The sequence below is a fragment of the Saccostrea echinata genome, unplaced genomic scaffold, assembly GCF_033153115.1.
Source record: "Saccostrea echinata isolate AGI-Se365-2 ecotype Australia unplaced genomic scaffold, CSIRO_AGI_Sech_v1 ptg000052l, whole genome shotgun sequence".
Lineage (NCBI taxonomy): Eukaryota > Metazoa > Mollusca > Bivalvia > Ostreida > Ostreidae > Saccostrea > Saccostrea echinata.
In genome coordinates, this window is record NW_026889801.1 from 3353615 (window position 1) to 3641972 (window position 288358).

General features: G+C 32.1%; 6 protein-coding genes and 1 long non-coding RNA gene across 7 annotated transcripts; 4 read left to right on the forward strand and 3 right to left on the reverse strand.

The window, feature by feature from the left end:
* Positions 1–10682: 10682 nt before the first annotated feature.
* On the forward strand, positions 10683–121426 carry LOC133204101 (uncharacterized). Its single transcript, XM_061339859.1, has 2 exons — positions 10683–10694; positions 120531–121426. Exon 2 carries the CDS (start codon positions 120554–120556, stop codon positions 121289–121291), a length of 738 nt encoding a protein of 245 aa, XP_061195843.1. The 5' UTR covers positions 10683–10694; positions 120531–120553; the 3' UTR covers positions 121292–121426.
* On the forward strand, positions 22274–32072 carry LOC133204103 (multiple epidermal growth factor-like domains protein 10). The gene is made up of 5 exons (XM_061339860.1): positions 22274–22360; positions 22581–22712; positions 22892–22966; positions 26027–26152; positions 31899–32072. Exons 1-5 carry the CDS (start codon positions 22345–22347, stop codon positions 32057–32059), a joined length of 510 nt encoding a protein of 169 aa, XP_061195844.1. The 5' UTR covers positions 22274–22344; the 3' UTR covers positions 32060–32072.
* On the reverse strand, positions 59862–60308 carry LOC133204105 (uncharacterized). Its single transcript, XR_009723548.1, has 2 exons — positions 60250–60308; positions 59862–60099 (listed from the first exon to the last, which is right to left on the reverse strand). It is a non-coding gene; the product is annotated as an uncharacterized LOC133204105 (long non-coding RNA).
* On the reverse strand, positions 66844–67730 carry LOC133204104 (uncharacterized). Its single transcript, XM_061339861.1, has 3 exons — positions 67633–67730; positions 67232–67392; positions 66844–67081 (listed from the first exon to the last, which is right to left on the reverse strand). Exons 1-3 carry the CDS (start codon positions 67710–67712, stop codon positions 66882–66884), a joined length of 441 nt encoding a protein of 146 aa, XP_061195845.1. The 5' UTR covers positions 67713–67730; the 3' UTR covers positions 66844–66881.
* Positions 69267–70150, reverse strand: LOC133204273 (uncharacterized). Its single transcript, XM_061340012.1, has 4 exons — positions 70032–70150; positions 69774–69871; positions 69408–69546; positions 69267–69303 (listed from the first exon to the last, which is right to left on the reverse strand). The coding sequence occupies exons 1-4, from the start codon at positions 70124–70126 to the stop codon at positions 69267–69269; spliced, it is 369 nt and encodes a 122-aa protein (XP_061195996.1). The 5' UTR covers positions 70127–70150.
* On the forward strand, positions 105833–114163 carry LOC133204274 (collagen alpha-1(XIV) chain-like). The gene is made up of 2 exons (XM_061340013.1): positions 105833–106322; positions 114093–114163. The coding sequence occupies exons 1-2, from the start codon at positions 105833–105835 to the stop codon at positions 114161–114163; spliced, it is 561 nt and encodes a 186-aa protein (XP_061195997.1).
* Positions 121427–206607: 85181 nt separating the features above from the next.
* LOC133204275 (cell death abnormality protein 1-like) lies at positions 206608–261574 on the forward strand. The gene is made up of 9 exons (XM_061340014.1): positions 206608–206710; positions 206858–206989; positions 233444–233542; positions 234653–234695; positions 256743–256810; positions 258873–258998; positions 259103–259189; positions 259311–259439; positions 261247–261574. The coding sequence occupies exons 1-9, from the start codon at positions 206608–206610 to the stop codon at positions 261408–261410; spliced, it is 951 nt and encodes a 316-aa protein (XP_061195998.1). The 3' UTR covers positions 261411–261574.
* Positions 261575–288358: the final 26784 nt, after the last annotated feature.

The window sequence follows — 288358 nt, forward strand, 5'->3', positions numbered from 1 at the left end:
CAAGAAAATTATTTAGTACCACACACACACACACACACACACAAACAAATGTTGGGTACAAATTCTACTTGGGGTTTAATTCAAAGGTTTAATGTTCCAATTTTCTGTTTACGTTTAAATAGTAGATGTGTGATAATAATAATAAACTGACAAATGGTATTCGATCACCTATATTTCTGAGCAAATATCATCATGTTTACATAAAACATGATAAGTATGATCAGTTTTTCTTATCGATTCTATAAATTTGAATCAGGTCTCAGACTACAACATAATGAGAGTCTGAGCGTATCAATTGGATCAAAGCACATCATAAGCACTTTCTAAGAACCCTCAAATTTTGTTTACGTACCCAAAGAAATGTGTTTATCTATGGGTTGAATTTTGCTTCTTTTTGTTTGGCAATGTTACGAAATACATTTTTTTTTCTTTCAAGCCAAGTATCTGTTGAATTCAGTAAACTTGTGTGTGTCACATGTGACCTTGGATCTAGATTGGGACCACAGTGGATGTGGTGGAGGTAAGGTGTCAAAAATGAGCTTAGGGATACATAAAGAAATTTTTACTGAATACTGTGTGTCACTAAATTATTGTTCTAAATAAGATAAAATGAAACTGACAAGGAAACGATGTTGACCTTTTGAAAATAAGAATTTTATATTTCCTTTTCAAGTTTGAACGTTGAATCTCTTTTATGAAGCGTCACTTCAGATAACATAATCATATAGTGTAAACATCGGTTTTTGAGAGAGATTTTGGTGTGTTAAAATGCACAATTGAAACACGATTTCCGTTTATTTATGAAAGTTTCGAAAACTGAATATGACTTATTTTTTAGTTTAAAAACGTTATAAATAAACATTTATTGTTTTGTTTCTTTCTTGATCTAACTTATAGTCAAGATGTATTCACACAAAAGCCTACACGATAGAATTTGTTAAGGACATCATATATTTTTACTGATTTACGACATGAAATATGAAGATTACGAACAATGAAACAATACAAATTGTGAGCAGAGCAAACATTGAGCTCTGAAAACATCAGAGGTTGGATCAGGTGCTGTAGATCGAGGTGTACGAATCTTAAATTCTGTCAACCGGTCACACCTATTGTGTACCCTTCATTGTCATTGTAGAAATCCGTAGTCAACTTTAGTATGAAAATAATTGCCAAGCAATTTGTATGAAAAACCTCACAAACAAACAAAACAAAAAGAAAAAGAGAGCCTGATGCAGGGCTTATTTGACCAAATTTTTATTCATCTATAATTGTAAAGAATACATTTGTAACGTCAGTTGAATGAAAGAAAAATACAAGAAATTTTAATGTCAGTTACATAAAAAAGTACTTTTATAGATTTGAATGGCCGTTTAAACTTTAAAATAGAAAAAAAGTAATTTAAAATGAGACAAACATATCCATTATTTTGCTAAGACCCCGAGAGGCCAATTTTTGAGTAGTGCATTTAGTTTAATTCATAGCTTGTCAATTTGCTTCATCGAGCAGACGCGTTATTAGAATGATAAGTATGTATACAGTGTAGTAAATAGTGTTGTATAGATTGGATATAGTGACAAGTGAGAGTGTAGTTAGAACTAGCATGTAAGAGCAGAGAGAAACGTGTAAATCTACTTACAGAACTATTGCAGATTAACTTTCGTATTTTGTTGATCCTACATGTATTATTCTTGATTTTGAGCAACACATACACCTTTATCAGTTTATTTTTCTTTATTATATAAGCATATTATTTTAAAAATGCCTTTCTGTGGACCCTCTACAGGACTTTACTATACTCAGATGACTATTAAGGCTTTCGCCGTTTTCAGAAGGAAGTCTGCAGATTAATTATGGATATATCGACAGGGCATATAATGGAAACTCAAAACGACTGAAAACACGTAGATACAATTCTGTATATCTGTTTTGACGTTTCATATAAGAAAATGCGCGTTTAAACCAATGTGTTTTCAGAGAATATCAACATGAGTTATCTATAATGTTTTGACATACTCACTTAAATGTAAGTGTCGTTTAAGAGCACACTGGAACAGAAAATATTGATCTGTCTACGTTCACTCTTGAAAAACGGATTTTGATATTTATATGTTTATATGAATCTCATTCAACTCGAATATATCTTCCTTGATGACTAATGTGGAATGGAGTGCATCCACATTCACTATACATTAAATATTAGAAGACTGTAATCCTCACGGTTTGATTATCTAGGAAAAATTTAAAAAAAAATGAAGCATACAAAAAGGTTAACTATAATATACAATAGGATATGCATCTTTTTCACATTAGTATTCCCGTTTAGCTACACTGGGACGGAACTTTGCGGAAAGTGAGTAACTAAGCTAACATATATATACTTTTTTTCATATGTAAAAAAAACAATGATGCTTTCTGTGCAATACATGCTTTTTGGTATCTCAGGCATTACCAGCTAATGTTCCAAAGAACATCTATTTTTGAGGTAAAATCGGGAGCTTTTGAAAACTTTATTATTTTAAAATGATACACTTATAGTGTAAACAACCTGGAAATACCTTTTTAATGATAAATCCGATGTAATGATTGCATAATTTCCTGTAAATTCCATTAGTTAATTTGATGGGTAGGAAAGATACATATATCTTTACATGAATGAATGCATGGGACCTGAATTATCCAAAAAGAATTAAAACTTCAATCAAATCATTGAGTGATAGTCTATTTATTAAATCTATTCTATATTTTCATTTAATTTCAACTTATACCTGAGACTCTGGCAACTTTTTGATGATTAAATACATCAGATTCTGTATTGACTGACACAACGTGAATTAACTGTATGCATCACACATGCGCGCATTCTTTAAAAAAACAAAACTAAATTTTCTAAGGCTATTTTCAAACGAAAGTATTCAAGATTTACTGGACTAGACTTAACAGATACATTGTTTTCATCTCTCTCTCTCTCTCTCTCTCTCTCTCTCTCTCTCTCAATGACCGTGTAGTGTAGGGCAGCGCCGGGGGAATTCAATCGGCATCAAAAGCAAGTTTTATGACTTGCCTAGATGGTTGAACGGTCTAGCGCGCTGTTCCTGCACTGCAAGGAGACAGATTCCGTAGGTAAAGAGTTCAACCCCGGGTTGGGGCGGAAGTGGGTATCCTTATAAAAGTGAACTTTTTTGTGCTTTCTGTATTAATATTTCTTCACTTAGGGCAGTTATGTTAGTTTAAGAGTTTTTGTAAAATGTGCTCTCTCTCTCTCTCTCTCTCTCTCTCTCTCTCTCTCTCTCTATATATATATATATATATATGGTTATGGTAAAGAGCTACTGAATAGCTGAATTATATGTATTTCTCTTTTTTCCAGTGACTGTTGCTCGGGTTTTATGTGGAATCAGGGACTTACTAGCTGCATACGTATGTAAAATACATTGTTTTTCAAAAGATATTAAGTGTGGTATTGCTTAGCTCATTTTTGGGTGATCATTACAATATCTATATATCTTTTTCAAATCAGAAGTTAGCTTAATAAAAAAAAAAATATCATTCTTTCTTACTTTTAATACAATTGAAATTACGAGTTTTAAGCGATATTTAATTAGTGTTCTTCGATTTAAAATATACATGAAATGTAGAATGATATATTTAAACAATTTATTTTTCATCGTGCTGGTAATTCTGCTGTTGAGTTGTCATTTTAACTGAATCAGGAGAAATTTCATTATCCATTGTAGCCTGTAATCACGGATATTATGGACAAAATTGTTCCTTTGCATGTTCCTACCCACAGTTTGGAAAAGATTGTCGACAGATTTGTAACTGTTCTCAAGATGAATGCAACTTTGAACATGGTTGTAAAATGTTACCCGAGGGTATATGTGCTGTTTTACAAATATCTATATAGTTTTTGGAAAGATAGAAATAAGAAAATGCGTGCATTTTTCTTTCTATTTTGTTTTAAAATTAAGCATAACAACACTCTACTTAGATTGTGACATCGGATACACGGGACCCTACTGTGACATTCCATGCCGCTATCCTGCATATGGGTACTCTTGTCAGAAATCATGCAATTGTGAGGAAAGATTTTGCAACGTTTCATCTGGGTGTGAAGGTAAAATTTAGCTGTCTGGAGAGTAAGAGGAAAACTCAGCATTGAGGTATTTATTTTTTCGACCAAATAAATTAAAACATGGCCGATTATCCAGCAAAGAATTAACTGCTTTAGTTTCCCATTACAAATAAATTTTTATTTTGGTCCTTCATGCAGTTGGATCTCCGACTTTAGAATCACCATCTCCATCATCAACTAAAACAGCAACGATAACAATGTTGTCATCTAGCACAGGTATATTACTCAAAATCAGTTTTAAACACACACACACTTTATATTTGCGGGTATTTCAAGGGTATATTTCCCCAGACATTTGGACATGGACAGAATAGTACTTTTATATGCCTTTTTCCATAATTGGGAAAAGATTGTCCACGCTTGTGTCACCGCTCTAAACATGTTTGCAACCATAGACTTTGTAAATTAAGGTATGTATATTTTTCATTATTTTCTTACTAAAGCAAAATGCAAGGAAATCTTTCCTTTTTTTTCCTTTTAACATGGCTACATGTTCATCTACTCCTAGACTGTGATATTGGATTTCTTGGGCCCCAATGTAACATCTCGTGCCGTTATCCATCCTATGGGTATTTATGTCAGGGATCATGTAATTGTGAACAGAAATTTTGTGATTTTTCCATTGGATGTGAAGGTATAAAACATCAACAGAGGAAGAATAAACCTTAATTAATAATTAATTTTATCTTATAATGATGACTTTATATAGAAGTAGAATCATATTTAAACTTCTACACTAGAATTTATAGATTAGTTCCCTAGTGCAAACTAAGAAAGTCTTATTCACATGATCTTTGATGCAGCTGGATCTCCAATTATTGAACAAGTATCACCATCACCAATTGAAAAATCAACATTTACAATGTTGACATCTACTTCAGGTATTCTAATCCTATAATCTTATAAGTATTTACATATTCATTTACTGTACATTTACGGAAAATTAAAGGACATATTTTTCTAGAATTTTTATCGTTCTGTTAGAAATGAATATATACTTAAATATAATTCGTTGATAAACTACCATAAAATCACTTGTTTTCGTGGGTCAAGTTTTTGTGGTTTAAGAAGTTGGTTTAAAATGTTGGCTCTAAGGGATTTGCAATTGTGGGTAAAGTAGAAACGAGGAGAATTGTAACGCTTTGTGCACGTGGATTATATGAATTCCAGGGTTTCTTCATGCCACGAGAACAACCCAAAATACTTAATAAAAAAATGCATTTGGACTATTCATTATATATGGAATCAGTTTATGTCTTGCATAACCACATTTTGGTACTTCAAGTTAGAATTTAAAAAAAAGTCACTTGTTAGAAAGTGACTGATTTGAGTCTAAATCTAAGCGGGAGCGCACGAAAATGACACATGTGAAAGCTTCTTGCCAATTTGTAAATTCTAAAATGTATAAATTATTGTCCCTGGTAAATACATGTAGGGAGGGGAGACAATAGGGAATAAGCTTGGGTTGTAGATTGTATATACATGACGACCACCCCCTCCCCCTCCTCCGCCACCTTCGCACACACGCGCAAAAAATACTAATTATAAAAATCTCGAAACCAATGGCCAGCAAAGGTGAACATTTTTTCAATAGGGGATCCAAATTTTATGTAGATGCACAAACAAAAGGCTTCAAAATTTTTCTACTGTGGAAACACTGGGAAAGAAAGGGTGAAATATCTTCAAGCTTTCTCATATAGTTAAGATTCTAAAATTGTATTTATCATCGACCGAAGCGATATGGTCGAGCCAAAGAAAGGATGAAGGACTTAACATAAGAATATAATAACATTAATTATGGAGAATACGAGGAATAATCAAGCTCAAAGTCCATTGAAACAATACGAATCGGGAGGAGAGCAAACACGGACCTCTAAAACATCAGAGGTGGGGTCAGGTGCCATGGAGTAGTGAGCATACCTGTCGACCGGTCACACCGCCGTGTGCTCCTTGTCATGATCGTGAAAACAGAACAATCTGTAGACATATCAGTGTGTAAACAATGGCCTAACAATTAGCATGGAAAATGTCAGTCAACTTTCGGCTTAATAATATATTATCTAGTATTTACTGACAACGTTATACTGTCCACCATAGAACTTCATAAATGATGACTTTAAGCATGATTTTGATATCTTTGTTTCATACTTCTGACTGTCAGAAGTTGCCTCACTTTAGAAATTGTTATTTCGTGGGGCATACTGTTGCGTATCGAATCAACTAGGAGATATATACCCCATAGCAGGTGATAAGGATACATTGCGACATAAGTGAGGGAAGTTGGCGATTGAAAAGTTGAAGTCACGACGTTTGTCAAAAAGTTTTGTTTTCAGGATGCACGTATTTTTCTGGTAAAATATTGAAATATGAAACTGTTGTGTTAGACTCTTTGGTATCTTTTATCTCACGTTCACTGGAATAGATCGAGTCGACATATGAATCGAAGTAAACTATTGTTAATTGATAATACGTCTTCGACAATTTTTAGTGTCGAGTTGAATTCCACAGCAAGTGTCTTCTTCTTCTCATGTAAAATTTTTTGAATAAATTCTGCTTCATATAAATACAAAAATAGGTCTGCTAACAAGAGGGTACAATTGGTACCCTTGAACATTCCGACAGATAGTTGGAAGATCTGATCTCCAAAAACTATTTAGATATTGCCAATCAGAAACTCAAGTATCGTTTAAATACCTACTTCAGAGTACTTGTGTGTACAAGCAGAATTATTTTTAAACAAAATTATATTGCAAAATGACCAATGACAAGATAAGTAAATTTATGAGTTCCATTTTTATTGAAAAAGCACTTAAACTTTGAACTTAAATTTATCGTGGGGTTAGGGTTGTATAAAGTGTTGAAAAGTCGTACATTTTGACGATAGTGATTCTGGTAAAATTCTGTGAATTCAAATTTTCTAAGAGTTCCTTTGAGTTTTTAAGTATCCACATCTGATTTACTCGACCTCTCGAATTCATTGTTGTACGGTACTTCTGAAGTTTCTCCTTCACTGCTGATAAAATTTTAGTTAGGATTCAAGAGAGAGGCTTGGTAGAACATTTATTTTACTGGAACCATGTACAGAACTATGTACCTTTGTAAGGATTTTTATGAAGTTTAGGAATCCAGTATAGGTTTGGTAATTCAAATTCATTTTGATTGTTGGGAACATTCAAAATATTAAAAACTGACATATAATCTTGAAGAATATCCTCAATAGAAAGTGGGCTATGAGTATTAGTTGGAATACAACTTGCAGCGTTTAATCCCAGTTCCTCTAATATACAATTAACAAAAATGAGCCTTAAAGTACAAGGACAATGCTGTTACCTGCTTTGTCAGCTGGGGCCACTACATACTGATCGTGTAATCTATCTAAGTCTCTTTTTTTCAACTCTGAATTATTGAAGACAGAAGGATATATTAAAGAAAGTGAGATATTTTGAATTTTCTATTATATAATTGATGCAAAATCTCCTTCTCAAGAACTGCTGGGCCGGAAAAAGATAAAGCTTCGGAGAACGTTTCTACCAATATGTATATTTGAAATTCTTCAAACATGTATGGGGTAGGGCCACAAAAGGTATCACACTTAAAAAGGAATATACTAATATATAGGTCGCCTGCGTGGCGCAGTGGTTAGAGCGTCTGCTCTAGAGTCGCGAAGTAAGGAGTTGATCCTTACGTCGCGGGTTCGAATCCCACTGTGGGACGTGGAGGCCGGTCCTTCGGATGAGACCGTATAAACCGAGGTCCCGTGTCGCAGTAGGTGCTGGCACGAAAAAGATCCCTCACTGCTCAATGGCCGTAAGTGCCGAGTATTGGACAAAATTTGCAGCTCTCCACCGGCAAGTGGTGGCGTCTCCATTTGAGTGAAAAATTCTCTAGAGGGACGTTAAACAACATATAAACAAACAAAACTAATATATAGGAAGAAATCGTATCCAATTATGTCCTTGGGGTGGGATGGGGACAAAGTAAAGGATACAAAGAGCTAGGTTCACTTTATGAATAAAATGGCCCTGTAGATAAACCAATTTATCCACTAACACACTATGACCCTTTCTTAACATCAATATAAAGAAGAGACTTGGCGACTTCAGTGTGTATATAAAAGTTTCCTCTAAAGACTCAAGGTACTGGAAAACAGGTGATGTGAAATTGCAATGTTCTTGAATTTTGCAGAAAATAGGTGAATTTGAGAAACTTTAACAAAGAATTAAATATGAGCACAAACCACGATCCAAAAATAAAAATAGGTTTTATAATCTTAATAAGCAGTTCTTTCATAATATTTTTGCACATCTATACGAAATATTGAAAAAATAGAATCATATTTCGGCCATTTTTCAAGAATTATTCTGGATATGTGAATAATGACAAAATTCATGACGTCATAATGATTTGACTAGCGAGAAAATTACATCATTTTTAGTAGGAAATCAGTCACCAAGTGTTCAAGTGATATTTATTGCCTTGTCGACTAAAACTATGCAGTTTTAATTTTTCAGAAATTGAAAGGGCCAAAAAAGGCCCTAAGTGGCCCTTGCTCTCTAAATGGGAATATACAGTACCGACCAGACACAACCTAACACCAGTGCGAACCCAAAGCGGACCCCGGGTTCGCTTTCTGGGTTCGCTCGAGGACCGCTACGGGTCTGCTTTTGGAAATTTTAGGTGCGCTCTGAGTTCGCCCTGGGTTCGCTCTGCGTTCGCTCGGGGTAAGCTCTGGGTCCGCTGGAGCGAACCCAACGTTCGCTTTCTGGGATCGCTTTACGCACTCATGCATGAAGCGGACCCTGCTTTTAAATCGATCATTTTTGTTTTTGTGGCGATCGATACATGTGCATGCACAGTGGCTGCAACGTTATTATTGACAAAATACACGAAAGATCACGTTACACGAATGATTCCGCAGGATTATTCCTGTTAAAAGAACTATTCATCACGCACACAATTCTTCACGTTACACGATCATTCACAATTGATAACGCAAATGCACGATTTTTTACGCAAAATAGTTAAAAATATTCACGAGTTGGTATTTTTAAAAAGTAATAACTAAAGGCTTAATTAATAGATATTTTAGATTAAAAATAATTATTGCTGCAATTAACCGATTTTGGAAAAGTGAAAAAAAAAATTATAGTAATGGATATTTTTGAATCTATATGTTAATGTTATTTTAGATAACAAATAATTATTCATATTATTCACCGGCTTACGTGTACATTTATGCTGTACATGTATTTTTTTTTTTTTAAATTGAGAAGATCAATAATTTTCATGTTGATCTGGATTTAAACGAAAATGTAAATTAGAATTATAAAAATAAAATAATTGAATTAAAGCACGTACATATACATAATCTTGTACAGTATCTTCAGATGATGAAATGCTATAATCTGTCAAAAGCCATATTTTTTTTAGTAACAATTGTAATAACTATTATTATCTTTTTTCTCTTTTATACATTATCATGTTTGATAAATTTAGGCAATGTATATTAATGGAATTTAAAAATATTAAATAAAGAAAATAAATGTGTAAATATAACATGCTATCTGGATAACTAAAATATAAATATATTTTCTTTTTATTCACGTTGATTATAGTTTCACACTGTACATTAACACACTTTGCTTGTACAATGTTTTATTTACATCGAATGACAAACTGGCATACTGGTTGGTCGTCGCGCTGATTGGTTAACACGTCTTATCGCTAATCCTGATTGACAGCTCTGTTACATAACACCGAACGCTTGTTCGCTTTTTGGGTTCGCTACTGAATTTGGGGTTCGCTTTCGGCGTTCGCTCTGGGTTATGATTAGTGATGTAATTCAAGCATCAGCAGGTTGTATAAATTCAATTATGTATAATCATGGCTTCTGCGATAGGGTGTGGCCACAATAAGGGATGGAGGTTATGTTTTCGGATGTATTAAAATCTTCTTAAAAAAAAAATAAAATAAAGGTCAGGATTTAAGATATTCGTAAGCAAGCATACACAGGTTGTGCAAAATCAAGTTATATCAAATCATATATATTGGGCGTTGGTGAGACCATACTACGGTATCAAAGCTTTATATAGGGATATACGGCTAAAATAGAACCATTTCTTTCGCAGGAAAGATGAAGCTTATATGGAAGTACCCGACATAAGAGCGATTTTAAATTGTTCAAATCGTGGTAGCTTTGGTAGCTTTGGTACAGTGTTGGTTTTTGAAAAAAAGGAGATGCAGTAAAAAAATTTTGAAGAGAAGCAAAGTCACACAAAATCGTATGAATGTTAACATTCTCAATTTGTGTGGAGTCATTTATCACATTAAGGACTTCTTTGTTAGGTTGCGGCTAAAAAGGGGATAATATTGTATATAACATGCATACAGGGAAGTTGAATTCTTTTAAACAATATTCATCTGCAGAACAGTAGGAACATACCGATATTGAAACATCTCACTTTCTTTGGATTCTAGTTCAATTAAGTCATAACTTTTTTATCAGGGTTTTTATCGGAAAAATCTGGTTATTGAACGGGGTCGGGCGGCTGCCAAAAAGGTACATCATTTGTCCGGATAACTCCTCCTATACTTTTGAAGATAGGACGTTTTTGTTTAGCAGATCAGTTATACATATATCAGATATACGCTTGGTGCTTGGAATTTCATTTTCGATCATATATGCGGAAAAAGCAGTCGTTGAACTTACTCATTTTAATGCAAGATTTTATCAAATTCAACAGGTTAAAAACTTACGTCTTTTCAACTTTTATACACAATCATTCCCCACGATAAATTAGAGTCCAGGCTTTTTAATATTATTGACAGCTGCTTTTTCAATAAAAATGGAACTCGTAAATTTACTTATCTTGTCATTGGTCATTTGCAAAATTATTTTGTTAAAAAACATTCTAATTGTACACACAAGTACTCTGAAGTTGACATAAGAAGATGCTTGAGTTTCTGATTGACAATATCTATGTGGTTTTTGGAGACTAGGTCTTCCAACAATCTATTGAAATTCCCCCTAATTAGCAGACTTTTTTTGTATTCACATGAAGCAGAATTTGTCCGAAATCTTATACGTGAAAAGAAGAAAACACTTGCTGTGGCCTTCAACACGACATTTAAATATATCGACGACGTATTGTCAGCTAACAATGGTTATTTCCATTCTTATGTCGATACGATATATCCTGGTGAGCTTGAGATAAAAGATACCATAGATTCTGACACATCTGTTTCATATTTGGATATTTTACTTGAAAAGGACGTTAATGGTATCTAACAACCAATCTTTATGATAAACGTTATGACTTTAACTTTTCAATCGTCAACTTCCCTTACTTATGCAGCAATATACCTTCATCACCTGCATACGGGGTTTATATTTTTCAGATGATTCAATACTCAAGAGCATGCTTTTCGTATGTACAATTTCTAAAACGAGGTAAATTATTGACAAACAAGTTGATGAAACAAGAATATCAGCAGTCTCGTTAGTCATCATTTCGTAAGTTCTATGGTCGATACAATGACTCTGTCAGCAAATACAATTTATCATTGAGTCAAATGTTGACTGACGTTTTTAATACTAATTGTTAGACCATTATTTACGCACTGAATTGTCGACGATTTTTCGGTTATTTCCCGATCATGACAAGGAGCACACGGCGGGTGTGACCGGTCGGCAGGGGATGCTCACTCCTCCATGGCACCTGATCCCACCTCTGATGTTTTGGAGGTCCGTGTTTGCTCTGCTCCTATTTTGTATTGTTTAATGGACTTTTGAGCTTGAATTCTGTTCGTTATCTCCATATATTTCATCATAGAACATGCCACTTTAATATGGCAAATTGAGACACAATAATTTCAATTATTCGTCTGATTATCAATAACTATCATAAAACAATATAAATTTCTTGTATTATTATTTTTTTTATTTTTTAGATACATTAGACGACAGTCAGCATCTATGCCAAAATAATACTAGTTCCCACTTTTTGATCACAGGAAAGAAAAGAATTTTACTGATTTGTGGCATAACATTTCTCATGTCATTATCAGTTTTGTTACTGGTTGCATACCTTTTCATTACTAAGAAAGAACTAAGAAGGTGATTAATGAATAGTTCATACAAAAAGGATGCAAGTAGAAATTGGTTATCAAATTCAAAAAGATGTCTTCTGTAAAGCTATGTACCTGAAATAAAACTATCAAAGATTTTTAGTTTATTGATTCAATTTGTATAAAATACAAAAAAGTGGCTTGGAATAAAAAGGACTACATAAGTATTATTAAAATATAATTCTTTCGAAATTCCCTCGCCTTTTTTTCTGCAATTCATCTGATTAAAGTTGACTATGTTTGTATTACATTGAAAGATGACAAGCTTTCTTTTCTTCCATTAGCTACTGTCACTTTGTTTCTTCGTCCTTAAAAAGTAATCTGTTTAAGTTCATTTATCCGTTCATGCTACAAAGACCTGATCAAATTATATCTTGATATTGCTTACAAATTTACCTTAAGTTTGTAACATCATAATTATAGTTTAAAAGATCGATTTTAACTTTACGACTACCTAAACATACATTGTTTTGTAAATATTTAAGTTATATACATGTATATGCAATTAAAGATATTGACATGAATGTAAAATAATGTCTCAAGTCCTATTCCGCTGCAATCTTCAATTATTTATAGATTTCAAGACAAACTTTTCAGGTGGATAAACGTTGCAAATTAATTACATTGAATATTTAAGAAAAGTCTTTCCTCCCACATAAAAAGAAAACAATCCTCTTGATAATACGCAGTCATAGCATGGTGAAGAAAATTTTACTTTGTGTTTTTGATTGTTAATAATTATTGCACATAACCCATACAGATCTTATAATGAACTGGAACGTACTGAAAGTGAATATGAAACCTATAAGATGATTGATTATAACATTATAATGTTAACGTCTTCATAAAACCACTTCCATAATGTTAATCTAGGAAGTCGTCTGCATTTAAGGTATAAAAATTCTTTAAATTAATTTCTGTAACGATTAACTTCCATAATGAATTTTTTTCTCGAAGTTTTAGCTGAATACCAGATTCGTGCCAGACTTTCAAAATCATATTTAAACTTTCCCTTCTAAACAGCAGAATAAAATCAAAGTAAATTCATTCCAATAATAAAAAAATGTCCTATTTACACATTAACTTCCAAACATTTCCTTATGACCGCTGGTTTATCTTAAGTGTTATAAGAATTTAACGGTACCAGATTTATGGACAATTCTTTTTCCACTGATATGACAACAAGAGAAATGTATTGTTCAATTGGCTAAATGAAGCAATTTTTTTATGCTATACACCCTGAATAACAATGACACTGTAAAATGCTAGGGTAACCTTGTCGAGTTTTTAATTCACTGAGACAGGTATGACATCGAAATGGTTATATATAGCACATGACGGTTCTTGCTTAATAGTTTTTTTTCTTTATAATTTAAGTGATTGTCGTAATTATAAACAAGCAGTAATGGTGTACTGATATTTATGAAAATATTTCCCCAAAAAAGGGACGTTCCAGGTTCTATGATATGTTTTCTTAGTAACGAGTTTCCCCCTAAATCTTGGTCCTTACATTTTTATTGTTAAATGACTCCAGACAATCCTTGTGTCTTTTTACGATTTAGAAGAATAATGTAGCTGAGCTGAAGAAGAAACAAGAGCAACGGATCAGATCAACATTTCATATATATTATTTTTTTTTTATATAATTCTTGCCATCATCCCCCCCCCCCATTTATTTTTTTTCTAATGATTTTGTCGAGACTAAATTAATCTACGTTATAAGCGACCTAATGTTAAGTAATGTAAATCATATATGGTACCAATTTTGATGCACTAGATACGCATTTCGACAAATTATGTCTCTTCAGTGATGCTCAAGCCGAAACGTTGGAAATTCAAAATATTTAAATAAAAAAAGACTTGGAAGTAAAAAGCATATTAAATCTTTAAACTGTAAAATTAGATCGGTTTACGAAAGGTATTTAACTCTCCCTTTCAATATTAATGTTACAGATATTTGCCAGAATATTTACAAATTTCACTCCTCCTTTCTCTTCTCTAGAAGGATATCGTTTGCTAACTGTAAACATAACAAAGAAGGATGAATGTTCAGCGGAATTATTCTACTTGATTTTTTTATCTGATATATAAGGGACCCGGTCAGTTGCCGAGAAACACTAATTTGTTTTTATGAACAAATAAAGACGTATTTTTTTAAAAAGTAAATGTGCAATTATAAGTGCCTGTCTTTCTTATTTACTTAGTTACATGTACATTGTATTAGTAAATTGAAATCTTCATTTAGGGTCAAGCTCTAGTAAACAAAAGGATCCTACAAGTTTCTAAGAGGAATGAATTCCTTTAATGAAGTTTAATAACCCTATCTTGGTAAAATGATGTGTATCAGGGCATGCTTTTTCGGTAAATTGAACAAAATGATTTTTAACTGTCCTTTTAAAAGAAATATTGAAGAAAATCAGCTTTAAAGAGCTAGGTTCACTTTATGCATAAAATGGCCCTGTCCGTATATCAATTAATTGACTATCGCCATTTGTCCCATTTCACATATAAAAATAAAGAAGAGACTAAGTGCTTTCATTTCCTATAACAAAACTTTTTTTTTTGAGAATCCAGGTATTGGAAAACAGGCTTTGAGAAAATGCAATGTTCTTGAATTTTGCAGAAAACATGCGTATTTGACTACCTTCAGCAAAGAATTAAAATATGAGCACAGCTTACGATCCAAAATTTAAAACATGTTTTGAGATCATCAGAAACCGATCTTTCATTATGTTATTGCATATTTTGGATCAGAGGTTGTGCTCTATATGAAATATTGAAAAAATACCTTAACTTTTGTCCATTTTAAGGGAATTTACAGGATATGGGGAAAATGACGCGTCATAATGCATTAACTAGAGAGAAAATTACATCATGTTCAATAGATACACGGTAACCAAGAGTCCTAGTTATAAGTACTGCATTTTTTCAACCAAAACTAAGCACTTTCGATTTTTCAGAAAACCTCATTGGCAAAAAAGTCCCTAAGTGGCTCTTGCTCTTTGGAACTCTTTCTTCATGCCACATAAATGAAATGTATCCAGATTGTCTGTCTCTCAGCAACGGTAACTTGTATGTTCTTGACATCTTTTAAAGAATATCAAACTGAATATGGGTATGCAGGTTACTTTTTACATGACTTCATAATGAATGCTAAGGAAATGTTTTAGTTACTTTTACGTAATTTACCGATTGCTGTATTATACGGGAAAGTTCAAGGCTGAATTATTACATAATTGTTCTAGCTTCATAAGACTGCGTTAAGAGGAATAATGATCTCCGTAGGAAAATGACCCCCCCCCCCCCCCGCCAGTCGTGAAAAAAGTAATGTTTTCGTAGAAAAAAAACCCTAGAGGTAAGTTTTCTTTATGCACAACCTATACGAAATTGACCCCGGTTAAAAAATGACAACAGAGCGATACAAAGTTTAAAAGTTTTGATTGATGACAACGTTTGGGACTCAAAGTTTTATTCTCTTGCGATTTTCTAACGAACACTGGACGAACGTGCAATTAAAATTTAACATGTCTAGATTATCCATTATATCTATTTAGATATTTCACTAGAGACAATCGAACAATATAATATACCATCATATGTATCACCTGCATATGGAATTACTGTATCCAATTTGATTTGATACACAAGGGCAATCGCCTGCATGGCCCAGTGGTTAGAGCGTTTGCTCTGGAGTCTTGGAATAAGGACTTGATCCTTATTCGCGGGTTCGAATCCAACTGCAGGAGTGGAGACCGGTCCTTCGAATGAAACCGTATGAACTATAAACCGAAGTCCCGTGTTGCAGTAGGAACTGGCACAAAAATGGTTTCTCACAAATGAAAGTGGCAAGTGCGGGTGTAAATTTGCATCCCTCAAATGGAAGTGGTGGCGCCTCCATATGAGTGAATAAACAAAAAAACAAACGTACACACAATTTCTAAAATGAGGCAAGCTATTGACAAATAAGTTGATTATACAAGGATATAAAAAAATTGTTTGAAGTTAACTTTACAAATTCTATGGTAGATACAATGACTTTGTCAGCAAATACAATCTATTCTTAAGTCGAATGCTGACTGTCGCTTTTCATACAAATTGTAAGGCCCCTAATTATACACTTACTTGTCTACGGACTTTTCCATTTGCAGATCATGAGAAGGAGCACACGGCGGGATGAATAGTCAACCGGCGGTGCTTACTCCTCCATGGTTCCTGATCCCACCCATTTTAGAGGTCCGTGTTTGTTCTTCTCTCTTGTAATAATCAAATGGGTTTTTGAGCTTGATAACTGTTCGTTATCTTCATATTTCAAATACCGTGTTTTCAGCACACAATAAAAATCGCTCATTAGATAAGTCACAGTGGCTATTGGTTAATATTTTAATCTTAATTTTTTTTAATCATCCGTTTCAAAATTGGATATTTTACTGATTATAGGCGCTTATGGTTAACTAACAACTAAACTGACGAGGGATGACTACCGAATCGGCTTCTCAGTTACCAACTTCTTACATGTATTTATGTAGTAATATTTCTCTAATGCCTGTTGTTTCAAATGTATGTCTCTTCACTTATTTGGTACGCTAGAGCAAGCTCTGAGTGAATAAGATCAACTGTTAAACAGAGATATGTTATTGCAAAATAAGATGATGTTAAAGGACTGTTAACAGTCTCAATCAAAGTCAGCATTTCAAAAATTCTTTTGTCATCAAAATGATCTTAATAGCAAATAAATTTGCTTTCCAGTTTTTTTTCCCTTCATTTTGTAGGGTTATTCATTTTGTAATTTAGAATCTTTATATTTTAAATAAATTAAAAAAAAAATGAAGGCCACAACTTTTATGAATATGGAATATAATGCAATAGTGTCTTGCCGTTGAAGCTCAGAGAAAATATATAATATGAACTTGATATATGTTCTGACAAATAAGTTCTGACAAGTTTGTTCTTCGTTCGGACAAACAAGATATTTGTTCTTCCATACATTAAGAAGAAAGTCGATTACATGTATATAGTTTTTGATCTGAATTGTTCGGAGGAATAATATTTTTCCTCGGACAACTTAGCAAATTTCATGTTTGTCTTGAACAGATTGGATGTTTCTTCTTTATAATTATACAAGATTTATCATCCTTCCTTTGACAAAAGAGAACATCCAAAAATGTTACATGTTTAAAGAACACAGATTTATTGCATATTGGGGATGAGATACGAGTATGGATATCAACATGATGAAGATTTTTTTTTTTTATTGAATCCAATCCTTTGGGGTTTCTGCGGTTTCATGGAAGTTTTACTTGCATAGGTTAAAATTGCTTGCATATACAGTTTTGTTCGGCATATGCAATGGATATTTAATAAATGCTTCTTCATTCGGTTTTAATGAAAAAAAAAATACCAAAAGAATCTAAAAGATCACACAATTTTTCCTCTTCAAAATATGATATTTTTGTTATATGTTTGAAAATACATGTGTGCACTCTGTTAAAATCAATGAACTTAATAATTGATGCACTCAAACGTAACTTGATTACCAGTAAAATGAAATTATAAAATCTCTCTCTCTCTCTCTCTCTCTCTCTCTCTCTCGTCTCTCTCTCTCTCTCTCTCTCTCTCTCTCTCTCTCTCTCTCTCTCTCTCTCTCTCTCTCTCTCTCTCTCTAATGAATATAATTTTCTATCATTTTATTTAGAGACAGATGTTACCTTTTTATTAACAATCAATTACTTCAGTAAATGAAAAATACGTACAAGTTGACAGCTGCAAGAAACTAGAGAAATTTCTTTCTGAGAGGATCAAAAGTGTTGATAAGTGTGTACAGAGGGTGGGCGAAATCACCTGTTGTGAATATTTCATTGAGTATAAAGGGTTTTCTTTGGTCTTCATATCAATTAAACATATACTACCTTCAACAGCATGCAAAAACTCTTTAGTTTAGAATTGATTTCACATTTGGCAATAGATTTTTTTGTTCATATACGACAGATAAACATCAAAAGTCGATAAGATTTGAGAAAACTTCTAGGCGCGTTGTGAGGCCTACTCAAAATTCAAGTAGAAAATACATTTCCATTTAGAAAGCATAATGCATGTATATGTAAAATCTGATAGGCAATTCATTCTCTCTTACTTACACAATATGTTAGGAACACGAGATACAAATATCAATACTTATCATATTAGAAAAAATCTTAGATCTATATTTTTTTAGTTATAAGTGTAACTTCGTGTATATCTAGTCTGACATTGCAATCAAAGTATCAAAAATCTGGTGTTATATCAAAAAAACACGTGAGACTTTAAAACTGTGAGAAAAGTAATGCATTAAATTCATTTACCCCTTTCACTTGAAACAAAAACAATCTATAGATGATAAAATCTGCCGAAAGAAACTAAAGAGAGATTGATAACAGAAGTTTGAAAATATGAGATAAAAAATGACATAAATGGATATTGGAGTTTGGTGATCAGTTTTGTAAACAAGATGTGTTTGTGAAACACTGATGCCCTCGTATGGCAACTTATAGCGAAGGTTAAACTTTCTCAAATGCAAATCAAATATGATGGTACCGTACCCAAGGTGTACATGTACAGAGGAATATACCCGTGTAATATGAAAGCCCTAGCAGCAACCACTGGAAAGATATGGAAAATGTTAATTTTTTTCAAAAGTAGATCAAACTCCAAGGTCAAAGGGTCAAAGATTTTGGTATCCAAAGGAAGGACTTGTCACAAGGATTACACGTGTGAAGTATGAAAGCACTTGCACCAACCGTTCAAAGTTATAGCCAATGTTAAGGTTTTTCAAAAGTAGGTTAAACTCCAAGGACAATGGGTCAAAATTGTTGGTATCCAAAGGAAGGACTTGTCACAAGAATTACACATGTGAAGTATGAAAGCACTAACCGTTCAAACGTTATAGCCTATGTTATTTTTTTTAAAAGTAGGTCAAAATCCAAGGTCAAGGTCAAAAGGTCAAAGTTGTAAGTATCCAAAGGAAGGACTTGTCACACGGATTACACAAGTGAAGTATGAAAGACCTAGCACCAACTATTCAAAAGTTATAGTCAAGGTTAAAGCTGGAAAATTTTTTGTAAAACTGGGTCAAACTCCAAGGTCAAGGTCAAAAGGTCAAATATGATGGTACCCAAAGAAAGGTCTTGTCACAAGGATTACACATGTGAAGTATGAAAGCCCTAGCTGCAACCGTTCAAAAGTTATAGCCAATGTTAAGGTTTTTTAAAAGTAGGTCAAACTTCAAGGTCAAGGTCAACGGGCCAAAGTTGTTGGTATCCAAAGGAAGGACTTGTCACACGGATTACACATGTGAAGTATGAAAGCAGTTGCTCCAACCGTTCAAAAGTTATAGCCAATGTTAAGGTTTTTCAAAAGTAGGTTAAACTCCAAGGTCAAGGTCAATGGGCCAAAGTTGTTGGTATCCAAAGGAAGGACTTGTCACAAGGATTACACATGTGAAGTATGAAAGCCCTAGCACCAACCGTTCAAAAGTTATAGTCAAGGTTAAAGCTGGAAAATTTTTGTAAAACTGGGTCAAACTCAAAGGTCAAGGTCAAAAGGTCAAATATGATGGTACCCAAAGAAAGGTCTTGTCACAAGGAATATACTTGTGAAATATGAAAGCCATAGCTTTAACCAATCAAAAGTTATGAGCAATGTTAATTTTTTTGCAGACAAAGAGACAGACAGACGGACGGACAGGGCAAAAACTATATACCCCCGAATCTTCGATACGGGGGCATAAAAATTTCATATACAGTCCCTGAGTCTCCAATGCCAGGTAGAATTTTACCAGTAAAAATATTCTGATGCAATCAAAGTAATTTGAATAACAAATCATGTTTTATGGGGAACAAAAAAATACAGCCTTCTCAAAAATGATTTTCCTTGAACTATTGGGTTATTTATAATTTTAATGGCGGAAAATCAACCCATTCATGGCACTCTTGACTTCCACAACAGGAAGTGAACAATAGGAAACATCTTTTAAACATTGCAAATGTAAGTGGAATCAATCTAATACACCCAAAAGTTTACAGCTGATATGGCTAGGACAAATAAGCTCTCTTCGTGTTTATCAACCTCTCAATAACCTGTTTTACCGTGATGGTTACACACGAAGAACGTTTCATAAATATAGCAAAATACCACCAAAGCATAAAAAGCCCACAACAATCACAGATTGGTTATATAGTAATTATTCAAAGCATTCTCCTTTAATCTTAACACATGTCACTAGAGTTTTTATCCAAAACCGGAACGCCTCGGAAACTTTTCCTTAAAGATGCTCAAAAGACACCGATAGGTGGTCAACCCCAGGGCAGATATGGATTTATGGTCTTCATGTGAGCGTTTATTTCGGTTTTTGGAATAGAAGAAAGTCACCAAGGCCGAGATATGGTAAATATAAGGATGACTTGTTCTGTAACCCTTTTTTTCCAAAAGTACTTCCTTTTTTTATACATTTGTACAACAATGTTATTACTGAAAACGATCACGAACTAGCAAGGAGGCTGTTGGAGATATATATATATATATATATATATATATATATATATATATATATATATATATATATATATATATATATATATATATATATATATATATATATATATATATATATATATATATATATATATATATATATATATATATATATATAAGTATCATGCCTATCCATTGCAAATATTGCTGATGGAAAGCCAAAACATAAATCGAAATACATTAGATTGAATTTTTATAATCATTATTGTCACCTCTTTCATAAAGTCCTTGCATCATAGATAGAAATTCTTTTTCCAATGACAATAAAAAATGCGGGAGACAATTCTTACCGATATTGTTTAAACAACGATCATTTTGTTTAATGTTTGTGCGAAAGTAAAAAAAAAAAAACAAAAAAAAAAAAACAAAACAAAACAAATTTAAAGTACAAAATACAATTCATGATTGAACAGGAAAAAATCCATATATTGTTGTCATTAATTTCTTTATAAAAATCATAATATAGATACATTAAATTTATATTCTTGCGTATTCATGTAGCAGGTGCTCTCGCATATACTCACGTCACACTTAGCAAGATAAAAGTTTTCACATCAAATCGTTTTTCAGAAATTAAAGGATATTTGAACTGATCGTGATAATATATGAGTGAGATATTATTAATTCATTGCAATGTAATATCGAGTGATACTTGAAGGAAAAACAACAATAAAATATTTGTCACACAGTCATAGTATTTTGAATGAATTGATTTTGAAAGGGAACTGCAACTTTATTTTAATAAGCGCATGACATAAGAGATCACAAACTCAATGAAGGGAAATTAAAGTACATGTACATTGATTAAAATTCTAATTTCAATTTAGGTTATAAGCATAGTTTAATGATGTCCAAAAAGAAAAATTTTTAGTTCAATAAAAGTTGCGTTGTCATTATTTTCATTGTTGTAACCAATGATTGCATCAGGTACAGCTGGATCAAGATATGTATTATATCTACATATGGAAAATTTTGATTGCAGTTTAGTATTTTGAATAAATAAAAAAAAACCCATATACCTTTGGAAGGGAAATGCAATAACATTCTTTAAAAACACGACACAGCTTGTCACATATACAAGGAAGATACATGCAGATTGATTTTTAATTCAAACTTAAAGGCTTAAAAGTTTATTTTTATGATGAACAGAAAAGAAATAGTTGTTACACTAATTGGCTCAACGTTTGTGTCAGCATTAACCTTGATAGCTCAAGCAGAAAGATGTGATAGGTAAGATACAATATATATGGAAAGGCTTGTTTTATGAAAATTACTGAATATAATAGGTACATGTACTTCAATGTAAATATCAGTACTTGAATCTATTAATGGATATTAAATGTATTTTTCATTCCAGTAGGTGTGATATGCTAATTTGCAAATACACAAATGAACTTTCTCTCTTTTTCCCTTTCTCTTCTTCTCTTGATGGTGGGGTTATGGATAAATGAATGCGTAAAAAAATTTAATCTGTAATTCTTAACAGCAACTACACCATTTGCAGTCGGTGGAATCAAATGAGCAAATGTGAAGGTAGGTTAAAAAGAATCAATAGGTTACTGTTGGTTGGTATCATAAGCATCTTACAAACATGGAAAAAAAGGTGAGTTTGTGATAAAGTGCATATAATTTATAATGTACTTATAGTTTTATTATATTACATATACATGTAATTTCATTTTTACTACCGTTATTATGAATCATACAGAATATTTCAAATGAAATTTAAACTTGAAAACTATATTTTTTTTAGAATGTGAATGTAAGCCAGGTTATACGGGTTCAAACTGTGAAAAAACTTGTCCATACGCAGGCTATGGAGAATATTGTCAGGAGACATGTAACTGTAAAAAGCAATATTGCAATCATATAACGGGATGCAGTGGTATAAATTCAATTATTTCATTAAATATTTATAAGTTTTCAACATTTAAACTAGATCAATTTCTTGTTTTATGAAAATTGCGACTTTTAAAGTTTTATTTTTCGACAACTTTATACAAGGCAAATTTTATCTCAATATCTGTACTATTTATTTACACATAACTATTTTTAACATTTAAGATGGGTCTCCAACAATTTCACCACCAAGTACAACCTTGCAACATACTTTGCCAACAGTGGAGATATATAATAACGGTAAAACATATGATTTTGTACTATATACACTGTTTCAATGTGACCAAGTAATTCCATATATTCGTCTTAGCTCTATTTCGTTTCTGACATTTTTGTAGGGGAATATCGAACACATTTTTGTCACTTCATGTCAAATCAGTAAGATCTTCTTAACATTTCGAAATGCTTTTTTTCGAACACTCTTTTGTAATGTTATACCTGACTGTTTATGTAAAATTTGAAGATTACGAACAATAATCGATCTCATGAATCCGGTAAACAAAACAAATTGTGAACAGGGTAAAAACACGGTTCCTTGGTAACACTAGAGGTATTAGGTGCCTAGGAGGAGTAAGCACCGCATGTCGACCAGTCAAACATGCCGTAAGACCTATGTATTGATCAGGTAATCTTTGAATGCTTTTTGTTGTACTATGAATCAACCCAATCAACATGCGTGATAGATCTGGGTATAAATACTCGATCAGAAATACGTGTCCTGCCAGCCAACTTCTAGTTCACTATACCTCGTGGTAATGTCGTTCATACAGGGTTTCTTTTAAGAATACAATTACTTTTAATAATTAATAATGTTATATTTTCCGATTTTATGTAATATATATATAAGTATATCTTGAATAGTTTCTTTGAAATTGAGCTAAACGCAAAATGGGTCGAGCGGACAGACAGAAGGACGGATGGTGATCATGAGAAGCATTAAATGCCCGGCCCTATTCATGCCGGCGCATTCTAAATAAATGTTAATGTATTGCATTTGTGTATGAAAACTACCTGTAATGTTTTTCTTGGTTTTAGACGGGGGTGCCCGCTTGAATCCACATCTGATAATTCATTCAATACCCTAAAAAAGATAGTAGGTATAGATCCATAATTCTTTTAAAAAACTGATATTGGTGCTTAACTTGCATATTCCCTCAAAATAAAAAAAGTCATTTTACCCGTGTATGTTTTTTTAAATTATTGTTTGTTTGTTTGTTTTTTTTTTTTTTTCATTTTTTATTTATTTTTTCAGGTTACTTTTAGAACTTCCTTCTTACTCTTCAAGGGTAAAAGTTTTGTTTTCCGATTATTTCGTTACAGAAAACCATTTATTCATAATCAAAATCTCTCCGATTCTAATCACTAGAACTGTTCAACATTGATTGATTTTATGCTGTTTTACGTCCCATTCGAGAATATAGAGACGTCATTATATACTGGTGAAGGGCTGCGAGGGATCTTTATCGTGCCAACGCCTACCGTGACACGGGGCTTCGGTTTTAAGGTCTCATCCGAAGGACCCACAACTTTCACTTCAAAGTGCCGAGCGCTTCGCGAAGGAACAGTTGCTACATATTTTTTTTTTTTTTTATCGTTTTAGGCCAGTCACGGCCGTGATCCGAACACACTACCTTCCGATCACGGAGCTACCGCTCTACCGGCTGAGCTACCCTTACGGCTGTTCAACATTGAATCACTCAGTATACGAAATATGTGATTTGTAGATGACTGCTATTGTTACCAATTAAATACATGGCCACTGAATGCACATACATGTATACGAATACTTTTAATAGATATATACCGTATATAAATGCGATAAATCAGTCTGCTTAAAAGATAGTTGTATTTTTTTTTCAAGATTATTACAGACGGATTTGCCACTGAACCTCTGTAAGGCAGTACAACTTTTTGCCAGAATCAGCTGACAATATCAGATCTATGATTTATTTTTCCATGTGTTTTTAATATTATTATATAGTCTATAAATAGTCCCTATATAATCTATGCAAACTCAAACAATTCATAATACTACATATTCACAATGGCATTGTGACGTCACAATCATTACTTCAAACAACGTGGAAAGCAATGGTTGTGCAAGGGCCGGAACCAGCTGTATATTTGAGCCGGAAAAGTGTTAGGCAAATTTATCGTAGGGTTATTTTCCAAACTTTCGTTGTCTTCCACACAGCGAAAGGAAAACACGGAAGTTATAAGTTGTAATCTGGACATTTCTTTTATTTTTCTACGGCAGACGTTTGTTTATGAAAATGGAGTCGTCAGGCAGCCTCCAATGTCTTATTCATTCAGATCCTGATTATATAATAAAACAACTATGGAGTCTTTCGATGGTAAATATGGTTTGTTATTCACCAGAAAAATATCAATATTGACATCCGCTTCGCCTCGGTCAATATTGATATTTTTCTGGTGAATAACAAACCATATTCGCCACCGAAAGAGTTCATAATTGTATAAGATTCTTTGAAATGACCGATATTTTTTTGTTTATTTTCCACATATTAATTTCATATAAATAATTTAAAATATTTACCTGTGTTCAATTCATAAAATAATCATATAATAATTTTGAAATCAGACAGCGATATTTAATCTGTCATTCCAAAAAAGATCTATTCCATACGTTAATCGTTGGGTTGTTAAAAAATGCGGGGTATGATTTTTGCATAGAAAATGGATTCATCATTGCCACTGAAAGTTTTGCCATCTTCAAGTTCATGTTAGTTGAGACAGTGACCAAGAGATAGAGCTCCTCTTTTATTTCTTCGGACACTTTGGTCATAGACTGATTGCATATTATATCTAGAAGTATAAAGGAGATAAAGCATCAAAGATGATCAATTAGAAGAAAATCAAACCTATAACATAAAGTATTTGCTACTTTTAACAATTAAAATTTGCAGGTGAATTTTTAATTTGTATTACCAAAACACATTTCCCACTGAATCTCTTTAATTTGGTCAAGACCAATACTGGTTGCACGATACATTACATGGTTAATCATGTAATGTAAGAGAGAAGAGATTATATATCAGATTTATATATGATATATAATTTTCTAAATACATACTTTATATAGTGTATAATATATAACAATAAACATCTATAGTTGTGCATGCAAATTAAAATTACACTCAGTTACAATTACTTTTCAATTATCCAGGCCCTTTACATAAGGCTAAATTGAGTAATGATTCTATTATTTGGAAGTACTCAGATCCTGCCTGTTTAAAACCTATTTTTATTGCGACACTCACAGTTTAAATAATTTTTCAGCATGTCTTCCTGGCTACCTAGGACATAACTGTGAACTTCAATGTCGCTATCCTAGTTTTGGAGTGAATTGTCAAGAACACTGTGACTGCAAAGAGGAATCCTGTAATACCATCACTGGTTGTGGAGGTATTTTATCTATAGATATGCTTATTTCATTTACACTTTTGCAATAATATAACTTGACAAAAATTGGTGATATTTCAACGCTTGGAAGAATATCATTTTTATTTTGCCTCGGGTAGGGTGTATGCAAAATGTCTTGCGGGCTACTTTCGGTTCTACACACCATTTTGACCACAGACCAAATATGTATTTACAAAACCCTTTAATGTTGTTATGGTAGAAAAACTAGATCATTCGAAATAGGAGATGAAGATTAGGTACAAATTTAATATATTTAAAGACTAAAAACAAATTTAATAGCAAGTAACAGAATCCCTGATGTTATGTGTTGTTTGTAAATAGAATGTTTAAGAATACCGATGTTAGATTTACACTGTACAAACAAAAATAAGCATGCTAAAAATCATCATGTTAGAATAGAAAAATAAATAAAATAGAACTCTCTTTTAAGTTGCCACTTTGATTAATAACTTTCACAAATATAAGCAAACATTAAAGATTTGTATGACTCTTTGAGAACTAAAGAAAAACAAATAGTGCGAAATGACAAGAGATGTCAAATTGCAAGAACACGAATTCGTGAGTGGACTGTTATTCTATGAATTTTACGTGCATTTCAGCAGGATTAAAATAATTAGTTCTTTTCGAAGGTGTTCCTTCTCATGAATTATGAGAAATTCTCATAAATATTATAGAATGTAGATCAATACTCTTTAAATAACCAGATGAACATATTTCACAATGATATCCATGGACATGATAAAAAATAAATATGTAAACTCAGTGACTGAGTTTGCTGATGTCTAGAACTTTGTACAATATATAAAGTCGCCCACGTGGTGCAGTGGTTAGAGTGTTTGCTCAAGAGTCGCGGAGCAAGGAGTTGATCCTTACATCGCAGGTTGGAATCCACTGTCCTTCGAATGAGACAGTATAATTGAGGTCCTGTGTCGTAAAAGGTGCTGGCAAAAAAAAAAAAAAAAAAAAAAAAAAAAAAAAAAAAAAAAGATCCCTCGCTACGCAAGGGCCTTAGGTGCCGAGAATTGGTCTAAATTTGTAGCCCTCCACCGGCAAGTGGTTGCTTCTGTATATGAGTCAAACGATCTTGAAGGAACAATAAACAAGCAATCAAACGTGCAAACAATATTTAAAACAGAATCTCTCCTTTTAACCAGATTTATCTGAAATATCTACAATAAATAATTAAACTTAATCTACTAGTGCCACATTTCTGATTATACTCAGCACGCAAATGTGTAACGAATATTTAGTGCTTGTTTCAATGTGTATTTCTGGGAAGAGATTTGGTTTAAACTTTTGTCATCAACATCCAGAAGGACCTTTTTTTGTCCTGTATGATACTGAAGAATCCTTTTAATATGTCAGTTGCTATACATCTACAAAATTTGAAAACTTTTTTTTTTGCTCTGATGAAGAACGTATCAAAGAACTGGTGAATAAAAAAATAACTTAGTAGATAGGACTCCTGCATAGTTGAACAGTGTTTGCCCTTCGATCGTGACAACTAAGTTAAACATTATCTGTCCTTCGATTGTAAGACGAACTCCTGTCAATTTTTATTTCAATTCATATGTTTTTTTTTCTAAATTCCAACGAATACTGATGTACATGTGCACGAGAGAAAATTGCTAACGCACCACCAAAGAAAATTACTATTTAACTTCTCAAAATTTGCTTATGATGTACCTGATATAAAAAGTGTTATTAAAATTAAAAGAAAGTCATTGAAATGCTTAAAAAATTTAAAAAAAAAAAAAAAAAAAAAAAAAAAAAAATGTTAATTGAAAAGTATCCATTTTAAATAAAAAACACGAAGGTTGTGCTCTCGGTTTTTCGAAGAATAAATTTTGCTTTTTTCTCTTTGACTGTGCAGTTTTTCTTTAAACTTGTACTAATCAAACAAACACTCAGAAATAAATATATGCAGTGTTTGACTCGAGAAGAGCGTACTAAAATACTCAGTATGGTGTCTGCAAGACGCTCCTTTGAGAAGGTTTGTAAAACGAAATACAAAATTGTTTTTTCTTCTTGTGAAAAGTTGTTGCAAATAAATTAATAAACAGACGTGTGGTGCACGAAAAATGGCTACCAAAGTACTGGGTAACTACGAAGTGATATGACGGAATTAAAACTCGCCCTATGTCATTTGATTTTTGACTGTTGAAAAATCGCTGATCACCAACTTCATTTTAGGACAATAGCGACATTTCGGAACTTTTTTTTCGGGCAAGATATTCATATAAGGGTCTTGTCATTAAAACAATACGTGATAAAATCGACTGAATTGGGCAGGAAGGCATATTAGATATGTGTACATGTAGATAAGGCATATCTTCAAAAAAAAAAAAAAAAAAAAAAAAGAATTTTAGGTGGTGCGTTTGTCCACTGTATTTTAATTAATGAGATTTAGCCATGGTTTATCGTTTTAATAGGAGTTAAATCAATACTCAGTACCGATATTTTATATACAGTGGCGCCGCGGTAATCCGGACGCCAATAATCCGGACGCTTCACTTTCCGGACGATATTTTCTGGGAAACAATTTTTTCCCCGTTATTCTGTCTCATTAATCCGGAAATTCGCGTTCCGGTTCCGGACGGTCAATTTCTACTACAAAACGTAATATTTCATTGAAAAATGACTCGTTTATCCGGACGGTAATTTTTTGAGAACGACTTTTCACACCTTTCTTGCAGTAGTGATAATTATTGTGAAAACATTGTCCGTGGAGTCATTTTGAAGGCGGTTACCTGTGACCTCTAAACAATAGCGTCAATGATTAGCGTGTGTTTACCTCAGATGAAACACACGTCTTTTATTATATTATATTATAAAGCCCGAAGAATTTAGCATATACTGTGCAATAATTAAATATTTATCCGTTCATAATAGAATAAATTGCTAACGGTATATAAATTTATGAGAATTTTCGAGAGTTGTAAATATTTTTTTTTACTGAATAATAAATCACGAGATTTCGTTGTGGTATTGAGTTGCGTAAGTTTATCAAAATACGATTTTCCAATTCTCAAAACGTACATTATTTGAAACATTTTTTTCTTTTCATAAGACAATTTATTATGATACATAATTCAAGAAAATATATTTCTATTTAATGCACTAAGAAATACGTAACTGGCGTTAGTTATAAATGCCGATCACGTTTTTCAAGGTTTATAACTTAGAGTTTATAGAAAAAATATTGATAATCCTGAATATGGCTTGTGTTTACGTTGAATGTTTACAATACGTACACTGATTACAGCGTTTAGTTACTTACTTCCCTATGTAGTGAATATACGCGGTTAGTCATTTGAACATTCTCAATGGTGATAATGAACAATTCTACGTAATATGAGCTTGAATAAATAAAAAAAAATGTGCCGAAATAAAACAGTAGCAGATCAAAATTTGGTCAGCCCATGTAACCACACGTCAAATAGAAGGCGAGTAAAGTTTCCTGTGTTAGAAAAGGAAGTCTCAACATAAAACTGGCTATCCATTTTTCATCGTGTAAATTACATTTTATTATTTTTTTCTTTTTTAAATATTGATTATTTCTTTTAAAACAATAAAAATAAAATCAATAAGTCAAGGTAAAATAAAGGTGTTTTCTTTGCTTTCACATTTAATACCACTATGTTCATATGTACATGCTTTGAGAGGGTACGTCTTTTAAGAAGTGATTCACTTATCCGGTCGATTCATTTATCCGGACGATTTCGTTGGGGACGGAGGCGTCAGGATAAACGAGGCGCCACTGTATAGCTGCAGCATCAGCAATTATTATTGGTTTTTATTTTAAAGATTTTTATTACACTGACTATACAAGTCTGTTTTTTCCTCGCTAATGAAATTTTGTATATTTAAATCGGTTGACATTCAAGCCATTAATGCTAATTTAATGGTCACATACTGAGGTTTACCGGCTCTTTTTACAAAACAGTTCCATTTGAGTGTGTTTTATGTACCAAAATGCATATGTATAAACTTTATGAGGAGTAATGCTAAAAATAATTAATGATTATATGTCCAGGCCTTTTTTTCCATATGCAGCAAAATACAATTAAATACAACTAAACTCGATGTGACACATACCTCTGGATATTATGTTATACTACATGTTTCGTACTAAAACAAAACAAACTGATCTAAAAATAATATTTTAATAAAGGAGATTTGATAAAAAAAAAATATCCTTGTACCATAAAAGGGTAGCGAGATTCATTTAAAAAAAAAATAGGGGAAACAAACTTTTTAGACACTGCAAAAAACTTCGTTATCTCTTTTCTAATCTTGTGACTGGTCATCAACAAAATTACATTGTTAAAAATCACTCTGATTCTACAAACAAGTGCTCTCAATTTGATATTAAAAGGATGCTGAGTTCCTCATTGACAACATCTATGTTGTCTTCGGAGACTAGGTCTTCCAACAAAATGTTAGAATTGGAGGGACACTTATTGTGCTCCTTGTTTAGCCGACCTGTTTTTATAATCCCATGAAGCAGAGTTTATTAAGAAACTTCTACATGACAGAATAAGAAAACACTTTTTGTGGCCTTCATATCTATATTCAAATATATCATCGACGTATTTTTAAATAACAATAGTCACAGTTAAGTTTCAGCATCGCTGACACCAATATCTCGAATACCATGGATATGTCAAAGTGATTTGGAAGTCCAAAGCACTAAGTCTTCATGTAATTTACCTTGGATATCAAAATTCTCGAATATCTTTAAGATTTTGAAATAAATGAATTTAATTTGAGTGTATTCAACGTTATTTCAAAAACGGGACCATAAAATGTTCCCTTTGAAAGGACTGTAGTTGAAGGAAGAATTTATGTGTGTGTATATAACAGACTGGCTCAAAACACTAATAAGGATTTATTTGGTATATTTTGTAAAAATTCATAAGAGGAAAATGTTTTCTAAATGAATTTTGCTTGGGATGGAAGAGAAATCGCTTCGTTTTGCTATAAATTACGAGGAAGAGTTGAAAATACACTCAAATGCGGGTGTAAGTTGTAATTCTCATGAAATATGCGTAGACTAATAATACGATAGCTCACCCCAAGCACTTTTCTCTTCTATATTGGGATACAATAAGTTTTATTCTGTGAGAAAATGCAATTAAAATTGTGTGATGCACTTGTGCCGAGGCGATTTCTGTGCAATATTTGAAGAAAAAAAGATATAATTGAACGTCACGTGTTCACCCGGGTCATGTGATATAGAAACGAATATGTTGATATGTAAGATTAGAGATCCCGTTGTGAAAATTGTATTTATATTCATAGCCTACCTTTTGAAATAAAATCGAAGCTAGGAAATGTGATGATCTGTTTTTAATGCAATTTAATGCTTTGGGCAGCCTTAACATAGCTACGTTGCGTTTTAAAAGCTTGATAGAAACTTCCAGTCTTGAATGATGTTTTATACTTGATCATGTTATCTAGTTTGAACCAATAATATAGTGGGAACGTATAGAGAAAAATGATAAATATGAATATTTGAAGATATTTTATCTCAATGAACAATATGAATGTTTGAAAATACTTTATATCAATGAACAAAGAACAAAGTGTTTGTAATAGAAAATCAATTGATAAATATTCCCATAGTTTGCAAGTGAAATTGGAAAAAGGAATTTATCTCTATCACATCAAATCATTCTGTAAAAAAAAAAAAAACCAAACTTTTTTCCTGTTTTTGCTGTTACAGAACCTGATCGTGGATGTAGTCTCAATGAAAATAAGAAGCGTAGAGAATATCTGCTGTACGGTAGTGTTATTCTTGGAGCGGTAGCAGTTTTACAGTTTTCCGTCTATTTTTATTTATCATTCTTCTACAAACCTGTCGTGTTTATCATCAACCACTTATGAAAACCATTTTTAAGTCAACTTTGTATAATGTTTAATTGATATAAGTCTTGTCAAATAAGAAATACTGAAATACATTCCTTGTTTTTCATTTAATATATTTGAAAGCTTTTGCTTTTCTGATAGAATGGTTTTTTACGCCATTGAAATTTATCATTATGCTAGAAAAATAATCAAATGTACATGTATATGTTTCTCGTCATTGGTGCATGTGAAGAAAATGTCTACATAAATATCGACTAGAGAACAAATGCTAAAGGATTAGACAAATTTTGGTACCAGTTGCAATCATCCTTTTTTTGGTTTTGAAAAAGGGCATCAATCAACCAAGCTTGTTGTAAATTTACTAGGGCTCGACACTCTAGACCACTTATGAGTTATTGAAACATTAAACATGTATTTTATTCAATTAATACATGTATGTTGAATGTTTCCCAATACACGCTATATTTACTTTGAGTGTTAATTTTAAGCATCTTTAAAATCTTTAGTTCTTTCCTAATATTCTTTTTTTCCCCACTTTTTAAAGTGGTAGCGGCATTTCTTTTTAAGTCCGAATTCGCTACTGTAAACGAACTAAATTATTTTAGGATAATTAACCCTAATTAAACGATGTTCATTAAATACTTATCATTAAAGCCATCCAAAAAATAACGGGCCACAAGAGGTGATAACAGCTGTGTACCAGGTGATTGGTCACGGTAATTACTGTATAAAGAAGTACACAGCCACAGACAATAACGGGTATTGACAGGTGTGGGTGACGCTAATTACAATGTGAACATGACAATTCATTTTGAAGTTGCATTTTTTTTTTGATGAGAAAAAATATACTTTGTTCTTTGAAATATGTATATTAAAAAATACATCCGAGTAACCGATTGGCGATTTTTGAATTTGATACTTGGACGTTCGATCGAGTACCCGGTTAACCGGGTACTAGTACTCGTTGACATCCCTAATGTATATATATATATATATATATATATATATATATATATATATATATATATATATATATATATATATATATATATATATATATATATATATATATATATATATATATATGTTTATATTTGGTATATATACCAAATTTGTGATTTCTTTGTATTTTTGTGTAAAACCAGTGTTTTATATATATATATATATATATATATATATATATATATATATATATATATATATATATATATATATATATATATATATAAAGGTTAATATAACGATCAGCGATCAATTTGTTAAAAAGAAATCATTCATATAAGCAATTGAAATATTTGATTGATTGATTGATTGTATGTTGTTTAACGTCTCATTCGAGAATTTTCACTCATATAGAAACGCCACTCTATGCTGGTGAAGGGCTTCAAATTTAGACTAATACTCGGCACTTAGGGTTATTGAGCAGTGAGTGTTCTTTATCGTGCCAAAGCCGAACTGAGTTTTTAAGGTCTCATCCGAAAGACCCGTGACTTTCACTTCTAGCGCCTGGAGCTTGGCGAAGGAACAGTCGCTACCTATGTTTACGTCTTAGGTTTGACGCGGCGCGGCGAACGAGAATCGAACCCGGGCCTCCCGATCACGAAGCGAGCGCCCTACACTAGGCTACCGTGACCGGTCTGAAACATTTGAAGAGGGCATAAAGCACGGCCCTCTAGAAAATTCTGAGAGTAAGATTAGGTTATTAAGAGGAGTAAGCATCCCCTGTTGCCCGGTTATACCCACCGCGAGCCATATGTATTGATCAGTTAGAAGTAATATTCCGTAGGCAAAATCAGTATCAGCTAAAAAAAATGACGCAATTATAAGTTATTTTTGCTAATAAGGCTATTATAAGAAAAAAAAATACAAAATAATGATTGATGAAATCCTTATAACATCAACTTATCTTCGGTTTATAAATTGATCGAACTGGAAGATTGCTCTTGAGCAACGAATAAATTGAGAAATGTAAGACACCATATACAGGTGATAACGGTATATTACTAAATAGATAAGGAAAAAATGAGGATGGAAAAGTCGGAATCATCTAGTTTGCCATACAATTGTTATTTGTTGTAACTTATCATCAATAGTCAGTAAAACGTCCAAATATGAAGCAGACTCTGACAGACTCTGCGGTGTCTTTTATTTGAAATTCACTGGGATATGTCGAGTCGACATATGAATAGAAGTTACTATTTTTAATTGAAAATGTGTCGTCAATACATCAAAATATCGAGTTTCAGGCCACAGCAAGTGTTTTCCTCTTCCTATGTAGAAGTTTTTGAATAAATTATGGTAGATGGGAATATAAAAAGAGGTCTGTTAATAAAGGAACACTATTAGTGCCCACCAAGATGCCAACAGTTTGTTGGAAGACCTGGTTTCCAAAGACTACGTAAATGTTTTCAGTGAGCAACTCAAGCATCTTTATAATATCAACTTCAGAGATGCGTATCTAGATTCAGGGTGATTTTTAACAAAGTAACTTTGTTTATTATCAATCACAAGATGGGTGAATTAAAAAAAATGACCAAACGTACACAATAAAAATACAGGCAATGAAAATAGATTTATACGTCTCAGCATTTGTCATTAGATAGTGTCTAAATACCTGCCAAATATCTCGTTGATATCTCAATTGACAAAAAGTTATGCCCAAAATTGATGCTAAAATTATCAGGAGTGCAACACCTTTTGTGACATTTTGAAATTTCAATATTTTTGGAGATCTGTGAAATAAATAATAATGCTTTGTGTTGAAAATAAAGACGTTTCTGATAATATTCAATGTATTGAGCTTTAAATGTGCGCTGTAGTAACTTTTGTTTAATCAAGTTGTGGTCATGGCCTATGTTTAAAAAAATGTTATACCATGTCAGGAGTGCAACAGAAAAAATGTAATGCTGCAAAAAAAAAAAAAAAAAAAAAAAAAACATCAATTGTAAATTTCTGAAAGAGAATTAAGACAATAAAGAATTTTTGAAGTGTGAAAAAATAACTGATATACATTTTAAAACTTAAAAATGTTATATAAATCACAAGCAGCATTAATAAGAGTCAAATATATGTGCTTACCCAATAATGTCAAGAGTGCAACATTTGATGTTTTGCTCCCAAACATGAAAAAACTATTATCATTATATGATTTTCTGATTTTCATTTTGGAAAAGAAAGACACAAAGACCATTTTTAATAAATAGATTAATCAATTACAGGATCTGTCTGTGCTTCAGATCTATATTTCTATGGTCAGGAGTGCAACCCATTTTTTAAAGATACAAGCTGTGTGATTAAAACACTTCTATCCATGCTTAGACGTATTCATTAATTAATAATGATGTTTTTGTATAATTTAATACTAAATTATTGACAGTTTTATTATTAAAATCCTTCCTTTTTCAATTTTATCAATTCGAATGTGTTTTTATCTTTTTTGTGATTTTTTTTAATGAATGTTAAAAATAAACACAATAAATAATTGTCATAAAATTCAAGTAACTCCTCCTCAACTTCACTGAAACAACAGAACAAGTTCTTATGTAATTTTCACTTCACAATTCTACTTTAAAGGTCCCAATGCTTTTGGTCAGGAGTGCAACAAACATGTTAGAATTATAAATCATCCAATAAGAATAAAAATAAAGAAAAAATGATGAGTAAAATTTTTCTGGTGGGTTACTGTGTTTGTCCTCTAAAGGAAATATGCTATAAAATATATTTTATCTTCTAAATATACATTTAAGCTAGTTTTTGGCATAAATAGGGAATAATTCCAAATAAAATGTTAATTTCAAATACTTTCATCTGTTTCAATTATGAAGTATTGGACTATAAACATTGCACAGTTTCATTACCACTTGATGTTGCCAACACTTTATGAATTTTTGTGTTCTACGATTTTAATTTTAAATTTTACTGCAGTCAGGAGGACAACAAAACTGCTGTATAATAACCAATGCTTTTCAGCTATCTTTACTAAAAAATGAGTTTTAAAAAAAATGTTTGATACTATTGGATGTTCAAAACACTATGTCTATCAACAAATTACAGAAATTTTCTAGTCAATTCAGGGAATAGTTTTCATCATTTCACATATAGTTTTATATGCAATTTATATACATTACATTTTGCAAATAATCATGTCTCAAGGTCTTCAATATATGAAAAACCTGCCGTAAACGATCAAAAATATCAAAACGACAAATTAATTTAAAAAGTAAGAATGGGTTATTGTGTGTTACAATTCTTAAAACAATTTTTAAAACAATGTTACATAAAATACATATCAGATGTCAGGAGTGCAATACAATAATGTAACATAGGGTCACTTCAAAATCTAGTATTTTTTGTAAGAGAACTCTTGTATAAAAGTTCTTTTTTGGCTTAGATTTAAAGAATTGGCTTGAACGGACAAAAAAGTGAAATTTCGGGAATTTTATTGCTTCATATTTTTTTTTTTCATATTAAAACTTTTCAAACCAGAATTGAAAAAATAATGTAAAATAACATTCGAAAAGAAAATTTTTTGTCACACATACAAGAGAAGATACTCAATCAAGGTCTAGATTTAATCATTTATACCCCTTCTACCATTTTGAAGCATAAAAAACTATAATTCCTTGTGATTATGATTTTTAGAAAGTCTTTTAAGGTGAAATGATATTTTCTTTTTTTTTTAAAGAAATTTTATTAATAAAAATTCTGAAATTTTTTAACACAATTGTCTATTCTATTGCCACTTCAGGATTTTAAACTAGAATGCATGTGCAATATGATGATATACGTGAAAAATATGTTAGAAGTAGTTGAATTTTTCCAAAAAAAAATTCAGTTTGGTGGTCATATTTTTTAATTCACCCAGATACGAAATTTCCTTTTTTATTAAGAGGCACTCGTCTATGAAATCAAAAAGCCTAGTTTTTTTTTGTTTTCATCACGAGAAATGGTTTTGTAAAGTATAGAAAAGAAATCATGTGTAAACAAATACAATTAATATTTGGCTACAACCATGTAACAAATGAATACAAATTTGTTACGTATTTGATACATGATATGAAGTGCTTTAATAGACACTGGAAAGGAAATTTAGATTTTGCAAGTCAGAATGTATTTCTGAATTTACTAAATTTACTTGATTTATTGAGTGACATGATCATATTGTATCTGGAAAAGAAAGGAACAAAATACTCAAGGATCACACATTTAAAATTTTTTCGAGGTCCAGCATAACACGGAAGAGGGAAAAACTAAATACAAGAGAATTTGATCATAGGGCAATCATACACAATATTTCCGCGCAAATTCTGTATAGAAAAAGAAATATTTCGTGATGTTTTTCACAAATGAATTTCATTTGGTGATTTCAACGTTCTATGCAGTTCATTTTAAGCTGTGTAATGGGTAAATTTTATGATTAACTTTGTATTTCTTTGCAGATAATCTCTTCAGATTGAAAAATTATGGATCTTAAACGTCTTCATCCGTTGATTTGTCGAAACATTTATTAAACTTATCTATAAATGCCATTGTTGTCTGATTTGTAAATTTTAGAGAAGGCAGTTCGCAATGTTCCTATGGTTATGAATGGAATCAAACACTTGGAGAGTGCTTGCGTAAGTACAATTATAAGCGTATCTAAATAACATTTTTAAAAAATCAATATAAGCCTGAATTCATATTATAAAAAAGAAAGAAAAACTATACTCTATCTTCTGATGCTACAGCCTGCAAGGACGGTTTTTTTTTTTTTTGGAAAAGGCTGCAAGAAAAATTGTCCGAGTGGACTATATGGTTTTAATTGTGGTCAGATATGCTGCTGTACGGAAGAAAACTGTCACCACATATATGGCTGTAAAAGAGATGTTTCAGGTATCGTCTTAATTTTTTGCATTTTTTTATATTTAAAAAAAAAATATCTAAAATATTCTTACTAACACACAAAAATAATTCTTTTGATGTCCATTTTTTAAAAGAAAACAATTCCTTCAGAGTAAATTTGAACGGCATGTTCAGTAATGTGTAGCATTGATACCCAATACATGTAACACCACTGGCGCCTGAAGTGTGGATCGATACCCCCCCCCCCCCTATTTAATTAAAAAAATGTAAAAGCTTATAATTTCTCTATAATATAAAATTTCCACATCAATCACGTCCATATGTCGTTCTATGCAAGGAGATTGTACCTTTTCTTACGTTTAGAGAATGACCTTGTACGGTATAATAAAAATACACAAGGTAAGAAACAAAATCTGTAAACAAACGGGGGGGGGGGGGGAGGTCCCTGCTTCGAGACATATTTCCAAGGTAATATCAGTGTTACCTATCATAATTTAGCAAGCACTCTGTCAAGTAATCTCTTTAACCTAAAAGTAGTAGCAAAACTACTCCTAAACCCCATCATTTTAAATGTGGATGATTTATTAATCGGACACATAACATTTTCTCCATTGACAGCTTTCAAGGAGGTTTTGGAGTTTGCACATCCGTCTCGCTTGATCTGATTGGTTAACAGTGATACAGTTTAAATCTTTGACCAATCAGATATAGCGAGACGGGTGTGCAAACTCCAAAACCTCCTTCAAAGCTGTCAATGGAGAAAATGTTATGTGTCCGATTAAAAAATTGTCCGATTACGACATAAAAAACACATATGGTGGGGTTTAGGTTGACAGAGTGCTTGCAAAATTATGATAGGTAACACTGATATTACCTTGGAAATATGTCTCGAAGCAGGGAACCCCCCTTTTGTTTACAGATTTTGTTTCTTACCTTGTGTATTTTTATTATATACCGCACTAGGCAATTCTCTAAACGTAAGAAAAGGTACAATTTGCTTGCATAGAACGACATATGGATGTGATTGATGGGGAAAGAATAATTGCACTTAGTGTACAAAACGTGGCCCCCGGTAAATTTGCAAAAATAAAGTATAGAAAATAGCCCCATGAGATGAATAATGCGATTCTTCTATGTCTAAATCGCAACTTCGCGAAATTACAGGAATTAAAAGTCTATAAAAAATAAAGAACGAAGCTGTGTTTTGTAAGAGGGGTCACTGCAATTCACAAATCTCCATTGATATTCAAAGTTATTCCGATTTTTAAAACCTTAATACACAGTGAGCGCATTGTTGCCCATATTTCTTAAAAGGACAGAAGGTGTACATGTATAACTGTTGGAAATTCATCATATTTAAAAGGGAATTTTGGGCAAGCCTACGCTCGGGGCAAACTTTTTGAAAAAAGGTACAAAACACCGACCGTTTCCTTCAGTGTTTCCGGGTATTTACATGTCATTGACCTCATTATGACCTGTTAAATATTCCAATTTATCACGTGATTTATAGACTCGGGTAACTTTGTGAATACTAAAAAAAATCAATAAATCACGTGGCTTTAGCTCCGATAAGCAATTCAGACCGTTACAATTTCAATTGATCATCATCGAATTATTTTTTTCTGCTCAGAATTTTTAGTAGTGCTAAGTATTGCTAAAATTCACAATTTTGAAAGTAAATTTAACAATTTTTGAAAATTTCCATACCGGATTTTTTTTTTTTATTTTGCGTATTTTTCTCTGTAATTTTGCTTACTAGTACTTGTTTTTATTTTTCTCCCTACCCCTTCTTTTTGGTACATTTTCTACAATTTTGCTTTGTTTATTTTATATCAATTATATATTTACGTTGACATTGATGTAGGGAGAGGGCTAAAATATACTGACCCTTCTATTAAATTCCGTTTACTTTTCTTAACTAAATATCCTTTAAATTAAAACATACATCTATATTGATTTCAAAAGAGTTCAATATATACTTTTCAAAGGAGTTCTTTACGTATGTATAAAATTGCTCTTTTGGTAAAACCCAGGCCCGTAGGAAGCAATTTCAGTTTTTGGGGCATTTTCAGTTGGGGGCACTCTCAACTACCAAAAATTCCTTGACAAGCAAAAAAAAAAAAAAAAAAAAAAAAAAAAAAAAAAAAAGGAGGAGGGGCATCAGACGTGATAATTGAAGGGGCACAAGTGTATGCATGGATGGTATGGTAGCTATGTTTTCTATACTGTTCTATATATATCGGCAAAATTATGGGGGGGGGGGGGGAGGGGGGCTCCGTGCACCCGTGGTACCTAGGGCAATGAAACCGATGAGAGTAGTGGCATCCGATGGATATTAATATTGTTCAGGTATTAGGTCCACATTTGAAGACAGAAAAAATAATGAGGCTACCATTCATAAGAAATATTTGACTGATGAGGGTTATAGATTTTTAAATGGGATAAACTGTAATGAAATTTTAGTCTTAATCCTTGAATTTAGGGGTTCGCTTGGGGGCTCAATGGGTTTCAAATGCATAGTCTACATCTAAACAATAGCATAATTCCTCAAAATGTTTTTGACTGTAAAAATATAAGTACACGCCGTAGAAGTACGTATAGATTGTTTAAGACTGGAAAGCTTACTGGGACAAAAAATAACAAAACAAAACAAACAAGCACATACATGTATACAATTAATAAAATTGTTTTAGTGATTAAATAGCACTACAGCATTGCAAAAAATGTTTTGTTTTGTTATTCCGTGCACCAGTATTTACTGTACTTAAGAGGAGAGAGAGAGAGAATTTTATATTATTTTAAAAATTCGATACAATACTAATCTTTTTTGAAAATACAGAAGAAGTCGTTTTTCTTTTATATTATTATTATTTTTTCATTAAAATAATTAATGTGAAGTGTGTGTTTACATGTACAAGTAGGCCTGGATTATTTAGTGTTGATTTTCCACGTATATGCCACGTACGTTTCTTAAATTGCGATCGCAACTTACCCTATTTAAAAAAAAAATATTTTGGAAACAAAAGTAACCTTTCATTCACCTGTTGTTTTTTAAGTAAGCTGCTAGATTTTGTTCAATTACTATATGACTTCAAGTATCTACCAGAACCTACCAAAAATTGGGGGGGGGGGGGGGGAATCTGGATTTAGGGAAGGAGTACATGTACATCTTCAAGATACCCCCTTCCAAAAAAACTGGCTTAATCCTAGAGAAGTTTAAACATGTTCTTTGTTTTTACTTTTGCGTATATTTTTCTTTATTATTTCCCAGAAGCCATCATATAACTGGCTATTACATGTTTTCAATTAATCGATCGATAAAATGCCCCGCCTACTCCGAATATTTATGAGACACAATAAAAACCCAGCTCGGACAAGCGCAACATCCCGGAATAAACACCCACTAGTGGAAATTTTTAATTACCTTTAATAAAACTAAAGCGCCGTTTCCAATGTAAATTTTTGCAAGTAATGTACCACAAAGGTAAAAAAATATGGATTAGGTGTTTAGATTTGAGTTAATTAGATGATGTTAGAGAGGTCCGAAAAAGGGGCCACGGCAATATCCTTAAGTGGAAACATTCTTTTACATTATTGAGAAATTATAAGCTCGTACATTTTTTTTATTTAAAAAAAAGGGGGGGGGGGGGAGGCTATCGATCCACACTTTAGGCGCCTGTTGTAACACGTGTGGACTGTCTGCTAATTATGTTGGCTTCGAGTACATACTTTAACAGCATCAATTACATGTAAATAAATTATTTACTTCAATCACCGGTATAATATTAATGTTTAATTCAGGAATTAAAAAAAAACTATTTTTTTTTTACTTCCGTATCGTTTTTAATTTACAAAACAACCTTTAATTATTATCAGCTTTTATTTAAATTTTCTGATTTACTTTACATTCCAATGGTGTGAAGATTGTTAAATTTTCCGAGATCGGTGGATTATGAACACGATGTACATTAATATTCCATTTGTTTTCAGTAGCTACTAACTAACCACACTTGAATGAGAAATCACTGTAGTTTTTATTTTGACCACTTCTCTACTGAAAGTAATCAAAACTAAAAAACAAAAAACGAAAAAAAAAAAACCTGTAATTTTAGAATTCACAATATGCGGGGCTTTCTTGTCACTCAGAGCCTTTTTCACGCATGGGTGAAAAAAGTCTTAGAAAGTAGTCCCTAGGACTGCCAGAACTACTAGGTTAGCTTTCTAGAGCTTTCCCATAGTGGTCTCAGAACAGTCCCATAGCAGTCCCTCATTTTGAGAAAGCAGTCCCAGAGCAGTCCCAGGGACTGCTCTTTATGACTGCTAGTGTGTCAGGTTTGGTTTGGTTGGAAGTGTAGGCTCTTCATTATTAAATAATAATTTCTATTTTGAATAAAAATAGATATATCTTATACCAGTCTCCCACAACCCATCGTGAATCATGTCGTTGAGCTGTTGACATGACGACATATTTTTCGATATTGAACGCTGCATGAGGAATATTTTGGGGCATCCTCGTATAAGTAATGCAAACTCACAGTTCAGTAAAGCATCAAGTTCTTTTAAAAATGCCAAAATGCTCTACATTTCTAGTACTTTTTATATGCATTCATTAGCTAGCTTTACATTGAATATGTTTATGTTTTGTTTTTAATTGTAAAAATAATTTAAAAAAAAAAACAATCAATTATTAAATGTGTGATTTAGCTATTTCCGACTTATTCAGCCTAAAAATTGTTTATGACTTGCTAAAAACAAATTTTGCTACCCTTATTTGTCATCATGGGATGGTCTGTAATTTCTTGAATAATAATTATAATCAAATGCCAAGTTCATTCTAATGTGTATGGTTCTTAAATTTTATGATTTGCACTTAATATTATGCGGTGTGTTAAACCTTCAACCAAGGTTATTTCTTCCTGTTACGTTACATTATTCCAGAATGTTTAAGCAGCTATGCTGTATGATGCAAACAACTTGTTTTCTCTCAAAATGTTGTAAAAAAAAAATAATTCTTAGATATTTCTTGTGCTAAAATTTTTCTTCGACTTATCCAGAGCAGTAACTTATAAGACGATATAGTTTTTGTAATACTGTACTGTTTGTTTTCTTAGAAATAAAAAATGGCATTACGCTCAAAACAGTTTGCTTCATTAGAATTTAAAAATCAATTTAATGGATGCTTAATAAAAAATTTTAAGGTAGTTTACAAATTACTTTTTTTCATACATTTTTTTAAATATTTGCTTTGAATTCGTGGCTTCCAATTATTGAATATTTATGTTGCATCCTTCTTTATATTGATAAATCTTTGATAGGGTGTGCAGAGGGATTTATAGGCGATTATTGTGAGCGGCCCTGTCGATATCCAGGCTATGGGAAAGAGTGTCAGAAGACATGCCAATGTGAAGAGCAACACAAAATATGGATGTATTGGTACATTTACCTATTTATTTTCTTTAATTGAAATTTGTATCCATGACGCCACACTGAAAATGAAAATATCTTAAGAGTGAATCCCTTAGTATAATTGCACAGATAATTTTTAGGGAGAATCAGGGTCCATATTAGCCATAATCTGAATAAGTTATAACTGGGATTAAGTTTGTCTATGACACTTTTCCCATTTTGACTTATAGATGTAACATCAGAAAATAGTTTAACCTTCAGTGAATTCCATACCTCGAATCGTGTCTCATCATCACCACCATACTCCACAGGCGGGGAAATTGAAGGTAAAATTAATGATTTAAAATTCAGTTGTAAATTGGAATTATTTGATAGCTAGTTTTGTTAGCATCATATGATGTGTCCCAGACATCTTAAACTGCAGGGAATAAAGCAGGGCGTCATATGACATTCATTTTTATGTTTATACACGTTTAAATTATATCTACATTTACTTTCTTTTTTTCCAATGAAAACTCTTAGAAGATTGTCAGTGGTATCTTTTCATAACACAACAATAACTACACATGTACACGTAGCACACGAGACGGAATCACAAAAGGCTTTTGAGCGTATGAATACAGGAACAACATGTCCTTTAAAAAAAACATTAACTTACGTGTCATATTGCATAATTTGTTATGAAAGTTCATGCTTATCAGAATTTTTACTAAAAATATTTTAGTATTGTACATGCTTTTCTTTCACGGCAGTCGTTGTTCCAATAGTCTTCCATTAATTGGAACTTACTGAAAGATGACACTAGACTTTTGAAATATGTATAACAAATGTTCGGAAAATGAAGGAGATTAGAAAATGAACACATAAACATTTATTGCTAAATTTGTTTCCATACACCGTTGCAGTTACCAGGCGAAATATTTCAAAAAAATTTAATTCAATGTTTGAATAATATCACACAGAAAAAAAAAATTCTGAAGAGATATGCTGCTGGTTTGGAGTAAATATTCATCTGCAGCTGCACAATGTTTCAATCGACTTCTGAGCTTGATCATTGTTCGGTATCTTTACATTGCATCTTGCTACGTCCTATTGTAACATTTATGTTTTGTACAATCTTTTAACGATGAAAAAAATGATGTTGAGAAAGATGATGACTAACACACAGGAAAAGCAGCAAAATTGGGTTATCAATACTAAATCGTTGAGGTATCATGGTATATTGAGACCTTAGATATGGTTTTGAAACAAAGTGTATGTTTCTTAAGGTACGATTTATTAATTGAATGGATCTGTATGTGTCACCTTTATCACCATATGACTTACAAGTTATAGTTACACTATAGATGTTAATTGGCTATCGGCAAATACAGTCACAGTTTTTCATTCATGAAGGGCGGAGCCCCGAGTGAATAAAAACTGTGAGTGTATTTACCGATAGCCTATTAATATCTATTGTGTAAGTTACTTGTACCAGAGGACCAATGAGAGATAAGCAAATTCATAATTAGCACCGCCTACTACATTGTGTCAAGCCATGGTCCGGAGTCTGTATTATAAATAGCTGTTTCCATCTGCAAAGATCATATTTTGCGACTGTGCTGCTGCTGCAAATCACTGATAAAAAAAATTCGGAATGGGTGCATGTGATGAAGTTGTACTTTCGAAATATTGAAGACACAGAAGACATGATTTTTTGGTCAGGTACAGGGGTAAGGATTGTCAACTACATGTTTTATACTGACGTCGTCAACTCTGAAGGAAAATTCATCTTTCGAGATCGTTATTTTTAAATGGGGGTGGGGGGGGGGTGTCAATGGAAAACGTCGCCGTTGAAATTTTTATATATGGCAATCGACGTATAGAAATAGGGACATATATACTGTCTGGTATATAGTTTGAAATGCTATATGAAGTTAAAAAAAAAACGCATGTAGGGACTTTTGATGTTAACTTGCTACACTGTACATGCACTTGGAGAAAGAAAAGAGAATGACGAGAATGAATTCGAGATAGAACGTATCATTTACTGAATAAGGAAATGCATAGAGAAATTACGGAAAAAAAGTACGAGGTGAATTTTGACAAGATAATTTTAGTATTTTTAAAATTTAAAATGTTGACTTCATTCATTCATCACACAGGAAGGAACAAGACCTTTCAGTTAAAACTGAAAGGCGGCTTTCAGTGACTTTTCAGTGCCCATTCAGTCACTGAATGGCAGGTACACAGTGACCTTTCAGTTATCTTTCAGCCACAATTCAGGTACCTTTCAGTCACCATTCAGCGGACACATTTCAGTCATCTTTCAGTGACCTTTCCATCGTCTTTCCGTCGCCTTTCAATGGCCTTTCCATCGCCTTTCATTGACGTTTCCGTCATCTTTCAGTGACCTTTCAGTCGTAATTCAACTACCTTTTCATCGGCTTTTCATAGTTTATCAGTAGTTATTCCTTTAAATTTTTTTAAAATAAAATTATTCAGATTTTTAAATGTGTTTTCTTATTGAATATTAAAATCAGATAAGGTAGAACTAGTAATGGTTAGATGTTCAATCGTCTTGAAATTGTTTACTAAAATGTTAAATTGTAATTATTAACTATAACATTTATGTCTAAATGTAACTCTATAAAACATTAAAGATTACAATTCAACTGTGGAGTCATAAAATTCAAAATGATTTTCAAATTTCTAATTTGTTTCATGAAAATTGATCTAGAAAAAGAAAATTATTCAATTAATGAAAAATAATATTCGTATCAATTTAATTAATGGGAATAGAATTGTTTTATTTTTTCTTTGATAAGTTGCTAAATGAATAAACAGACTGTCAATCTGAAAAAAAAAATCGAGGGTATCGGTCAAAATGCTCTTAAAATAAACAAGAAAAAAGTTTTCTTATTTTTTTTTTTTTCAGCTCTAAAATAGTTTTTCATTATTTTTATATCCATCTATCACAGTGTATAATTCGGTTAGTTTTCAGGGAAATATCTGGTTATGAAAGACGAGACAGAATTAATTATTTATGCCTTTTCTGGAAGAAACTTTAATATTGTAAATTTTGTTTCTTAATTGTTGAAATCGCATAATATTTTAGTATGTAAAGGATGTCGTTTTAAAATTATTTTACATAAACAGAATTAATTATTTATGCCTCTTGTGGAAGAACCTTAACTTAATATTGTAAATTTTGTTTCTTGATATAATGTGAACTTGGGGTCCCAATTCGATTTCCCCAAATTTATTGATTTTAAATCACATAGTGTTCAATAAGACGCCGTTGCGTAATGGTTAAAGTCTCGGACTATCAAGCGGGAGGCCGCGGTTCAATACCGGCTTTCAGCATGAAATTTGCTTTTTATATCTTCACTTTTTTTTTTTAATTTTTTTATTTGAAAATAGATTAATTAAATACAATTATAATAAGAAAACGTGAAATAAAATTTCTAAGTTAAAAAAAAAGCCGATTATTCAATAAAAAAGATACAACTGAAAGATAACTGAGAGGTCACTGAAATGTATCTGCCATTCAGCCACGGAAAAGTAACGGGAAAGGAACTTTCAGAGACCTTTCAGTGGCCATTCAGTGGGCATTCAGTTACCATCCCGTCGACTGAATGGTGTAATTTCATCCTGTGTCAGCCATTGCCAAGGTCTGGAAATTAACATCATTCATTCATCAGTCAAGGTCTTGTCACAGTACGGCTTGATGCCAAAACGTGGGCGTGACTTAATAAACTGTGGTTCTTCTGGCAAATACACCATGGTACAAAGCACATAACCCATTAAATGATCTAATACTCATCTAGGAATTCGGAATAATATGAAGTTCAAGCATTAAAATGACTCTAGTTCTCACTACAACTGTCAACAATAATTAGCTACATATCTTACACACATTAGAGAGGTTGAGATTTCATACGTGTACGTATACGGGTACGTCTAGTAGGGGAATTCCCTAAATTTCTTGCGTATTACGTCATCAGATTTAGTATTGATAAGTTTTCTACACGTTCCCTGTAAAAAGGCATCTGTGGCTTTTTCAATAAAAACTAGTCAATTTATGTGTGAAACAGTTATTGTTGTTAATTATTTTGGATGTTAAGTTTCACCAAACACTTATTTTAACCATGTTTTGTTCAATAACTAAAGTCAAACTAATGTTACGATACTACTAAATAGTTGAAACAGAGACACCGATTACAGTCTATGTTCATGTTACACGTCATTAAATCTCAACATACAAATTACCCCCCCCCCCGAAAAAAAAAACCAAAAAACAAACAAACAAACAAACAAACAAACAAAAAAGATTGTACACACGTATACGTACGAGGGGTGATCAAAAAGTTCGCAAACTAATTGAATTACTTCTTTAAAAGAAATAAAATGAAGTTTCAGTGTTTATTATATTTTAAAGTAGTCCTCTCCAATTTTAATGCACATCTGCCATTGTTTTGCCCATGCGCAAATCACTTGATCCGGGCATTCACGTGACATGCTCCGAAGCCGTCTGTTCAGAGAAGCTAAAAGATTTTTCCAAGTCCTATATTTCTTACCATGCAAGTTATTTTTATAACAAAAACAGTCCAACTGTCAGAAATGGCCAAATTTCGGCAATAGGATGGGTGGATAAGGATATCCCTTCCCACAATTAGTATGGTGACCCTCACAACCCTTTGTTCTCTGTCTCTGGAGAGTCGTCAAACCAATGTTGATAAAGTATGGACGCCTTTTTATCATATCTCATATGTTTAAAGTCTAAAGTAAACGATATTTTAGAGATTTAATAATTATATTATTGTTAACATATAAAACCATTGTTCTAATTGTTACTTGAAGATGTTTCATAACAAATTGCTCAACCAAGGACAGATCTTTTCCCCGGCTTGCTTTCGCTGGGCAACAGAACAAACATCATTTTTAACCGACTCCTTGTCTTTACTTAAACAATCAATCCAATTAATGATTGAACTTCTGGTAAGTCTTTTATCTTCATAAACCTTGTACAAATTATCATATTCTACTGCAAAGGAATTTCCAAGATATACGTTAAACTTTACAGCCGTTAGTTGCTCGAGTACGACTTAGTCAACCATTTTTTGTCACAAGTGACCTAAATATTGACGTCATTTTTACATTGTGACGTCACAAACATGGAACAAAACAGTATTTAACATATGTTATTCATAGAACATGTGTATGACTATATGTGTGCCAAATTTCATTCTGATCTGAATTGTGGTTTTGTAAATATAGAGATAGTTCGCGAACTTTTTGATCACCCCTCGTACAAGTTCAAAATCTCAACCTCTCTAATATCTATGTTTTATATAATTAATAGAATATCGGTTTGCTGGGTCAAGACCATTTAAACGCTAAAATTAAAAAGTAAAATTAAAATATCAGATCAGTTGCCGCTTTCTTAAAAAAAAAAAATAGCGTATTAGTCCTGTAACATGCTGATGTATGTAGTATTAATCAAATAAAAGTCTGAAATTATTTCAAGGATATGAGATGCCAATGCGATAGCTCAGATGCACTTTTGAATTTTAATGAGGTAAAAATGAATTAAAAAATTATCGGAGTAAAATCTTAAAATGTGTCCTTGTTAAACTGGTCATTTTATAATAAAGGAAGAAAATTGGCTTTCATCATTTCAATGATAAAACGCTTTTATTGTATAGATATGTCATTGATATGCATGTATGTATTACTAATTTGTAATATTTTTTTTTTGTCTTAACAGAAAATATAACAAGAAGTGATACTGACAGCTCTAGTTGTGCTCATAATAAAAGATCAATTAGAAAACAATTAGTGTTTAGTATAATTTGCCTGCTGACAACTTCTAGTTTACTTTTTATCGGTTATTTATGTACGCGTTATTTATGTGCAAGATGTATCAAAATCAAAATTTATCAATAAAGTATGTTTACTTTCATTAGATCTGCTTACTTTTTTCTACATTCCTTCTTGTGGACAGTTGACCTTGTAAACGTTGGTGCTTCAAGCTCAAACATTTGATTGTACTGTTTATAATGTTATAGAAAATAATTCTTTGCTACGATCGACATAAAAAAAAAAATAACAACAGCAGTCAATCTTATAGAAGCGACAACCGTGTTTTTGCCGAGTTCCATTCATATGCGACAGCTAAATTTCCTCCCACGAATTTTTCATAATACTTTACCTGAATTCGGTAACTGCCTTTATAACACGACATGCCAACATCACCTTTCATCCTCATGTATTTTAAAACCCTTACCTGCAACTCTCATTTTGTAAACCAAAATAGTAAAATTCTTTCATTCTTTTTTTTTTTTTTTGGCCCCAAACAGTGTTAGAGTTTGATTTGGTATCCATTGAAAAGCACTGTTAAGTTATTGAAAGTAACTATAGATTCCAACGTTGAAGAAATGAAAAAAAGGTGTATAAAATTTGTAATCCTTTGTGCATGAAAGAATTCTTACATTTTATTTCTGATTATTGTTGTGTCTTGTTTTATACCTAATATTGTCATAATTACAGTTATAAAAGTGTGACACACGATAAAAAGGAACCTTTTGTTTTAAATTTTCTGTCAAAAAAATAAATTTACACAAAGAAGAAAGAAAAATAACAAAAAAATGTACTCACAAATATCTTTTTAATAATTTATATTTTTTTTTCAAAGAATTAAAGAGAAATTTGAGGAATTCTCTTGATAGGTGACAAGATACAGGTTTAACTGTATCTTTATCTGTCATTTTTCTTTTTCTATTTGTTACACTAAAAGAAAACATTTCTTAAATAATCCAATCGGCATCGTTAACCTAGCGGATGGGCGTTTGCTTCATGATTGGGAGGCCTGTGTTCCAGTTCTCGTTCGCCGCGCCGCGTGAAACCTTAACATAGGTAGTCACTTTTCCTTAGCCAGACACCAGGCATAAGAATTGAAAGTCACAGGTCTTTTGAATGAGATCTTAAAAGGTCCCATGTCACGGAAGACGTTGGCACCATAAAGCATCATGTGGATGCCCGCGTGGATCAATGGTTAGAGCATCTGCTCTAGAGTCGTGGAGTAAGAAGCTGATCCTTACGTTGCGAGTTCGAACCCTCCGCGGTAGGTGGAAACCGGTCCTTTAGATAAGACCGTATAAACCGAGATCCCGTGTCGCAGTAGGTGTTGGCACGAAAAAGATCCATCACTTGTCAATTGCCCTGAGTGCCGAACACATGTTTAAGTCTGCAGCCTCCACCGGGAAGTGGTGGCGTCTTCATATGAGTGAAAATTCTCGAGAGGGACGTTAAACAACAAACACATAAAACATTAACCTGTGAAGTATTTACCTTGTTATAATGTTTTCCTTATTATTAAACGCATCTGTGACATAAAACTGTTGTTATAAAAAGGTCACTGAAAACTAGGGTTAATGATATGGAATCCGGATAGGGCCACGTAGTTCACTATTGCATCATCGCACCATCGAGGTTTGAGTCAATAGTGCGATGACGCGATAATGCGATGACGAGAAAGCGATGGTGCGATAACGATGAAGCGATGGTACGATGACGATGATGCGATGGTACGATGAAGCGATAGCGCGATGACGTGATGGCAAAATAGCGATGGTGCGATAGCGATGATGCGATAACAGATATATACAATCTTTAAATGAGACTATAATGTATGGAATCCGGATAGGGCCATGCAGTTCACTATCGCATCATCGCAACATCGAGGTTTAAGTCGATAGTGCGATGACGCGATAATGCGATGACGATGAAGCGATGGTGCGATAACGATGAAGTGATGGTGCGATAGCGCGATGACGATGATGCGATGGCACGACAATGCGATGACGATGATGCGATGGTACGATGAAGCGATAGCGCGATGACGCGATGGCACGATAGCGATGATGCAATGGTGCGATAGCGATGATGCGATGGCGCGATAGTGATGGCGCTATATCGTGTCATCGTTATTGCTTTATCGCACTATCGTCATCGTGTCATCGCACCATCGCTCTATCGACTAGTACTTTCTATAACCGGATAACATTCCCAGCAGTCATTGCACAACATGGCGTTTGTTGACGAAAAGATTCAAGAATATTTCTTTAACGGGTACGATAATAAAGAAATCATATTCCTTCTTTGGAGTAATTATGGTGTGAAAATAAGGTAGATATTATTAATTGTCATAAGTTATGATAATATAAGTACCTGTATAGGCTAATATTTTCTCTAAGAGTAATAAAGTTACTATACATTAAATTTATTGTCTCATTCAAAGATTGTTTATATGCGTGTTCTACTTGTATGTATATATCTGTTATTTAAGAAATAGTGATTGAAGTTAAAATCTCCCATTTTAAGATATATTTTATGCATTATTTTTTTTAAAATAATTAAGCTATAGACATTTGAAAAGGCGCATGACCAGACTTAATATGAGAAGACGGAGATCATACAATGTGGATATGGCAATAACGGCTATTCAGGTAATATTGCTTGTGTTTTATTTCATCTTTCTTTTTTGATAGATTGATCAAATCTAGAAAAATCGTCAGTAACATCTACATTTTGATGATAGCTCATTATTTTTTTAGATAACTCATACAAATGTTAAAAATTTCATATGATTTACATATATTCTACTCAAAGGAAGAAATGATGTTCAGTGGACAGACTCTTGGGTGTCGTTGGATGAAACGAAGACTTCTTCAGAAACATGGCATCTTTATAGGAAGGTATATTATCTTATTATGATTAATAAACAGAATTCAAACGATGTGCCTATTGCTTATAATGAGTTTTATATCAATAAGATATTTATCATAATTTCATTGAATTCATTTTTTTTTTTGTTAAAATGTAATGATTAGATTTAAAACCGTTGATGATTAATTATATATATACTGTTCCAGGGATAACATGTTGTGTTTATTGAGAATAATCGATCCTGATGGAGTTGATCTAAGAGCAAGTCACTGCTTGACAAGAAGAATGTATCTAAACAATGGACCAAATTATCTTGCACATGTTGATGGGTACGACAAGTTGAAGCCATTTGGCTTTGCTATACATGGTGCAATGTGTGGGTAAGTTAATGTGCATCAGTTTTTAGTGTTCATTTGAGTCATGTAAGATTACAAGAATTTATGAAGTTATAGAATTTATGATTGTTATATACTGTTGTAGCTACATATCAGAAAACAATATTAACTATTAATCTAAGTGATCAAATTCCTATTCTTTCAGATTTTCAAGACGAATACTATGGCTTAAAGTTGCAAGAACAAACAATGACTCCTTTGTTGTAGCATCATATTTCTTGAAATACCTGGAGGAATTAAATAGTTGAGTATATAATTTTTACAAATCATTGATAAATATATTCCTGAAAACTGTAAATGCAGTTTAATTTTCACAAGTTAATTTTCTACTAAGTAACATTCTAAATACATTATTTTGTATTGATACAGAATAAATACACATAAAATGCATTATTTTGTAAAAAAAAATATTTACTTGAACAAAGAAACCATATTTGTCTCAGTTCATGGTAGTATGAGTTTTCCAATACATAGGTGCTCCAAGGTGTGTGAGACTTGATGGTGGAACTGAGAATATATACATTGAGGACATTCAAAAATCCTTCCGTTGGTACGATAATGATGACATGTGTGGAGAAAAGAGTGTAATCAAAGAAAGATCAATGTCTAACACAGGTATGAATATGAAGCTTTTTTTTAAAATAACAATATGATTTAGTAACTTATATTGTATAAACAAATCAGATGAGTTTAATAACCTTCTAAAATCTGCACACCTAGGATTGAGTTCCAATTCCAGTTAACACTCCTGCAGTAGAAGTTGGAGTAATTTGCCCTTTGATTTGAAAATTGGGGGAGGGGGGGGGAGGGACTTGATCAAATCTGAATAGTCTATATATAGCTACTAATCACAGTCAATTCAGTAAGTCCCAACTTGATATAAGATCAAATAACTGAAGTAATTGAATACTTTAAAAATTTGTATGTGTAATCCTCATTTAAGTTTCTTTTCAAACTCTCTACTTTTCTGAACATTTTTCCTGAGGGAAAATAGATCAACTGATTATTTTCACTATTACTTTTCAAAGACCAAAAAAATTCTTCATATTATCATCTTTCTTAGGTGTCATTGTGTAATCTGATACCACAGATAATTTTAAAAATAATAAGTTTTGCAAACTTCATACTTTCATTATTTGCATCCGTTTCATTTAATAGAGTTCAAGGTGACACAGTTCTTTTTATAGTATAAGTTATACTACAGAGCCATTAAGGGGGGGGGGGGGCATGGATGCAATTGCAACCCCTGAAAACACCAATCTTTTGTTTAAAGTTTTGCTATTTTTTTGTTTATTATATATTTGAAAAAAAAATGACCCCCAGAATGCAACAGACTTGTATGCATTTTTATTATAAATTTTCTGACCTAGGGGAGGGATAACCCTCCCATACCCCTTTCTATACCCCTTTCAAGAAACCTGTTGTCAAATATTTGAAAATGAAGTCAGTTTAATGATTTAAAATATCTCTGCACATAATCTGATATACAAATTATTGTTTCTGTATCATTATGAATTTATATATGACATATTTATGTGATTGTTTTATGCCCCTATGATTCAAGATTCGGGGGCTTTATCCATATAGCTTTGGGTCTGTCTGTATCTGTCTTTTATCTGCAAAGACTTTAATACACCAACATTTTTTGACGTAATGACCTTGACCATAGGGTTCGACATTCTTGTGAAAAAACTTTAATTTTGGACATAACTTCTGAATGGTTGATGTTAGAGATTTCATATTTCTCAAGTGTATTTCTTGTAAAAAAAAAAAAATCTGTCTTTGAGTACCAACATTATAATAATTGACCTTGGAGTTTAACCTACTTTTGTAAAACTTTTACCTTGGCCATAACTTTGAACGGTTGGTCCTAGGGAAGTTGCGTATTCCTTGTGACAGTACCAACATTTGTACTCAATAACCTTGAAGTTTGACCTACTTTTGAAAAATCAGCCTTCAGTTTTTCAAAAACACATTTTGATTTAAGAGAATTGAACGCTGGTGGAGAACACTGAGAGAGATGGGCATCTCCTTCTGGATACACTTGTTCAAAAGCATGAAAGACCAAGGGAGATGTTCTCATCAGCAAATAACGAGCACATGTAAGAAGAGAAATAAATTCTTTATTTATACTTCAAGAATTTATGCGATTATAACCTATTATGATATTTCTGCATGCAATTTAGAGAATGCCTTCGCTTTTGTTTTATGAAAATCATCCGACAAGAACTTGATCAAATAAAAACAGAATGGAATAACCATTACATCAGAGCACAAAGACGCTATCATAATGATGATGATGGAAGTCTCCCAGGAAAACCAGAAATGATGTTTTTCCACCCTAAAATTTTTGGCATTTTTCCTAGCAAAGATTTTTTTAATCACTAACTTTAATTTGAATATTTTTCTGTGTTTACCTTTCTCCTTCGATACCTTGGTTGTTTTTCAGTGCTCAAATTTAAAACAGTATCAACACATTATGACTTCATTTTTTTTTTATGTACAGGTGCAGTAGATTATAAATTTCCAGTGGATATTCATGACGTGCTAGAGTTTCAAAGATTATTTCCTAGTCCAAGCTCGACAGGATGTTGTGAGGACAATGCAGCATACTTTGATCATTTGCTTTTGGAGGGTGGGAGAACTGTTCCAAACACCACTGAGAAGGCCATGGAGGCTTTGAAGTACTTGGTTGGAAAGTTGTAAAATCCAAATTAAGATTAGAGAATAAATCATCACCTAATGTTTCACTTGACTTTTTTTCAAATTTCATGAAAAATGTTGTACACTAATCATCAAAGTGTATGAATTAAAAGTCACAAACAGAAATTATTACTATGTTTATTGGGTCACCATACATGCCATATTCATTAGAACAACTATTAATGAAAATTGCAAAATGAGGATATAAGGAAAGCAAACTGCTCTGAGAAATACTTTTTTGGCATACAGATGCAACAATCTAGAATTTAAAATTCAAAAGCATGTTTACTACCAGAAATACACCAAATATCAATTAATATTCCCATACAAAAATCAATGTCTTTTTGTATTATCTTTCCCTGAAGAAATGCTCCTCATATGATTATCAATGTCCTTTAGTATTATCTTTCCCTTTAGAAATACTCTTATTCGTTAATATGACTATCACTGCCATTATTGAGTTTAAAAATTAATTGAATGAAAACTTTCAAAACATAGATATAGCATTGAATACATAAAGTTATTTTCTTAAGCAAGATGGAATCCCCCCCCCCCCCAAGTCATTGCCAACTACATTTTTCTGTGAAATTCCTCAGGGGGTTCTCCCCTAGATATTTCCAACAAAAGATCGCAGGTATGTGCAACTGGCAAACAGGCAGGGTCTTCCACAAATTTAATTTCAAGCTTTTTGTGAAATCCTAGTGGATTGTGTCAGCTCCAGTCCAATACGCCAAGAGCATGTTTAGATTAATTTCAGATGTACCTTCTGAAAGAAAAGGAAACTAAAGGGTTGAGTTAGAAATACATGTCAAGTAGTATAGAAATTGCAAATTTTGACTAAGAGAAGCATTATTGCCTCTTACGGTCATATGCAACTTGCATTTACATGTACCTTACCAACTATTTTCCAGGATATTCCTAATTTAAAATTATAGAATCTCAGCAGGTGTTTTAAGACAAAAAAAGCATACATTACCAGGTGTTTTCAAAAGATGTCAAATGATGAAAATCATTGTATTTTCTCAAAGAAAAAAATAACAAAAATATAGTTTTAGCTGGTATTTCCTCAACATTTGCTTCAGAGGAGGTAACAACATTTACAGGCATCATTAAATTGTACAAAGGTTTTTCAATTATTGAACTCTTAATTAAATCAACAAGGGAATAAGAAAATAAAATTCCAACACTATGTTGTGTATGTCCTTAAGCTCATAAAAGTAATGTCAGCAAATGTTCTGTATAATTGGCATTCTGCTGAATTAAAGAAATAAAATTAATACTTTGAACAAGAAACCTGAATTCTGTTTATTAATCATAATATGATAATATACCTTCCTATAAAGATGCTATGTTTCTGAAGAAGTCTTCGTTTCATCGAACGACACCCAAGAGTCTGTCCACTGAACATCATTTCTTCCTTTGAGTAGAATATATGTAAATCATATGAAATTTTAACATTTGTATGAGTTATTAAAAATAATGAGCTTTCATCAAAATGTAGATGTTACTGACGATTTTTCTAGATTTGATCAATCTATCAAAAAAGAAAGATGAAATAAAACACAAGCAATATTACCTGAATAGCCCTTGTTGCCATATCCACATTGTATGATCTCCGTCTTCTCAAATTAAGTCTGGTCATGCGCCTTTTCAAATGTCTACAGCTTAATTATTTAAAAAAAAAAAATTCATAAAATATATCTTAAAATGGGAGATTTTAACCTCAATCACTATTTCTTAAATAACAGATATATACATACAAGTAGAACACGCATGTAAACAATCTTTGAATGAGACTATAAATTCAATGTATAGTAACTTTATTACTCTTAGAGAAAATATTAGCCTATACAGGTATTTATATTATCATAACTTATGACAATTAATAATACCTACCTTATTTTCACACCATAATTACTCCAAAGAAGGAATATGATTTCTTTATTATCGTATACGTTAAAGAAATATTCTTGAATCCTTTCGTCAACAAACGCCATGTTGTGCAATGACTGCTGGGAATGTTATCCGGTTATAGAAAGTACTAGTCGATAGAGCGATGGTGCTATGACACGATGACGAAAGTGCGATAAAGCAATAACGATGACACGATGTAGCATCGCGCCATCACTATCGCGCCATCGCATCATCGCTATCGCACCATTGCATCATCGCTATCGTGCCATCGCGCTATCGCTTCATCGTACCATCGCATCATCGTCATCGCATTGTCGTGCCATCGCATCATCGTCATCGCGCTATCGCACCATCGCTTCATCGTTATCGCACCATCGCTTCATCGTCATCGCATTATCGCGTCATCGCACTATCGACTCAAACCTCGATGGTGCGATGATGCGATAGTGAACTGCATGGCCCTATCCGGATTCCATACTATGTCGCTGAAGAAACTTTTAATTTAATATGAACACATATTCCTATGGAATCCGGATAAGGCCATGCAGTTCACTATCGCATCATCGCACTATCGAGGTTTGGGTCGATAGTGCGATGACGCGATAATGCGATGACGATGAAGCGATGGTGCGATAACGATGAAGCGATGGTGCGATAGCGCGATGGCGATGATGCGATGGCACGACAATGCGATGACGATGATGCGATGGTACGATGAAGCGATAGCGCGATGACGCGATGGCACGATAGCGATGATGCGATGGTGCGATAGCGATGATGCGATGGCGCGATAGTGATGACGCGATGCTATATCGTGTCATCGTAATTGCTTTATCGCATTATCGTCATCGTGTCATCGCACCATCGCTCTATCGACTAGTACTTTCTATAACCGGATAACATTCCCAGCAGTCATTGCACAACATGGCGTTTGTTGACGAAAAGATAATAAAGAAATCATATTCCTTCTTTGGAGTAATTATGGTGTGAAAATAAGGTAGGTATTATTAATTGTCAGAAGTTATGATAATATAAGTGCCTGTATAGGCTAATATTTTCTCTAAGAGTAATAAAGTTACTATACATTAAATTTATAGTCTCATTCAAAGATTGTTTATGTGCTTGTTCTACTTGTATGTATATATCTGTTATTTAAGAAATAGTGATTGAAGTTAAAATCTCCCATTTTAAGATATATTTTATGCATTTTTTTTTAAAATAATTAAGCTGTAGACATTTGAAAAGGCGCATGACCAGACTTAATTTGAGAAGACGGAGATCATACAATGTGGATATGGCAATAAGAGCTATTCAGGTTATATTGCTTGTGTTTTATTTCATCTTTCTTTTTTGATAGATTGATCAAATCTAGAAAAATCGTCAGTATCATCTACATTTTGATGATAGCTCATTATTTTTAGTTAACTCATACAAATGTTAAAAATTTCATATGATTTACATATATTCTACTCAAAGGAAGAAATGATGTTCAGTGGACAGATTCTTGGGTGTCGTTCGATGAAACGAAGACTTCTTCAGAAACATGGCATCTTTATAGGAAGGTATATTATCTTATTATGATTAATAAACAGAATTCAGGTTTCTTGTTCAAAGTATTAATTTTATTTCTTTAATTCACCAGAATGCCAATTGTACAGAATATTTGCTGATATTACTTTTATGAGCTTAAGGACATACACAACATAGTGTTGGAATTTTATTTTCTTATTCCCTTGTTGATTTAATTAAGAGTTCAATAATTGAAAAACCTTTGTACAATTTAATGATGCCTGTAAATGCCGTTACCTCCTCTGAAGCAAATGTTGAGGAAATACAAGCTAACACTATATTTTTGTTATTTTTTTCTTTGAGAAAATACAATGATTTTCATCATATTACATCTTTTGAAAACTCCTGGTAATGTATGCTGTTTTTTTCTTTGTCTTAAAACACCTGATGAGACTCTATAATTTTGAATTAGGAATATCCTGGAAAATAGTTGGTAAGGTACACGTAAATGCAAGTTGACCTTAAGAGGCAATAATGCTTTTCTTAGTCAAAATTTGCAACTTCTATACTACTTGACATGTATTTCTAACTCATCTCTTTATTTTCCTTTTCTTTCAGAAGGTACATCTAAAATTAATCTAAACATGCTCTTGGCGTTTTGGACTGGAGCTGAAACAATCCCTCCACTAGGATTTCACAAAAAGCTTGAAATTAAATTTGTGGAAGACCCTGCCTGTTTGCCAAGTGCACATACCTGCGATCTTTTGTTGGAAATATCTAGGGGAGAACCCCCTGAGGAATTTCACAGAAAAATGTAGTTGGCAATCACTTGGGGGGGGGGGGATTCCATCTTGCTTAAGAAAATAACTTTATGTATTCAATGCTATATCTATGTTTTGAAAGTTTTCATTCAATTAATTTTTCAACTCAATAATGGCAATGATAGTCATATTAACGAATAAGAGTATTTCTTAAGGGAAAGATAATACTAAAGGACATTGATAATCATATGAGGAGTATTTATTCAGGGAAAGATAATACGAAAAGACTTTTTTGTATGGGAATATTAATTGATATTTGGTGTATTTGTGGTAGTAAGCATGCTTTTGAATTTTAAATTCTAGATTGTTGCATCTGTATGCCAAAAAAGTTTTTCTCAGAGCAGTTTGCTTTCCTTATATCCTCATTTTGCAATTTTCATTAATAGTTGTTCTAATGAATGTGGCATGTATGGTGACCCAATAAACATAGTAATAATTTCTGTTTGTGACTTTTAATTCATACACTTTGATGATTAGTGTACAATATTTTTCATGAAAATTGAAAAAAAAGTCAAGTGAAACATCAGGTGATGATTTATTCTCTAATCTTAATTTGGATTTTACAACTTTTCAACCAAGTACTTCAAAGCCTCCATGGCCTTCTCAGTGGTGTTTGGAACAATTCTCCCACCCTCCAAAAGCAAATGATCAAAGTATGCTGCATAGTCCTCCCAACATCCTGTCGAGCTTGGACTAGGAAATAGTCTTTGAAACTCTAGCACGTCATGAATATCCACTGGAAATTTATAATCTACTGCACCTGTACATAAAAAAATGAAGTCATGATGTGTTGATACTGTTTTAAATTTGAGTACTGAAAAACAACCAAGGTATCGAAGGAGAAAGGTAAACACAGAAAAATATTCAAATTAAAGTTAGTGATTAGACAAATCTTTGCTAGGAAAAATACCAAAAATTTCAGGGTGGAAAAACATCATTTCTGGTTTTCCTGGGAGATTTCCATCATCACCATAGCGTCTTTGTGCTCTGATGTAATGGTTATTCCATTCTGTTTTTAATTGATCAAGTTCTTGTTGGATGATTTTCATAAAACAGAAGCGAAGGCATTCTCTAAATTGGTAAATTTTAAAGGTCAATTTTGAAAACAAGAAAAAAAATCAGGGTGAAATTTTTCCTGTAAAAAATGTTTATATTTCTTAATATTTCTTTAATTAGAAAAACACTTATAAATGGTTGGTTTAGTCTTAGTCATAAGGATTTAGGTAACATGCAGAAATATCATAATAGGTTATAAATGCGTAAATTCTTAATTTTTTAAAGTATAAATAAAGAATTTATTTCTCTTCTTACATGTGCTCGTTATTTGCTGATGAGAACATCCCTTGGTCTTCCATGTCTTTGAACAAGTCTATCCAGAAGGAGATGCCCATCTCTCTCAGTGTTCTCCACCAGCGTTCATTTCTCTTAAATCAAAATGTGTTTTTGAAAAACTGAAGGCTGATTTTTCAAAAGTAGGTCAAACTTCAAGGTTATTGAGTACAAATGTTGGTACATTCACAAGAAATACACAACTTCCCTAGGATCAACCGTTCAAAGTTATGGCCAAGGTCAAAGTTTTACAAAAGTAGGTTAAACTCCAAGACAGATTTTTTTTTTACAAGAAATACACTTGAGAAATACGAAATCTCTAACATCAACCATTCAGAAGTTATGTCCAAAATTAAAGTTTTTTCATAAGTAGGTCGAACCCTATGGTCAAGGTCATTAGGTCAAAAAATGTTGGTGCATTAAAGTCTTTGCAGATAAAAATACAGACAGACCCAAAGCTATATGGATAAGGACCCCGAATCTTTAATCATAGGGGCATAAAACAATCACATAAATTAGTCATATATTAATTTCATAATGATACAGAAACAATAATATGTATATCAAATTATGTGCAGAGATATTTTAAATCATTAAACTGACTTCATTTTCAAATATTTGACAACAGGTTTCTAGAAAGGGGTATGGAGAGGGGTATGGGAGGGTTATCCCTCCCCTGGGTCAGAAAATTTATAATAAAAATGCATACAAGTCTGTTGCATTCTGGGAGTCATTTTTTTCAAATATGAAATAAACAAATAAATAGCAAAACTTTAAACAAAATATTGGTGTTTTCAGGGGTTGCAATTGCATCCCCCCCCCCCCGGATGGCTCTGTAGTATAACTAATACTATAAAAAGAACTGTGTCACCTTGAACTCTATTAAATGAAACGGATGCAAATAATGAAAGTATGAAATTTGCAAAACTTATTATTTCTAAAATTATCTGTGGTATCAGATTACACAATGACGCCTATGAAAGATAATAATATGAAGAATTATTTTGGTCTTTGAAAAGTAATAGTGAAAATAATCAGTTGATCTATTTTCCCTCAGGAAAAATGTTCAGAAAAATAGAGAGTTTGAAAAGAAACTTAAATGAGGATTACACATACAAATTTTTAAAGTATTCAATTACTTCAGTTATTTGATCTTATATTAAGGACATACGCAACATACCTTACCTACTGATAATTTTTCAAGATATTCTTAATTTAAGATTATAGTGTCATCAGATGTTCATAGACAAAAAATTAGCATGCATTACCAGGGGTTTTAAAAAGATATCAAATGATGAAAATTCTTGTATAATGCAAAGAAAAATATACAAAAATAACTAAACATATATTCTAAATGTTTTGTTTACCCAAAATTGTTGAAGAAGAAGTGTACAACAGAAAATATGGACATTAAAGTTTAGCACACAGTTCTTTTAAGTATTGTAACTCTTCAACTCCAGGGAAATAGACAATAAAGTTCAAACTACGTTATGTATGTCCTTAAGTTGGGACTAACTGAATTGACTGTGATTGGAGTAGTAGACCATTCAGATTTGATCAAGTCCCCCCCCCCCCCCAATTTTCAATTCAAAGGGCAAATTACTCTAACTTCTACTGCAGGAGTGTTAACTGGAATTGGAACTCAGTCCTAGGTGTGCAGATTTTAGAAGGTTATTAAACTCATCTGATTTGTTTTTACAACATAAGTTACTAAATCATATTGTTATTTAAAAAACAACTTCATATTCATACCTGGTTAGACATTGATCTTCCTTTGATAAACTCTTTTCTCTACACATGTCATCATTATCGTACCAACGGAAGGATTTTTGACTGCCCTCAATGTATATATTCTCAGTTCCAGCATCAAGTCTCAAACACCTTGGAGCACCTATGTATTGGAAAACTCATACTACCATGAACTGAGACAAATATGGTTTCTTTGTTCAAGTAAATATTTTTTACAAAATAATGCATTTTATGTGTATTTATTCTGTATCAATACAAAATAATGTATTTAGAATGTTACTTAGTAGAAAATTAACTTGTGAAAATTAAACTGCATTTACAGTTTCAGGAATATATTTATCATTGATTTGTAAAAATTATATACTCAACTATTTATTTCCTCCAGGTATTCAAGAAATATGATGCTACAACAAAAGAGTCATTGTTTGTTTTTGCAACTTTAAGCCACAGTATTCGTCTTGAAAATCTGAAAGGATAGGAATTTGATCATTTAGATTAATAGTTGATATTGTTTTCTGATATGTAGCTACAACAGTATATAACAATCATAAATTCTATAACTTCATAAATTCTTGTAATCTTACATGACTCAAATGAACACTAAAAACTGATGCACATTAACTTACCCACACATTGCACCATGTATAGCGAAGCCAAATGGCTTCAACTTGTCGTACCCATCAACATGTGCAAGATAATTTGGTCCATTGCTTAGATACATTCTTCTTGTCAAGCAGTGACTTGCTCTTAGATCAACTCCATCAGGATCGATTATTCTCAATAAACACGTTATCCCTGGAACAGTATATATATATAATTAATCATCAACCATTTTAAATTCAATAACAAAAAAAATAAATTCAATGAAATTATTATAAATATCTTATTTATATAAAACTCATTATAAGCAATAGGCACATCGTTTGAATTCTCTTTATTAATCATAATAAGATAATATACCTTCCTATAAAGATGCCATGTTTCTGAAGAAGCCTTCGTTTCATCGAACGACACCCAAGAGTCTGTCCACTGAACATCATTTCTTCCTTTGAGTAGAATATATGTAAATCATATGAAATTTTTAACATTTGTATGAGTTAACTAAAAATAATGAGCTATCATCAAAATGTAGATGTTACTGACGATTTTTCTAGATTTGATCAATCTATCAAAAAAGAAAGATGAAATAAAACACAAGCAATATTACCTGAATAGCCCTTATTGCCATATCCACATTGTATGATCTCCGTCTTCTCAAATTAAGTCTGGTCATGCGTCTTTTCAAATGTCTACAGCTTAATTATTTTAAAAAATAATGCATAAAATATACTGTATCTTAAAATGGGAGATTTTAACTTCAATCACTAAATAACAGATATATACATACAAGTAGAACACGCATATAAACAATCTTTGAATGAGACTACAAATTTAATGTATAGTACCTTTATTACTCTTAGAGAAAATATTAGCCTATACAGGCACTTATATTATCATAACTTCTGACAATTAATAATACCTACCTTATTTTCACACCATAATTACTCCAAAGAAGGAATATGATTTCTTTATTATCGTATCCGTTGAAGAAATATTCTTGAATCTTTTCATCAACAAACGCCATGTTGTGCAATGACTGCTAGGAATGTTATCCGGTTATAGAAAGTACTATTCGATAGAGCGATAGTGCGATGACACGATGACGATAGTGCGATAAAGCAATAACGATGTCACGATATAGCATCGCGTCATCGCTATCGTGCCATCGCATCATCGCTATCGCACCATCGCATCATCGCTATCGTGCCATCGCGTCATCGCGCTATCGCTTCATCGTACCATCGCATCATCGTCATCGCATTGTCGTGCCATCGCATCATCGCCATCGCGCTATCGCACCATCGCTTCATCGTTATCGCACCATCGCTTCATCGTCATCGCATTATCGCGTCATCGCACTATCGACTCAAACCTCGATGGTGCGATGATGCGATAGTGAACTGCATGGCCCTATCCGGATTCCATATATTCCACAGGTTTGTTGATGACACTAAACTGTCTAAAGAAATGCATTGCACAGCATATATCGGATATTTATGGAATCCGGATAGGGCCATGCAGTTCACTATCGCATCATCGCACTATCGAGGTTTGGGTCGATAGTGAGATGACGCGATAATGCGATGACGATGAAGCGATGGTGCGATAACGATGAAGCGATGGTGCGATAGCGCGATGGCGATGATGCGATGGCACGACAATGCGATGACGATGATGCGATGGTACGATGAAGCGATAGCGCGATGACGCGATGGCACGATAGCGATTATGCGATGGTGCGATAGCGATGATGCGATGGCGCGATAGTGATGACGCGATGCTATATCGTGTCATCGTAATTGCTTTATCGCATTATCGTCATCGTGTCATCGCACCATCGCTCTATCGACTAGTACTTTCTATAACCGGATAACATTCCCAGCAGTCATTGCACAACATGGCGTTTGTTGACGAAAAGATAATAAAGAAATCATATTCCTTCTTTGGAGTAATTATGGTGTGAAAATAAGGTAGGTATTATTAATTGTCAGAAGTTATGATAATATAAGTACCTGTATAGGTTAATATTTTCTCTAAGAGTAATAAAGTTACTATACATTAAATTTATAGTCTCATTCAAAGATTGTTTATGTGCGTGTTCTACTTGTATGTATATATCTGTTATTTAAGAAATAGTGATTGAAGTTGAAATCTCCCATTTTAAGATATATTTTATGCATTATTTTTTAAAATAATTAAGCTGTAGACATTTGAAAAGGCGCATGACCAGACTTAATTTGAGAAGACGAAGATCATACAATGTGGATATGGCAATAAGAGCTATTCAGGTTATATTGCTTGTGTTTTATTTCATCTTTCTTTTTTGATAGATTGATCAAATCTAGAAAAATCGTCAGTATCATCTACATTTTGATGATAGCTCATTATTTTTAGTTAACTCATACAAATGTTAAAAATTTCATATGATTTACATATATTCTACTCAAAGGAAGAAATGATGTTCAGTGGACAGATTCTTGGGTGTCGTTCGATGAAACGAAGACTTCTTCAGAAACATGGCATCTTTATAGGAAGGTATATTATCTTATTATGATTAATAAACAGAATTCAGGTTTCTTGTTCAAAGTATTAATTTTATTTCTTTAATTCACCAGAATGCCAATTGTACAGAATATTTGCTGATATTACTTTTATGAGCTTAAGGACATACACAACATAGTGTTGGAATTTTATTTTCTTATTCCCTTGTTGATTTAATTAAGAGTTCAATAATTGAAAAACCTTTGTACAATTTAATGATGCCTGTAAATGCCGTTACCTCCTCTGAAGCAAATGTTGAGGAAATACAAGCTAACACTATATTTTTGTTATTTTTTTCTTTGAGAAAATACAATGATTTTCATCATATTACATCTTTTGAAAACTCCTGGTAATGTATGCTGTTTTTTTTTGTCTTAAAACACCTGATGAGACTCTATAATTTTAAATTAGGAATATCCTGGAAAATAGTTGGTAAGGTACACGTAAATGCAAGTTGACCTTAAGAGGCAATAATGCTTTTCTTAGTCAAAATTTGCAACTTCTATACTACTTGACATGTATTTCTAACTCATCTCTTTATTTTCCTTTTCTTTCAGAAGGTACATCTAAAATTAATCTAAACATGCTCTTGGCGTTTTGGACTGGAGCTGAAACAATCCCTCCACTAGGATTTCACAAAAAGCTTGAAATTAAATTTGTGGAAGACCCTGTCTGTTTGCCAAGTGCACATACCTGCGATCTTTTGTTGGAAATATCTAGGGGAGAACCCCCTGAGGAATTTCACAGAAAAATGTAGTTGGCAATCACTTGGGGGGGGGGGGGGGATTCCATCTTGCTTAAGAAAATAACTTTATGTATTCAATGCTATATCTATGTTTTGAAAGTTTTCATTCAATTAATTTTTAAACTCAATAATGGCAATGATAGTCATATTAACGAATAAGAGTATTTCTTAAGGGAAAGATAATACTAAAGGACATTGATAATCATATGAGGAGTATTTCTTCAGGGAAAGATAATACAAAAAGACTTTTTTGTATGGGAATATTAATTGATATTTGGTGTATTTGTGGTAGTAAGCATGCTTTTGAATTTTAAATTCTAGATTGTTGCATCTGTATGCCAAAAAAGTTTTTCTCAGAGCAGTTTGCTTTCCTTATATCCTCATTTTGCAATTTTCATTAATAGTTGTTCTAATGAATGTGGCATGTATGGTGACCCAATAAACATAGTAATAATTTCTGTTTGTGACTTTTAATTCATACACTTTGATGATTAGTGTACAATATTTTTCATGAAAATTGAAAAAAAAGTCAAGTGAAACATCAGGTGATGATTTATTCTCTAATCTTAATTTGGATTTTACAACTTTTCAACCAAGTACTTCAAAGCCTCCATGGCCTTCTCAGTGGTGTTTGGAACAATTCTCCCACCCTCCAAAAGCAAATGATCAAAGTATGCTGCATAGTCCTCCCAACATCCTGTCGAGCTTGGACTAGGAAATAGTCTTTGAAACTCTAGCACGTCATGAATATCCACTGGAAATTTATAATCTACTGCACCTGTACATAAAAAAATGAAGTCATGATGTGTTGATACTGTTTTAAATTTGAGTACTGAAAAACAACCAAGGTATCGAAGGAGAAAGGTAAACACAGAAAAATATTCAAATTAAAGTTAGTGATTAGACAAATCTTTGCTAGGAAAAATACCAAAAATTTCAGGGTGGAAAAACATCATTTCTGGTTTTCCTGGGAGATTTCCATCATCATCATAGCGTCTTTGTGCTCTGATGTAATGGTTATTCCATTCTGTTTTTATTTGATCAAGTTCTTGTTGGATGATTTTCATAAAACAGAAGCGAAGGCATTCTCTAAATTGGTAAATTTTAAAGGTCAATTTTGAAAACAAGAAAAAAAATCAGGGTGAAATTTTTCCTGTAAAAAATGTTTATATTTCTTAATATTTCTTTAATTAGAAAAACACTTATAAATGGTTGGTTTAGTCTTAGTCATAAGGATTTAGGTAACATGCAGAAATATCATAATAGGTTATAAATGCGTAAATTCTTAATTTTTTAAAGTATAAATAAAGAATTTATTTCTCTTCTTACATGTGCTCGTTATTTGCTGATGAGAACATCCCTTGGTCTTCCATGTCTTTGAACAAGTCTATCCAGAAGGAGATGCCCATCTCTCTCAGTGTTCTCCACCAGCGTTCATTTCTCTTAAATCAAAATGTGTTTTTGAAAAACTGAAGGCTGATTTTTCAAAAGTAGGTCAAACTTCAAGGTTATTGAGTACAAATGTTGGTACATTCACAAGAAATACACAACTTCCCTAGGATCAACCGTTCAAAGTTATGGCCAAGGTCAAAGTTTTACAAAAGTAGGTTAAACTCCAAGACAGATTTTTTTTTACAAGAAATACACTTGAGAAATACGAAATCTCTAACATCAACCATTCAGAAGTTATGTCCAAAATTAAAGTTTTTTCATAAGTAGGTCGAACCCTATGGTCAAGGTCATTAGGTCAAAAAATGTTGGTGCATTAAAGTCTTTGCAGATAAAAATACAGACAGACCCAAAGCTATATGGATAAGGACCCCGAATCTTTAATCATAGGGGCATAAAACAATCACATAAATTAGTCATATATTAATTTCATAATGATACAGAAACAATAATATGTATATCAAATTATGTGCAGAGATATTTTAAATCATTAAACTGACTTCATTTTCAAATATTTGACAACAGGTTTCTAGAAAGGGGTATGGAGAGGGGTATGGGAGGGTTATCCCTCCCCTGGGTCAGAAAATTTATAATAAAAATGCATACAAGTCTGTTGCATTCTGGGGGTCATTTTTTTCAAATATGAAATAAACAAATAAATAGCAAAACTTTAAACAAAATATTGGTGTTTTCAGGGGTTGCAATTGCATCTCCCCCCCCCCCCCCCCCGGATGGCTCTGTAGTATAACTAATACTATAAAAAGAACTGTGTCACCTTGAACTCTATTAAATGAAACGGATGCAAATAATGAAAGTATGAAATTTGCAAAACTTATTATTTCTAAAATTATCTGTGGTATCAGATTACACAATGACGCCTATGAAAGATAATAATATGAAGAATTATTTTGGTCTTTGAAAAGTAATAGTGAAAATAATCAGTTGATCTATTTTCCCTCAGGAAAAATGTTCAGAAAAATAGAGAGTTTGAAAAGAAACTTAAATGAGGATTACACATACAAATTTTTAAAGTATTCAATTACTTCAGTTATTTGATCTTATATTAAGGACATACGCAACATACCTTACCTACTGATAATTTTTCAAGATATTCTTAATTTAAGATTATAGTGTCATCAGATGTTCATAGACAAAAAATTAGCATGCATTACCAGGGGTTTTAAAAAGATATCAAATGATGAAAATTCTTGTATAATGCAAAGAAAAATATACAAAAATAACTAAACATATATTCTAAATGTTTTGTTTACCCAAAATTGTTGAAGAAGAAGTGTACAACAGAAAATATGGACATTAAAGTTTAGCACACAGTTCTTTTAAGTATTGTAACTCTTCAACTCCAGGGAAATAGACAATAAAGTTCAAACTACGTTATGTATGTCCTTAAGTTGGGACTAACTGAATTGACTGTGATTGGAGTAGTAGACCATTCAGATTTGATCAAGTCCCCCCCCCCCCCAATTTTCAAATCAAAGGGCAAATTACTCTAACTTCTACTGCAGGAGTGTTAACTGGAATTGGAACTCAGTCCTAGGTGTGCAGATTTTAGAAGGTTATTAAACTCATCTGATTTGTTTTTACAACACAAGTTACTAAATCATATTGTTATTTAAAAAACAATCTCATATTCATACCTGGTTAGACATTGATCTTCCTTTGATAAACTCTTTTCTCCACACATGTCATCATTATCGTACCAACGGAAGGATTTTTGAATGCCCTCAATGTATATATTCTCAGTTCCAGCATCAAGTCTCACACACCTTGGAGCACCTATGTATTGGAAAACTCATACTACCATGAACTGAGACAAATATGGTTTCTTTGTTCAAGTAAATATTTTTTACAAAATAATGCATTTTATGTGTATTTATTCTGTATCAATACAAAATAATGTATTTAGAATGTTACTTAGTAGAAAATTAACTTGTGAAAATTAAACTGCATTTACAGTTTCAGGAATATATTTATCATTGATTTGTAAAAATTATATACTCAACTATTTATTTCCTCCAGGTATTTCAAGAAATATGATGCTACAACAAAAGAGTCATTGTTTGTTTTTGCAACTTTAAGCCACAGTATTCGTCTTGAAAATCTGAAAGGATAGGAATTTGATCATTTAGATTAATAGTTGATATTGTTTTCTGATATGTAGCTACAACAGTATATAACAATCATAAATTCTATAACTTCATAAATTCTTGTAATCTTACATGACTCAAATGAACACTAAAAACTGATGCAAATTAACTTACCCACACATTGCACCATGTATAGCGAAGCCAAATGGCTTCAACTTGTCGTACCCATCAACATGTGCAAGATAATTTGGTCCATTGCTTAGATACATTCTTCTTGTCAAGCAGTGACTTGCTATTAGATCAACTCCATCAGGATCGATTATTCTCAATAAACACGTTATCCCTGGAACAGTATATATATATAATTAATCATCAACCATTTTAAATTCAATAACAAAAAAAATAAATTCAATGAAATTATTATAAATATCTTATTTATATAAAACTCATTATAAGCAATAGGCACATCGTTTGAATTCTCTTTATTAATCATAATAAGATAATATACCTTCCTATAAAGATGCCATGTTTCTGAAGAAGCCTTCGTTTCATCGAACGACACCCAAGAGTCTGTCCACTGAACATCATTTCTTCCTTTGAGTAGAATATATGTAAATCATATGAAATTTTTAACATTTGTATGAGTTAACTAAAAATAATGAGCTATCATCAAAATGTAGATGTTAATGACGATTTTTCTAGATTTGATCAATCTATCAAAAAAGAAAGATGAAATAAAACACAAGCAATATTACCTGAATAGCCCTTATTGCCATATCCACATTGTATGATCTCCGTCTTCTCAAATTAAGTCTGGTCATGCGTCTTTTCAAATGTCTACAGCTTAATTATTTTAAAAAATAGTGCATAAAATATACTGTATCTTAAAATGGGAGATTTCAACTTCAATCACTAAATAACAGATATATACATACAAGTAGAACACGCATATAAACAATCTTTGAATGAGACTACAAATTTAATGTATAGTACCTTTATTACTCTTAGAGAAAATATTAGCCTATACAGGTACTTATATTATCATAACTTCTGACAATTAATAATACCTACCTTATTTTCACACCATAATTACTCCAAAGAAGGAATATGATTTCTTTATTATCGTATCCGTTGAAGAAATATTCTTGAATCTTTTCGTCAACAAACGCCATGTTGTGCAATGACTGCTGGGAATGTTATCCGGTTATAGAAAGTACTATTCGATAGAGCGATAGTGCGATGACACGATGACGATAGTGCGATAAAGCAATAACGATGTCACGATATAGCATCGCGTCATCACTATCGCGCCATCGCATCATCGCTATCGCACCATCGCATCATCGCTATCGTGCCATCGCGTCATCGCGCTATCGCTTCATCGTACCATCGCATCATCGTCATCGCATTGTCGTGCCATCGCATCATCGCCATCGCGCTATCGCACCATCGCTTCATCGTTATCGCACCATCGCTTCATCGTCATCGCATTATCGCGTCATCGCACTATCGACTCAAACCTCGATGGTGCGATGATGCGATAGTGAACTGCATGGCCCTATCCGGATTCCATAGATATTACTCTATATATTTTCTAATAATTTGTGAATAATTGAAATACAAATTTTCTTTTGATGTCTTTACTTTCCAAATTTTGCTATATTTAAAATGTATAGAACCATATCATGCCGCATACTGACATGGTATCATATTTTACCTCCTCCACGTGACCAAGTGACAAGAAATCAAGTTACCCCCTCCATATGTCCTAATGACAAATATCCATCTCTATTTTGACATCGCAAGGAACCTAATAACTGACTTCACACGACGTCACAATGTAAACAATTGTTTCTGAACGGTTTGCATCGCTCAAAGAAAATGAACGTTATTGAAAAATCATCTACAAGATAAATTCTTTATGTATACACTTAGAGGGGTATAATATAATAGGGGTAATAGAAAAATGCATATTGGGCTCAACGTCAACTCCATGAATTGGAAAGCATAAACAGAGCCCATAATTAGTCGTTTTGATAAAGAAGTATCTTCAGATTGCTAGATTCATTTTTTTTTTTTTTCAAATCGTGATAATGGGCCATCAATGTTTCAGTATATAGATATAGGAAAAAGAACCTCCTGATGAAAAATAAGAAGGGCCATATTTACTCAGGTGAGCATTGTGACCCATGGGAATCTTGCTCTAAGCATAGTTTTTGATTTCCTGCATTAAAAAAAACACAATTGACCAATTTACTCTTCATTTTCAGTTATTTATCATAATTTTTAAAAGGTCACAGAAAGATTATTATAACATTTGTTGTAATTGAGCAAACCATTTTTATGTTACACCAATAGAGTGATGTTGAGCCATTCTGAACCGTGAACTAGCTTTGTGATCAGAGTCTGTTTTGTTAATAAAATATATCATATTTGCCAAGATTAATATGACATGTTTGTATTTTCAACTTTCGTTACAGGAAGCACACAAGCAAGTTTTATCATACATTTCCCAGTGGTTCTTGAGAAGATTTTTTAAAGATGCCACCACATTTTCAGAATTCATAATCATCTCCTCTTGAAAGAGGATGTGGCACCTTCTGTGAAAAAAACTTAAAGCCCCTTCACCCAAGGATGCTTTGTGGCAAGAAATTTACCCAGTGGTGTTCTTTAAAAGAAGTCGAAAATGTGAAAAGTTTTTAGCTCACATCTTATCAGCAGTATAATGATTCTAGTACTTACTAAATCCCTTTTATTGTTTCTGTGAAATATTAAGTGTCTGGTGAAAACATTTTATCAAACTGTCGAGGTTTATTTTTTATTTTATTTTATTTTTTTTTTTTTATTTTATTTTTTTTCGATTTCGTGCATTTTCAAGTATCGTGAGATCTGTATTGAAATGTGGAATGATATTTTCTTTTAAGTGATATTCGTGAGAACTAAAGGCATTGTGCTGTTAATAAGTTATAAGCTTGACATTTAATTTGATTTACAAGTATCGAAAATCGAGTTCAGTTTAATTTGGGGCGGTGAAATCTCTTTTCATAATCGCGCCGGTTCTTACGTTTTCCTGGAGCATCAGATATCAAAATAGCAAAAAGTTATATTTACTTTTTCTTCTTTTCTATGACCTTGTCATTTTTGTTTTTGTGATGGGAAAAAAGTTTTCATAATTCTAATTCGACTTGTAGAACCATTCATACGTTCCAACCAACAACAAGGCATTTGTCAAAGTTCCGCTTCGACAGTATTGATGGGCGTCATGTTTGATGAGGCAGGTGCGTGCGCCAATGCCTGTAGTTCATGTAATGGTAAATTAATTATTTTGGATGATGGGTTTATTTCAAGAAATGTAAATACAAAGATAAAATAACTAGATGGTAAAGAAAAAAAAATATTCTTATAGTGTTTTTATACACAGAGAGACGTTCTATGTGGAAAAAAAGAAGAAAAAGATGGCGTATAGGGAAATTCTTGGGGAACTGGAAATTTAAAATCTGAAACTGGAAAATGAGAAAGGTATTCACGAAACAAAGAAGCTTGGGATAGAACAAAAGAAATTAGTAAAGAAGAGGAAATTTAAGAAATTACAAATTGAAATTAAATTTCTTGAAATGAAGAAGTTATATTTAATATGCAAACTTAATTCTGAATTTCCAGAATGACTGTTGAATCCAGCAAGCATATTAGTATTTAAATCTCTACTCTCCTTTCAATGAGTTGTTGGGATCTTAAACTTTTGATTCAAGATTTTCTGGGCAGCATACTCACAAATACAATAACGCATGTAACAGTAAAGTTATCAAACCTTTCTTTTTGTTTCATGAATTGTTATTTAAGTGAAAAGTATTGGGTTTTATTGTATTTTCAAATTAAGCGGGTATTATGTGGATGATATGAATGACCTGGAAAAAAGAAGTTTAGTCTTCTTGTCATTGTTTTCCATAATTTATGTCCCACCCACTAAATCAACTCTTAAATGCATTGCAATCTGTGTACTGTCCCGTATGAAAAGGAAAGAGGTGATGGATGGGGAAAATCGTATGCATCTCCCCTTAATAGTTTTGACAGTATATATCTTTGCATTACAACCAGGTAAAAAAGAAAAAGAATAATTATTAAAAAGTTATGAATTGTGAATGCATTTGGGATAAAATAATGTAGCTGCAATAATCTAGCCCTCTCCGATTATTATTATTATTATTAATATTATTATTATTATTATTATTATTTATTTACTTATTTATTTATTTATTTTTGGAGAGGGCTACAACTGCATAGGATCTCTGTAATGGTGCAAATTGTGTGATTCTTATGACTTAAATCATCAATAAATGGCTGTATTGTTAATATTACTTAATACCTGAACTCAAAAAATGTAGCAATGTAAGACATGAATTATCCAAAAATATACAGAATAATCTATATATAGGTTATTTTTCGTTTATTTTAACATCACATCTTGAATTTATCCATCATGTTTATTGACCTTCATGGATTATATTTTGGGTCAGCCAATGAAAATTCGGGATCTTAATATAGGGAATGGGTCTATTTAGGAATTTCCATGTTTTAAGCACAAATAAATATCACTGTTTATGAAAAATATTTCGTATGGAATGCATTTATTCATCGAAATAATGTGATATCATACATTTTAAGCATTTATCAACTCCAACATTTACTTTATTAAGCTTTTCTAAATTTCAAGTGCAAGTCTCAGTACTTCACGCGAGAATTTTCATAGCAGCTAAGGAAGAGGATTGGTAACCACGCACATTTATTTTACCTTGTTTTAGCGTACAAAGGAATAGGTTGTTAGTAATAAATAAAGAATCATTTATATTTGTAGGAATTTGGATGCGAAAGCAATTTATTTTGTCTCCCGTATTATATATATATATATATATATATATATATATATATATATATATATATATATATATATATATATATATATATATATATATATATATATATATATATATATATATATATATATATATATATTTGTACCATTATGGAGATTCTGTGGAATTGTAACCCTCTCCTGAACATCAGATAAAAATATCGGAGAGGGATACATTATTGCAGCTTTAATTAACTCTGCAAAATAAGATGCAATCCTGATGACGTCACACCATTTAATATTTCTGAAAACGGGATGACATCATTTGTCTCATATATATATATATATATATATATATATATATATATATATATATATATATATATATATATATATATATATATATATATATATATATATATATATATATATATATATATTATATATATATATATATATTCAAATGTCTATTACAGAACTTGCTTTAAATTTGTTTGTTTAAATGTTTATTATGATCATACCAGTAAATAAGAATAATTGACAAAGTATTTATATTTAATTTTAAGCTTTAAAGACTATTGATTTCTTGACTATGCAGATGGAAGAAATAGACTATTTGCTAGGGAAACTTTTGGACCAGGTGTCCATAGAAACCATGACCCAAATCATTTTTATTTTATTTCACATACATGGATCATAGTGCAGAAGAAACTTATGTATTGGAAATCAACGAATTCTGAGAACCTCAGTGTATAACTTATATAGCTCTTTTGCATGATTTTTTCATTGACTGGTACATGTACTTATAATTAACGAGGCGGACTCCAATTTGAGTGCGCATGACTTTGCACAGATTTTTAATTTCATGATGTGATATGTGCGAAATTACAACTATCCCAAACATTGGGATTTTAATACAGAATTAACATTATCTGTAACGCCTATGGGTCTGAAACTGTACTTTTACGACAATAATAAGGAAAAAACGCTGAAATGGCTCTAACGACGTCACTTTTTTTCCGATTTTGTAAGCAATGCATGTCGCTGAAGAATGACACATGACTCCCTTGTATATTCAATACGTCCATGGATTTTATTCTAAAACTGTTGTCAGAACATTGAAAGAAACGTACTAGCAATCTAAATATTGCTATTTTTTACCAAAATAATTCATCCGCGCCGATAAATCACCTGCACGATATATATCTATACCGCATAATGGCAATTTTAGAGGTAATGCTGATTGAAAAAAATAAACTTAAGTTTGTAATAATTCCTAGCCCAACCTAGACGGTCAACTTTTTGAAATTTCTCAATTTGGTGACTTTTTACAATAACTTTCATGTACTTCGCTGAAAAAGAAATCTCTAGTTCAGAAATGCAAAAAATATGGGAAAAATTAATAATTTGGCGCTTTTCCAACAAATTCCCTTAGGGTCTAATAGTATAATATGACAACTTTTGAGATAGTCCCTTTAAGAAATCGGGACGGTAAACATTCGATTTTTTAATCTTAAAACAAGAAATATAATAGCAAAAATTAATTCAAGAAAATTTGTCAAAATCTCTAGGGTAGGAATAATTAGACTCGGCCTCGTTAAGTGGACAAACGCTCAATATGTTAGGTAATGAGGTGGAAATATAATTGGACAGTACAAAACTCCTTCTCTTCCGTTTAACATTGTTTGGATCATGTATTATTATAGTTTAATGTAAATTAAAGATTACATGAATATTAAAAATAATCTATGTTGCATAAATCACAAATGTCTGATTTGATCAAATATTTTTTTACTAACTCTGAAATAAAAACAGGAATTGGTATCTTGTTCAAACTGTTTGGAGTGAATCTTTTTATGTAACGTTGATTTGATATACATACAATCAAATTTAGATCTTCTTACTTTTTTTAACATGCAGCCTATCGAAACAATTTTATACCAATATAATTTACTTGAAAAAAAATAATATTATCCATTGTCTTTTTCTTTCAGCGATGGAGGGTTTGCTTTGGTTGAGGTTAATTGTTTTTTGTGTATTGCTCCAGCGTTCACATTCCATCTGTAAGTATTGTTTTTTTTTTTTTTTAAAACTCAACATGATAAATTATGTTTCAGGAAAGTATGTACATAATACGAGAGAGATATATATCCCCCCCCCCCCCTTTGAAAAATCTTAATTGTATGACATTACATCATACATTGTACTGATGCAAGCCTTTTTCTCCAATAATGAATACTTATAGTTCATTAGAAATATTTACAAAACTGCAAGTAGCTAAGAGTTAAGCTTATTGTATGATCACAAAACATCGCTTCCACAAAGGATTAAAATCCATATCAAAAAGTCTCATTAAATGTTTGCTTGATTGTATTTTATCTCCTTTCAAAATTGAAAACTTAAAGTGTACATGTTTCCAATTCACGCAGCAATTTCGCAGTCATTATGATTATTAAAACCCTTTGACGTCCGACAAATATTGAGCACCGCTGATATTAAATGTTGGCGTTTTGTAAATACCTTAAGGTAGTACAAAACACCCAATTAAATCTTTTTGAAACTAATTTCTTAAAAATTACATGAGAAAAAAAGAATAATATCCCTATATTGTCAATGTTTGTAAGAAAAATAATAACCTGTGACATGTTTTCGTTTTATCTTTTTTTCAACATTAGAGACATCAATGTATTGGTCACTTGGGAACTTACATTTAAGAATGTTTTTATGCTGTCTAAATGCTATATGACAGTCTGTTATTTGGACATATATACGAGAAGTCTCCATTCTTTATCTACAATAAAGGTCAAAGTCATATTTAGAGGTCAAAGGTCAAATATTGTGACGTCTTCTACTGAATGTTTCTCTTTTTTGCCACTGAAATTTTTTTAATCGCCAAAATATCTGAAATCATCAATTCAATTTTCCGTATTTTGACATATTTTACACTGAGGTTCAATTCAATCAATCTGTTGATTTTTTTTTTAAAAATTGAATCATACATTTTTTCTTAAGAGAACTTAAAATGTAGCATATTTACATGTGAATTTTCAATCCCGGGGCTACGTTTGGCCTTGTTTTACATCATATTTTACACAAATTTACCAATATTAATATATTTTACTGAATTGTAGTAACAAAAAGGTTGCCTTTATAAAAAGCATCACACAAGTTTGCCATAGATCAATTGATATTTTTTTAATCAGGTACATTCTCTAGTCGATTCTGATTTAACAATCTTCTTGCAGGGGTCTGATAAGCAATATTTCAAAGTATGTAAGCAAAAAATGTGCGGTTGGATTTTTTTCATATTACATATAAGGAGAGATTTTTGTATCCTAGAACAAAAAATTAAAGTTTCAAAAAAAAAAAAAATGAATTTGAGGAAAATCTTCAACTATCTATTGTGTACTTCCTAGCTGGGATGTAATAAAACAATGTGTATTTTCTGAAACTAGAAGAGATGCGTAATATTTTCTCTCGTCAACGGGGTAATTTTTCTATTATCTTGGTAATATATTTTTTCGACATTTATGACATAAACGTGTTTAAAATTTACCCTGTTAAAGATTGACCCCCGACTACAGCGTTTTACTAGAATGACCAACTAAAGGATCTCTTTGCCGCCCCCTTTTTTTCAGGTGTCTAGTATGATAAACAACTCATTGTTAACAGCCACCTAGAATCAAAAAGGCTTGAGTTTATTCTTTTCCCAAATGGTATGGTAGATTTTTTTTTTTCCCGGTATCAATTATACAACTGTATATACACATGTACAATTATACAACTGTATATACACATGTACAATTATACAACTGTATATACACATGTACATATGACAATAGAACAGCAAAATTTTACGACAAAAATAACAAGTTTTACAATATAACATGTATTTGATACCTAAATTTCAATTCATTGCAAAAAAGATACGTAAAACAGCGGAATTCATATCCATGCATAACTTTGATTTACCTACACATCTCAAGAACATCTAATTAGCGATCTGATAGAAGAACTTGGGTTTAAATCTTTTTACTCCATGGTCCACTCTCTAAGGATGATATTCCTCAAAATCACGCTTCAGTCTTTTAATGGTTTTAACATTCCAGTCGACGAAGGTGAATTCGACTTATCCTTTCTTTACGCTAGATTCTTAAACTTTTGGAACGTCCTTACAAACAAAGATACACGCAGGTTCCATCACATGCTCTACCAAGCCCCTATTTTTACTTCTCAGAAAAATTTAAACTGCTGTGAAGGAGAAACTGAAGACTCACTATGCTTCAACATATTCATGAAATTGTGTGTAAATCATATGAATTATAGATTTTAAAATCTCTGACAAACTTCTACATTTTTTAAACATTTAAAAACATCTCATTTTTTTTCAAAGTCAATTACACCAATACGTATGACATACATGTGATAAGTCAAAGACCACAAAACTGTACAGGAGCCATAAAAAAAAAAACTGGAATTTGGGTGAAAAAACTGTACACTGCCTATCAAAAAACGGTACAAAAACGGTATAAAATATCGCTTAAATTCTTCTGATAAGGCACCTTATTTCTAAACCAACAAATATATATCATTGCAAATGTTTTATTTTAAAAGTCGTAATGGAGATTTGAATGCTTTAAAATTTCATATATTGTGTTTTATAATCACAATGTTCTTATGAATCGACTATAAATTAACTAGTTTAGATGATAGTTTGTTTGCCAGCTTTATATAGTATTAACCTGAGAGTCAATGTCTCCAATTTACATCTTGTTCATATTACTAATATATACATCAGCAATGCTAAATAACAGCAGCAAAGCCCTACAATCATACATAAATTTCAGCACATAAAAACTTAAAACTATATCCTTCATTTCATCATAATCATGGTAATAAACATCGGAGATCTGGGTCAGATTCATGTATATGAAGTCATGTATGTCAGCTTTAGAAGTTGGCTTAATTTTTTTTCAATCAAATTACGAAACATTAACATTTGTAATTAAGTACCCCTTTAAAAATAAAGCTACCTAAAGGGGCATCTTGATACAAAATACAAATTGCTAGAATTAGACTATCTGCACATAATCTAAATGTTGAAACTGGTAGATATGTTAATGAAATTAGAAAAAACAGATTATGTAAAATGTGCTCTTTGAATGTTATCGAAGACGAATTTCATTTTATTTTACAATGTCCTTTTTATCATGACCTCAGATCTAAGTATTTGAAAAAGTATTATTATAAGAAATCCAGTGTTTGGAAATTAATTCAACTTCTAAGTGTACAAAATATAAAGGAACTTTGTAACCTTGGAAAATATTTATATCAAGCTTCCACTAGAAGAATGAAACATCTGTAAATTTTTAGTGTTTTATAATTACAGTTGCCTGTTAGAAAACACGTCCTACATAGTTTACTTGCTATTTATTGATTAGGCTCACTCTCATATTGTTATATTTTACAATATTGTATATATGTTTATATATGTAATCTGATGTGTCGTATGACGCAAAGAAATAAAGAACTTGAATTGATACGGATTTATAGCAAGATAATTATCCCAATTGGCAGTTCACACCTTCACACGCGATGGTTTGTGTACACTTCACAATTATCAGAAGGTCAAGTGTCACACAGGTGACGTTTTCCGGTGTCTAGCGAGCGAGAATGAGAGGAAAATGGCGGCATTTAGCGAGAAATTCAAAATACTGTACAAATTTTCATATTCCGTGAATTTTGGTGTCCTGCCGGTACACGATGAATGGGCTCGAAAAAACTGTACATTTTGCGTACGGCCGGTACATATCACATGTATGGTATGATTTTACAACACTTTAAAGAGCCATTCCTTATGATAAATTAAAGATTAGGTGTTTCGTACGGAAGCGTATTAGTGCCACTTGGACACTTTATTTTTTTTTAATTTCCACACTTTAATGTGTAAATTTTACACTTTAATGTGTAAATTTTACACTTTAATGTGTAAATTTTACACTTTAATCTGTAAATTTTACACTTTAAACTGTAAATTTTACACTTTAAACTGTAAAATTTACACTTTAATCTGTAAATTTTACACTTTAATCTGTAAAATTTACACTTTAAACTGTAAAATTTACACTTTAATGTGTAAATTTTACACTTTAAACTGTAAATTTTACACATTAATCTGTAAAATTTACACTTTAATCTGTAAATTTTACACATTAATCTGTAAAATTTACACTTTAATCTGTAAATTTTACACTTTAATGTGTAAATTTTACACTTTAATCTGTAAAATTTACACTTTAATGTGTAAATTTTACACTTTAAACTGTAAATTTTACACATTAATCTGTAAAATTTACACTTTAATCTGTAAATTTTACACTTTTATCTATTGATTTTACTATTTATACTTAATTTTATATTTCACAGAAGCATGGAGCCATTTCTACGGAAACGAGGCGTTGACGAAGACACTTTAAGAGCTCTTAGGGATCAAAAGGTAAGCTATTTGACTTTGTTAATAACAATGTGATGAAATATACTTGAATGGTAGTTAAAATAAGGTGAGTTAAGTAAAAAGTTCTAATGTGAAAAATTATCTGCATTTGATATGTATGTTAGATGTACAATATGTTTGTTAGAAGTACAATATACCGGTAACTGCACTATATGGACTTGTATATTTTAACGCTAGCAACATAAATTCTAGCAAAAAAAATACGTGCAATAAAACTGCTACACGTAGTATTAAACTAATTAACATTGATAGATTTTATAAAAGCCACTCTTGTCCCTAAAATTTAAGTCATAAGGAATAATTTTGCCTATAAAATCTTAAAGGTTGACGCCAGAAAAACTGCATTTAATATTGCATCACACTTGAGATGATTTCAGTATATTATATAGTTGAAATTAACATGATCCTGAACATAATTATAAACCTACTTTCGTTTTCGATAATGTACATTGTACTCCGAGATAAGTGGTCGAAATACTTTGTCGGCTCAGTAAATCAGTAAATAGTAAATGATATTTATTAACTCTTTATTTATCATTTATTTATTAAAAATATTTTTTAAATGTTTTCTTTCTTAGATGGTCTCGACATAGTGACTTCGTTAAAGATATTACAGCCAAATGTGTAGAGGCTGGTTTTTTAATGTACGTAGCGGGAACGGAACACTGTTTAAAAAATCAATTAATTTTTTCCCGGTTTATGAATATCAGATATATTGTACACACGTCTATATAGTTTTACCCGAGTTATGCATGTAATAGCAGGTATACAATTTTGCTTTGCAAAACTCAAGATGCTGCAGGCGAACATTTTTAAGAGAGAAAGAGAGAGAGAGAGAGGAATTATCTCATTCTTTAGATTTTTGCATTAAAAAACAGGCATATAATATAGGGGGGGGGGGGGGGTAGAATGAAAAGATCCATTATTAGATCCCTGTCCGAGAAAACAAGGCAACAGCTATTTACTTTCACTACAAATTCTGAGAAGTAGTACTTCGGAGTGTTTTCAAAGTACATTTTCTTAGGACTATAAAATACAAATAAGTGAGACGTAAAAAAAATGAAGATTACCTGCTCCATTGACTAATTCTGTGATTTTTGGACCTAAACGTATTGTAAGATTTTGATAAATTTTTTGGATTACAAAATTATGACTTTTTTTTAATTGTCAGTACAAACAACTCGGAAAAATATGGTATTGCTCTGTCAATATTTGCATCAATTTTATTACTCACTCTTGCGCGGACCTTAATCTAGAGTACATGTACTGTAAAGCATAATTAAAAGCTCGTATTTATGCATGTCCATCCGTTCATCCTTCTGTCCGATCGACTGTTATTTAAACAATTAAATCCTTTCTTTGGTTGTTATTATGGGAATTAATGTCGCAGCTGTTGCAGAAAAAATACATAACCCGCGTAAGCGGGTTTTGTAATTCTTTTCTGCAATAGCTGCGACGTTAATTCCCGGACTAACAACCAAAGAAAGACGTTTTATTGTTTATATTTATATCTGTATAAAAATCATTTGAAGTAGGATTAAAAAGATTAACTATTGTATTATTGATATGTACGCCATAGTACATTTCTGGAACAGTCACTGATCAAGAAATCTGCATGTACAGGTGATATGCCTAGTGTTGTTCATGAACTAATAAACGGCAATGGTTTTCTTCAGAAATAAAGGAGAAAATATTCAGCGGATGTAAATATACCTTATATCTTGCTTAGAAGAACAGCATTTTTAAAATACAAGGTTTACCGAAATTGTTTCCTTTGAACGTCACCTTTGACCAACTTTTCAAAATACATCATAATGCCATATTACACGTATTCGGTGACCTTAACTGATACATGTTTACAAGTATGTGTTGTTTGGCGAGTTCACGGCCTGTTAAATGTTCATATGTTAAAAATATCTGATTCATCATAACACCCACTTGACCTTAACCCTTGACTTATTTTTCAAGAATTCTTCAAATCTCGGGGATCATATGAATAATCTTGATGTTGCCATCTAATGTCGGCCTGGAATTATACTATGTAAAATCTTTTTAGTTTTATATATATAGAAAATTTTGTATGTTGACATCGCTGCAAATAACTAATTTGTGATCCTCGACTGACTCCGCATCTGGCCATGCTTCATTTAAAAGAGGTCATTGTCGATTGTACGAGACATCCCAATAGATTCGAGTGGCAAATCAGTATTGTGTGATTTATTTCCAGAAGCTCGTCCCCGACGTCGATCATTTACGGACTCGGGAGACAGTATATCTTCGACCTTAACAGGATCAATTCATACGGTGTAAAAAGGGAGGTTATTAGTCCCCTATAAGTCTTACCAGAGGGGACTATAGGTTTCCTTTTCGTCTGTCTGTCCGTCCGTCTGTAACTCCGTCTGTCTGTCAGTCTGTCTCACTTGGTTTTGGGCACTTTTTTTCTAACCGCTTGCAGATATTGCGATGATTTTTGGTATGTGAGTCTACCTTGATGAATTATAGATTAAGTTTGCATTATGATTTTTTGACGGAATTACGGCATTTTCAATTTTTAATGGGAACCAGATTACACTTGCCGGTAGGTGACTAGCATTGCTAATGCAATTCTCTCAGAATGCTTGTTTTTTTTTATGAAGAAAAAAAGTTATTTCCTGTTAGTATATCTTTAATGTAGAGGTATCGAATATTATTAAAACTTATATTATATCGAGTAAGTGGTACATGTACGCGGTTTTCTTTTCTTTTTTTTTTAAGTTTAATGTCCTGAAAACTTGGAGGTTGTCATTTTGGACAAAAGTAACAGAGAATATTTTTTGTAAAAAAGAGACTTTCATTTGCTGTAACTATTCCAAACAGTGCATGAAAACAATAGATCGGGTATGATGTAGTGTTTTATTTTTAATTAAATGCTCTGAAAAATCCGGATATGTAATTTTGAACATAAGCCACTGAAAAGCAAATTGCATAATAAATCAGAAATAAAAATATATTTTACATATGAACATACATAGAAATATTGCATATTTTTATAAATCGTGAAATTTTAATACGTATTCTTATGTATACATTTATTATCAATAATCTATCACTTAAAAATCCATACATCAACTCTGACACTCACATCTATAGAGTAACCCGATCTCCCGGGCTGCAATTAGTTTTTTTTTTTTTTTTTTTTTTTTTTTTTTGTTAAATAAATTTTATTTAATTATTCATTTTGACTTGAATTTCCATGGATTGTTACTTGTATATTAAATATTATTTACTGCAGTTTTATACTCATAGGGGCTTGTCTTCCGGATTGTTAAATGTAAAATAAATTCAATTTTGAATATACTTCAAATACACTTAAAAATAGTTACAATAAAGATTATGACATTTTCAGTACCACACCTCTATACATAAATTCTACAAGGGACGAAAGCTCTCATCTTGGAAAAAATACCCCTCACGCACTTCAGCACCTATTTCTGGACTCAAAAGCATTAATTTATTTCGTTGTCATGGTTCTTTCCCCTACAGTGATAATTTTCCTAAATATTGATGTGTCTGTCAGTCATCCACACAAGTTTGTTCAAATCCTGACCACTTGGGATAGGTTCAATAATAGGCGATCAAAGTTTAACCTAGGAATATTTTAAAAATTTCGTCAAGAAGAACAAACTTTAAGCTTAGATTAGTTATATTGATTTGGAAGCATCCTCAGTAAGTGTAGATTAAAACTTGCTCAAATTGTGATCCATGGAAATAGGGGACCATAATAGTTGATTAAAGTTTTACACAGTTATATTCCCTCTTAAACGGCAAAGCATTTATAAGTCATATCGATATGAAGCCATCCTCGGGTAAATTTATTTTAGTTCAGATCAGCCCCCATTCCTCGGGAATAGGTTGAAAGTACCATAGGAGATCAGAGTTTTACAATGAAGTATATAGGAAGAAATCTCTAAATAATTGGCAATTCATGCACTCTTAAGGTATTCCATCCCTAATAGCAACAGATTCAATGAAATTGAATACATATCAGATGTGTACATGTAGGTGTTGAATACTCAGTATATTTAGACGTAATTCCAATTAATTTTATTACTATAAGCATGTAAGAATGGGATGTGTTCTAATATATGACCCTGAATTTTGGTAAGAGTTATACTCTCTATTTTTAATTAATTAAAAAAACAACAATTTAAAAAAAAACTTATCTGGTAAAAAAAAATTCGTTTGTCATTCTTTTTCTAATGTTTTAATACATTTTCCACCTCAGTATTTATTGATATTCTTAATTATTTAAATTTATTTTTAAAAAGCACTTGTCCTCGCTTGATTCAGTGCAATTTTTGTTAATTTATTACTGCTTAGTTAATTACATTTTTGAACTTTCTCTCGGTAAATCCTTTTCTACTGTAAAATGCTTTCAGAGTATAATGTATGTTATGGACATTTAAGGATAGAGAATTTGGTCCTATTAGGGACGGAAACCCTTAATCGTGTAAAAAAAAATCAAATATTTCTAAGTTGCGGGATTTTTTTTCGTGGATCTTTGGTCAATGGTTGGGCTAAATCAGAGATCCAATTTTTGCAAACTAAGGAAAATGTGGACAGGAAATTAAAATCTTCTGCAGAACAGCAGGATCATTATACTCATATTGATATGGAAGCACATTATTGTACATTTTGTACGTTTTGTACATTCCATTTTGAGAAAATCGTAGTTCCAATAGGTCTAGGTATTGGTCCATAATGAAGTCAACATTTCTGTGATAATTATTATTTCTTTTAAATCTGAAGAATAGTAGGGAAAAAGTGATCATTGAGATTTATGAACCTCTTGTAGATTAAATATGATATCCGAGGAGCAAATTCATACACTTATGATAATAATCATATTTTGCAGATAGACGAAGATGCTGTCCGAGGCATGACGGATTCAGATTTATCGGAATACCTCCCGAAGAAAGGAGATCGATTTGCCTTAAAAGACTTTCTTACCCAAGCATTCAATAAACCGAAAACAAGAAAATCCAGTCTGATGGATCGATTAAGAGATCGACTACGAAGTAGCAGGGCCAACTCTGCAGAAACGTGTACTGATGATCCAGAATCCACCGTAAAGAAAATTCCCAAGTTAAGTGCTAAGAAAGAAGTACATAAAGTTCATCTTGGGTGGTACCACTTCGATAAAAAGAAGAAGGTTTATCTGCATGTAAGAGCAAAGGCAGGGGGAGGAAAAAGAACATTGATGTTAAACAAAAACATGAACAAAGAATCCATTATAAAAGAATGCTTGGATCTTTTTTTCCCCAATGGGAAAAGTCAGCATGGAGAACTGAAGAACATGGAAGTTGAATTAACAGATTTCCAGCTTAAACCTTTAGAGGATGAAGAAACAACCTTGGGTGATATAATAGACAAGGCTAAACTACAATTTATCCACTTTTACTTACGCACCAGACTCCAAAAGCAAATTTCAGATGATAGTGATGATGATGAAAAGCAGAAAGAGGAAAAACGTGAACAAAAGTTAAGTACAATAAGCACATTGCCAATATCATGTAATGCTAGCGAGAAGTGTAAAGAATCCAAAGATGAACCAAATGAGATCAGTGAAGGAGCTAAAAAAAATGAAGAAGACCCAAAGTCTAGTATTTCTACCCCTTCGACAATTCCATGTAAAGATAGTCAACAAACTACAGAATCAAATGACAAGCAGGTGGGGAGTATTGTTGGAGACGAAGGTGGTGTCCTCATGAAACTACGTTCTTCTAATCCCAGTTCAGCAGATGAGAATGGCAGCTCACCATTACCTGACCCTCTTTTCTTTCCAGTTTGGGAAGACAGTTTGGAGGAAGTGGCCTTCACACACGCTGAGCCAATATTACAAACTGTTCGTGAGCCTAAAGAATTTGGAATTATTGTCCACAGGGGTCAAGTTCTGCGAGAACTTATCAAGATATTCAAAGACAACCCAGATGTTGACTTTACAAAAGACATCATAACTGCCACCATTATTCTTCCAAATGGGGAAAGAGAACAGGCTTATGACAGTGGGGGTGTCATGAGGGATATGCTGACTGAATTCTGGGACGACTTCTATGAACAGTGCACCACTGGCACAAATTTGAAAGTCCCATGTCTACGCCACGATATGGAGGCGGCAGATTGGAAAGCTGTCGGAAGAGTTATAGCATTAGGATGGATTCTTCAGAAGGTGCTACCCATTCGACTGGCTCCAAATTTTCTAAAATCGTCGTTGTATGGAATTGCTAGTGACAGACTTAGGGAAGAATTTCTTCAATTCATTCCCAGCAGTGAAAGTATGGTTCTTTCCAGTGCACTTGAAGGCATGGAAAATGTCGAAATGGACGAACTTCTTGAGATCCTTTCAACTCATGATTGCAAAGTTAAAGTAACGAAAGATAATTTGGGAGCAGTTATTGATCAAATAGCGCATTTGGAAATGGTTCAAGAACCAGCATTTATCAGAGAATGTCTTTTTGAGGTGCTTATAACTTACGAACTAGTTATGGATGTTGAAAAGGAGTTTCAGAAAATCACACCTACATCAAAGAAATTAATTTCGTCCCTTGAATGCGAAGAATTAGAATCTGATTCCTTCAAATATCTCAAACGATACATCCGTGAAATTGACACGGATACAAGGATGCTGCGCACCTTGCTTCGATTCTTAACAGCTAGTGATCTCATGCTGTATGATTCGGAGGGAATTTTTTTTCAAAATTCAAGTCAAAATAGTTGACCTAGAGGGCATTGCAAGGAGACCTATTGCGCATACTTGTGGGAGAGTTTTAGACCTACCGAGAATATACGAGAGCTACACAGTTTTCAAGGCTGAAATGAATGCAATACTTAATTCCAACATTTGGGTTATGGATTTTGCATAAATTTGAATTTCGACATACATTTGAACGAAAGAGTAGATCTTTGTTTACTTTGTTTACATGTAACACAAAGAACAATTATGATTTTGCTTAGAAAAGGCAAATACTGTATTTCACACTGATTAAGTTAAATCAGCCACTTTATGGAAGTACTAATATGAGAAAATCATAAGTACATTTTATCATTTTTAGCATATAAAAAATATCTGTCTTTTTTAGTTCGTTGCAAATCTGGATTTTATTTTTCTTTGTTTCATGGAGGATTTTAGACTTTCCAAGAATGTTCGAAAGTGACACAGTTTTCAAGATTGAAATGAATGCCATGGTACTTCATTCTGACATTTTGGTTATTGATTTTGCATAAATTTAAATTTCCACATATAACTGAACGAAAGAGTAGTCGTAGATCTTTGTTTTCATGTAACATGAAGAACATGTTTTCGCTTAGGAAAGGCAAAAACTATTTTCTGGCTGGCGAAATTAAGTCAATCCATTTTTGAAGTACGATTTGAGAAAATCATGAGTACATTTTGTCATTTTTAGTTTATAAAAATTCTGCTTTTAAAGTTCGTTGCAAATCTAAGGATTTTTTAAAATTTTGTTTCATGTTTTCTTACATTTTATCATTTCATTTTTAGTTTATTCAGAAAATGTTTATTCATACCATGCTCATACTAGAAAGTTTGGCTTTTCAAGAATAAAAAGGACTATCTAATTAATGTGCACATTGCTTGCTTCATGCTTAAAATTTAAAAATGTTATTATTCAATACCTATACCTTTTGGGCATGAAGTTAAATTAATGAACAATTTCTATGACAATCTATGACAACACATGAAAGTAGAAATACTTTAACATTTACTAGTAATTGGTAATTTGCCGGAAAAAACAATATTTCTATATAGAGTCAAATGTTTGAGCGCCAAATGAAGTTGTATTCAGTTGATGCGCACAACAAACCAAAAATATTTTATATATATTCATTGCGCACAATAACGGAATCTGGTTGTTGCCAGGTAGAAAAAACTATTTATCTGGCGGCCGCCATAAAATTCTTTTCTACCTGGCACCTACCGGCTTCCTTACACAATAACTGAAATGATGGTTATAAATTTAATTTGAGAAAGCAAATTAATCAAGCAGTCTGTGAAGTGAATCAAAGATAAATCATTATTTGTTTCAATTGTATGCGCTCATGAATTTATTTAAGGAAGCTCTAAACACTAACAAAAGGGTGCTTTTTGGACTTGGAGAAAAATATATTTACAGATGAGCATATTGAGACTATTTAATTCATTCTTAACATAGGGTACCTGACAATTTACTATTCGTGAGCAGAAATCACTGTTGTTTACTTACACTGGGAAAATTAATGGAAATAATGAATTCAATTACTTATTCTTGGTCAAATATTAATAATACTAAAAATATTTTAATCTATTGCAAATTGTTTAATTAACTGTAAATAACCATTTTTTTCTTCTATCTTACTTCTAAGGGCAGATCACTCTAACTGCAATAAACTAACCCTATAAATACATGTAGAACTCTTTTGTGTGCAGTGTTTAGAGATTCCTTAATACGGACAAGGATTCTACGGAAGCCGGCAATAAGAATATATTTTTGGCGTCCGCTAGATAAGTGTTCAGCGCCTGTCAATGCAATATCTGGCCGCCAGATAAAATTTGGGTTAACCATACACGTACGCTTGATTAAGTGCTACACATACATACTTTCGGTTTTATTCCTACACTGTAACGTAAGCAAATTACATGTAGTTAGGTCTGAAATTATCATTAATGTCTGACTAAGAACATGATTTTAAATTCTTTGACCAATATTAATAAAAAAAAAAAAAGTCATTGAATTTTCCTTTTGAATTCTACCTGGCACCTACCGACTTTCGTAGGATTCAATTATTGAGAGCATGCTTCCACATTAATGTTGAAAAAATGATATTTGAATAAATGATATTTTCATATTCACTTATGATATACTACATATATTATTTATGCCGCCCCGAACGAAGTTATTGGACATATGTTATAGTTTCACCTAAAGTTATAGTTTGTTATAGTTTCACCTAAAATTTTGTCTTGGGGAAATCTCACAGATAGCTAAATTAATCGTAAAGAAGTGAAGCAGTGTTGGTTATCAAAGATATAGCTGAGCAAGCAACCTTTAATACTTCAAAATTTCAGTGGTGCCGTGGAGACAGAATAAAAATGAAAAATTTAAATTTCATTCTTTATTGCAAACTGAAATGCCATTTTTAAAAAAAATATATTTATTATCAAATTTACCAAATATCTGATTTAATAATAGATTTTATAACAGATTAATCATAATAACCGTATTTATGTTACAAATCATTATTAAAAGCTGCTTATCCAATATACAGCAATATACAGCTGCATCCAATAAACGACATGTATCTAGGCTATAAAAGAAAAAAGAGAATTTATATTATTTATCAAATATACATATTGTATACAAGCACAGCGTTACAATTGCAGTCATAAATTGCTTCTGATATCCTCTCTGAGAAAAATAAACAAATTTTGCATGCTTTCTGGGTCTTGGGGCAATGCAAAATTGTTTTCTTCCATTATACACACACATAAATCTTTAATTAATGTAGAGCATGGCATTTCTGGCATTGGCTGTAATTCACTTTCACAAATATTTACTTCATTTTCGTTTATTTCAATACCATAATCCACGGTATCAAATGCGCTCGGCATATGATGTAGAAGAAATGGTTTACCACATCTGCTTATTCCTTGTCTGTATCGCCTAATCCTGTGACGGTTCCAGATAGAACTTATGTCGTCTAAAGTGTCCTACAATAAAATAACCCTACATGTACTTTTCTCAACTGGATTTTTTTGCTTATTTTTTAATAAACGAGTCCAATACTGAGAACAGACTAAAGTCAAAATTGGTAATTTAATTTTTGAGTTTATTGGGAAAAAAACAAAAGTGTAACTGGTATCATGTGCAGATCGCTACGCGATCATATTGTATCGCTATAAATGCTGTAGATCATCAGAATTTTTTAAGACCAGCTGCAGCTAATCCTATAACGCCTGAAGGGGACTTGGTCACATACCAACTTCAAGTCGTATATTCCAACGGACTCTCAAAAATTTTGTAATTTCTTATCTATAAAAAATGCACTACAGTGTATTTAGATTCCCATATGGAAATGCAACACGACATACAAGTACGACATCATGTGACTTTCTAGACCTTCGATGTGTCTCGTGCCGTTTGCCATTCGCAAAAAGTCACATGACCAACTTCATTTCAAAGAAAATTAAATGCTATTTTGTCAGTGTTGTCATATAAAGAAAGACAGTTGCAAATGTAGGTAGATATATTATCTTGAAACTTTTTATATATTTGTTAATTAACCATTAAAATGGTCAAAATAAACATTTTGAAATGTCTTTTCTCAGTCATGGTCTTGAGACCTAGTTATAAGCTAGCGCACCGCACACAGTTTCAAATACATTCTAATTTTCAATGTAGTGAAATTTTCTGTAGATTTGAAAGGAAGTGAATGGGCATTTTACCTGTACTAGTTGTAGAAAACAAAAGCGAGATATTTCTTGGTCTAAATATTCTCCGTCATGGAAACCACTTTCAGTAAGCTCTTGAAAAAAATTCATCCAGAACTGAATTCCCTGTCGTCGTATCATTCCCCATAAACTCTCAATTCTTTGGTTATTTATGCTTTTACCGTACAAAAAACTTCTTTCTCCAGCATGTTCATCTTCGTGGTTTCGTCGGAGAAACTTATGAATTGTTTCAATGTAAACGTTTTCGGTTCCCATATCAGCTCTTACACGTCTTGGGCATACCCCATATTTCCTGATACTCTCCATGTAATAGTGAGCAATAATATTTGGATTTTTATTAGACCCACCAGCTTTCAACCAAATAATTTGACGTGAAAATCCATCAATACAACCATGGATTTTTATTCCATACCTTGAAAGTTTATCGTATCCGTCGATATGCCAGACTGAGTTTGGACCTTTAACAGAGTATACCCGTCTTCTGAGTCTTCTCTTTTTTCTGTACTCAACACCTTCTGGATCTATAATATGCAACAACCCGAGGACTGTGTCTTGGTCAACAACAAATCCCCTTTCAAGACACTTTAAGTGCAACCAACGATATCCGTGCATTTGGCCATGCATTTCACATTGTTCAAGTATAAATAACGCTATCTGAAGAATATCACTCTTATATTTCCGTCGGTAAAGTCCCAAATTCTTTGTTATTCTTTTGAGTGTACGAATTCCTATGTTATATCCATGTAATTCATCCAAACATTTAATTATTTCACTGTATTTAAGGCCCAGTTTGAAATACTCTCCAATTAAATATTCCCGGTCCATACCTTCACAACAGATTATTTATATGAATAAGAAGATGTAAAAAAAATAACCCTCTCTTTAAAGTGTAAATTTTACAGATTAAAGTGTAAATTTTACAGATTAAAGTGTGAGAAATTTACAGATTAAAGTGTAAATTTTACAGATTAAAGTGTGAAATTTACAGATTAAAGTGTAAATTTTACAGATTAAAGTGTGAAATTTACAGATTAAAGTGTAAATTTTACAGATTAAAGTGTGAAATTTACAGATTAAAGTGTAAAATTTACACATTAAAGTGTAAAATTTACAGATTAAAGTGTAAAATTTACACATTAAAGTGTAAAATTTACAGATTAAAGTGTAAAATTTACACATTAAAGTGTAAATTTTACAGATTAAAGTGTAAATTTTACAGATTAAAGTGTAAAATTTACACATTAAAGTGTAAAATTTACAGATTAATGTGTAAAATTTACAGATTAAAGTGTAAAATTTACACATTAAAGTGTAAAATTTACACATTAAAGTGTAAATTTTACAGATTAAAGTGTAGAAATTAAAAAAAAATAAAGTGTCCAAGTGGCACTAATACGCTTCCGTAGTTTCGATATCATAGAACGGTTTCTTCAAGAAAAATGGAACTTAGGAATCTTCCAGTCTCGTGACTCGTCATTAAAAAAATATTTTTTTTTATAAAACAAAAACATAGTCTGCTTCTACAAAAAAGGTATCTTAGGTTGATATTCAAATTATGCTGGAGCTCCTCTTTCCCAAGATCCGTGTAGTCTTTGTAGGCCAGTTTCCAACAGTCTGTTGGAATTTCGATGAGACATAATTGTAGTTCTTTATTAGCAGACCTGTTTTTATAATCCTATGAAGCAGACTTTATTCAAATACTTCTAAATAAGAACAAGAAAAATCCTGTTTTGGACATTAACTCTCTTCAGATATATCGACGACATTTTATCATTAACAATAATTACTTCCATTCATATGTTGACTCGATATATCCCAGTGAACTCGAAATAAAAGAAATAAAGGACACCACAAAGTCCACAACATCTCTTTCATATTTGGGTGTTTTACTGACCATAGACTATAATGACTAAGCTGCATGACAATCGAGATGACGTCATATTTTCCAAGAAAAATGAAGACAGCGAACAGTAATCAAGTTTAAGAGTTCAATTAAACAAAACAAATTGTGAACAAACTTTTAAAACATCAGAGGTAGTATTTGATGCCATGGAGGAGTAGGCTTTCCCTGTCGAGAGGTCATATCCGCCGCGCCTTTATACTTAATTATGCATTACACTAAGTATTATTTTCATATACACCTCATATTTTCCTTTCATGTTTTAATAATAAATTATTTCTCTTCGTATTCTTTTTAAGGTCTTCCGTTCCAGACGGAAGACCTTATAGTGATTGTACTGTTTATTAAGGTCTTCCGTTCCAGACGGAAGACCTTATAGTGATTGTACTGTTTATTAAGGTCTTCCGTTCCAGACGGAAGACCTTATAGTGATTGTAGTGTTTATTATTAAGGTCTTCCGTTCCAGACGGAAGACCTTATAGTGATTGTACTGTTTATTATTATTATTTTTTTTTTTTTTTTCCCCTTTTGTTGTCGGCAGGATTTCTCAGAGATGACTGGATGGATTTTCCTGAAATTTTCAGGGTTGATAGAGAATGAAAATACCCCGAGGCGTTTTTTTCATTTTTTCAAAATTCACTTCCGGTCGTCAGATATGTCCGATTTCCGTTTTTTTCAAAAATATTTTTTCCGAGTGAGATCTCAGAAACGGTAAGAGATTAAGACACCAAACTTATACGAGTAATAGATCATGAGGAGTAGGCGAGCCCATTTGGGTTAAGCGTGTCAGCCGTCACTTCCGTTCGTCACAGGAAGTGATCAAAGAAATCGAAAATTTCAACTTTTCTTTTTTGAATTTTTTTTTTTTGCATCACATTATTGCATCTTATGTGTAGTTTCGAAATATGTCAGTCCCACCGGAAACAAAAACGACAACTTCCGGTTAGAAGAGGAAAACTATATAATTTGAGTATTTTACTTTCCCTTAAATATCTTTTATAGATAAAGTATTTGAAAAGATTTTTAGATATGTTATTCAGACTGCAAATGTCTAGAGTAACGTCAAAAATCTTAGTAAAATTCACTTCCGGTCGTGTGTTTTTCCTGTCCTCAAAATGAAAAGTTATCTCAGCGAGATCTCGGAAACGGCATGAGATTAAGACACCAAACTTATAGGAGTAATAGACCTTGAGGAGTAGGCAAAACACATAGGGTTAGACGCGTCAGCCGTCACTTCCGGTCGTCACAGGAAGTGATAAAAAAATCGAAAATTTCAACTTTTCTTTATAAAATTAAAACTTGCATCACTTTGTTGCATCTCTTTCGTGTTTTGAAATATGTTAGATTCCACCGGAAACAAAAACTGTTAACTTCCAGTTTAAAGAGATAAACTACGTTATTTCGATGTTTAGCTTTCTCATAAATGTCACTTACAGATAAGTATTTGAAATGTTTTTTTTACATATGCTGTAGATACTACAAATGTCATAAGAAAATTCAGAGATTTTTATTCAGTTCACTTCCGGTCGTGTGTTTTCCTGTCCCCAAAATTAGAATGTTTTCTCACAATTGCTCGGTAAGAGTAAAAGACTGAAGTCTAAAACCTTCAGGACTTATAGTCAGTCATCAGTTCATTTGCATCGTGTAAAAATCGTGTGTCGTCATTACTTCCGGTCGTGACAGGAAATGAAGCAAAAAGTATATTTTTTAAGTTATTTTGTTTCTACATCAGTTTTAGGCTTATACCGACGTTGGAAAAGACATGTTCATGCAAACAGGAAGTAGTATAACGGAAGACCTCCTCATTACTAGTAATGAGTTTCTAGTTATTATTATTATTATTTTCCCCTTTTTTTGTCGGCAGGATTTCTCAGAGATGGCTGGATGGATTTTCCTGAAATTTTCAGGGTTGATAGAGAATGAAAATACCCCGAGGCGTTTTTTTCATTTTTTCAAAATTCACTTCCGGTCGTCAGATATGTCCGATTTCCGTTTTTTTCAAAAATATTTTTTCCGAGTGAGATCTCAGAAACGGTAAGAGATTAAGACACCAAACTTATACGAGTAATAGATCATGAGGAGTAGGCGAGCCCATTTGGGTTAAGCGTGTCAGCCGTCACTTCCGCTCGTCACAGGAAGTGATCAAAGAAATCGAAAATTTCAACTTTTCTTTTCTGAATTTTTTTTTGCATCACATTATTGCATCTCATGTGTAGTTTCGAAATATGTCAGTCCCACCGGAAACAAAAACGACAACTTCCGGTTAGAAGAGGGAAACTACATAATTTGAGTAATTTACTTTCCCTTAAATATCTTTAATAGATCAAGTATTTGAAAAGATTTTTAGATATGTTATTCAGACTGCAAATGTCTAGAGTAACGTCTAAAATCTTAGTAAAATTCACTTCCGGTCGCGTGTTTTTCCTGTCCTCAAAATGAAAAGTTATCTCAGCGAGATCTCGGAAACGGCATGAGATTAAGACACCAAACTTAAATGAGTAATAGACCTTGAGGAGTAGGCAAACCACATAGGGTTAGACGCGTCAGCCGTCACTTCCGGTCGTCACAGGAAGTGATCAAAAAATCGAAAATTTCAACTTTTCTTTATAAAATTAAAACTTGCATCACTTTGTTGCATCTCTTTCGTGTTTTGAAATATGTTAGATTCCACCGGAAACAAAAACTAAACTTCCGGTTTAAACAGATAAACTACGTTATTTCGATGTTTAGCTTTCTCATAAATATCACTTACAGATAAGTATTTGAAATGTTTTTTTTTTTAAACATATGCTGTAGATACTACAAATGTCATGAGAAAATTCAGAGATTTTTATTCAGTTCACGTCCGGTCGTGTGTTTTCCTGTCCCCAAAATTAGAATGTGTTCTCACAATTGCTCGGTAAGAGTAAAAGATTGAAGTCTAAAACTTTCAGGACTTATAGTCAGTCATCAGTTCATTTGCATCGTGTAAAAATCGTATGTCGTCATTACTTCCGGTCGTGACAGGAAATGAAGAAAAAAGTATTTTTATTTTTAAGTTATTATGTTTCTACATAAGTTTTACGCTTATACCGACGTTGGAAAAGACATGTTTATGCAAACGAAAATGAAAATGTATGAGATTAAGACACCAAACTTAAATGAGTAATAGACCTTGAGGAGTAGGCAAAACACATAGGGTTAGACGCGTCAGCCGTCACTTCCGGTCGTCACAGGAAGTGATCAAAAAATCGAAAATTTCAACTTTTCTTTATAAAATCAAAACTTGCATCACTTTGTTGCATCTCTTTCGTGTTTTAAAATATGTTAGATTCCACCGGAAACAAAAACTAAACTTCCGGTTTAAACAGATAAACTACGTTATTTCGATGTTTAGCTTTCTCATAAATATCACTTACAGATAAGTATTTGAAATGTTTTTTTTTTTATACATATGCTGTAGATACTACAAATGTCATGAGAAAATTCAGAGATTTTTATTCAGTTCACGTCCGGTCGTGTGTTTTCCTGTCCCCAAAATTAGAATGTGTTCTCACAATTGCTCGGTAAGAGTAAAAGATTGAAGTCTAAAACTTTCAGGACTTATAGTCAGTCATCAGTTCATTTGCATCGTGTAAAAATCGTGTGTCGTCATTACTTCCGGTCGTGACAGGAAATGAAGAAAAAGTTTTTTTTTAAGTTATTTTGTTTCTACATCAGTTTTAGGCTTATACCGACGTTGGAAAAGACATGTTCATGCAAACAGGAAGTAGTATAACGGAAGACCTTCTCATTACTAGTAATGAGTTTCTAGTTATTATTATTATTATTATTATTTTCCCCTTTTTTTGTCGGCAGGATTTCTCAGAGATGACTGGATGGATTTTCCTGAAATTTTCAGGTTTGATAGAGAATGAAAATACCCCGAGGTGTTTTTTTCATTTTTTCAAAATTCACTTCCGGTCGTCAGATATGTCCGATTTCCGTTTTTTTCAAAAATATTTTTTCCGAGTGAGATCTCAGAAACGGTAAGAGATTAAGACACCAAACTTATACGAGTAATAGATCATGAGGAGTAGGCGAGCCCATTTGGGTTAAGCGTGCCAGCCGTCACTTCCGGTCGTCACAGGAAGTGATCAAAGAAATCGAAAATTTCAACATTTCTTTTTTGAATTTTTTTTTTGCATTACATTATTGCATCTGATGTGTAGTTTCGAAATATGTCAGTTCCACCGGAAACAAAAACGGCAACTTCCGGTTATAAGAGGAAAACTACATAATTTGAGCATTTTACTTTCCCTTAAATATCTTTTATAGATAAAGTACTTGAAAAGATTTTTAGATACGTTATTCAGACTGCAAATGTCTAGAGTAACGTCTAAAATCTTAGTAAAATTCACTTCCGGTCGCGTGTTTTTCCTGTCCTCAAAATGAAAAGTTATCTCAGCGAGATCTCAGAAACGGCATGAGATTAAGACACCAAACTTAAATGAGTAATAGACCTTGAGGAGTAGGCAAACCACATAGGGTTAGACGCGTCAGCCGTCACTTCCGGTCGTCACAGGAAGTGATAAAAAAATCGAAAATTTCAACTTTTCTTTATAAAATCAAAACTTGCATCACTTTGTTGCATCTCTTTCGTGTTTTGAAATATGTTAGATTCCACCAGAAACAAAAACTGTAAACTTCCGGTTTAAAGACATAAACTACGTTAATTCGATGTTTAGCTTTCTCATAAATATCACTCATAGATAAGTATTTGAAATGTTTGGTTTTTTTTACATATGCTGTAGATACTACAAATGTCACGAGAAAATTCAGAGATTTTTATTCAATTCACTTCCGGTCGTGTGTTTTCCTGTCCCCAAAATTAGAATGTGTTCTCATAATTGCTCGGTAAGAGTAAAAGACTGAAGTCTAAAACTTTCAGGACTTATAGTCAGTCATCAGTTCATTTGCATCCTGTAAAAATCGTCTGTCGTCATTACTTCCGGTCGTCACAGGAAATGAAGCAAAAAGTATTTTTTAAGTTATTTTGTTTCTACATCAGTTTAAGGCTTATACCGACTTTGGAAAAGACATGTTTATGCAAACAGGAAGTAGTATAACGGAAGACCTTCTCATTACTAGTAATGAGTTTCTAGTTATTATTAAGGTCTTCCGTTTTAGACGGAAGACCTTATAGTGATTCTACTGTTTCTTCTTTATTATTATTTTTTTCCCCTTTTCTTTCCGGGGCGATTTCTCAGAGATGGCTGGACGGATTTTCTTGAAATTTTCAGGGATGATAGAGAATGAAAATACCCCCAGGCGTTTTTTTCATTTTTTCAAAATTCACTTCCGGTCAACAGATATGTCCGATTTCCGTTTTTTTTCAGAAATAATTTGTCCCAGTCATATCTCAGAAACGGTAAGAGATTAAGACACCAAACTTATATGGTTAATAGATCTTGAGGAGTAGGCAAAACCATTTGGGTTAGGAGCGTCAGCCGTCACTTCCGGTCGTCACAGGAAGTGATCAAAGAAATCAAAATTTTCAACTTTTCTTTTTTTTATTTTTTTCTTTCATCACAATGTTGCATCTAATTTGCAGATTCGAAATATGTTGGTCCCACCGGAAACAAAAACGTCAACTTCCGGCTATAAGCGAAAAACTGCATAATTTGAGTATTTTACTTTCCCATAAATATTTTTTATAGATAAGGTATTTGAACTGATTTTTGAATATGTTATCAAGACTGCAAATGTCTAGAGTAACGTCAAATATCTTTGTAAAATTCACTTCCGGTCACGCGTTTAAGTGTCCGCAAAATGAGAATTTGTCCGAGTGAGATCTCAGAAACTGTATGAGATTTAGACACCAAACTTATAGGAGTATTAGACCTTGAAAAGTAGACAAAACTATTTGGGTTAAGAGCGTCAACCGTCACTTCCGGTCGTCACAGGAAGTGATCAAAGAAATAAAAAAAATTATTTTTTTCTCTTTTTGAATAAGACTTGCATCATATAATTGTATTTTTTTCACAGTTACGATATGTGTTGGTCTCACCTGAAACAAAAAATGACAACTTCCGGTTATAAGAGAAAAACTACATAATAGGGTTTTTTAATTTTCCCATACATATCGCTTATAGATAGAGTTCTTTAAAAGTTTTTTATATATGTTATTGAGACTGCAGATGTCTAGAGTGACGTGAAATATCTTAGTAAAATTCACTTCCGGTCGCGTGTTTTCTTGTCCTCAAAATGAAAAGTTATTTCAGCGAGATCTCAGAAATGGCATGAGAGTAAGACCCCAAACCTATAGGAGTAATAAATCTTGGTGAGAAGGCAAAACACATAGGGTTAAAAGCGTAGCCGTCACTTCCGGTCGTCACAGGAAGTGATCGAAGAAATCAAAAATTTCAACTCTTTTCTTTTTAAAATTAAAACTTTCACCACTTTATTGCTTCTCTTTCGCTGTTTTCGAATATGTTAGATTCCACCAGAAACAAAAACTTTAAATTTCCGGTTTTAAGAGATAAACTACGTTATTTCGTGGTTTAACTTTCTCATAAATATCACTTATAGATAAGTATTTGACATTTTTTTTTTTACATATGCTGCAGATACTGCAAAAGTCAAGAGAAAATTCAGAGATTTTTATTCAGTTCACTTCCGGTCGTGTGTTTTCCTGTCCTCAAAATTAGAATTTGTTCTCACAATTGTTCGGCAACAGTAAAAGACTGAAGTCTAAAACTTTCAGGACTTATAGTCAGTCATCAGTTCATTTGCATCGTGTAAAAATCGTGTGTTCTCATTACTTCCGGTCGTGACAGGAAACGAAGCAAAAGAAAAGTAATTTTTTAAGTTAATTTGTTTCTACATAAGATTAAGGCTAATACCGAAGTTGGAAAAGACATGTTCATGCAAACAGGAAGTAGTATAACGGAAGACCTTCTCATTACTAGTAATGAGTTTCTAGTTGTTATTATTTTTTGCATATCATGATGTGACAATAAAATCATTTCTGGAAAAAAAAAAAAAAAAAAAAAAAAAAAAAAAAAAAAAAAATCAGTAGCGCTTTATACTTCATACTTTCTTTCATTTGAATGTAATGCCAATGCTCTTGACGAAAATCAATGTCAGAAGATTAAAAAAAAAAAAAAAAAAAAAAAAAAAAAAAAGTGAAATTTAGAGCAGAAGGTTATTAGTCCTTAATACTAGATTACTCCGACTACATGGGGTGTGATCAATCAACAGGGAATGCTTACTCCTCTTGGGCATCTGATTCAATCTCTGGAGTTTCCAGGAGTCCATGTTTTATGTCCCGGTCACAAATTTACATTATTATAAATTTTTTTTTTTTTTTTTAAGAATTTTGAGTTCACTCACTTTTTTCATTTTGGTTGAAAATTACGTTTACTGGTACATTTTGTAAAGAAAATCTAGTCGATTGATCGAACCTGTACCTCGGCTTATAAATTATAGTGGAAAGGCCTACGTCTTCCTTTTCAGTTATTCCATTGATTTCATAGAGAAAGATTACCAAACTTAATTAAGATCAATAGTATTTAAATAAGACTATATGCTATTGTCAATTCCCTTTTCATGTTATGTTTTGGCAGTCGTAGGACATCAAAAAAATTTTATAATGAATAATTAAAAAAAAAAATATTAAAACTAATGAATAATGATAAAAAAGTGTCATTTTTTAACTGTGTGATGAATTAGGGATGTAGAATCTTGACAATATACAAGGGCTAAAACTGTTGAATAAAACTAGTGACTCTCAATTTTCAAGCTGGATATAGTATTTACTAATACGAATCTGATGATATTTCCCGTTTTTGTTAAGTTTTGTAGATTGATCCTTCACCGGTTTATAAAAATACTAGTATTGCCCGTGGCGATAATATGAGAAACGCTCACTATATACATGTATAAGTGAAAAGTAGTACAATATTGATTGCATATTAAAGCCTTCTTTGTACAGTTTAGAAATGAAAAATAATATAATTTCTTTTTGCGATGGGTCTTTAGAAAACCCGAGACCTCCCTTCCTTTCTTGATTTAGTTTTTTTTTTTTTTTTTTTTTTTTTTTTTTTTTTTTTTTGGGGTGGGGTGGGGTGGGGTGGGGTGGGGAGTGGGGTAGGAGGGGGGGGGTTACAAAAGTTCATTGACAAGCAAAAAGACAAAAAAAGGTCAACCGTGTGACTTTCTGCTTAAATAGTTTATGATGAAATATATGGAGATAACGAACATTATTCAAGCTCAAAAGTCCATTAATGAATACAAAATAGAAGCAGAGCAAACACGGACCTCCAAACATCAAAGGTGGGATCAGGTGCCATGGAGGAGTGAGCATCCCCTGCCGACCGGTCACACCCGCCGTGTGCTCCTTGTCATCATCGGGAAATAACGGAAAATCCGTCGACAATTCAGTGTGTAAATAATGGCCTAACAATTAGTATGAAAAACGTCAGTCAGCATTTGACCCAATGATTAATTGTATTTGCTGACAAGGTCATTGTTTGGACCATAGAACTTACGAAATGACGACTTTAAACGAGACAGCTGATATTCTTGTTTCATCAACTTATTTGGCAATGATTTACCTCGTTTTAGAAATTGTACATACGTAGAGCATGCTCTTGCGTATCGAATCAACTGAGAGATATATACCCCGTATGCAGGTGATGAAGGTATATTGCTGCATAAGTAAGGGAATTTGACGATTGAAAAGTTAAAGTCATCACGTTTATCATAAAGCTTGGTTATTAGATTACCATTAACGTCTTTTTCAAGTAAAGTATCCAAATATAAAACAGATGTGTCAGACTCTGTGGTATCTTTTATCTCAAGTTCACAAGGATATATCGTATCGACATAAGAATGGAAATGGCCATTGTTAATTGACAACACGTCGTCGATATATCGCATGTATTAGGGAAACATTTACCCCGTAGCTCCCCCTCCCCCTTTCCTCTCTTCTGGTTCCTACGGACAGGGGAAATATAAATACATACATCTGTTGTATACATGTGTATTTTTTTAATGAATAAATCATATTTGTAAACGTCGATTTATTTTATATGCGCAGATGTGTTAAGGAGGATAATCTGATTTGACTAAATCAGTGAAACGATATGACGTCATAGTAGACGAGATGACGTCAATTTTAGAACACACAATTTCTAAATATTGTTATTTAGAAATATAATTTAACTCTTGAAAATGAATAGAAACTTGCAAATTTTCACAAAAATGAAATGTTTATATTTTGTTATGCTGTATCTGTCACTTTAATTAAAAAACTCCTACCGATGACGTCATGTCCGTTCAACAAGTAACTTGAGATTGTTCATGTTGTATTTAAGGAGAATTTGGCTTAGACGGCATGTAAATAGATACGTAAAAGGGGGTGTAGAAGCAAATACCGTGAATATTGTGTGTGATTCATGTGAAGTTAACGTTTGTTAAACAGGTATGTTAATTCATTTTCATCAATTATATCTTTTATTGAAGACAGTCAGCTATTTAATATCCCGGTCGGCTTTTCCTCTGTCATTTGTGACAACAATAATGCAAAAGAACAACACTAAGCTGGATACTTCAAAACATAATATATTTGTACATATCGAAAGTTTGCGTGCTATAATACTTGGTAAGTGCTGCTAGAATCGTGTGGTAAACTTGGTTTGAAGAAATATCTTGGGTTATATGTACAAAATGCAAAAGATTGGGTAAGGTTTCGTGCGAATATGTGGAATAATTTTTTCTCGACCGGACAGTGGGATTCTAGCAGTACCTTTGAGGCATAAGAGATGTTTTTCAACTATATTATTTACTCAAAGAAATTATGAAACTCCTGGGTATTGTTGTTATGTTGACTTTTTTATTAGGGAATATTTTGCTATTAATAGCAGTCACGTGATGACGTTGAGGTGGTGCACTTCTTGGTCTCAGACATTCTGCCGACTTCATGCAATAGTTAATAATAGTTTACGTTTTATGGGCGACCTTGATAAATTATCAAAATTAATTTTCTTTAAAAAGTCCAAATTTTCCGAGAAACGATTTCTATGCTTCCTTAACATACCTGCGTGTGTTTTGATGGTTTTAAATTTTGACCCGGTTAATGATCAAAATTCAACGACCCAACCAAAATTTCAACAGTCTAGGGTCAGAAGACAACACTGATGGTTTCAATATTCAACGTTAAAAAAGACCCTCCGGGTCAGTTTTCAACCAGGGTCAAAATGCCAAGTTACACCGACAATAAATCGCGAGGAACTTGTTCGTCTTTCTAAACCATTGAAAATGGACAATAAATATGTAAATATTGTAATACGATTTTTTTTTTTGGAAGTTTGCTGTTCTGTATTAGATATACATGTACTGTGAAGGACCAGTGCATGCGAACCTATTTTCCGTTCTGTCTTAGCCCTTAATACTGTGTTGTATTAGCCAACTATCCTGCATTTAAAATACAGACGAACTAGAACTAAATCATTTGTTTCAATATATCAAAAGCAGTACAAATTATTCTTATTATGAGATTTGGATGAATATTACCTTATGAAGTAAAACGTCAAATTTTCTCAATCACTTTTAAAAATTTGTTCCGGACAGAATCTACAAGTGACTTGATCCAAATGAAAAAAGAAAATTGACAATTTTGGCAAGTTGATACTGTGCTGGATAAATTCCTCAAAACCTGTTTGCTTTCCCTGCATAGTGTGTGAGTGTGTGTGAGGGTGTGTGTGTGTGTGTGTGTGTTCCCTTCAAATGGTACATTTAAAGCTACCGTCTCACGGTTTCAGCATCCATTAATGAAATTCTATACCTCCTCCCCCTTTCCACTCTGCTCGTGCCATTTTTTTTCTCAATCATTAATCTCGATTTTTGTTGTATAATGTGTTCTGATTTTTTAAAATTCTTACATCCTCATCCTTGACGACTCACCTAAATCTCTTTCACTTAGCTTTTAACATTGGATGAAAACCCAACAAAACAAACAAAAAGAAATCCCTGACATCATAGTCCATAGAAGAGCTGTTTATATCGCCTGTATTCATATGAAGGTTAACTTAGATTTAGAAACCCATCAAATACACCATAATCAATCTCAATAATGAAATAAATCTGGAAGAGGGTTGGATCGTCCACCTTATCCGTAAAGAAACCAAGAGAGCTAAAAATAATGTACATCTACTCCGTATCTGACTGAATCTTACGTTGTCCGCGGATACTGAGTATTTTGCACAGTTTAAAGTGTGAGGTGCTTATTCTGATTGAATAGTGTCACAAATCATTTAGAGAACTTGACATGTTCTCTATCGTAGATGTAAATTCGGGGGTGGAGACTCATACTACGCACTCGTCAAACTAAAGTTATATCTATGATAGAAAACCTTTCGTGTTCTCTAAACAATATTTGTGTCACAATGGCGTTGTTTTTGTTTGAAGTTTACTGTCCTGTATTAGCAATACAGCACAGGACTACGGTAAGCGGAGCTATTTTCTGTACTGTATTACATTGTACCTAACTCCGTATATGATATGTTGTATTATTCAACTGTTCTGTATCTGAAATACAGAACAATTTAAAAATAAATATGCTTCAATATATCAAAAGCATAACTAGTTACGATTGTTTTTTTTTTTTTTTTTTTTTTGTTTTGTTTTGTTTTTTTTTTTAATGTTTTTTTTTTCTATTTGGAATATTTGAATTAAAAATTCCTTGTAAAAGTAAATGTCAAAGTTTTTCATAACTTTTTAAAATCAATTCCGCCCAAAATGTACACGTTACTTCGATCCAAACAAAAAAGCAGTTATGGGAAACCGATGTTATGTTGGATTAATCTCTCAAAAAGTGATCGCTTTTCGTCCATAGCTTTGATATATCTCTTTAAGAATAAATCATTTTCGAAAGAATACGGCATCCAAGCCATGTTAAGAGCAGTCATTGCCTAATAATTCATCTGTAAATTTGATTTTTAAAACATAACACATTGGCAAAAAGATAACTTTCTTTCTAAACGGTAAACTGACTGATTCATTTTATTAGAATTTACGAATTTAATGAAATTAAATTGATTTGTCATTCAAAATATGAACACACACACACACACACCCTCACACACACACACACACACACACTGATTGTTTTCTTCAAATCTTATTTTTAGTTCAATGTTTTGCAAAAGTGGATTTGGTTTTCGCTCTGGATTCGTCCAATAGCGTGAGCAGCGATGACCACAAGAAAATGAAAGTATTCGTCAAGAAGTTCCTTCACTCTGCAAACATAGATGACGGGGAAGTGAGAGTCGGTCTTCTGTCCTACAGTACCCAGGTTACGGTAGAATTTCAGCTTAACACTTATAAAACAAAAGCAGAGTTGTTTGACGCCATTGACCGTGTTCCTTGGACATATGGAGCTACAAACACCGCTGATGGACTGAAAACAATGCATGAAGAAATGTTCTCTGAAGGCAATGGTGACAGACCAGGTGTTCCAAACATATGTGTTGTCATTACTGATGGCGTATCCAATATCAATCATCGAAGGACAATTCCTGAGGCAAAACAAGCCAGAAGAAAGAGAATACATATTTTTGCCATTGGTATCGCACTTAAGGATTTGAGGGAAATAAATGGCATTGCTAGCCAGCCTGCCAGCGTGAATGCGTTTGCAATTGATTCCTTTGATGAATTAGAAGGTTTAAATGAGAAGATCTCTAATTCCGTCTGTCCAGGTATCTTTTATTTAAATTTACTCTCATGACTGTTTTTGTTCATTTCTAGAATAATTTAATGATATTTGCGCCAACATTTTCTTTGTAGTTTATTTTAGCAATATTTTTATTGTGTGGAATTGATATTACATGTATTAACAGATAAATCAATCACGCACATTTACTCTACACCCACTACCGGAAGTGTTGCAGTATTATTTGAAAAAAAATTTAGGCAACAGAAATTTGTCGTAAAATTTCTTTCTCGTAATGAAAGTTTTTTAAACTTTTTTTTTTTTTTTTTTAAAGTTATTTTGAAATATCTCCTTTATTTAGTTGCTTTCTGTGTACGTGTGTGCATAGGAGAATTTGATACAAGTGATATAGGGATAGCTGAAGTTTACTATTATTATTCTTTAATCTTCCACCACTTTTATACCCAAGAGTGTTTGGAATTTGCATGAAACATTTATTCATAAATTTATTAAACACTTAAGGTTATTGTGTAGAATTTTTCAAGAACTCTTGAGTGGATTTAGATGTACTAAACAGGCTATATTCTGGATCGTTTGACCTACCAATAAAGCATTCTTTTTAAGATTTTTTCAAATTAGTGTTTTTACAATTTTTAATGCATTTCCTATGTAAAATGTTGATAAAATGGACGTACATAATTTTTCACCATAATATTTCTTCAAAACCCATTTATTTCATACAGTTTTCGTATTATATAGATTATTGTATCTTCATTTCCTTTGACTTCTAGATATTTTGGCTGGAAATAATATAGTAATAAATTAATATAGAAAGCACAAAGAAATTAACTTTTATAAGGATACCCACTTCCGCCCCAGCCCGGGATTGAACTCTCGACCTACGGAATCTGTCTCCTAGCAGTACAGGAACAGCGCGCTAAACCGCTCGGCTATCTAGGCAAGTCAAAAAACTTGCTTTAGATTAATATTTCTTCACTTAGGGCAGTTATGTTAGTTTAAGAGTTGTTGTAAAATGTGCTTTATAAATATAAATTAATTTCATTACGACATGTATTGGTAACGATCCTCTAATAAAACTAATGTCCAAATAACTGTATCTCACGTCCATTCTCAATGACCGTGTAGTACAGACCAGCGCCGCGAGAATTCCATCGGCATCGAAAGCAAGTTTTTTGACTTGCCTAGATAGCCGAGCGGCCTAGCGCGCTGTTCCTGTATTGCTAGGAGACAGATTCCGTAGGTCGAGAGTTCAACCCCGGGCTGGGGCGGAAGTGGGTATCCTTATAAAAGTGAATTTCTTTGTGCTTTCTATATTAACATTTCTTCACTTAGGGCAGTTATGTTAGTTTAAGAGTTGTTGTAAAATGTGCTTTATATATATATATATATATATATATATATATATATATATATATATATATATATATATATATATATATATATATATATATATATATATATATATATATTAAAAATGTTTTTGTAAAAATTTCATTTGTACTGTGGCCCTGTCTGAACCCAAATGTCAAGATTTGAACAAACTTGCATCTACACTACATGGAATGCTACCATATTAATATGATTCATCATAGCTTTGCTTTTTTTTAGGACTTTTTCCTAGATATTTTTATGTAAAACTTTGATCTCTATTGAGGCCCCACCTTATCCCCAGAGATCATGATCTGAAGAAATCTGAATCTACACTACCTATTGATGCTTTTATTCATGGCTTTGCTGATCTTGATAAGGCTACAAGAAGGATACAGACTCCTCTCAAAATAAAATAGGGTTAGATAATTTATGAAAAACAACAACACTTGTTACTTCTGTACTGAACTTCCTCTTTTTTGGTTGACATTTTTGCCCATTAATACCCGAATTTATTTATCGTAACATATCACAGCCTGGCTGTGCCTTTTTGGAAAAATCATGATTTATTTTAACTGCTACTGTAATAATATGAAAAAAAAATATTGGCCAAATACGAAATATTAGACTTATCACCGATTTCCTGATTCTGACGTGGACCTGTACTTGCGTAGTTCTTGAGATTTCAGCCGGACAGAAGTCACTCCAAATATCAATTAAAGGGCAATAATCACAAACGGAAGCATAAATAAAAAAATGAAAAGAGACCGTTTAAGGACTTAAGATAATGTATCCATCCTGAAAATTTAATAACAATTAGGCAAAAAGTCTCCGAGAAATCGGCTGAAAAAACTTTGTTGGGAAAAAAGTAACTAGAGCAAAGCTCATTTCAAAGCAACGAGTGGATCTTCCGAGGGACGACAAATGTCGAAATATGTGTAGAGTTTTTTCTCAAAAGAATAAAACGTAAGCAAACTCTAGAGAATTATATTTGAAAAAAAAAATATTCATTTTTGGGGAATTTTGGGTTCCAACTTCCTGGCTGTCCAGTTGCCACTTTCAGTTGAAAACAGAAGTAAGCAGCACAGTTAAGGCTACAAAAAGGAGGCGGGGCAAAATTTTTACTGGATATGCTTACTATGAAGTCACACAAAAATATGAGTTCTTCAAATTACCACAAAATGAAATGATTAGCTATTTTAAACTATTGGATAGCTTTAAACTAAATCCATGCTTACTACTGCATGCATTGTTGTCCTTCGTAGAATCCCACAAAGCAAAATATAAATAATTCAATGATCGAAACGCACTTGTCAATGTGACGTCAGACCGTAAAATTTGACGCAGTGTGTATGCAGTCATCCATATTTTTGTAATCAGATTCAATATTATTTGCAGATATATTGCTTAGAAATTTAACTTGGTTATGACCTTGGAATTTAAAGATGACCGCTATACTGCACATACATTTACTAAGATCACGTAACTTCCACATGTGACAAGTCTGAATAAGAAATCTAATCGTCGTCATCATGTAGTTGTGATCCATATTATATTTGTCCAATAACAGTGAAGTCCTAAAAAGAATCCCCATCGTTGTTAAGATTGTATTCTCTATCTAAAAAAATCGATGATATTTCCATTTGGAACCTTAACTGTACTGCGTAAAAGAGATAGAAATCATAAGCCTGAAAGGCTTCAATCATTTTTCGATTTGGTTTATTTTTTTTATTTAAAAACAATTGTCTCAATTACCGGTTGAAGGCCTTATGCCATGGTTCGAATAGAATGGTGTTCGAATTAGCAAGAAAACGTCGAAGATAAATATGTTCATGCTGAATATTTGACTCATCTCTTCTCAATCAGTTGAAAAACTATGAAGGATTTAAAAAAATTATATATATTTAAAAAAAAGAAAAAAAAAATCTCTGAAAAAGGTTCACTACTTTACAGGAAATTGATTGCTTGTACAATGAAAAGGGAATAATAATAATAATAATAATAATAATAATAATAACTATAAACTTGTTGCCATGGCAACAAGAAGGACTTCCGTCCCTTCTCCGTCATGAGAGAAGTTGATTCCTCACTCATAACAATATCTGTATTATGTTGTGCATCCCTTTGAACTCCTTCATACATGAAATACTATAAAACGTAAATTGTAAAATATATCGCGCAATGCGAACGCAACATTATACCAGATATCATTTCTATGATACAGTATTATATTTCAGCTGAAAAAAAGGTACAAAAAAATTACCAAAAAAATCAGGACATTCTGGGGATTGAGTGCAGGTCGCCCGCTTGAAAATTGAACAAGCTAACCATTACGCTAGTGGTACCATTTCTTATAAGAGTCTTTATTATCCCTAGTAAAATCATTTTAAAATAGCAGTCCCGGGATTGCTTTCTTGGACTGCTTGGGTGTAAGGTTAAATCTGGTTGGTACTGTACTTTAGTTAACAAGTAGGAAGTTGAAACGAATTGAGAGGAAATGGAGAAGATAGGTAAGGAAAAGAAGAACTTACTTAGAGATAATGAAGTAAACATTAAGTGAAGGTGAGCGTAAACAGATTAACATTTAGCAAAAGGCCAGGAACTGTAGAATAATATGCACATGACTATTAGATAAGTTTATATGGAGAATAGGAAGAATATTCAGAAAAGAGTTTGCAATTTCTTCAAGAGAGTTTATCTTTGAATCATAGTAAAAAATCCTGTCCGTTAACAAGAGATAATTATTTTCAAAAATAAATATTACCCTTCGGCAGCCAGGATCCACCAGTCACTGTTCGATGTTGGGTTTTTACTTATATAGATGAGTATTGTATTAGAGATCAAAAGACCCAGACAAGCAATGTATCATGTTTTAACAATTAGAATTATTTACTTAACAATTTACATGAAATATTCAAACTGAGGATCGAAAACACCTGACATTTTATTTACTTATATTACAGAAGTATTATTCACATTTTACAAATATTTATTCATCATATTAAATAACAACAAATAGAAGCAGATGATTTTGCCCAGCAAAGCAACTCAATAGACATATCAACCAATTGCGGAACAATTATTCATCCGCAATTTACTACCACGTATTATCATTCACTTATTGCTCAGTTAATACCAATGTGCATTTGCTTGAATTTAGGACAAAGTTGTCTGAAGCATATTGAAGTAAATCAACCTGAGTCATACCTATATATTTTATTAAAATTTGCAGGCGACTTCTCATGGAAAAGTTTCGCATAGCCTTGCGAATCGCCATTCTTTATTTGAACACTTCTAAACATATGATTCCACCGATAATAACAAAATTGGTTAGACTCAGATAATTAAATTGCGGCAGATAATTCTCTGAACTTTTTTAAAAGAATTTTCATGATAAAAGCGTGCTTTCTTATTTTTGCGCACCGCAAGTGTTCGTGTTATCCAAGTAAGTTATGTTAAGGAATGTTAACTCAGTTTTTATGAATAAAATGATTAAATTTTATTCAATGTAGATGTTTCTCAACTCTGATAAAGATCCTGCAAACTATCTCAAACTGATGTGAGGTGTCCCAAATTGTCGTTTGAAATTTTTCAAATTTAAAAAAAAAAACAGGGCCCGATCCGAACACGGAACTTGAACAGCGCTATTTTCCAAATTCACCAAGGAAATTGATATTTTTATAGAATTAACTAGAGTCATTCAGATTATTTCTTAATTAAATAAGTAGCTGTCCGAATAGTTTGTACGTTACATCAGTATGGAATAGTGAATTTTGCAATATGAATATCTTTTACCTTAAATTGAGTAAATAATGCATTTAAAATATTTAATATATTGTTCATTCCTACCGGTATTGCGCAGTTACAAATGTTACGAGTTAAAAGTAAAAAAAAAATTCTAAAATATAAATTTATCAACCTAATATGTCTTAGTCATGATGCATCGAATTTTACAAAACACACTCTAGATTTAAATTTTGTATGAGAAATTAACATTCCATAATAAGCATTGTCTCAGCATATCGGACCTTCCTTTAATTCTGAGGTCACAGTCACCTTCGTTGGCTGGATTATTCTAGCATCATCTTACTTGACAAAAAGGGTTAAATTTTTTAATATTTAAATCTGAATGGTAGCTTTTTCGACTCCATATTTAAGGAATCTCAACTATAATAACTAATGTATATTATTTTCCTGTCTAAGTTCCGAGATGATTACGTCATATTCACGTTTAATTTACGTAGGAAAACTGTTTCTCTTTTTTTTATGATTAATTTCTTTGGTAATGCAAAGCTTAAGGTAAAACACAAAGAAGAAACTATAACCAAATCTATCTTGGTGCCCACTGTATTGATAGTCTTTCTGTAATCTGTGACCTGCTGATAATTTTCTTCATAAACTGATTCCTTTACCATAATTTAAAATACACCATTGCATCGTAAGCAATCAAAATCCTTAATAAATTGCCCTTGATAAGTTTGCATAAATAGAGGATATTCAATGTTTTGGAGATGAATATGGAATTTATTTCACGAGTGGGACAGGATTTTTTTTATATTTTCACGAGTGCGAAGCACGAGTGAAAATATCGAAAAATCCCGTCTCACGAGTGAAATAAATTCCATGTTCATCTACAAAACATTGAATTTTCTGTTTATTACATTTTCTTTGATTTTCCCTTTGCCTCTGTCTTTTCTTAACACAGTGTCATAGGCTTGACGTCATAGTTGAGCGGTTGAGACGTCATAACTTAGAAGTTGTGTGATTGAAAACATTACATAGCAAGGATTTTAGCAACATATTTGGGAAGAAATTTGCAGTTTTAGCTCTATCAAGATGCTTAGTTACTATTTCTATCTTATGACAGGCCAGAAATTATTTTTTACTTACTTTGATATCCTTTCACACTGTGAGAGAATATCATTTTTGGTATCCTTTCATACTGTGAGAGAATATCACTTTTATTCAATAAATAAATCACAGTATTTCACTGTTGAAAATGTAATAATACTTGTTATGTGTGTAGGTACGTAAGATATACATCTGACGAAAATAATTAATTTAAAGTAATAGTTAATAAAGAAATATTTACTTTTAAGTTAAACAGGTTCCAAACGTAGGGAACATTTTTTTTGCTTTAACACAGAGACAATTTCATAAGAGATCCGGTTGCACGAACGTTAGTTAAATTAACTTCCAGTTAGTGTCGTAACTAGCAGTTAAGTTTTTAACGACGATTTACGTAAATGTCAGTTGAAAAATTGCTGTTCGAATCGCTATTAATAATAAATTAGGTAACTCACAATTAATTGATGTGTTATAGTTTCTCTCTGTTAACATCGTTCTACAAGTACATTTACATTAGCTATGGAGACATATTTCTGACGCCATAATTCAAATGACGTAAATTCATAAATACTTATTGTCCCCCGCTTTCACTGAAAGTGAGGGATATTAATTTGGGTCTGTCTGTCCGTCCATCCGTCCGTCTCTCCGTCCGTCTGTATTTCTGTCTGTCTGTAACACTTTCTTTTCCGCGCGATATCTCAAACCCTTTGAGCTTTCGCAATGAAATTTTGCATGGCAACTCCCTATGGCCTATATAAGAACAATATTTATTGAGGTCAAAAGGTCAATGGTCAGGGTCATAAATTCATAAATTCTGTCTGTTTTAACACTTTCGTTTCCGCTCGATATCTCGAGACTCCTTTGAGCTTTTGCAATGAAATTTCACATAACAACTCCTTGGAGCCTAAGGAAGACCCCTATTGATTTTGAGGTCAAAAGGTCAAAGTTCAAGGTCGTAAATCCATACATTCCATCTGTGTGTAACCACGATAAAAGACATATGACTGTGTCCTTCTATAATTATAGATATAAATTAAAGACAAGATAGTGATTAAACTTATTTGTTTTTTACATTTCTGGGAGGGATATCATTATCGCTGCAGTATGAATTAGTGAAAAATCCTAAAAAGTCATCAATTAAAAAATGAAAAACAACTTGTCCAATAATTCCATTTGAGTTTTTGGCCCAAGTAGAATTTAGGAGAGAGAGAGAGAGAGAGAGAGAGAGAGAGAGAGAGAGAGAGAGAGAGAGAGAGAGAGAGAGAGAGAGAGATATTGCTCGAGGTATATAGGTCCATGATCTATTGATTTAATTAATGAACATGTATGTTGTAAGATCAGTAAATAATGATGACAAGTGGGAAACGACTGGATTAATATTCACAAATTTTCGGAGTTTTCAACATTTAAGACCATGCAAACATAACTCCTTCCCATTTCCTCCTCTCCCAGCCCCGGGTCTTTATGTTTACATCTTTTATAACTCAACGATATGAAACAAACTGTGAATAGTACAAAAATGTACATGTTCAAAAGTTTAATGACGGGTCTCTGAATGATTTTCATTTCCTAATTTTAGGTGGATGGGCTGACCCTACTATGGCGGTCATGAATATAATGTCAAGCAGATTATCACTGACACACTTTTGACGCAGGCCATATCATGATCATTTCCAGTTTCAGGATGAGGATGACTTCAAGGGGGTCATAAACTTTATACTTTTTAATGGATAATGACTCCAGAGATAATATTATATATGATTAGGGGAGACGTTTTCAACCATTTTCAATATATAGGATCATTTGAAGTTTAAAGGGTTGGGAAGGACTTCAGGGGGTCATGACCCCATATATCCTAATTAGTGCGTCAAAATGCAAAGATGTATTAGGGACTTTTGCTTTAATGAACGCTATGTTTATTTTTCCAGTTTCAAAGAGTGGGAATGACCCCAGGGACCTGCTTGAATGTATAATTTGAATATGACATTACAATGATCTTTGACCTTTTTCCAACCATTTTAATTTCTCATTATTTTACCCCGTTCTATACAAAACTTTTAAATGATTGATTGATTGACTGTATATTGTGTTACGTCCCATTCGAGAATTTTTTCACTCATATAGAGACGTCACCATATAACGGTGAAGGGGTTCAAATTTGATCGGCACTCAGGGCCATTGAGCAGTGAGGGTTCTTTATCGTGGCAACGCCTGCCGTGAGACGGGGCCTCGGTTTTTAAGGTCTCATCCGAAGGACCCTCACCTTTCACTTCAAAGTGCCGGGCGCATGGCGAAGGAACAGTTGCTACCCATTTTTATCGACTAAGGACAGTCACAGCCGAGATTCGAATCTCGGCTGTGACTGTCCTTAGTCGATAAAAATGGGTAGCAACTGTTCCTTCGCCATGCGCTCGGCACTTTGAAGTGAAAGGTGAGGGTCCTTCGGATGAGACCTTAAAAACCGAGGCCGACCTCCCGATCACGAAGCGAGAGCTCTACCGACTGAGTTACTGTGAACGGTACAAAACTTTTATAATAATATGTTCATAACGTACTTACGGGCCGTTATAGGTACATGTACTGTTAACTTCAGTAGAATAATAATAGAACTTCTGTAGAATAACAAATCCATTTAAAACGCACACTATTAATATTCCCACTGGTAAGAATGATGCACATACAGCATGTGCAATCCAATATGATGATAAGGGTAAAAGTAGTGATCGTAGTGCAACGTAATTCCAATGTCATGCACGGGCCTAGAATTTTCCAAAAAGGGGTACATTTGTAAATTTTATATTATAATTGCATACAATCTTTTATTTTTGAGTAGGTTTGTGTATGTATTCCAAATATAACAGGTAAACATTTTGTGGGTGGGAGCTGATTTTTGACAAAAGTTGGTCTGGTCAAGTTTTGGAAAGCGGTTCTCCGAGTCCTATCCAAATACAGATAAAAAAGTGCATTTTAAGTTCATTAAAAAGCTATACACTAAAATAATAATTTTTGTTGTTTTGACAATACATTCAAAAAAATCGCATTATGGGCCAAAAATTACCCCCCCCCCCTTCTTTTCTTTACACAAATCTTTCAGAAAATCTCTCCAACAGAATTTACATTATTAAATAATGTAATATTAGATTGGTAATGAAATTATTAAGATGACCATATTGGCTGCATGCTCACCTGAGAGTTTTATGTTTGATTCAAATGTTTTCTTCTTCCCTGGTTATCGGAATTTGAAGAGGAGCTCATTTAGAGGCAAACACCTTAGTGCGGGTATAACTGTCTCATGACAGCATTTAGTTTATTTATTTATTTATTTATTTATTTTTTTTTTATTTAGAGACACCTTTTTACTTCTATGTTTGCAAGCAAATTCTGAAACAGAAATTATTCCTTCCAAAAACGTTGTTCTTGGCCATTCTTTAGTCCCTATTTTATTTTAATAGGTTTGTTTAATAACAAGGGATATTCTGACAGCTCTCAATTATACAAAGAGTGAAACTTTATATTCTAAATGATTGTGTTACTCAATCCTGGTAATTATATGATTTTTGATATATTAATTTAAATATATCACAGTTTGCTTATTTAAAGAAGAAGGTGATAGTAGATTAAAACCATTAGCTTGAGGAAATCGGTCTTTCTTTTTCTATAATCTCTCACATAATAATTAAATAGAGCTTTCAGACAAAATCGTAAATTTTTCAATCACGTGACGGAATTCGGTATGTACGCTCGCGTCCCTTTTTGGTCATTCCATTGCGAGCTATGATTTATAATTTACGTATATATATATTGTTTTACGTACAATTTTTCTATGATTTAGTCCTATTATTTGAATTAAATATTTCAGCTTATTTGTGCAATTCTTGGAGTTTGAATTTTTAAAGCAATTAAATTCTGTATATCAGTAATGCCATAAAGAAAAATCTGTATCAAACCTCTCATGGACAACATTTATGTTTTGTAAAAAGTAAACAATTTCTCAATTTGTTTTGTTTTTTTGTTTTTGTTTTTGTTTTTTTTTTTGTCGTTTATTTAGTATTAAAACTAACATGTTTATTTCGTACGCATTTTTATACTTGTATTATTTATTTTTATTTATTCTAAATATGTAGAGAATTACGCCAGGCGTTGGGTCAGACATGAAAAAGAAGACTTTGACACTTTGTCAAAATGGATTAAATTTATCAGATATATGTTAAAATCTCGCATTAAACGATTGAGGGGCCGGGAGAAAACTATCTATCCTTCTGTATTCAATAACACAGAAATAAAAAAAAAATTGATATATTACACGATCAGTACGTACTGGTCCCTGCTGAGAAAGCAAGTAACAACATTGTTCGTATGGCTCATTATATAAATTGTATTTTAGAGGAACAAGATTTATTCTACGAGTGGTTATACAACTTATACCCATAGCTCCCTTCCTAAGACCCGGGGAAATTCTTCAAAATCATATGTTAGTTTTGAATATTTTTAATATTCCCCATTGAATTACCATATCTATATTGGATTCATAAAAATCCTTATAAACAAAGATACATAACGGGTTACAGTAAATGTTTTACCAAGCCTCTTTTTTAACCCTCACTAAGATATTAACAGTAGAGGAGGAGAAACTTCAAGAGTACTGTGCAACAATATATTCGAGAAGTGGTGTAAATCAGATGTGGATACTAAAAAAATCCAAGGAACTTTCGGAACATTTGAAATCACAAAATTTTACCAAAATCAACAACATTAAAACTTTTTAACTTTATATACAACTATTCTCCACCATAAATTAAAGTCCAGACTTTCTAACATTGTTGACAGCTGATTTTTCAATAGAAATGGAGCTAGTTAATTTACTTACCTTGTCATTGGTCATTTGAAAAATCAATTTGTTAAAAAAAAAAACAAATTGATTGTACACACAAGTACTCTGAAGTTGACATTAAAAAGATGCTTGAATTTATGATTTACAATATCTATGTTGTTTTTGGAGACCAGGTCTTTCAAAAATCTATTGGAATATTCATGGGTACCAATCGTGCCCCGTTATTAGCAGACCTTTTTCTTTATTCATATGAAGCAGAATTTGATCAAAATCTTTTATGTGAAAAGAAGAAAAAAACTTGCTGTGGCCTTCAACTCCACATTTCGATATATCGACGACGTATTGCCAATCAACAATGTTTATTTCCATTCTTATGTCGACACGATATATCCTGGTGAGCTTCAGATAAAAGATACCACAGAGTCTGACACATCTGTCTCTTATTTGGATATTTTGTTAGAAAAAGACGTTAATGGTAATCTAACAACAGAGCTTTATGATAAAGCTTTATTTATGTTGACTTTAATTTTTCTATCGACAACTTCCCTAACTTATGCAGCAATAAACCCTTATCACCTGCACACGGGGTTTATATCTCTCAGTTGATTCGATACGCCAGAGCATGTTCTATGTATGAACGATTTCTAAATTGAGGTAAGTTATTGACAAACAAGTTGATGAAATAAGAATATCAGCAGTCTCGTTTAAAATCATTATTTCGTGAGTTCTATGGTCGATACAGTGACATTGTCAACAAAAACAATCTTTCATAAAGTCAAATGCTGACTGACATTTTTCATACTAATTGTTATGCCATTATTTACATACTAAATTGTCGACGGATTCCATTATTTCCCGATCATGACAAGGAGCACACGGCGGGTGTGACCGGTCTGCAGGGGATGCTCACTCCTCCATGGCACCTAATCCCACCTTTCATGTCTTAGAGGTCCGTGTTTGCTCTGCTCCTATTAAATAATGTTTAATGAACATTTGAGCTCGAATACTGTTCAATATCTTCATATATTTTATTCTCGACAAAGCCAAAATTTTATTCTTTGCCATTTTACACTATTGAATTTCGCGTTGTTTCTAAAATTAAAGTAGAACTCATTAGTACCTTAAGCAACAAAAGTTAAGATATGTTTTCATTCCGTTTACACGTTTTCGGGAAAGTATAAATTTTTTACATTTGTTGAAAATAAACGGTTTTTAAGTTTGCAGCTTGTACATGTATGGATAAATGATTTTTCGCTATCCTGTTAATTTTCAAAGATAACTCTTTGTCGCTCAGTCGACCAACTGTTGTTTATTAGTTGATGTTCAGTTCTATTTTTAGATTAAATTGTAATTGTTTGTGTAAGGAAGCACATTTTATCATGAAAATTATTAAAAATATTTTTTTAAAAAATATTTAAAAAAAAAAGATGAAAAAGTATCTGAAGCCATTTAATTTTATCTGATATCCAGCCCGTTTTGTTACCTTCAACGGGTTCATGCATTTAGAAGTATTCATATAAAGAATGGTAATTCGCAAAGCTTTGCAAAACTTTTTCTGATAAGCCTCTCGCAATTTCATTATTATATATAGATATAGTATTTCTGACTCAGGTTGATTTACTTCAACATGCTTCAGATGTCTTTGTCCCGAATTCAAGCAAATACGCATTGGTATTAACTGAGCAATAAGTGAATGATAACACGTAGTAGTAAATTGCGGACGTATAATTGTACTATAATTGGTTGATAGGGTTGTAAAGTTGCTTTGCTGGGCAAAATTATATGTCTCTATTTAATGTTACTTAATATGATGAGTAAGTATTTGTGAGATGTGCATATTACTTCTGTAAGTTTAGAATAAAGAATTCCAGGTGTTTTCGATCCTCAATTTAATTTTTTCGTGTAAATTGCTAAGTAAATAATTCTAATGTTAAAAAATGATAAATCGCTGGACAGGTGTTTTCGATTTTCAATACAATACTCATCTATATAAGGAGAAACCGAACATCGAACAGTGACTGGTGGATCCTGGCTGCCAAAGGGTAATATATATATATATATATATATATATATATATATATATATATATATATATATATATATATATATATATATATATATATATATATATATATATATATATATATATTGAAAATAATTATCCGTTGTTAACGGATAGAATATTTACTTTACATCGTAGGAAACCTCTCCTAAAGAAATAGCAAACTCTCTTCTGAATATTCATTCTATTCTCCATTCACCACTTACCTAACAGTCATGGGCATATTATTCTACAGGTCGACCGCCTGACACAGTGTTTAGAGTCTTTGATAAAGATCGCGGAGTAAGGGGTTGATCCTTACGTTGCGGTTTCGAATCCCTTTACGGGGCGTGGAGACCGGTCCTTCGAATGATATCGAATAAACCGAGGCCGGATGACGGAGAAGGTGCTAGCAAGAAAACGATTCCTTACTGTTCAATGGCCTTGGGTGTCGAGTATAGGTTTTAAATTTGCAGCCTTCCCTCCTTCGAGTGGTGGCGTCTCAATATGAGTAAAAAATTCTCGAAAGGGAAGTTAGACAAACAAAACAAACAATTACAGTTCATGATCTTTCGCCAAATGTTCCTCTGTTTGCGCTCACATTCGCACAGTGTTTACTTCATTATCTCTAAGTAAGTTGCTGATCTGTGTTCTCCATTTGCTCACAATGCATTTTAACTTCCTACTTGTTAACTAAAGTTGTGCTAGATTTAAGTAATTAAAAAACGAAATAATACGCTTATATAAAATCAAATCGAGACAATACAGTAGTGTTCTGTTACACTTACTATTTGATTAAAAAATTATTGATTATGAAATTGAGTGATATAAAGAACAGATCAAAGCGTACTCTCTTTATTTTTCTATTATGATTGCATGACTGGAAGAAAAAAAAAACTATGCAACGTAAACTGGCCTTTAACACTATATGTTAGTCAACTTTTGTGTTTTAAAGTTTCTATCCTGGAGTTCGATTGCTCGAAAGCATGCAGATTGTTCGTTTATTGCTGCTTTCAATATCTATATTTTATCTTGATGCTTCAATTACTTGAAAAAAAAAAAAAAAGAAAGAAAAAGAAAAACAAAATAAAACCATAGAAACTGACCTTTAACACTATATATTAATTTTATTTTGTGTTTTAGAGTTCATATCCTGTAGTTCGAAATCATGCATATTATTCGTTTATTGCTGTTTGTGTTCCTGCTGGTCTTGATCGCTGATCTTCAAGCAGACGTAGGCGATGATGTTAAAGAGGCATCAGAGGCTGTAAAAACCGGGATAGAAGCAACCAATGCTATCACCGAAATAGTGGCTGGTGTCAAGGTCCTAGCTAAATTCACAAAAATAATGGGTTCAATAGCTCCCTTTTTGGCCGCAATTGGACCACTTATGGATATCATAACCCTGTTCCTTCCGAAACAAGAAGATCCAACTTTAACTTTCTTAAAAGAACAGTTTTCAAGGGTAGATTCGAATTTCAGAAATATGGAAAGACTTTTCAGCGAAGTTACTAATCTAATTAAATCGAAAGCCATCAAGTCGCAGTTTTCAGGTATTGAACAGAATGTCAACGCTTTGTCATATCGACTACACATGTTAATGAAAGCCCCAAAAGATGCTGTAAAAGGTCAAAGATCGCGCTTTATCACGGCATTTAAGGTCAGTTATCAAAGTGCAGCCAAAAAAATATATAATGGCATCATGACCAAACAATCTTTTACAGACAATATTCCAAATGAAGCTATGGCATATACAAATAACGATCGCAAGAAAATGCAAAAGGTAATGGCTGGATGTGTAGGACTTCTCATGACAGCTGTGAAGGTAAATTTAGCCTTTTTGCAACTCTCGAATAGAAAAGCCAGCTACAAAATGGAAAAAAAACGGAATGGGAGAAAAACATAAAGATAGTTTTACAGAAAGTGAAAGATGTGGATACGCAAGTCACTAATGCATGGGAAGGTCAAAAGATGAAAGATTTGGAAGGCCTCTCGGCACAATACAAGGATGACAGCCACACACAATTTGCAAACCGTCTGTTCAATTTTTACTCGAAGAAATATTACTGGAGGGATTGGGTCGTCATTGTGTACAATAAAATGGCTAAATCGTGGACTGGAAAGAACGGACACGCTTTTAAACTCTGCGGCGGGGACGAATACCTGGAAAAAGACGGTAGAAATGTCTTAACATCAAGCGTACCAAAGAAGAAACACAAAATAAACAAAGGCCATTACAAAAAAGAATTAAGTAAAGTAAGTACTGAGACTGTAGTATGGATTCATTATGCTTGGAAGGCAAAGTCTGTTATGAATCAGATTAAAAAGTTTAGTGGATCCGATGTGTGCATGCAAGCTGTCATCTCTGACCGGGAGGGTGTGCATGTCAAAAGTGCACCTGGCCGCTTAGCCAGCAAGTGGAAATATTTCTATAATATGTACGTCTTTGGGTAAAATGTATGATGCATCTCAGCATTTTACCAAATAAATTATGAAGCAGCATAATATGCTTGGTTTATTGTATTTGTAACGATACTTCTGTATGGAAACAGCTGTAAGGCATACATTTTACAATTCAAACTTACAACAATATTTATACTGCATTGATAATCTTTTCTTCAAAATACGTGTTTGTTTATTGAATTTTAGCCGGTACTGTGTAACGATGCATTGCTGGAATATCCCAAAAAATACTTGTCTATGGGTTTTCTCACGGTAGATAATGTTCTAAGTTTGATTATAAATAAAACAGTATTCCTTATAATTAATGTCATTTAGATTAACTTGAATTTCACAAATACTTAAATTTAATTAAGAGCAACAAAAACTCGTAAAATATCAAACAATTATTTAATGCATATAACAATTTCTATAAAAAAAAAAAAAAAAAAAAAAAAAAAAAAAAAAAAAAAAAAACACTGAATTTATAGAAAAACATTCTGCAATATTAGAAATGCTTTTTTTTTTTTTTTTTTTTGTTTTTTTGTTTTTTGTTTTTTTGTTTTTTTTTTTTTTTTTTTGTTTTGTTTTTTTTTTTTTTTTTTTTTTTTTTTTTTGTTTTTGTTTTTTTTTTTTTGGTTTTGTTTTGTTCTGTTTTGTTTGTTTTTTTCTAAACCAAAGGATCAAAAGAAAAGATAATACAAACCATTCACAGAAAAGTACGAATATGCTTATAAATGGTTCTTTCCGTGGAGAGCAGACGAAGTAGGAGATGGGGCTTTTCGTGATTTACTATAAAGCAATTAATGATAATATATAGCAATAGTAATTGATCTTCTCCTGTAGACTACGTTTTACGGAAGAAAATACTGCTCAAACAACCCGCTTGTTCCTTAAACTTCAATATCCCAGCAGAGGAATTGACGCAGTTAATATGAGTAATATTCTGAAACACAAAAAGATCCAGTCTTGTATTCTATCATATTTCAAGTTAAAGTCCACAACTTGTATTTCTCATAATTATACATCGAGTATTACTTCCAAACTTTTTAATAAAAAAAAAAGAGAAATCTACAGTGCCTAGATATCGAACATCTGAAACACAACCCTCCTACGTGTAATCGTTCTTCCTTACCCTACAACTATCTTTCTACTGAACACGACATTACTGGTGAAGTAAATGTTGTTAATAATGAGGACTTTAATTCACTTATTTGAAAAGGACCAAAATTTAGGGAACTACGATGTTTCAGCTGGCATCATAATTTCATAAATATTGTTAATTCTACAGAAGATTGCGCCAGGCGATGGGCCAAGCATGAAAAAGACCTTCACACTTTGTCAGAATGGATTAAAAGTATCTGATGGATGTTAAAATCTTAATTAAAAAAATAAGCGACTGAGGGCATTATGAAAACCATTTATCTTTCTGTTTTAACGTAGGTCGCGGGTTTGCTGACGTCGTTAAAACTGAGTACGCAATTTATATGATTTGGACGACTTTCTTGTGCACATTTGATTATGACGTCACAATGAGAAAGACATTTTTTTTAAATCTGAAGTATTCACAGATTGAAAACTTTTTACGATTTTTTTAATGTTTGAAAATCGAAAGCGTTAGAAAGAGTTTATTTATCATCACATTGACAACACAACAGTATTACGGAAAGATAGGGAGCAACTGAACAAGTGTCAACTGCTTTATTATATTTTTTCCTTTGACGTAATTTAATAAAAAGTTTGTTACACTGATAAACTGTCATTATGTAAACAACCGCAGTTACAACTGTTACATAAAAAAAAATAAACTTTATTTTTAAAAAGGAAATTTTAAAAATACATGTATATCTATATCAGAATTGAAAAACTGCTCAGGTATGAAGCAGAAAGCATAAGAACGACACAGACCTTCTATAATAACAGCTTACAATGCTGTTAGCTTCAGATTTTATCTAATTTTGCTTTCCCGGTAGAGCAAGTTGCCATATAAATTGAAAAGTCGCTAAAAATAAATCTCGGCAGTTAATTGTAGCCTTTTGATAAGGCAAGATAGAATTAATTTTTAGATTCTCATCTCCATTTACCTCTTTCAAAGTGTTTCCTCCGATGGCTTTTAAAAAATTCTTTTCAGAAGTAATTAATTATAAAATCAAGGTAAAAGTTTGAGAGGTATCCACAACCGAGTAAAGAATAAATAATAAAAAAAAAAAAAAAAAAAAAAAACGGCGAGGAATGCAGTGTAAATGCACCATATAAATACAGATATATATAGATAATTGTAATAGTGATGTTTAACTAGATTTAGATACATCTGTTATCATAGAAAGATTTGAACAAAGTGAAAGTATTGCGACGAAAAAATTATTAAAGCTTCAAAATAGCGTCTCGGAGCTAGAGGTACTTGTGTGTTATTTCGCCTGATTAAAAAAGATCGCTGGCAGACTTATGAGGAATTCGTGCTAAAGAAAAAAGGGATATTAATTCGGTAGGAATCTGAGGAGGAGCTTGTGCCGCCATATTTTTTTCAATGTACATGTATATAAATTACTCTAGAAAATCGAGGTAATTTACAGTTGTTGTTCCCCTCGATAATATTGCCAGTACATGAAAATATTATACAAATTAGAAAGCAGAGCTAATTTGCGGTTGTGTCCCCTCAAGAATGTCTGCTTCAGGCCCGTAGAACGCGGGGGGTGGGGGGGGGTGGGGGGGGGGTCCCCCACTTTTTTTCTGAGTATAGTATTTTGCTACAGTAATTTTTCCTATAGATGCATGCTGGTCCCCCCCCCCCCACCCAACAAACACACACACACACACTTTTTGTTGCTGTTATGCCGAGCCTGGCAAATCCAGGATTTGGACAGCTTATTAGTTTTTTTTATTGTTTTTTTAGGTTGCCCCCCCCCCCCCCCTTATTGAATCCATTGCTACGGGCCTAAACGTGGGTCTGTATTTGTTAGATTTTGCCCCCTCCCAACTAAAAATTGCATCCTATGATCCTGTGTATCTTGGTATCTTTAAAAAAAACGCTCATGAAAGACTAAATTCTTTAAACTATTATAACACCATGTTTTGCAAATACTTTGACAATATCGAACGGTATCGAGAATGAAAAATCGGACGCTCAAAAAATGACAAAGTTCAGTGAAAAATTGTGATCCTTTCATATAAAACACGAGTAGTTCTTGTTTCTTTTTATATATATATACCAACAGAATGGGATTTATTTGGAAAAACGCTGCATGACGACATGTGGTGATACCACAGCGACATCCTGTTAAAAGAGCAGTTGTTTGAAACGTATGTACTCGTATTTATAAGCATTATCAATGTGAAAATTCCGTATACAGGTCATTTGAAAGCATTTGATATACGTATCACAGGCATCGGAAGCAAATTACATCTAGAATACAAGTGTGTTGGGGGTCCAAACTTCGTTGATCAGTATTAAATTAAGAAAACGTCTATTTATTAGCACGTCAGCTGTTCCTTGTGAAGATTATTTATTTAGGATTTATATCAAGCAAAATGAAACGAAAATTAGTCTTCGATTGAGGACAATATGGGATATATAACATGTATCATTTTAACCCGACAGAGAATAGATATGTATTTGTTGAAAAAAAAAAAATTATACTCATCCCCTACCACATTTGCCCCTAAATAATAGTTTTACCTAACCACTCACCATTTTTCTTCCCTAACGTTTTGGCGAATACCCATTTTCTTACTTGTGTCCTTTCTGACATATTTTATTTTATCAAATAAATTCTGCAGTCATATTGCAGAATTTATTTGATAAAATAAATATGTCAGAAAGGACACTTGTCAGAAAATTTTAAACTTTTTTATCTAATTTTATTGTCTAATTAATATTCGCTCCCCCATTCTTGTAAGAAAAAAGACTCTGAATCACGCTAGGAGTACTGCTCCTGCAAGTCCCCCCCCTTCAGCCTTCTCTCTCTCTCTCTCTCTCTCTCTCTCTCTCTCTCTCTCTCTCTCTCTCTCACAAACAGCTTAAACAAAGTGTTTCAGACAAGATACATTGCTACATAACTCATACATCTGTGCTTACTTTAAATACAAATTTTACATTAAATATGCATTGTATATTAACATAAATTTCTTTCTACTTTTTGTTTTTGTGCACTTTATACCGGACCGTAGTCACGACGTCAAGCGTGACGTCGCTATAGTTTATAGCGTCATTCTTAAAAAATGCCACATTTTGCAATGTAAAAACAATTATTCGCATTTAAATTACGAGAAAACTAACTCGAAGACATATTAATTTTTTTACATAGATTTATCTGAAATCAACTTTGTGTGAAATGACCAAAAGGGAAACAATTTTGTCTGCACCATTTAAAAGTTACTGAGATTTTTTGAAAAGAAATCTTTCTTGAAAACGAGTCAAAAATGACGTTTTCCCTATAGAATTCAATAGAATAACGTAGAAAATGTTACAACAACGATGACATGTTTGGGATTTAATAACGCAAAAGCGATGCAGACGAATTTTATAAAATTTTCAGAGAATATACAACAAAAGTAGGAGATTCATATATGTAATTTTCATGATATGTTTTCGAGCAATTTTAAAAGGTCACCAACCCCGCGACCTACGTTAAATAATTCAGAAGTGAAAAAGAAATATAGAAACACCACACGATCAGTTTGTACTGGTCCCAGCTGACTAAGCAGGTAACAACATTGTCTTTGTTTGAAAGGCTCATTTTAATTGTATTTTAGAGGAACTGGGATTTAATTCTGCTGGTTTTAGTCCGACTTATATCCATAGCTCCCTTTCTAAGGAGGAAATTTTTCAAAATCATATGCTAGTTTTAAGTAATTTCAATATTTTCCAACCATCAAAATAAATTTGAATTACAATATCTATAATAGATTCCTAACCTTCATAAAAAAGCCTACAAAGATACATAGAGGGTTCCAGTTCTACCAAGCCTCTTTTATTTACTCCTTACTAAAGTATTAATAGCAGTGGAGGAGAAATTTCAGGAGTACTGTACAACACTATATTCGAGAAGTGGTGTAAATCAGATGTGGATACTTAAAAATCCTATGAACTTTTAGAAAATTTGAACTTACAAATTTTTACCAAACTCAATAACATCAAAACATACGACTTCTCAACATTTTTTACAACTATTCACCATGATAAATAAAATTTAAGGCTTTTTGACATCATAGACTGTTGCATTTTTAGCTCTACTGGTCAGAGACCAGAAGAGCTTATGCGATAGTAATGTGTCCGTCGTCCGTCCGTCTGTCTGTCCGTCTGTAAACAATTTTTCAAAATACTACTCCTCCTACAGTTTTGGTCTGATTTCAATATAACTTGGCACACAAGTAGACTACACTAAGATACATAATTCTGTGTATCGGTTTTTGATTTCGATGAACGGTGTTGCCATGGTTACTTAAATCAAAATTTCAGTAAAATTGTTTTAAAAGGCTACTCCTCCTACAGTTTTAGTCTGATATAATAATAAATCTTGCCAAAAAGAGACTAAATCAAGGATCATTATTCTATTTATTGCTGTTGCAAAGTTTCAAGTCCAAGTGCTACTTTTATCTTCCTTTATAAATACAACCAGTAGAGCTACAGTCTCATCAGAGACTTCTGGTTAATAAAAACAGACTTCTTTATTTTACTTACCTAAGGGCTTGTAAATGGTCATTTGCTATATTATTTTGCTAAAAACATTCTCATTATATGCACAAGTACTCTGAAGTTGATATTAAAAAGTGTCTTTTGTTTCTGATTGACAATGTCTATGTAGTTTTTGGACATCAGATCTTCCAACAATCTGTCGGAATCCCCATGCTTACATGTACATATTGTTATTAGCAGACCTATTTTTGTATTCATCGGAAGAAAAACTTATTTAAAAAACCTGTAAATAAGAAGAAAAATTACTTGCTGTGGCTTTCAACACGACATTTACACTGTTAATAATAATAATAATAATAATAATAATAATAACTAGAAACTCATTGCGAGCAATGAGAGGTCTTCCGTCCGATTCTGAAAATAAAAACGAAAATTCAAGCTGAAAAAAGAGATAAAAGAAATTCAGGCACTCTGGAGATTTAACTCTGGTCGTCAGCGTGAAAATCCAACGTGCTAACCATTAACCATTCACTTTTTTACACCACTTCTGGTCACGACCGGAAGTACCGGAAGTAACGGCTATACAAGATTTTCTCACGCTTCAAATAAACCGATGACTGTGAGATCAAATTCTAATTTTGAGGACAGGCAAACACGAGACAGGAAGTGAATTTTATAAAAACTCCAACTTTTCTCTAGACAATTGCAGTATACACAACATACATAAAGTCATTTCAAGTACTTTATCGATGATCAATATTTATGAGAAAGTTAAATATCAAAATAAAGTAGTTTATCTCCTAAAACCGGAAGTTGACGTTTTTGTTTCCGGTGGAATCTAACATATTTCAAAACAGCAAAAGAGATGCAATAAAGTGATGCAAGCTTTAATTTAAAAAAGAAAAGTTAATTTTTTTTAGATTTCTTTGATCACTTACTGTGAAAAGCGGAAGTGACGACTGACGCATTTAACCCAAATGGTTTTGCCTACTCCTCAAGGTCTATTACTCATAAAAGTTTGGTGTTTTAATCTTACCTGGTTTCGAGATCTCGCTCAGACTTCACATTTTGAGGACAAGAAAACATGCGACCGGAAGTGAATTTTTGAAAGATATTTAAGATTACTCTAGATATTCACAGTCTGAATAACATATTTAAAATTCATTTCAAATACTTTATCTAGAAAAAAAATATTGCTGGGAAAGTAAAATACTCATATTATGCCGTTTTTCGCTTATAACCGGAAGTTGTCGTTTTTATTTCCGGTGGGACCAACATCTTTGGAATCTGCGAAAAAGATGCAATAAAGTGTTGCAATATTTAATCTAAAAAAGAAAAGTTGAAATTTTTTATTTCTTTGATCACTTCCTGTGACGACCGGAAGTGACGGCTGACGCTCTTAACCCAAATAGTTTTGCCTACATCCTAATGTTTGTTGCTCATATAAGTTTGGTGTCTTAATCCCTTACCATTTCCGAGATCTTGCTCCGACAACTTCTCATTTTGAGGACAAAAAAAACACGCAACCGGAAGTGAATTTTACAAAAAATATTTGACGTTACTCTAGACATTTGCAGTCTGAATAGCATATTTAAAATTCATTTCAAATACTTTATCTACAAAAGATATTAATGGGAAAGAAAAATACTCAAATTATGTAGTTTTTCTCTTATAACCGGAAGTTGACGTTTTTGTTTCCAGTGGGGCCAACATATTTCGAAACTACACGAAAGATACAATAATGTGATATAGGAATTAATTCAAAAAAGGAAAGTTGAAATTTTACGATGTTTTCGATCACTTCCGTACACGACCGGAAGTGCCGACGACGAACGAAAAGGCGATTCCACAAATTTAGAAGTCACGTTCTATGCTCTCCAATAAGTCTCCAGTTCATATCTTTAACCATTCTTGAGATCATTCGCGGACAACATTCCAATTAAAAATCAGGAAATTGCCCGTAACTTGGAACCAGAATGGAATTTTCCAAATTTTCCTTGTGATGAACAAACTTCATACAATGACTAATTTTTCCTGAAAGTTTCACGTAAAGCCACTCAATAGTTTTCGAGAAAACGCCTGCACAAAATTTGGTCAAAAAAATAATAATGATAATAGTAATAACTAGAAACTCATTGCGAGCAATGAGAGGTCTTCCGTCCGATTCTGAATATAAAAACGAAAATTGAAGCTGAAAAAGTGATAAAAGAAATTCAGACACTCTGGAGATTTAAGCCTGGTCTTCAGCGTGAAAATCCAACGTGCTAACCATTAACCATTCACTTTTTTGCATCACTTCCTGTCACGACCGGAAGTAACGGCGACACACGATTTTCTTACGATGCAAATAAACTGATGACGGACTATCAATCCTGAAAGTTTCAGACTTCAGTCGTTCATTGTTGCCGAGCAATTGTGAGAACAAATTCTAATTTTGAGGACAGGAAAACACGCAACCGGAAGTGAATTTTATAAAAAATCTCTAACGTGTCTCTAGACATTTGCAGTATCTACAACATGTATTAAAACATTTCAATTCTTTTTCTTTAAGCGATATTTATGAGAAAGTTAAATATCGAAATTATGTATTTTATCTCCTAAAACCAGAAGTTGAGGTTTTTGTTTCCTGAGGAGTCTAACATATTTCATAAAAGCAAAAGAGATCCAATAAGGTGATGTAAGTTTTAATTTAAACAAGAAAAGTTGAATTTTTTGATTTCTTTGATCACTTCCTGTGACGACCGGAAGTGACGGCTGACAGTTTAACCCAAATAATTTTGCCTACTCTTCAAGGTCTATTACTCATATAAGTTTGTTGTCTTAATCTCATACCGTTTCTGAGATCTCGCTCAGATATTTTCTCACTTTGAGGACAGAAAAACACGCGACCGGAAGTGAATTTTGCAAAGAAATATTGATGTTACTCTAGATATTTGCAATCTGAATAACATATCTAAAAATCATTTCAAATACTTTACGTATAAAAGATATTTATGGGAAAGAAAAATACTCAAATTATGTTTTTTTTCTCTTATAACCGGAAGTTGTCGTTTTTGTTTCCTGTGGGACAAACATATTTCGAACCTGCGAAAGAGATGCAATAATGTTATGCAAGATTTGATTAAAAAAAGAAAAGTTGAAATTTTCGATTTCTTTGAACACTTCCGGTGACGACCGGAAGTACTGACGACAAAAACCAAGGTAATTTCGAACATCTAGAAGTCATGGACTATCATCTCTAATAAGTCTCCAGTTCATATCTTTAGCCGTTTCTTAGATCATTCGAGGACAAAATTTCATTTTAAAATCAGGAAATTGTCCATAACTTGGCACTGGAACCGAATTTACCAAAAAACGGAATTTTATATAAACTTCATATAAAGACATTTTAACCCTGAAAATTTCAAAGAAATTCATTGAATAGTTTTCGAGAAATCGCGTGCACAAAATTTTGTCTAAAAATAAAGAATAATAATAAGAAACAATAGAATCACTATAAGGTCTTCCGTGGAGACGAAAGACCTTAATAATAATAAGAAACAGTAGAATCACTATAAGGTCTTCCGTGAAAACGGAAGACCTTAACTAGAAACTCATTGCGAGCAATGAGAGGTCTTCCGTCCGATTTTGAAAAAAAAAAAAAAAAAAAAAATCGTAAATTCAAGCTGAAAAAGTGATTTTAAAAAATCAGACACTCTGGAGATTTAACCCTGGTCGTCAGCGTGAAAATCCAACGCGCTAACAATTATGCCATATGGACTCCCTCTTCAAAATGAAAATGACGAATATCTAGAGTTTGGATTTATCAATTCGAAAACAAATTATATATTAAGTATTTTGAAAACAGGCTCTCTTAATCCTACAAATATTAAAGAAAAATATTGAAGTTGAAAAAATTGATTTTTAAAATTCGCTTCAGGTAGCGACCGGAACTAACGACGACGCACAAAAGGCCCCTTCGCCATTCTAGAAACCATGTTCTATTATCTCTTACAAGTTTCCAGCTCATATCTTTAGCCATTCTTGAGAACATTCACGGAAAAAGCATTTTAAAATCTCCGCTATTAGAGAAGTTGATTCCTCACTCATAACACTATCTGTATTACGTTGTGCATTCCTTTTAATTCCTCCATACATTAAATACTATAAAACGTAAATTGTTTGTAAAAATATATTGTGTAATTCGAACAGAAAATTATACCAGATATCATTTCAAAGATACAGTATTATATTTCAGCTAAAAAATGGTACAAAAAATTCAGACATTTTGGGGATTGAGTTCGGGTCGCCGCGTGAAAATTGAACACGCTTACCATTACGCTAGTGAGACCATTTTTTATAAGAGTCTCTATTATCCCTAGTAAAATCATTAAAAAATATTGAGAAACAAAAAAGTTGAAATAATAGCCTTTTTTTAATTCGCTTCCAGTAGCGACCGGAACTATTGACGACGCACAAAAAGGCAATTCTGCAAATCTAGAAGTCACGTTATATGCTCTTCAATAAGTCTCCAGTTCATATCTTTAGCCGTTCTTTAGATCTACTGCGAAAAAATTCCATTTAAAAATCAGAAAATTGCCCGTAACATGGAACCGGAAGTGAATTTTTCCAAAATTCTTTCAAATGTAACAATGACTTTTTAAAACACATTATCCCTGAAAGTTTGACGAAAAACCACTGAATAGTTCTTGAGATATCGCGTGCACAATATTTGTCTAAAAAATATTAAAAATAATTCTAATATTTATTATCAATTTTCAAACTAATTATATATTATGCATTCTGAAAAGAGTCTTTATTAACCCTACAAATATTATCGAAATATATTGAAAAACAAAAAAAGTTGAAAAATTCGACTTTTTTAATTCGCTTCCGGTAGCGACCGGAAGTAGTGACGATGCACGAAAGGGCGATTCTGGTAATTTAAGACACATGTTCTATAATCTCTAATAAGTTTCCAGTTCATACCTTTAGTCGTTCTTAAGATAGCCGTGGACAAAATTCCATTTAAAAATCAGGAATTTGCCCATAATTTGGAACCGGAAGCGAATTTTCCAAATTTTACTTGTGATAAACAAAGTTCATATGATAACTCATTTTTTGTGAAAGTTTCATTGAAAACTACTGAATAGTTTTTGAGAAATCGCGTGCACAAAATTTGGTCAAAAAAAAAAGAATAATAATAATAAGAAACAGTGGAATCACTATAAGGTCTTCCGTGAAGACGAAAGACCTTAATAATAATAACTAGATGCGTTTCTTGTTGCTAGGGCAACAAGTTGTCTTCCGACCGAACTTTTCTCCAGATAGCTATGCTACCTCACTTCATTTAATACTTTATTGAAGGTGTTTTTTGTTTGAGTTTATGTAACACAGTCTTTCAACATAGATCATGATTATTAAAGGATTTCTGTAGAATCTCTGTTAAAAAAGCTTTAAAAAAATAAGCAAAAACTATCACACATGTCTTCACAGAGAAAAAATATCATTTACAACTGAAAAAAAGAGAAACAATCTCCCGCCTCAGCAGGATTCGAACCCGCAACAATACGAGAAAGTTTGGATCGATCATATCTTTGCAATAAATGCATCATCAAAATGATGAAAACATACTTAGAACTCTTAGAAGACTCTCTATTAACCCTGTAAATCCCAGAGAAAAATATTGAAAAACAAAAAAATTACAAATTTAACATTTTTGAATTCACTTCCGTTTGCGACCGGAAGTACGAACGACGAAAAATAATGGTCGATCAACATATCTACATTTGATGCTCTATCACCTCAGCAAGTTTCATATCCATATCTTATCATATATATCGGAAGACCTTCATAATAACTAGTAAACTAATTGTTCTGAAAACAATTAGAGGCCTTTCCACCTTTTTCAGTGTTTTCGTGTCATTTGGGCAGGAAAAAAAAAAGAAAAATGCCAAAAAATGAAAAAAAAAAAAAAAAAAAAAAATTGCTCCTCCAAATGGGATCGAACTCAAAACCCTTGGTTTGAAAGGCAGGTGTGCTAACCACTGCGCTACACATTCCGATAAAATTGGGTAAGTTAATTGTTTAAGACTATAAAATAAATACAAGCGTATTTTTAGAATCAGTAGGGGAAGAAAGAAGTTCCGTAAAAGAAAATAGTTCCTGAACTTGCAAGCAGTATATAAAATAACAAGGGACGGGCTGCGTGAGAAAACGTTAACACTGTTCCCTAATGAAAATATATTAATGGACTGTAGCCCGATTCATCGATATTGTGAGTATGCTGAATTGGGAAGTTTCTAGTATGCCGGTCCCCAGAATCACGCGATTGCGCATGAGCAGTTATTTCCCTTGCCGTTGCTATGCAGAATGTAAACAAACCGCCATTTTCCCCTCGCTTCAACAAAACGCATTCGATCGAGTGATTAGGGTTAGGGTATATTGTTTTAAGATTGGAACTGTTTTATAAATCCACTCTTAAATCTTCCTGACTTTGGGCTAATTCATGTAATTTTTGCTTACAAAAGGCACTGCCAAGTGCCTTTTGTGACCAAAAACTTGCATGAATCAGCCTAATGTTGAACCGTGCCGATATACCATCTTATAGGAGTAAAGCATGAAACATGCAAAACTTAAACAGACCGTTAATTAAATATGGCATTGTATGCGATCTACGAATTAGGGTTAGTGTATATATAGCTTGGATATTGTAACTGTTTTATATTCACCCATGCTCGCATCTATACCACTTTGGGCTTATTCATGCAATTTTTGCTTACAAAGAACAGGAAAGTTTTGCGAAACTTGGATGAATTAGCCTTGGTCTAATGTTGAAACATGCCCGATATTGTGCGCTAAGTTTTGGCAAGTAATTGGTAAAAGCGACTTACCGTTTACTTAAGCTCGATATCCTAACCTCCTAATGTCCATATTCAGAATATTTTTTTCTTTCAAATCAATGGTGATGTACAATTCAATCAACCAAATACTAGTAATTAGTTATCACTTGTTAAATCCCTGCATTTCTCACAAAAATCTCGCAATTTTAGTAGCATTTCACTTTGAGTCCTATCAGCTACTTCTTCATCAGTCTTCATTACGTCAAAACACAAGTGACGCACGTCATGAATATTTATGAGATTACGTCAAAAACTGATCATGTGACCACATTCCTAAACAACGCAAAATGGAGTTTTATCTACTAAACAAGTACGTTATTTTACGAAACCTTTTAATTCTCATTTAAAAAACTGTGTTTAAAAACCAGTTTTTTAAACCCAATTTTTCACAAGGAACACGATTTTTGGCTCAATTTTGCGATTTGTGGCCTTTTTTATCGATTTTGTCGATCGCTCACGCGATCGTATTATATTGTACACCGCCTTCGGCGGCACCTATTTTAGCGCCATATTTATAGGGACCGGTATACTAGAAGTGTTCCGCTGAATTTTTTGAAAATAGCTTTGTTGTAAGCTTAAAAGATCGGGTTCGGATTTTAACATTTCTGACTGAATATCCTGAAATAAATATGAAACATTTAAATAAGCATTTCTTTGGGTTAAATTAAATATGTGTAGCACAAATTAAACTCCCAACATGCATTTTTAGAAGGGAAACACGGCAATGAAAGCGAGAATTGTTTTTAATATACCTAAAATCGCTATTTCTGGAAACTGATTAATTCTAAATAAAAATCAAATAAATTCCAAATGTAAAAGAAAGAGAGAATGCTTGGTATTAAAATGTCGTATCATATCAGAAAAATCGAATGCTACTAACGACATCTGAAGAAATAGACGATAAAAGGTTAAGATCATTTCTTCGTTCACCTGCACTTTAATTTCAAACACAACAAAACTTGCAGTTTTTGCCGTGAAACTTCATGATTTCTATAAACTTATAAGACTCACCGTAAAACTCTCAAGAACGTTTCTCTTTGGTCTATACTATATTTGTACCAAATATGGTGTCGATCCGAGGTCTGGTTTGAATTTTACAGAAATATTCTACGTTGTTGTTGATGTGATTTTTTTTTAAGAAGGGGGGGGGATGAATTATTTATTTTATGCCTCTTTTAAACTAAGAATTGTAACTACTTTCACATCTTTAAGCCTGATTGTGACCTTTGGGTCAAGGTCGAAGGTCAAGGTCATTAAAAAAACCAAACAAACCAAAAAAAAAAAAAACAAACAAACAAAACAAAAAAAAAAAACAACAAAAAAAAACAAAAGCAAAAAAAAACAAGGAAATCTTTACTTCCTGTTTTTACCTGATATTGGAGCTGGATGCATGTCCTTACTTTTCATTTGACCCAAGGTCAAGGTCAAAGTTCAAGGTCATTTGGTGAATTGCTATATTTTACACATATATAAGGAATTTCTTATGTTTTTAAATGACTTTGACCTTGACCTATATTTCAAGGTAAAAGTCAAATATGCCGATGCAGTTGGTCCCATGTCTCTAGGATACACCGTTTTAAAGAAAAAGTTCATTAAATGTAAGCAGCATAAACTTTCAGGGGCAGTACATGTAACTCATACAAGGGACCAAAGAATGCTTTTGCAATGATAGAATGAAGAGAGTACTAAATGAGTCGAAGACACTGATGAAGGCTTGGAATCTCGACGTTTTACGGTTTCAGAGGAGTAGCGATAACAAGGTTTTATTGCAAAAGGGGTGACAACTTTTGAATGGGTCAAGCTTTGGGGACAAGAATGAAATCCTTAAAATAGTTTTAGAAGGACATATTATAGATGCAAAGATATTCAGTATATGTCGAAAGGTTTTCTACAGAATCTCTGACAAAAAAGCTTTTAAAAATCAGCAAAAACTACCATACATGTTTTCAAAGAGAGAGAAGTCATTAGCAACTGAAAAAAAAGAGAAAAACAAAGAAAAAAAATTAACTGCCTCCAGCAGGATTCGAACCCCAGACAGTGGGACAAAGTTTGGATAAGTCATATCTTTGCAATAAATGCACGCATCAAAATATTGAATACATATTTAGAATTTTGTAAGACACTCTATAAACACTGTAAATCCTAAAGAAAAATATTGAAAAACAAAAAAGTTAAAAAAAATGAATTTTTTGAATTCACTTTCGTTTGCGACCGGATGTGCCGAAGACGAAAAATAAAGGTCGTTCCCCATATTGGAATTTGATGTTCTATCTATTCATTGAGTTTCAATTTCATATCTTTAGCCGTTCTCTAGAAAAATTTTGGACAAAATGCCATTTAAAAAATACAAATTTCCCCAAAAAGCGCGAACGGAAGTCAATTTTGAAAAAATGAAAAACACGTCTGGAGATATTTACATGATGCATCTTCCCTGAAAAAATCTCTGAAATCTGCTTACTCACAGCTGAGATATCGCCATAACTATAAAAAAAGAATAATAATTAATAATAACTAGAGCAAAGCTCGTTGCAAAGCAACGAGTAGGTTTTCCGTCCGATTTTCAGAAGCACTGCTTGTAAGATGGATAAATGAAAGTAAAGACCGGAAGTGACCCCAATCGACAGAAAAATTGGGTCAAAAGTCTTGGTTGACTTCAATCATTTGATTTTATGTTGATATCTGCAGAAATACGTCATTTATAGTTACTTCCGGTTTAGCCGGAAGTTGACAAAAGAGACGATACTCGACAGGAAATACAATCAGACGTCCTCTGTGACATGCATAATTCAATTCAATACATGTACCAATATCTGTGAAAATAAACAATTTTCTACTACTTCCTGTTTGGCCGGAAGTGACGTCATTCGACGCATTTTGATGATCTCGCAAGCTGCTACTTGTCATGTTGAAAAACTTTGCTTCTTTGAAGTATTAAAAATTCTCAATACTTTTTGAGATATCAGGAAAAATATTTTGGCCCCTTTAGATTCTTTATTTTAGGGTCCAGCCCTTTTTCCGAGATATCATTTAAAAGAACTTGTAATTCTGCACAAATTTTGTTATATATTTTTTAAAAAAATATTTCCAAGTAAAAAGATATCGTATAGAAAGTGTTCGAAAATTTGAAAATCTCGATATGTCTTTTTTCAGGCCATAGCGAGCGTCGACGTGTGGCACTTCCGGTGAAAGTTAACTACGTATTACAGATCTACATATGTTGCTCTGTCTTCGTTTCACGTTCCTGTGATGAGTGCTTTCTTAGAAAACCTGCGGACAAACTGACCCTCCAAAAATCACTAAATCGCAAAAATCGTCGGACCGGAAGTGACGTCATCAAAATAAAAAAAATATGTATCAAGATTTTTTAATGTTCTATCAGACCTGAAAGTTTCATGAAAATTGAACGAACTGTTTTCGAGAAATCGCGTGCACAAAATCGGTAAGAAAAAAAGATAAGAAGAAAAACAGTGGAAAAGAAACTGAAGAATAACAAGAAGGTCTTCCGCTGAAGACGAAAGACCTTAATAATAATAGAAAACAGACGGAAAACGAAGGAAGTCGGAAGACCTTAATAAGAAACAGTAGAATCACTATAAGGTCTTCCGTGAAAACGGAAGACCTTAATAATAATAATAAATATACATGTAATAATACCTTATTTAAAGAGGGTAACCCGATTAATGCAAAGCACTAGTCTTCCTCGGGGCCCTATATGCATGTATATTACAATAACGAATACAACAGTACAATAAATAGAAAAAATACAAGTATTTTTTTTTTTTTAAATATATTCATTTTCGATAACATACAACAAAATATCGAGGCAAAACTTCCGCAGAAGCCCTCTGTATATACCTCACCTTGGGTGCCAGGAGCTACCTAGATCGGTATTTTTTCAATATATATGACAAGTATATGACATAGGTGAAACACATTTGAAAGAAAAAAGTATATATTATTAAAACATAGAAACAAGTTACAAATTAAGAAATACTGAGTACATTGATCATAATTTTTTCTACATTTTTACGAAAGGATTGTGCAGTTGGTAAATATCGTAGTGGTAATTTGTTCCCTAAATGAACGCCTGGATATTGAAAAGAATTTTTTAAACATCTTTGTTCGATACTTTGCTAGACTAATGTCATTATTGGCTTCAGAACGTAAGATATAATTATTAGAGGAAATGAATTCAAAGGAATCTTTCAGATGATCAGGTGCCATGTCATGAAGTGTTTTGTAAAGTAGTATTTATTAGTGAAAATCAATCAATTCATATATAGTCAACCAACCATATTTACAAATAATAGTAGTGATGAGGTATCCTGGGCCACTTCTAATATGATTCTGGCTACTCTATTTTGTAATTTTAAAAACGCTTTCTATGTCAGAACCTGGGGCATTGCCCCAAATAGTCAAACAATAATATAAAGAAAGCAGAATGTATGCATTATAGAACAGTTTTCGTGTATGTAATGGGAGATTTTTTTTTATTATTTTAGTGTAAATAGTTTATATGTCAAGGACTTGCAAACAGAATTAATATGACTATTATAGCACAATGAATGGTCAATATGTGCTCCCAGGAGTTCTTCTGATTCAACATTATAAGCACTTTGTCTGATACACACAGATCTAATTTTGAATTTTGATTAAGAGATATTAAAGACGTATTATCAATTAACAGTTGTGACTTCCATTCATATGTCGACTCGATACATGTATATCCTAGTGAGCTTGATATAAAAGAAACCACAGAATCTAACACATCGGTTTCATATTTGGATATTTTACTAGAAAAAGACGTTAATGGTTAGCTAAAAACAAAACTTAATAATAAACGTGATGACTACAACTTTTCCATCGTCAACTTCCCTTACTTATGTAGCAATATACCCTTATCACTCGTATATTGGGTTTATGTCTCCAAGTTGATTCGAAACGCAAGAGGATGCTCTACGTATGGACGATTTCTAAAACGAGGAAAGCTATTGACAAACAAGTTGATGAAACAAGAATATCAACAGTCTCGTTGAAGTCATCATTTCGCAAGTTCTATGGTCGATACAATGACCTTGTCAGCAAATACAGTCTGTCATAAAGTCGAATGCTTAATGACGTCTTTCATACTAATTGTTAGGCCATTATTTACACACTGAATTGTTTACGGATTTTTTTCCGTTTTCCCGATGAGGACAAGGGGCACACGGTGGGTGTGACCGGTTAGCAGGGGATGCTTACTTCTACATGGCACCTGATCCCAACTCTGATGTTCTTACAGGTCCGTAATTGCTCTGTTTCCGATTTATATTATTTCAATTGTCGTTTTAGCTTTAATGCCCTTCGTTATCTCAATATATCATTACACATGTATAATTAACTGTAGTTAAAAATGACAACATAAAAGCAATCATTTTAAAAAAAGTTCTAAATACAGGGAGCCCCGATCTCTCATTTTGGCGACGAAACGTCATTTCTTTTATGAATTCTGTCGAAGATTGTATTTTACACGTTTCTTATATGATTCTTACAAGAAAGTTTCACGTTTCGTTGCGATTTTTGTACAATATTCAGGAATTTATAAGTGTCTGTCATGTGATCAGCAAAGTCATGTGACATCACAAAAATGCATTATTATGATACCTGATTACACTCTCATCACAACTTGACTGCAAATTCATACATAGATTACAAATTGAAATTAAAATCTAGCTTTAAAAAATGTATATTTTAATGCATATAAAGCCTTCGGACAGCCTTTACATAGCTGCGATCTTTTTTAAATCAGTATGTGTTTAATAGGTCTGGGATTTTTAATCGTGAAATGGCACCAACATCGCGTGTACCGTCTTACTGATTATTACAGAATACAGATGAAAATAACCAGGACAAATTTATTTTCATAAACTTCATATAATAAACGAAGAATTGTCGAACAAGTAAAGAAAATCTTTGATATGTATGCATATAATCCTAGTAACAATGTATTTTATGTGCAGATAAGACATTTTCTTCGATTCAGGTTTATTTCTCTTTTAAGTTTTACAAAATCAAATCTAGACATCGACTTGAAGGAATAAGCAAGATTTGTTCACATTGTGTGATATTACAGAATTTCAACTATTCAACTTTTTTGCCAATCCATCACATATGCTTTATTTTTCACTTTTAAGACAATATCTTCTCGTACAAACCTGAACCTAGAATACGTTGTAAGGTCATCTGTATCATCCAAAAAACTTATTGTGATCTGTTTTCGTCTTTTGGCGCCCGTCGTTTCTAAATTGTGAATATTTTCAGTTTGTTCTCTAAAACCACTGAAGCAATTTAAGCTAAATATGAATACAGTATCTATGGGTAAAGGTAAACAAACATTTTGCATTTTATGGTGACTGCCCACCCTGGGGCTTTAGAGACGTAGCCAAATAACTTCGAATTTAATGCATTATTCCTGAACATCAAGTAATCAGACGGTTAGTGTATATTTCTTGGCCCTGCCCTGGGATTCTTGTGTTAGGGATAGACTCTTTTGATTTAATTATTTGATTAAAAATTCTTTGCAAATCATCTCCCCAATGGTATAGTACATCGTTATGATAAGAAACGGTACTCAACCTTTAATGTGAAATTTATGGTTCCTAGGTCAGGGACCCTTGCAAATGACTTTCTCTTCAAAATTTCAAATAGTCACTGCAGGATGAGACCTAATCTATCAGTATCTCTAAAATAATGTACGAAACCTGATGATAGATATAGGATATGCTAAATTATACGAGATATTTTTTTTTCAGCTAAAGGTCTTCTTCAATTTAATATAAATAAACAGTCTTTTTTTTCGTGTACAGCCTTTCAGGCGTTTCATAGAAAGGAAAGTAGCACTTTTAAACCAATGCGTTTTAGGAAGATTATCAACAGGTGTGAACTATACATGTAACATTGTTACGTTTACATATAAGTGTCGTTTAAAGCAGATACTTGAACTTTCATATTTTGATCGGTCTAAGTTTTGTGTAATACCTCCTTATTAAAACTTAAGCAACATCCGTTCACTCTCGAAGAATGGATTTTTTTTCCTGCTTTGCAACAACAAGTGTGGGATGGAGAGCATCTGAATTCACTATGCATTGAATATTAGGAAATTGTGATCTAAACGGTTGGTAACTGGATAAATAAAAACGAAACATACAAAAATCTTAACTATGTCACGTGGTAAGATTTACATCATTTTAAGAGTTGGAATCCTGTTTAGCTACACAAGGACAGAGCTTTGTGGAAAGTTGGTATCTAAATTCAAATTTTAGTTCAAAATAGATATTCCAAAATAATACGTATGCGATTGTCTTTATACAGCCAAAAGTAAACATTTTCAAGCTAGAACAGCTTGAATGCTTTCATATGAAACATAATTACATTATATCAATGTTTTCATTCGCAAATAGAAATGCGTATTTGTATGAAACATATATTTAATTTATTGTTTCATTCATTGCTTAGATTATTCAGATTATTAGCTTAAGGGTTGAGTTAACTGGAAATGCATAAATTATTGAAAAAAAAAAAAAAACAAAACAAAACAAAACCAAAAAAAAAAACAACAACAAACAACAAACAAACAAACAAACAAAAAATGAATATGGAACTCCACGAACAGATTGAAATTATACCAGTAAATATTTCAAGAGACATGAATTCATTTGTTGAAATAAGGAAACATTTGTCTTTTCAATCAATAAAATTAACTGAAGGCCAAGTGTTGAAATGTTGTACTGTTATAATTAACATTTTTTTAATTTTTCCTCAAAAGGGGCTTAATATCAGATATCAGTTTCCAAATGTCCCTGATTGCATATCACACGTTAGATGTTACAAGAACAAGGATTGAATGGCATTGTTAGAATGCTTTAAAGCAGATATTGTAAAGATTATTTTTTTGTATAAAATGATAGCTTGAATAACAGATAAATGAGGTACTGGGAACTGTTTTCTTTTTTCAGTGACTTGTTCTGGTTTTGTGTGGGATCAAAGACTTAATAGCTGTATACGTATGTATACAACATTGATTACATTTATTAGCCCTGATTTTCTTCATTTAACTTTTTTTATGCGATATTAACAATATTCACATAGTCTTTTCATGATTGAATAATATCAATGAAATAAAATAAATATCTTTCTTGTTTTAAATTCATTTGAAAATTTGAGTTTTTCAAAATAGACAGAGGTGATTAAAATATTAAACAGATATAAAACATGCATTGAGTGTTGAACAACGAGGCAAATTGCAATTGTGTCAAGAATGCCTTACTAAAATTGTATAATTTTTTATGTTATGTTTATGTGTTGATATATAAAACTCTTTATAAGCATTCGGAAGTTTTTATTATCTTTTTAGCCTGTAGCCAATGATACTAACTATTGTCGACAATTATGTATCTGTTCTTAAAATGATTGCAACCAAGAACATAGATGTAGAATGTTACCTGAGGGTATATATATTGTTTAATGAAATCTCATTTACATATTACTTTTTTGAGAAAATGATTAGAAAATGCTTGCATTTTTAAAATCTAATCATGACTTCGTCTACTTTTAGATTGTTACGTTGGATTCACTGGGCCCTACTGTGACATTCCATGCCGATATCCTGCATATGGATATTCATGTCAAAAATTATGCAATTGCAAAGAAAAATTTTGCAACTTCTCAATTGCATATGAAGGTAAAATTTATTTATCTGCAGAGGAAGAGCAAAATTCCACAATGAAGTATTACGTTTCACATTACATATCATTAACACTATAAAGATTCCACTAGCCTAGAATGAAATGCTTTAGTTTTCCGAATTTAAAGAAAAAAATTTATCTGAATTGACTTTCATGCAGTTGGATCACCAATTTTTGAACCACCATCCCCATCAACAACCAAGAAATCAACTATTACCATTCTGTCTTCAAGTTCAGGTATAGAGCTCAAAACTATTTGCTAACATACTTAATATATATTTGCGAACATTTTAAGGGCATAATTTCCTTGATATCTGGACATGGACAAAATTGTATTTTCGTATTTTTTCCACGCTTAGGGAAAAAAAAAATTGTCGACCATTGTTTCAATTCTCTGAATATGATTGCAGTTGTAAACGTTGTAAATGAAAATATGTATATGCTGTTCATTATTTTTTCCCTGAAGCAAAAAACAAGCAAGTGCTTACATTTTCTCTTTTAGCATGCCTACACCCACTTCTAGATTGAGACATTGGTTTCATTGGCCTCTTCTGTAACATCTCATGCCGATATCCATCCTATAGGTATTCATGTCAGAAGTTATGTAATTGTGAACAGAAGTTTTGTAATTTCTCCATTGTATGCGAAGGTAAAATGCATCAGAAGGTGGATAATAAGCTGCAGCAATAATTAAGAGAGAATGTCACGAATCATCAAGCTCTTCAGATGGAAACTCAAAATTTTAATCTACTGTTTCCTTTTATTGGTTGTAAAAAGTGTTCACAGTAAACAGCTTTCACCTATATGAAAATGATGTTTGACCAAAGAAACTATTATTTTTCCCCTTATTATGTGTTGCTATGGAGACCATCGTAAGTTAAGAAAAATAGCTTCAATTTTCACTTTTTTAAAAGAATATTTTTACAAAAAGAATACATATATCACCTACAGCAGACTTTATGCTAACTATTAAAGATGTATAGTATACAAAAAAGTTTAAAAACAAATCTAAATACCTAGGCACCTGTTGCCATGGCAACACAAATATTGTACAGCTTTACAGTTTGAAAAACTGAAAATTACCTCTCAAGTTTTAACTTATATATATAAAATCTACAACAAGCTGAGCATTAAAATGAATTTGATTCTTATACAATACTGGTTGATCTTCAAGAATGACACATAAAATTGAGAAGCATTTTGAATGTTTTTGTGGAAAAACGGTTAAAGGACAAGGTTCATTTGATATAATATTTGGCCCTGAGAATTTCTAAAAAATAAAGTTTATGCTGAATCGAAACATTACATGGAAAATAAAGGTTGGATATATGCTTGTTAAAATAATAAACCCAAACTTTGAGAATGCGTCCCATGTATACTGTTTATTCGTGGTCAAATCATGCACGGAATGCGTATTTCCGGAAAAATCGTTAAAAATCAGAGACTTAAAAGCATTTTTCGATAGGTCCGCATTATATCACCACTTTGAAATTTTTACAAATGAAACATCGATATGAAAGCAATTTATATGCAAAAAATTACTATGGTGATATTGTGCGGACCATGTTTATTTTCAAAAAATGTGTTCATTTTACAGCATGCAATACACTTGCATTAGACGGTGTTTTGCTAGATACAAATAATATTGAGAATATACTTCGCCACCATCGCTAAAAATCCTTCAATATAAAGCATAAAATCATCACATCAATATTATGAAGGTCTGGTTTGTATTAATTCTTTACATGTTGTTCGAATTCAGATACACTGGGGCCTATATCAGTATATCTAAAGCATCTTACTTCCGCGCCCACTAAGTAAGCGACAGCAGTCCGAGTTAGACTATAATCTGAACGTTAGGTGGTTGAAAAAAGTAGCAGTTCAGAAAAAAAATGCAGTATTTACACGTCGTAAAAATGTTATCTTACATTCAGTTTATATTTAACCCAGTGCCTGTGTCCATATTCATGTCAAGCTGAACATTAAAACAACATATAGCCTATACGTCATTTTTGAAAATTGACGTCACAATGGTTTCGCCGATCTATTTGGCCTGTTGGGAAAATGGACTATTTACATGTAGCCTACATGGACATGAATACAGTTTTCGAAATTAGCGTCGGCCCGTCGGTTCTGCGCCGACGTACAAATGGAAGGACTCACAAATAATAAGACTAAATGGATCCTTGAAATGATTTTTGGCCGACGATGATTTGCCGGGAAACAAGTAAACGTTAATCACATTTTCTCGGACCATTCGGGCGAGTTTGGAAAAATACACCGTTGTTTTTTTTTTTTTTTTTTTTTTTTTTTTTTTAACCGCTTGTTGGAAAGGCTTAAGAAGTTGCGGTTGAAGTTAATGTATATTGGTTTATGCATTTACATTAACTTTTATATCTTTCCTTCATTTTAATTGGATATATTAAACAAATTAACCATTGAGCGTCTTTAAAAGAATTGGCCTTAAGATGGGTAAAACTTGTTATTTTTAACAAGACGTATCAATTCTTCTTTTCATGTGCATTTTAAATAAATACTGAAGATTTGATTTTCTTTCCTGCGTGGAATAAATTTACGCTATATGTGTGCGGTTACAATCTTTCCACGGAAAATTGTCCAAGTATACTTAAATTGTACATTTTATCAATATATTGTGGCAATCTAAGAAACCTGCGTAGTTTTCTACCCACGAATTTTAAAAACAGAAATTGTAATTCTGAGGAAAAGTAACGTTTACAGTAATACTAACACGCGTTAAACTCATTACATGTTATATATGACCAAGTAAGACTGTGTGACGATTAATGTTTTACCGTTTCATATTATATAAATAGTGCACGTTTTTGAGGGTAACAGTTGAAATTGACACCCCAAGGAAAACCATTGTCAACCGACGCGTCAGCGGAGTTTGACAATGGTTTTCCGAGGGGTGTCAATTTCAACTGTTACCCTCAAAAACGTGCACTATTTATTTTATTATACTGAATGTCTTACTGATTTCGGATGTCATAAAAAAAATCGGAGATCGTCGTTGAGTTCACGCTTAGAAAGCTTTCACACTCCCCGCTTCTATTATTCTCAATAAGAAAGCTTCGGAAAATATTTACCAACCTCTTTATTGTTTGTTTGCTACTCAAAAAGTCCTTTATCATCTAAAGTTTGCACTCGCAAGGATGTTTCGTCTGTCGTTTGTTGTTTTCAAGTAAGCTACATCAGACGCAAGCTTTTATTGACGTCGTTTATTCGCCTTCTTTCAAACGCACAACTGGCGTTTTGAGAATTCTACGGTGAACCGTACGCGCATGATTTGAACGCATGTGATATTTTCGTAATGTTACCCGTTGTCAAGTGTGTTGCTAACGCTGAAGGTAACATTACGGATTGTTAAATGCGTCTAAACCAATGAGATTTTAGTATTTAACATGAAAGTATAATAATGTTAATTAATACTTGCGAGTTGTAGATACCCTTTATTAAATTGACATATTTCATATGAAGCGATAAACTTACCGAGATCATCAATACCTAAAAGTTTATTTTTCCCATATATTTGATGGTATTATTTTTTGGCCTACGCTGCCCTGGAAGGACTCGTGTAGTCCCTTTATCTGTTGGTCCTTTGGACCCAAAGAAAATAATTCTGATTTTCGAACACTGCATGAATTTTTTGAGCTATTACAGTGAAAATTAGAGGCTAACTTTCTAAGATAGAAGACAACTTGAAAATATCTCAATAGATTTAACAATGCGCCTCTCAGTGTAAAATATGTGAAATGTAGATCAGTTCCGAACATAATCTAGATTGTCATATATGCTTTATCAATGACTTCAGTTACTTTTTTTGAAGAGTACCATAAAATTACCCGTAAAACCATATACATCACATAAATGTATTTTGGTCACATCATTTCTCGAGATGGTCAAAAGGGGGTAATATATAGCATTTTATGTACTTAATAAAATTAAATAAAGGTTGGGTGTAATATTTATATAATGTAAAAAAGAAGAATTTAACAATTAACTTGGGGGGGGGGGTTATAAATCACTACATGAGTGATGATATCGGATGGGAGGGGGTCAGGTCCAATTGATCCTCTTATATTCTTAATATTACTATATAAAGCTTGACAGACAGATTGACAGACCTATGGAAATTGTATATAGCATGGAAACATAACGTAGAAGTAACGAATGGCAGAGGATAAAAATGTTTTCTTTTGATTGTCAAGAATCACATTGTTTGCTTGTGCTCCTTCTGTATTAACATACAAAAAAAATATTGCCTATTTGCGCGCACATGCAAAACTGAAATTCTAAAATTACTAAAACAAATATTAATCTTTGCTAAGAAATGATAGGTATATATCCACAGATCTCTGTGCATAAGTGAAATATTCTCGAATTGTAATCAGTGATCGTAGAAAATATAGCTGATTTTATTCTTGTCAATTGTTTCAACTGGCAGTTAAAATTTAAATAAAATATAAATAGGGTGTCATAGAACATAAAAAAAGATAAATAAATGCACATACAATATATAAGCATCAGATTTATTGTGAAATGGATTCCTCGGTGCTGGATTTTGTAGAAAATGTCGTTCTCACAGGTTATTGAAATAATGAAATAATGACTTTCTGGATATCAATATCAACAATCTAGTACGTATTCAAAGGCGGGTCCAACACCGGCGTGCCCCCCTCCCACCCCCGCTCGCTTGAGTTACTTTTATACTTTTTCCACGTCAACCCTTTCTTTAAACATTTTTATTTTTTGTCATCTTGAAAATATACACTTACTTAATTATCAATAATTATTTACTAAGTAATTACTAATTACTTATGCTTTAATTTCTACGCCTACTATATGTGATAAAGGAACTATAAATATTTCATGTAATCAAAGTTCTCATTGAATAGACCCCCGCCCCCCCCCCCCCCACCCCCAGAACATGTAGAATTTATCAACTGTACTGCCTGCTTCCTTTCCCCCGAACTACAAAATAAAATTAATATTGCTTTCTGTTTGTTATGAACAAAGGGCCATCTACTTTCAAGAGTTCAGGTTCACAATATTAAATTGAAGTATTCTTAACATTATGTTAGACCAAGATAAAGTAATTGAATACAGTATTTACATATTGATTGCCAATGTAAGTAAACAAGTGATTTCTGTTCACTAACACTCGATTGTCTTTGAACAATTTTCCTGGGGGAATAAGGCAGGCACTTTATCCTGGAAATGAACTAGATTAGCTCATAATGTACACCTTTATATGATAAAATGTTCTCAAAGTCTAAAAAATGTTTTTCCTTGGTGTTTAGAGCTTTCTTGAAACACATGCTTGCATAGGTTGTCATCACTAAGGTTTATCGATTACTTAGAGGAAACAGTAAGGGATCCGCATTGGGGGGGGGGGGGGGGGTCAGGACCCCATCCCAACAGTATAAAATTCATGTATAGTAAAATACCAAAAATATAAAAGGGGGAAGGGTCGAGTAAACTTTGCAAAGTTAGGTTAGATTTCTTTTTTTAAAATGTGGTTTTGTCCTTTGGGTCGATCTAGTTTTTTTTTTTTTTTTTGAGTTGGTGTGGAATACCTTTTTCTGGGAAAAATTACAGGAAAATTTCTCAATTGCGCTGTTAAATTTCTCACCGTGTCCACATTGCTTTTCCGCGAAAAATCCTTCTTAACCGTGAAGTACTACATGATGTATTTTTTTTCTTTTCCGCGAAAATCCTCTATTACCCACGTAGTACATCTTGCTCCTTGTCTACCACGGGGATGAATTATTGTAAAAGTCTCTAAAACATCGTTAATAGACCAAGTAGATTATAGGTCATCTACGCAATAACCTATACATCTTCACAATGTCAAGATTTTGTAAAATCGTTCCTATTTAAAAAAAGTAGTAAAAAGAAACAATATCACAAAACCTTGACAGTGTGAAGATGTAAAAGTTAATACGTATAAAACATCGTTGAAACATGCTGTCTGTTCAATAACACTAGATCCTAATATATTCATGTGTCGGAACGTCAGAACAAGCTGCAATTTTGAAGAAAAAAAAAATGATAAATTAATAGCTGATAACTTCGATGTTGGAATATTTCCGAAACTGCTGAAAGAAAAGAATAAACGAAAGTTCACATGCATTCCTTTTTTTTTATAAGGATGGGCTCTGCCTCTGGACAGCGCAAATAAAATATTATAATAGGTAGACACATGTAAACCTATGTAAATCAAGCCACAGAAAAGCAATGTCAAGTACCGAGCGTAAACTGTGTGACTTTTTTGTTTTGTTTTGTTTTGTTTTGTTTTGTTTTTTTTGTTTTTTGTTTTTTGTTTTTTTTTTTTTTTTTTTTTTTTTTTTTTTGTTTGGTCTTTTTTTTCATTTTGTAAATATAATGCAGATAAGCAGGAAGACCAAAATCTTGCGAACCATACTGACATAGTATTACACAAAATCATTTTCTTGAACACCTGCAATCAAAATCCAAGGAAAGGTTTAACGGTCCGTTAAGTCTTTTTTACAAAGCTTGGCAATTGCGGATCGTCAAGTTATTGAAGTTAAAAAATAAAGCCAATATTTTGCTTGTGCCAATGCGGGGCTCGGAAATTCAGAAATCGACTTGAATGTACTGTACATGTACAACCCCTGTTCCTTGATGATTCAAAAATTTTCAAAGCCTACCATTCCAATTGATTTACAGATTTATCTTTAATTATGAAAACTAATTTAGTAAGCATGGTACATGTATACCAATACATCGAAATGTACGTTTATATGAAAATGAGATTTAATATACATACATAGTAAAATATACATGTAAGCTGGATTTATTTTAAAACATGACGTCCCATTCTTGTTCATGACGTCGCATAAAGCAACGTCAAACTATCACAACGTTATCACAACGTTATCGTAAACTATGCTACTTTTACGTTTTTATAAAACATAAATAAAGCTTTGTACATGCATATATTGATAATTTCATGAAAATATACACTCTCTCAAAGAGTTTTGCGGAACATTATTTAATTTTGACACGTGGCCAAATTTTGTACAAAACGCACCTTGTCCTTTTATATTTTTACTTTTAAAAATGTTAAAAATACACAGCAGATTTTAAGGAATAATATCAATTTCTTCCAAATTGATAATTGTTAATGTGCATTTGCTGTTATACTCTTGCATTATCAATAAATATAGTGATATTATGAGATAAAAATCCTTTAATATGCCCATAGAAACCAATTTTACTCGCAGCAACCAAGGCGTTTTCAAGAGATTGTGTCAAAAAAGAAAAGAGAACATGTATTTAAATATAAAAAGAATTAGATTAACAAGCTCCATTTCACTTAGGAATAATAAAACATACTTAAATTTCAGCATCAATCATATTCTGTGCATAGCAACCAAATGATGTCCATAGCAACAGTTAAATTTTAAGTTTTTACGCCAAATAAAGGTTAAACACACACATCAATTTTTTTAGGGAAAAACCTTTCAATTTCTTCCACATTGATACTATTTCATGTACGTTTGCTATTATACTCTTGCAACATCAATAAATAAATGATATAATGTTGAAATAATTATGTAATGTGCACTTAGCAAACAATTTTACTGCATAGTAACCAATGTATTTTCAAAACACTAACATAAAAATGAAGGAGAATATGTATTTACATACAGAAAACAAGATATATAAGCTTCATCTCACTTATGAATTATAAAAACATATTCAACATTCTGCATCAGTTATGTAATCTGTTTATAGCAAGCTCACCGGATATATCGTATCGAGATAAGACTGGAAATAACCATTGTTAATTGACAATGCGTTGTCGATATATCTAAATCTCGGGTTGAAGGCCTCAGCAAGTGTTTTCTTCTTTTCTTGATGTATTTAACGAGTGTGTGTGTGTTTTACCTTTACATAATTTGTCTTAAATTCGATATTTCTCTTCTTTTAATTGATTAGTCATTCCTCATTCAATGAAATCTTCAATCCATTTAATTTTCATCTGTTTTTTGATAGGGCAATGCCCATGTTTACAGCATTCAAAGAAATCATCTCAAACTGTACTTTTCGGAACATAATCAGAGAGACCCATAAAGTTGGTGGCTTCTGTCATCTCACTTGTCTCAGTTATGTCTGTGTCTTGTCTTCCTGGCAATCACAGTCTCTCATGAGAATCTGACTGCTGTGTAAAATCTTAAAAAATTAAAAACAATATTAAAAAAAAGTTGCCCAAACTATATTTCCTTAAACGGAGAAAAATCTCAAAGGATAGTTTTTTCCCCTTTAATCTGAGTAAAATTTAAATATTATCTTGGGTTCAAATTAGCATTTTATGAATTAAAAGAAAAAAAGAATAAGAAGAAGAGTCCCATAGGCCACAGTGCTCACCTGAACCACCTAGGCAATGCTATTATTTTTTAGAAGTTTTTGGGAAAAATCCAATCTATATTCCCATGAAACATTCATGCTCTGGGGCTGTACCCTAGCATCAAGAGGCCATGACTTATGCATACTTAAATCCACTCACAACAAATGCATATGCTGGATAGCAATATGAACTTTGTAGCCGATCTGTATAATGTAAAATTTGCATCCATATCTTAGCCCCACTCAACCCAGCTTGTATCTACAAAACTTGGGAATTTTGATTTTTTCATGAAATATATTGCACACCATTTATAATTTTTGCTTGTTACCGTAAATCTGGAAATTTTTACGTCGATTTATTTTTGCGAATCTGTGTCAAAAGGTGTTGATTAATTTTTACGTTTTAAAATTTTGCGAATTATTATTGGCGCTAAAAATAAAAAGCACTTAAACGTTTCATAACAGTTAATAAGTTACTTATGTGCATACAATGAATTAGGCATATACATGCAATCTCCTTTCTTTTATCTGGGTTTCATTATACACGAGAGTATGTTCTTTATTAACAATCTGTCGTGCTAAGAATTAATTGTTAGATAAAACAACTGGTCTTTCTTTCTCGGAGACATAATTTAAAAGAGACCGACTGCCTGTCAAACAATCGGACGATATTGAATGTAATAAATATATTTCTTAAAATGACCAATGCTTACGAACACCTGTTCACCGGATTAGAAAAAGACACCAACTGTCAGCAAAATTTTTGTTTACATTTTTTGTTGTTAGGAAAAATATTTTTGCGAATGCAGTGCTCGCGCAAATTTCCTAAAAATTAATCTACAGTAAAAATATCCAGATTTACGGTATTGGCACACTAAGATACAATGAGTTCATTTGAGAAATGAATTCAACTTTTGAGAATTCATAAGGACATGAATTAGGATGCTTCACACAATTTATTTTAAGAAATGTGATTTGAATAAATTTAAATCTACATACCTGAGGATACCTTCATATCAATATGACTGATCTTGCTGTTTTAGAGAAGAAGATTTTTAATGATTTTTTCCTATATATATCCCTATCTAAGACTTTGATTGGCCTTTTTGGCCCCATCCTACCCCCAAAAGGTCAAGATTTGAACAGAACTGAATCTACACTACACTATGTAATTAAAGTTTCAAATAAATTTCAACTTACATGTATCTGGCCAAGTGTATCTGATTTTTTTTTCAAAGATGCCACTAAATTTTCACTAGGTTCTGTCCCTCTTGAAAGATTGTGTGGCCTTTCTATGAAAACTCTTGGATTTCATTTACCCAGGGATGATATGTAACACTTGTGGTTGAAATTGGCGTAGTTTTTCTGGAGAAGATGTTAAAAAGTTTACAACTGGAGAGACAGATGAACACTGAACAAATGTGACCACTTGAGCTTACAGCTCAGGTGAGCTAAAAGGTTCAAATGAAAAAAAAAAAAAAAAAAAACAATAATTATTATACATGATAATATACTTACATTATCTTAAGATTCATCTGTGCCTTATATAACTGATACTGGTTTTAATAGATAATTTCTTCATTCTCTCTATGAAAGTATAAGAAAAATTATATATATTTATAGATTTGACCTTAAAAATACGCCTGTTATAATATTGACTTTTCCGTGAATGTCAAAATGTCATGACACACATCCTTTAACTTGAAAATTGAGAAATATTCAATGGAGGAAATAAAATACATTTCAGAACATGTTTTTTTAATGGACAGAAGGAATTAAAATTCAACGATCACTATTAGAAGGTTTTACATGGATGATCAGGTACATTATGATGCAGTATTGTACTGTGGAAACATTAATTTTATGAAGTTTTATTATAAATTTTAACAATGCCACATTTCTTCAACCATGAGATTAAATATTTTTTCTCAAATCTTGAAAAATTGGCCCCTCAAAATTAAAAAAATATATATATTTTACAGTATTTCTTTTCTTCTGATCAGAGACATAAACACGAAAAAAATAAATAATGATTTATATTTCTGTTCTTATTTAATAAGTCTTTCTATTTAAAAATAAATGACTGCTATTACCAGTGAATAACTGCAAAAGGCTAATTTTTTTTTCCTAGATGCTAGCAGCATTTTTTTTTTTTAAATATTATGTTAAATCTGTAGAGTGTAGAGTACATGTATTTGCATGTAGAGCTACCCTGTATAATTTACATGAAGTTCTGTAATGCTGCTAACCAGAGTTTTTCTTGGCTTTTGTAGAGTAAAAAAGGAAAGAAATATAGAAATACGTTTATAATACATTCATACATTATCTTTTATCTGAGAACAAATCAGTTTGACACTGTCATCTTGCAAAATTAATTAATGTATTGCAATTTGCAAATTCCATGTGCAAATCTGATCTACAGACTTTCATAGTAAAAGTAACAATAAAATGACCTTTGCCAAGGAAACAATGATCCAGAGGGATTGGTAAGCATAGTAATATATCTGAAGGAATTGACTTAAGAACGTATCTTTTCATACTCCCCCCCCCCCCTCCCCCAAATCCTGAAATTGAAAAGGTTTTTTTTTTTTTCTTGCATGTCTAAATTCTAATGTTTGGCATCTGTTAAAGTTAATGTGAAACACCCCACCCCCACTCCATCCACTGCAAAAAAAAAAAAAAAAAAAAAAAAAAAAAAAATCTTTGATCCGCAACCTGAATTTCAATGTTGTTTTTTTTTATTGTATTTGTACAAATTAATATTTCGCTTTAAGAACATTTTAAACTGTTAAATAAATTTAAATAATGATTAAAAAATCTTTGATTATATCATGTACATAGATATATTAGGCATTTCAATGACAAATAAATATGGAGAAAATACATACATGTATCAGTTCGATAGGTGTCGGTCTTGATTGCCACTGCATCAGCTGTGCATTATTCGTGTTATTAAAATATTTGCATCAAATGAAAAAAATGTTTCTCCATACTTCTGCAAAAAGAAAAAACATATTTATAAATTGAAGTAATGTATGTGGCGATTTTTTGAATAATAAACAAAGGGAACTAATTCATTTGGATTTTACATGCGTTTAGTTACCAGTTTACTGTAAACAGATGAATGGAGAAAATGCGGATAAGGAAGAAAGTGATCGCTTTTAGAAATAAATATTTTTTTTTAAAAATTGTATTACCTGATTTGTCACAAGGTTCTTGTTGTTGACAAGATTCCAAGCTTATGATTTTTTTTCCCTCTTGAAACAACATGAATTTTCCTTGAGTCAGTGATCCAGATTTTTTTTTTTTGTTTCTATCATAGAAGAGATTCCGAGGGAGGTAATACATGACAATAAAAGATGGGAAAAGTACCCATCAGTATGAAAAAAAAAAATCCTTTCAATTTAAGCCCACTTAAGAATGGTTCTCAATTTTAATTTTGATATTAACATTAATAATGTTCACCTTTTTTGAGAATAGCATCAGATATTTATTTTCTTGTTGTAGATTTGAGAATTCAGTCACCGAAACAGAGTCAAAATAGGCTAAGTGCATGTAGAAAAACTAATAGAAATTTAAAAGTTTTTTTTCACATGCAGACAAAATATAAAAATACTATTTAAAAAAAAAAAAATAGTTTTAATCAGTTTTATTAATATTTGTTGATTTTTTATTTGCTGTACTTTGCAAAACTACTGAAAATTGACTGAATCTGAATTTTTCTAAAGTGTGTATTTTACTTACTTTGATATATGGTTACCATGGAAACGATTTGGCTAATCATTGTAAAATTTTACCATAAATGATAAAACTGTTAAAGAAGTTTATTAACGCATAATTCACGATTTTTTTTTTAATTTTATAGTTTCCATCAATTACACTGAGTAAGCTTGATGATTCGTGACATTCTCTCTTAATTACATCTGACAACTTTTGAAGAATTTACTATACTTTTTATCTGTAAATTATTGATAAGTTTTTCCTAGTAGAAGAAATTCTTGTCTACATGATCTCTGATGCAGCTGGGTCTCCAACTATTGAACAACCATCCCCATCACCAACAGAGAAATCAACGTTTACAATGCTGTCATCTACTTCAGATATGCTTACTTTTTTGTAAGCAGTTCTAAACACAAAAAGCATTTACTTTTCAATTGCAAGAATATAGAACACATTTTTTCCAGACTTATCTATCGTTCTCTAAGCAATAAACGTTAAATTACTTGTTTTCGGTTTGTCAAATTTTCATGGTTTGAGAAAAATACTGACTCGAGAGGGCTTGATTTTGTGGTTGAAGGAGAGTCATTGTGCAACAGTATGGGACTTTAACACTTCCTGGATAAATGTATTTGAATACCACGAAAACATGAAAATTAAATCCCTAGAAAATTAGTGATATCCCAGATCTATTATCATTGCTTAAAAATATATATCCTACACGTCTAGGATAAGGCTGTCCGTAAACTATCACAGTGCATTTGCAGTAAACGCATTCCAAAATCAAAATAGAAAATCTTTTTTTCTGTTTTAGGCATTTTGCCCTCAGGTATTGACAAAATCTAACAAAAAACACAGTTTTATAAGATATTTATTCATAAGATTGTGAAAAATCAGCATTTTTCTAATGGAAACACGATCTAGTGTCACAAATAAACTGAAATGTAAATATTTGGAGGAACCATTGACAATTTAGCAAGACTTTACGGGGTAAATTTCCCCCGAAAGAAAATCACTGATTCACATCTTAGAGATAGCAAAAACCTACAGGGTAAATTTCCTTTCAAAAAATGAGATGGAAACAGTGTACATACAGTAATTCAAAAGAAAAGCAACCATCTTTTAGATAGCAAGACTTTACGGGGTAAATTTCCCCCAAAAGAATATCACTGATACAGTATTCACTGATCTTATAAAAAGCGAACATTACACTTTGAAAATCGCAGAACCCTACAGGGTATATTTCCTCTCAAAAATATGACATTGATTCAGTTTATATACAGTGTTTGAAAGCAAAAGCAACCATCTTGATAAAAGCAAGACTTTACGGGGTAAATTTCCCCCCAAAGAAAATCACTAATACAGTATTTATGATTCGCAAACATCGTGAAGATGGCAACAATCTACAGAGTAATTTTTCTCTCAAAAATGATATTGATACAGTTTATACACAGTATTTCTAAGCAAAACACCAATCTTGTAGATAGCAAGATCTTACGGGGTAAATTTCCCCCCAAAGAATATCACTAGCTGATACAGTATTCACTACTCTTATAAAAGCGAACATTACACTTTGAAAATCGCAGAACTCTACAGGGTAAATTTCCTCTCAAAAATGACATTGATTTAGTTTATATACAGTGTTTGAAAGCAAATGCAACCATCTTGATGATAGCAAGACTTGACGGGGTAAATTTTCCCCAAAGAAAATCACTAATACAGTATTTATGATTCGCAAACATCGTGAAGAAGGCAACAATCTACAGAGAAATTTTTCTCTCAAAAATGATATTGATACAGTTTATACACGGTATTTCAAAGCAAAAAAAAAAAACACCCATACTTTAGATAACAAGACTTTACAGGGTAAATTTCTCCCCAAAGAATATCACTCCTACAGAATTTATGCTTCACAATATCTTGGCGGTAACAAAAATCTACAGGGTAAATTTCCTCTTAAAATAATTATTGATACAGTTTATCTTATACGTAGAAAAAGCGATCATTACACTTTGAAAATCGCAGAACTTTACGGGGTAAATTTCCTCTCAGAGATGATATTGGTACAGTTTATATACAGTAATTGAAAGCAAAAACACCCATCGTTCAGATAGCAAGACTTTACGGGGTAAATTTCCCCCCAAAGCAAGTAACTGATATAGTTTTTATGATTCACAACATCTTAAAGATAGCAAAAATCTTCAGGGTAAACTGCCTTTTAGAAATCACAATGCAATCTTTTAGAAAATAAGACTTTACGGGGTAAATTTCCCCCAAAGAAGGTATCACTGATACAGTATTCATTACTCTTATAAAAAGCGAACATTACACTTTAAAAATCGCAGAACTCTACAGGGTAAATTTCCTCTCAAAACTGACATTGATTCAGTTTATATACAGAGTTGAAAGCAAAGATCTTGATGATAGCAAGACTTTACGGGGTAAATTTCCTCCCAAAGAAAATCACTGATACGGTATTTTTGATTCGCAAAAATCTATAAGATGGCAACAATCTATAAGGTAATTTTGCTCTTAAAAATGACATTGATACAGGTTATATACAGTATTTCAAAGCAAAAACACCCATCTTTAAGATAGCAAGACTTTACGGGGTAAATTTCCCCCCAAAGAAAATCACTGATACAGAATTTATGCTTTGCAATATCTTGGAGGTAGTAAAAATTTACGGGGTAAATTTCCTCTAAAAAATATTACTGATACAGTTTACATCAAACTGAGAAAAAGCAAACATTAAACTTTGAAAATAACAAGCATGTACGGGGTAAATCCCTCCCTCCCGAAGTGTATCAATAATACAGTTTATATTATTCAAAGCATGAACAAACTCTGCAACTCGATGATAGCAAGACTTTACGGGGTAAACCCCCCCCCCCCCACACACACACAAAGAATGTAACTGATGCAGTTTATATAATTCACAGAATAAAACAAATATTACTTTTTGAAAAAGCAGAACTTTTCAAGGTAAATTTCCTCTCATAAAATAAACTAATTCTGTATATATTGTTTACAGAAAAAGCATACATTACATCTTGATGCCAAAAAGACTCGGGGTAAATTTCATATCAAAGAATATTAATAATATATTATTTTTATATTAAAACGATACTTATATCTAAATATCATGCAAGCTGGAAAAGCTAAATATTAAAGTTAACATAATATTAAACCTTCTAAACATAGAAAAACATACAAAAACATAAAAAAAAACCTCTGACATCTTTCTTTCTCTGTTAAAGGTATAAGATTTCTTTGTGTCCCGTTACACTTTCTTTATTTAAACAGCGTCCTCCTTTACTATCTTTGACCGAAGTTCCACTACTATGCTTTTCTCTTGGCTGATACAATAGACAGATTGTAGAGTGCATTTTCCAAAGGAAATCTGGCAACCATATTCTGAACCAATCCATAGTCGACCTATGGATGGAAATTTTAAGTCTCATAAACTTCAATTTTCCAAAGCCTTAGACATTTATATATGATTTCATGACAGATATGACTGGTTTAATATTGCGCACTAGAGTAAAGAAGCACCTGCCTGCTCCGAATTTTTGTAAAACAGTCTTTCTGTTTATATTGCATGGAAATTGCATTCATCTAAAGATCCCCCCAACACACATTCATATACACACATACATTTATACATGTTTCTGAGAATAATGCTCATTCGTGATATGGGTCTGCATCGTAAGATAATCAAAAAAGTTAAATGCACTTACTATAGTATTGTATTTGTATTGTACATGTATTACTGATGCCCTCTAGGTCCATCATGGATGTTTTAAGGGGAAGTGAGAGAGGTAACTGAAAGCATATGCAGATAGTTTTACTGCAACCTAAATGTTGATTAAAGTTTAACATTTCAGCTTCAGTTATTTCAAGAAATAATTAAAGAAAGTAATCAAGTTCCGAAATCCTTATGCTGCGCAATGGAATTGTAGATCAGGAACGATTTCAAATGCAGATACTGCCTAAAAAATACATATATCGTGACATATATAAAATTGTATATTTACCTTGTTTCTTCAAGATTTGGACTTGAATTTGTAGTTCAGCTCCAGCACAAAGCAGTCTCTTTTGTATCGAATCGTCCATAAAAGTACACTTTTGAAACATTCTTAAAGTACTTGCGTCCACAAAACTGAGAGGTCATCTAGCTTGGTTTCCTTTCCCTAATTTGCTTAGTGTTTTCTGTGACCTTTGGCGTGGATGAGCCAGGGAACAAAGCAAATGAACGCCGGCCATATCAATACGGCCAATAATATTTAAATTCCCAACTCACTATTCATCATGTAGCGTATATTACAGGGAAACGGACACATTGCTTTCAAGGAAAATGAATGAATTTATCAATGGGTGGTTGCGAGAAAGAAATTTAGGTGATTTGTTTCTCATCACTTTATTGTTTACTCTTCCGCTGCGTGAATTCCAGATGTTAATCAACCCTTTATTGGATAGCATTGTGGTCATGTCATAAATCTGACCTAAGTTAAAATAATTTCTACATTTTCTAATCATCCATATCTTGATCTATAAAAAGCACAGGTTGCCCTCCTTAAAACTTGGTGACATTTTACATATACTCTACTGCAGTTGCATATGCATCATCTTTTCATGGGGCAGTTATTATTATTTTACTAAATATTGGTTTCAAAGATGTGAAAAAATTATGAACAATTATTCTTTTTTCAGTTGATCTTTCTACACTGACACAACCTTAGGTTGAAAAAGAGAGAGAAAAAATATAGCTAATGAAAAGCAATATTGATAAAACGTATTATTGACTTTAAAACTCGAATATATTGTACATCATTTTAAAAATTAAAGAAAAAAAATATCCACCTTCCAATTGCTTTCTATATGCCGGTGTTTACCTTTTCTAACTGTATTCTTTGCGGAGTATCGGATGTCAAGTGCAAACATTAATGAAAGAATGATAGACCAAAAATTTAAACATAAGATTTTTTCATGTACATTACATTACAGTGACGAAATCTATCTACTTCTGTTGTTTATATTTTTATCTTTTACATGTTTTTTTTCCGAAATTATAACACGTTATATTGTGTATGCATGTGCATGTGTATGTACAGATTAAGAGAAATGTATATGTATAAAAAAATAAAACTACAGGTATACATGGTAGGGGCCGTGTACCATTATTTAAACAGGCTCATATCGGCAATCGTACATTTGATAAGTAGAAAGAAGAAAAAAAGAATTCCCGGAGTGTTTTTCGAGTATTAATCTCATATAACTTCTTATGATAACATTTTTTGTGATTAATTTTAATAATTGAATATTTAAACACTGTAGATAAAGGCCCAATTATTTATGAAGATTTTCAAAGAACAGAATTGTTACTTAGCAGACATTTTCGCAATCAATTATGCCGGAAATGTCCGAGATGATTGCGATTGTCATAGTCAAGGTCATTCTATTTAAGTTCAAAAACGTATCCTTTACAATGACTTTCTCTATTCCACGTTACACAACACAACCCCGCGCAGCCAAGTATAGATGGCTATCAGATTTTTAACCCATTAGTTCACGATTAGTAGCAATGTGTGCTCAGCATGTATGCTTTAGGTACTCAAAGGCAATGATATCGCATTGGCCATCCTGCAGAAGTCGCCATGCAATTCAGTCAATTAATTAGAAGGAAGAAAAATCTTTTACACTCTATTGCTTAGCATGGTATTACAAAATATAAAGAAATACACAAAGAATGCTTCAAGAACTTTTGTATTGTTGAAGATTGGTCTTGAATTTGTAATTGTTCCATTTAGTACAAAACAGTCACTTTTGTATCGATTCGTCATAAAAATACACTTTTGAAACACTCCTTAAATACGTGTGTTCAGAAAACTTAGAGGTCATCTAGCCTGGTTTGTTTTCCCTAATTTGCTTTCTGTTCTCTCTGACCTTGGCGTCGATGAGCCAAGGAACAAGGAAAACGGACGCCGCGCATATCAATAAGGCCAATAATATTTAAATTCCCAACGCACAATCCATCAAGTATGAATGTAGGGTATATTACAGGGAAACGAACAAAATCAACTATTTTAACACAAAAAGTAAAATAGCACACATAACTTTAAAGAAAATTATTGAACATATTGAATTGACGTGATCTGTCCCTCATCATTTTCCTGTTTACTTTCCCGCTACGTGAAGTCCTGTTTATTCAACCCGGGCTTGTATTGGATAGCATTGTGGCTGTGTCGTAAATCTGACCTTAGTTAGGCTGTTATTTCTAAATTTTCTCAGCAACTAAATCTGTTATCTATCAAACCTAAGGGATTTTGGAAGAAATTTCTTTGGATTTTCTCCGGTGTAGCTTTAGACTGAATTTAATCAAAGTGCAATTAACGCTCATCTTTATATTACCTATGAGAGTATTGCGAGACCAATGATGTCAGCAGTGTTAAGGGAAGGATCCAAAACTTTTACAGATTTTAAAAATAAAAGCTTTAAAACTTAATTTTCAGAGAACAATTTGAGGTCCTATTTTTTTTTCGGGGGGGGGGGGGGGGCATGATTTCAATATCCTACGCGCTCAATGTTAATAATGAATTTAAAATGAAACATATAATGAAAGGAAATGAACGAGTTAACAATAAATTAAAACAAAAAGGAAGTTAAAAGAAATGTTCGAATCTGTAACCCTTTATTTGATGGTAGACGGTATAAGTATGTCATAGGTTACTAATTTTACTCCATATTTTACCCCATTTCATTGACCACGCAAGTAGTGCCAATTAAAAACACAGTTTTCCCCCCTTAAATATGTCTAATGATGTATACGGGGTGGATTGGGCTGATTTTAGGGCATAGAACGGAAAGAGGGTGTATTGGGAAAAGAATTAATATTGAAATTTAAAATATTGAGAAATGTTGCCTTTGAATGCTTAGTAGGAAGGGTGTAAAAAGGTCATGTTTACCTTCTTCTCAAGGGGTAAGTGAAATATGCATCGTATGGGGTACATGTAACTCGCTGTGTCCTAGAGGGACTTGCACACTATAGACTCTCCTTAGATTCAGATATATTTAAAGGCTATAATAAAAAAAAACCCGCTATATTCCAAGAAAAATTTAATTAATTCTAAATAAAATTGAAATAAATTCCACATGGAAAAATGTAGAAGAATGCGTGGTAGGAAAATAATTAATCGTATCAAAGGAAATAAATGCAAAAATATCAATGACATCCGAAGAAAAAAAATTGTAAAAGTATTTCCCCCTCCTTAGATCCACCTCTCCAAGATTCTGCCATCAATTGTCTCGAATCACTCTTAGGGGAATATCAGTGATTAGCGTTAATAGCACTTGTATTGAGTTCAGCTCACAGCTAAATCGGACGGGATTTCTTGCGAAGCACAAGCTGCCCTCTTTGAATTTGTTGATTTTTTAATGTCATTGAATTTCATTCCATTATACTAAGTTACTTGTTTTACATGTACTCAACTGCAATCGCATATGCATAATTCATGTGGCAGTAATTATTGCACTGTTGAAAATGTTTGTTTTTTCAAAATGTTTCAAAAATCATGAACAGTTATTCTTTTCCTATGAAAGTTCATCTATCTTTACTGCTACTCCTTTAAGTTATAAAAACAAAAAAAAAATTAAATTAAAAAAAAAAAATAGCCATTAAAAAGGCAATATTGATAGAACTTTATTCCGAGCTTCTAAAAAAATGAATTTATGAGTACATCATTTTTAACATAAAAAAAACTATGCATTCTTTGTGTATTTCTTTATATCTTGTAATGCCATGCTAAGCAATAGAGTGTAAAAGAATTTTTTTTTCTTCTAATTAATTGACTGAATTGCATGGCGACTTCTGCAGGATGGCCAATGCGAACTCATTGCCTTTGAGTACCTAAAGCATACATGCTGAGCACACATTGCTACTAATCGTGAACTAATGGGTTGAAAATCTGATAGACGTCTATACTTGGCTGCGCGGGGTTGTTTTGTGTAACGTGGAATAGAGAAAGTCATTGTAAAGGATACATTTTTGAACTTAGATAGAATGACCTTGACTATGACAATCGCAATCATCTCGGACATTTCCGGTATAATTGATTGCGAAAATGTCTGCTAAGTAACAATTCTGTTCTTTGAAAATCTTCATAAATAATTGGGCCTTTATCTACAGTGTTTAAATATTCAATTATTAAAATTAATCACAAAAATGTTATCATAAGAAGTTATATGAGATTAATACTCGAAAAACACTCCGGGAATTCTTTTTTTCTTCTTTCTACTTATCAAATGTACGATTGCCGATATGAGACTGTTTAAATAATGGTACACGGCCCCTACCATGTATACCTGAAGTTTTATTTTTTTTTTTTTTTATACATATACATTTCTCTTAATCTGTACATACACATGCACATGTATGCAAAATATAACGTGTTATAATTTCGGGAAAAAAAAAACATGTAAAAAATAAAAATATAAACAACAGAAGTAGATAGATTTCGTCACTGTAATTATGGTACATGAAAAAAATCTTATGTTTAAATTTTTGGTCTATCATTCTTTCATTAATGTTTGCACTTGACATCCGATACTCCGCAAAGAATACAGTTAGAAAAGGTAAACACCGGCATATAGAAAGCAATTAGAAGGTGGATATTTTTTTCTTCAATTTTTAAAATGATGTACAACATATTCGAGTTTTAAAGTCAATAGTACTGTACGTTTTATCAATATTGCTTTTCATTAGCTATATTTTTTCTCTCAACCTAAGGTTGTGTCAGTGTAGAAAGATCAACTGAAAAAAGAATAATTGTTCATTATTTTTTCACATCTTTGAAACCACATATTTAGTAAAATAATAATAACTGCCCCATGAAAAGATGATGTATATACAACTGCAGTAGAGTATATGTAAAATGTCACCAAGTTTTAAGGAGGACAACCTGTGCTTTTTATAGATCAAGATATGGATGATTAGAAAATGTAGAAATTATTTTAACTTAGGTCAGATTTATGACATGACCACAATGCTATCCAATAAAAGGGTTGATTAACATCTGGAATTCACGCAGCGGAAGAGTAAACAGTAAAGTGATGAGAAACAAATCACCTAAATTTCTTTCTCGCAACCACCCATTGATAAATTCATTCATTTTCCTTGAAAGCAATGTGTCCGTTTCCCTGTAATATACGCTACATGATGAATAGTGAGTTGGGAATTTAAATATTATTGGCCGTATTGATATGGCCGGCGTTCATTTGCCTTGTTCCTTGGCTCATCCACGCCAAAGGTAACAGAGAACACTAAGCAAATTAGGGAAAGGAAACCAAGCTAGATGACCTCTCAGTTTTGTGGACGCAAGTACTTTAAGAATGTTTCAAAAGTGTACTTTTATGGACGATTCGATACAAAAGAGACTGCTTTGTGCTGGAGCTGAACTACAAATTCAAGTCCAAATCTTGAAGAAACAAGGTAAATATACAATTTTATATATGTCACGATATAGTATTTTTTAGGCAGTATCTGCATTTGAAATCGTTCCTGATCTACAATTCCATTGCGCAGCATAAGGATTTCGGAACTTGGTTACTTTCTTTAATTATTTCTTGAAATAACTGAAGCTGAAATGTTAAACTTTAATCAACATTTAGGTTGCAGTAAAACTATCTGCATATGCTTTCAGTTACCTCTCTCACTTCCCCTTAAAACATCCATGATGGACCTAGAGGGCATCAGTAATACATGTACAATACAAATACAATACTATAGTAAGTGCATTTAACTTTTTTGATTATCTTACGATGCAGACCCATATCACGAATGAGCATTATTCTCAGAAACATGTATAAATGTATGTGTGTATATGAATGTGTGTTGGGGGGATCTTTAGATGAATGCAATTTCCATGCAATATAAACAGAAAGACTGTTTTACAAAAATTCGGAGCAGGCAGGTGCTTCTTTACTCTAGTGCGCAATATTAAACCAGTCATATCTGTCATGAAATCATATATAAATGTCTAAGGCTTTGGAAAATTGAAGTTTATGAGACTTAAAATTTTCATCTATAGGTCGACTATGGATTGGTTCAGAATATGGTTGCCAGATTTCCTTTGGAAAATGCACTCTACAATCTGTCTATTGTATCAGCCAAGAGAAAAGCATAGTAGTGGAACTTCGGTCAAAGATAGTAAAGGAGGACGCTGTTTAAATAAAGAAAGTGTAACGGGACACAAAGAAATCTTATACCTTTAACAGAGAAAGAAAGATGTCAGAGGTTTTTTTTTATGTTTTTGTATGTTTTTCTATGTTTAGAAGGTTTAATATTATGTTAACTTTAATATTTAGCTTTTCCAGCTTGCATGATATTTAGATAAAAGTATCGTTTTAATATAAAAATAATATATTATTAATATTCTTTGATATGAAATTTACCCCGAGTCTTTTTGGCATCAAGATGTAATGTATGCTTTTTCTGTAAACAATATATACAGAATTAGTTTATTTTATGAGAGGAAATTTACCTTGAAAAGTTCTGCTTTTTCAAAAAGTAATATTTGTTTTATTCTGTGAATTATATGAACTACATCAGTGATCAATGATATTCTTTGTGTGTGTGTTGAGGGGGGGGGGGAAGAGAGAGAGAGATTTACCCCGTAAAGTCTTGCTATCCAGTGTTTGTTCATGCTTTGAATAATATAAACTGTATTATTGATACTCTTCGGGAGGGAGGGATTTACCCCGTACATACTTACTATTTTCAAAGTTTAATGTTTGCTTTTTCTAAGTATGATGTAAAATGTATCAGTAATATTTTTTAAGAGGAAATTTACCCCGTAAATTTTTACTACCTCCAAGATATTGCAAAGCATAAATTCTGTATCAGTGATTTTCTTTGGGGGGTAATTTACCCCGTAAAGTCTTGCTATCTTAAAGATGGGTGTTTTTGCTTTGAAATACTGTATATAAACTGTATCAATGTCATTTTTAAGAGGAAAATTACCTTATAGATTGTTGCAATCTTATAGATGTTTGCGAATCAAAAATACCGTATCAGTGATTTTCTTTGGGGGAAATTTACCCCGTAAAGACTTGCTATCATCAAGATGGTTGTCTTTGCTTTCAACACTGTATGTAAACTGAATCAATGTCAGTTTTGAGAGGAAATTTACCCTGTAGAGTTCTGCGATTTTCAAAGTGTAATGTTCGCTTTTTATAAGAATAGTGAATACTTTATCAGTGATACCTTCTTGGGGGGGGGGGGGGGAATTTACCCCTTAAAGTCTTACTTTCTAAAAAATTGCATTGTGATTTCTAAAAGACAGTTTACCCTGAAGATTTTTGCAATCTTTAAGATGTTGTGAATCATAAAAACTATATCAATTATTTGCTTTGGGGGGAAATTTACCCCGTAAAGTCTTGCTATCTGAACGATGGGTGTTTTTGCTTTTAATTACTGTATATAAACTGTATCAATATCATCTCTGAGAGGAAATTTACCCTGTAGAGTTCTGTGATTTTCAACGTGTTATGTTCGCTTTTTCTACGTATAAGATAAACTGTATCAATAATTATTTTAAGAGGAAATTTACCCTGTAGATTTTTGTTACCGCCAAGATATTGTGAAGCATAAATTCTGTAGGAGTGATATTCTTTGGGGGGAAATTTACCCTGTAAAGTCTTGCTATCTAAAATATGGGTGTTTTTGCTTTGAAATACCGTGTATAAACTGTATCAATGTCATTTTTGAGAGAAAAATTACCCCGTAGATTTTTGCCATCTTCACGATGTTTGCGAATCATAAATACTGTATTAGTGATTTTCTTTGGGGGAAATTTACCCCGTCAAGTCTTGCTATCATCAAGATGGTTGCATTTGCTTTCAAACACTGTATATAAACTAAATCAATGTCATTTTTGAGAGGAAATTTACCCTGTAGAGTTCTGCAATTTTCAAAGTGTAATGTTCGCTTTTATAAGAGTAGTGAATACTGTATCAGCTAGTGATATTCTTTGGGGGGAAATTTACCCCGTAAGATCTTGCTATCTACAAGATTGGTGTTTTGCTTAGAAATACTGAGTATAAACTGTATCAATATCATTTTTGAGAGAAAAATTACTCTGTAGATTGTTGCCATCTTCACGATGTTTGCGAATCATAAATACTGTATTAGTGATTTTCTTTGGGGGGAAATTTACCCCGTAAAGTCTTGCTTTTATCAAGATGGTTGCTTTTGCTTTCAAACACTGTATATAAACTGAATCAATGTCATATTTTTGAGAGGAAATTTACCCTGTAGGGTTCTGCGATTTTCAAAGTGTAATGTTCGCTTTTTATAACAGTAGTGAATACTGTATCAGTTATATTCTTTGGGGGGAAAATTACCCCGTAAAGTCTTGCTATCTAAAAGATGGTTGCTTTTCTTTTGAATTACTGTAGGTACGTACATTGTTTCAATTTCATTTTTGAGAGGAAATTTACCCTGTAGGTTTTTGCTATCTTTAAGATGTGAATCAGTGATTTTCTTTCGGGGGAAATTTACCCCGTAAAGTCTTGCTAAATTGTCAATGGTTCCTCCAAATATTTACATTTCAGTTTATTTGTGACACTAGATCGTGTTTCTATTAGAACAATGCTGATTTTTCACAATCTTATGAATAAATATCTTATAAAACTGTGTTTTTTGTTAGATTTTGTCAATACCTGAGGGCAAAATGCCTAAAACAGAAAAAAAGATTTTCTGTTTTGATTTTGGAATGCGTTAGTAGTAACTTCTCTGAACTACCTATATGACGTCATTATAGTATATTACGTCAAGTTACTGCAAAGTTGAGCGAGAAAATATCATATTTTGTATATTGCTTTCATGTAGAAAGTATCTACTGTTGATGTTGAATTCATGAATAAGTCTCAGTTTGCTGTTACGGTAGTGAACATTTGCATAAACATCGTGGTTCCTTTCTCATGTCTGATATAAGGCTCATTCAAACAATAAACGAAAGGTAGAATATGAAATGAAATTTATACACCTTGTGTATACTAGACTGACACACGTGATTCATAATGATAACTTGATGATGTTCTGTGTAAACCTACTTGAGAATTATGTTTTCTAACTGAATGTCAGTACCATTAATAGACTATTTATCTAAAATTTTGACAAAGAGTTTTAAAAATGCCCTCCCATGTCTGGGTTAGATGAAGTTTGCAAGAAATATTTACATGTACTTTAGAAAGAAAATTCAGATCTACCCCAACACTTTATGTACACAATTATGCTTACTTCTCCATTGCACCGGATCCATTCTCTGATGTTTTAGAGGTCCGTGTTTGCTCTGTTCCAAAATTTGTATTGTTGAATGGACTTTTAGGCTTGAACAGTGTTCGTTATCTCCATATATTTCATTATATAACAAAAGGTTCACAATAAATTTGTTTATCACTTGTCCCGATGCAATTTTTATATGACATTTAGAAAATATTATGTGACCGATAAAACTCTCGTCCCAAGTTGGTTGTACACTATACATAAATATCAAACTGAAATAAAAAATATCTTTGTAAATAAAATATGGAAATAACGAACAGTATTCATGCTCAGAAGGCCATTCAAACGATACAAATCGGGAGCAGAACAAACACATATCTAAGGTGGGATCAGCTGCTTTGGAGGAGTGAGCATCCCCTGCTGATCGGTCACATCAGCCGTGTGCTTATCCTGATGGGGAAAAACGGAAAGTCAACATTCAACAGTCAACAAATGACTTACTGATAAATTGTATTTTCTGACAAGGTCATTGTATCGACCATAGAACTTGCAAAATGATGATTTTAAACCTGACTGATGATATTCTTGTTTTATCAACTTGTTTGTTAATTGCTTTCCTTGTTTTAGAAATTGATCGCTTGTAGAGTATGCTCTTGCGTGTCGAATCAACTGAGAGACATGAACCCAAAATGCAGATAATAAGAGTATATTGCTACATAAGTAAGGGAAGCTGACGATTGAAAAGTAGAAACCATCACGTTTATCATAAAGCTTGGTTGTTAGGTTACCATTGGCATCTTTGTCTAATAAGATCACAAAATATAAAAACAGATTATCAGACTACATGGTACCTTTTATTTGAAGGTCACTGGGATATATCGAGTCGATATATGAATGGAAGAAACTATTATTAGTTGATAACACGTTTTCGGTTTAAAAATGTCGAGTAGAAGGACAGAGCAAGTGTTTTTTCTTCTCTTGTAAAAGATTTTGAATAAAGTCTGCTTCATATGAATACAAAATTAGGTCTGCTTATTACAGTCTGCAATTGGTACCCATGGAAATTCCAACAGATTGTAGGAAGACCTGGTTTTCAAAAACTACATATATATTTTCAATCAGAAACTTAAGCATCTTTTATCTTTGTAAAAATGTCTATACTTTAAAACCCGAAAGTTATAAAATATATACAATTGAAGCACCCGTTGTTCTTATCTCTTGTCTTCAAATCATTTTCAATTATTTACTATTTTACAATAATACACAGGTCTAAAGTACGAGGCACCTTTTTTGTAAATGAATACTACATTATATCGACGATATTTACGATATGCTAAATGTATATATTGAAATCTATCCCCTGGAGATCAGCTAAGTCATTCTCCTTTTTAACCGGGTTTTCCATAAAAAATAAGGTTTTTGAAGGGGAAAATGATAATTTACGCGATAAATACAGGTTGCTGAACACAATCAAATGCAAGTTAGGTTTAGAGGGTACATTAATGTAGTAGGATTGTCACCTACTACAGTTTTCAGTATAGAAAATTTTTAAATTAATTTGAGAAAAAATACAAGTTCCGGTTGGTTATCTTATTGAAAGCCTGCCTTCTCTTTGAAGGGTCCAGATCTTGGTAAAAATAAATCATTTGAATAAAATAGTAGAATCTTCTTCGGAGAAGCAAGGCTAAGATGATCTATTTTAAGCGTTGTGGTATTTGGTCAACTTTTTCGTATAGAACTGCATACTGCTCAGACGTAATAAGAATTATCTATATAAAGATTAAGCTACGAAAGATAGAGATGTTGGCTTTATATATATATATATATATATATATATATATATATATATATATATATATATATATATATATATATATATATATATATATATATATATATATATATACATATATATATATACATATACATATACATATATATATATATATATATATATATATATATATATATATATATATATATATATATATATATATATATATATATCATGTTTGTTGTTTGTGATGCCTGAAAGTGCCCTGATTTGGAAATTCTATCTATCTATAATACATTATATACATATATCATGAGGTCGTTTGGGGGTATACATGTAGATCTATGCACTCAGTTCTAACGTCCTTAAGTTCATGGTTTAATACATACACGGAATATATCCCCCCCCCCCCCAAAAAAAAAAAAAAAAAAAAAACAAAAAACAAAAAACAACATTATTTTCAACAGTGATTTGAAAAAACTACTACAATCCCAGAATGACCAGGACTGATACGGATCAGGCACAACATTTTCTGTGGCATATACACAATGGCATGACTTCAATTTATTATGGACTCTAAAAATGCAAAATGCTCTATTTTCAATTGTTTAAGATTTGTGCAGGAAATATTCGCTAAAAGGACGACTGGGCTTTATAAACCCGTTAAACGTCGGCGATGTGTATTGTTGTTGACCGACTTTAGCGTAGGAGAGAAGCGATCTCCGTTGCTTCCTTTGGTGTAGTAGCAATGTGACGTAGTATTTAAACTTCTCGACAAGCAAAGCGTCAGCACGTCAGAAACAGTGAAATCCTTTAGGTCTAATGCAATTTGCTCTAATATTATAGGCAGGCGAATTTTAAAGCAAAGTTTGCAATCAAAGTATCGAAAATCTGATGTAATATTTAGCAAATTTGAGGTTTCAAACTTTGGAGTTGGTAAATATATTAAATTCATTTTCCCTTTTCTCGTGAATATAAAACAATTTACAGTCTTCATATTATAAAAAATCTGCAGGAAGAACCTTTGAAAACAGCTAATCGGGGATGGATTAATAAAATATGAAATTTGCTGATGAAAATATCATACATTGATTATAAAATCTGTTTAATAACTGAGTGAAAAATACTTATACATTCCTAAAATCTCATATGCCAGAAAGTTTGTCTTTCCACGGAATGTAGTAAAAATATTTAACAAAAGCTTAGTAAATGAGTTGTAAATCTTTCTTCTGAAACATGTATTTAGGAGGAATAAAACTTGCAGTTTTCGTGAAAATAATTCCCCCTCCCACAGATTTGAATTATAGATATATGTAACCAGGATAGGTTTTAAATATCAGAGGTCAATCCTTTTCATGACATTCTTTACTTTCCCTTTTTTTCAAATTCAGGAAAACAATAAGACACATTGCACGCTTTAGTTGAAATACATGTTACAAGACCATGTAACAGGAAAGTACCTACATAACCATATGCAGACATTTAAGACACTCAAAGTTATGCGGAAAGAATAATGGTAAAGGGCAAATAATTTGTCATTAAAAGAAACGATTTATTATATTTTTAACAGGGATAAAAGTCCCATATTATGACTTAGGCTTATATGAGATTATAGGAGCTACAGGTTAGTTCTTAAAGGAAGGGATGCACTTCGGTTAAAGATTTGCGTTTGGTGCTGAACACACTAAGTTGTGAACGAATGGAACTTAAAATTACAAATGTCGCAGTACGCTGTATTTTTTCTGGCATATTTTGTTTTGCAAGATCTCGAATTTTCACAGCAAGAAAGACATTTACCTCAGATTCAATATCTGAATCAATCACATGGGGACGACTTTGTATGGAATTGAGTGGGGAAACAGAGTGTGTGTTTGTCCAACAGCTGGCATCGCTAGGAGAAATAAGCACTGATATCTTTGTTTTGTTTGTCAATTAACTCTATAATTTATATTGCAAGCGTAACTGGTTAAACACAAGAGAGGTTTTATGAATAAGGCAAAATGCCATTAAAAATATAAGAAAACACGCACAGTCAGAATAGTTTCTCTCTCTCATTTATCCTAGCATTCTCTTAAAATCTTAACACGACTCCAAACTCTCTACCCAGGAAGTGAACGACCCAGTATATTCTTATTTGAGGATGCTCAAAAGACACGATGGGCTTCCCCCAGACAGATCTGAAATTATAACGTTTTCATTCGAGCATAGTCTTAAATTTCAATCTTCTTAAAGATATGAATACATCTACATTCCTTTCTGATTCTTTAAGCATGTTTAAATATGTATCCGATTATGCTTATAAAGTGTTTTTTTATTTAAGTTAAATCAATCTTAATTTGTAAATTATGTGTACTGGGCTGTACAAAACCAACCTCGACATCACCACTCTATGTGTATGGTACAGTATCTGGTTCCTGTTCAACTTCCTCTTATAGACTCGCTATTATATTTCCGTCATCGTTTTACGCAAATTAAATTTGATAAGTTAAAACTAGATATTGGCGTGAATTCAATTCTAAAAGGATTTCTTCGGTAAACTAGTCTCTAGTCGTTAGCTTTTTTCCTTGTTTGATTGCAAAATATTTTCCTTCACACCAATGCCACTTGAATTCAATATTTAAACTTCATAATCACTATCAGCACTGAACAGGAAGACAGGCCAACATTACAAAATGATCTTATGTCTATCTGATAGTGTCGTTAAATTAGAGGATACCTTTTAAGTTAAAAAAAAAAAAATGGAGTTTTTGTTTAATTTAATAAACTGTTTTAGGTGTGTTGGCAACTTACCCAAGTCGATAAAAAAATGGATAGCAACTGTGCTTTCGCAAAGTCCTTGGAACTTTGGAGTTATGTTGCGGGTCTTTCGGATGAGACCTTAAAATCCGAGGTTCCGTGTCACGGTAGGCGTTGGCACGATAAAGAACCCTCACTGATCAATGGCCCTAAGTGCCAAGTAAAAGTCTAAGTTTGAAACCCTTGACAGTTATATAGTGACATCTCTATATGAGTGAAATATTATTCTCGAACGGGACATAAAACAACACACAATCACTCACTCACTCAATCGAATAAAATTTAAAAAAAATTAAAAAAGTATAAAGTATGCATTAAATCGCTCTGCTAAAATAATGCTTTAAACATGAATTCTGTAACATTCGAATATTATTTCTGCTATTTTATTCTAAATGCTTCCGATAGCAATTGCAGTGTCAAGCTGTTTGAATTACAAGAGAATGGATTTGATTAATTAAACTGTTTTTGCAAAAGTTCACACACTCAATATTTTGAATAATGTGAAGTGCCCTTAAAAAGGAAATACTATTGTGTTGTATTAAAAACACAAAATATGGCCACAATACATGTACGTTGATTAACGTTGAAGTTACATGTAAAAAGCTAAATATTATAGTTAAATGACAATGAGACAAAGAATAGTCCTTATACTTATCGAATCAACATTTGCCCTAGGATTAATTTTCAAGGTTGAAGCCAATAAATGTGTCAGGCAAGTCATTTAGAAATTCTATAGATTTAATAGATATTATGTCAGGATTTATATCAGTGAATATAAAATTGCCATTTTATCTAAATATTTAATGGAAGTGCAATTACAGTGTGATGGAATTCCGACTCTCTCTCTCTTTCTCTGGAAATTAGATATATGATTATTCTTTTTGATTTTTAACAGCAATTTCACCACTTATAGTCGGTGGAATGAAAAAAACGACAAATGTGAAGGTAGGTAATAATAGTAATGGATTATTTTTCCTTAGATTTGTTTTATAAATGTACATATCATACAAAAACGAAATAAACATTCTTCAAATTTAGTTATTCGGTAGCATAGTTATATTTTGGATATGTTTCATCAGCAAAAATAAATATTGTGCTGCATATTATTCAATGTATACATGAGGTACTTAGAATGTACATTTTTACTGGTGTTTATATACTTATTATATTTGCAAAGGCAAGCAAAAAAAAAAAAATGAAATGAATTTTATTTTTTTAAATTTAAATTTCTAGAATGTGTGGAGGGATATATAGGGTCTCAGTGTGAGGTAACTTGTCCCTTTCCAGGCTACGGAAAGGATTGTCAGAAGACTTGTAACTGTGAACAACAGTATTGCAGTCATATAACGGGATGCAAAGGTACAATTTCAAATATTTCATTCCTAATCAAAAGATATACAATGTGTTTACTGAATTCTTTTTCTTTTAAATCGCAACTTTCAAATGTTAAGATTTTTAACAAGTTAAGAAATTTTCAGTCAATTTTATATTATAATTTGTACGTAGTTATTCCTGTAGTACTATTTTTTTTTTCTTTTAAGGTGGATCTTTTACATTATCACCACCTCATACAACTTTGCAACATACTTGGCTACCAATCGAGAAAGCTACTAATGGTAAAAGAAATTGTTTCACATTACATACAATGTTTTAAGATTTGCCTATTTCATTCTTTTATTGTGACTTTCCAAAAAGGCGGTGTAATTAACTTCATAACAAAAACTTTGACCAGTTTTTAGAATCCTTATATTAACTGTGCGCCAAAATCAATACTCAAAATTTTGTCAACTTATTATCGCACTCCATAGGGAAATTTTTTGAAAAGCCAAACGCAAATGCAGAGAGGACACAAGTTTACCAACATATCCTGTCATACCAATTAATACTCTTGAAATATACACATCGTTTCCGCCTTTTAAAATCAACAAGAGTTTCTTTCAATAATTGTTTGACTTAAAGAAGCTCGAAAGGGGTCTGGCTATTGAAAGGTAAAAGGGAACAATATGGTTCTGTGAATTGTTTGTTTGATGGTTTACATCATATAATGTCTAATCCGTTTTCTGCCATAGTAACTTTTCGTTTTGCCGTCCGGAGAAATTGCCATTTTACTACCACTGCAACCGCTATTACAACAGTAGGCAATCGTATTTTTCACATTATTCCAGAAGCTGTAAAAATAGATTGCTTGAATAAACTTGTTATGCGAGCTCTTCGAGCTTACGTAGATTCCCTGTCATTCGCGCATATGCAAATTATATGACTTATTTTCAAGCTTGATTACAACCAGAAGCATAAAGTTAGAGTTTTTCAAGACTTTCTTGCATATTTATTTATCTCCATATATTTCATTGCAAAATATCTTATTATTACATTTTCAACAGTGAAATACTGTGATTTATTTATTGAATAAAAGTGATACTCTTTTACAGTGTGAAAGGATACCAAAATGATATTCTCTCACAGTGTGAAAGGATATCGAAGTAAGTAAAAATAATTTCTGGCCTGTCATAAGATAGAGATAGTTACTAACCATCTTGATAGAGCTAAAACTGCAAATTTTCCCCAAATATGTTTCTAAAGTCCATGCTATGTAATGCTTTTTATCTCACAACTGGTAAGCTATGACGTACCAACCGCTCAACTATGACGTCAAGCCTATGACACTGTGTTAAGAAAAGACAAAGGGAAAGGGAAAATCAAAAAAAAAAAATGTAATAAACAGAAAATTCAATGTTTTGTAGATGAATATGGAATTTATTTAACTCGTGAGACAGGATTTTTTTATATTGTCACTCGTGCTTCGCACTCGTGAAAATATAAAAAAAAAAATCCTGTCTCACTCGTGAAATAAATTCCATATTCATCTACAAAACATTGAATATCCTTTATTTATCCGACTTGCTTGACCTCCATAAAGCTCACCTTTGTCCGCAATCAACGTATTTAAGACTAACTGGGCAGTGGACTGAAAAAGGTTTCGGTATATCCCTGCTACGTACTATCAAACAACTAAATACTATCTTGCTATAATAGTGGAAAAATATCCATAGGAGAAGGATATATGCATTGATGAACTCTATGCACAGGCTCTGAATATTGTGCCTGGGAAACATAGTACGGCATATCATTAAATTTATTTTGAGGTCACCTCGAAATGTGTTTCTAATACTCATGAAATGTCGGTAGAAATGAAATGCGATGTTAGAAGTATATAGATCCGTGTTGTAATTTTTAATGATAGAAAGCATTATTTACAAAATTAAAAAAAAAAAAAAACAAAAAAAAAAAAAAACAGAAAGTCATTTGTAATGTTTACCCTGCTCTTCATTATCGAATACTCCTCAAAATATATTAATTTTTCAGCATGTCCATCTGGCTACACAGGAACCTACTGAACACTTCCATGTCGCTATCCTAGTTTCGGAGTGAATTGTCAAGAAGAATGTGACTGCAAGAAAGATTACTGTAATTACATCACTGGTTGTAACGTTATTTTTTTAAATATGTATATTAATACCAGGTATGCTTAAAAAGTCATTATGACACATTTGCGACAAAATACATGTATCGTTGACAGAAATAGTTAGAATCGAGTTTTGGTGGAACGCCTCTTTTATTTCGTGTTATGTACGATGTACAGTGTTCAACGAAAACTTCCGCGTTTACACACCACGTTGATTTTATTAACATTTTTCGGTTGTTTTTTCGTTATTAATTTTACATTTCTTTTGGAAATAAAAAAGTTAAAGATAACACGTGTGAATGCTAAATGCAACCTTTTTAACCAATTATTGCTCTCCTTCATTTGTTTACATATTGTTAAGATATTGAGATGAAAGTTTGTGCTTGGTTCGAATATCGCGTATTATTATAGCAAAAGAAGTGCATCATATAACTAACAAATAAGAAATTAAAAAGGAAACTAACGACGATGCATATTTATAGAATTTAAAATTGAGGAAAAAGACGCTTCTATACTAGTGCTTTGTGAAAAAGCAGGGTACAGCAGGTCACTTCATTGAATTCATATATTCTGGTGTTCGAAGTTTTCTCAATGATTAGAGTAACAAAGAAATGTCATGTCAATGATATATCATTTGTGTCATGACACCTTAAATCTTTCACTGTATATGGTATACATTGGTACATTAATAAACACATGTAAATGATGTGTAAGCTCTGTGTCTGAGCTTTTTGAAAGACGAAAATTTGGTACATGTGTAATATGCAAAAACAGAACCTCCTGTCAATCATTTTGATTTCATTCTTCTTCATATAAACTAAGCTAAAATAAAAAGCAAAATTAAATGTAGTAGTGTTACTTTTGTTCCGATTCTTTTCAGCACATTTTCTGAACCAAGATAATTCAATGCTTGCGGTTATGTATTTCTCCGAGGAAAGAGTTTGTTTAATGTCCGTCATCAACATAAAGATTGAAACTATTTTATTTTTTTTTTTTTTTTAAATAAGATTCAATGCTCCTTAAAAATGTCACTTGTCATGCATAATAATAATAATAATAATAATAATAATAATAATAATAATAATTAATTAAACACAATTTCATTTCTTTCAAACTGAAATAAAAAGTAACAATTGTAACTTAACTCAAAAATAATTATTTAAAGGTAAGATATCAAGTTATCCGTACATGTATATCAAGAAAATTTTCTAAATTTGACTTTGGGTACGCGGTTTTGGTATTTAAAAATGAAGCCGCAGTTTGGAACATTCCTCTTCATGAAGATTATTTTTTTAATTACATTTCAATAAATGTCTAGATTTTTTCTTCTTCTTCATGATTTTTTTTCTTTTATTATAAGTTTTAAGCCAATGAACACTTATCATTTTGAAATGGTGCTTTAAAATATACCACATTGTATATACCCATGAATTTTATGAAAACAATAAGGTTACTTGTTCAATTTTTCAATATGTTTCCAAAATACGGACCTCCGGGAATTGCAGAAGTGGGATCAGGTGTTTAGGAGGAGAAGGCTTGGTCACACCCAACGTCATTCCGATGTATAAATCAGACAGAATATTCCATAGTCAAATTTAGTATAAAAACAAAAGACTAACAATTGGAATGAAACACGTTTACCACAGTACGACCTATTTATAGGTTACAGATGCTAAAAATTTCATCATTATAAATGAGGATGTTACTCCTCCATGACACCTGATCCAACCTCTGATGTTTTTAAAGGTAGGTCCGTGTTTGCTCAGTCCCGATTTGTATTGTTTAAATTGACTTCTGAGCTTGATTACGGATTTGTAATTTTACATTTTTCATCACTGTAACATTAACTTATCTGTATACTGCGCTGTAATGACATAGACGTCAAACAGTCTAAAGCAAAAAAAAAAAAATAATAATAATAATAATAAAAAAAATAATAATTATGTTTGTGTGAAAAGGGTGCTGTTATCTGCAGATCCAGAGTTTCACCTTAATAATAATAAACATTTTGTAGATCTTGAAAATTTTGACTTAATTCTATTTCTGTTTCATGATCTTGTGGCCTGTCTACAAATTTAGCACATATAGGTCCAAAGTAAAATATCCCAAACTAATATAAAAATTCTGCTTATGATGTACATAGTTCATTAAAATATATAATCTTCTGTTATAATGGAGTAGCAGGATACATTAGAAAAAAAATATTAGCTAGGACTTACATGTATACGACACAGTCGTGGATATTACTTATGAACGTTAGTTATGTCTCTACAGTCGTAAATATGACCCCAATCATACATGTAATACTCTATTACATTGGTTACGAAAATAAACGAATCTGGACTTTATCATAGAAACAAAGGCCTAAAAAAAACTCTATGTGACATTTACTCTATTCTCAAGGTTGTTGTGACGAAATGCAGAATAGAATAGATGCTCCGACTGCATTCAAAACTCCTTTTAGGGCATCTATTTATTTCATATATTATGTATGAAACAGGACAAAATTCAATTTTTCTGTATTTTACAAATGTTGTTGAAAAACATGAAAAAAAATTTTTTTTGCTCACAAATCACATCCATCAATCTGTAAACAAAAAGATTTTCCTGCTTATTTGCAGAAAGGGAAACTGATCCTGAATGTGCTCATAAAGAGAAGAGGAAGCGTAGAGAATATCTGCTTTATATTACTATTACTCTTGGAGTTATAGCAGTTGTTCAGTTTTCCTGTTATCTTTATTTATCATTCTTCTACAAACCAGTCGTGATGATCATAAACTGATTATGACTTTCAGATTTCATAGCAGCATTGTATATTACATTGTATAATTATCGTCAAATGAAATAGACTGAATTATGTTATTTGTTCGGGTTTTTTCCCCTTTCTTTTCTTTAAAATTGATAAAATATGATAGGAAATAAATAATAGGTCTTTGTTGCTCCTCAGTTGTGCATGTGTGAAAAATGTGTAGAAAATGTTGTCAAGAAACCATGTATATCAGAAACAAATTTTGGTAGATGTATGTCTTCTTTTTTTATTTGGATAACTTCAGATCAAAAATTTATATTCTGAATCAACAATGATAATTAATACACGTCTTAGTACATACATTAACAAGAAGACTGTGTGTAACATGAGATAAACTAGATTATCATATGATTGAATAATTCCCATCTCTCTGATGATTGGCTGAGATCCAACAATGTTAGAAAAATAATACGTTATATTGACCTGCACGTGACCATCCAGGTCAATATAAGGAATTATTTATTCTACATTGGACCAAAAATAGATAGGGAAATTCCAAATTGATGCAATTAGTTTTGGAAAGTGCTCCTGACTTCCACTTATATGAACATAACATTAAGGCACATTGATTCTTGGGTGAGGGGTTGGGGGTTTTAGGGGGCTTGCCCCTAACCCCACTTTTTGAGAATGTAAAGTTTTAAATTTTAGGAATTAAAAAATTCAATGAAAGCACCTCTCTCCTCGTTGATGGACCTTTACATCCATTAAATAAAATTTTGAGTTGAGAGATATATTTTCCCTTTTTTTTGGGGGGTGGGGGGGGGGGTTAGTCAAAGATTGGTTTTCAGATAAGATGTCATTTTTTCCCTTTTAATGTCCCCTTTTTTTAAAATCAGTCCTATATTTGTGCCGGACATTTATTTCTTCCACATTGAACCTAAACTAGAATTAAAAATTCCAAAATAATACAACTAGTTGTTTTTAAGCCCATTTCTCTCATTATGTTCGGCTAGTACTTCAGTAGATGTGAACAATTAAGATGGCATGGATTGCTTCATGAGTGTGTGTCATTTAATCATTGAATCATATAGTAAAACAATTATTGCTGTTTTTTCGGTCAACACGATGATTAAGCCACCTTTGAAGTACAACATTCACCTCGCCCTTCGGTCTCGGGGAATATTGTCTTCCTCGGGTGTCTAAATCATCGTATTGACCTAAAAAAAACAGCAATAATTGTATAATATTTTTTTTTGAGGGGAGGGGGTTGGATACATACATGTAGCTGCAATTTACAGCGTTTACTCTGGTACCGCAGAGTACGGAGTCGATCCTTACGTCGGCATCCGAGTCCCACTGAGGGACGTGGAGACCAGTCCTTCGGATTAGACAATATAAACCGAGGTCCCGTGTCGCAGTAGGTGCTGGCAGGAAAAAGATCCCTCACTGCTCAAAGGCCATTATATGCTAACTACAGGTCTAAATTTGCAGACCTCCATCGGCGTGGTGGCGTCTCAATATGAGTAAAAAATCCTCGAAGGGACTTTAACAAACAATCAAACAAATTAAAATAATCAAAATTAAACTTTATTTGCAGAAATCAGCAATGTGTCTTCACTGTACGAGACCAGTCACAGTAGTCTAGTGGTAAGGCTTTCACTTCGTGCTTAGAAGGCCCGGGGCCCGTTTTACAAAGAAAAAAAAAAAAACTTTTGACTAAGACCCAAAACTTTAGGTGAATGTAAACTTTTGCAAAATCAATGATTCTGTTTAAAATTACTATAGAATATCTTTCTACATTCCTTTTTGAAAAAAAAATTAAAACCATGTTCAACTTAATGTAAATTAGAATATTATAAGCAGAATTAAATTTTGGTCTTAGTCGTTCTCTTGTAAAACGGGCCTCTGGGTTTGGTTCTCGACAAACCTAAAACGTAAACATAGGTAATGATTTTTCCTTTGCCAAACGCCCGGGACTATATGTGGAAGTCATGCGTCTTTCGGATTAGACCTTAAAAACCGAAGCCAAGTGTCGCAGTTGGCATTGGCACGATGAAGAATCCTCACTGCGTGAAAAGAGTGGAAATTTCTCAAATTGGACGACAAATAACATACAATCAATCATTCTATAAGATTTATGTTCATATAAACAATTTGAATAATGTTAAAGTAAAAGTGATAAATTTATAAGATTTTGTTGTTAATGTCATAATTGTGTGCAAAGAATGAGAAGTTATTTAAAGATTTCTTTCTACATATTCGCATTATAAACTTAGAAACTTAATAATGATCCCCCGCCCAGGCCAGAATCTAACCTCGCTGCAGCGCACGCGCCAACCCAAACTGGTGTCTGCTTTAGTTACAAGGAGGGGCCGTTGCAGCACAGCCAATTGCAGATATGCGCATTTATGTTCTATTTGTAAGGGAAAGCATCCGAAATCGAGTTCTTCTAAAAATGACACTTTTCGTATCTCAAAGGCTTCAAACTGCACCGCTGCAACCAATAAAATTCAGAAACTTTAAATTAGCAAACTCCCCTATAAACATTTCAGCTTAAAAAAATCCCTTACAAATTATCCGAATTTGGAAATAGCGAAAGAACTCATGAATGGTTTTCAATTTGGTTTTCGCTTGCATTATTATGGTCCTCGTGAAAAAAAAACAGAGGCACCTAATTTGCCCTCATTTTATAAACATGCAGATGTTGCTAGAGATAATATCAAAAAAGAAATTGTTAAAGGACGGATGGCCGGTCCATTTAAATCGCGGCCTATGTCAAATTTGCGGGTTTCGCCACTGGGAGTAGTGCCCAAGAAAGCGGAAGGGGAATTCAGGGTAATTCACCACCTCTCCTACCCAACCCATAACTCCGTCAATGACTTTATTGACGAAGCGCTTTGTTCTGTCAATTACACAAAATTTGCGAGGCCATTAGCAGGGTTCAACGTCTAGGGCGCGGATCGTTCCTAGCCAAATCGGATATCAAATGTGCTTTTAGATTAATGCCCATTTGGCCTGGTGATTTTGAGGTTCTGGGTTTCAAATTCGATGGCTGTTATTATTTTGACAAATCCATTTCCAACGGCACTATGGACTATTTTCGAGACGAAATACTGTATACTTACAAGCTTTAAAGAATTTTAAAGAATTCAGAATACTGACAAAACTAAGTGATAATTGGCCAGTCCCGCCAAACCATATTCTGTTATATATAGCATATCATTCGAGCAAGGGCTCAGCAGCTTCAACAGTTTCTTCTTATATTTCGGGTAATAACAAACCTTTAATTAGGTCGTATTTTGCATGACTTGTTTTTTTATTGAGTTTGACTACAGAATGTTCAGTCTTCTTAATCAATACACAGGGCTCACGGTGGGTCTGACCGGTCAACAGGGAATGCTTATGCCCTATTTATAGAATTTTATTGTTCGTACCTTTTAAGAGATCGATCGCTGTTCGTTATCTCCATCTTTTTTATTACATAAAGCATCTGTACATGTAGCATGACCAGAGCATCAATTGGTTGCATGACAAATATATAAGACTGCTTAATAAGGATGAGCTCTAAGCAATATTAATACTAAATTCATAAAATTCACTGATTTACTCTTCTCAAAATACTTATTCAAAAATGTTATTCTCGGAATTTTTCTCTAAGGAAAAATACAGATTAGTTTAGTTTATTTCCTGTTTTGTGTTTCTTTATTATTACTTTAACTAAATTTTGTGTTTGTTGTTTGAATTGGCTTGAATAATGAATAAAGTTCTTCCTTTTGAGATCAATACTTTCAGTAGGATTTTTTTACATGCATAGATTATCGATATAAAGTGTTTGGTGTTTACATGGTTTAAAGAGAGAGAGAAAGAGTGAGTCACTATATGAAGGAATTTGCCAGATAACGTTATCATAATGTATTTGCTTTATGAGGAATTTAACTTGCAAAGTACAAGTTATCTGTTTCTGTATCAATCCACTTCAATATCAACGCGGAAGGAAGACAGTTATGAACATTCAATATAGATGATTAAAATGTAATACATGTAGTGGAATAATCGGACATACATTGTGTTCATTTTTCATCGAAAAAGTGACAATGCTGTTCTAGGACATGTATTTGTTTTTCACCACAATTTTTGTCTGTAACATTGAGCTTGGCAATGGGTTAATAATTCTTTCGATTTTTTTATGTATTGTTTCGAGAACGATCTTTAAAGATTGAGAAACTGATGATTTTGAAAACTCCATATTGCTTTATTTTTGAAACAATGTCACAATTTTATGAATTCCATTCAATTCAATGAATTTCATTGTAATTTGATTCTAACAAGTTTCAGAAAGGGTGGATTGCTGTGTTCATATGGACGTATATGGAATCATACACTTGAAAAATGCGTTTGTAAGTATGTGTATAAAGCCCCTACACTAGAAACATTAAATGATAAAAATAATTCTAAGAAATGGAGATATACGTATCAATTAAGATATATCACATATAATTATAAACAAATCTGTTGCTACAGCTTGCTATGAGGGATATTATGGAGCAGATTGCAATAGTCCCTGCCCAAGTGGACGATATGGTAAGAATTGTGAGCTGATATGCCATTGTGCAAAACAGGACTGTCACCACATCTATGGTTGCAAAAAACATCCCTCAGGTAACGCCTGTCATATTTCCATTATGATTATTGATTTTGCATTTAATTCCCTTTATTATATTACGATGAAATATTTTACCCATACGTTATTTTCATGATACTAAACTTTTCTATTAGTCTTTTAATTAACAAAAAAGAAAAGCATTTTCTTAAATTTGATAGTACAAATGTTTCATTGTGTTTGTTGGATTTATAGCATAGGATGCTTTACCATAATCGTTTATTCAATTATATATTGCTTGTTTTCTCTGAGTTTTAAAGACAGGGTAATTGGTGATTAATTCTCGAGTAATTTATAACTGTTTGTTCAAATGTTTAAAAGAGTGTGAAGATGGAAAAATTGGACTTTATTGTGAGCTACCATGTCCGTATCCAGCTTTTGGGAAGGAATGCCAGAAGAAATGCATTTGTAAACAGCATCATTGTGACACAAAACTTGGATGTACAGGTATATGTATTTCAAGGATAAATGAGTAATTTAAGAATGATCATGTATCAAATACGTGTACAATAAATTTTATCCCCGAAATGTATTTGAAGTTCTTTTGGACACTAAAATGATTTTTCGTTCTTTGGTTCTTGGTTATTCAACACAACACAACATCCTTTGTAAAGTATATTAACTCTGTTAATTTATACTTCACTGTTACTTTTGTATACATTGTTGTCATTGTCCATATTTTTTCATCATTTGATGCAAAGTTATGCGATTCAGGTACATCTGCTTTCAATGAAGAATACATAACGAGTCCTGTCTTTCATGCTTATTCTTCTATCAGCCAGAAAACAGAAGGTAAAATTAATGCATCTAAGTCAAGTCGTTCATATTAAATACGATATTAGCAAGCATGCTTTGACAACAACATATATAATGTATGTTTATTTATCAAGAAAATATACATGTAAAGTTTGGGGAATCAGAAATGGCTTTCAACAATATTATTTTGATATCACTACAAATACCAATTGACCTTACGACGTTATCAAACATTTGTTAGTGGGAATTATTTTCTACATTCTAAGATATTTTTACTAAGGACACGCACACATAATTCAGAAAAAGCTCAGGGAACTAAATGTTCCTGGAGGATACATTATCTATTTAAAAATGACGTCAATAAGCTTACTCAGCTACAAGTACGTTAAGGAAGGCCTGGGTTCACAATGGTGATGCACCGTATGTGAAGTTTCATTATGTCATTAAAAATTTAACAAGCGGCAAAAATTTATTTAACCATATAATGATGCGTAAGTAACAACTTGCAATTATTTATCAATTATATTTAAATGAATGCAAAATCACAACATTTGATAACAAACTGCCGTATAATTAGAAGCAAATGATGTCACTAGCCTCTGCATGACGGAGTATAAGTGATCCAGAGGAGTTGATCCATTGGGTTGTTTAATAATTACAAAAATGCTTCAATAAATATAAGACCATCGCCAACATTTAAATCTAACAATAAGATTAAAAGGAAAAAAAAATATTTAAAACAATTACATGTATGTAGATTTTCAATGTATGTAGATGTAGGTGCCTTGGAGCTGTACAACAACAAATAATGTAAAGAATATCGATAACACGATAAGTGTATTCCTAATTAACATCAAAAGTACAAGGGCATAGACAGGACTGTTTGAGCTGAAATATTGTACATGTATATCAATTGCTTATATCATGTATATTTTAAATTATTATACTTTCATGTTAAATACTAAAATCTGATTGGTTTAGAGGCATTTAACAATCCGTAATGTTACCCTCAGCATTAGCAACACACTTGACAACGGGTAACATTACGAAAATATCACATGCGTTCAAATGATGCGCGTACGGTTCACCGTAGAATTCTCAAAACGTCGGTTGTGCGTTTGAAAGAAGTCGAATAAACGACGTCAATAAAAGCTTGCGTCCGATGTAGCTTACTTGAAAACAACAAACGACAGACGAAACATCCTTGCGAGTGCAAACTTTAGATGATAAAGGACTTTTTGAGTAGCAAACAAACAAAATAGAGGTTGGTAAATCTTTTCCGAAGCTTTCTTATTGAAAAAATAGAAGTGGGGAGTGTGAAAGCTTTCTAAGCGTGAACTTAACGACGATCTCCGAATTTTTTGTATGATATCCGAAATCAATAAGACATTCAGTATAATAAAATAAATAGTGCACGTTTTTGAGGGTAACAGTTGAAATTGACACCCCTCGGAAAACCATTGTCAACCTCCGCTGACGCGTCGGTTGACAATGGTTTTCCTTGGGGTGTCAATTTCAACTGTTACCCTCAAAAACGTGCACTATTTATATAATGTGCTGGGAGCTGATTCTTGTCGGTATAACATTATTTTTATTCATAATAGAATTTAAGCGTTGTGGGAATTTTTAACTATTGAACGCATTTTCTGCAAAATTACGAGTATTTCCGAAATATCTCTGACTAGTTCCCAGCACATTTCGGATAGCCGATGTAATTTATTTTTAATATGTATCAATTTTTTACCCCAAAACATTCGTATGCCCTTGCACTGGCGTCGTTTTCTACATTCAGCTGAACAATTACTTTTATACCAGTCACGTGACACACAGCTGATAAACGCGATGTAACTGGAATTGAGTACGTGAGTACGACACAAACCTATCCATTATGGATATCTATTTTAGGTTTTGTTCATGTATACAGTTCATTTATTATAAAGATTTTTTTTTAATAATACGTATTAAGAATGTCCTAAGATCGCATTTTTTATTTCTTTCCTTAGCATAGCTGATTAATATAAAATGCAAACATTCTTAGTCTGTGGCGGCCGAATTCGCAAAGAAACCACTTAAGATATATTAAAGTACAAAACTTGACTGGATAATAATTATGATTCCCTTTCATATATACAGATATACCATTATAGCCTGCATATAAAGTTTACGTCTCCCAGATGCGATACGCAAGAGCATGCTCTTCGTACTGTACAAATAATTTTCAAAAGATGGCACACTATTGACTAACAAGGTTATGAAGTAATAATATCGTTTGAAGTTAACATTTCGCAAGTTCTACGGTACATGCAATGACTTTGAATGCAAATACAATCTATCATTATGTCCAATGTTGACGGGTTTGACCGACCGATGAGGTATGCTTAATCCTACATGACACCTGATCCCACCTCTAAGGTTTTAGAGGGTTTGTATTTAAAAAAAAAAATACACAATTTTAATAATATCCAGTATTGATAACTAGGTTTTCATACAAATTGCAAAACCATTATTTCACACTGAATTACCCACGGATCTCCGTTTGCCTGAAGCACTGGAAGGCTCTGACACAGTATCCTTACTCCTACATGACACCTGACCCACTTCTGAGGTTGTAAGAGGTTTGTGTATAAATCGATTTTAATAACATTCAATATTAATATCTAAGTTTTAAATTGACTTTAATTGACAGGCAGTGCATCGGAAAACCTCAGCAATCATGCTGTGTCTGATATAACGTCTGTAAAAGACGATGGACATGCAAAAGAAGAAGATAGCACGAAAAAATCTCTAATGACTGGTATTTTAGTTCTAACAGTCGTTGTTTCAATATTATTAGTGGTATATTTATGGACATTTTTACGTAGAGTTCCTTAAAATACCTGGACATTTTTGTAATATCTAGACAGATAATTTGTGTCAATAAGATATCTACGTTATCATATGAATGTGTCATTTTTTTTAATTTACTTTGCACTCAGGTATATACAAAATTGTTATAAGATTTGCGTCGATCGACAATATTAAACATTTCAATACAAAGGTAAACATGCAAAGGTAAACATGCTTGCAATTTGCAAATGTACCATTCTTTTTAATTCCGAAGGACAATCGCAATTACTGTCTGATGCCACGAGCGTCACACAGTATAAAGATTATCTTTTCCATTATGCAAAACTTTGAATTGAAAGCTAGCCTGCAAAATTTTGTGCAAGCAGACTGACATTGGGACTTTTTACTTGCGTTTTAGAAAAGCAGTAAGCAGAAGAAAATAATCAATTCATTTTACCGTTGCAAGTTATTGATGTGTTTACTTCTGTTAATATCAATTTACAAAACACGTTGTTATTCCTTGATGTTTCAAGTACAGACATATTCTTGTAAAAAAAAAAATTCTGCATTTCTTTACGGCTGTATCAATCCATACATCTTCTCTGAAAAAGAGATGTACAATCAATTATGTTTCACCAAATATAATAAATATAATAAATGTTCGTGCCATTTGCTTAGAATGCTCTATTGAATGAGTGGGACGACTTCCATGAAATTAAAAAAAATATGTGGATAATCAGAATTTCCGCCTTTAAAAGGTATAAATAAAATATACATTTGTAAATAGGTAGATAAACACAAAAGCAATATTTTTCCCCAAGTTTTCAAAATTATTTTACTTTTATAATTACTCCTAAAAGCATGCAAATCGTTCGTACTTGTTTTCATTCTAAATTTAATTGCGAGTAATTTTATCTGATTTTGCAAGATTCATATTATTTTTTTTTTTATTTGTGGGGTAAGTGACTAGGTCCCGTACTTCGTTTTTAGACAGCTGCTCGATTACGATGGAAATAAGCTTCCGTGCTTTGCTGAATATCTATGTGTTATTGGAAATGATGTAAAACGGACACTATCAAGAATATATTTTGATTTAATATTCCAACTTTAAATATGTATTATTAGAAGAATGCAAAAAAGGATATACTTATAAGGAACTCATGTTTAGTCGACTTTTGAGCTTGAATACTGTTCGTTATCTCCTTATATTTCATTTACTATTATAGAGACGTCACCATATACCGGTGAAGGGCCTCAAATTTAGACTTTTACTCGGCACTCAGGGCCATTGAGCCATTGAGGGTTCTTTATCATGCCAACGCCTACCTGACACGGGGCCTCGGTTTTTAAGGTCTCATCTGAAGGACCCTCAACTTTCACTTCAAAATGACGAGCGCTTGGCAAAGCAACAGTTGCTACAGTCCCTGAAACGTTCTACTTTCCAATTTTTCCGTTCGCTCCCCGTTCGTTCAGAGTGCGTTCACCGTTCGCTCTCCGTTCACAGTTTTGCGTTCAGCGTTCACCTTGCGCTCGCGTTCACCGTTCACAAAGCGTTCTGCGTTCGCTCTTCGTTCGTTCACTTTGTGTTCACCTTGCGTTCAGCGTTCACTTATCGATAAATCTCCACTGTCATTCGGAACTTCAACGTGAAAGGACTTATCTTTCTGTACAGTGAACGTAAGGATTTACAGGTTTTGCAATTTAATAATTAACATATCGTGTTTAAAGAATCATCATTTCATGGGAATAAAATTATCTACAATATTTGTTTGTATTATTCTAACTTAGCTGTTAGGTTATTTATTAAATTTATCTGGAAAATAAATGTTCTTATAAGTACATGTATGCACCTATGTAGAACGATGCTGAAAAATTAAATCTAAATACGGGTTATATACAGATACTTCAAGCACTGCAACATTTTGTTGTTATGTTAAAGACGACAAATCATTAATGGTTAGATAATAATCAAATTCAATTAATTTACCAACTGCAGCAAAAATGCGAAAATATCTATGTCTAACAAATTTTTTTCAAACAATACAGAAATATATGTTCGAACTAGTTCTGAGAATTATAAACAGTACTGCGGATATTCAGTTAATTGAATAACTTTAGAGCGAATTAAATCGATAGTGTGGTTTTAAAAAAAATATTTGTTTAAAACGTAATACATTATGGATTTTTTGTTCTACTTTACATATATAAATTCTTTAATAAGAGAGAGAGAATTGCCTTTATAACATGATTTATAACATGATAACATGATTATCATTAATATAACCAAGATGATTCTCCAGTAATGATATTTCACCGTAACTTTATATGTTTGCCATTCTATATAATTAAGACCCCCCACCCCCCACCCCCTTTCCCCTAAATCGGTTACTTAGTTAGTACAGGTGACTCTCGATGGCTCGAACTCCGATCTCTCGAAGTTCTCGATCTCTCGAAGTGAACCTCCGGTCCCGTTTTTTCTTCTATATAACGAAGTTCTCTATCTCTCGAACCAAGACATGGGTCCCGTTACACACATTTCATTGTTTTTTACTCTCTATCTCTCGAAGTTTTGATTGCGCGTGTGTACACGCCAATCAAGCGTAAAATTAATGCAGCTTAATGGATAACAGTGACCGCCTGGAGCTGGCATGGAGGTGTTAATTGGGTGTTTACATAAATGATACTATACATGTGAGCATCCGAGTGTTGATATAATTAATTGGTTATAATTGGTAAATAATAAACGGATTGCTTCACAACTTGTTTTGACTTGACAGCTAGACGATAATTTTTAGAAAATAATTGAAGAGACGTGCCGATAATTTTCCATAGATTATGAAGTTTTATTAGAATCTACATAAACCCAGTATGACAAACATTGCACAAGAAATCCTATCTCAAAAACTGAATACATGTACCTATTTAATACGAGAAATCTGGTGAAGGACCCGATCAAGCCCGGGGGAAGCCACACCGACGATTGCTATTCTGGTTTCATGTAATCATGAAATGGGAACAAGTAAATACTAAAACTTAAAAAGATCGTTTAATTTATTCAAAATAGTGAATTACCTGTAAAATACGATGAAAACGTGCAATGACATTATCTAATATACGTCAGGTATTTATAATAGTAGAACAATGATGATCGGAACTGAAAATTCCGGATTTTATTCACTTTCTATCTCTCGAACCCCTCGATCTCTCGATCTTTTCTTGCGGTTCCTTGAAAACTTTTTTTTTTTAAAAATGTTGGAATCAGATCTAGAAATGATAAGAAAAAATGTTAAAACTTGTTGGAAATACTAACACTTTGCCTTCGGTGTGACAAGACTTCCACACCTTGCACAGTGTCGAATGATTTTGATTGACAGGTCAAGCACGTGGCCTTCGTGTGAACTTGAAGCAGGAAGACAAAAACCGATTATGACTGTAAAACAAATGAATTTGTTGATTAAAAAATGGTTACTTTCACTGCCTGATTGATATAGGTACAAACATTTGAGGAAAGGGGAGCTAAAACCGAATCTCTCTCTCTCTCTCTCTCTCTCTCTCTCTCTCTCTCTCTCTCTCATTTGTCTGTTTAATAAAAACTATGACAGAATATTACTTAAATATCAAGTTGAGAAAATTTAATCTATAACAAATAATATGAATGCCTCTTTGTTTCATCTTGTCAACGTATAACCACGGCCGGGAAATGTCTACAGATACATATAGAAGTCCGCTCAATGAATCATCATAAAAAATAAAACTAACACATAAATATATTATTGCATTATTGCATTAGAATTTTAAAGTACGAGTGCATTTATGCAATACGTCCACATACCTTTGTAAAATATTTTATTTTTTTTTTCTCATTATTTTACACGGAATATATATGTATGGTTGTTACAACCGTTGTAATTCATTCTATAAGTCAGTAGTTTTCTCTTCTAAAATCCACATTATTTGTAATGGTTTTATACATCAAATAAGAATAAAGATGTTTATTTTACAACTAGATTAATTTTATCTTTTATACTACAGTATTCAGTAACAATTACAATGTTTTTTAGCGATAAAAATCGTACAATATTCACTGATTTGTTTTTTATTTATTTTTTAGCACCAGGCATAAGAAGAATACAATAGAATAGTTTTAATGCAAAGAAAGGATCAGAGGCATTCCGAATAAATCGTTCATCTTGCGTTCACCGTTCACTTTGCGTTCGCGTTTGCGCTCCGTTCGCGTTCTGCGTTCGCTCACCGTTCACCGTTCACACTTCGTTCACCAAGTTGCGTTCAGCGTTCTCACATCGTTCACTCACCGTTCACTCTGCGTTCGTTCAGCGTTCGTTCAGCGTTCGCTCACCGTTCAAGTGGGAAAGTAGAACGTATCAGGGACTGAACTTATTTTTTATCGACTTAGGTTAGTCGCAGCAATGATACGAACACACGACCTCCCGATCACGGGTTAAGCTGTCTACGATCCTCCTTAGGCAAAATAAAACAACATGTATGTCAACATGTGACTTATTTATTCAACATGCAAGGTAATTATGTAAACATGCAACCTACATGTATATGTTTCAACATGCGATTTATTTACGTCGACATGCAACATTTATGTCAACGTGCGAATTATATTTTAACATGCAAGATATTCATGCCAAGAAAATCAGCTGCGTATCAACATAGAAATCTCGCATGTTGACATAATTAATTCGCATGTCAACATAATTATCTTGCATGATGACATTAATAAGTTGCATGTTTATATAGTTATCTCGCATGTTCACATAAATGAGTCGCATGTCAACATAATCCCGTTGCATCTTGTTTGTTTGATGTCATATGATAACGTTGGTTAGTAAGTTTTATCAATAATTATTTGTATATTGGCGTAATATACCTTGCATGTGGGGGGGTATTCCGCCATACTTTTGTATTGTTTTTGTTGTTTCTTTTTAATGTAAATTATTTTTTCACAGTATATGTATGGAAATATATATTTCTAAGTGAGATCAGCGTTATTAAATGGGTCGTAGTTTGACTGACGTGTTTATACCAATTGTAAGAACTCTGTTTCTAAATTCTAAGAAAAAAAAAAACAAAACAAAACAAAACAAAAAAAAAAAACAAACAAACAAACAAACAAACAATCAAATAAAATAAAAAAAAAAAAAAAACACCATACAATTAATCAATCATTCTAATATTTTGACAATGGAATGCTTACTCCTCCTTGGCACCTGATTCTACTTCTGGAATTTCTGGGGTCCGTGTTTTATGCCCTGTTTACAGATTTGTATCGTTTGTAGACTGTTTGAGATCGCTAGATGTTCGCTATCTTCATCTTCTTATCTTAAAAATGAATAATGCTAGAATTTAATATATATAAGGTAATCCAACTGATGTATAAAACTTCATGATAACAATGGCAATATATATAATTAATCACGCATCCCAGCCTCTAATAATTTAGCATTATGTCAGTGAACTTTTATGTACATATAATTATTGATTTTCATTTTCTCCGAACTATTATAATTTTTAATTACTCAAAGTGAAATTCAGCATCTGATTGCTAATTCGGCAACTTTCTTGCTTAGGACTGGCATGTTGCCTGCCATGCGTAATGGACGAATTCTACTAAAAAAAAATCTGTAAAACCGCATTTAATCTGAGCGCCTACAAATTGGAAACATGACGATTAAAACGTTTTCTAAGCTTTTTTACTTTGTTTTTATGCTTTCGGGAGCGGCCTCCCAGCAACCTTGTTACAACAGGGAATTTGGCTTGAAATTTTATGAAAAGCTTTCTAATACAGACTACCAAACTTTTTTTTCAGCAGAGGGAATATTCTATGGAAATACGTTAAACATGTGTTCAAAATTCTGTTCTGATGATTGGCGGTGCATAGGAATAGAAATGTAAAGTCAGAGATGATTTCTTCCAGTGTCGAGTCTGCTGTCAATGGGTGAAAACAGGGGGGAACTATACCGCAGACCATCCCGGATGCAAATGGTATAATTTCAATAATATTTCATTATCTATACGAGGGTTGACCGTAAAGTTCGTGGACAAGCTAAAATTTAAATAAAAGTTGTGCCATAGATGTTTATTATTAGCATATTTATAATCCTTTACTGTATGTGAATTACAAAATGAAAAAAAAAAAAATCAATTTTAAGTGTATAATTACAATTATGACTTCCTTATTAGACTTAAGATGGTGACCCGGAGCACAACAAAGTTTTAATTAAAAAAATATTTATCACTTTATACATTGCATTTGTATTTTGTAAAATTCCGTGGAAATTTGGATGCCTTTAAGATCATAAGGTTGACAAAAGCTATAACGTCAAACCTGTAAAATTTGAACGTTCAAAGTTTCGAAATTGCAGAGAAATCGAGGTCAGAGTTTATTAAGACAGGATCGTTATTGTTCGAAAAAGGGACGTTTTCGGAAAAGGTGGAGCAGAGAGCAGTGATAAAATTTTGTGTAGACATTGGAAAAACACCAACAGAGACCCATATATTCCTTAAACAGTCGGAAAATCATAGTAAAGTTATCCATTCTTTATTGTTTAAGTGGCACAGAAGATTTTCGGACGGAAGGGACAGTTCACAGGATGATATGCGCGAAGGAAGACCATCTTTCCAAGATTGCAGTGCTGTAAATTATGAAGTTTGTAACGTGACTTTGCCATATTTCCATTTTTACGCGGACAGAGGTTTTATGATTCGTAGGATTTGAGACAGGAAGTGTTAAATATTATTTCATATATGAAACCAGAACAGTTTGTGCACATTTTGGATGACTGGTAAAAGCGACATAAGAAATGTGTTGAGTGAAACAGTGACTTTGTTGAGGAAAGTTAAATGTATTTAGCTTTTGACGTCGAGTGAAGTCAAGGATTTTTGTTTGAGTGCTTCGGGTATGAGTGTGTATCTTTTTTGTATCTGATAAAAATATAACTATTTGTGCTTTATTTGTGATTAAAACGTGGATATAAATAAACTTAAACATGAATAATGAAAATAATAGTTTCATATATTTTATCAATGTTTGTCAGTAATTATCAATGTTGTCCACGAACTTTACGGACAACCCTCGTATTATCTCTCTTTATTAATCATTAATGCATAAAATACCTGTTAGATTTCTTCTTTATGTTCCACGAACTCTTTTTGCCAGATACAATTAGAAAATAAAGAAGGTATGCATTATTTCTATTTTCTCTTTTAACAGGAAGCACAATATAAACAGACCCCACTTCTGTTTACAGTGATGAGTTAGTTAATTCAATCATTAGTTCATACATAATATTTAAAATCATTATTAATGAAATGCCATTATACTGATACTACATGAATAAGCTGTAGATAATTTCTGTGCAAACCTGAACAGTAATAGATTTGAATTTAATATATTATGATAATTTTAATATACGACAGAAGTAGATAAAGACCTAGAAATTTTTGAACAATTAAAATTAACTTAAAAAGTAATGATAATGAAAATTAAAAAAATACAATCACCTTGATTGAATCTCCATGAAACACCTAGTCTATTTTGTGGTGTACTGTCTGGGTGAATTTTGGGGTGGGGTTATTAAACATGTGCTATTTATATGCTGTGTACTTTGCCCTCCAAATCCCATATATTGATTTAAACGAGTTGACCTGAAGAAAAGCTAAAGTATCTTCAATGCATGGGGGGGGGGGGGGTCCTTTGGAGAGATTCAATGATAACGTAGATTTAGACTAGTGCGCCATCTAGCGTAAATCCAGATAAGGTTCGTTCTTTGCTCATCATCTAGCTCCAATTCCGTTAATGACTGTCGATGACCGTTCTCAGCAATTTTTAATTATTTTGATTTTTAAGCTGCATGTTGTTTGTTTTGTACTTCAGTATGTTTATGGAAATTAAATCTTGGTTCGGCATTAAGGTCTTTTTTAAACATTTTCTGTCGTCTATACATTTATATAGATAATACTTTCAACGATACTTCTCACTAACATTTGTAAGAAAGAGGGAGTATACTCCCCGGGTCCAAGAGGCTGCATAAATCCCGGGCAAAACATTGATTTTTTGTCAACATCTTTAAAAACGAACTATTTGATGTACAGACAATCTATCCATACATTTCGAAAAGTAACATGTGTTTAACCATAATATAAAAGTGATGATAAAGCAAAGCTTTGTTCTGGTATTTGACCATAAACACTATGTAGCGTCAATCTTGCTCTGATCTTCGGAACTGTGTTGAGGTGTTTGATGAAACTAGAGTGTACAATGGATTCAAAGGTATCCATATACTCCTAAAATAATGTTTTCTTCCGTAGGCATATGCTTTCCGGTGAAATGTATTCATAAATTGAAAAATTGGACAAAAACATAACTCGACCCCCTTTCTATCGTTTCGAAATCATACACCCCATGCACAAGATAGCATATACCCGTATGTTGTGATAAACACCGTGAACTTGTGGAGAACTTGTATACTTACACCTATTACCTTGTGTACACCTTTCTTAATCAAGAGCAGGGGTGTAGACTTTGGTGTACATCCTGTGTACACTTACCTAAACCAAATTTCGGGCATGTGTTGAAAAATATAGCACTGAATCCAACATGGTGGAGAATAGTACGATTAAAAATTTGACCTACGATTAGATGTAATATAACGGATTAAAATCACAATCAAGATTTCTTTGATATGTTAGCAATTGCACGGACATGTAGTTTTAATTATTTAAAATAATTTGTCAATTTTTAATATATGTTGCATTTTTTCTCCTGTATAATTTTTCTTTTATCAGCCACACACTGGCAAGATGCAAAACATACTACACCGTATGTACATTGCACTTTGTAAAGTGCACTTAATTGTATCAGGCACGCCCATAGATTCACAAAATACATTTTGTAAAATTACCAGATTTTCAAGCCTGTACCAAAAGCTTATCAATATCTGATAATTTCAAAGTACATGAAGGGGAAATATACCAAATTGATAATAGTACAACAAAATTAGTTGCAATATATCAGAAATCACTTAAATACACAGATATACTATATAATACAGTTTTTTTTCTGTCATATTTAATAGAGAATGTTTTATTTAGCGCAAAATAGAACTCTGTCTTCAACTTTTCAAAAAGGAATTTTTTAAAGATAATTAGAAAGCGTTTGTTGAATTCCTGACAATGCATGCATATAATTGCTTTAATTAATAATACTGTATATCAATTACAAAAGTGGCAACAGCAGCTGGTACAACTTCAGTGTATGGGGATATTGGTCATGCAATATTGAATGAATCCTATGCAGTAGATGGGATAACAGAATGTGGAACAGGCGATGACCTGAACATAGCTAGCACAAGGCTGCAGAGAAATCCCTGGCTGAAAGTCAGTCTTAACAACACCACTACTGTGGATAGAGTTTTGATTTACAATAGGCAAGACTGTTGTGGTAAGGATGATTTAAATGTTAAAGTACAAACATATTTATGATAAATACAGGTCAGCGACATGCAAGGTTTTCCCATAAAGATAATTAAGCATGGAAGATTTTCTGTTGCTCATGCCCATTTCACTGATTCCAACAAATAAATGAATTATATTTTTTTTTTTATTTATTAAAGTTTTATAGCAAATTTTAGTTTAATTTGAGGATGACATGTTTTCTAATTTATTTTTGAATAATATATTTAGTAATTTATAACAAAACATCCAGTTTTCCTTTTTCTTCTTATTAATATTCTTTTAAAAAATTTCCCAATTGATATTTTGGTTAATAACCTTTTAATTATCTAAGTCTTTGAAAATTCGGAGATTAGAATATTGGTCAATAATTTTTTTTTTTTTTTTTTTTTTTTTTTTTTTTTTTTTTGTTTGTTTGTTTGTTTGTTTGTTTTTTTTTTTTTTGAATTTTTTTTTTCTTTTAAATATACATCCTTTCATAGAGATATTGATTGATGTTTGTATATTTTTCCCTTTAATCTCTACAATTCTTTAGTTCCTAAATATAAACAAGATTTTATGTAATGATAAAATTAATCAAATATTTAAAATTTCTATACACAAGTAGCCTTTCACCATATACATATACACATGTACGAGGAAGCATTGTGTTTCAAAAACAGCTTTTGTAAGAAGGGCATATTTATGATGCGTACAGCTATGTATGATGGGAGCTTTGTTGAACAGAAACACTTGAAATGTTATATTACGTCTTCCTTATAGGAAGCGTTCAAAGGAATATTTCACGAAAACAGAGAATAAAAACCCACAAACTAGAAAGGATGATAAATGTCATCAGAATATAATCCATGGTTTAATTTCTATAGATTATATCATCTACAATGGATTTTTAAATGGATGGTTTGCTGACAATTTAAATAGGAGATAATAGAAAAAATTAAACATTTTTAATAAAACAGGACAACCGTTGTATTAGGTAATATTTTTACTATTAATATATATAACTTGAAGAGGTTAATGTGTTTCATTACCCAATAATCTTGAAAAAAATGTTCTGATCTATTGGCTGATCAGACATTAAGTGCGTTTTTAAAAAAGTTGGAAACTATTGATTGGTGGTCTAAGATATCAGTTTGGAGTTTCTTAAAATTCTCTGAGGAATACATTTATATATGCTTATTTTTTATTTATTTAATTATCCATATCCATCAATTTGAAAAGTAAAAATGCAGATTATATATAAAAAAAAATCGCTATCCAGATGCAGTTTAATAAAAGATGATTGATTGTGTGTTGTTTTACATCACGTTCGAGAATATTTCACTCAAATAGAGACGTCATCATATAACGTTGAAGGGCTTCAAATTTAGACCTTTATTCGGCATCAGGGCCATTGAGCAGTGAGGGTTCTTTATCTTGCCAACTCCCACCGTGACACGAGGCCTCGGTCTTTAATTAAGGTCTCGTCTGAAAGACCCGCAACTTTCAATTCAAAGTGCCGAGCGCTTGGCGAAGGAACAGTTACTACCTATTCTTATCGACTTAGGTCAGTCACAGCCCATGAATCGAATACACGATCACTGTGCAAGCGCTCACCAACTGAGCTATCGTAACGGTGTGTGAAAAAAGAAAATTGAAATTTTACATTTTAAACCCTATTCATATGATGAAATATTTAAAAAAGAAACAAGTCCACTGACATATTTTTTTCATCTTTGCTAAACAATTCCCGTTATGGACAGAATAATGTGTCCGTAGACATGGAGAATCAAATCTCTACTTAGACACTGTAGGGCATGCTGTTTTGTCAACCATTATCCCGAGCTAGCTCTAAAATAAGGCAAGAAACCTAATGATAGAACTGCTTTAAGATATGAAGGCCATACTACATCAGAAGTATACAAAGTATAAAAGATTGATTGATTGATTGTATGTTGTTTAACGTCCCTCTCGAGAATGTTTCACTCATATGGAGACGCCACCACTTGCCGGTGGAGAGCTGCAAATTTTGTCCTATGCTCGACACTTACGGCCATTGAGCAGTGAGGGATCTTTTTCGTGCCAGCACCTACTGCGACACGGGACCTCGGTTTATACGGTCTCATCCGAAGGACCGGTCTCCACGTCCCACAGTTGGATTCGAACCCGCGAGGAAAGGATCAACTCCTTACTCTGCGACTCTAGAGCAGACGCTCTAACCACTGCGCCAAGCGGGCGACCAAAAAGTCGGCGTTTCGTTAATTATATAGTCGTTATAAGAACCTTGTTAGAAAATATAACCTATCGTTGGGTCGTATTTTGCCTGACTTGTTCGTTACTGTTAGTTATCTCCATATATTTCATTGTTTCATACCAATTTTAGGACTATGTTTTTATACTTAATTTTACTACGGAGTGTTCCATCAACATGATCAATACATAGGACTCAGAGAGGGTGTGACAGTCAACAGAAGATGCTTACTCCTCCTGGGTATCCGATTCTACCTCTAGAATTTCTAGGAATCCGTGCTTTATGTCCTCTTTATAGATTTGTACTGTTTATAGATTTTTTTTGAGATCGATCACTGTTCGTTATCTTATTAATTCGCTTATATTTCTGATAAATGAATTTCTTTAGTAAAAGTGCAGGGTATGAAAACAGAAGAAAGCAAAACAAGTCTCAGTATTAAGATTGAATCGTAGCTGCAAACAGTTTTATGTACACAACTGTAAAGATTGAATCGAATCTGTAATTTAAGCAAACAATGTGTTTCAGTTATTTAGTGAAAGTACATTTAAACGTCAAGCTCTGACCAAGTAACAATTGTTGCCAAAAGGTGCCAAGTTGCCAAAAAAAAAATGCATTGCTTAAATCAATATTTTCTGGACCAACTTAATATATGTAACACAACTGGAACTTACCTTATATATAAACAAACTATATATTAACTTTTAATCTATGTTGTGTTTCGTGTATTTGATTAATAAGGACATATGTGTATAAGGCATAATAATCCTTATATGTCATTGAGAACCATTTAGGTTCTCATACATTCTTTTCTATATACTAATTGTCTTTAATGTAGTTAAATATTGATGTAAATATTAATGTGAAATATTATGGGTCAGCGTGACATATCAGCTTGACATTGATGAAATATCATAATTGAACGAAAGACCATTATCTAATAATTAAATGTATTTAAATATTTATGTGGTCAACATCCCATTATTGTTATCTAATAATTAAATGTATTTAAATATTTATGTGGTCAGCATCCCATTATTGGTATCTAATAATTAAATGTATTGGGAAATGACTTGATAGCATCAATTGACCACATTCAATATTGTAATTGAACACTTGATTAATTCTGAAAGTAAATCAAACGAAGCAATTTCATAAATGTACGGAATAATTTAGAAACTTTCCAATAATAATGCCATGATCTGACGATTGGAAATATTAATATATATTCTGGGACTGGACAGGAGGAGGACAGATTAAGAAATTGAGATGAGAGACACACACTGAAACTAACCACTATACAAACTTAAGAACTTTCTGCCTCCCCTGTACTAGTAAGGCTTCTAGTGGATTGACTGTACTAGCGATTGTACTAGTAAAACTACAAGTGGACTGTAGTAGTTAACAGTACTAGTGTTTTTTTACTAAGGACTCTTACTTAGAAGCTGTGCCGACAATTTGTTTTAACTGTTCATCTACATGACGTCTATTGTACAACTGTGACTTAATAAATATATATATATATATATATATAACCGTATCTAAGGGGTTGTGTTATATATAATGATGAATGAAATGAGAATGACTCATAAATATGATCCTTTTGTTACATTTCACGCATTCTTTCTATAATTCTCACCATGTTTACCAAAGAATTGTGCTTATTTGTTTACAGGAGACCGACTACATGATGTAAAAGTAAATGTCACCGACGATGGACGTAATGTTTCCTGTGGTTTCTACTCCGGAACATCTGACATCGGAGACCGTATCCTGTTTCTGTATGAGAAGGAAACCAGAGGGAATGATGTAACCATTTCTATTTTATCGAAAGACGGACAATCCGATATGCTTACTGTTTGTGAAGTAGAGATATATGGCCGATCTTAAGAAATCTTATTATTCACAAGCTTTACTAACTTGGATAAAAATAATATTCCTTAGCGGTTTTTTATATGTACAATATGATGCATTTGCTTAATTATAGTTTTTAAGCGTATTTTAAACAGGTTTTTCTACATCATTTAAGTTGAGCAATTTTAAATGAAATTGCATGTCATAAATCCTAATTAGAAAAGTAGTTCAAGAAAAATATGCTCATGTTAAAAATACTTACATTGAATGACACCACTGAAAGAAAATATTTTTTATTGCCTTCAAATGCAAAAGATTGCGTTTAATCCCACTGATATTGCGTTTAAACGCAAAACACTTTGCGATTAATCGCAAAAGATTGCGATTAAACGCAATCTTTTGCGTTTAAACGCAATAACTTTGCGATTAAACGCAATACTTTTTGAGTTTAAACGCAATAATATTTTTGCGTTTAAACGCAATAATTTTTGGGATTAAATGCAATAATTTTTGCGTTTAAACGCAATGATATTGCGATTAAACGCAATGATTTTGCGATTAAACGCAATAACATTGCGATTACAAGCAATACTTTTGCGATTAAACGCAATAATTTTTGCGTTTAAGCGCAATAATTTTGCGTTTAAATGCAATAATTCTTCCTTTTAAGGATTGGTTTTGCATTTAAACATAATGATACTGTAGTTTCAAAATTAGACATGAATAAGCCAATGCTTATGATTACTGGGATCCGACACTTCAAAGAACCGTTTGGTTCTGTGTCTTTTTGCAAAATTTTCCAGTTTGTGAAAATTGTAGTAAAACAATGGCATACAAACAACAAAAATGTCTTAAAAGTATAAGAACCCAACACTCTTAATGAAGCCTTTGATCAATTGCTTACGTATCACAATTAATTAATAACATTTCAGTTGTATTAATAAAAACTTGTCAATTTCGTAGTACATATCGGTCAATCTGTTTTCATTTGATTTTAATCTCAAATGATTCCATCATCTATGTTCTTGTGTTTGCTGTATGCAACCGTAGGAAAGGTTGTGAATATACATTTAAGTCTAAATACTTCATCATGTTGTACGCAATTCCAACATTTCATTAGTCCTTTCCTTAATCCATTTATACATGAGTTATACTTTGTGACCGCAACGTGGGGAATAGTTTTTTAATCATTTTTCCTTCTTTAGTCTTTTATTTAGAAGATCCATTCTAATTGTTTGCAGAAATTGTTTCAAAGTAGAAAAAATAACAGAATGGAAAAGTGATTTGTGATTGTTAGCAACTGACCAAATCTTCATTAAGAATATAGCACATGTTTAAAAAGACATGTTTCGTTCTTAGGTTGTCTTTGTTTTTACAACCCGACAATTTTTTTTTTCTCCTCTATTAATTCACATCAGTGATTTATCCTTTCAGAGAGCGTTTGCTCTGTGGAATCTGATTCTATAAAGCTAGACATTACACAATTTCCTTATAAGTCAAAAAGGGAAAGAAATATAATATATCAGTTTACGTGGGTCCGTTGTATTCTGTATGATTTGATACAAATGATTGCGTTTAATCACAAAGATTATTGCGTTTAAACGCAAAGATTATTGCGCTAAATGCAAAGATTATTGCGCTTAAACGCAAAGATTATTGCGTTTAATCGCAAAATTATTCCGTTTAAACGCAAAAAATGATTGAGTTTAATCGCAAAAATCTTGCGTTAAGTCGCTATATTATTGCGTTTAAACGCAAAAACTATTGCGTTTAAACTTAAAAATATTATTTCGTTTAAACGCAAAAAGAATTGCGTTTAATTGCAAAATGATTGCGTTTAAACGCAAAAGATAGCGTTTAATCGCAATCTTTAGCGATTAAACGAAAAAGTATTGCCTTTAAACGGAATGATTATTGCGATTAAACGCAATCCTTTGCGTTTAAACGCGATAATTATTGTGTTTAAACGCAATAAAAAATATTTCTTTCTCTGAACTGGCCTCAACGGGCTTCCGTATAAAACAAATGTTGCAAAATTTTATTTTCTATTCATATTTATTTGCAAACACAATTTATATTACTAGCACTCCGTATATCTGCTTTCACTAGGTTCCACATTCCAAGTTAAAAGTTAATCAATTTACTGAAGAGAAAAGACTGCAGTGTGGAATTAAACTTCTTGCTTCTTGAAAAATATTTTTTTTCCTGACGCAATACAAATTATGCCGGACAAAGAATTTATGGAAAAGCGTTCATGTACATCATAGTTATCACTTCATTGTTAACAGTCCTCAAGTTCACAGTCCACATTTATCGCACATTCATTTATACTAGAAAAAATAACTGAGCATGTGAATTATTAGATTGTTTTACATATACTAAAAATCATTAATAACTTATCTTTGAGAGGCTTAACAAGAAAAAAATTGACATCTATTTCTGTAAAATGTAAAGGGATAAATTATGTTATTGATTTGTAGATTTTTGAAGGTTAAATCCCCAAGTATGTTTATCTGTGACGTTTGCATGACATTGTATTTATGAGTAGCCTTTCAATCACAAAAAAGAGAAAAGTTAGCAGTGATGTGTCTCTGAAGTAGCTTAATGTGCATGACATATAAAGTACATAATATTTTTCCATTTTATGAAATCATCAAGATTTTGTTTTTGGCATTCATTAATTGAAAGGAAAACATAATTTTCACAGAACGTAACAAAACTCCGTTGAAATGTTGTTATATAGCCTAGTTATTTATATGTAGTTAACATCGGAGAAAAAAAAAATACAGTGGTTTCATTACCCCTGTACATGAAATTGTAAGATCTACATGATCCTTTCATTGGATTAGTATAATCTACCTGTTTTATTTTTTCTGTTGTGTTGTATTCATCTAAAAATCTACAAATCAATAATCGTGTTGGATTATTTACTCCTTTTCCTTTGTGCCTCATTCCACATAAAGATTCCTAGAAGTTTAAAAAATGTAAATATTATTCAATTTGTATACGCAGACAAAATAAGATATCTCCAGGAATGAAATCCAGAAAGGAAGAAAATATATGTATATCCAATTAATAATGCTTAGATTTGAACCACGTGAAATCTCTAAAAAGGAAGTACACTCGTGTTAAAAATATATGTTTATTCCTTCAAATATTATTCCTCTGGTATCAGTGACTGATTGTGCAAAATGTGCGTCTTTATTATAGATGTTGTCATTTTTGTATTGTCATTGGGCACAACTGCACAACTATCTACAAGGTAATGTTTTTTTATTTAAAGATTTTTTCATATTAAATATATTCTCTGACTTTCTACTCTCTCTCTCTCTCTCTCTCTCTCTCTCTCTCAATAGCACTTGTAAGCATTGCATCTTTACAGCCCTCAAGACAATATTACATCAGAGCACTGTTTAGAGTGGGATGTACAGTTGAACAAATGTGAAGGTATGTTGACTATTATTCTTCATTGAGTTATTATTTGAACATTTTTGTTTTGACAAACAAAATAATCATGTCTCAGCACAAAATGATAATTGAGCATATATATTTAACACATCAGGGTATAGATTCAAATAATCATGTGAATAAATACAATAAATTCTCTTCTCTCTGAAGTGTAGAAAGGTTTTCTTGCTACTGGGCAATACCAATATAAATTGTATTTGTTGTCAATTTAAGGGAGATTTATAATTGTTATACTTGGTGTACATTAATACCAGTTGGATAGACATATTAATTACATCTTCATTTATAAGACTGTCATTTTTAGCCAATTAGCTTTTTTAAATATAGAAAATATACCAATAATCATGTGAATTGTGTCCGTATTCTACTGTGGTTATTTTTAACTGCCTCTGGCCTTCATTATAAAAAAAAATATTGACGTACCTCAAGTGCTTTTAATTTTATGTAGCCACTCATGAACTTTCTGTTGGCTAGTCATTTTTTTTTTACTTAGTCAGCCAAAAAAGGCCAAAATGGAAGGTTATATTTCCTTAAAAAAAGGTCAATATAAAGACCATAAAATTTATCAAAATCCTAACTTTAAACGAAGTTGTAGAATTCCCTGTCATCAACGTATCTGTGATATAATACGATAGTCCATGAATATTTATTTCTACTTGCTAAAGCAAATGCGCTTAATTTAATTAAAAGGTGTTTAATATATATAAGAAACATACCCTTTTCCACACTACATTTTGTATTAGCCCTCGGGATTTCTGGCTGATATTGGTGTCTCAGAATGATACGGTGTTTAATATGAAAAAAGGTGTGTATTTTTCATTAAAATTACATGTATATATCAGTTTTAAGTATTCAAAAAGGAACTAGGAGGAATCTAGAAAAGGTGATATTTCCAATACAAAGTTATTCCTATGAAATTTTTGGTTATTCTCATTTGAATATAGTCATGAAATTAGTTTTCCAACAAAAAGGTAAAATAGACTAATCCTTACTGAAAGATTTACTAGATAATTATTCTTACAGAGTGTGAGGAGGGATATTTTGGATTATATTGCAAGATGGAATGCCGCTATCCAAGCTATGGAAAAAATTGTCAACTAGAATGTTACTGTCCACCGTCTAACTGTAGTTTCATATCTGGATGTGAAGGTACATATTCTATATAAGCACTTATCTAAATAAAATAAATAATTAAAAAAATCAAACAAACAAAACGTTTATCGACCTAGCGATGCAAAAAGAGAAAATTCTTATCAAATGAAAAATCTTTGATTGAAGAATATTCACTTTTTCTAACTTTTTTTAACAATGACATTATATTCGGTGTAAATTTCCTATGTATTTTGAAGATTGTAAATAATTCATAGTGTAGATTTAGAGATTCAAATACATGAAATAAAAACTATTGCAACGCACAATGAAGAGGAATTCACTTGTCATAAATATTTTTAAAATACATGTAAAATGAATTGAAAGTGGATGCAGTAATTACCCAGGTGTGCATATACATGCTATTTTGCAAGGATGTCTAAAACCTTAGAGGTCCTGTTAGGTAGACCCCTATTCAAAAGATTCATATGACAAAACAGCATGCATATCAGTATATATGTATTCATATGAAATTGATTGCATATTAATGGCACAATTACCATTTGATGCAATCATAACTTTTGACAGGTGGCGTGTTTGTTTAAGAAGAATAAAATATTAAATTTGCCAAATTAATATGAATACAGTGTACTTTTTTTTGTTCAAGCACTTTTATTTTTAATTGGCCGCATTTTTTGCATGACAATTTTTTATGACGTTAGGGAACAGAAACTGATAATCGTATCATGTTCCTCAGCTGAATTAATTGAACGCTAGTCTGAAAATAAGATAATTCTTATTCAGTAAAATAGCAACGTGCGCAACTTTATATCGATTACTCGTATGAAATGAAATAGGTCGTACGTCCATCGTATTTAAGAAAGTATAAGTTCTCTAATATTTCTTAACATCCTTATTTATAATATTGTAAATCTGTTATTTAGATTTAAAATAAAAAACTGATATGCTGTGTTTCATGTTGCGTTTAAATGCACTGCTGTGTTTCATGATGCGTTTGAATTTACCAGTTGGATCTCCAACGCTTTCAACAAAGACACAGGACTCTTCAAACGGATTTATACCTAAAATATCAAGAGCACCAAATTCTGCAGGTGAGTTACACTGAAAAGCGAGATTAATTACATGAAAAATCTTAACATGACTTCAGTTCTATCTTTAATAACTTAAAAACCATAGTCATCTTTTTTTTTTAATCGATGGCAAGAAATTGCAAGTTCATTCGTTTTATTTTCCGTTAGCAAATGTTTGTCTTACTGGATATCAAGGAGATAATTGTGATATAAAGTGTCGATATCCTAATTACGGTGATGGTTGTCAATCAATATGTTTGTGCGAGAAAGAACACTGTTATCATGACACAGGATGTAAAGGTAAGTTTATACATATTGCATAATTATGGACTGTTCGGAAGGGGGACATCAGGTCTAAGTTGGGTTGTCCCGTGGGCGCTTTTGCCCGAGTGTGACAACCCCCCTACTCAGACCTGATAATTAGTGATGGCTTCCTTTCTAGCAGTTTATAATAGGAATAAACTCTTAGAGGAATAGAAAATTCTGATTTGTCCATTGATGCGAATGTTGTTTCTTTCCCGCAGTTACCTCTAGACCCACAATACAACGCGAATGCATCTTGCTGCTAACTACGTTTTCGCAGTAACTACAAAAGTTCACCAAAATAATAAACTCACCTTGACTTAGTGGAGTTTGCAGGTTAACGTTAAAACTGAATACATATCCAGTATATCATATCTGCGCCTCTTCGTTACTGTCTCGCCGTAAACAGATGTTGAAGAATAAAATTTATTGACAAGATTGAGTAGCAAATACCCATTAAACCTCTAATCTTCTCCTTACACTGCTCTGATTCCTTACTTTCAAAATATGTCAACAAACAAGTTTGACGTCACCGTTAAAATTTACGTCACCCTTGTAATTTATTGTTTTCTGATCCAGCATATCAGGTACATAGTTAAAAATATTACCGGTAGTTATCATGCTAAAAACAATTTATTTTCATCTAATGTAAGATAACACAGTGCACCCTGTCAACCGGTGGGTGAGGAAGACATCACAAATCATCTCCGCGCACGTGAAATACTATAACTCAATCGGAATGATTGTAGAATTATATAGGATAACTTTAGTTGTCGCTTAAAGTACTTTACAAAATTTCCCTTCCTAATCTGCCATCTTTAGTTTGTCAGCATAGACAATTTTAAAGAAAGGACTAACTGAAGATGTATATATTGATGGGTATAAAGCTTCGGCGTCGGTAGATCAAGCCATTCCATGCTATGAACTGTAAAACAAGAACAAAAAACTTTCTGTTTATCTTGATCTACGTAAACTTCAATAATTTTCCTTTTTCAGTGCCATATAATCATTGCGAAAGAAACTATTCTCCACAGAGAAGAAAAGCTTTGATCTACAGTATCACTGTGCTCGGTGTGTGGGCTGTCATCCAGTATACAGTTTATATTTACCTTTCATTCGTCTACAAAACCTAGAATGCCTTTGAGAAGAATATGATGTTCAATAAACCCACAATAAAACTTTATTTTCTGGATATAAGAGAGAGAGAGAGAGAGAACTTTCGAATCTTCTTTATACTTCCTTAAATTTAGACTTGAAAGTCATATCAACAGAGACAAGGCTTTGTTTAAAGTTCCTTCTAAACATCCTTAAATTTGTATCTTCTTGCAGTGAATTTGCTGTTAGGTAATATTATTAAAGAAAACAAACCAAGTGTCTTTTGCTGTGTACGATAACGAAAATAATATTTGGAATCAAATTTTTCACATCAAACTGATTTTCTTTCCTTTTTATTTTTTGTCTCTATGTCAATAAAACTTTTTCATATTACCATTAAAGTCCATTCGAGGCTGATACATTTCATTCAGATTGTAATCGGCTCCCAAAGAACCAGTTTATTTATAAATATAAGTCGAAGGCTTTGGGCTCCAGAAATTTGCAATATTGTTCTGATCTAATCTCTAGGAAGGTTTTTTTTCTAGTGACAATGGGATCCTTGTTTAAGTACTTTCTATAATGGAGATATAGATTTCTTTTTTTCTCTGTCAAAAGAAATGTATTAAAACAAAAAATACAGGGATTGTATAAACAGGGGTTTTATATCATGATAGAAGTGAACAAAAACTGTTTTCTTCGTCAATAATAAATAAAAAATATTTTGTTCATGTAACTTCTGATACTTAATATATTTGAAATAATAATTCTATTTACAGAAGAATTGCAGTTTCAGAGAACATTCATATACTTGCCCAAAAGGGTATTTTATAAATATAACCTTAAAATAGATTAATATGTGAAAGTATTCTGAATATACAAAATTAAGATTATGAGCTTGAATAGTTTGACCTTTAATACTTCTGAAATTACATACAAATGATTTATTTTATAACTGATATGTAAATATACAAGCTTTATTCTTTATACTAGAAAATTGCTAATAGAAATTCAAACAAATGAAATATAAAAGCAGAAATTTATAGTAAAAATACGTTGACTTACTATAATAAAAAAAAAATATTTACAAAGTGAAAACTTTTGATGCTATAGTTAATTACAGTAAAATTATAGATTACTATAAGAGAGCATTATAACAATATCTAATAAAAGGTCAGTTGGCGTGTATTATTCATATGGTTTATTGCAAACTTGTTCATTTAATTGACAATGAGAATCGCGAAATATTGATAGTTCGTACTCTTGTAATATCACTTTATTAACCAGTAGTCTTTCTCGGTTTAGAAATTAATCGTACGCAGGGCAAATTCTTATCTATTAAATGTTTTCTATATCTTATTCTATATATAAATGCAAGAGTATTTTTTAATAGGATACAAACCAGATCAATTAGTTCACGTCACGGATGATTTTTCTGTGTATATGCATGTACCACTATTTTTCATTACTTCGTATTGTAACAGGTGACGTTTTTTGTTTGAGAATAAAAAAAATGCTAAATTTACCGATATAAATACCTTCTTTTTCGTACATGCAATTTTTCATTCGGTGGCATTTTGAGCAAGCATGTTTAAATTATTGAACTTATTATTAATTAAATTAAAACGCCAGGGATCGGGAACGTACTTCGTATAATGTACCTTAACTGACTTTTTTCAGTAGGAAAGCTTTTTTTAATATTTAATTTTGTTTTTTTTGTTTTTTCTGAAGACAACTTGGTTTCTTCGAACAAAAACGTCAGCACAACCAGGCTCTGATTAATATTTGTTTTCAGACTGTTTTGCCTTCTTTAAAAATCAAGGCAAGAAAATTCATTTTGTTTGTAAAGAATGACTTCAAACTCAATTTTAAGCATTTTATTTACCTAAAAATGGATGAAAGGCTGACAATTAAAAAAAAACTTTTTTTAAGCAAGTACTCCACTTTAACATACTCTGAATGGAATTAAATGGGTCGGTAAAATACATGTAAATAATAAAACAAAATTTCAGATAAATCAATCTATAAATAAAAATTGTTTGTTTTCTAATAATCCATGGTTACTGTAAACAACAATAGTTTTTTTTTTTTTTTTTTTTTTTTTTTTTTTTTTTTTTTTAATTAAGATTGCAATCTACAAAAATCGATTAGCTTTGGTAGCAAAAAGAAAGATAAATGTAATCTATAAACTGCAAGACTGCTATAATGCTTAGGACAACGGTGCTGTACAACATTACGTCTGTGATTTCTGAATGTTTTGTAGTACTACAAATCCCAAGTGAGTCTGCAAAAAAGATAATATATTGTATAATAAATGGCACATATTACGAGAAAAATTTTCTGATTTTAGAATAAAAGTTTGAAAGACTTCCAAATACTATACTATGCCTTTTCATGAATTTCCAAACGTTTGCTGAGAATACAAATTTCAAAATTATACAGGAAAATTGAAATCAATCCTTTTGAATTCGATGGATGATATTGTCTAAATAAAATATAATTTACCGTGCATATTCTTCATAGGACCTGCATTATTCTAATTTATATAAACTGCTCTGAAGCAAACATGATTATATCAAATGTACAGGAATAAGGAATTCAAAAAAGAATTTTAATTCAATCAATATGATAAATTATAATTTTAAGTAATTTACATGTATTGTAATGTGATAAAAATTCGTATTTAAAATACTTGTAATTGAGCTTATTACTCTTTCTAAATACCTTTTTTTCAAAATCTTTCATTCACATTTCTAAAACTTGCTGTTATAACAGAAAGATCTTCAGATTAAAGATTATTTTTGCTCAGTAGCTCAATTGGCTACAGCGTAAAAGATAAAAAGAGATTTGAGAACCATATTTTTGTAGAATAATTTTTCAACTCCCATTGGCTCCAAGGATAAAAAAATAAACACTATGAAATCTGATTGAACATCTACAGGGCGCAGCCTGCCAAACTTCTAAAGAGGAATTGGTTTCTGTTAAAGTTGTAAGAGGAATTTCAAAAAGAAGAAGTGAAGCAAACCGACGGAAATGAAAGCATTTGTATACCCGTACTTTCTTTGCAAAGTGCTGGTTTAATCATAGGTGAATAGTGTGCTATATGTGATGTTTACAAATCATGTTTTACCCACTCATCCTTTAACGTGATCACAATTTTCAGATCCACCACATTCACATTTTAATTGACATTCAATGCCGTAGCTTGGATACCTGCATGGAAATTCACATCTGCTTCCAAAATACCCAGATTGGCACACTAAAGAGAGGAATATATGATGTTAACCTCGTCTTTGATGTTATCAAAATAAAATTATCCCTCCGTTTCTTTGCAGCGATATTAGAATGACTTCCAATTTTATTTACATTGTTTCCTTCCGTCCCTTGACCTGAGGTGTATATAAGATGAGACAGCCGGGTTGATCAAAAAGTCTGTTCCGGACAGCCTACGTTTACTCTTAACAGGACAGAAGGGGCTAGCGTGGTACGTAATGTGAGGGTTACTTGAACATCTAACGTGTTGGGAACATACTTTATTGGTCATGGATTACATATATTTTTTTTATGATTATGCACTTTATATTCATATACGTGTGTGGAAAAAAAGATAGAAGCTAGAACGCTTCAATTTTTGAAATCTTTCGAGTGTGTTTCAGGGAACAGAAGGGATACCATAATTATTGCTAATTTAAATCTGTGATTAAATTCTATCAATTTCACTTTGATTATTTTTTTTTTTCAGATAGAACAGCCTTTTTCCTAAACCTACCCGAAAACATAATAACCATTCGATACCCCTCTAAGCTTTGAAATGTACCTTATATGGCTATAGCTAATTTATTTGTATTTCACTGATTTCCAATATGGATTTAAGAGTAACCTTTAAAGAATATGGGGACTGTAAATCCAGGAAGAGACGTTTTTGAAATACTCGGAACCTCAGGTAAAATCGTTAGAGACCCATCTAAAAAGACAAGAATTCAAAAGATAACCTAAAAGAAATAATGAATTGTATCTCCTATACAAATACATACTTCTGGACAGTAAATATTGTCTTATTCGATGATGTGTATTCCGAATCTTGCTTTCGATGATGTAAACTTAAAGTCTATTACGGTAAATTCAATTGTTTCAGCTGTTATTTAGTCTGGAATGTTGTCAAATCTTGCCAATTTCTTTGAAACCAGTGTTTTCCGGATTAAACAAGTTTTACTATATAAATATACATGCCTTCACACCCTCTTTTGAAGTTGCAATACCGTTCTTCACAGTAGCAACGCATCTGACAATCCTTCCCATAGCTAGGATAGCGACAAGGTCGCCGACAGTTTTTATCTTGAAATCCATCTTTACATTCTGATTGGAAAAACATGTCAGAGTCTTTAATCTGATAAAAGCATTCCACAAGGAAAGAAAAGAAAAGAGATTTAAATAGAACTTGTATATTTTCGTATTATACATGTAGAATTGACGAGACAAGAATAAACATAATACGAAAATATACTATATGACATCTCTTTTACAATTGCTCTTTATGAGGAATAAATTTACTTTCCTGATTGATTATTTTTTTTAAGTACAATTTATATCAATTAACATAATCAAATTATACTTTTCTTTGGGAAAAAAAATGATGTTCTCTCTTCCTGTTATTACAGGAATTGCTGGTATGATTTTGATTCAAAAAGTAAAATCTCCCCCCCCCCCCCAAAAAAAAAAAAAAGAGATTTGCGAGTACATATAGAAATCCCGTGTCATTCGCTATATCATGGAAGGAGAAAAAGTTTTAAATTTTTTTTTTTTTAATTTTCTTTGATTATTTAAGTTCACTGATATATATATTATCAAAAATCATGGTACATTTTGATATTGAAATAAGATATAAATTATGCTCATAACAAACAGACGGACAAGTCTCACATCAACCACATAATAATGAGATTTGATTCAGTGGATTCAAATTTATGATTTATGCATTGCATTTAAGAACACTATTAAGTAAATGTACACTTTCTGCTCTTCGCTGGCCTTTCTTTCTTTAAAACAATACTTGATGACCATTGTAACCCCAAATAACTAGAGCATGTGTGAATCGAAAATGCGAGGTGGAAGTTGATTCATTACCAGTATAATTATACATTGTTTGAAATTTCTTTTTAATTTCTCTTTAAATATATACTTGGAACTTTTGATAAAAAAAAGTAATGTGTTGTGAGGAAAGGTTTGATTATTCAAGATAGAAAGTGTGAAAAAGTTTCATTTTTACTTAAATTCATTATATAAAAAAAAAATACTGTTTGCAAAGACTTACCTATACACCTGCTCTGTGCTTGATTCCACTCTTTACACCCTTCATCATTGCTTAAAGATTTATGACTACCCAAAACAACAAAATATATATTTACCATTTTTAATCTACATGAGAGAGAGAGAGAGAGAGAGAGAGAGAGAGAGAGAGAGAGGCATGAACAATTCTTTTGTGTAGCAATGACAGAAGAGAGAATTTGAAATCGATCTTCACATAAAAATATACCTTGTAGATATTCCCTCTGCTAAGCATTGGATAAATACGCATGATGAACACATCAGGGCATACAATAAAAATTGCCAATATTGAACCATTTGTTTTCATATTAAAAATTATTTATATTTCTTGTTTGAAAACTCTATTCACGATTAGAGTACAGTTATACCATATGCAACAAAAATGGGTAATTAATGAGAGGAAGGTGCTTCATTTCCTATTTCATTATATTTCCTGATAGCATTTCCTCTATTGAATGTCATGAACAAAAAAATGCACTGAGGACATGCACATCAGCTTAAATATTTGTTAAATTGTAAATGTATTAAAACTACGATAAATAATATGTAAAATGAATAAAGGCACCTGTATCATTACTTCTATCTACATGTGCAGATCTAGAGGTATTTAGGTTTCTATAGAAAGGCATTTTCAAAAACGTCAGCAAATCAAATTCTTATCCATGGAAACCAATCAGTTAATTTCAAAATGCAACGAATAAGAAACAGGATGGAAACGTATTTTAAGAGCAATATCACATAGTATAAAGTTTAAATCAAATAAATTCATATTTCAGATGTTAGATCATATATTTTAAAGATCAGATTATATCCAAATTTTGAAATATTGACAGTAGAGACAATGATCATACAAAGTTCAAAAGGTACCAAAATGAAGAAAACATGAGGAGTAAAGGAAAATATTCTTGCTTTGATCGCATCTCTTTTTTGGGAAAAGTTTTGTGAAGAAATAATTGATTTTTTTTACGTTTGCAAGACACTGCAAGACATCGAGTGACCTACCTTTGAGTTGCAATGTTGTTTATTCAGTAATAATTGAAAATGTACGTTTTAAACAGTTGAATACATTTTAAAGATCGCGTTTAAATTAATGTAACCTATATAAAATGTCCTCACAATGCCTTTCTAATTTGAACATGATGAATCAGGACCAATGAAATATGGAGATAACGAACAGTAATCAAGTTCAAAAGACTATTTAAACAATACAGATAGGGAGCAAAGCAAATACGGACATCTAAAATACCTCATGGGTGGGATAAAGCGCCATGAAGGAGTAAGCAACCCCTGTCAACCGTGTGTCGTGTGCTTACTGTCATGATCGGGCGAACGGAAAAATCCGCAGATAATACAGGGTTTAAACAATCAATATCAGTATGAAAAACGTCAGTCAGCATTTGACTTAATGATGGATTGTATTAGTGACAAGGTCAGTATATTGAATAGAGAATTTGCGAAATGATGACTTTAATTGAGACTGCTGATATCCTTTTTTTCATCAACTTGTAGGTGTAGGGTAATGTTTTAGATAACAAAATCCGGATTTAGACCTAAGGTAATAAGTTTATATATACCGTGAGTACTTCCTAAATTTTTTATAAAATTCAGTTCTCTATGATTTTTCAATTGTCTTCTTGAGAACTAATATAGTATAATTATCTTTAGTTATCTCTTACAAATATCCCTTCAGCTTTTAAAGTCATTCTGGTCTTAAAATAATATTAATTTAAAAAACATAGATTATTTACAAGTCTTTATCACTGCGATGCCCTTGAGTTCAAGTAGGTACCGATTGCTTTCAGTTCAGAGCAAGCTCCAAGGTATAGAGAATTATCTTCTGAAACAATCAATGACGAGTGTTTACACCCACGAATAACGCCAAATATTTCTAGAAATTTTGGATCTTCATTACTCTTCGTTATCTTCATAGTTCATTCATTACTGTGGATTCTTCATTGTTCGTAGGAAATAAATGCTTGTGGATTTCGTGGGTCGCCCTTATCCACGAAATTTACATCCCCACTAAAATTTATTTTGTCAACATATTAATTTATTGAATCTTTTGTATCTATAAGTTTCCACATAATTACGTCCCTAAGAACCAATAAAAGTTAGTTTGCCCAAGAATATCGGCCCCCAAGAATGTTCCCAAAGTATGTAAAAACTTGTTTCTGAAACAAAAGTCAGTCCACTGCCAGTTCAGGCAGACGGTATTGCAAAAAAGTGATCTTTATGATTTTGAAATGACCCTGTAACTGTGAAAAATAACAAAGGGAAATTTTATATTAAGTTTTAATTCCTTCTAGGACTATAAATTTCTCCATATTGGCCAATTATACAATAAGAATTCATATATCATTTTTTTAAATTATTTTTTAATTGTGCTAAATTGTTGATTTAGTTATTTTCTCTACTTACGTTCAAAGATATGTCGTTCAGCATAACCCAACAATCTTTGTTACATTAAGGTAAGCAGATTTTTTTTTTATTTACGGTAGGAATTAGTGTTTAGGGATAAAGCTGGAACTCAATGTACAACAATGCATAGTTTACCTTCAGTTGTTGTTTTCAAAGACGTTTCAGTGACGGGAAGGATTTTAACAGTTGATTTTTTTCTACCTTCAGAAATATCCATTTCTGTGGCTTTCACTAAAAAAAAAATAACCTGTAATACAAGTCCATTGTTTATACAGTATCTTTATTCTACATTCTTAACAAAAAGAGAATTGATTAAACGTATATACAAATTGATGTAAAAAAAAAAAAAAAAAAATGTCAGTCAAAAACCATGTCATTCTGCACTGAGAAAAAAAGTAAATCAAAAAATTGATGTAAGATATATCAATATTTACATCTGTTCTCTTTAATTTGTCGAATTAAAATCTTAACGTTCACCCTTGCAGCTGAACATTTTATTGCACTAATTGAAATACCCTGACTTTATCAACTTCTCGTAGTTACTACTTTGATTCTTCAGTTCGGTATTCAAATACATGTATACTAGTACCCTCTGTCGACCTACTACACCCACCTTCAGCTTTATTTATTGACCATATAAACAGTATAGTCAAATTTGTATAAAAACAATAGGGTAACAATTGGTTGAAAACAGGTCTGACAGAATGTGACAAAATGATAAGCTGTACTACCAAATATATTGATAACATTGACTAAAGAATTTTGGTAATGCTGACTTCAAATGGGATTTGTGAAAACCTTTAAACATCTAATTTGTCAGTAGTCTGGATCGGCTTAAAGATTGATGTTCACACGTGATTTTGAAATAATATTTTATGAATAGGGAAAGTTGAGGATGGAACACATATATATTAGAAATGAAACATGTTCTAGGCGTTTGTCTACCATTCAAGCTAACCAAATATATGATCACTAAATGCTACCAGGCCGGGATCGTACATGAAAACGAAAAGACTGTAGATAAAATTAATTGCCAGTCTGATAAGAATTGAATTACACATTATATTGAAAGTTACCGATTGTTTTCATATTTATTCTAAGAACAAAAAACTATTTCTCTTATTGCAGTTATTGCAGAGAAACTGTTACTTAAAACAAAAGACGCATAATACATATATGACAGAGCGGTAAGACAGATTTAAATGTACCACCTACATATTCCTGAAAGAAATCAGACAATTCATCAAATTTGCATCCTCATCGTTTAATTTCTAAACCATACAATTGGTGTACTAAATTTTCTAGTTCCACTCTTTTTCCATATAAAAGAATAACTCATTCAAACCAAAAAAAGTGAAAAAAGAAAAATCTGAGAAATGATTTCTTTACCAGATGGAAATTCTCTGCATCCATACACGTGATGACATTCCTCATATTTACATCTGCATGTTGAACGACAATACCAGCCAAACGTTGGTGGAGGGCAGGAAACATTGCAATAGATCCCAAAATAACCAGCTCTACATTCTGCAGTATTAATAAAATATCACTGATATATCAATTTTTACACTCTACAATAAAATATAGAAAATAGGTGGGCTACAATTTATTAGTTTAATGTAATATTAATTTTTACTTACATTTTGATTTTGACACATTTTGTTTCAGATATACTCACTTATGCATTTATTGAGTGTTGTGTTCCAGATATACCCACTACAGCATTGACCCCTATAAAAATTATTGTTTACTTTCTTGAAATTCATCTTAAAACTACTGTCAGACCGAAAACTTTAATTATTCTAGAGATTAAGGTCCTTGTTTGCTCTGCTTCCAATTTGTATTGTTTCATTGGACCTTTCAGCTTGATTACTGTTTGTTATCTCTGTATTTCATTGATGCTGATGTATGTTCAAATTGTGAAGGAATTGTTAGCACATTAATAAAGATTGCATTAATTTAAACGCAATCTATAAGCCTGTAGTCAAAGTTTTCCAATATGAACTTAAATTTCTTCCAAAATATATTTGAAAAGATTTGTTTCGTACAATAAAATCACATATCAATTTATCAGTGGTGTTTTTTCCGCCGAAACATGGCTGAAATATTGCTGACTCGGCGTTAAACAATAAACAATCAATCAATCAACACATGACATCATCTAAGTATCATTTATTTATCACAGATGTTTTAATGATTATACATAAAGACTGACAGATATGACTCAAATCTGTAGAACTATTTATTTTAAAAAAAGAGTAATAATAGATATACATTACCCATCGCATAACTGGGAACTGGAAGACACAGAATGTAGAATTAAAATGTTCATGCAATGCATAAAAGACCAGCAATGCATTTCTTGCACAAGTTCAAAATGTTGCAAAATCGTCTAACTACAATTCATAATTACGATAAAAAATATTCCTGTTTCCTGGAATGTATTCATAAACCATAACATTGAGTTTAAAAATACAAAAATATTTGTTCTCCCATATGTACATTACATTGTTCAAATGAACATACAAGCACATATGTGAATTCAAACATGTATGTTTCCTATAAAATATCTGCAGTATTGTATAGTTATTTATGCTCAGGTATCTAGATCACAATTTGAGGAAGCATTCATATGTGCTCAATATGGTCATTGATTGAACAAAACAGATGTATGTAAAAGTTGCTTTTCTGAAGTAGTTTGGCATTAATTAAAAACAATTTGAGGACACCTGGCATAGTTGATCAAATTTTAGGAATTTAATCATTCGCAATGGTGAAATATTTGTTTTACCTTGTTAAAAATCATTCTAATTCTACATACAAGTGCCCTGAAATTGATGATAAAAAGATACTGGAGTTCCTCATTGATACATATTACCAATTTTTCTATCTATCTGTAATTAATGTAACAATAAGTATTTTAGGACATTTAAGTGTAATGTCAGATCTTTAAGTTAAGAATTGATTGTGTAATCATATTGCAAGGTCATATCACGTGACGTTAAAAAAGCTTCAATTCAAGAAATGTTATGGTAAACAAAGATTAATTTTGATGACTTACCCACACTCCTTCAACAACTTTCAACTGAAAGGACAAGGTATGGTAACGGCCGAATCTGACCCCTTATTTGATGTAAAAATCAGAACACAGTTAAAACTGTAATAGTTTGAATATAAGAACTTAAAACGATGCTTGTTTTAAAACCAGAACTAATTTTGATTCAAATTTTACATGTGGAGGCCACAAGAGGGTGCAGAAGTAAGACATTTTCCCGAATTTCCTCAATTCTGGTGGAATTTCGTCAAATTTGAGATACTTTTCACTTCGGAAAACATAGAGCACAACCTTTCCTATCTGAGATTTTTATACACAAGATGCATCTGACACTAGTGCATAAAATATATAAATTCGGTAGATAGGCAAGCTTGTGCTCTATGTTTTCTGAAACAAAATATGCTGTTAAATCGATGAAAAAAATGCATAAAAATGAGAAAATTCGGAAATCGACATATTTTCTGACCTTCCTGTGACATCTGTATACCCCATAACTTAGAACGAATACTCATTTTGTGGCAAGGGTGACACCATGTTTTTATTGATAAACTGTTGCATCATTCTAAAAGACACCCCAAACCAGGGGCCAAAATGGGGTCTTAGCCTATCTTGTCCTTTATAAGACAGCATATATATGTATATAGGCGGTTGATTTTGGTGTAAATGCAAGTGGCTGCTATGTTTTGTTCTGTATGATGTGTTTTGTTCTGTATACACTGTATATCATCCAATCATTCTTTTGATTTTTTTTTTTTTTTTTTGGGGGGGGTATTTTTATGCTGTATTTTATTTTGTCAAGGTTATTAATTTTAGTTGTGTCGCACTGGAGATCACTTTGTAATATTCAGGGGTTTTCATAGAAGTAACTTCTGCTGTCAGTGTTGTCTGGATCTCCACTTAGCTTGTTTTTTTATCATTACATAAAACAATAATATTCTTTTTATTTTCATCTAATAAAATGACAATATCTACACAATACTTGTGTTACGTTATGTGTGGAATGTTGATCCCTATTATATGGATTCTGCCAGATCAGCAATATTACATAATAATATCTATGTAGTCTATAGAGAGGATCTTTCAACAATCTGTTCGCATTACGATATATAGACACCGATTGTGCATTCCACATGTACATACTCGACCTGTTTTTATATGACCTTGAAGCAGAGTTATACAAAAAAAAAAAAAAAGAAAAGAAAAAAAAAAAAAAAAAGAAAAATGAGAAGAAACTCTTGCTTGTGCCTTCAAGTCAACATTTTACAGCATTTTTTGTTGAATAAAAGCATTTTTTTACGTGACTGAATTTCTTTTCTTTTTCTTTAATAGATTTCCAACCGATCACGGTAAATAGAGGTAGGGTGTTTGTGACTGGGAGACTGGCTCAATTTTCGTTTGCCGCACCGCACCAAAACTAAGCATAAGTAGTGTTTATTCCTTCGCCAAGCGCACGGCAATAGAAGTGAATGTCACGGGTCTTCCAGAGTAGATCTTAAAATCGAGGTCCTGTTTCAATGTTTGGTTGGCACGATAAAGAACGCTCAGTGCTAAATGACAACGAATGCTGAATATAGGTCTTAATTTAAAGGACAGACTGCATGACAGAAAGACAGAGGGACAGACAGACGGACGGACAGACTCAGAGGAAACCTACAGTCCCCTCCGGTTTCACCGGTAGGGGACTACATGTAATAACTTTACCAGTATATGGTGACGTCTCTATATGAGTGAAAAATTCACGAGTGAGAGGTAAAATATACATACAATCAATCAGACCAAATGATTTCCTGAGGTAGACCTACATTTAGTTGTGGAGACTGCATCAGAATATCCCCGTGTAGTGAAGTAAGGGTATATGGTGTGAAATTTTAATAAATTCCCAGGATCCAGCAGGCTCCGTACAAACAGCCCACAATGCAATAAAAGAAGATGCGTGTACGAATTTTTGGAAGTCTTCATTTGCCTTTAATGGAAATATTTCTCGGAGTACGAACATTATGCCAATCTACAATTAGATAAGTCGAAATATTTTGTAGATTTTTAATCTAGAGGTGGAGTGACTTTAAGGTTAAGTACAGTTTGCGGAATTCATTAATTTCCCCTTATCACTACCAGCAGACTGGCGGCAATGACGTGCTGGAGAGAAGTTTATAAAGTGTTTACGGATATACGTAACGCTGTGGGAATTCAACGTGACAGTAGATTGAATGACTACATGTACCTCAGCAGCCATGGGCTACCAAACTGGATTATAGCTATTATGTTTGGTTGATTGATTGACTGATTGTATGTTGTTTTACGTCCCATTCGAAAATTGTATATTTTTAGGGAGAGGTCACCATACACCGGTAAAGGATTTCAAATTTAGTTCTGAAGTCAGCACTCGGGGCAACTGAGCAGTAAGGATACGTTATTGTGTTTACGCTTACTGTGACAAGGGACCTCGGTTTTTTAGGTCTCATAAAGACCCCTGACTTTCATTTCTAGTGCCGGTGTAAAGACGAACAATGACCCCCATAGAATAATGACCGGGGGGTCATTTTTCAACGACAGAAAATGACCCACCATCCGTAGAAAAAAATTGAATTTCTGTAGAAAAAGAGCCCTAGGGGTCATTTTTTTTATGTGTGCGTCTTATAAAAAATTCACCCCCGTTGAAAAATGAACCCTTTTCCAACGGAGTGCATGATACAAAATTTATAACGTGATTGATGCCAATGTTTGAACTTCAATTATTAGTATTATTCTTTATGCCCTTTTTGACCAACACTGGACAAACGCGCAATTAAAATGCAAGAAAACAATATTTTCATACTAATTGTTAAGCCATTATTTACACACTGAATTGTCGACGGATTTTTCCGTTATTTCCCGATCATGGCAAGGAGCACACGGCGGGTGTGACCGGTCGGCAGGGGGTTCTCACTCCTCCATGGCACCTGATCCCACCTCTGATGTTTTGAAGGTCCGTGTTTGCTCTGTTCCTATTTTGTTTAATGGACTTTTGAGCTTATACTGTTCGTTATTTCCATATATTTCTATCTTTTAAGCCTATTGTGTTCTCAGCACATATTGAAAATCGCAAAATAGCTACCATTGGTTATAACTCTCAACGTAATTTCCCTTTATGACTGTCTTCCATTTGTATCATATTTTGATATTTGACTGATTATAGACATTCATAGCTAAATAACACACAGGTGGGATATTCTAGCTTTTCATTGGTAAACATGTCTCCCAATGTTATCAGCATGCTTTGAATAGGATCAACTTTAAATAAAAATGAAGGAAAAAATAGGAATGAGATAAGTTTTCGGAAATAAATACGGAAAGTTATGCAATGAAATATATATGTATACTTTGAATGACACAAAACGTCATGCAAATTAGGTAGAATGTTTCGAAAATGACATATCTCCTTCGAACGACATACTGTTGATATATACATTTCTTAATGAAAAAAGGTGAAGATAACGAACAGTGATGAATTTAAAATATCCACAATACAATTTTGTTAACAGGGCATAAAAAAGGACCCCCGAAAATTGCAGAGGTCGGATCAGGTGCCTATAAAGAGTAAGCATCCCCTGTTGACCCGTCACACCCGCCGTGAGCCCTATGAATAAATCAGGTACACCGGACACTTCGTTGTCGAATTTAGTATAAAAGCAAGGACCAAACATTTCAGTCAATTATAGGTTATATTTGTTGACAGGGTCATTGATACGACCATTGAATTTACGAACTGCTGACTTTAAACGAGGATGTTGAAACCCCTGTTACATCAACTTACATGTATTTGTCAGTAGTCTGCCTCGATTTAATCGTGCTCTTGGGTATCGAATACGTTGGTAGACGTAAACATTATATACAAATGATACCGGAATATTACTTCATAAATAGGGAAAGTTAACGATAGAAAAAGCTGAAGTCATCCCGTTTGTCAGATAATTTCGTTGTTAATTGGTCTTTATCGTCTATAGTCAGTAGAACGGCCAATTGTGAAGCAGACCTGGCAAACATAAGAAGGACATAAAATTTCTACATGTCTGAAATATATACAATCGTGCATTCAATTTTATTTATAAACAGTGGTCTACTCTATGGGGATTCTTTTTCAAATATATAGAAGTAATAAAGAAGAATCCCAGTATAATGTACATTCAAGTCTGTAAACATGGTCGTTTGAGAATAGGATACATACATGTTCGAGGAATATTTTATTTCTAAAATCCACTTTAAAACAGTGATACATTTGTCAAATCAATATAGAATCATTTCAATACAGTGTTTATTGAAGTAGATTAAAGTTTTCAATTTATAATTAAAGACAGGCCATTTCATTGACCTTCCAGGTGAATATAAGGATTAATCTTTCCTACATTGAACTCAAAATAGATTTAAAACAATTCTGAAATTCACCTGCATCTAAATTCCACTCAAGTGAACATATTATTCAGGCACAAAGAATCGGAGAAGAGGGAGGGATTGTCCCTCCTTTTCTGAATGTAAATTTTAGCAATTTCTAGTTTGAAAATGTTCATTGAAAGTCTCGTAAAAATCCCTTCTTTCTATAGTTAAAAATCTCTCCTACATGAGTGGACAAGATGAACATAACATTCAGGCACATACATGTAGAATCAGGGGTCGGGTGTCCTCCCCCTTCCATTTCCATGAACTTTTTTTTATTTTTTCGCTTGAGAATGATCATTGCAAGTCTGATTGTCCTACCCCTAACTTTTTGATGCAGTAGAGTAGAAGGAAATCCCCTTCAAATCAATAAACTTTTGAGGGGTTTATCAAAGATATTTCTAAGGTACATATGTAATTTATCATTTTGCCTCTTATAATGCGCCATTTCCCTTTCGATGCTATGCCTGACATTTATTTTTTCTACACTGCACCAAAACTAGATTTCAAATGCAAAATTAATACTTGTTATGCTTATGTTAACTCCGATTCTTTCACTGTGTTTGGCTAGGACTTGAGCAAATGTAAACAAGAAACTTGACATGTCTGCTTAATCAGTTTGTATCAATTTAATCGTTGAATCATATAATAACACAGTTATTGCTGTTTTTTTTTTTTTTCTGTCAGGACGATCAGTGATTTTCCACCATCGAAAAACAATGCTCTTCTCGCCCTTTGGGCTTGTTAAATCTTTAGCTCCTCTAGATTCTGAATCATCGCATTGACTTAATTACTTTAAAAACAGCAATAATTGTATAATGTAATGAGATCATCACATCATCGATTTATTCCCAATTTAGCTCAAGTGAGCATGTTGGCCAACAGGTCTCTTGATTTGTTATTTTTAATTTGCCCCCTAAACATTTCAACTTGAAGCCGCTTTAATCCACAAGGGGTCATTATTCTACGGGGGTCATTTTTCTTCACGTGGGGTATGCAGATTTTTAGGGTGATGACACTTTTTTTACGGGCAAAAGGGTCATTTTTCGACGTCGAATCATTATTCTATGGGGGTCATTATTCGTCTTTACACCGGCCGCTTGGCGAAGGAACAATCACTACCTATGTTTATGTATTAGGTTTGACGCAGCGCGGCGAACCAGAATCGAACCTGTGCCTCCCGTTCACAAAGCGAACGCCCTATCACTAGGCTACCATAACCGGTTCGATGATGTAATGAGTTTCAAAATAAATCGAGGAAAGAGACGGCTGCGTTATTTTATCTTATTTATGTTTTATGCGATATCGTGCATTTTGGACGGACCTGTCTAACCTTGTTTGTGATAAGGTACATATTTATAGGAAATCCAGACATTAGAACAAATACCTTCGCAGTATTTGCATTGCAGTTCTTTGCCATCCCAGACGGGCCAGTTCACTTTTATTCCGTTTGATGTAGTAAACACATAAATACTTAGATATGTTAAGGAAGACAATTTGAAATGTGAACTAGAACCTTCTTCATATGTTTTACTTTTAATAATCTCTGTAACAAAGCAACTGAATAAATATAGGCAAGGTAAAATAGATTCACATAATGAATAGATTTGTACTCAGTACCAATTAAATCGTTTTCATTAACTGTGTGTCACGTGACTAGCGTAAAAATAGAATTGTTTAGCTGAACGTTAACCTGAAAATTAAGTGTTAGGAGTTTGTGCTGTATCGGAACTACTCGTGATTTTGCCAAAAATGTGTGCAATAGCGAAAAACTGTCATCCTCGATCAATTTTTTGTCAATAAAAATGATATCATGCAGACCAGAATCAGATTCAAGTATTTTTTAAAATATACATGAAATAAAAAATTGATATTCCATATTTCAGCTCAAACAGTCTAGTCTATGCCCTTGACCGTTTTAGGTTAATTGGGAATAGTTTACAGCGTTGGCGATAGATCTTCTTTACATTTTCAGTTGCTGTGCAGCTCTAAAGCGTCTTGATAAATTGCTTATCTTAAACATTTAAATAAATGGTTTGCTTTAGTTTTATTGATTAGATTTAAAAATTGAATTCATTTGATTATTAGTCCCCTACCGGTGAAACCGTCCGTCTGTCTGTCTGTCCGTCTGTCTGTCTAGCTGTCTGTCCGTCTAGCTGTCCCTCTGTCTGTCTGTCAGTCTCTCCCACTTGGTTTTCCGCACTTTTTTCTAAACGCTAGCAGATCTTGAGCTGATTTTTGATACGTGAGTGTATCTTGATGAGTTACAGATCAAGTTTGCATTTCGTTCCACTTCAATGATTTTTGACGGAATTACGACCTTTTTAATTTCTCAGGGTTTTCCGCATTTTTTTTCTAAACGCTTGCAGATATTGAGCTGATTTTTGGCATGTGAATTTACCTTGTTGAGTTATAGATCAAGTTCGCATTTCGCTCATTGTTTTTTGACGGAACTACTTGGCATTTTCAATTTTTGACGGGAACCAGATTACACTTGCCAACACTTGTGTTATTCATATATAGTTATTTTAATGTCAAAGGGTTTGAAAACACCACAATCTTTCGTGTGTTATATATATATATATATATATATATATATATATATATATATATATATATATAGAGAGAGAGAGAGAGAGAGAGAGAGAGAGAGAGAGAGAGAGAGAGCTATATTTGAAATATTGTTTCAAATAGTAACCGAGTACAAAATTAGGGTAAACTTTAATTTCCTAATGTTACTCATTTGCTATTCCATGAATGGCGTAAAATTACAAATAACGTGCGCACGTTTGACGTTTGTGATTAAGTACATGTAAATTAATCTTAATTAAAGAGTATCTACAGTATTAAGTTTTAATTTTAGGCACATGTAGGTTGTGCATGAACGCAAAATTATAATTATTTGCAAACAAAAATGTTTGCGAATTTAATGCTCCTCCGCTTTATGCCAAAATTTTAGATCTTAATCAAAAGTATAAACAACTTGATGAACTCTAGAGAATGGCTTATATGTGTACTTTATCAAGAATGGTATAATTAGAGACGGCATACCTTGCAGGCATAGCCAGATAAATTCAGAATTGATTTGATACTGTTTTGACAAGCAGTGGTCATTATTCATCTTATATACACTTTAACAGTATTTAAAGGGTTTTGATTTTGAAAATGCTTAGTTTGATTCGCAATGCCGTATTTCTTCCAGTTAATCTGAAAAAGTATGTCCTGACTATACAAACGGCGTATCCAAAAAGCAGAAAGGGCTTTTCTTCCAATTAGTGTCAAAATCATATGAGTCGGACATAAATAGAATTTTAGAATAACGAAAGGTTATAAAGTTATGTAAAGCCAAGCATAAAGTTAAGACATTTTGTAATTTTTCAGCGTGAGAATAAATGAAATTTAATCACACAAAAGGAAACAATAAAGAAATAATTGCAAATATTTGAAAAAAAGAAGTAGATTAAACTTAATTATTAATGAAAAGATTTCAAACTTTTCCCGGAAATTCATCAGATCTTAACTTATAATAAGGAAACAATACATCATTTCAATTTGGTAATTTTTTTTTTCCATATGCAAAAAAAAAAAAAAAGAAAGAAAGAAAAAGAAAAAAAAAAAATGGCAATTTGCCTCTATGGCTAAAGAACATTATGTCCATTTCGTGGTTACCCTTTTAGTGATATATTTATATATATAACAAAACCAAGTTTCTCAAGAACACAAAAATGTCAAAAGTAAGTTACTGGGCATTAACAAGTTGTGAAAAAGATTGATCCACTCCTCTGTTTCCTAAACTGCGCGTCCAACAAGTCGGTAACGTCATACACGATCTGTTAGTACAGCAAGATCATACTCGGTGAACACAGGGGCGGTATTATTATGTAAAAACAGGTTATAATCGGTATATGATGAAATATTTGAGAAACGGGGAACACAAAAATTATTTTTGCATGGCTGATGACGGAAATCTTATGTAGGTATATCTTATTTCGCTTATTTAGCTTACGTGTGACGTCACAGTTGGTTTTTCCCGTAATCGAGAAATGTAGTGACACGTTTTTTGCCATGCTTATGTCCTCTTTAACGATGTCCTGTGAAATATTGAGGTCAGCTTCATCATTCGAAATTTTTACAGTTAATCAATAATTTGAAGGATTTGCATTTCAAAGTAAATAAAAAAATATTGAATGATAGAATTTTTTGTAAATTACGTTATTTTATTGTTTAAGTTGTCTTAAAAAGTGCGTAATTTTCCATACCCAGATGCAGTGTGATAGACAAAATTTGCTTTTTCGAATTTTAAATCTATTTATACTCTGAAATACTTTAAAAGATACATGTCCAATTTAATATGTTTTATATATGCTTAAAAAAATCCCATTATGGACAGAGTAAAGAGTCCGGAAACATGAAGAATTAAAACTCCACTTAGATACTGTAGGGCATAGTATTTGTCAACCAATATCTCCAAAATAAGGTAAGAAACCTAGTCATATAACTGCTTTAAGATATGTGGGACATAATTAGAAATATACAAAATATAAAAAAAAATGAATGACAAGTATTTTTTCAGCTCAAGGTCCTTTTCCTCCTTAAACCCTTTAATCTTGTTATCTTATTGGTTCTATATTTATATAAGGGTTTGTAAAACAAAACAATCCCTTTGTGGATATTTCCTATCAAACTAATTAGAAGTGTTTAAAAAACAAAGGAAAGTAAATTGTTTAAAATTCCTGCAAAGAGTAGTTTACTTTCATATTTTATAGATACATCTTTAATGACTGATTAATTCCGTTTAGACTTCACTAACTGCAAACAATGATTCATTCATTTAAATGAGAACAATTTAACCTTGACTTTTCCTTATCTTTTTACCTCGGGATCAGGAGTATACAGCTGCGAAATTTAATTATGTTTGTAACCTAAAAGAACTTTTGATATTGATTATGAAAATGACGCACCTTGTCCTCACCTAATTTGTTTTACTTTCTTTACCACGACATATTCCATTGCTCTGATCTTACATTTGGCCTTCTTGTTTCTATTATTATGAGAAAAAATATCAAATTGTATGGATTATTAATAATTTACCATTTTTACAAGGTATAAATGTCTCATCGAGAGTATTCATTTAAAAAAAAAAATATTTCTAATTTGCAGCCATAAATTTGTAAAATTGTGCATCTCCTGAAAGGAAACATAGAGAGAAAGCCCTATTGTACAGTATCATCATCCTGGTTTTGTTGGCAATTGTGCAGTTTACAACTTACTTTTATCTTTTCTTTGTTAATAGTTCTAAAGAGTATGCTATGAGTAATATGTAAAGTAGAATTTTAAAACAAATATGGTTATGAAAAATGAATGTGGAAAAGAATTAACTATGACATAATAAACCACATTTTATCACTCAGTCATATTTTTTTAAAGATGTTTTTATTTCTTTTTTTTTTTTTTTTTTGTGCTTTTATACCTGAGTAATCTCAGAAAAAGGGCCACTTATTTAATGTCATCAGAATATCTTCTATCACAAAAAGCGTGATTTTTAGCGAACAAATAATGTGGAATCATATTGTTCGCTAGGAACAAATGTTTTGAAGTCACCTTTACCCAAGGATTTATCACAAACAATAAAATATTGATATAATGAACAGTATTCAAGCTCGAAGTCCATTAAATAAAAACAAAACAAATTGGGAGCAGAGCAAACGGGGACCTCCAAAACCATCCACGGTTGGATCAGGTGCCATGGAGGAGTGAGTATTCCCGGCCGACCGGTCACACCCGCCGTGTGCTCCTTGTCACGATCAGGAAAACATTTCAGTGTAGACATTCCAGTGTTTAAATAATGGCCTAACAATTAGTATGAAAAAATGTCAGTCAACATTTGACTTATTGATAGGTTGATTTGCTGACAAATTGTATCGACCATAAAACTTGCAAAAAATGATGACTTCAAACGAGACTGTTGATATCCCTGTTTCATAAAGTTGTTTGTAAATAGCTGGCCTCGTTTAAAAATTGTTCATACGTAGAGCATGTTCTTGCGTATCTAATCAACTTGGAGACAGCAACCTATGCAAGGATAAGTTACAACTCTTCAACAACCCACCCACCCCCAATTACCTGTATGTAACTGATGTGTTAAAGAGCATTAATTATATTCGGGTAATTGGGGATTGGGTGGGTGTGCAGAGGTCCAAAAGTTGACCTTTTATTAGGTTCCGATATTGTTATACTCGTTACAGGGAAGAATGCAATCGAAGATCAAAATGAGTAAAGGTAGACAATCTGCTGATAAAATATAAAAATATTTTATTTATGTTTGATGATATCAATATATCAGTTTCAAATGTGTTTCTATAAATGTAAAAATAATTGCAGAACCCCTCCCCCAAGACAGCAGGAGTTTGATAATTGATGCCTGGAAGCTTTAAGAGTTGACACATCAAACATATCTTTATCTGAATAGATCCATGTCTTTGTAATATCTGAAAATTTCTTGTAAATAAATAATTAAAACATAATGATTAAAATCTTCTTTCAAAATTGTATTTACTTTTTGGCATTTTCAAACCTATTCTAGATAAAACACGATAATCGGTATTCGTGCAAGTAAGTTGAAAGAAAATGTGTACGTACTTACATGTAAAATGTTCATTTTACAGGGATGTTATCTTCACTTTGTCAACCTGGGGTGTCTTTCTTTTCAGATTTGTTTACTAATCAATTTACTTTATATTTGTATATGTATCCTTGAAAATTTTTAATTCGTTTATTCTATTTTCATTTTCTTACATTTATCGGTCTCATTAAAAATGATTATTGATTAAGTATCAGAGTCAACGACTATTTGACACTTAGGGCAGAGGGGGGGGGGGGGGCTGCTGATGATAAAAATATGAAATGACGCTTCTGTGTAAAAGGATATTATATTCCCAAGTAAGAAGACTGTAAAATTCACAAGGTGAACGCAAAACATTGAATACCAGAAATCAAATAAAAAGGGATTGCTAATTGGGTTACTGAAATGAGGGAGCAATGACATCCATATACCCGTATATAGAATCTCTAAAAAAAAAAATATGCAATTGAACCCTGGTGAAATATGCCTACGTGACTAATCAATACTTAAAATGTCTGTTAAGTTCAATGAATCTTATGCTAAGCCAATAGGCAGCCACGAGTTTGCTACACCCACAGCCACTAACCAGCAAAACCGCCAAATCCCTTCTGTTCCTGACCTTCTTTTTTTAATGACATGGTGACGAGGTTTATACCACCTTATCCATTCAGAAGTATCCAGAAAGCTATCGAAAACACTTCAATGAAAACATAAATTCATAACGACTAACATATTCTGGGGAGTGTAGAAATCACGCTGATATGTAAACCTTAAATGATGGGTTTCCAAGTGTCTATTTTTAGTTAGCCTTATTTCACTCACTCCTGTAACCTACTTGATATGTAAAAGTTATACATGCATGACTCTTTTCTTTTTTAAATACACCGGAAATTACAACCTTTTAAAATCACTTTGCTAGAAATAACTAAAAATGCAAAAAAGTGCAGGTGAAAGGTATATCAAAATATGCATGCTTCTTTTTAAACAATCCGGAAATAGCATCCTTTCAATAGCATACTTAGCAGACTTTGTTGGAAATAATTAAAAATGCCAAAATCAACGTTTTGCAATTCAATTTCAGAATGAATCCTGTTTATTTACAGATATACCAAATGAATGGATTATAATGTATTTGCAAAAGCAGGAAAAATACAACTGAGAAAACCCATTCAAAATTTGATCAAGCATCCATGATAACACGGAAGTAGGAAAGACTACAAAGAATATAAATTTAGTTAAACACAGTCTGAACCTTACAACACATATCATATACATCGTGTATGATAATGCTGGAATGTTTTTCAAAAATATATTTTGTTTATTGGTTTCCACATCCAGCGCCTTTAAAGTGAACCTGAACAATGGGTAAATCATATACATGATTGTTTACTACTTTAAAGGATGAAAAATTAAAGAATATTTATCAATTTATTATATCTATTTGTAAAAATAACTCGAAACTTTTTTCCATGAACTTTCTCCAGTTATAACTTTTTAGTGAAAATTTTAGAGAATGTACCTTTAATTTTGAATGGGATCACACACTAAGAAAATGTGTAAGTAAGTAAATTTATATTTTCCCAAATATCATTATTAGAAAAGTTTGACAAATTTTCAATTCATGCTAGCGTCAATTGAGTGATATAATATATTATGTAAATCTACAGCTTGCAAAGACGGTTTTTATGGGATAAATTGCGAAAGTCCCTGTCCAAGCGGATTGCATGGTGTTAAATGTCACCTTAAATGCACCTGTAAAATAGCGGACTGTCACCACATTTATGGATGCAAAAGAAATCCTTCAGGTGTTGTGCTTATTCACTGAACATCAACTTACTATTCATTCTCTCTATATACATGTACCTGTATATTGACAATAACGGCATTAGCTCATAAGCACCTTTTTTAAAATAAATTACCAATTTTTTTTCTTTTTTGCTTTTACTTACTTTTTATATGCATAAAACACACACAAACACATACGCACAATAAATAAATAAATTTAAAACAAAATAATTTGCTCATGGTATTTGATTCTATGGAAATTGTCAACTAAATGTGTAATCAATTATCACTTTAAGTTTTTCAATGAAACACACTACAACAGCTGAATGGCTCGATTCTGAAATCATGATTTCAAAGTACACGTATAATTAATGATCTGTCCGTAATGATGAATGATGTTTATCTACCAACCAGCTTAAAACATTGTCGATTGAAAGTCGATTCCTTCTTCTGGGTGACTTTTTCCTGTGGATTGTTTATTACCCACACCCTTCAGTATATTTGAGGTCTGTCATCCTTCGGAAAATAGTTACTACTCAGAATTTCTGAAAAAGAAATACATTTTTAACATAATATTGTGAACTAACTCTCATCAATTTTGTGGGTATATTCTTTAACGAAAATGAAAAAAAAAAATAATGTTTTTTATCCACCGGTTTGAAATCTGACACGTTAAAGAATGGCGGCTGCATTGATAAAGGCGGTGCACAGGACCGTGATCTAATGTTTTGACCGTGAATTTCCACCTAGAAAAATGTATGTCATGTTTGTTTGGTACACATGGAAATGTTTTTTGGTCCTTAGTATATTGGAATTACCGAAATAGTTTCTTTCAGTATTTGAAAAGGGGAAAATTGATAAAAATGAAATAAAAAAATCAAATTTCCAATCATTAAAAGTTTGTATTTTTTATTTCATGTATGTCAATATTAAAAAGACTGTGACGAGGGGTATATAGGTCAGTATTGTGAACAATCCGTCGGTATCCAAACTATGGAAAAGGGTTCCAGAAGGAATGTCATTGCAAAAAGCAGCACTGTTACCCAAAACAAGGATGTGTTGGTAACATTTTTATTCATTCAATTTAAATTTATTTAAATATATATATTTATTGATCACGCATGATAAATATATTTACATTATTAGTATAGAGCAGCTTTGTAGCATACTATTCTTATATTGCACGTTTATTTTCTTGTTCCAAGTATCACTCTGTGTTTCATCACTACCAAACATTGATGCATCTTTATGTGTTACAATTATTATGTTTAGTTTTCTTTAGTTTTATTGGTTTGTTTGTTTGAATTTGTATGACTGTCTTCGTAGCTATCAAAAGAAACTTCAAAGAAAATTAAATTTAAGGTCATAATGTTATAATTTCAAAATAATCCGATTTTTGCATTCTTTCTGAGTATTTCTAAATCGCAAAATAGCGCACAAAATTGTCATCAATTTAATATCTCATAGATTACTTTTAAACCGCTGGAAAGGAAAATTCAAGAATTAAAAAAAAATGAATGTATTCAAACGAAGTCGTGGAAAAAAAGTAAAGATATTCAAATTATCCTTAATGCCACACTTAAAAAAAAAAGTTTGTGATGAATACTTCGGTAATGATATGCGTATTAGATTTCAAGGATCAGTTTTGCAACGAAGGAATTGATCCAATTTCCACTCTAATCCTCGTCTAAATGTGTACCAAAAATATGTATTAATTTTGTCTGAAACACTTTTTTTTCTTTAGGTTCAGATGAAAGAACAACAAATAATTTTACCTTCAATGATGTTCATGTTACCAATGGAGTCTCTTCTTCATATTCATCCCTGAGCACAAAAATGATAGGTAAATCGCTGAATTTAAATCCTGTAATAGTAAACATAGGATATGCAAATATAAGTTTTATTTCTAAGTGTCCTGGACATACAGATTATGGGAAATAAAAAAACTGTTTCATCACATTATTTCTTTTTTTTTCACATTTATCAAATATTAATAATGTGAATTATAAACGCAGTCTTTGAAGTGCTGCATGTCTGGATGTAGATGCAATGTCTTGAAAGAAACGTTGTGTTTAAAACCAGTGTTTGGAAGTTTTACGACTCGATATTTAATCGATAATATGATTTTAGCTCTTGTGCTTATTGCAACAGCGGTAAATATAGTATTGTAGTATGTATATGCAAAAATAATGGCTTGTATTGGCAAGTTCATTTAACTAGTCCCAAGGAACTATTTAAATTAAACATTCGATACCAAACGCAAAGAGACGCCAGTGCTGGAAAGAGGGACATTGAAACATCTTATTGTACGTAATAGTATACGATTTTTATATCATTCCTATATTTCATCTCTGTATTTCATTTCAATGAGGTGACAATTATCTTTTGACTATTCAATTCGTATGATAGCTATTTCGACACCCTCTTAGCAAAACATATTGTCATTTCTTTAAACCCTTAGACAAACGATCGTTATTTTAAAGCTGACAAAAGGATTTTTGTCTTTCTACCTAGTGAAAATCATAATTATGCTTACAAATATATATTTGTTAGTGTCACTTCAGAATTAACTCCCTAATCATGTTTTGTTTTCACTGTATGAGAGATAAATCTGCTCTGAGATTTAATGGGACTTACAAAAAATCATTGGTGCAGATTTCGAATTAAAGAAAATAAAATTTGGACGCTGTAATATCTTTAATTTGTGCTTATTTCTTCAGAAATATGTCAACTTTTTTTTAAAGTTAGCAATGTAATTCTCCAGTTGTGATGTTGAAATCTTCAGCCGTTGAATTGATTACAACAAAGAAGTAATTGCATTAAAAATCAATATCTTGTAAACAAGTCATTAAATTAATAAGGGTAAAATTGGGTTGTTCTGTTTATTTAAATTATCATATGTATATTTTATCATTTGATGTGATATAAATGTCTATATTTCTTTTCTTAATAGGAAACATGACCATCAATGACATTGATAGCTCTAGTAAAGAAAGGTGAGCTCCTAAGGAGAGATCAACCTGGAAACCTTTAGTTTATGGCATTATTTGCCTTATGATAATTTCTGGTTTTCTCTTTCTGATTTATTTATTCCTTCGGTTTAGTGCAAGATATATCAAACCCCAAACTTTTCATAACAACTAATATTTTCTCTATCAGGTCTATTCATTTTTTTTTCTTTCAAAAATTGTCTTTAGTGCACAGTTAAGCTTGTATGAGCTAACATTCACACAAAGCATTATAACTATACAAACAAATACATGTACACACACATACACACACACAGAGAGAGAGAGAGAGAGAGAGAGAGAGAGAGAGAGAGAGAGGTATTTTATTACCTATAGGTGAAACAATTACTTTAATTTTTCTATGGATCATTATGATGGCGTATTTACATCTGCTGAATATAAATTACTTTTGTATTACTTGTGCACTAACGCAGAAAATACAACAGCAACTGTCAATGGTCTAATATGGATGGGGAAAGAATCGGAACGAAATTAAACTTCGAGGAAGTTTTTTGGCATCGCCAAATTTCAGTTTTGGTACCATTTTTTGTTTATATATCGACTTTCTCTGGCAATGCTCCTAGTATTGCTGTAGCAGGTTCAAGAAACCTAGGCAATTAAAGGAGAAAATCTTTTTAGCCGCTCAATATATTTAGGGTATTTCATATTATATTGCAAAAATCTTTTGATTTTTGAAATGGAAATGACTTGTTATTAATATATTTATTTATTTATTTTTTTTTTTGCCAGCACTTACAAACTAAACACATGTCATAAGGTCTATCTTATTTGATTATATTATCCATCACAATCTATATTGTGGGATTTCATATTTGCTTTATCCCACGAGTTGAAATGGTGTATATTGACGGGGCTTGCCGAGAGAATATACACCATTTCAACAAGTTGGATAAAGCAAATATCAAGTCGAATAATTATAGGTGTTCTATTTATCTCACACGATTTCCGTCTTTAACAGTTAAGTAAATTGATGACGTCGCATTGTTGACGTTGTCATGCCAAAAGAAAAAAATGAAATCTTGGAATAATATATGCTGTGACTTTAACAACACATGTGGCAATCTATTTGAGATTCATTTTAATACAAACTTTTGACTGGAAGTTATATAATATTGTAAGGACGCGAGAAATCATCAATCCTACTCTGAAACCATTCTGTGTACGGCGACTGTGCTAGGTTACCTCTAGATCCATGGCAAGTTATGCTCTATAATGTAAGAAAGAATTTTTTTTTGGTTAAATGAATCTTGCACCGCCAATTTCATTGCTAGGCCAAACGTTTCCTATGATGAGAAGAATTGGGTGGGGGAAGGGATACGTGTAACATCCAAAATCGCATTTATTAGGGGAAAAGACATTTCATTGAGGTAAAACGAGTCTTTTCTTGTTTTTAGCAAATATTTTTGCTCATTAGCATTCATTTGATAATGCAAGAACTTGCACAAATAAAAGTTTCGATAAATTGAAATCTGGAAGCTAGGGAATGTGTCAAAACCGGAAGTACTATTACTTAAGCATACCAGTGGATAAAGCATAGGTTTATCTTCTTTATAGTATCCACCACATGTATGGTATAAATTATGATATACTGTACATACGTAATGAGATGTGTCAAAATAGTTTTAAAATCGTTAATAGAAGCCAAAACCTCAGCTATTCTGTACATTACTTTAAAGAGCTCTTAAGTTGAACAGAATTTTGTATAAGTGCTAGTCGTTAAGAAACAAAATACGATTCTGGTTAAAAATTTTACTCGTGTTGTCGAGAAAAACGTGCCATTTTATTACATGTATGTTGTTAATTGTATTTATATAATTATATCCTGAAGTATTTGAATTTTTTTGTTATGTTGAAGGATAGCAGGGAGATATTTCGAACAGATGCTCCACAGATTTTATTATGAGAAATGTGATGTTAAGATATAGGTCTTTTAAATATGATGCTTTATTTGAAAAGTGCATTTCTTTTCTAAAATACGGGTTTTAAAGACTGAAAAAATGTTTCTTGTTTATACAACTTCTATTTACAGACTCTTGTGTATATGTATATTATTGTTGCGTTCAAAATATTAAAATATCATCGGGCTTTATCAGAAGACAGTACAGAAAATTATTTATGACATACAAGATTTTCTGTATTTATCACCAGGAAGAAGTGTATTATGTTTATATGTTTTAGTATCTATTTAAGACATTTCCTCATCTTATATAATAAATTCTTCTAAACATATATGTATATTTTTGGAAAGTCAATTTCCATTTAAGGGAACAAATCAGGGAACTTACAGAGCAGACCTCAAAGCAGAAATTTCATATTATCAGTTGTACTTATGGCATGGCTTTTCTCTAATAATTGGCTTTGCATCTAATGGTATCAAAATTATGAACGTTGTTTTGCTGATAATGCATGAAAATGGGGAGTAATTTTTTTCATTAACGAGACCCAATCTACTTAATCTGCGCATGGGTTTTCACGAAGGCTTGTTTTAGACGCGTCACAGTACCCTTGGTTGCCGTGACAATTGAAAGAATTACAATGACTTCAAATTGCTCTAAAAATGCTATTTTTGCAAAAGCAGAAGGTTTGGACTGCGCTTGTTCAGAGCTAACTCGTTCTGGCATTTCTAACATTTTTATGCTTTAATGAATGAGTTTTATTTAATAAACTTTGTAACATAATTTTCACCCCGCCCACTTTTTTTCCAAGTACAGCAATGTTGTGTATGAAATACAGAATGGAGATAGAATTCTTTCATAATGTACGAAGAATTTAATTTTGCGAATCATATACCGCACAAGAATCATTTCTTGATATTATGTAAACCTACTGCGACTAATGAAGTATCTTAGATAAAAGAACAAGGTTAACTTAGGTGCTTTTTTTGGCTCTGAGAATTCTTGAAAAAAAATCAAAACTGCTTACTTTTAGTTGAACAAAACAAGATTCTTTGACCCTTAGTGACTGCATATCGATTTAAAATGACGTAATGTTTTGGTAGTTTAGTATAATGACGTAATAATTTCTGTCATTATCCTCAAATTCTGAAAATTTCTTCAAAATGGCTTAAATTTTAAGCTGTATTTCAATATTTTGCATAAAGCCAGAATTTCAATTTAAATGTAAGAACTGTTTTTAAAGAAAAATTATTTTCAATGTTTTTGATAAGAATTTTACAGATAACCTGTTTTCGCACAGATCACCATCGTCTAAGCAGAATAGTCTATCATTCAAATACCGCTTGTACTATATATACAAACATGTATGGCTCGCTTTTGACATATGTCCTACTTCCTCGGCCATTTTCAGATTTTTTTTTTTTTTATAGTTTTCCAGAGTACAACACAAAAATGTATGGTTAACTGATGCTTCATGACGTCATCTTTTTTGCCTTTTTCAAAGAAGACTACCTATTTTCTGAAACTGATTTCTTTTCAACGAGCAAAACATAATATCATAATTTGGAATCAAAAACGATGAAACCATTCTTAATTTGAACGTGTAGAATGTTCCCTTTTTGTCTCATTTTACAGCAGATATGACTATAAATTCAGACATTATTTAGTGTCAGATATTATTTAGTGTATTGATTGTAAATTACAATATTTTGACCTGATCCGTTTTCCTTTTTTCGCCTTTTTAAAGTCTAAATGGGTTTGAAATAAACCACGGCATTTAAAAAAATAATAGACATCATTTGAATTTAATGTTGAAATATTTCTTTCAAATTTGGATATAATAGAAATGTGTTTGGTTTATTGTGATCAATTCAATTACAAAACAATTTGCCAAATTAAAGTTCGTTACACATGGTCATATTCTAATCTGTTTTATCACGTTTATTTAAGTCCATGTTATTTTGTTGTCACTGATGATTTCGCCATTAAAAACTTAAATGTTTTTGATATAATTATAATGAATATTCATCATTACTACTTAAACAAATATATTTCAAGTTAAGAATGATCAAATACAATGTCCGTTCCAAATTCTCCAGGTTTGCAAATACTTGGAATGTGCATATTTATTTCTTTTATATTTATCGATGGAATGATTATAATCTTGCTCAATTTTGTGTGAGAATACGTCAAAACACAAAATCATTTGTAATTTGCCTCAATCTGTACTTGATGTCTAGCAATGTATTCTTAACATACAAATTTACAAAATAACAAACTTTGTACTTTTGGAGTGTTTTATTGAGTTATTTGTGCAAAAGAGCGTTCACCAATTTTGCAAATAGCCATGCTTTCAGGAACGCAAAGCTTAATACGGTCAAAACTTGTTATCTTGATTTCGATTAGGGGCCGAGAAAAAAACTTCGAGATATCCAAGGATTAGATATATCTAGGGTATAATGCTTAAATAGTGCGGACTTCCAAGTTACTACGACATATCACATCCGTGTACATTGCGACCAGTAATCCCAAACTCCGTTACAATGGCTTTCTACAACATGCCTTTTTCCCCAGGCAATCTTTGTAAATTTTTCCTTTAAAAAATAACATTTCCTAAGATATAAAATGAAATTGTGTCTAAAGGAATCTATCAACAATAGAAAAAATAACTTTTATATAACGTATTTTATATTTAATAATGTCGCGCTTACGTTATTTCCAACGCGAAGTACATTTTTTGCAAATGTAGACAAATATGTCATGTTTAACATTTTAAATCGGAGATTACAATTTATTTGATCTATTTCACTTAAATCAAGTTTTGATTGAATATTTTCCAATGACATTTTATCAATATTAAATGATTGATTTCAGTTTCATTGAAATTGCCAGTATCTTAGATCCACTAACAATGCCCGCTACCGAACTTTTGTTTTGCTATTTCACGACTGTTTAACGAAAGCAAAGTAGACTTTTAATATCACTATACGAATAAAATCTGAATATAGTTTAAGAACATCACTTATATCTAGTATATTATTAGAGGAGTAAGCATGAGTTCTATTGCAGGCGTTTCAAAGTTTTTTTCTGCAAAACTTATTCATTTTTAAGTATAGATATTATAAACATATAAATTTGCTAATCAACAGTCCATATATTTTGGTGTGCTTTATTGTGTTATATGGATCATTAACCATTTTTTGAAAAAAAAAAATTAAAAAAATGCTCTCATGAACGCAAAGCTTAAGAGAGCCGACTTGGGTTTTATTGTGTGAAAACTACTATAGAGTAACTCTCTAATTTTTATACGATATGTACCTTACATTGACTTCAGTATACATGCCAAGTTTAGTGAAAATGTACTGTCAGGTTATTTTTTAGGGACCACCTCAAAATACAAGCACATTTACTATAGGATTATATAGAAAAATACTATTTTTTGCGCTTTTTGCTCAAATTATATTATTTGATGAGTAATACTTTATTGTACATTTTATGAAAGAAACACAAAATTCTACTGTGTGGTATCCAGAGGGCGCATCTTAAAATATCAGAATTCATGTTACTTTCCTGTTTTTATGGGGTATTACAAAACATAAAAGATACCACATATTTATGTATAAAAAAATAATAAGAATTGTAAGATTCTCATTTCCCTATGTTTAGAATTTCAAGAGCATCTATTTTATACTTTCTATTTCATGGCATAATTAATGACCCCTCTTAAAGAACTTCGGTTATTCATAACGTCAAAAATACACTATTACGACGTCTATCTACCATCATTTGAAAAATCGTTGAAAAAAAAAAAAAAAAAAAAAAACAGTTATTTAAAAATGTAATTAGATTTTTTAACCTGAGATTTCCTAAAATTGTTAATTTTTACAAATTATGTAAAATAGCTGCTTTAAAAGAGTAAATACGCAATGAAATCCCCAGTCGGCCCCCTTATATAGTAATATAATAGTTTTGAAATACTGCCAATCATAATGTCAGTAAATCAATGACATAAAGACCATATCAGTACATAATCTAAAAGGTTAATATATCGGAATGTAATCAACAATTATAGATTTGTAATTATTTTGTGTATTCTGTTGTGATAAACCAATTTGGATATATCATGAAATAAACATTTTATAATTAAATTAAGTAAAATGTTCTCAGTAAGCTCTCCCTCCCGCCCCCCCCCCTCTCTCTCTCTCTCTCTCTCTCATTAAGAAATAGCAGCAAATTTGAATTAGACACTGTGTTGTGTAATCACAAACTGTCAATATAAAGATTTGTATTTTGTAAGAAAAATGAGTCCTACTCAGAATATTGAGGTTAAGCTAATAATGGTGACTTATACTTTTTTTCAATTCCAAAGCTTGTCGTATTTTTTTTTCTTTCTGAAATCGGCCCCGTAGAAGCAACTTTTTCACTCAATTATTATTTTTAGTCTGCATTCTTCTAGATTGAATCCTAACCCTTTCACCATTATGAGGCATTGAATATGAATATTTTACTTAATCTGACAGAAAGTGTGCTAAAGCAAGATAAATATACACATGAAAAAGTTCATTTAAATCTATTTGATAAAGCATGCAGTATAACGCGGAAGAGGGAAAACATCTATAAAGGGCAGAAATGTAATTGAGGATATTTGCTCATAATAAAATTAAAAAAAAATCTAAGCACTATATTTTCTCCAGTAATTTTTTACTATTCAGCAATGTTTTTCGCAAATGCACTTTACTTGTGGATTTCTGCATTGTGTGTCGTTCCTATTAGGCTGAGCCATGGGTAAATCTAATGATAAACAGTTCAATATTCAAAACTAAGAAGTTAAGAATTTTTTTACAGTCTATTTCTCTTATTTTGCATGAAAATCTAATAATCCTATTTATTAAAAAAAATTGTATTATAATATGAATTTCAGAGAAGACATTTTGCAGTGTTCTTGTGGTTATAAATGGAACCAAACACTCGGAGAATGTATGCGTATGTACAACTATATAGCCTTTCAAAAAAGCATTATTAAAACGTATGTATTTTTAAATGAGTTACGGCATGAATTTTATAAAGACGTATCATTATATCGCTTTCAGCTTGCAACAAAGGATTTTATGGAGGAGGATGCAACTTAACCTGTCCAAGGGGGCTGTTCGGATTGAAATGTAGTAAGACTTGCACCTGTACAAAAGAGGACTGTCATCACATCTACGGATGCAAAAGAAATCCGTCAGGTGACTTTTTTCGGATTAGGTTATGATCTATGGTCAACAAATTCGTGTTCATTCTTTCTTTGTTTATTTACCATAACAAAATTGCTTAATAATCTCGTCATTCACAAGTAATCTAAAACCTAGATATTCCTACTTACATGTAGCTAAGCTCTCTCTCTCTCTCTCTCTCTCTCTCTCTCTCTCTCTCTCATCACTACAAATATATGACCGGTTTGAGTAAAAGGACGAAATTATTTCTTCATTAAGAAAATATGAAATGGAATTAATTTTTGGAAATTTCTTGAGAAAATTACTTGCCTTGACGTTTTCAGAGCAGAAGCAGAATGACAGGGTACTTCTTGTATTTTTTTTTTCTAGCTCATGAAGGACAGTTTTACGCTCAAGACAGTCTGCTACATATATAATTAAGTTTAAATTAAAAAAATATCATTTAAATGTTTTTATATATAATAAATGATTTAATTGGTCAAAGAATGCTTTCTTTCAACCGGGGTTACATATATGTAAGTACGAGGGCCGTTCAAAAATTACACGGACTTGTTGCACAGAAAATATATTTGACGACATAGGTAATCAAGCAAAAAGTCATAAATAATATAAAAGAATCTTTTCATATATGATCACCAAAATTTCATACCAAAATATTGTAAATTGGTATCAATTTCAAGTTATTTAACAGGACATCTCATGAAGTCACGGCGCAGTAAAACTTTCAACGTCACGGGCATTTTAAAAAATGGGAGCTTTCATTTCCTCAATATTTTCCCTTAGTATTGGATACTGTATAGTTTTGGTTACCTTATCCACTCTGAATAAACATCCACATACCATTTCCGATTCAGCTTAAAAACTATAAAACTATCATTGTGTGTTTTAGATTGTGCTAAACCCCCAAAACTGCAGATATTTCTGAAGTAAGGTTTGACATCAGTCGATCTCAATCACATTCTTAACAGTCCAGATCAGTGTTTTGTCGAAGAACTTCTTCCATTCCTCCCGTATTGCCTTTTGACTAAGGTCTAACAGTTTAAAATTCTTTTTTTTACATTTTGTAGAGATGTGCCGGATATTCCGCTAGTTTACTACATGTTTCATTAGGATTATTCTGGGTCTCTAGTGGCGGTTTCCCAGCATGATTCATGATTAATTTTGATAAAAGTGCGCTGCTCCGTCAAATCACGAGACGTCATTTTTGCAGTTGATTTCGTAGGGGTCACATCGGAGAAAAATTACAATATTTCTGTTAGTACTTCAAATATTACGCCAGAAAATTAAATACTTAATAATAAAACAATAAAAAGAAATTTTAGAGAAAATTGTTGAATAATATCATGAAATATGGAAAATAAATGAATACAATTTTGGATATCGCATGTTTGTTTTTCAACATTTTTGCCGTGCTCTGTATATCACCATCAGCAGTATCAAAACGGCAATAGTTTTATGAGATATTAAATAAAATCAAAAAATTTTACCACAAATTTATTAGAATTTTTAAGAAATATGTTCCTGTGAAATTTCAGTTCTATATGACGTCTGTTAGAGTAAATAATAGCAGAGTCCGCGTAATTTTTGAACGGCCCTCGTATGTACCCATAGACATGTAATAATGTTAAATTATCAGATATGTTCGTCACAAATTTCTCATTACTGAATAAGAATGAACGTACATGTATTTGCTAATCTATTTCTTGTTTCTATATATTTATATGTTCAGTAGACTGTGAAGAGGGGTTTATAGGTCTTTACTGTGAAATACCCTGTCCGCATCCAAACTATGGGAAAGAGTGTCAGAAGAAGTGCCAATGTGAAGAACAGCACTGTAACTCAAAACGTGGATGCACTGGTAAGCATTTATTTTATTCAATTAAATATTTTTTTTATATATTAAATACAATAAGCATGTGTAGGTAATTGAAATTGAAATTTAACATTTGTACTTCTTTCTTTTGTTTTTTGAAATATGATGATAGGGAACAGTTATCAGGGTCAAAATTTTCCATAAATTGTATTTCATCACTACCACACAGTTATCCATAACCCTTTTTTTTTTATCTATTGTTTTTTTCTCTAGGTTTTCTGTATTTTTTATTTCCATTGTGTGTGCTTTTGGGAAGATTGGAGGGCCGCATGTTTGTTTTTGTTTTTGTTTTTATAGAGGAAACATAATGTGCATTTAATTATCAACCATGGCGTCATAGTTAAAAAAACTCTTTTTAGTGAAAATTCCAATTACATGTTATCTCTGAGCAGATCTATTTCGCCTTGACAAAATGTATAAAATTGTCATAATGAAGTACTTAATATATCATATTACTAACTCCTATAAACCATTGGGAGAATCAGAAAAAGACAAAGCAAATAAGAAATTTCATTGGTTATGGACTTTTATGCAAAATTTGTTATGCGCAGAAATAAGCAATTATTTGGTACCATGTCACAATTAAATACACAACATATGAATCTTCCTGCAATAACAAATGCAAATTTTTAAGAATTCGTTGTGGATGCAGGTGGAAGCTCGTTCCATACCAAACTTAATAGGAATGATTTATAAATCATAGTCATGTCATGAGTTATTTATAAATGGGTTTCATTTTATTCACAACATTTTTTTCTTTGGTTTAGATGTAACTACAGGAAGTAATGTTACCATTAATGACGTCCATATCACGAATGTAATCTCATCTTTACCTTCTCTCAAAGAAAAAGTTGAAGGTATAATAACTGCATTGAAAAGCAGTTTTCGATAATGAAAAAATATGGTATGCAAAAAGTTACTTATTCACTACATGTTAAAGCATCCCGTACATTTATGATTATAGGAAATGAAGGTCAGTATGTTCAATGCCATTTTTGTTGTTGTACAAATAATAGTGATATGATATATAGAAATCTTTCTGAAGAGATGTTCCTTGAGTTGTTGAACTAAGTCGTCTATAACTGTATGATTGTAACGTTATACATATTAAATCTAAAGTATTTACTGAGGAGAAACTCTTCAGGAGCACTTGAGAATATTTTAACTTTTTGGTCAGGCTATCATTTAATCAAACAGCATATTGCATGTTGTCTCATCAATCTAAGAATTAAGTTAAAATGCACCTGAAAATAAAATGTTTGTGCATGCTTATAAAACTCATTTAAAGATTTAAAATGATCAATCAAATTTATTCGCTTCCTCATATTTGATATTTTGAAATGCGTATTGAATCATGTTAATATTGTTACAAATGCACTTCATAATAGAATCAAAACGTGTTATGAACAGATATTTAGATGACAGGATGTAGATCTAACAACACTGAACCATGCTCTAACAATGTCCACATGAAAACATTGATGCCCTTAAAAGTTTTCTTCTGCAATGAAATTACAATATCATATGCAAATATTGTCATCATAAGAAAAACAGCAAAATTAATTATAAATATTAAGTGTTGCATGTACTATGGTTTAAATGAATCTAAGAATTGGGGGTGGGTGTAATTCCCTCCAGGTAACTTTCAAATTATAGGTATTGGACATGCACATATGACATAACTATACAATGTATCTTTAACAAATTGGAATAATATGAAGTTCAAACAATACATTGTCTTCACTTGTTGCAGCAATCAACAGTTGAACGACTACATGTATTACATGGTGTGTTATTCATTTACTATTGGTCTGGTGCGTCATTACAAATAAAACGCTAAAATTCAAAACAAATGAGATTTAAGTAAATATACAATAGAAGAGGAAAGAGAGACATAGGAACGTTAACAGTGTAGTCAGTTATGTTAAAGTTAACATTTTCAATGATCGACATTTTATTACCCTTTTTTTTATTATACTGGAATCTGATTAGACTAGTCATTTATCAATACAGCTAGCGTTCAGCACAGACTAAAAACGCACTTGGAAATAGATAACACAACGACAATGTTAAATGCATGCGATTACGATTTGCTTTCTCAACATTTTTCAAAACGCCAGCTGTACATTTAAAAAGAAGTCGAATAAACACATCGTTAGTTGAACATTACGCAAGAATAGAATTAAAAGTAAAAGAGACGTATGACTATAATATGCATGGATGTATTCGTTAATAAAATATTGCATAATAAACAAATATTGCATGTAATTAATAATAACATTGAAAATTCCCGGCCCTGACTGACTTAAGTCGATTAAAAATAAGTAGCATCTGTTCCTTGGCCAAGCGTCTCTATATGAGTAAAAAAAAAAATCTCAAATGGGACGTAAAGCAACAAACAATCAATCATTAAAAAACGTAATGATATCTTATTATAGTATGGTCGTTTCATGTCGTCACTCCCTTTAAAATATTCAGTGACTTAACCCATTGTAATTATTTAATGTATAGTTTGTCTATTCAACTAGAAGCAGTTGAGCAGTAAACTATTGTGTTCTATTCAACAGAAAGCAGTTGACTAGACACATAAATATTTCACAGATTTTTCCCGATTCACTCTTAAAGAAATCATAAAATTATATAATGGAATACATCATACATATTATTTTTTAAGAGAACACAAGACACTAAACTCCTTTAATATTTCACTTTCCTTGCAATTGATTTTGAAGAATGTTTTAGTATGTCTTTGACTCTAGATCAGCTGTAGTTTTTTCTCTAAAAAATAGCATTTCCGTCTTTTAACATGCTGGTCATCTTAATAAAGAAATAAGGTAACATTTTAACGTCATGTGATTAAATCATATAAAAGATTTATTGTAGATTTGATCACTTACCAACCCGCACTTACATCCTGGTGAATGTTTACATTTGATACATGTATAATTTCTATATAAATCTGTGACTGATTTGTAATACATATTTGCGTACATTACTTATAAACTCATAAAATGATTTTTTTTTCAAACCTCAACGATACAAATGGGCCTCACTATGACGTCTGTATTAGTATCTTATTTTATTTTCTAAACAGGAAACTTGAGAAATAGTGACAATGACAGCTACCGTTGTGCTCCAAAGAAAAAATCAATTAGGAAACACATGGTATATAGTATTACTTGCCTGCTGACAATTTCTGCTGTTCTCTTTTTGGGTTACTTATGTACGCGTTGTTCTTGTGAAAGACATATCATAACCAAAAATTATAAATAAAATGTAAATTTCACCTTCATCAAATCTGTTCAGCCTTTTATTTTTTCTTAATCCCTTAGGTGAACGTTTGACATTATATAAGGTAAATTTACAAAACAATATTGTATCATTCATATACAAAGATGGAAAAAAGTGAAGATAACAAACAGTGGCCGATCCAACAAAAACAGAAACCCTAGAAACAATACAAATATGTGAGCAGGGCATAAACACTGACTCCTGGAAATTAGCTAGGTAGGATCAGGTACCTAGGAGGAGAAAGCATCTCATGTAGACCATTCCCATTCGCCCTATATATTAAGCCGTATGTATTGATCAGAAGTCAAATTTAGTTGGAAAACTATAGCTTAACAATTGGTATATATACAAATTGGAAATATTTCAGTCAAGAACGACCTGACAATAAATTGCTTTTCAATCAAGATAATTATAACAACCATAGAATTTTCGAAATGCTGACTTAAAACGAGGTTGTTGAAATTCCTGTAACATTAACATAAATGTCAGTAGTCTTTCTTGGTTGAAAAGTTTATCGCACTAGGAATATGCTTTTGTATGGAATGAAATGGGACATATACACATGTATACATCATATGTAGGTGAAAGAAGTATATTACCATATAAAGAAGAAAGTTCACGATAGAAAAGCTGAAGACAACTCGATTGTTCTACAGTTAATAAGCAGTAAGTTGGCCGTTATCGTTTGTAGTCAGAAATATATTTAGATATGAAACAGATGTTGCATACTCTGTGGTGTCTTTGATTTAGAGTTAACAGAAAATTATTGTGTCGACATATGTATGGAAGTAGCTATTGAAAATTGATAATACGTCCTCGATATATCTAAATATTGAGTTGAAAGCCACAGAAAGAATGTTCTTTGCCTCATATATAAGTTTTTTTTTAATAAATTCTGCTTCAAAGGAATAAAGTAGCACCTGTTTAAAAAGGAACACAATTAGTGTCCAACAAAATTCTTACATATTTTCGGAAGACATCATCTCCAAAGACTTGATAAATGTTTTCAATAAGGAACTACTGCATTCTTTTACATCAACTTTAGAGTACCCGTGTGTAGAATCTGATTTTTGTCAGCAAAATTATTATTTAAATGACCAATCACAATATATGAAAATTTGAGAGTTCCAATTCTAGTGGAGAAGCAGTTATTTTTGATATTAAAAAGACTAGTCTTTAATTTATCATGAGAAATTGTTTTATAAAGTGTGCAAAAAGCCTTTTCATTTTGATTTTTCTGACTTTTGAAAGGAGTATGTGATTAAAAATTTCTATAAATTCTTTGCTGTTGCAGAGTATGTATGAAGTTTCTCCTTTGCAGCAGTTCATGTTCATGTGAGAAGTAAAGATAAGGGCTTCTAGGAGCATTAGCTCTGCCTTCAAATGTTTCTTTGCTTGTAATTCTTTTGCGAGAAGGTTAGGAATCAAGTGTAGGTATTGTATGTCGAACTAACTTTTGTTGATTGGACTATTAAATTTGATAACAACTGAAATGTGATTTTGAAGAATTCCATCCTTAGAAAGTGAACAGTAAGTATAACATGCATTTCAATATGTTGAATTAAAACCAAGTAACTGTGTGTTGACTCTCTTACATTATGTGACAATTTTGTGCTACGAACTGAAAGCAGATTAAATTTTTCCTAATTTGCTACAAGAATGAGAAGCATTATATTATATTATATTATAATTATATATTATATTATATTATATTATATTACTTCATATCTTCACATGTATTCGAGGGGTGATCAGAAAGTTCGCGAACTAATTGAATTACTTCCTTAAAAGAAATAAAATGAGGTTGCAGTGTTCATTATTTTTTTAAAGTAGTCCTCTCCAATTTTAATGCACATCTGCCATTGTTCTGCGCATGCGCGAATCATGTGATCAGGCGGTCACGTGACATGCTTTGTAGCGGTCTGTTCACAGAAGCTAAAAGATTTTTCCGAGTCTTTTATTTCTTATCATGCAAGTTATTTTTTATAACAAGAACATTCCAACTGTCAGAAATGGCCAAATCTCGGCAATAGGATAAATGGATAAGAATATCTCTTCCCAGAATTAGCATGGTGACCATCACAACCCGAGTCCTCTGTCTCTGGAGCATCGCTTATTCAATGTGGATAAAGTATGGACGCCTTTTTTTTCATATTTCATATGTCTAAAGTCTAAAGTAAACGATATTTTAAGGATTTGATAATTTTATTATGTTAAGATGTTCAATTATTTTTCTAATTGTAACTTGGCAATCTTTCATAACAAATTTCTCAACTAATAACACATCTTTTCCCCGGCTTGCTTTCGGTGGGCAACAAAACAAACATCATTTTTAACCATCTCCCTGTCTTCAATAAAACAATCTATACAATTAATGATTGAACTTCTGGTAGGTCTTTTGTCTTCATAAAGCTTGTACAAATTTTTGTATTCTACTGCAAAGGCATTTCCAAGATATACGTTAAACTTCACAGCCCTTCGTTGCTCGAATATGACTGAGTCAACCATTTTTTGGCACAAGTCACCTACATATTGACGTCATTTTCACATTGTGACGTCACAAACACGGAGAAAAACATCATATAACATCTGCTATATATAGAACATGTGTATGACTATATGTTTGCCAGATTTCATTCTGATCTGAATTGTGGTTTTGTAAATATAGAGATAGTTCGCGAACTTTTTGATCACCCCTCGTAATTCATTGATTTTTTTCTTAACCTTATATTTTTTACTTAACCAATCATATCTTTTATCTTTCCTAGAAAAAGGATAGAACAACCAATTTTTTCAACACTCATTATAAAGACAAAAATTTGGATGAAGAATGTCACAGAATCGTTGAAAATGTACATTGTAAGTCTTTGATTGTTTGTATTTCATCTATTTATTTATCCATTTGTTTTTTTATTTATTTATATTTCCTTCCTTCCTTCCTTCCTTCCTTCATTTATTTATTTATTATACTGCCACTTTCTAAAAAAAAGTTAGGGTAAACCTAGTTTCATGAACTCATCTTATATTTTTCCCAGTAGCCCAATCATATTTTGGAAGAGGTCTAGGGTGTCCTGTAGATGTGGATTTAGGTTTCAAAATTTTGAATTTCAGCCCGGGGCATTGAGGGTCGAAAAACTACTTTTTGTAAATTATGTAATTATTGTGGTTCTTCCCTTGTTATCCAAATATAAAGGTGAGTACATTTAGAGGCAAACACATAAGTGTGGGTATTTCTGTCATATCTAGCTTATATAGTGCATCTAGTTTATTATAATTATTGGACTTTTACTTCTAGCAGCGACCATAATCTTAGTTTATGTCATGATTTCATTACTAACAGCTCCATATATATAATTTGAGTGGATTAACAAATGAAAGCTAGATGAGCAAATACGACTAAGCTATTCTAAAAATGAATATTTCTCTGTATTTAGATCATATTTATATACGATGATATTTTCTGCCGTAAGAACAAACTCGGTGTGTAAAGCTTTACTAAAGTTTCAATGTAGTAAAAATCTGTTACACTTGCAAGCTGACATCAGATCAGCCATGACCTGGAAAACGAGTAACAAGATAGTTCTTCAAATTTGTTTCAATTAAAATAATCATATAAGTTCTTTTTACAAATTTATTATGAATAAATCAAAACAGCATCCTTTCCCTAATTAAGACAATCTAATTAAAATTAGATGTTCTGAATCCACTACCGCTTTGAGAATTCTAATTTTAATTAGATTGTAATTAAGAGATAGTTGATTGTCTGATATGAAGTTGACGTTAATTTATCAATAAAATAACGATATCCTTAACATGTATGAGATCCTTTCAAAAATGTCATACACGTTATATTCTTACATTCTTTTAACATTTGTCCGAGTAGAATCCATCAATAATATGACTAAAGCGAAGACACATTCGATGTTTAAAAAAGTTACTGAAAAGTCATTTCTCACACAGCTGTTTCACTTTTGGAATGATGAAACTTTCTGAAAAGTTGTTAATTATTCTTTTTTAATAATGATATAATAATCGATATTTCGGTTGAAAACTGTCGGCGACCTTGTCTGATTCCTCGTTACTGGAAGCAGTGTTTGTTGCGATGTATCTGTAAAACATGTAACAGTAGCTTTATAATCGGATGTGTTTTCTAATATTAAGCTGTTGAATTTTACCGGAGATACAATGCATTTATAATTTGACTTTTTTAAAGATGGTCTCCAAAAATTTTAATGGAGATTCCACGTTTTTCGAAGATGTCTATTCATTATTGTCTGTATTTTCTGATGGTTACGCTTGAATCGACGGAGAATGTGTAAAATATACCTTTACTTGTATTGACCGATTTTAACGATTCAGATCTAACCATAAAGGGATGTTGCGTACTATTAGGTTGCAATATAACTCTTGAAAAGTATCGCACTATGTAATATGGCATGTTTCCATTTGTCCAGGAATAAAACAATTTCGAATTGAATGGGATTGTTTTACATGTAGAAGATTGTCCCCCAACAGATGTGAAAAAATGTAATCATTATATGTACTCTTCGTCTGAATTATTTTAAACTTTACAACGAAAGATTAAAGTAATTGTTTAATTATGTTTTCTCAAACAGTTTAGAAAGGTTCGTGGGATAATTATTGTCTTCATCATGTGGCATCAAATAACGCATGATCTACATAACATTTAATTAAATTTATTAATCTGACGTTATTTAATGTTTGCTCATTGTGTCCTATGAGAAACAAAATCTTTATGACAAAGACCACAAGTTTCGACTGCAGGATTTCCATTTGAAGACAAACAGAAGTTTCTCACTTCCACGAATCAGTTGCATTTCCCTGAATATTGGGTAAGCACTCATATAAAAATAGAGGGCAAGGCAAGTGTGATAACTCTAAGTTAAGCAACTTTCTTTAGTATACTTAACCTCATTTAAATGTAACTTAATTTTGCCCCATATCAAGAAAAAGCGGCACTAAAAACCAATGCTATGGAAAAAAAAAAAAAACAGCGATTTGAATTTCAAAGTTACAAAGACTTTGATTTACAAGGGATAAATGTTGCAAATTCGATTGAGTATCTTAAGAAATACGTGACTATATCATTTAAGTTTTGTTACTTGTCAGTATAAAACATTTTATGTGTTATGAAAAAGGGTTCATGAAGAAGCCTTAAAGTTTATAGTATATGGAAATTTTTAGTTATCATTATATTTACACATCTGGCAAGGATTAAAATCTCCTGAGCTCTCCCACTTATAAGTTCAAAAAATGCAACGAAGATCTTGTTATCACGAAACATTATCTGACAGGAAATAAATGACCTTCCCTTATTCAATAATTTGTAGTCTGCATCATACTTGAATTATATTGTTTGAAATAACATGCTAATGGCTGGAGGTTGTGAAGTTTTATTTTTTCCTCTGGTGTGTTCACCATGTGTGTTTATACTTTGCTTGTCAGAGGAAACATTTACAAGGTATTTAATCTCAATTCTCTCTCTCTTTCTCTCTCTCTCTCTCTCTCAATGCATCGATCTTTCCCTTTCTTTCACTCTATCTATTGTAATGCGTAAATAATACATACAAGAAATATTTTCCTTAAAATTAGTAGCCTTCCATTTTCAATCCGTGATGAGGTGTGCAAAGAGTGGGATTCTTCACAGAACAAATGTACAGGTAAGAGCTGTATTTCCTTTATAAGCAATTTAATTTTTAATTTTAACCTAGAATAATACTATTATATCTCTTCTATTTTGCTTTGAAAATATTCTTTTTTTAGGCATTTCAAAATTTACCTCAAATATGTAACTTTCCATTCTAAAAAAAAACATTTTTGATTTTAAAAATTTAGAACTGTGTACACTCAAATTTTAAATAATGAAAACACTTTTTGAGGTTTTAGAATTTTTTTCCAAATATTTAAAATATCATATTTTTAAACCCTATTTTATTTTTGTAACAGCTATCAATTCAAGTTCTAAAATTCTAAAAGCCTTAATAACTTGTTTTGAAACACTCTCTAGACTTTGATCAAGAAGATGAAAGTAGAACTGGTCAATTCGTTCGAAGCTATAGGAATATGACTAGTGTCTCAATAACAAAAATATCTTATCTTCCTTATTTCCTGAGTTCATCATCTACATTTCATACATGGCCCAAATTTTATAATTACCCGTACCGGCGCTCTAAGTTGAAATTCAATTATTACTCTCGCACCAATCAGTGGTACACGAAGTATACAGTACGCAGCTATGTTAAGGCTGTTTGAAGGCTTAATATGCATTAGACATATACGCAGCTCTGTTAAAACTGCATAAAGGGGGCGGGGCTTAATTTATACGGGAAAAGTTTACTGTGACATCACACAAATATAGCAATTCCTCACAATAACAGAAAATGAAATAATTTGCGAATCTAAGCTGCATGAAAGTAATGAACTACATCAAAACTTACCACTGCATTCATTTTTGTCGCTAGTTAAATCACACACAGCAAGATATAAACAAGTCACTGATCGCAATGCACTTGTCGACATGACGTCATCATGATAAAGTTTGACGCATTTTATGTGCAGTGAGAGGCGGATCAAGTAATTTTTTCACAGTGAAAAATGCATTTTATTATTAAACAGAATATTATTTGCAAATCTTGGGTAGACCATTAATACAAATCTGAAACGTTTGTTTAGTGCCATTATTTAAAAAATATCGAGAGAATGTATTGAACATCTACCGGGTGTGCCTGTTTCACGCCGAGGTGCCTCATTAAATCGCCTTTTCGCAAGGGCATACACTTAATAGATCTTGACCATTTTTTGAATACACATAACGGACGTATTCCTTAACTTGAAAAGTGCTGCTGCTTTCCTGAAATCGATAGCATAATTTAATAAATACATAAAATACTTGGTAAAGATCACATTAGCCAGATAATTTGAAATTTAAGCTAATAAAATGCGAATTCTATTTAAGGCAGCAGCACTTTCCATAAACTACAAGTTATGTTGAAACAATCTATTACTTTAATTTTTAATTTTAACTAGGGTATGCCCTTGCGATATTGAAATTTGTTTGTGACCTACATACAGTACACATTGCATGCATTTATCACGTGACTATCAATTAACGTGACCAAACCAAATTCAGTACAGAGCGGGGTATACAATGTTATTTCAAAGAATGTTAAAGTCATAAGATAATATAGTACCTTTACAAAAATAAATTCAGACTAAAAAGGTATGTATTTATGCACGTATATATTCTGTCGATTTCTTCGAATTACGCCTTAACAGTGCTGCAAACCGTTCACGGTAGCTCAGTCTGTAGAGCGCTCGCTCCGTGATCGGGAGGTTGTGAGTTCGAATTTCGGCCGCAACAGACCTAAGTCGATAAAAAAATGGGTAGCAACTGTTCCTTCGCCATGCGCTCGGCACTTTGAAGTGAAAGTTGCGGGTCCTTCGGATGAGACCTTAAAAACCGAGGCCCCGTGTCACGGCAGACGTTGGCACGATAAAGATCCCTCACTGCTCAATGGTCCTGAGTGCCGAGTAAAGGTCAAAATTTGAAGCCTTTCACCGGTATATGGTGACGTCTCTATATGAGTGAAAATTCTCGAATGGGACGTAAAACAATATACAATCAATCAATCATTAACAGTGCTGCGTACTATTTTATTTTGAGCTATGTTTTGATTTCAATTTATAATCTATGTACACATACACAGTTACGTTGTAAAGAGAGTTGAATAAGGTATTATAAAAAAGCATTTTTGTGATGTCACATGATTGTGTTGATCACGTGACGGACATTTATAAATTTTCTTAAATGTTGCACAAAAATCGCATCGGCACAAGTGAAAAACAAAATTATTGTGAACGACTTGTTACATACATCAATTAAACGTATTCTTGTGTATACATAAAGTGCTGGGGCAAGTCTGAATTTTATTTCTTAAGAAAATATTTCACGAGAAATTCAACTTACCCACATACAATGGGTCATTTTCCACTCTTCATCGCAATTTACACAAAATGGGATAAATTACATACAATCCAACAGCAAAATTCATTTAGAGGACATATTTTTCTAGTAGATCCACACAGAAAATCTTCAATAAATCCTTATTATTCACTTGTGCCAGTCTAATATACATAAGATTTATAAATTCTAACTCTGTCTACGGACTTGTAAGAGGGAGCATTTCACATTCTTTTTTGTAATTGTTTGAATACGTACATGTTAGACAAGAAAAAGGAATAACGAATATTATACTGCAAATATTCATCATCATAACAGCCTTAAAACAACAAGATTAAATGTACATTTTACAGATTACAGTGTAAAATTTACACTTTAAAGTGTAAAATTTACAGAATAAAGTGTAAAATTTGCAGATTAACGTATGAATTTCACACTTAAAAGTGTAAATTTTACAGATTTAAGCGTAAAATTTAAAGATTAAAATGTAAAATTTACAGATTAAAGTGTATATTCTACAGATTAAAGTGTAAAATTTACAGATTAAAGTGTAAAATTTACAGATTAAAGTGTGGAAAATGAAAAATAAAAAAGTGTCCAATAGGCACTAATACGCTTCCGTAGTAAGGAGCACATTTGCACAGCAACGTGCTAGAATGAGGGGTCCAGCCCCTCGAAAATATCATAAGTTCATATATATGCGCTTCACTATAAATTCTGAATTTTTAAACACGTTTATTTATTATTCCTACTCTTCTAAAAAGTGATGGGATCCGGTTGTGCATTGTTTATTTATTCCGCAATGTAACATTTTCCAGTGCGTATTACATGTATTTCTAGAGTTCATAGACAGACGGCTAAATTTTACACAATTCCCGAGCACGGAGAAGTTGCTCCCAGCACTTTTCATGTTAAAGAATTTGTCTAAAACAAAATAGAATAAATTTTATAGCTTTAACGATTTTTGTAGTAGTGTCAAACAGCTGATGTAAACGATGTTGCTTTGGCCGAACTCACAGAGACCCGATAAATACAAGTGCAAGTTCTTTAGTATACCTAAAAAAAATTTTATATGTAAAATAATTTTGCCCCTTATCAAGAAAGAATGCACTTAAAAATCAATCCAATGGGGAAAAAAAGTGATTTGAATTTCAAAGTAACAAATTCTTTGATTTTACAAGGGATAAATTTTCCAAATTTGATAGAGTATCGTAAGAAATACGCAACTACATCATTCTTCTTCTTCTTTTTTTTTTTTTTTTTTTTTTTTTTGTTTCATGTATGTATAAATCTTGTTATTGGTTTTCAAACGGGGTTTGTGAAGAAGCCTTTATAGTATATGCAATTTTTTATACATCTAGCAAAGATTAAAATATCATAAGCTCGTGCACTTATTAGTTCAAAAAAAGAACATGTATCAGGAAATACCATCTGACAGGGAATAAATGACATTCCCTTATTAAATAATTTGTAGTGCGCATCATATTTGATTTATTAATGTGTTCATTAAGATCTCAATACATAAATTATAAATTTATTAATATTGTTAAATAAAATGTAAATGGCTGGAGGTTGTAAAGTTTTATTTTCTGCTCTGGTGTGCTCACCATGTGTGTTTATAATTTGCTTGGCAGAGGAGAGAGTAACAAGGTATTTAATTTCTCTCTCTCTCTCTCTCTCGATCTTTCTCTCTCTTTTTCACTCTATGTATTGCAATGCGTAAATAATACATACAAGAAATGTTTTCCTTACAATTAGTAGCCTTCCATTTTCAATCCGTGATGAGGTGTGCAAAGAGTGGGATTCTTCACAGAACAAATGTGCAGGTAAGAGCCGTATTCCCTTTATAAGCAATATAATTTTTAATTTAGGCACCTAGAATAATACTATTGTATCTCTTCTATCTTGCTTTGAATATATTCTTTTTAGGCATTTCAAAATTTACCTCAAATATCTAACGTTCCACTCTAAAAAAAAAATGATTTTAAACATTTAGAACTTTGATTCGTACACTCAAATTTGAAATAATGAAAACACCTTTTGAGGTTTTAGAATTTTTTTTCCAAATATTCAAAATATATTTTTAAACCCGATTTGATTTCGTAACAGCTATCAATTCAAGTTCTAAAATTCTAACTGCCTTAAAAACTTGTTTTGAAACATTCTCTAGACTTTGATCAAGAAGGTGGAAGTAGAGCTGGTCAATTCGTTCGAAGCTATAGTAATATGACAAGTGTCTCAACAACAAAAATATCCTATCTTCCTTTTTTCCTGAGTTCATCATCTAAATTTCATATATGGCCCAAAATTTATAATTACCCGTACCGGCACTCTAAGTTGACGTTCAATTATTACTCTAGCACCAACAATCAGTGGTACACAAAGTATACAGCATATAAAAAATCTTTGTAGTTCAATTATGAAAAGAAAATTAAATACGTATACGATACAGTAACATAAATGAGAGACATATACATGAGTACAAAATAGAAGGGGAAAAAAACACAATTTAAAACAGCTAGAAAAGATATGAGAACTCAAATAATGGAGTACAGACGGTATTATCTATTTAAGATTTTTATATACAAAAAAATTTTAAAGATCAAAAATTGTGTTTGGCATAGTGTCAGTAAACTCAAGCAATTGATGTTTTTCCAAAAGCGGTGGCAATGGAATATTGTCACCAGGGGTCAATTTCATTTCTTTGAGATCTGCGTAAGCCTCATTTCGGCAAATCAAGTAAGACGGCGGAAAAAATTAATTAATTTCAATTATGATCAATTAATGTTTACCTATCACTTTTTGCAATGCATCTTAGCGGAAAAAATTGCATAATTCCTAATTCATTGTAAAACAAAACTATGGACGTGATAAAGATTTCTTCTTTTTTCAATACCAAATAATAGGATTGAAAGGTTTGAACAAACATTTATTTAATGAATGGAAATGATCAAGAAAATACCGATTTGTTAAAAAGTTTCAACAACTCATTCTGTCGATCTTCCCGTCATATTTCAAAGCTGCGAATTATTCGCCAGTGATTTCAAACAGGCGATTTCGGCGTACGACGGCGAACCTACCATGGTCAAATGGATCAACAGGCCTAGTTATGAAGGTAAAGCTGTGCAATCGGATTGACATCGACAAAAGTCGAAATCATAAGCGCTTGGGTGGATCCGGAATTTCTTATACCTTTAGACCTGATACAAATATAGTAAAAGGAAGAAGACTTGAGTCGTCTGAAATACATAGAAACTGAATATAACTTTCCATGCACGGGGGATCTCGCATCATGTTCAGTATCCATTGTGTGATTAAAAAAAATCGGTGTAAATACGACTGTCCAATTGTGAAATGAAGTTTGCCTGAATCTCCTGAATATTGCTAGCTGAGAAGGGAAAACTTAGCAGAATAAACATGTACATTGGTCCTTATTCTCTCTCTCTCTCTCTCTCTCTCTCTCTCTCTTGTATTTTTTTTTTTTTTTTTGAAAATTGAAGATTTAGATTTTACAACTAAAATTTAAAATCCTAAACTGGATTTTTATTTTTATTTTATTTTATTTATTTATTTATTTATTTATTTATTTATTTATTTTTGAAATTGAGGCGTTTAAACTAAAATGTTAAAATTCTATATTTCTAAATAATTTTAAAAAATAGAATTGTTAAATGATACAGGGATTAAAACATCTCATAAAGAAAAATTGTTTGACTTATTATTGTTAATTAAAATCAGTGAAGACAATTCCCTTTTAACAAATTTTATTATTGATTAAGAGCATATTCCGACACTTATGTTATGATCTTTAAGATTTCTTCTGTACATAAACTTTGTAAATCAAACAAAGAAAAAGAAATCATACGTCACTAATAATTTTTTTTTAAGAATGCAATACTGGATATTTTGGTCAGAACTGTCGGCGACCTTGCCGCTATCCTAACTACGGGAAAGGTTGTCAGATGCGGTGTAACTGTGAGAAAGAGAACTGTAGCTCCAAAACAGGATGTGAAGGTATGTTTTTCATGATATAATATTCAAGATCCTTCACTGTGTAGTTGTAAATTTTATTTACTTATTTTCACTTATTTCCTCCTTATAATATTTTTTTTTTTCAGATGGTTCTTTAACGGTTTCACCTGATGAGGTTCCAAATATTTCAAACATGTCTCTTCCTGAATTTACAATCCCCGTATTTTATAAAGGTTACTCTTAAATCCACATTGCAAATTTAAGAAACGTACATTTCTTAATCTTGATTGATCATATCTGGTATATTTGAAAGTATGTCTGGGTGTGAAAGTGCATCCTCCTCTTTCTCTCTAGTATGTCCACCTGGGTATTTTGGTGAAAGATGCAAATTACCTTGCCGGTATCCAAATTACGGCATCGAGTGTCAGTTAAAATGTAAATGCAGAAGACCTGGATATTGTGATCATGTAAAAGGATGTTTAGGTAAACATTAATATTTCTAGAATATTTTAGAAATGTGTCAAGAGGAAATGAAAGATCAAATTAAGTTGGCAAATTATGTATCTGTCCTAAACAATGATACTTATCAAATTTTAATCGAACTATTTTTAACACATTTTCATTTTGCATTACACATTTTTTATAGTGTATTGTAGTTTCAAGGTTTCAAACCGAGTATTATACATGCATATGAATAAGGAACGGTTTGTGGAAAAAATAAAAAAAAAATAGAGCATGAAAAAAAAATGAAACCATGTGACAGAGAAATAAAAAAAAAAACAAATGCAAAATCTCTAGTACTCATATGAGACCCATTTCAAAATTCAGCCTATACAAGCTAAGTAGGCAATGAAAATAAAAAAAAAAATCAATTATTTTTTTAGTGAGAGGGTCAATGACATCTAAAATAATCAATTTAATTTCAAATGCTTTTCTTTATTGCTCAAATTTATTACTATTAATGATTCAAGAACATTTAAATCATTCAGGTACAAATACATTACTAAAGTAATTAAATTTTGGAATAACATTTTTGATTAACACATTTAAATCAAATATAATTCTGAGAGTCACATTCACATTTATGTGAATAATCACATAACATAAGTATTGTTTTAAAAGTTCCGCATTGTCAACAACTGATTCTGTGAATAACTTTTAGCAATAAGTATGATAAGAGCATTGGTAATTAATTATTGTCTTTTACCTGATGCCCTGTACCTCTTCCCTTCCTTTACATACTTGCTTAAAGTTGTCTGTCTTCCTTGATAACTTACTTTTTGCATGAATTTGCTGCTTCTCCTTTTGCTACTTTAAAGAAAAAAACATTTAAAAAATAAATGCATGTAATTACTTGCATTTCTAAATGGTTTAACAATTAAATCAATTTTAGGGGAGAAATATTCAAATTTATTTCTATTAGTGCGTATTTTCATAATTTCCTAATTAATTAAAGAATAAATTACCTCCGCGATGGTTAGAAAGATTGAACTCTCTTTCATTTTGCCTGATATGTAGGATGAAGAAAGAATACACTTTGAAATTGTTGCATTCACAATAATTTGTATTTTTGAAATATCGAGAAACACCGTATTTTGAACAGTCATCAAATTGTCTGTATAGCACATAATATGGGCTTTGAGATCAACAAAAGTAATCACGTTTAATCATTATTATAGGCACTTTACCACTTTTATCATAAATATCTTAAATCCATAACAAATATACATACCTGCAAATACAAGTTTGTTAAAAATAAACCCGTAAATTACTAGTAATCAAATAAATTCCAATGTTTCAAACAACTGGAAATCTTTTTTTAACAACAAATATCATTTAGGGAATGAGAAAAAAATCCTGAATGCATTGTGTGTACTTTTAATGAGTAACAAGTTTAATTGTTATTATTTGTAATTTTTTTTTTTTTTAATTTCATCAAGTTAATTAACGTATTTAATCAAACTGAATCTCAATTACATTTTTATAACCTCATCTTTGTACTATTTGATGTAATCATACCACATTTGTCCAGTTAATATCACTTGAAATAGTGCAACTCCTTTGAATAATGAATGGTAATTTATTTGGACATTGCCATCCACACAAGTTAAAATGAATAATTTCGATAATTGTTTTTGATAATCCATTTTTCTCTTTAATCTGTGCAAGGAAATAGGCTGTTCAGAAATGTACAGTAATTAAAAGTCTGTATTTTCGATCCAACATATCCTTTAATCTGAAGAAATTTTCTTTACGTTTTCTTCTAACTTTATATAATATCTTTTTGCAGACTCAAGTAGACTTTGCAGTAATACAAAACATCCAGGAAGAAGAGACGCAATGTTGTACAGCACCATTGTCCTCTGTATTATAGCAATCTTCCAGTTTATATTTTATATCTATCTTTCATTTTTCTACAAAACAAGACTGCATCTGGTTTGTTGTACACTGTAACCTAAAGAATACAGAACTATGCAGCAACTATGGATTCTTGATAGATATAATTTTTTTTTTTTCTGTATTTATTTCTATAGTTTAAATCGATATTATTATTATCATTATATTATTATTATTATTAAGTCTTTAAAGTCATTTAAATATTTCCCTATCATTGGAACATATTTAAGTGGAGCATGTATATCAATAAAATCTTACCAAATACAATCAAGTCTAAAATTGAAATTTCGTGGTTTATTTTTCTCATATTTCAAAGATTTCATCAATTCTTAGATAAATGAAATGGTTCAAACTGTGAGTGACTTCCTTTTAAAGAATTTAATGGTAGTATACCTCCATTCTTTCTTCATTTAAGATAAACCTGCATGAATGTAAAAAAAAAAAAAAAAAAAAAAAAAAAAGCTTACAGTCAGAAAGGAAAATATAACGATTAACAAACCTTCCAAAAACTACATTTAGAACTTTAAAAAGAGGGATGCAACCATTTCTGAAAAAAAGGTAAAGGATACAAAACAAGTCTTTGGAAAAATATATCAAACAATACCTATTATGCTTTGTCTGAATCAACCCAGAGGTTGTAAAAATACAAAAATGCAAATGTATTTTAAATCATTAATCAGACGATTTTTTGTCAATTTATCAAGATAACATTATTCTGCGACGAAAAATATTGGAAGTAAGGATATATTCTTCATATATATATATATATATATATATAGAGAGAGAGAGAGAGAGAGAGAGAGAGAGAGAGAGAGAGAGCTTTCGCACTGAGAAATACGGGAAAGAATAAGGTGCAAGTCTCGCGGATATTTCACACATACAAATAAAAGTTGGTTGTCAGTCTATAGCTATCAAAATAAAAATGTTTTTAAAAAATTCCCCCAAAATCCTGTTAGAGACAATTGAATCCTACTGATTGGTTACAGTTTTACTGTTTTGTGACTACAGATACATTATAGCTAAGTATCTCGGAAAAATGAATTTTGATTTAAAAATTTGATGTGTAATTAATGGCCTAACATTTATTATGAAAAAAGTCGATCAGCATATGACTTAATGATAGACTATATTTGCTGCCAAGGTCAGTGTATCGACCATAGAACTTACGAAATGATGACTGTAAACGAGACTGTTGATATTCTTGTTTCATCAACTTGACTGTCAATAATTTATCTCGTTTTAGAAATTGTTCATACGTAGAGCATGTTATTCCCTTCATTTCTATGTAAACCGTAATGAGTTCTCTATACATGAGGATATATAATTTGCCTTATTAATTTGAAAATCGGTGGCTCTTTAGCTATAAAGAATAAAATTTGCACTTCCTTTGAGTCCCATGAACCCATAATTCCTACGAGGGGCCATGTTTTCTATAAACTCAAATCCACCCTCCTCTATTCAGAATATTTTAAAAGATGTAAATTACCTATAAATTTCCTTGAACTCCATTGAGACATCTTTACCCCCTGAATTTGTTCCACATTCCATATCTATTCTTCCACTATCATCTCCAAATGGTATTCATGTCTTCCAACTTTTTCGATACTCAAGAGCTTGCACTGAGTATGATCAATTTTTAAACCGAGGCTGGTTACTGACAAATAAGTAGATATTACTGGGATTTCAACAACGTCGTTTAAAGTCAGCATTTCGTAAATTTTATACTCGTTATAATGACAAATGTAATTAATCAATGAGTCGTATTTTGACTGATATATACGTAACTATTGTTTTGATTTTTATTTAATACTTAAAATTTGACTAAGAAATATTCACTCTACCTGATCAATACAAAGTGCTCTCGGCAGGTATGACCTGACAACAGCTTACTCCTCCTAGGCATCTGATCACACGTCTGGAATTTTGGAGACCCGTGATTTATGCCCTGTTCACAGATGTTTAGTATTTGTAGATATTTTGTTATCTATACCTTTTTCATTTGAACAAAACTGAATCTACTCGTATATATGTCCTCACTTCTGGTTTTATTTTTGTTCAGAAAAAATATTTTGACACTGGCCTATTTTTTTTTTTTTTATTTTTCTCAACTTTAAAAAAGGGCTTCAACTGTTGATGGAATAAAATTGAATCCTCATCTCCCTAATTTAGCTGTCCAAGGAAGAAGCCGAAAATATACAGAGATTTAAGCGGCCAAGAAACGTTATTTCATTTTATTCATCTAATTTTCAAAGTAAAGTATTGACGCAATTCTTAATATATCTTGATAGTTTTTCATAGGCAAAGTAAAACGCAGTTTTAGCAGAAAGAAGATCTTAGAGTAAACTTCATTATGCTGAGTTTTGATTGAAGTTGAATTTGTATGTTAACACTGCATTTTTCTTAAAACAACAAACAATCATTAGCAATAATTAGAGAAATGAATGATGGAAGACTGTGGGCAGAATACCTTTTTTCTGTTGTGAAAAAGTATTACTTCTTCTCTAAGTGGAAAGATATAAGGCAATGTTAACACACTTCTTGCATTTTCTGTCTTAAAAGTGAGAGAGAATCTGCAAACATTAAGTATCAAAATGTTCAAATATGAAAATTGAATTGAAGTATTTGCAAAAAAAACATCTTTATGAACTATAACTTCCCTATGGTTCTTTGGTAGAAATCGATTTTGAAATCAATACATTATTCAGTTTAGGGTTTTAGGATTTTTTGTTATCAATGCAGACACAGTAGGTCATACTGTGTTCCTTCACTGTGTTTTACTACTCATTGTTTTGTAAGATTTCTTCGTTTCACTTTGGATATTTTTCAGATAAAATTGCTTATTATGATAGAAAACAGAAAATATACACTTAAAATGTGCACATGATCATTTTTTTAAATGTTAAATAAGTGTCAATATGCCAATGCCAAATATGATCTCCTTATCCTGTAGTTCCTATTCAAACATTCCCACACAATAATGACAGTGCTAAAAGTATTTCAGGATATATAGATTAATCAGATCTTCATTAGAAGGGAAATGTTTATATGATTTGCAATATGGAATATACTCTAGGTCAAATCATCTTATTGAATGTTCTGATAAGTGAACACAAACAATTAAATTATTATAACTTAATTCTACTATGTTAACCATTTCAATTGATGTTGAAGTTAGATTTAAACCTATCTTGTGTAAATAAAGGATGGAGTTTATTTTGTACCGTTGTTTCTGTTCAGTTTTATTGATAATTCATTTAGCTGTCTGTAATCAGCAAAGCATAAGGTATCTCTCTCTCTCTCTCTCTCTCTCACACACACACACATACACACACACACACACACACACAGAATAATTCCTATTTGTGCAGAAAATAGTTATTCCTTTCTGTATTCATCTCATAGAGGTCGAACAGATTGTTGTATTGAGTGGAATGAAGTCCTCAATATATGTACCGGTAAGTATTTTATACGAAAACTCAGTGATTAAAATAATTTCTTTTTGTATAGATTTTGTAAATATAAATACAATTTTGCAGTGCACATTAATACAATATCTGAAAACTTAACATAGTAATTTAGAATTTGTTTATTACATTAAAATTAAAATATATTTACTGAGAAAATAATTGAGAATATTAAACCTTTTTTTCAAAAATAGGAATAAATGAGTACACTATCATCAATTGCTATATAAACCAATATAATAGTCCTATGTAATTTTATATGGAAAATATTCCATCATTTTGACTACCTGGCAACTATTTGACTGGAACTGTTTAATTGATTTTTAAGAACACACTGTCATCAAATGGCACTAAAACAGGTAATCAATTATATCGTTTAATTGGTGTAAAATCAAATTGACGATGTACGCATAGCAGCCGCATAGGAAAAGAATTAAGGCCATCTTAAAACGTAAACGCAGCAAAAACGCTAAAATATTCCGAAAAATGCATTAAGCATTCTGGGTGAATATTAAATGACCTGTGTTCTTTTGTTTGCAAAAATAATTGTACTCTATCCATACCATATTGAATTGCTTAATCACACGAGGTTGCCATAATAAATGATGCAGAGTTTAAAACCACAAACGGTATTTTATTTGTTGTGATAGTACAATTCTAAGAAAAGGAAATTCAAGAGTTAATGTTGTATACTAAAATGATTTAAAGTTTTTAATATGCGGGTATAGCAGTTGTTGATAGGGGTATCAGACAACAGTTGATCTGTCGGCTCGGGGTGCAAACTGTTGCCTGCGGCCTACGGCCTTCGAAAACAGTCTGCACACCGGACCGCCAGATCAACTGTTTGTCACCAAAACTATGACCCAATGAATGGTTATACCTGTTTACACGGTCATTGTAACGACCACAGAATTTACGAAATGCTGACTTTCACCGAGGCTGTCGCTGAAATCCCTGTAAAATCAGCTGATCTGTCAGTAACGTGCCTCGGTTTAAAATTAAAATCATACTCAGATCATACTCTTAAGTAAACGTTTTGCTGGCAATGCTAGCCTATGTTGCCCATGCCTCATCCCCTATGATATCATCTTCATCAATTGATGTATTGATGTCATTTAAAATGTTATCTTATTAATCTACTTTCTCTTTTTTCTGCTGACATACATTCGGAGTAGATGATAACCTTCCTATTAATCTTTTGAAATCAACATTGTCATCAAAATCTAGCTCTGCTTCAGAAACTTTAGAGTAAGATTCTCCCCCTTCCTCTTTTTGAGGATCATTACAGCTTTAGTAAAACAATTCTGGTCGCTAGTGAAGCCAATGTTTGCATCATTGTTTGCATTTAATACTGGAGTTTAAGTAAATTTAAGATATACCAAGTGAGGCATTTACTCTACCCGTATTATATTCTGAATTATTATACTCCAAAAGGGTATGTTCGTCTTTGTCCGTACATAGCCATGGTGAACCGAGATAAGCCGGACTAATCATAACTTAAATTTAAATCTCTTAAAACCATACGCGATGTTTACTAATACTAAGCCTGCAGTGCGCTGATGTTAGGTAAGCATGGGCTATGTCATGGGTCCATAATGATCTTGACAGTCATGGAGTAGAATTTCGTTATTAAAATATATGTAATATTGCTCTATTTTAAGTTACTATTTAATGTTAGTCAATTGGTTATAAGATAACGTATAATTTATCTATATATTTTTTTTTTTTTTTTTTCAATGTCTGTTTAGTCCATAGAAAGATCTAAATAATCTGGTTTAATAAATATTCTCTATAAATTAAACAGGTTTTAGATTTGGTATTTGGGAGAAAGCAGTTGCATGGCCTCGCTCGGAAAGATAATATTTCATTCCTGTTGGGGACAAAAACTTTGCTATTTCAATCATACTCATTATACAACTATAGACTTCCGGTATTTTTTCAGATTGTGAGACTGGATTTTTTGGTGACTATTGTCATTTACCCTGTCGATATCCAGGCTTTGGAGAGAGTTGTCAGAGGGAATGTGAATGCGAGGAACAGTATTGTCATCATGTTCAGGGCTGTACAGGTACATGTGCATACATCATACAGTATTTATTAAGTTTCATACTTTATGTTTGTTTACCTTGTATCGAAATCGATTTGTAAATAAATCAGTAAAACTTCCATTTTTTTTCAAATACAAAAAAAGAAACTATGATAACAAAATTATTTTCCTAAAAAAACATTTTCTTGTATAATTCAGATTTTGACATTGTTGATATTTACTAGTATTTTCAAAGCTGTCTCTAAATGAAGATTCTGTATTAAAAGGCTTTATATAAACTTTTGTTTTCAGAAGTACCTAAGAAAGGTTATTTAGAGGTAGATTCAGTTTCTGCGAACAGATCAAGAAACGGTAGTATAAATTTTCAAGAGTTGTAAAATATTGAATAGTGTAATAATTGTAAGCCAGTCGCAAAGAATCTTATATTATTTCGCTTTACAAAATTTGAAACAATCATGAACCGTTAAGAGGTGAGGTGTTTATTTTTAAACGCATCATAAAATCTCTTTTTTCCAGATCCCTATGCTATATGCACCACAACAATGGTATCAGATAATATTTCATACACAACAACATCGATGGATGGATCTCTCGAAGGTAATTTCATAAATATACTTTTTTAATGTTCAAATAGTATTTGTATTATGGATATTTTATATGTTTAGTTCGAATTATGTATGAATAGAAATTTCCTACTGGAAAATTTATGATGGGAAAGAAGGGACTTTTCTCTGTCAAGCTCCAAGATCAATTTTGTTGAATATCTGTAAAGTTAGAAAATATTTCCCATGCAATCAAAGGAGGGCAAAATACGTAGCTGAATTTAACAAAATACACGTAGTGTGAGAGTTTAATCTACATGTAATTTATGTTAAAATCACGTACCTCTGTAAAACTGGTTCTTGCATCGAGAGAGAGAGAGAGAGAGAGAAAGACAGAGAGAGAGAGAGAGAGAGGAACAGACGGATAGCCAGGCGGACGGACGAACTGATAAACAGAGGCATTGTGAGATAATAAAATCTACTATATAATTATGTAATGGTGTTGCTAGTCATTTAATACCAAAAAATCAAATGAAAAGTTGGTACATACCCTTATCGTTGAACATGCACGAATTCATTTTTTTCTTATCAATGGTATTGTAAATGATATCGGGTAGACTACATGGTTAACGTTCGATGAGAGTGTCGCTTTCCTTGCTTTGCGGAACAAAATATTCTTTATATGCCAAAACTGAGGGAAAATCAGTTCCCTTAATGCAGACGATAAATATACTTAAAAAGGTATTTGTCTTAATGGCTAATTTTCTTTCATTGATATTTCATTTACTTCTTATTTCCTATCTTTTATTCCTTGTAAAATATATTTTATAATTACCCAAAGCTTTGAGAGGAATTCAACTTTATTCCTATTCTTTAGTCTTGTTTTAAAGTTTAAAGTTATAGAATCGTTTCACAGTCTCATTTCTGATATCATGTTTGTAGCAATAATTTTGCTGTGTCTATTCATAATTATGTACTTTATCTCACGTTTAAGGTAGAGACCGATAGCAATCACGTGATTGATAGAATTCGCATATTAGCACGTGCTGTTTTTCCGGATTCCGCAACGCCGCCAAATAATAGTCCTCATTTACACATTATTGTCTATGCTACAAGATGGCCGACGAAGCAGTCGAGAAAATTTCCTCGTTTAAAAGACAAAGTTTCCATACATATTAAATCTTCACGGTCCTCAAAATTGAAGCACCTTAATAAAAATCGAAATGGAAGTGAGATTATACCGACCATGAACATAATTTTGGTGAAACTACTCCTTGTCCACTGCAGCACCACGTGTGTCCCGGTACGTGTTTCTGTGCCTGATGTTTAATATAGACATTAAAGACCATAACCCTGCAGATGTTAATTGGTATGATGGAAGAAGTAATTTTTTTGCAGAACAAATTATTTGTTTGCAGTGTCCGTTTCAGATACATCAAGTGAATATTTACGGCTATGGTGCATGTTTGTTTAACGTACAGGTCTGGTACAATCTGACACTAGATTTATCTACGTAGCTTGAATTACCTACATAGGTTTATTTACCTACCTAAAGTAGTTTTGTTTAGCTACAAAGTCAAACTTATTTCATGACCAGACTATTACTTCTTGAATGAAATAACAAGACCAGATATTTCTGGTGAACATGATAAAGGCTGGATTGGTAATTATTTTGCACAATGTGAAGTAATCATACTTTTCGGTGCCTAAATGCACACGAGGTTGTGTAAAGTTACTCAAACAATATAAATCCATATTTTGCTTAAAGCGTTCAAATGCAGAAATGTGTAAACTTTCTCTGCTTTGGATCGCTTTTTAAATATTAATCCTTTGTATAAATAATAGTGGACATTAACTTGCGATTCTAGATCTTTTGTCTTTTTGAAATAAAAAGCAAATTTGTAAAGAGTTGCATTGAAATAGCTAAATAAAGCTACCCGAAGTAGCTAAATAAAGTTACAGTAGCCATCTGTAGGTAATTCTACCTATGCAGCTAAATGTACTGATTGTACTGGACCTGTTTAATACTTAACATTGCATATTAAGTATTTTACTTGTTAACTTATGATCCATATACAAAGATGATGAATTACAGTTTCAATGGTGCTGTATTTAATTCTTTTTGTAAATAATTATGCAAGTTTATGTAATATTTATGCACATGTAATAAATTTATGTAACTATGTATCTGTTGTATGCTCAAAAGAGCCCTGATTATAAACAGATATCATAAATACTAAAAGAAATATTAAATACAACAGGTGAAGCAAGATATGGACTAGGCTAAGGCAGTGTATTCAGCATTCTCTGCAGAAATAATGTGGCATTCAAATCAAGTGTCATCTGGAAAGAGGAATATCAAGGGTTCTTTTGACATTAACTCCAAAGTAGCCATTGGTTTGTATGTAAAGCTTAATTTGTTTCCTCTCTTATTTTTTCCTTTCAATTTACACTTGCACATGTATCAGGGAAAATCCAGAAATTTTTCTGATAAGGGGGGGGGGGGGGGGGTAAAAAGGAGGTGTTTTATATTATTATAATTCTATTAAATTTCAAATTTTTAGTCCTTATATTTTTAAGTTACACACCATAACGTACAAACTATTGTATACAGTCATGTAGAAGTATTTTCTCAAGTCAATAATTTTTCAAAGTTCATATACATATTTCAGGAAAATTCAAGACAGATCTGCTACAGTAACTGTACATAAAGTAGCATACATGTGTGACAGGAAAGGAGGAAAATGTATGGCTGGACTGAGAATCTAACCTGGGACCCCTGCATCACTAGCCAGGTGCTCTATTGACTTAAATATATGTACATATGTACCGGTAAATACTTGTGTGTACACATACAAAAAAAAAAAAAACATTGTAAATTGAATTAAAAACTGAATAACTAAAAATTATAAAATGTCAAGATGTTTTCTAATTTGAATGTGATTGTTTCAACTAAAACACCAAAGAATTGGTATGATAATCTGAAGAAGTCAGTATTGTTAAAAAACTTATAAGAGACATGGTTTTTTAACAATACATGTACTGACTTCTTCACATTATCATATCTAAATTTACAAAAAAATTAAATTTACGAATTAAATCAGAATTGTTAATAAATTCTACAATATCTTTTAAATACATGTAGATCAAGTTATCTACTTTATTTTTATCCTCTTTTCTTCATGTTACAGATCTTATGGACATACATGATCCTTGGCTAATCAAGTGTCATCTGCAGTGTTACAAAAGAATATTGGAATTATGTCAATAAGGTAATTAGGAACAAAACTGGATTAAAAACCATGGAATAAGAATGATGTAAAAAATGTATTTTAATTCTACATATAATAGTTACTGTACATGTACATAAATTGGCGTATTTAAAATTTTGCGCAATTACTGGGTGTGGAATTGTTGGCAAAATCATGAATTCGCGCTATATATGTCCCTGCTGTATATTGTATTTATAAATGATTTCTTAGCAGTATTCATGAATTAGCGCATTGTTGTCTGCACCAAAGCCACTAAAATATGAAGCCTGCTTTTTTAAGTAAACATACAGTATGTTGCTAGTTGCTATATGTATTGTTTCGCATTGAAAATGTGTCATGGACAGGTACATGTAGTTTTTTTTTTCCACAAAAACTTTATCCTTTGGCCTCAACTGTTGAACAATTAGTGCTGGGTCTTTTATTTCACATGTTTATTTCTTTTTTTAACCCCATGATCTTGACCTTAGAGTGTGACCTAGCTACATTGAGAAATTAAAATATTTAATCTTTATCTATATATACCAAGTTTTTTTTTTATTAAGACACTTCATTGATCCAAACATTTTCCGACTATATATGCATTTGATTAAACGATTCATGACAATTTGATGAATACATATATAAAAAAATGTATTGCTACAGTATAATCTGACAGAAATGTCTTATATTCATAATACAAACATAGTCATACCATGTTTGCAGTGTAAGAAAGAAGTAATACATGTATTTTAGTTCTTTAAATATTAAAATAATTTATTCATTTCAGAAAAAAGAACTACCAGAAGGATACAGTAAAGAGGAACAGACGTATCCAACCCATTAGATATGTGCTTCAAAATCTGAATATACAGAATGAATTCCGCTCATTGGAGCTCCTTCTGAAAATAACACCTTTGTTGTATTGACATAGAATCAACAGAATTGTCTGGTTCCTTAAACATGACACAACTGGCTGCATATGATGGCAATTAAAGATTCATACATGTTTACATTGATCTTCGTCAGCCAATAAGCCAAAAAGCTACAGCTAGCAAAATAACAAGTTTATCTTATTTTCCAAATGAATCTTAATGGTAATACATGTACATGTAGCATCAACATTCATCAAGCATTGCTATATTTCTTAGATTTTCTTAAATCAAACCATCCTTTTCTAGTTGCAGGTCATAATGTTGAATCAAATGACATTCCAATTTTCTTGAAATTACTTGAGGAGTTTGGACTTCAAGAAAAACTTAGATATTATTGAATGTATTCACTTTATTTTGTTGAACTACATCCTGAGTTTAAAAGTTGTACACCATCATATACAGTTTATGGTGGGATTCCTCTAACTTTTATGAACCTGTGTGTAAAATCTATACTTTAAAGTTACAAATTATTGCCTTTAATAGATTATTCGTTCTTATGTAAATTATTACACTATTTTTGTATGTATGTAATGATAACCGAATCACTCTATTTCCCCTCACTTTTTACCATTTGATGCTTTAGTGTATTAATATCTGACTACTGATGACCAAGCAGTCATCATTAAACAGTGAAACACATAATTCATGCTTTTATTTGAATATCTTTAAAACAAGAATAACATACTGTGGATTGATTCTGTTTACAAAACTTCATAATCACTGGGTTTTCTTATAGGTGTATTTGGAATGAAAAAGGAATTGTTGAAGGAAAGTGAAATTAATACTAATGTTGTCAAAGGGAGATTAAAAGACCAGTTTATTTATGCACAGAATTGGTCAAAAGATATTGTCATTGATAATTCATCCAAGAATCATATGTATAATAAATCTATCAAAGTCAATTTTAACGATATAAAGGAATTTCAAAGTTCATATCTTTTTGAATGTAAGTGCAAAAAGGTCAACCAGGGCAACATGTGTCTAGCTATAGGGTGTACATGTATAAATATTTGCTTTTGTGATATAAAATGTAATTTAGAAGAAAATTACAAAGAATTTACTCATTTTCTGTGAAATATTTTGATGAATTCTTTGATAATCTCTCTTAGTCACCATATTCTTCAAAAGTGCATCCTTTGTAAAGGAAGGGGGTAGGGTAAGGTGTAAGATAATAAACTTGTGACAGGTTGAAATTAAACCCCATTATGTAGTACGATTTTTTCCTGAAATTTAAGATACTTATTGACTAACTATAATATACAATAAAAAAAGAAATTTGATGGGTAATTTTTTCACACTGGAAGCAGAAGTGTGAGTCTTTGAGCAATGAACAGGCAATATTTTAACGTAATTTGACCATTTATCTTGGTGAATGTAATTCTGTTTTTCACTTACAATGCTTGATAATTTTAAGATTGATGTCAAATATTAATTCATATAGACAGATGTTTGAATTCATATAAGACAAATAATAATTGATATATCAATAAAAATTTTATAGCCCTTTTCATATCTTCTTATATTATTTTACCCAGCTTTTTCAGCTCTTCAGTGGGTGATGAAGGCTATATCAAAATTATCAAATTTCTCTTAAAGTAGCCCGATGACCTACCTTGAATTTTTAATAAGATTTAGAACAAAGACTCAACACAAACATATATAAAATTCAGAAAATTTCAATGGTTAGTTTTTTTGTTGACAACCTGTCAATCTCTACCTTAATCACTACATGTACAGGTTAATGTATATCTAAGATTGATCACACTAAAATTTCTACCAGATGTGTTTTCACATATTCAGACTTGCATACAATTCAGCACTTTTTTGAACAGTTTATGTTTATTTTAACCGATAAGCATGTATGGAAAAGTAAGGCAACTATGCATACTCTGTAATACCCTTGAACTGTTATGATTATCTAAAAACCTATTGAATATTGCATTGAATATATGTTAATATACATTTACTCATTCTTTAAAAAATATAAACATAATAAATAGATTAAAAGTACAAATATTTAGTAAGGAGTACGTTGCAATGTATACATTTTTACGTCACTATGTATAGTGTAGTTTAGACATTTTAATTATGACGGAACATTTAATACTTAAAAATATACGACCATAAAACACTCATTTGTATATGCATGGGTGTATTACTATATACTTTTCACATAGGGAACACAGCCTATAAAAATGCATCATATATTATAAGTTATGTTAAAATTTCTTCTTTATTATGCATTTATTATGAATTGTACGTGCAGTGATGAAACATTTGTTATTCCTTATATCATACACTCCATGTCGTCTTTCCAACCCAAGAATGGTAAGCAAAATCACTAGAATTTATCTTTTTAAATTAATTTGCTAATCGAAAAGTCTTTGTATCACGCAATTAGTATTTTGATGTTACTTGATTTAAAAGTCCATTCATGATTAGAGAAAAAGAAATAGTGACATTTTCTATTCGTGTACAGATCATATAATGTATGTCTATTATTTTGTAATACGATGTTTGTCTCTCTTCGCACATGAATTGTATTACAGAGCTGATTTAAACACTGCTGAATAATCTGCATTTTAAGTGTAATTTAATTGTACAGAAATCACCTGTGTGTAAATTACGTAATCGAGTTACTAATGAAATCTTCAGGTTATCTGGATTTATAGTTGGATTAAATTCATATTTTTTACGGACCTTATTTTTTTACGGACCTGGCGGAGAGATTTGGAGGCAGACGTCAAAAGAATGAACAAGAACTGGAAAGAGGAAGAAAGCATTGCTTAGGATAGAGGGACCTGGAGGAATCTTGTCAGCTGCCTATGACCCAAAAGGGGTAGCAGGCATAAGTAAAGAAGTAAGCAATCTTTTTAAGCTGAATCACTTTAGCAGTATTTTAGCTTTCATATTACATTCTTTTAACAATGTAATATGTAATGGAACCTTTAAGACACACAAGGGTATATTAATTTCACTGGTGTTTTTTTTTTTTTTTTTTTTTTTTTTTTTTTTTTTTTTCAAGAAACTTTTTATCCTGAAATGTAGCTGCATTTCTTTTTGTAAAAAGTCATTCAGCCTTTTGACACAGAGAAGTCTGACTCAGATACCACCCTAGAGAATGTATATACTTATAAGTCCCATGACACACATTCTGATGTGTTCTGTAACGCCAATGCCAGTTCGGGTTATCAGCAAAGACGTCGCCCATCATTTACAGGTCAGGGGGTCGTAACATAAAGGGTACTTAAGTCTAAGACCATGCTTAAGTAGGACTTAAGTCCCAAACTTAAGACCGTAACTAGAAGCGTGCTAAGATTTGACAATCTAAGCAAAACTTAGGTGGCCGGTGGAGGTGACTTAAGTATGTCTTAACTATCTTATACACAAATTTAGAACTATTAAATGTTGAATCTCGACGTTAAAACATTGTTCTATTCATATACGCATTATAGAAATAATTTGTTGCTGCATAATACTGGTATGTGAATTGCAGTTTTTTTTTTTTTTGCGGGGGTTGGGGGGGGGGTGTTGCAGATTTATTGATCACTGATTCCAATATCACTCTCAACATGGCATATATGTCCATGAAAAATTCTATATTTGGGGATACTTTTTAAAAATCTAATAGGTTATAAACACTACGTACTATAAGTAACTTGGACAAAGAAAATCATGAAATTGTATATTCGCTGTGAAAATGTGACATGAAATATGTACTTAAAGAGACAGAGAAAATGTTGATGAGTTAGAAGTTGATAAATAAAAGATAATTTTGAAAAAGTGTTTTAAATTTGATTCAATATAGAACCGACAACCGCGGATTAAGACATGCATGCAGGGCGGACTACCTTCCTATAGAGGGAGAGAAAGAGAGAGAGAGAGAGGTGTTGATAGATTAAGACACACGAAAAAAATATCTTCTGAAATCAATTCTCTAAGATCCTAAATTAAATTAAAAATAAAAATAAGTTATGATAAAGTATTTCAATATCATAAAACTTTTGCAGGCTTTCCTTGCTATCACTCACAAAATATTCCTATTGTTTACACTTTTTTAACAGACATTTAATTTCAAGTACATGTAAATAGACGTTCGGTTATCGTGCCAGGTCTACGACAATGACAAAGGAGTGAAAATTTCTCAAAACAAATGAATAACAACAAAGGTAAACAGAAAACATCGCAGTCTCGAGTGATAACAAAACTCATTCATTTACACTGAACCACTATTGCCACTATGTGAACGTGTGATATTTGTTTTCAAATATTAAGAATTTTTATAATTTTTAACAGAATTATATACTAAATACAAAATCTTATCTAACTTACTAAGACCGATAAGTATGTAAGGACATGAAATTTAATATATATTTAATTCAAAACAAACCTAACTGAATCATTTTTTATAGAAGTATACGCAAAGAAAGTTAAAAACTAGGGTGATTCCAAGGAAATATTTTAAACATATTTTAAAGTTTGACTTAGCTAAGACCTGGCTCAGTTCGTTTTATGTTACGGTTTAAGACATACCTAAGTAGTACTTAGGCAGGTCCTAAGATTGCACCTTAAATATACTTATGACCTTTCTTAAGTCAAAATCTAAGCAAGCTTTATGTTACGAGCATAAGGTTTGTAGAAACCCTGAGCAGAAAAAAAAATGATGTAATAAAATTATGTTTAGGGCAATAGATACCATGTTAATCAGCTATGTTTTCAAACAACCAATCGTCTTTTATTTTAATCGGAAAAAAGAAGGCCCATCGTTTAGCTTTCAAAGTATCAATACATACACTGTGAATTTTTGTTTACCGTTAGTTAGACACAAGCTTTTTAGCATAATATTTCTTATTAATCTAATAGTTTCTTCCTCAACTTTTTTTTTCAACCTAAAACATCGATTAAGCTATTTCATAGTGATTTTCTCGGCTTAAGTACTTTTCCAAATGATAAAACTTTTTACATGTATGCAAAATGGTTTCACTATATCACTCTGAAGGGAAAAAATGGAATTTTATCATTCGTGGTTTGTCCTGGAAATTTATAATTATATTCGCTTTACGTAAAAAAAAGTTCTTACATATACAGAAATATGAATACATTTTAAATTCCAAATTTTCACTACAAACATTCAGGAAGGATCATAAATCAAAATTTATTAGACTATTTATCATCCAAAATTATTCATTTACAGCATATTTATAAATACGCAGTCAAAATTTTATTAGGGTTCTTATGTAGGTGTACTGTTTACAGACACAAAAACTAAGTGGAATTTAAAATTCTTACTAAGTATGGCATCATCGTCTGTCAAATTGATCCACTTGATATATACTGAAAGAAAAAAGGTACATATATACATGTACCTAGATATAAGTAAGTATTCATTATTTTGCGACATAACGATAGGGAAATACATTTTTTTTTATCTCATTCATTATTGTCATTTTTCATGCCATAAAACTGAATCAAACGACATTTTAGCACCGCAAGTTTTGACTAAAGGGAGTTGGGGTCTGATTTTTTCAGAGTTCAAAAGTCAATATTACTTGTATCCTCAATACGCATTTTTACACCACTAGTAACATTTTGAGCATAAATAAGATGGTCGATTCTTCGAATGAGTTGATTTCATTCCTCTAAAAATGCTTGCCTCAGCCCACTGGTGGCGTTTGAAATCGGATATGGAAGTCAAAATCGTTGATCCATTTCGTTCCATAATTGCTCAACTAGGGGCAATTCGGATTTAAATGGTGGCTACTCTGTGCCCTTCGGTTGGTGGTCACTTGGAAATCTTGACATATACTAGCATTTTCAACGTGCGTTCTTTTCCTGCGCAATGCGCTTGTAATTATACAGGGATGACCTGCGAACTTTGAGGTCTGCCTCTATGAGACTATTGTACAGTTTTTTTTTTTTTTTTTTTTTTTTTTTTTTCTCCATTCATGCATTGCGGCGTCCAGGAATGTTACTAGTCTGTCCGGAAGTCCCATTGCTCCCTCAAAAAGTTTAGCAATTTCATGCTGATGGTGTCTTTGCTTTAGTATTGTAATAACCAGACGTGCTAGAATTTCAGTAAGGCGTGGAACATTTAAGGGCCAAAGACTGTTCGAATTCTTACTGGAAATTCACGAAAAAAATCACTGGAGACTGGAAAAAAGCTCAACTCATTCGAAATTTCAGGTACACGACTTTTAACCCAAAGCTGAAAGGCAAACTACTTGTGCTCAATTCAAGCATGCTAGAGTCATGATTGAGTAATTTTTCAATCGCATGTCCATTTCAATACTTTATTTAAAGCCTAAATAAATTTGAAATTATTCTAATCATGGTTAGACGCAATATTCTTAGATCAACTAAAATTAAGCGGGTTTTATTTTTCCTTTCAGTATATATCAGTAGACACACAGTCTCAAACACAATGGTTGCATTATTTACTAAACGGTGAAAAAAAAAAAAAAATCAGTGATTCAATGCATTATATTTTACGTAATGTCCACGTATCTATTGATTCGAAGATGAGTCCCCGAAAATATGTCACGGAGAGATTTACGAGGATTCATATAAATCTCCAAATTATCATTTTTGTATATATGATATAGATATAAATATAAATCTTAAAAATCGGTTGCCTTAGTTAAGTGGTGTAGCGCTAACTAAGGGATATCAGGGTAGTAAACTGACTCCCATCCAGTCATGAACCAAGTTTTCACTTTTGTCCGAAATTAATTTAGTGTTTCGATGGTGTGATAACAGACCAATAATCCTGTCCAATTTCGTACTAGTCAGAGACAGTTTACAGATTATATCATTCTTCTATATTTTAAAAATAGATCAATCTCATATATGTTTATTATATAAACATTGTACATGTATGACCTTGTAAAAGACCACACCGGTTCTACAAATTTCATAGAACGTAAATAATAATAAAAAATAAAAACTGAATATGCAATACTAGTATATATAAGTGGATTCCTGGTTGGCGTACTTAAAAAGCTAAATAAAATTAGTTAATTAGAGAATTTATATATTTCTTCGCCTGTTACCACAATGACAAAACACTAAATTAGTGTCGGATCTCAGTGAAAACGGGTTTTGTGGCTTTGTGGGAACTTTTAAACTCATCTCCCGTGTCACTGTGTATTGACACGATAAAAACATTCACTGCAACCTTCTTAAACGCCAATGCATACGAAAGTGTTATTTCAATACTATTTTGATAGCCGCCTGAATAAAGGGTATCAAGTTCAAAATATATCTTTGCCAGATTTTGTCTTAGAAAACTGTCAACAAAATAGTGATTGATTAATTATATGTTGTTTCACGTTCCATTCGAGAATTTTTCACTCATACATGTACAATGTCACCATATACCGATAAAGGGCTTCAAATGCGAAGGAACAGTTTCGCGGCCGAGATTCGAACTCATGACCTCCCCGGTCACGGAGCGAGCGGTCATCAAATTATGTGACATTTCAAATACATATAAGTTTTAACGAGCATTATATATATATATATATATATATATATATATATATATATATATATATATATATATATATATATATATATATATATATATATATATATATATATATATATATATATATATATATAAAATGAAGTGCTAAAACAAATGGATGGCTTACGAGTGGATTAATGCACTCGTTTTAAAAAAAAAATATAGGCTCAGCAGGGGAAGTTACAACTGGTTGGGTGCTAGAAGGAACAGCATTTAAATATTAAAAGATTTTCAGTATGAAATAGAGTGATCTCCATTGATTGAAATAGGCAAGACACAATGAAATATAGCATACTACTTAAAATTCCATCCACCAGCCAATCAAGTTTTGATAAAAATAAACCAGAGAAAAAATTCGAAAAAAAGACTTGCAAAGAATTACGTTATGCATATCCTTTCTAAACAATCATAAAATTAAGAGATAATACGAAGCATAATTATGATCATGAAGTTTGATAAATAAATTAATTTAGATTTAGAAAACCTTGCAAATTGATGCAGTATATCATTACAAATTTGATGTCTCATCATGTGTCAATACTGAACTAACAGTTATCCAGACAGGACGATATTAATATGATTCTTAAACAAAGAAAAAGTTAGGTTTAACTTTACATATATCACTCTCGTTATAATATTGTACTCCACTGTAAATCGGGAGAAAATACTGTTAATACTCGCATATTAGTCAGTCCGCTCATAAGTCGCGTGTATTTTTTTTTCAAATTATTTTGGAGGAAATTCGCCATTTGCAAGCTTAGAAGTCGGCAGGATTTTTGACAGAATTGGCAGCCATTCATGTAGAAGAATGTGCATCTCCTGACAGAAAAGAACCCATATTGTACAGTATCATCGTCCTAGGATTGTTTGCAGTTTACAACCTTTTATCGGTTCTTTGGTTAAAGCTATAAATAGTTTAAATGATTAATGTAAATAATATAGATGATTGAATAAGTAAATAGTATACATGATTAATGTATAAAGTAGGATTTCCAAATAATCATAATTAATTTAACTGTCAAATTGATTGTGAAAATGTGTTAACTAACATATAATATATCAGATTTCTAGTATTCATTTATAAATTGTATTCAAGTGTCTTATGTATCTATTTTTATAATGAGTAATTGCAGAAGAAGGGACGACTTAAATGTAATTTAAAAATCTAATGATGTCAGTTTAAAAGTTTATGACACAGTATATGAACAAAAAAAATATGCAATATGTTCCTATGTATTTGAGGTATAATTGAGTGTCCATTAATCCTTGGTGAGGATCATTGTCATTTTTTTAGTTTACATCTAACTACAGTCCATGTATGTCTAAGTGTTTGTGACATTTCTGTGAAAGAATCATTAGATGTTGAGAGGATTTGACACAGTCATTTTTCAAAATTAACGAAGCAGAAACTATGCATCCTGTCAACGCTGTAAAATCTCTCTCTCTCTCTCTCTCTCTCTCTACAGCGGTGTAAGATGCTATACTTAAAAGTACACAGAGAAGATTGTTTTCTTGTTTAAAAAACACAAGAAGTTGGTAAAGACATACAAATGCTTTGTAATTTATATCTTGTCAATATTTTTCTTTTCCTTAATGATTTTTTTCAGCGTTAACGTATCAATATTGTCTGACAATGACCAGAGTAACAAGACTTTAAACTATCACAGAATACATGTACTTCAAAAGATGAAACATATGGACTTCTTCTACCTAAGATTTTATTATCTTGTCTATGTGTCTTATTTTGCAAACTTTAATTTTATATCATCGATAAACATTTATTTTTTATAGAGAAGTTGTATCTTTTTTATATTTTCCTCATCAATTAACATTTTGTTTATAAATATTATTTTAATCCTTGACACCACTGTGGTGGAGTTCAAAGTCTACTAAGTACAGGCACGAAAACTCTTGTTTTATAATTTCATTCTTATTATTTTGAAAAGAATATATCTATAAATAGTTTTTTTCTTTATACGGATATCTATTTTCAACGGTATATTCATGACGGACGTTCTTGATCCTGTCGTAGCAGAGGAAATATATTTTTATATAGATACAATATGAAATATGCATTTTAAAAGCGAAATTGGGGAAAAACTTTACTTTTTACTTTTTGACGTCCTCATTATTTTAAAGCTCTATTTCTGATTCTGCATCGTCTAAAACTTTATTCCATTCTTGCGATAATAGATGCGTACGTGCGTGACGGATTAAGTAATATTTTAAATATTTGGTCGATGTCATTCTACTAATTTCTACTAATTGTTACATTGATAAGGGGGAAAATCCAATCAAAGATCAGAATGCGAAAAAGGAAGAGGTCTGCTGTTAAGATATAATCAATAGAAATCTATATTACAATTGACAAGATTAATATATTGTTTTCAAATGTGTTTTGATAAGAGTGAGGGGAATTAAGTAATTGCAGAGCCCCCCCCCCCTCCCCAAATAACAGGAGGTTGATTTCTATTGCCGGTAAGGAGTTGGAATCAACATATAAAAATTCCTTCTATTATATTTAATTGAATAATTACAACATATAATTAAAATCTTTATCTATGATTAGGGTCCTCCGATTCTCTTCTATTATTCTGTTGTTTCTTTTTCACTCTTATTATCATTAATATTATTATTATTATTATCATCATCATTATTATTATTTTAAAATGTTGAGCAGACGATTTCTTAGAGATGGCTGAATTGATTCATTCGAAATTTTCAGGGATGATGTTTCGTAATCTTTAAAGTTTTGAAATTTTCTACGAGTTGGAAGTTATTGCCCTTTCATTGATTTTTCAAAGCCCCTTTTGTCTCATCTATATTCAATTCATGGCCGGGTTGGGAGGGGGGTGAGGGGGCTACGATGGTTGATCACAGTTTTACATAGAAATGTACATGAAAAATCTACTTAAGAATTGCAAAAACAGATTAGTTTATTAATATGGAAGCAACCTCAGGTTGTGTACATGTAGATCCAGGGTTTTTTGTTTTGTTTTGTTTTTTTAAATCATGATCGTCGGGAGTAAGGCAGGCCACAAGAGAGGATCAATGTTTACATAGGATATGTACGGAAAAATATTCAAAAATCTTCAACAGTAGCTATGCCATGGTCATAATATAAATGTTAAAGCATCCTCAGTTTATGTACATTTTTTTTTCAAATTCCGGGGGTTGTTGTGGGGGGTAGGATTGACTTCTTATATATTTAAAATGTACTGAACTGATTTCAACTTTTCTCCTGCAAAAGTATTCAGGTGAGCAATGTGACCTATAGGCTTCTTGTTATTATCTTATTTTTTTTTTTTTATAAGCTATATACATGTACTAAGTTTTGTTTATAGTTTTGCTATCAAATATTAGGAAATTCGATGTAATTTTGTTACTTTTCAGCATAATACGAAAACCACGTGCATCTTTACAATGGTTTACCTTTTGCTATCCCAGGAGTAAACCATGGGTGGCAATTTTATCAGGTGATAATTTGCTTTTACGAACTTTGATTTATTATGTCTTTTTAAATTAAGAAATATATGAATTATTGATTTCCTTAAAATTATTTTTATACATGTAAATAGGGGAAATATTTTTAGAAGCTTGATTTAAATCATTTAAAGTACATTATCATTATTTAGGGAGAGTGTAAATTATAATGTCAGTCACGTCTCAGTATTAAAATGATTGACGTTGATCGTAAGTGAAAACTGCCACAAAATAAGTTCAATCACAGACTGAAAATGATATATATTGCAAGTAAGCAGAAAAATCTGACAAAAAAGCAGTTATGTTAAGACTTCCCGGAGCTTTAAAATGCGCTCAAAACATAATATGTCATTGCGAGGTCGGTTTTGGTTTTAATTCATAAGTATTGAACTTTAGTACTTCCAATTTATATAGAGGGTTTCCTTGGCTATATATTAACATATTTGTTATGATATCACATGACTTTGTTGATCACGTGACGGTCATTTATAATTTTTTGAAGTGTTTCGCATAAATCGCTTCGGCGCAGCTGATTAACACAATAATAATTAACATTTTGTTACATAAATAAACTCATCGTATCCTTGTCTATCCGAAATATGCTTGGGAAAAGTCATAGTATTACTTGGGTACAAAATACTTCCTGAGAAATTCAACTTACCTACAAATTTGAGGGTATTTTCCACACAATATCGTAATCTGTATTAAAACAAAGCCCACACACATTTTTCCCGAGCAATATTTATTTAGAGAACAACCTCTTCTTACAGATTTCGACAAAAAATCTCTGATTAATCCTTATTAATCGCCTGCGCCAGACTCTTTTATATACACAAAATAAATTCTACCTCCAACTACGGGTATAAAACAGAGTACATTTCAAAAGTATATTTTTCATAAGCATTTTGAACATGCTGAATTTCAATCAAGGGTGGGTTAGCGGTAAAATTTTAAAATATTCGGACATATAAGACTTAAAAAACCTTTAACGACCCGTGAATTTTGCAGTAGCTATGTAGCATTTTACATGCAGTTTGAAATAAAGTGTAAAGTTCATGACACTCTTCCCGTCATAACACCAAGTTTGCAGTGACTTGACGCCATTTTCCATTATGACGACATATTTTGGTAGTTCAGAGATGTGAAGGCACAGGGTGCACTATGATATTCTACGGGAAGCCTTAACCTACCTGCGAATATATTGTGTAAAAGTAATGAAAGCAAGAAAATTGAAATATAGTAGAGTGAAACGATAAGAATTTTTTATTATTATTTATAACACACATGATGACGTTGTTGTGGAGCGCTTCTGTGCATCTTTAGTTCTGACATACATGCATATACGATGTATATACGATGGACGATAAGCAATTAGCTTTCATCAATGGCTTAGATTTATCAACAACAAGTGGAACTTTTAAGTAAAGAAAAATCTGAGTACTCCTAAACGTACCCTATTTCTAGTATTAATTTTTTTTCTGTTTTCATCCATCACTGCCAAATTGCATATTCAAAATTATATAATAAAGGAAAATACTGTATGCAAAAAGAGGTTTTCAAATGCCTACTGCAGTGCTAATCTACATTTTAAGCTGCATTTTTACGTTCCCATACAGTAATTATGCAAAACATTCTTGAAAAACACGTCCCAATAAGATGTTTATTTCAGCCTTCAAATCTTATTTGACCTGAAAATATTTCAAAATTTCAAACTTTAACGCCCTCATGAAAATTAAAACCGTGATAAAAATGTCACAAGTACGCCATTTCACAAATGAATGTGTTGTTCCGGTTACAATTTGTATCATCCCAGAATCCATTTCGACAAATACGGGCACAATGTCCCATGTTACGGTTATCAGGCTCTCCGGTATACCAGTTGGAAAACGAAATATTTGCATGGCGAGTCCACGTAAAAATCCCTTCGCTCTCGATATCTGTGGCCCCAATCCAACACTCGCAGCAGTCCCACCAATTTGAGCAGTCGACTGTAAAACATAAAAAAAAATTTCAGACACAGTAACGACAGTTTTCACCTGATCCACATTCTCTCTCATCCATTGCCCTGTTTCAAAATTCAGTAACTTAAATCGACATGACATGTAAAACAGAAAAATTTATAAATATTTTCAAGACTTGCCTTGCTTTTCTTTAAAAGACTTTTTTTGATCGATTGATTAATTGTACGTTGTTTAACGTCCCATTTTTCACTCATACAGAGACGTCATGATCACCGTATGACGGTGAAGGGCTTCAAATTTAGTCCTATACTGGCACTCAGGGCAATTGAGCATTGAGAGTTCTTTATCGTGACGACGCCGACCGTGACACGGGAACTCGGTTTTTAAGGTCTCATCCGAAAGACAAGTGACTTTCAGTTTTAATGCCGGGCTTTTGGCAAAGGACCAGTCACAACCTATGTTCACGTCTTAGGTTTGACGCGGCGCGGCGAACGAGATTCGAAACCGGGCCTCCTGATCACGAAGCAAACGCCCTATCACTAGGTTACGTAACCGGTTGAAGACTTTCTGTAGACTTAAATAAAGCGTCCCTAAAGCATTGCGGAAGCAATGAATTGAAAAATGGTGAATTTATGGTACCTTGAACTGCTAGATCTTTTTTTTAAAATGTATTTCCTTTTGAGAAGATTTTAAATATATTTCTGTGAAAAAGATAAAGATAATGAACAATGATCGATCTCAAAAAGCTACAAACAATTCAAATTCTAAAACAGCGCATAAAACACAGACAACTGGAAATTTCAGAGGTGGGATGAGGTGTCTAATCGGAGTGAGAGTCCCCTGTCCACCGGTCACACACGCCATTATCCCTATGTATTGGTCAGGTAGACAGAGTAATTTGTAGGTAAAATTAGTATAAAAACAAATGGTATTACAATTGGTATAAAATATGTCAGTCACAATCAGACCCGATAAGAGGACAGTTTGCTAACAGGGTCATTATAACGACCATAGACTTTAATTACGAAATGCTGACTTTAAACGAGGCTATAGAAATCCCTGTAACATCATCTTATTTGTCGGTAGCCTGTATCTGTTCAAAAACTGATCATACTCACGACATACTCTTGCGTATCAAATTAGGTGGAAACATAAACACAATATGCAGGTGATCTTGGAATATAACCACATAAATATGGAAAACTGACAATTGAAAAGCTGAAGTCATCCCGTTTATATACAGTTTTGTTGTTAGTTCGCCCTTATCGTCAATAGTCAGTGAAACATTCAAATATGAATCAGATGTGGCAGACTGAGGTTATTTCGAGTTCTCTAGGATATACTGGGTAAACATGTGAATAGAAGTTACTACAGCCTATTCCGGATATATTGAAATTCAGGGGACCATGCAAATTATTTCAATATATCCGTAATTCAATATAAGCGAAATCGACTGACTTGAAGCCGCCGTTTTTAAAAGTTCGATCCCGATCTAAAATACATGTAAAGAAGAACAAACAAAATAATTTGGTCATTGTTTATCTATTACATTCTATTCAGATTTGTTAGCAATAATTTCGCCGTAAATGGCTGTGTTTGAGGATCTTGCGTTTGTGAACTGTTTGAAAAGACAATCTTCAGCCTCATCATAATTCCCCGATCGAATTCTTTTACGTTTTGGAGAAAATCACCGAACTCAACCGCTTCAATTACTTGCTGAACGCTGCTTTTATATCATCGTAAGTGTACTTGGGTTAATCCCAAAATCCTTAGCTATTTCGGATTTAGGCATTGTCTTTTTATCAATAGCCATAACTAGTTCGTATTTAGTGTCTAATGATAAGATTTTTCTTTTCTTTAGGGTTCCCATATTACGTCTAGCCTCAATACGTACGTACACGATCCATAAACATGAAAACAAAGAATTTAACAGTGAATAAATTTTATTTTGTAAAAGCAGTATAAAAGCACATAAGATGAGCAATGATCAATTCACACCGGTCGGTCAGGCATAATTGCTGTTACCAATCGTAACGACAGTCGCCAGGGAGTACTTCAATATAACCGTTATGAAAACAACTCATAATTATCACCTCTGGGGACCGATCAGTGGCTTCATTATAAGCGATATTTTAAAATAGCCGATTTCATTATAACCGTTATTTTAATGCAAAGAAAATGAGAGGCTAAAACTGGGGATTCATTTTTATTTCAAAATAAGCGGAATTTCAAAACAAGAGATTTCAAAATAAGTAGAGTAAGCTGTATAATTAATTGATAAAACGCTGTCGATATATCTGAATGAAGAGCTGAACGCCACAGTAAGTGCTGTATTCTTCTTCTGTAGATTTTTTTTTTGATAGATTTTTCTTTAAAAGAAAATTAAAAAGGTTCAGCCATTTGATGAGCAAATTAAGTGCCCGTCGGAATTCGAACAGATTTCTGGAAGACCTGGTCTCCAAAGATTGCCTTACGTTATTCATGAGGAACTCCAGCATCCTTCTTATATCAGCTTCAGAGTACTTATGTGTTATGTATGATAGTGGTTTCTACAAAGTAACTTCTATTTTATGTAAAAAGAAGTTGTCTATGATATCAAAAAGCCTAGATTTTAATCGATGGAGAAGAATGATTGTATAAAGTGTCGAAAAGACATACATCTGTACGTTTTGATGTAAATTTTGAATAATTTTGTGATTATAAATTTTATAAAAATTCTTTGATTTTTTTTTTTTTTCAAATCAACACATCATGTCCGTGTTTTATGCTCTGTTCACAACTTTTTATTGTTCGTAGATTTTTTAATATTTTTTAATATCGATCTTTTTTTTTTGTCTTCACTTCTTTCATTGATTTACACCACTTCACAAATATACTGCTGCACAGGAGGTCTGGGTTTATCATTTACAGTATTTAATATTTTTTGTGAGGAGTAAATATAGGGGCTTGGTACAGCAGTTGCAGGAACCGGCATTTTTTTAATTAATTAATTCATTCATTCATTTATTCATTTTAAGGATTTTTATAAAGTTTAGGAATGTAGGTAAATTAAAATCAAGTCATTTTAAAATACAGTTTTGATCCTAATGCCCGTGTTATAAGCAACTGTTTATGTTCATAAACTGACAAAGAATGCTTAATAAGGTGAGTAGCTATTCTAATGCAGGTTGGGTTTTTTTTTTCGTAAAATCTATTATTTTTAAACGACATTTTACTGTTTATTTTAAATACTTTTTAAGTACACCTTAATACCTGTTCTATTTCTCCATTAAATAGACTCATCATTGTAACAAGATCTATTCAAACTTCTCTTTGTAGGGAAACCTTTTAAAAAAAAGTATTCGGCAAAGAGTTGTGAAGAATTTCATTTTCCTAATAATTTCAATTACCTTGACAATTAAAAAACTACTTAATTGACTGCCAATTTTAAAGCACAGAAAGAAAAGAAAGCTAAAAATAATCTTAAATTCTGAAATATACTCTAACATCATGCTTAATCAAATAAAATGTATGGACAGTCATAGAAAGTAAGGCTAATTATATGAACAAGGGCATAGTTATTAAGCAAAATTGGGATTTTATTTTATTTATTTATTTTTCCATTATTTTTTTTTATTACTATTATTTTATTTTTTTATTTTTTTGAATGAGTTTATTAATATCCACTGCTTAAAGCAAAAATCACATTTGGATATAGACACAAATGATCAAAGTACCTTACCAGTATTCCAAAGTGGTAAAAATGTTTCCATGACCCATGTATTTTCTTCGCCAGTATCTATTTCTGTCAGGTAGGCTCC

Excerpts from the sequence above, each read along its gene's own strand:
- LOC133204103 (XM_061339860.1), top strand. Across the intron at positions 22,967-26,026 it reads AGTGGAGATATATAATAACG|CATGTCTTCCTGGCTACCTA; the intron begins GTAAAACATATG and ends ATAATTTTTCAG. Across the intron at positions 26,153-31,898 it reads TACCATCACTGGTTGTGGAG|AACCTGATCGTGGATGTAGT; the intron begins GTATTTTATCTA and ends TTGCTGTTACAG.
- LOC133204104 (XM_061339861.1), bottom strand. The coding sequence starts at position 67,712 with ATGGGCATCTCCTTCTGGATAGACTTGTTCAAAGACATGGAAGACCAA. Across the intron at positions 67,393-67,632 it reads TCAGCAAATAACGAGCACAT|AGAATGCCTTCGCTTCTGTT; the intron begins GTAAGAAGAGAA and ends TTACCAATTTAG. Across the intron at positions 67,082-67,231 it reads TTTCCACCCTGAAATTTTTG|GTGCAGTAGATTATAAATTT; the intron begins GTATTTTTCCTA and ends TTTTATGTACAG.
- LOC133204273 (XM_061340012.1), bottom strand. The coding sequence starts at position 70,126 with ATGTATCTAAGCAATGGACCAAATTATCTTGCACATGTTGATGGGTAC. Across the intron at positions 69,872-70,031 it reads ATACATGGTGCAATGTGTGG|ATTTTCAAGACGAATACTGT; the intron begins GTAAGTTAATTT and ends CTATCCTTTCAG. Across the intron at positions 69,547-69,773 it reads ATACCTGGAGGAAATAAATA|GTGCTCCAAGGTGTGTGAGA; the intron begins GTTGAGTATATA and ends TCCAATACATAG.
- LOC133204274 (XM_061340013.1), top strand. The coding sequence starts at position 105,833 with ATGAAAGTATTCGTCAAGAAGTTCCTTCACTCTGCAAACATAGATGAC. Across the intron at positions 106,323-114,092 it reads CTCTAATTCCGTCTGTCCAG|GTGGATGGGCTGACCCTACT; the intron begins GTATCTTTTATT and ends TCCTAATTTTAG.
- LOC133204101 (XM_061339859.1), top strand. The coding sequence starts at position 120,554 with ATGCATATTATTCGTTTATTGCTGTTTGTGTTCCTGCTGGTCTTGATC.
- LOC133204275 (XM_061340014.1), top strand. The coding sequence starts at position 206,608 with ATGCGTTTGAATTTACCAGTTGGATCTCCAACGCTTTCAACAAAGACA. Across the intron at positions 206,711-206,857 it reads AAGAGCACCAAATTCTGCAG|CAAATGTTTGTCTTACTGGA; the intron begins GTGAGTTACACT and ends ATTTTCCGTTAG. Across the intron at positions 259,190-259,310 it reads AATCCCCGTATTTTATAAAG|TATGTCCACCTGGGTATTTT; the intron begins GTTACTCTTAAA and ends CTTTCTCTCTAG.